Source organism: Catharus ustulatus, chromosome 1 (assembly GCF_009819885.2).
Source record: "Catharus ustulatus isolate bCatUst1 chromosome 1, bCatUst1.pri.v2, whole genome shotgun sequence".
NCBI lineage: Eukaryota > Metazoa > Chordata > Aves > Passeriformes > Turdidae > Catharus > Catharus ustulatus.
In genome coordinates this window covers 112,821,137-113,109,494 of record NC_046221.1, presented here as the reverse complement: position 1 = coordinate 113,109,494, position 288,358 = coordinate 112,821,137, and the positions used below count along the sequence as shown (strand labels likewise).

The 288,358-nt window shown below is 40.8% G+C and overlaps 6 protein-coding genes across 13 annotated transcripts; 1 reads left to right on the top strand and 5 right to left on the bottom strand.

Annotated features, from left to right (window-relative positions):
* Positions 1-26,459: 26,459 nt before the first annotated feature.
* Positions 26,460-29,024, bottom strand: LOC117008997. Its single transcript, XM_033083154.1, has 2 exons — positions 28,843-29,024; positions 26,460-27,306 (listed from the first exon to the last, which is right to left on the bottom strand). Exons 1-2 carry the CDS (start codon positions 29,012-29,014, stop codon positions 26,864-26,866), a joined length of 615 nt encoding a protein of 204 aa, XP_032939045.1. The 5' UTR covers positions 29,015-29,024; the 3' UTR covers positions 26,460-26,863.
* Positions 29,025-37,244: 8,220 nt separating this feature from the next.
* LOC117008991 lies at positions 37,245-55,738 on the bottom strand. The gene is made up of 6 exons (XM_033083141.1): positions 55,620-55,738; positions 50,114-50,386; positions 48,062-48,140; positions 43,556-43,660; positions 39,027-39,154; positions 37,245-37,743 (listed from the first exon to the last, which is right to left on the bottom strand). The coding sequence occupies exons 2-6, from the start codon at positions 50,258-50,260 to the stop codon at positions 37,528-37,530; spliced, it is 675 nt and encodes a 224-aa protein (XP_032939032.1). The 5' UTR covers positions 50,261-50,386; positions 55,620-55,738; the 3' UTR covers positions 37,245-37,527.
* Positions 55,739-112,654: 56,916 nt separating this feature from the next.
* On the bottom strand, positions 112,655-133,016 carry HRH4 (histamine receptor H4). 3 transcript variants are annotated; one of them, XM_033080493.1, is made up of 4 exons: positions 132,641-133,016; positions 129,932-130,098; positions 126,826-127,353; positions 112,655-113,207 (listed from the first exon to the last, which is right to left on the bottom strand). In XM_033080493.1, the coding sequence occupies exons 1-4, from the start codon at positions 132,885-132,887 to the stop codon at positions 112,950-112,952; spliced, it is 1,200 nt and encodes a 399-aa protein (XP_032936384.1). In that variant the 5' UTR covers positions 132,888-133,016; the 3' UTR covers positions 112,655-112,949. The 3 variants fall into 3 exon arrangements, with proteins under 3 accessions (XP_032936384.1, XP_032936395.1, XP_032936372.1); XM_033080504.1 differs by lacking the exons at positions 126,826-127,353; positions 129,932-130,098; positions 132,641-133,016 and adding exons at positions 118,203-118,369; positions 120,965-121,308; positions 123,018-123,542 and having other exon boundaries at positions 112,655-113,726; XM_033080481.2 differs by lacking the exon at positions 112,655-113,207 and having other exon boundaries at positions 123,832-127,353; positions 132,641-133,012.
* A 2,324-nt stretch (positions 133,017-135,340) lies between these two features.
* IMPACT (impact RWD domain protein) lies at positions 135,341-148,695 on the bottom strand. 3 transcript variants are annotated; one of them, XM_033080737.1, is made up of 11 exons: positions 148,331-148,695; positions 147,402-147,530; positions 146,636-146,688; positions 146,290-146,352; positions 144,154-144,239; positions 142,429-142,557; positions 142,044-142,138; positions 141,312-141,385; positions 139,699-139,789; positions 136,544-136,678; positions 135,341-136,302 (listed from the first exon to the last, which is right to left on the bottom strand). In XM_033080737.1, the coding sequence occupies exons 1-11, from the start codon at positions 148,364-148,366 to the stop codon at positions 136,231-136,233; spliced, it is 963 nt and encodes a 320-aa protein (XP_032936628.1). In that variant the 5' UTR covers positions 148,367-148,695; the 3' UTR covers positions 135,341-136,230. The 3 variants fall into 3 exon arrangements, with proteins under 3 accessions (XP_032936628.1, XP_032936639.1, XP_032936648.1); XM_033080748.1 differs by lacking the exon at positions 146,636-146,688; XM_033080757.2 differs by lacking the exon at positions 148,331-148,695 and having other exon boundaries at positions 147,391-147,515.
* A 6,889-nt stretch (positions 148,696-155,584) lies between these two features.
* On the top strand, positions 155,585-231,480 carry OSBPL1A (oxysterol binding protein like 1A). Of its 3 annotated transcripts, none has more exons than XM_033082827.2 (29): positions 155,585-155,832; positions 155,935-156,094; positions 161,345-161,467; positions 166,169-166,254; positions 167,982-168,056; positions 168,825-168,936; positions 170,023-170,108; positions 173,283-173,427; positions 174,180-174,247; positions 174,328-174,372; positions 175,699-175,772; positions 175,849-175,912; positions 176,827-176,928; positions 178,368-178,490; positions 180,255-180,336; positions 182,925-183,031; positions 202,693-202,855; positions 209,584-209,740; positions 214,698-214,773; positions 216,340-216,474; positions 218,605-218,702; positions 219,380-219,562; positions 220,036-220,143; positions 220,235-220,324; positions 220,477-220,603; positions 223,888-224,004; positions 224,775-224,898; positions 226,601-226,691; positions 230,314-231,480. In XM_033082827.2, exons 3-29 carry the CDS (start codon positions 161,347-161,349, stop codon positions 230,414-230,416), a joined length of 2,862 nt encoding a protein of 953 aa, XP_032938718.1. In that variant the 5' UTR covers positions 155,585-155,832; positions 155,935-156,094; positions 161,345-161,346; the 3' UTR covers positions 230,417-231,480. The 3 variants fall into 3 exon arrangements, with proteins under 3 accessions (XP_032938718.1, XP_032938547.1, XP_032938870.1); XM_033082656.2 differs by having other exon boundaries at positions 155,935-156,117; XM_033082979.1 differs by lacking the exons at positions 155,585-155,832; positions 155,935-156,094; positions 161,345-161,467; ... (11 more) ...; positions 180,255-180,336; positions 182,925-183,031 and adding an exon at positions 185,365-185,480.
* A 6,212-nt stretch (positions 231,481-237,692) lies between these two features.
* TTC39C (tetratricopeptide repeat domain 39C) lies at positions 237,693-274,864 on the bottom strand. 2 transcript variants are annotated; one of them, XM_033083092.1, is made up of 14 exons: positions 274,520-274,864; positions 263,807-263,855; positions 262,155-262,283; positions 261,105-261,219; positions 257,268-257,622; positions 255,725-255,893; positions 248,654-248,747; positions 247,738-247,845; positions 247,146-247,255; positions 246,362-246,485; positions 243,667-243,764; positions 242,661-242,765; positions 240,903-240,941; positions 237,693-240,302 (listed from the first exon to the last, which is right to left on the bottom strand). In XM_033083092.1, the coding sequence occupies exons 1-14, from the start codon at positions 274,651-274,653 to the stop codon at positions 240,213-240,215; spliced, it is 1,719 nt and encodes a 572-aa protein (XP_032938983.1). In that variant the 5' UTR covers positions 274,654-274,864; the 3' UTR covers positions 237,693-240,212. The 2 variants fall into 2 exon arrangements, with proteins under 2 accessions (XP_032938983.1, XP_032939061.1); XM_033083170.1 differs by lacking the exons at positions 261,105-261,219; positions 262,155-262,283; positions 263,807-263,855; positions 274,520-274,864 and adding an exon at positions 261,078-261,095.
* Between the last annotated feature and the right edge of the window lie 13,494 nt (positions 274,865-288,358).

The window sequence follows — 288,358 nt, the reverse complement described above, 5'->3', positions numbered from 1 at the left end:
ACATTTTACATGCCACAGCTGTCTTACTCTGGGTACAGGAAGGTCTGCACAAGAACTTACACTGTGCACGCATGGCTAGGTAGGAATTTCAAATAGCAAAAGTAATAATAATAAGGAAAAAATACCATTCCTAAAGTATTAATTTATTTCTGAAGAAAACCACATTGAAGTTTGGAGATGAAAATGAAATGCATTCAAATTTCATAAGAAGTGTATGGTTAATTCCTTTTTTATGAAAATCATATGACACAGATTTGCAGATTATTTCCCTGACACCAGTTGGAATTATTAGGTCAGTGTCTTTGGAAATCTTAAATCTGTAAAGAATGTTTAAATTCCAATTAAAGGAAATGCTGGCTACAGTTAATTAAATGAACAGTCTAGTAAAAAATTGTACTTAAAATATTTTTCATTCATCATTATATATTTTTGAATCTCATAAAACAGAATTACAGTCAATTTGAAAACAGCCCAGTCACAAAATTGTCAGTTACCTTGAAATGATTTATTAGTTTTCTGAAATTTGCTCCTCTATGTATCTTTTTTCTTTTCAGAAATAAGAAAATTAATATCTAACAGTCTTTTACAGTTTTTGTTTGGTTTGGTCTGTTTTCTCTTTCCTTTTGTGCTCCATAGCAAGACAGGAAACAAAGGGAAAAAAGTGGACAAATGGAAATAATAGGAAACTGAAAATAATTTAAAAAAAAATACTGACACTCTCCCAAGTCAAATAGAAAAATGTTTTAATTTTGAGAACAAACTCATAAGAAAATTCATCTAAGCAGTTCTCTGAACCTTCTCAAAAGATGTCAATAATTTTATTATTTGACATTTTCATGGAAAATATCATTAGTATTAACAGTATTTTAGAAATATCATCAATCTTTTCAATCAGCTTTCTGATCTTTTATGTGGATGTTATTAGAGAGACAGTATTTCAATTGCATGTGAAAACTAGTGGGAAATTTATGAAATAATTATCATGCTTTTTGCCTTTTTCTATTTTTTAATATATAAATACCAATAAATTATTTCCTGCATTTTAAAAAATATTTTAAAACATGATCAACATTCAGTGTTAATCAAACATTATTTGATGATGAAAAACCAATAGAAACAATGAATTCATCGCAAGAATTCTTGCACAGTGTTGAATGCCCACAACACATTAATATTGCAGATTATATCTGAAAAACAAGCTAAAGTCTGGGTGCCTCTTCGAACCTGTCAGAAATGAGCCTTCATTCATTGTTAAAGGTTAATTAAAATAAAACAGCCAGTGTAGTCCTGAGCTAAGCATATCAGAGAAAGAAGCAGAAGATCTGGATTTCAGACCCTTCCTCTCCCAGAGTAGCATAATATATTGTTTTTCCATGATTTATTTGTGTTGTGAGAGCTCCTAATGACCCCCTGGTGACAGAGAAAGAGAGAAGGATTTGTCTAAGACAGTGATGGCTCTGAAATCCCAGATCTTCTGAGTTCTTGTCCAGCATTTAGAGACCTCACGGTCTGTTTTAATTATTTGTGAAATGTTGATTTCCTGCTTCCACATACAGGATAATATTAAAACTGCAATTAAAGGCATTTAAAGAAGAAGATTAGAGAGGTGTATGTCCCAGGAATTGCCACTCTGGGTGGCAATTCTATATTCTCAGAGCAATCAGATCATTACAGTGTTACAGATCTGCATGTCCACGGTGAAATTGGCTTTCCAAATAGCCTTCCTTCCTTCCTTCCTTCCTTCCTTCCTTCCTTCCTTCCTTCCTTCCTTCCTTCCTTCCTTCTTTCCTTCCTTCCTTCCTTCCTTCCTTCCTTCCTTCCTTCCTTCCTTCCTTCCTTCCTTCCTTCCTTCCTTCCTTCCTTCCTTCCTTCCTTCCTTCCTTCTTTCCTTCCTTCCTTCCTTCCTTCCTTCCTTCCTTCCTTCCTTCCTTCCTCCCTCCCTCCCTCCCTCCCTCCCTCCCTTCCTTCTCTTTTTAATTTCTTTTCTTTTGTTCAAATATCAGCAGTGCATTCTCCCTTGTCACCCATCATTTGTCCTTAATTTCCACAATCACAGTCCATCAGCAATAAACAATTTCTGGAGTTTAGATTCAGGGTTTACCTTTAGCTTTCAACACACTCTGTGACTTCCATTCTGCATACAGATGCTCCAAGGGATGTTCTTGGAGAGAAAAGTCAGAGCAGCAAAAGGCTGCACAACACATTTCTGTGCACAGGTTCACTGCCCAAAGAAATAGAGATGCAGCAATGAGATGGGGATGCCATAGTGCACTCCTTCAGAGGACAGTCCCACTCCCTCCCTGTGGATTTGGCTTTACTTCAGGAGAGGAGTAACCTCATGTAGTTTCCTCATCCTGGCCTGGCTTCCCGGTACAGAGAAGCTCATAACTAATTACTGGGACTTCAATTCTTACCTTGACCAGCTGTGTCAAAGCAAGGATGCCATGGGCTCCCCAGTGCTCTAAGATCTATAATTCAACTTCCATATAAAACAAGTCAATATTGGACAAAAGAATGACATTTTAAAATCATAAAATAAGTAGCTTGGTATTTACCTAAGATGCTCTTTTCTTCCCATAGTTTTATGTAACATGTAGTGGTCTGTTTATACTTCTCCTTTTTACATGAGTGGAATAATTCCCCCTCAGTTTCAGAAGATGCCTGTGCAAGTGAAGAAGCACAGTCATCAAGAAGAGACAGAAGAGGATGGGCAGCCTGTGGATACACTGAATTTGTTATGCTCTGAAGGAAGTTAGGACCCATGTAACTCTGGTTAAAATAGTGTTTAGAAGAAAAATTTCCTTTTTCAGGCAGTGTAAAAAAACACCCAGAAATTAACACTCCTTGCTTCACTGCACCAACTCACACTGGCCCTGCGCAGGTCAGCACAGTGGGAATCATTTCAAATCTTGCAGCAAAAACTAAATTCAAACGCAGCTGGGGGCTGCAGAGGCTGTGTGCTGCTCCTCAGAGGCTCAGGCACCCACGCTGTGTGTAGCTCCTGCTCGTGGGAGTAGATAGGTCTGTGGGATCAGTCTTTATGACTGCTTGCCAGAAAGTTCTGAAGATGTTGTTCCCTTTAGTGAGCCTGGTGAGACAAGAAAAAGCAGGACGAGTTTGCATATGTTATGAGCTGGCCTTACCGCTGGGTGAGTGCCAGGTTTGTCCACCTCTAAATAATGAAGGGTTAAGGACAAACAAATGGTGTGAGAAGACATCTCCTCACCAAAAATTGAATTAAAAAATGAGGTATCCATTAGTAAACAGAGTAATGACATCGACCCAAATTTACTTAAAATTCATGTGAGTGGGGAAGGAATTACCAGGTGATGCAGTGCACCAGGCAGGATACTGGAGCAAAGGAAAACACACAGGTGTCTATCTGAAGTTAGTGAAGGTTAGGGTTGGGTCTTTTTGCTTCTCCTCCTGTCTTTTGCTGCTGATCTTTTTGTTTTGTTTTGTTTTGTTTTGTTTTGTTTTGTTTTGTTTTGTTTTGTTTATTTGTTGGCTAAGTTCTGCTGGTTTTCCTTTCTTTTATTTTCACTATTTTATCTTGAACTTCAAATAGTTTGTTCTGGCCAACTAATTCTGAAAAGCTGCTACATGTTCGCTTTGATCATTATCTGACTCTCTCTTTTTCCTTCCAATTTTTTCTTTTAGCTGTTGAAATGCCACAACAGAGGATATTGTTTTGGAGCATAAAGGCATTGTTTTCTACAACTACCGTTTCAAAGACCACTTGCTAAACGACACTGAGAACTCAAGCAGAGAGGAAAGAGAGATGGTATTTAGATGATTATTTTAAAGATTTGATCTTTCACAGTTACTCAAAACACAAGGCCAGACTATTCAATTAGGCACTAAGCCATTTTTCATGGCTTGCAAATTAATTATTGAAACTGGAACCTGTCACCAACTCCTCATCTCCACGGACTTTTGTTCAGGATCCAGAACAAAACTGAATGATAGGGCCAGGGTCACCAGATAGCTCCTGATGAGCCAAAAAATGGAAAAAAGGAGCAGAAACTTTCCATGTTTCTGAACCCACCCAAGCACTGGGGAAAGCATTTGCAGAGAGTAATCCTACACTGGTCACAGGCAAGACAAAACGGGTTTAAACTGAAAGAGGGCAGGTTTAGACTAGATATTAGGAATAAATTCTTTCCTGTGAGGGTGGTGAACTGGAATTCACCAGTTCTGGAACAGACTGTCCAGGAAAACTGTGGATGCCCCACCCCTGGGAGTGTTCAAGAGCAGATTGGATGGGGCTTTAGCAGCGTGTTTTCATGGAAGGTTCTTTGTCCATGCCAGGGTGATGGAACTAGATGATCTTTAAGGTCCCTTCCAACCCAATCCACTCCATGATCAGTTACTGCAAAACTAGGCTCCTGACTTCTCCAGCTCCAGGGCTACTTTAAACAGCAGCCATTTCTGCTGTGAATTAGGTATCCTGAGAGATAAGAAGGATTTTTCTAGGATATAGGAGGCAAAGTTGCTTTATTTTTTGGTTTGGTTTGGTTTGGTATGGGTTGGTTTGTGGGGTTATCGGAGGTTTGTTTGGTTGGATTTTTTAGGGCTTTTTTTATTGTTGCTCTTGTTTGGGTGCTTTGCTTGCTTGTTTTTCAAATAGCTATCCTCCTCCTCCTCTGAAAGATGTGAGGAGTTTTCTGCTATACTGGCAAGTTTCCCACTGGCTGATTGGAACCTTTTAAATGGGCTAGCACCCCATTGCCCAGCCCAACACACTCCTTGAAATATTCCAATGGTCAGCATTTGCATTTGTACTGCCAGCATATCTCTGATCTGCATTACCATTCTGACCCCTCTTTCCTGTTCCTATGCACTGTGACTGACCTTCACAAAGATACAAATTCCAGTTTACTTCACTTCAAATGCAAGAGTGTGAGTCAGCCCCCTGAGGGAATAGCAAGGAATTCATTATAGCAACACAAGAGAAAGATGTGGAGGAAGTAATGTGCTTTCTTTACACAAAGGGGAAAAGGAATAGATGTGAGAGCATCAAGCAAAGCCCAAGAAATCTTGAGATGTAATCTGACATAGTGGCACCGAACTCAATTCTTATTGTCTGTAGGTGTATGGCCTTATTAAGACTTAAAAAGTAAGCCAAGTCTTGTCTGATCCCTGCTGCAGTCTGCCAAGCAAAGCAACTGCTTCCAGAAGTGGAAATCTTCATGATCAATATAAAACCACAAGAGGTACCACACTATTGTGGGTGAGATCTTTCAGAAAAATAAAAAGCCAAGATTCCTGAGTCACAGAATATAGAAGAGGGCAAGACCTGCTCTGTTTTCTTGCCTGCCCCACTCTCAGTGTTGTCTTAGACATATCTGTCATGTGCTACATCAGCATGATTGCTTTTCAAAAGGTCCTAAGGAAAGAGGCTTCCACTGGAGTACAAGACCCTCCTGAAACCAAGTTATCTGTTAAGGATCCCATTATCATTTCCCCAAGGACAAGCTCTTGCCTTGCTTCTCTGTCCAACCGAGTAAATAGAATTCTGATTATTCTAATTCTTTCCAAAGCTATTTTTCCACTTTCCTATCCTGCTCTTCACTTTCAGTGGTATCATGCCAGACAGTGCAATGCTGAGCTAAAAATCTGTCCTGTTCCACCAAAGGTATAGCTACGTTTAGAAAGGTGTCCCACATTTGAGTTCCTGACCAATAAAAAATACTATACAAGGGACATATTTTACTGCCAGCCACTCAAAATACAGTTGAAAAAAGGCAAAGGAACTATAGAAGCTGACAAGTAACACAAACATACTGGATACGGTAAAGATGGATCCAAATTAATTTCAGCAGGAATCCAGAGGGCTGTATTAATGCACAGAGAAACATATCCTCTGATGCTTTTATTGGTAGACACGTAGAAATCATGTGGATTTCTAAAAAGATTTTATTCTCTCATGACTGGAAAGAAAGACCTAATTATTGGTAATTACTGCCCAGCTAATTTTATTTACAATTTAAATGAAAATTTAATTTAAAATATATTCTGTTCTTAACATACTTGCATTAAAAAAACCATTTTTTTTTCTGTATAATTTTTAACATAGTGTTTTTGTGATCCAGAATGTTTTGAGAAGTAATTGGAAATAGTTGCAGTCTTGCCCATTTTTACTATTTCCTGTATTTTTTTTTCCTCTAACCTTCCACTCATTTTTATTTTCTTCTCTAAGAATGCTTGCATCCAACTTGGAAATGCCTTTAAAAAGAATAACCCACCAGCACAAAAAGTGCTAAACTACAGCTAAAATTCTTGCACAGGAAGATATGGTGCATATTTTGGTTTCAGAAACATTCAGCAAGATTCACAAAAGCTGAATTCTCAGTACAGTGCACAGATGGAATTAATGGCAGTTACAAACTCCACTAAAATCTGGAAAAGACCAATATCCATTACCGAACTGGCCCAGAGTTCCTATTTCTCAGAAATTAGGTCGTTTCTTCCAAGCATGGGACTTGGATTAAACTTTCTGCTGAAATTGATTTAAGTACTTTTCACTGTTTGTTTTTAAAACAGATGTTCTTTGATATGGTGGCTTCAGGAGGGTGCGGATTTTCACGTGTTCTGCAGATTGCAGTTCTGTTTTCCTGCAAAGTTCCTACATTCAGCCACACAGTACCTCAACTTATTTACAAGCATTCACAATGGAAGAAAATATTGAGTTATTTGGCAGCCACCAGAACTTCACTCCTCAACAAAACAGAAACAGGTACCACAGAGTATAATTCATAAAATGAAATAAGGTAGAAATGGAAAAGACCTTCTTTACCTCGTAATGACAGTGCCAGCCACTTTCCCAAGCATTCACTTTCCTGTGTTCTGCCCTAGTATTACCTGTTCCTGAGGATGGTTGTCCCACCTGTAACGCTACAGATACCCAGCTTTTCAGATTTTGAACTGCTCAGAGTTGAGCAAACCTGCAAATGTTCAGATCTGGGCAAATCTGTCTCATCAGTCTTGACCAATGTTTGATAAGGCTTTAATGCATAAAGATGTGATTCCACCGAAGTCTACAAACCTGAACTGCCACCTCTCTTCAGCTTTTCTAAGAGACATGTTTGTTCTTTCCCTGTTTAGCTTGCTGCGTTGAGATAAACCCAGGAGTACCAGCTCCAGAGATTGAGGTCCTTTCCCACCTGAGGCATGTGGGTGGGAAGAAAAGCTGCCCCTTGCAGCTGGGGAGCACCCAGAACAGAAAGGGCTCATGTAGCCAGAAAGAGCCGTGGCAAAGATTTCCTTGTTTTATTATCTCCATGGTGTATGTGAGTAATGCTTCCAACAGTGACTTCCCCCCGTAGCAATATTTTCTGGAAGCCACTCCTGAGGCCAAACTGTGGCATTACTGTTACCTGCAGAGCCCCTGACCTCCCAGCTAAAGCCATCAAATGGAATGTTGTTTGTACTCCGGCACCACTGGTATGGACACAAGAATGCTAGGAAGCAGCCTAGATAATTTCATTTTATATACACTACAGAACAAACAGCACATGCTTGCAGCTTTCAGAAGTCACTAGAGATCTGGGTCAGATTCAAATCAGCAACCTAGAGGTGAAAGTCTCTGTATCCCATTACCAAATCCTGAGACATCCAGTCCCCCATGCACATATTAATAGTTGATCATTATGAATTCCATGTTGGGATAATTAATTACCGCATCTGAACTCTGCCTTAGGAATTATTAGATCATTTGGGGCCTGTAATTTATTTTATTTAGCACTGTATGAAAACTGTTGCTTTTTTTTTTTTAAAAAAAAAAAAACCTCCTATACTTTAGGCTTTGAGAAGTACATAGTGTTTTCTGCAAAACGCAAACCACAAAACAAATATATCTCTTATTGGGCCTGGAGTAGTCCTACAGGATTTGTTAGCAGGCTCTGATGATAGACGTGAGCAGCCATGCATCCAGCTAATGAGCTGGCCCAAGGGATAAAGAACACACCAAGCCACTAGCAATGGATGTGGAAAAAGAGCCAGGGGAATGATAGAGCATGCTGCCAAATGATGAGTCTTAAAGGTGGCTTCCCATATGAAATTAAAGGTTTTTGCAAAAGCAAAATCTGTTTTTCTCACTCAAAAATAAATCAGACAGTCAGACACATTCACTTCTGAAATGAATGTTCTCTCTGACTCCATTATGTTCTTAACAAGACGAGCTCGCTTGTAGAGAACCAAATCCTTCAGACATGATTTAACCTGCACTTTTGGGAGGCTTTGGTAGGTGTTGTGTAATGAGTCCTGAATAAAGACACAGTTGAGGACTGCAGAAATTTTGGTCCTTTGTGGATAGGAGTTATAATTCCAAAGAAGTTGTAAGAAGCCTATTCTACACATAGAAAGGTAAGGAAAAGTATCTCCATTTTTTTTTTGTGCAGACCCTGCTTGCTATTCTGTTCTTTACTGCAGGGATTTGTCTTAGTTAGGTCAGAAATTCTCTTCAATCTGAGGGCCAGATTCTGCCTTTCAGTACATGTGTGGAATTTATTCCTTGAAATATATATTTTATTTTCAGTACTGTAGACTAAAATACTGTCTATTGATTTTTTTTTTTTTTTTTTGCACACAGAATACTTTGTGCTGTTTCACTTGTCAACAATTGGTAGGTATCTAACTATAGAATAGAAAGTGTCTCAGGAGATGTAAAAATACAATCCAGGTTTGTTAACATTTGTAAGCCTCTATAAGGCTTCAACCTGGGCAAGATCTGTCTGCTTCACCCTAAATAATGCTAACTGCAACTAATTTTGTTTCCCAAAAAAGCCTCAGGAAAACTAACTGCATGAAACACAAAACAAGTACACTGACAGTTTTGTTTTCTAATGATTTCTTTCTTCCAATCTTCATTCAATCACCTGCTGGTAATTGACCCTATAGTCCTAGAAAATTCCCATGAATCCTAAAAGTAATGCACTGGCTTCTCTGAGCTTCATTTCAGACAATACTTAGAAAACCTCTGTTTTGTGTCCTGCAAAAGACACTGGAAGAGTATCTTAATTTTATCATAATTTGCTGCTTTCAGTATTCTTAGTACTCACCTCTACCTCAGCTTGCATTAGGTGTCAGCTGTGTGTGTGACATACTATTTATGTTTGGTCTGTCAGGAAGGTTTGCAACTGTGAAAGAGCCCCAAAATGATGAACTCTTCAAGTGAGTTTCTGTGAGGAAGTGGCTGTGAGATTTACACATGTGTATCCACATGTGTGGGCGTTTGTGCTGGAGCGGGGATGTCATTTCTTGTAGGGAGCAGTTTGTGCTTTCTGGGCAGACACATGGGATTCTGGGTTTATTTTTTCCTGAAAGACACTGCTGAAGATTTTCTTCTCTGTTGTTATTTTTCCAGAGGGGAGTTTAGATTTCAGGGAACCTCTGTTTATTAGATTGAGTTCATGGAAAGAAGGATTTGGCAAGCATAGTCATGGTAATAAATGGAAGGACCATCAAAGTGACCTTGGTAAATTAGGGCACCAAGACACTAGCAAGAAAAATGCCTGGCAAAATATAGCAGGCACACTTCAGTAGGACAATTGCAGTTCAATATATCTGAAACATCGTGGGATCTCTTCTGCAAACTGTGAATCTGTAGTTACCCAAAGCTGCTCAGCAACTCTGTCTCACATATACCACTGATGACAGCTGAGGAAAGGTGACGTTTCTGTTGCATAGGACACACAGGTTACTCAGCTGTTGATTGGTGAGGCTTCCTCTAATGTGAAGGAGCTGCCTGATATGTGATGGGATTTATACAGCCTGGGTATCAGAGTTATTTATGTGACCATGTTATGAACACCTCTGAGACATTCCAACCAGAGAGGAGTTATCCTCAGTGCTGCTGCTGAAAGCATATTTCATGATCCATTCATCCCAGTCACATCCTCCTCAGTACTGATCCCATTTCTGTCACATTTGTGATGTGTCTACGCTTCCACTTTTCTCCGTTTATGGTGTTCTCGACTTTTTTACAGCATTAAGAGCTCTTAAGAACCTCTGGGATTACTTCAGGCTCCCTTTTGCAAAACCTCTCACAGATTAAGATGACCTAGCCTCAGGTGTGTCAGAAGTTTGGAGTACTTGTAGCCAAACCTCCTCTATATTCTTTCAACCTGAAAAAGGCCTGAAATCCAAGGAGAACAAATCTTAGTGCAGTTGTGTTGCTTTCTTTAAGCAAGCCTCATAGAAAAATTAGCTAACAAGGCCTTTTTGAGTTTTGTAACTGTCATGGCTATTTGTTACAGAGCTACAAAGCTCACAAGAGTTTTAGAAACACTAGGAAAATTAACATTATATTCTCCGATCTAATTAAAGGAATGTGTGACTGATATTTCTAAGAAAGTTTCAGATTCATTCTTACTGTATCTCTGAAACATGGTCTCACCCAGTAACCAATATTCTCCATATCCAGCCATCTTTCCCTCCATTTTACTACCAAGGAGAATAATGTGGCTGCTCATCACCGTTGATCCAGCTCAGGTGTATCAGCTGTGCAGCACAGAAGCCCTGGATGCTAACATAACCTCCTTGGGAAAAGCAGAAACTTTATGAGCCTGTGGGGTTGGGGTAGGGGAGAGGATGCCATGTTTTCTGAGATGGATATCCACTCTGAATCCCATCTCCCATTACTGCCGAGTTACATACTTTGATTTTTCAGATAAGGTGACACTCCAGAGCAGGGTGACAGGCCAGAACAGTGGCTGGACAATAAGATACTTAGGGAAGCTAGCAAGGGCTTTATAGAGCTCCAGGGGAGAGCGCTGAATAATACTCTTCAAGCCAAAATCATCTGTAGGACATAAGCGCTAAATTATGTTTCCACTTCCCATACTGACAGGTCTCTGGAATCTGCAGGAATTCCCTGCTCCTCAAAGGATATCAGAGTGCACAGTATGCAGCTTTCAGGGATTGGCAACCTCGCATTTGTGATCTCCTGTAATGAAATTTTACCCATAATGCCATCAGCATAAGGAAATAGAGCACTCAGAGACACTAAACTATCAGCAGTTCCCTGCTCGGTGCCTGCACTGCTCTTTTGCCTTTAACTTTGTTAAACTGAAACAGTTTGCTGATTTATACATCAACTTGTGAGGAGGTATTTCCAATTATTTTGGCATTCGTATCTTGGACAAGCTGTTCTCTCAAATCACCCTGGCACTTAATAGCCTGCACCGACTGGTATTTCGTATGACCCTGGCACTATTAGTCCAGCCTGGCTAGGGTTTCAATTCACCATGGCACTAATGATCTGGAAGTTGTTCTTGTTTTCCAGATTAATGAGTACCCTAAAAACCACTCAAAATTGGAAAAGAAAGAATGTTTTCAAAGGGGAAAAACAAGGCAAATTGGAGCTGCTTACTACCTCTTCATTGTGTTCTTTCTTCATCTCCCTCTTCTGTAGCTGCTTATAGGAACTAATAACAGCAGTGCTTCCATGGTGGAGTGGCACATGTCCACCTGGACAGTAGCTCAAGGTGCCCACCATAGACACCTGACCCCAAAAAAGCCCTGTGGTGACCCACAGGAGGGAAGCAGCCAGCTTCTCTCTGCTAGCAGATTGCTATGAGCAAGGAGAAATGACTGAAAGGGGAAGGGTCCCATTCTCACTCTCACTGTGTGACATAGTTGAAGCTTTCAGGTCAAAATCCAGCTCAAGATGGGAGTTGCTTAACCAACATTGCCTTCACCAGAAGATGAGAGCTGCATCCTCAAGGGCCACCTCAGCTCAACCTGCCTCTCCCCTGATGGAACATGGAGTGGAGCACAAGCCAGAGCAGAGCCAAGGCTCAGCCCACTCTCCCAGTGCCAGTAGCTGCTCCCAGAGGCCATGGGTTGGGCAAAGAGGCAGGCTCAGGCCAGCGTCTCTCAACCTGTAGCTCACACAGCCAAGTCCTCTGAGCACCATCTCCCTTAGGAAGAGGTGGGTGATCTGTCTTGACTCTGATCTTCACCACCCCAGGGTGTCCCCACAGGCAGGGGTGGGGGACTGCAGCAGACAGGAGAGGGTACAATGCTGTGGGACCTTGCTGTTTTACTGGACATTTTTCCTCTGTGAGAGGGGCTGGCTTTTAACTTTATTTCCAAAGGTCCTTAGCAGGTCAAAGTTTTCACCTGACGTACATGCAAACGCTGCCCAGATGTATTAGACATTCCTGAATTTACTGCAAATTCCACCTTCTTTTTTCTTCATTGTGATTTGAACTGGCCTTTCTTACTTATCTTTATAGAAATAAGCCCTATCCCACCCTTGCTTTTAAAGAGAGAAGAGGGGGGAAGGGAGAGTGAGAGAGAAAGAATATCACATGGCCCCTGCAGAAAGGTTTTAGAAGATTTTACATCTCAGCATTTTTTAGCTTCACTATGCATTTTCCATTGTACCCTATTATTGGTTCAATATGTATACTATGTTATTTAAATGTAAGGGGGAAAATTGACTAGCAGTTATGGGAGAAGGCAGAGCTGTCACAACATATTCCTGCTAAGCCATGATTTGTTTTGTGTTCAGTCACACATTGTTTGGATTTCAGCTCTTATTTCAGTCCTGGCCTTAGGGTTTTCTGAGCAGCGTTGAAAGTCAGATACACAGAATGCTGCACTGAATTTAGTATTCTGTATTTCTAACACAGAAGATGGAAGAAGAAAGCTTTATAGATGGAGGGAGGGACACAGGACAACTTCATGCTTCGTTATTTACAGATAGGTAACCAAAAATACACGTGTGTGTGTGCATGTATGTGTGTGTAAAAATATGTCTGGTATCCAGACAGCAGGCTGACTCCCCTTCTCAGTTATCTTGGCTCCAGCCCCACAGCCAGAGCTGCTCAGGGAAGCCCCTGTGCCCATAGATTGGGCATGTAAGAGTGGGAAGACAGGAAGGACCCAGGAAACCTGTCTGAGTCTCAGTCTTCCCACCACACAGCAGCTTCATCTGTCCTGGAAATCCCTGGTCCTCATATGCTCCAGCAGGTATTAAACACACAACTCACATGCCAGAATCAGAATCTGTTTTACATAGATATATGTATGTATATAGACATTTTCACTATAAAGGCACTCAGCTGGAGTGAATGAACCATCCTAATGCCCAGATTTTTCTGGAGATTTTTATCCTTCCATACAGAAGAGAATCTATCATTAAGTCTACACAAACATGGACAGGCAGAGGAACATGAGCCAACCATGCAGTTACTGCTATCCTATGATGTTTATGAAATGCATTTCTATTTGGTCATTATGTGAGTCATTCTCTGAATTCACAAACAAAACCACTCTTCAGAGCAGTGATGAGACAAAAATGTCAACCCAGCTGCAGCTTTCCTAAGGGATCTGTCACAATGTGTAGTCTTAACAGATAGACTATTTACTGTTGTATGTTACTGTTCATAAAGAAAAGTGCTTGGAAACATGAAGGAAAAGAAAATATGAAACCAATTCTTGGACAGAGGGGAGAAAATGTGGTGGTACCCTTTAGTACTCCTCTTCAGCTTTCATGATGAGGAATAGAGCATTAACTTTGGGAAGGGCACAGCAAGGTCTTCACCAAAAATGCCGTGGTTGTGCCAAAATAAAGCTTTGTCTGATTTTAGAGCTTTCTTTTGTTCTAAGCACAAATTCAGTGTCTGCCACCTTCTTATATAGTCATCACCCCATCTAACACCTAGTAATAATAGCAGAAAGAATATCCTAATATCTTCTGCCTCCTCCCATCCCACCAAGCATACACAAATGCTGAGCAAAAGAGACTTTATTTCTGACATTTTTTGAAAAGCCAAAGCAATAATAGATGTAACTTAAATGTTCTTCTCTGGGTCTTTTTAGCTGTTGCCATTTAGACTTACTGCCAGCCTGCAAGGACATTGTCTCCAAGTGATTATTTTTTATTGCCAATGCCAATGAAACAGAATAGAGGAAAGAAGATGCTGTAGCAGTTACTAAATCTGCAGAGAATAATTTTTGTTGCTGGTGGCTTTACTTGTCTTTTAATATGACTTTTTTCACGTGGCACCTTCCAGGGAACAAGTGTCTTTTGGAAAGGGAATGATCTGGAAATGAATCATAATATAGTAGCAAGGTGACCTCCAAAGGTCCATGCCAGGGCATTAGTGTGAGGAAACTTCCAGGGAGCCTCTGGAATAGCAGCAAAGAGCTTCCCAGCACTGTAGAGCACCGTTCATAACCTCACCTTGTGATTCTGGTACTGGTGAAGTCAATTAAGACATGGGATACTTCCTGGAGGACTCAGAAGTTGGCACAGGTGGTCTTATCCTTGACCTTAGTAGCCCTTGAATCAAATTTACAGGACTTTATTAATGTTGCAAAATTATTATTTCAGTCATAGATATGTAAACTGATGTAAGGCTGGGAGAGCTTATCCAAATTCATCCCAATCTAGCCTAAAGGATACTCCTATTAATAACAACTGCATTTTCATACCATAAAATCACCTCACAGGAAAATTTCAGTCATGGAGAACTGAGAGGCTTCCATAAACATAAGAATGATTTTGAGATAGTAACTGATACCCAGTTTAGGGTTATTTATCAATTAGTTTGAAGAGCCTACTGGCAAAAAAACCCCGCATATCTTCCTAACTTGCAAGTGGATTTGGCATAGAAATTTTCCAAACCTCAAAATATTTGTTTGCCTTAGTTACGTGAAGGAAAAATCCTGATCTGTAGAGGACAAGATTAACCTTATCTATCTTATTATTTAGAAATTTGGCAGAAATCCTTATAGACAAAGACTGACCTTTGAGAATCTGTATCTGCTTGCACCTGGTAAGTAGAATCAAAAGTTACCAGCTTTGGTAGCTTTTTAGTCCAAACAAAGTGGGGAAATACACTGACACATCGCCACCACAACCCCGTACAAACAATGGTGCCTGCTGCTACCTCAAAATGCAATGTAAAAACACCAAACTGGGAAGCTTGTCCCACTGGAAAGCTGACACTGGGGGCAGGATGAGCAGAGCACTTTTCCTCCTGATGGATGTTCAACAAAACCTTGATAGTGAAAAGATCCCATATGACATCTTGGTCCTAAGGTGAAGGTTTAATTTCTCAATTGCTGTTCCTTTTATCATTTGTAATGCTACACAACACACTAATGAAGAGGATCCCATTGCATTTCTTCACATGAGAAGGATGCTAAGGCAGGGATCCAAAGGCAAGTTAAACTGCAGAGTTGATTTTATGATTATAAATCTTATCTCATTTTTCTTTAATGCAATTCATCCCACAATACAATACAAAATTTGCTAAAGCAGCCTACAAAGCCAAAATCCCTCATCTGAAATAGTTAGATTAGAGATCTGTTTTGGCCAATAATTTAGCTTTCATTGTAGGTCTCTTCAGCTTTTAAAAATGTTTTGTGGACTCTTTTAGGCCATCAAAAAGACACTTACAACAGGCTTCACAGTGAACTGATAGGAGTCCACTGCAATGCAGTCATCTCTGCAGAGCAGTGAAGAGAAGCAACACATGGCATTTTGCACAGCTGAGTAGCAAAAAGTACTCCTCAAGGGCATCAGGGCAACCTCAGCTTTCAAACTACTGTAGGACCTCAGTGTGCACAGAGGGTGAAAAAAATGATAGCAGAGCTGCTGCTGGTTTAAGACAAAGAAAAAAATAATCCAACAACAGATCCATGCCATCTAAAAATATTGCAGCACAAATAAAATATGTTATCTGTATAACAGGAATGAAGACCTAGTCTGATTTTGCTACAAACTGAGCCTATGTTTCCAGCTCATCAAAATATTTCTAAGCTGGTCCTTAGATGTTAATATAATTCCTGCTGAAAACCACAGTGATTGCTCTGTTTTTGTAATACATTCATCCCAAGGTTCATTTGTCCATCTGTTAAGTACTTGCATATGTTTGTTTTAGGGGATCATGTGTGTGTGTGTAGGTGATGGGAGAATTTTACTGGTAGTTTTATTGCTGTTGAAACAGATAAACATATTTTCCTTAAAACCCCAGGCATGATTTATCAAAAAGATTGTTTTGTTTACTAATGAGACCTCATAATAGCAGGGCTTGATGCTCATATTTTCCTTTTTTCAGTCATAGCAAGGTCTAATTTAATTGCTGCAACCATCTAAGATGAAGTTTGTAGTAATGGATAAAAATCATAAGGTGATGAGTTACTACATATTCATGAACTCTCTGTCCTGTGAACCAGTTAATAATATCTTACCAACTTTGATTAAATTGGTTATAAGAAAAAAAAAATAAACACAGAAGTTACTCTGGTTTGTGAATATTCTTACAAATAAATCCAGTTCACAGGACAGCAGCTGCATACTAAAACACAACAGTGATTCCAGGCTGACCTTAGTTTTCCCCACCTAAGTCCCGTGAAGGCCTTGGGGACACGTGCACGAATAGCTGAGCACAGTACTGAGGAGAGGAAGGGAAGGAGATCTGCCTGTTCAAGCATAAGGAAAGGTCCTTGCTGCCCAGGAGGCAGCAGGAAAGCTCTTCTCAGTCTTGAAGCAAATAGGATAGTTGCCACTAGAGAGATTGAAACAACTGTGGGAAGACAGTGGAAGGATGTGTCTGGCACAGATGACCACATTCTGGTTTTGAAGTTATTCTTCTTGCATGGGAAACTTTGTGCAATTTCAAGGGAAAACTCAGACCCTATAATATTGAGAACCACTTAGTAGCTACACATTTGTGCCAGCAGATGAGAAACTCATTCCTCCCTGTGCCTTGGGAAGAACTGCCTGAGCAAGTTCTCCAACTGTGCAGTCTGGCTTGCCACAGGCACAGCTCTACCACTGCAGAGAGAGGATTTGATAAACTTTCCCTTGGAAAAAAATAGGGAGCTTCACAGGAAACCAAGAAAATGATCGGGAGCTTGGGAGTTGAATGGATGCAGCAGGAGTGGTCCTCTCCCCCTGGCAAGCAGAGGAAAGGAAGGGAAGCTCTGTGATCCTCTCAGCAGAGCAGTGAATCTAAACTAACAAGCAAAGGGAAAATTCAATCAAAACACGTGCTAGTGCCGGCATCATTATTGTCCTAAGCTACCTCATGCTTTGCCAAAAACCCTTTGCCCTCATCTCCAGGAGCTTTGTTCACACAGATAGAGTATAAATAAAATTCCTGGATAGACAAATATCCACATTGTCCTCGGGTGACTTTTAAAATACGCCTTTTGTACAAAGAAACTAACACTTTTTAAAGCTTTTTGGACCCATTCCTTCTGCAAATATAGAATACCTACGTTGCTTTGTAGTACAGTTAGCTTGGTTAATGTTTTTTCATAAGGAATTCTAGCAGGAACCACCATTACAGAAGGAACTTAGTTCTTTGAACTGCTCTAAATAATATAAGTTTCACTTTCATCCCAAGAAGTGTTAAGGATGCACAAAAACACACAGGGAATTTTGTGCTAGCACCACTGATTATATTACTTTCAAAAGAGAAATAAAATCTTACCCTGAAGCTCAGAATTATTAGAGTGAACAGCCAGAATCTATTATACTATAGAAATATCACACAGAGAGCATTCATGAAAGAATTCGCCACTCAACTGGCTATGGTACGAAGCTGTTCATTTTGTACACATTGTCTCGTTACTTACTTTCCTCCTTATTAATGAAGAAGTCATAATATGTGGGTAAATTAAAAGTCTTTCTGCTGTAACAGAGAAATATAATCCAAAATTCATCTGCTGGGTCGCAGCTACACTGCAGTTCTGCAACAGATTTAAGCAGGTGGAGGTTCCTGGTGTAAAGGTTGGCTCCTTCCTGCATGCCAGCATCAGCCCCACACAGCCATGACATGAGCCAGATTGGGAAACTGTTCTAGATAAAAATCAGTTTTCACCCCCTTGCTGGATTAACTTGGAGTCAGTCAGGTCCATCACCCATCTCCTGTCAGCACAAAGGAAGCCATGGGAGCACACAGCCAGGAAGGAGGGTTCCACTGAAAGCCTACAGATTGACAATACCTTGACATCAAGGGATCATGAAATTCAACACAAGCTTCCCAAGCTTCGGAAAATTAACAAGAGGGGTTCCTCATGCCAGGGCAGCCTGGAGAGCATCCAGTGGGTGTCAGCACAGGCACCCACCGCTCTTGTTACAATGCATCAGTGCTCTGGAGAGGTTGGACCAGACCTTTCAAAGGGACCAAAGTGCACTCCAGCATTTCTGAGGTCTCACCACTCCAAGCACTATGTGCACTCTTTTGCACCATTAAAACCTCTTCATCCAGCCAGGTCTATCACCTCTTTGCACAATGCTGTTAATGTTATTTTTTAATAAGTTGAATTAAAAATGTCACAGCTAAGATGAAAGGCGCTTTACCATCACTCCCTCTGGGCAGTCGTGCTCCAAGGACTGTGTGTCACTCTTGCTCTGTCTGAGCTCCCTGTCACATTTCAAAGGAACATTTTCATTAGTTCCTGGGTGACTCAGGAGCCTAGCTCATGTTTTAGAAGCAACTTGGGAACTAAAATTTCAGCTAAAATCCCAGGAAATTGACTCTCAGTCACTGACACTTTTGCGTGCATTCCCATATGGTTTTGTTCTTAATTTGTCTAGAATATAATAGAAGCAAATTAGGCACTAAGGAATTGTGTCTTATAGAGATGCCTGTATTCTTATGCAGACTATGTAAAAACAAAACAGGCTTCAAGTTTTATATTCCTCAAGGAAAAATAAATCTGTGAGACCTCTAAGAAATCCATTGTCTTTTCCCAAGCTCTAGGACCCAAGAGCACTTGCTAGGCAGTAGTTCATGCCTTGGCTTCACATCTGGACAAGATGTACACAGGCAGTTTCCAACTCTTCCTTTAAACAGTAAAGAAAGCCTGGCACTCCAGCTGAAAGGCAGCCCTGAAACACTCTGGTCTTCCCTTCAGGCAAGGCACATTACAGCTAACATCCCCTCAGAAACACAGATAAAGCTTTGGCAAAAGCAGGACAGAATTTGTTTTACAATTATTAGGCCAATTGCCTCCTTCCCTTCTTTACAACTTGCCTTAGTTGAACATAAATCTTTCCATTGTCAGCTGTTTTAAAAATACCTTTCTATGTTTTTCAGCCTTCAAATTTTTTGTTAATTCTACCATCTTTGTATTTCGTTGTTCAAAAATTTAGTATCTAAAGAGAAACACACAAAACTCCCCATCTGAACCTGAAGTGTTCCTTCTTGCATGGTGGCTAAAAAAAAATTAATTTTCCCTTTTTTCTTCCTCTTCTTCTTTCTTTTTATTTTTGGTAATGAGCATCAAGTATTCCAAAGGTTACTGAAGCCAGTTGAATTTTTTGCACCAGCTTTGATGGGTTCAGATCAGCCTCAGAGCACTTAAATTCATGTCATATTTTCAATTCTCTCCTGTTCAGGCTGCTTCTCATGTGGAGATGAGCTGAAATAGAAGTAAGCCCATTAACCATTCTTCTTCCAGACCTCCTCAATTCTGTCAGAACTTTGTCATGATTTTAAATACCACATTTATGGCCCTGATCTACTTTTTTTTATTATTACTTAACCTTTTGGATGTGCCTGAGTTCACACAGTCAGGGACCTGCTCTTCAAAGATAAACAAATTGTTGGAGAACTAAGCAATACAGGAAATTCACGTGCTTCACTACTGAATTAAAGGGTGGTAGGCCGAAAAAGTCATTAGTTTTAGTGACCACAGTGGGTTTTATATAGAAGAAAGGTTTCATTCCCTAAATTGGCTCACATGTTATTGCTAATGAATGTCTAACAAAGATTCTTCTCTACAAAATGTGATCGTTTTACACAGGAGATTTATCAGTCGAATTCTTGGAGAGATTGAGGCATTGGAGTCTTTTAAAAGTCCATTTTTTAAGTCTCTACTCCACATACTGCTTTTATGACCTAAAAAGCAAAGGGACTCCACATGCTGTAGGGTTCAATTGAAATTATTGTTGGAAGGTAGGAATACAACAGTAGGACTGTATTCATCACAAGAGTTACACTTTTTGTTGCTAGAGCTCAAGAAAAGTCCATAAGGATCAGAGTTGCAAGCCAGCTCTTTCATTTGCTTGTTCTTTGTGCCACACTTTGTCTCTCCCTCTCTGGCATTAAGAGGGTCACTTGGTGCAGGCAGCACTCACGCACGCTCGCCCTGCTGAAAGTTTTCTGGCAATTTGTTCAAAGGTTTCCATGTCTTGTTAAAATGCTAAGGCACATACAGCCAGCCTGTTTTTCAGAGGGCCATGAGGTGCACACTGGGGCACCTGTGGGAAGGGGGAATTTAGTATCACCCGCTTTTGGAATTTAGGGTGGGTGCAGTTCCTGTGGTCAAGGCAGTCATCTCCCCCTGTGTTCAGCAGAGAGAGCAGGGCACCTCTGAAGGGCAAGTCTCAGCACCTACATCAAACACTATTCCTGTAGCACAAAGTATAGGAAATCTTTTCCTTGACTGAAGACCAAATAAGCCTTTCAAAATCCCCTTGGCAGGCCGCATGACTGCAAGCCTTAGCATTATCCAACAATAATAAACACACACACAGAGAAGAGGAACCATGTGGCCACAAGCCATACGGAATGCAGCAGCAGGTCATATCGGACCTCCTGCCGTATGCTCTGTGCTGAGGCAGGAGAGGTATAAATACCTTGCTCTTCATGCAGTGTATTACAGCACTCTGGCAAAGGAGTCTTGGGTATTAACAAAGGAGCTGTGCTACCATCGATAATAGCAGCAGAGTGAGAAAAGAGGAAAAGGAGTAGACAAAAGAAATTGTGCTTCCATGCCAAATATTTGTTGCTATGCTCACTCAGGACCAGCAGCTCTGTACCTTCAAAGCTACCCTGGGGAAGGCAGCAGTTTGCAACTGCGTTAGGCAAAAGGCATTGAGCATTGGGCTTCTCTTCTATGGCACACTGAGATTTAAGGCTCGTGCATGTGCAGTTTTTAGCAGCAATCCCATCAGCCACCCAGTATCCCAACACACGAGTCTTAACAAATATTGTCATCATGTAGTTGTGTGGAAGTGAAGGGGGCACTGTCTAAGCCCTGCCAGGAATTGTCAGGCAACCTGTATACAGATCAAATTAAAATGGGACCAGTACAGCCCTGGCTGGGTGAGAGCACAAGATGATACCCCTGTAGGTCTCTTCCAGTGCTGCTCTGGTGTATATGAGCTGCTGCTGAGGGACAGCAGCTCCCACCTTACACCACTACATCCAGGTGAGCTCCTCTGTTCCTCACTTGCTCTACAGCCTAGGTAAGGTTCTGATCATGTGCAGGATGCTCAGCTGCACTCAAGGAGATTGGGAGGGGACATAGCCCTATCTACAACCATGAAGCCCTAGGAGCTTCAGCTGTGCCACCACTAGCAACTGAGAGGTGTTTAGGATTACTGCATGGCATGGAGGCACACCAGCATGGGCCAACCTGAATCCATTCCCACCCTCTGGAGCAACACAGCCTTCTCCAGACTGACTCTATGTTTTGTAAACTCTCAAACTGTGCCCAGCTCCTGTCTGGGCAACCGACACAGACCAAAACTGTGCCACAACTTCTTGACTCTGCAGGATGGACAGCAAGAGACCGGGGAAGAAAGACACTGCAGCATACAGACATCACCTCCATACCTGCATTTCCTGAATTTTTTCCCCTTTCAATAATAGTACCTTTAACACTTTTGTTTTGACAGAAAAAACAAACCAAGTGCGTTAAACCAAAACATTTGCTTAAAAATAAGACAAAATCATTATCAAAGGAGTCTTCACCAAATTGACAGTTCTTTTTGCCTCTGAACCTGCTGTTGTTTGCCCTGTAAGTGTTGTTGGATACCATTAACGAGTCTTTGGATTCCAGGAAGAGAGGTTATGAGCAGGAGGCAGTTTAGTTTCAGAGACCTATTCCAGCTTATATTCATTAAGGACATAAGACAGGAGAGAAAAGGGGCTGTTGCTCATGGGCACATTCTACACACTTTTCTTTTTGAAACTTACTTTGTAATCATTATCTTGGCTCTCTCCCTCTCATTTAACCTCATCTGCCTGCCTTTAAATTCATGGAACAGATTTGTACCGACTTGGACTCCATGCAATTGGCCGTTGCAATATTCTTGGACTTTTACAATTTTTTTTTTTTATAAAAACACTTGATACCATTAATCATATTGCCATATGTAATAAATTGGCTGCCTCTGGTACATTGCCTCAAACTGTCACATGGTTCCAATCACGGCTCTGCCAACTGAAAGTGGTTGTTGGAAAGTCTGAGTCTTCCTCTCCGGCGTGCTGACCGCGGGGCTCGGTCCTGCGCGCACCGAACATTAACGACCTGCCGGCACCGGGGCCAGGAGTTACAACCAACAGCACACATGCTCACAAGTGCTGCTGTACACAAGCAATAACCTGCTTGATATCAAAGCCACATCATCACAGAGTCAGCCTTCTGACAGCATTTGCGAGGTTTGAAGGCTAATTCGGTACGTCTCTAATTTGCAGCTTAAGTATCTGCCAGAGTGAAAGGTGGAGGAGTGGGGGGGAAGTATTAAATTTAGCTGTGTAAAATAACAAGAACGCTGCTCCTGTGATTTGGCTTTTGCGACTGTCAGGGCTCTTGTCAAGTCACAGCTGGAATGCTGTGGATTTATAAGAACAATAGAGTTATTGGGGGGAGGAGGTGGGGAGAAAGGAATAAAATGCTATTTGTAGTTCTTCAGCTAACACTTTGACACAGGTTCTTTGGATCTTTCTAAGTAGGCATGGAAAGACTGGTTTAAATAGACAAAAACCTTGAAACACCACAACTCCTGATGATCCTTTACTGAAGATTGTCTTGATTTTTTGCTCAGAGCAGTGAAAAAAGTCTACCAACTACAGAGAAAGACACAGAAAAACATTAGTAGTTTTGAATATTGCAAATTGTCTTTCTAGGTGTCGGATGAACATGGGGAAGGGAAAGGACAGTACTGTAACTAAATAATTTTTTAAAAAATTGTTTGGGTTGGAAACAACCTTAGAAATCATTCAGTTTCAGCTGAATGGCAGTGGGCAGGAACATTTCCTACTAGACCAAGTTGCTCAAAAACCCGTCCAACGTGACCTTGAATACTTCAGTTGTGGGGCACCCACTACTTCTCTGGACAACATATTCCAGTGTCTCTGCACCCTCACAGCTAAGAATTTGTTTCCAATATCTAATCTAAATCTGCCTTCTTTCAGTTTAAAACCATTCCCCACGTCCTACAACTTCATCTTGTAAAAAGTGCCTCTCCAGCTCTCTTGCAGGCCTGCTTTAAAAACCTTCTCTTTTGCAGGCTGAACAGCTCCAACTCTCAGCTTGTCTTCATAGGAGAGGTGCTTCAGCCCTCCGATCATCTTCATGGTCTCCTCTGAACTCACTCCAACAGGTCACAATAATTTATATTATTTTAGAGCCCCAGTCATGGATCAGGGCCCCATTGAATTAATTATGAGGGAAAGGCAAAAAAAAAGAAAGCCTCTGTGCTCAAGAGATTTTAGTCTGATCTCCAGGTTCACTGGATTGTTCCCCTCTCTCAAACCTTCCAATTCTTGCCAGCTCTTAGTTGAAGAAAATACAGATACCTCTATAGATGTAGGCAAGACATAAAAGAGCACCATGGGGACACCTGTTCTCACAGATCCTTGATCAGACCAAGAAAAGGAAGCCAAAGAGAGAAAAGAAAATATTTGGAGAGAGCAAGCAGTCCTCTGGCATCCAGATACTCAAATTCTCTTGGCTGGATCAAGGAAGGGTGCCAGCTGTAATGACCTTGCAGTGATGTAAAAGTTATAATGCAGCTCTAAATAGAGCATATACATAGAACCCTGATGCATTCATATTCTAAGGTACACCTTCGTGCTACTTTGTTTTGTCTATGAATCTATCTAGGATGAATAATTAGAAAAGTAAATCTTGCAATTTTATTACTGTGCTCATGTAATGCGCTGATGAGACATTATGACCACCATGCTGGAAGGAAATGATGATTTAAAGCTCAGCAACATGAGAAACTCTGGACTCACAGCAGCTACTATTCAGCACTGGACTTTAGTCCTGAAGTCCTTGACTTCACCCTTATATACAAACAGGCACATAAGTGTGAGACAAATGCAAAATGAGCACAGAAATTCAAATTCTCAAAGAAAAGACATATTATCCCCCGATCCATTTTTTTCAAGAGATAGCTAATTTTTTTCCCCAAGCTGTTCCTCAGCTTTGCTTGATCTATTTTTCTTAAAAGATATCTCAAATTATTGCCTCATAGGTCTTTTTTTTCCCCTCAGAAGTTACTCTGAGAGGATTTTTTCCTCAGAGGTCTTGATCTTTCAGACCTTTCTACCTATGTTTAACTCGACATGTGATAAAAATCCCAGTTGCAGAATCATTTGTGGAAAATAGACAAGTATGCACAAAAATGCTTACAGGAGCTCAGATTCACACAGAAAAACTAAATAGTTGTCAAGTTGAAAACGCACAATACTGAATCATGCTGTCAAAAAGCTGACACCTCTACAATGCTTGGTATCTTACTACCTACTGGTGACATTTATGAGGGGTTTTGTTTTGTTAAAAAAAAAAATAAAATGTTTCACAAGCCTGAAAACTAAAGCTCTTGAAAGACTATATGAAACATTGCCAGGTTGATTTTCATGAATATATCACTTTCTGAAATTTATATAATCAAGGGCATCATTTTAGATGTGTCTGTAGATGCCTTACAGTATTTCAGCTGTAACAAGATAATAGTTTTAATTCGGGATCATGCCCTGCAGTACCCCTTCACAGAGAAGGCCTGTCATGTGAATCAAGCTATGCACACTTCCAATACTGTTTTGATTTAATATAGACCAAATAAAGGACACTGCTAGCTTAGCTGGGGGGAAATTTCCATGTTTTGGTCAAGAGCTCTTAAGGGACCTAACTGCAAAAGCGCCAAGTATTTCTGAAAACACTCAAGGAGCAAATAACACACATATCAAGAAGGAATAAGCAACTACTGCTAGGTTGCATAGTCCCAATGTTTTTTTACTAAATGCTTGACTTCTGCTGCATCAGGTGGTCCCAAAGATTTGCCAAATGCCTTACTAACAGGTACAGAAAAAAAAAAAATCTCACTGTAGTTCAGTAAAGTCTTAAAAGCAAACAAAACCCCAAACCAACAAACCATACATGCAGGGGAAAAAAACCAAAAAAACAAAAAAAACCAAAAAAAACCACAAAACTTAAAATTTTATGTGATTTGCTCTAGAAAGCTGCTCAGTTGTAACTTGGAGGAATGAGACTTCATTTGTGGCTCAGATGAAGAGGGAAGAAAAAGCAAGTCACATTCACTTTTCCCAGAAACAAATGGAATTACCATTCATCTCTCAGTATTTTAACAGATGCCTAGAGAAGGGAAAAAACCCACCCCTCTAATTTGCAGACTCTGCAAATTGCTCTGACTAAAGCAGCAGCCCTGTTTCAGTTTGAACAATTGCATAAAGCAGAAGTTGCCCAATTCTCTTCAGTGTAACTTCACACATGTGACATTTACCTCATACAGCTTTCAGTGTGAAAAGAGGAGATGGACTCAGGAGTAGACATATGTCTAATTTTAAGCTTGCAGTCATATTAAGTAAAGTCAAGACAGCTTTGGAGGTTAGTTGATTCATTTTTCAGTACATTGCATAAGAACACAAATATCTGCAGAATCTCCATAACATGAACTGTCTTTTCTCCTTTGACCGAGGGCAAACCTCAAAGCAGCCCCTTCTCCCTGGTCACCAGGGGCAGGAGCTGAGGGAACAGCATGAAACTGTGCAAGGGGCAGTTTAGGTTAGCTGTAGGAAGAGGTTTTTCACCTAGAAGGTGCTTGAGCACTGGAACAGGCTCCTAAGGAAAGTGGTCACAGCACCAGCCTGGCAGAGCTCAAGAAGCATTTGGACAATATTCTCAGGCACCTACTATGATCTGTGGGGCCTGCCCCTGCCAGGAGTTAGACTTCAATGATCCTCATGGATCAGGTTCCTGAAGTAGAGCCATTTTCCAGTAACCATGCACCAGCATTTTACTGTTAGGCTAAGGTATATACTCCTAAAATCTAACTCTTAACTAAATAAAGGAAAAATGTCTAAGCCAAAATTTCTCAGCTGAGAAATCCAGGTCATTATTTTCAGCTACACACCATCTCAAAAAAACCCAAAAAAACCTGAAAAACTTGATAAGGTCTTCAGAACAAGTTTTGTTTTTTTTTTTTAATTTTTAATTCATGTGATAAGTTAACAGCTAAAGGGTGTGAGACTTTTTAAGTAGACTGTGCTCTAGCTATCTCACATTATCATACATAACTGCTAATATATGAATAATCAAATATATGCAGTAGAATACAATTTTTAGATTTAGATCCAGTTAAAGAAAAAAAACATACACAAAAAATACCAAACCCTCTAGGCCTCTATAGGGTAAATTAAAGCATTTAGTGAAAGGAAATACTGGCATAAACAAAGGCTTTGAATTTCAAATATCATTCAAGAAGTTATTAAATAGAGACTCTACTGCTGAGAAATAAAGGCTGCATTTCGCCTCTATCAAAATTGCAGAAGAAAGTCATTACATTAGCTTAGACTCAAAGTAATTTTTCCATTTTTAATGCCTTATGATTACTAAAGGTTTTTAAGCTCCTGAAGAAGGCAGCAACACATATCAAGGAGACAAAACTGGAATGCAAATCACTTCCTAGTTGTCTGTCAATCTAAGAGCAGTATACTGAGCTTTACTCTATTTGAACCTCCATGGCTTTCCTGCAGGCTTCAGCCCGTATTATAATAAACCGTGCACATGATGACAGGCATTTGCATCTCCTCAGAGTTGGCTCCCAAATTCAAAACAGATGTGCCAAAGCTCAGAACCCTCTTAAAAATCTTTCTACTGCCTCATGAAAAGTCTGGGCAGAATATTGTTTTCGTCTGTTTAAGGGAACCAGTGAATACTCCTCTGCAAACCTCCTGCGTTCATCATCACTTGAATCACCAGTGCTGCCATCATTGTCTTCATCCAAAACTAAATCCCGCCTCACAGAGATGGAGCTGCCTTCATCACCTGGACCACGTGCCAGCACACGGCTCCTAGCAGGGTGGGCTTCTCGTTCAGCTCTTCTGGTAGCTCGTGAGCAAGCGCAAGTGCAGCCTTTGACCCAGCATCGAGGAGCTTCTCGCCTCACCCAGTACCTGGCAGACCTAGCCATCATTCCCATAACGCTTCCATCATCAGGCAGTGCAGCAGTCTGAGAGCTTCCACCATCGCAGTCCACACTCACAGGTGGGGCATGGCTGCTGAATTTGTAGACTGCAGAAGAAAGTAACAATATTAGAAAGATCATGCAGAACAAAGAGGTCCAAAGCCAAGAAAAAGCTTGTGTCTGATTGTACATACATCACCTAATCACTAAATATTTTAAAGGTGCCTCATACCATTTCCTCCCAGCCTCACCATATCACAAGACTTAGCATCATTTTGCCAAGGTTAGAGTTCAAAATCAACTGCACTCCATTTTGCTGGCCTCTCCTGTTATGAAAACAGCCTTTCCTATCTTTCAAGTAAGGGCAGAGAAACCTCATGCTTTGGTTAACTAAGGCTGGAACTAAAGCCAGGGACAATGACCACAAAATGCTCTTGGATTTCAGTGGTCTCTCAGCTCCATACAAACCATTATAACAGTCCTGTAATCCATCTATCATGCTAACTTTAACAGAAGACTAGAGAGAAGAAAAAAAAAATAAATTGAAGAAAAGTAAAAACCCAACTACAGACTTTTCTTGAGCTTCAATATTTTATTTTCATTCAAGAGTTTAACTCATTTAATTTACTCCCAACTCTTAGTGTCACCTCTGCCTCTCCCACAACCTCCATTCCTCCAACACAGCTCTTGGTTTCTATTTCTTTGTGGTCTTTCTATCATCTCAAAAGTACTAAGGAAAGGGAGTTTTGACCTTGAAATATTGCTAGATAATCTTCCCAGACAATATTTATCAAGACCCAGTTGTAGCCTTTGAAAAGGTTTTGTGTTACACAATCAAACCTGCTTCCAGGAACTCCCACCACTCTGAACAGCAAGCACAGAAGGGTGCTTGGAGTTCTCCATGAGCTGACCAGGGATTCTAGTGTACAAAAAACCTCCGCAATTTAGAGGAAGGCTTCCTGCATGTATAAGCTGGCTGTAAGGTCTAGAAATTAGCTGCCTACTTATTCTAACAAAGGCACCTAGCAGCATCCTTGCCTTGCAATTCTGCTGCAAAGCCTTTGGCTTCCTCAAGATAAGAGCCAGTAGGAAATTACTGTGCTGCTCCTTCTCCAATTCCAAGTCTCACTGAGTAGGCACAAACTCAGTAGATCCTACATGACATTTGGTCCAGGTGAGCTGCAGAGCTGATCTGCACAGTGGGAGGGCAACATTGCTGAAGCTGGCAAATAGCACCACTCAAACCATAGGGAGCCAGCCTGAACTCCAAGCACTGTGTAGAGATGCCTCGAGTTAGGTTTCAAAGCCAGACATACTGCATTTTAAAGAAGGAATTCTGGAGCAAGTACTCTAAGATGATATTTCTCTGTTGTCTTCTTAAGTAAACAGGAGGTTTTAGGTCTTGGAGAAGAGAGCCAGAGCAAGGACACAAGACAACATTTAGAGCAGGTCAGAAACAGCAACTCTGAAAATGCTAACAGGACAACCATAGGGGTGCCACCTACAGCTCTTTTACTTTTGAGCCCTTATTTCAAGGGAGTTTCCTGTGCACACAAACAAGAAAAATGTGAAATAGCAGCTGAAATGAAGCAGCACTCATCCCCCTCCTCACCCAATACAACTACTCTTCTCTCACAGATCACCTTGAAAGGTCCTAGGTTCATCCTCTCCTCGGGATGCAGGAGCTGTCTGTCTACGCCTTCTTCTCCGGGATCTAACTTGCCGAGGTCTGGCAAGCTGTTGGCTTTGGCTGTCTGCTGCAACATCCTCTTCCCCAGGGGAACCCAGGGCTCTTAGGCTGGTCTGCTGAGCCATTTGAACAGGGTCCACCTAAAGCTAAGGGTAAAGGTCAACAAACAGGGGACCCATCACGAAGTTACCGGCTTCACAAGAAAATGGGAAACAGAGACCAAGAGCTATAAAAGCTCATGTTTACCTCATACATTACAAAGAAAAATGAAAGTCTCGGGGTTAAACCAACACCAAAAAAAAAACCTTTTCTGGTGTGACCAGACCTTACCTTGAAATCTAACCCTACTTTGTGAAAGTACCTCCTTTCCTTATTCCTAGGTAGGAACACAGTGGTAACTCCACTGATAGGGGAAGTAGAGAGGACTGGGGCTATAAGAAGCAAACAAACCACTAGAGGTGGAGCTAACACAGCATCTTCTCATTTGTAATCAGCATTTACTTTCCAGGTCTAAGGAAATGAGAGACCAATAAACCTGTATGTGGTATTTGGGTTTTAAAAGATCACACCATCACAAATTTCTATGGTCCTTAAAGAGGCAAAAAGGAAGGGTGAACCTCTCCTTTGGCTGAGATATGCTTAGCACAGGGACAAGGGTAGAATAAATAGTTTTTACTTCTTTGTAACATATAAGTATATTTTATCATACTTTTTTTCATTATTTTCTTTCAGTTTTATTTTGTGTAAGTGTCTGCCACAGTAACTAGAGTAGAACTTCTTCCTCTCTTTCAGGTGGCACCATCTCCAAGATCTTGTGAAAATACAGCCTTCCTTCTGGACTACCTGACCCTTGTACAGCAGCCCCTTAGGTTCAACTAGCTCATAGATTTTCACTACCTTAAGTGTTACTTGGGCTTCTTCTAGCACTTTTTGAATTCTTCTGAGACTTTTTCACAACCCTTTGAGGACCATAACACTTTACCAAAAAAACCCTCAGGGCTGTAGTGAAGAAGAAGTGAATTACTCTTTGCCCTGCTTTCCATATCTCTGGTAATGTACACAGAGAAGAGACAGATGTAAAATAAAGGACTAAACTAAAGAAAGTCATCTCCAAGTCACTTGTCACTCAGTGTTTGAAAGGGCAGAGTTGCTAATGTCTGTGCATGGCAGTCTGTCCATCCCCACACCCCCAGGCTAGGAAATAGTCCACAATGGATGAGGGTGGATATGCTTTTCAAAAGTACTGAAAGGTTGATGAGCTTCCTGTGGACAAGGGCTGTTTTGATATTTATGATTATAATCATCACTTCAAAACAAAACAATTCTGAGCCCTGGGTTAGAAATGCAACCAGACTGGTAAATCTTGTGTTTTCTCCTTGTCATATTTCAGAAGTAGCTAATTAAATGCAGCCTTACTAAGTGGCTAGCACCAGACCACAGAAAGTTCACTTCATTTCTGGGCTCTGCTGTGTACGTGTTCAGCAATAAAATGCTGTTCCCCCTCCCGACCTGTCAAAGGCAAGGGCATCGTATCATGAGTTAGTGCTGGGGGATGTGGGGGTGGGTAAGGAGTGGTGGCCCAGAAGTTGAGGTGGACAAAGGCTTGATGATCCAGCTCATATGACCTAATAGGCTGTGTCACTGCCTTTGGGAAATACAGGCCTCCTGACACATGCCCTTGGCTGGAAGGTCAGAATAGAAAAGGCCAAGCTCAGAAAATGAAGCCCTCCAGCTGAGAAAAATAATCCAACCATAGATTGCAGAAAGCTTTATTATTTCGTCCAACTTTTTTTTTTCCCCAAATTTTCAGACTTGATGTGTTGCTGTAGTGCACTTCACATCTGATTAAATTAGTCACATTGCATTATGCCATATCAAATGTGACATGTTGCAATGGAATGTGAACAGCATATAAAGATGTACTAGCATCACAGAGCTGCTACCTGCTTCTGACATACCACTCTGTTAGCAGCAGGTAAGGGAGGCATGCAAGGTCCAAATCCTTCCTTGTTATTTAGTCATGCTTTTGCAGCTAAACAGTAGTTTCTTGTATGGTTACTTAATTTTGCATCAAATTAGCAATCAGTTACTCCAAGAAACTCTTAACTACCCCACACCTACCTGCGATAATACACAGGGAAGTATCTAATCAGGATTCAGCCCATTCCTTAAAAGCATACAGAGTATGCTGACTAAAAGAAGGCTAGCAAAGTGTAGAGCATACAGACAATTGCACCCTACAGAGAGCAGGGTAGCAGCATCACATTATTGCTTGTGTGCATACAGTTAATACTATTTTGGGGGCTGCAGGAGTCCCACCACAGGGAAACTCTAAAATGTAGCTCACTGACTAAGCACTTCCTGCTAGGCTGATATCAGTGCTGCTCTTGTGGGGTTCTGCGATGAATTGAAACTACTACACCAATGAACAAGAAAGGAAAACTTGAATATGATAGTCCACCTTTTTATGATAAATGCCTGCCCCCCTGCATGGCAACAATAGATCAAAGGATTAAGAAATTCCATACTAATTTGATCTCCACCAGACTACTACAAATACACAGCCCAATTTGTATTTGCTCTGGCCTTGATGTTCTATCTGGGACTCTTGCAGGATAGTTAGAAAGAGACAAGAACAGTTTCAGGATGTAGGTCTGTTGAACTACTTGCCAAAGAGATTTTCTAGCTGGTTTCCACTTTTTTTCATGTTCGTACAAGTCAATACCAGTATCCAGTATATACCAAAAGACCAAGCCTTCCTATGAAATGACTACCTAAGCAGTCAGCAAAGCCATTTCGTTGGGTAATCCTGAAAGATCAGAAAGGAGAAGTCCTTTTGGTATGGGGCTGGCTATACAGCTTATTCTATGTAACTGTATTTTATAAACCATGGGAGTTCACTTTGCATTCATCATCTGAGGATGTAAGTTTTTAAGTTGCAATTAGTAACTTTTTTTCTCTTTTACAGTACTGTGATTTTTGGGACAATCTTGGAGGCCCCTGGGCTTTTAGAGGGTTTTAGGGAGCCATAGCACAGCAGAAAGCTCTCCTCAGTCAAACAAAGCTCCTGTGACTAAAAGGGTTTGTCTAGGTGGATGCAATGAGGCCTCCCACAACTCACCACCAGGAGACACTGGGTGAAGCTGAAGAAGGAGGTTGGCCTAGCTGGGAGGCTTTGGTAACTCGGCGAGTCTAATTGCAGTCTCACGCCCATTACCGTGTGTTCCCTGGGGAAGTTGTGTCCTATTCTGTGATTCTTTCACAGTGTTCATCTTGTTCAGGGAAGAGAATTCGTAGTGGAAATCCTTTTGCCTAAGGTATCTGGGCAATGCATTGCCAGGTAAATAAAGTTGCAATAGATCTGTGAGAGGAATAGAGTGCAGGCTAAAATCATGAAAGTTGTACTCAGTCTCTTAACCACATTTGACATTATGCTGTCTGTTTTTCAGACACTATCATAACCAAAAGTGTTTAATCCACACATGAATGCAAATTGATATTCTGAATTTTCTGATGATATTGTTCAGTATTCTTTCTCACAGTTTCCAGTGTTGCCTGAGGGCAGGTATCCCCAAAACTTGCATATGTGTCATGGTGTTCAATGAACAATTTTTTTGACTAATTAAAATCAGGACCATGGCTGTATACTTAAGGAGAAGCTAATGTACCAGAGTGCCTGAACACACAGACCTTGCTTGGGAAAATTCCCGTGGAAGGGATGCACCAAGAAGCCAAGCCCACTGGACTTCTGAAAGCCTTGTAGAAAAAGCTGAAGCTGACATGGGATATATTTCTCTTTGCTTTTCTCATTCCCTGCAATTGGCTAGTTTTGAATCTTTGCCAGTGTGTGATCCAGAAAGGGAGGACCAGTCCCATTCATAGATTGTCCTGGCTTCCCTTTTCTGTCTTTCTATGGTTCCTCTTTCTTCTCATTCAATTTGATATATATTGAGCGGATGAAATGAATAACAAAAGGTAACTGTGTTGTAATTAATGCACATATGTAAAACCGGTGCCTGCATAGCTGACCTTTCCATTTCTGTATATTTGGCTGGGTATAAAAGAAACTGCCAGCAGAATTTTCCATTGGCAATGATGTGTTTATGACTGTACCCAACTGTAACACTTTCTATTTTCTGGTGGATGAATATAGTAAGAAGGTTGGTGATTGTGAAACCAGGTCTGGATCTGAGGTAACCCAGTGTAGTGCTTCTTCAGAAGTTTGAATCAGTTCCAAGGTAACTAAAATGTGCTCTCGGTATTGCCTAGATTCATCTGCGCAAGTAGTCCTTGTTCCAAATTTGGGAAATTTGGAAGAAACACATCAAGTACACAGTCATATACTCATCCCTGCAGCAGGTCTGATGGAGAGCAAAGGGCTGATGTTTGAAGGAGGCGTATGGGTACAGACTCCCAAAAGAGAATCCTTGGAGGAGGAAGCTGTGCACAACAAAATAGGTAACTCAAGTTCAAGAATACATCTCAGCTTAGTTCTGAATTAGAAACACTGTGGCTTTCCTCTTGGGCTATGGAAGATCTTACTTGCCACACATTATCATCTGAAAGGAGTACCTTCCACCCCTTCCTGTCTATGTCCTGGATATATGGTGGAATGAGTCCTATACAACAATCTAGGCAGACCTTTTCTGAGGCTTTGGGGTTAAGATCACACACGGGTGTACAACCTGGTCTTTGGCTGGTTGTGACTTCACATGAATATGGCATTTGAGCAGCTGCAGTCTGGTTTGGGATTGCTATAATTTACAGCACAGATGATGCTGGCTCCTATCCAGGCCAGAATCTGGGAGGGCCACAGCCTTTGTGCTCACTGGTTGGCCCAGTAAAGATGGGGAAATTTGATGCTGCCCCAGCAGTAAAGCCAGGATTTTAACTGCCTGTTCAGCCATCTGATTTGTCTGGAGACCTGGTATGCATATCTCAGTGCTGGGGAAAGTAGAGGAAACAGAGTCTAACACTGAAGTCACTGGAGTGGAAAAGCTGTGATGCTGCCCTCCCTCTTCACCCACTTGGTTTAGTCTGATAAGCAAGGAGCATCCAAAGTGCTTCCAGGAGCACATGTGCACACACAGATGTAATGATCACAGTATGGCCATTGGTGCAGCCAGAGCCATGTGTTTCCAGCCACTAAAAAACCCTGTGCTGCAGAGGCACATTCTGGTGGGCACAAAGGGAGCAGAAGCTTCCCCCTTTGCAGGAAGAGTGGGAGGTTTAAAAAAGCCCTATGAATTAGGACTGCTATTGCTCCTATAAAAAGATTGGGAAATTACTGTTTGGTCACTCCTGAGCTCCGTGGTTGCCACTGGAGGGCTCAGCTGAATGGGGAGAAGGAGGAATTGTTATTAAGCCTAGTTAACATGAGACCACAAATTTAGGAGTTCAGGTACCTTGGGCTCTGTACAGGCAAGAAATAAGAGTCAGAGAGTGACTTCTGAGGTCCACTGAGATCTGAATGGCTGCCTAAGGCTCTTCTCCCTGCCCTGGCTTCATGGAGACTTCACAGGCACTACTCTGGCAACTTGATCATTGCAGTTTGGGCGATTCCAGCCCTTCAAGCTCAGACACTCTCACAAGCAGGGCTACAAGGGACTGTTGGGAAATAAACTCCATGAATTTTGCTGCAGAAAGGCATCCAGACATCTCCCTGTGTACTGCTAGGGCTCATCTCTCGTAGAGCTGTCTGCTGTCTGCCAGCCCCTGGGAGTCCCTTGAAAGACAGCAAAAGCTAGCACCTGCTGTTCAGGGGCAAGGAAGCAGAGGCAATGGGAGATAAGGGGGGCACAGGCCACAGGGTGGGCCAGGGGAAGGATTAGAATTAATGATTGTGATTGACTATTTGTTTATTCCTCACCCTTAACTGGCAAAGTCTGTTCTGACTGTCATTCAGAACAGAAGCAGGGCTTTGTGCGTGGGGAAGAGAAGATGCCTGGGGGACACCTTCAGCTCCCTGAGATGCCATTGGTGAAACAAGCATGGTTAAGAGGCTGCTTTGCTTGGTAGATACCAAAGTCTGATCTGATGAACAGCCAGGAGGGCTTGTGAGCTCCCATGGCCAGTTGCTTGTCCTGCATGATCTCACAAGGTCCCTCATGCTCCAGCTCCTGCAGGAAAGAAACCTGTGTGTGTGTGAACCGGACTCTGGAAAGGAGCCAAACTCTGGCACGAGACCCCAGCATCTTGACACAGCCTCTTTCCTGAGAAAGACAGAGGGGAGGAAATCTGTCTCAGAAGACTTTCCCATAGTGTTTTGTGGAGCCTCTCTATGCTGCTGCTGAAGCCCAGCAGCCCCTCACCTGTTATTTTGCGCTTCAAACCCAGGCAGCAGGTAACAGCTTTGCTGTGGCTATGCAGCCAGCTTGGGAGGATGTTTTCCAGTTATCTACAGCCAGGCACCATAGCTAATCTGCTAGCTACTGAATTTGCATATACACAGGCTTTAATAGCAAATGAAAGGGACTTTCTCTGAACTCTGTAGCTCTTATACAATGTTTTCAATTAATATGTGCTCACTTGTGTTAATAGCTTTTTCCCATAATATTTACAAGACTGTATGGACTCTCTCTTTTGACTAATTAACACATCTTTAAATTCCTTTGACTAAAGCTTTTCTGGTTGTCTGGTGAGTAATATTTAATTTATCAGGCTTTAGAGACAACTATTTGAGGGGAGGAGTCATAGGCTTATTTTAAAAAAGTCTTTAATATTCTGTCTTCTCATAGTAAGACAATGTAGCAAATCTTCCACAACATCATTTGGTATTGTAAAAGCTTCCATTTTCTGTGTGCTTTCATTTTAATTGAGCCATTTCATTTTTTGTGGGGAAACCAGGGTAACTGTTTTTTTCAAGTTGATGGTTCAGAGGACTACACCTTCACTCCAAGCCTGATTCAGCTTACAAGAAATACACAGCACCATGAAAACTGGCATTGCCTTTGTCTCGCGAGACTGAGCACTGCTTTGTGATGAAAATCTTTGCCTGAAGCCAACAGGAAAAAAAAAGAAACAGGATCAAATCCTCTACCATCTACCACATCTTGTGTCACCAGAATTGCTGAAGAACTGGAGATACAGTCTTCTGTACTGGAAAAGTTTCTCATAGTCTTTACAAAAAGAATAGATTAGAAGCTAATGCCTTCAAAACAGAGCTCCACACCTCTATAGCTAGAGGAAAATTAAGTCTGGTTTTCCTCACAATGACATCTCAGTATCAACCACACATGTGATTTTCTCCAAGTGCACTTGTGTGCTCTTCTTGGAGTGCCTGCTTCTGGACTCTTGTCATCAGGCATGGACATCTGACTCTTTTTAATTCCTCACTTCAGCACCTCTGTGCTACAATTAAAGTTTATCCACTATTGAGAATAGTCAATCATAGTAGATAGCACAGACCTTTGTAAGAGGAGACCTTTGCTTTAAGGAGCAATAAAAACTTCATTTAAAAAACCCACACAAGTGGCATCTGATGTAGCAGCCTTTGAACTCAGCAGCCTGAGTGTGGAAGTTCAGGGTGTGTGGCTATTTGTTCAGGTGGATACCACTGACACTTGGGGGTCATATTTTTCAGATTTTCTTTCCTATCATAACACTAAGAGATTTCTTTTTAAAACAAGAAAAAATAAAGCTGACACCAAGAGAGAGCAAAGAGGACAATCTGTCTTTTCTAATCCTTGCAGGAGCTTTTGTGTTTAAATCATGCAACATGGTTGTCTCAGAATCTTCAAGAAGAGGTTTGAGTATCAATAGTCACTAGTAAGTGTACCCCTACTAGGTAAATTGAAGCAGATTTCTGCTTTTCCTTTCTGAAAAAAAATATGTTTCATAAGGCTCCAAATATTACTTGAAGTGCATTAAGTACTAGCATGCTTACACATAAAGGTAAAAAAGCAACAACAACAACACAGACTAGCTTACACTTTTTCATAATTTTATTTCTATAGTGAAATTTACCTTCCCACATGGAAAAATAAAGCAAATACTAATATAGCTCCCTAAATATACTTTTCATAATGACCTTATAATAAGCAAAGCTGGTGGCCTCACATGTTATATAGTTCTATTAAAACATAAGTGCCTGCTTATTAACTTCCCCTACCCAGACATTTTTGCTGAAGTTCTCGATACCAGGTGTCTACCCAAGCTGACTGGTTTTAAAAATCTCTTTTGTCAATTTTTTTCAGCTATTTCCCAACCTAGTTTAGACAACCAGCAAGGGTATTGTTCTTCCCAAATTTAAAATTCTGGTAGTCTTAAGCTCTTTCATGATCATAGTGCTGTCCCAGCAAGGCACCAGCAGCCTGGCTCAGTGATAGTGGTTCTCATGAGTCCTTTGTTTTGCTGTCTCATTGAAAATATCAGAACACTGAGAGCTGTTGAGGACCCTAATAATGGCAGTCCTTTAAATAAATCCTGTGCTTTGTATGGTACATGCATAATACTTACTCTCCTACTCACACACCTTATATAAAAGAGTTATATGTATTCAGATGCACAGATGCACATGAGTTGTTCTGAAAGTTCAGGTTCTTCGTGCCTCAAATTCAGGACTTGAAATTCTTGAATACTTTGGATCTTTATTTCTGTGGGCCTTAGTTCACTATTCATAGAGATGACAGTCTTTATTTTATATCAGTGTTGTGAAATTATTCTTCCTTACTCTTTGAGGAAGTTCTACATCCAGTTCTACAGTGAGGTGTACCATAAACATGTCCACAAAGAGATGAGGAATTCTGTCTTCTGAGCAAGATTTGAATGTTGTGAAATACATAAAACACATGACCACATACCAAACAGCTGAAAGACAACATTGGATAGTTGTTCTCTCTTTCAGATATTGAGTCTGCAAAGATCCAATGAAAGAAATGGAATTTGATCAGGTAACAAAGAATCTTATTTAAACATGGCATTCATTCAAGGACAGTCTGACTTCTGGGTTTGAGATCTTAATACATGCTTGCTTATGCATCTTCTTTTTTTTATCTTGCATTCTATAACATTCTTTTAATTTTGCTTGCATGATACAACCTGAAGGGTGAAAGGATCGCTTTGGCAAGCAAACACTGCCATTCGTCTGTACAGTAGAATTAATTTCATTTGTGTCTGCTGAAAACAAAGCATGGTGAATATACTTCTTTTAAAGTGTGTCAGTGAAAAATGACATTTAACGTAGAAAATATCTTCAATTTAAAAGAAAAAAAGTAGTGAATAAGGGAAGAAATGAACAAAAGAAACAGTATGCCCAAGAAAGTACTAATTTAGACTAGCAGAGAGCTGAGAAGAGCTATTGAACAATTTCATTATCACATCCTTTTCAAAGAAGGAAGGCTCCTGCTTTCCTATTTCACGATAATTGGATGAAGAAATGTGGGTGGGAGCACAATTCATTGCAGAATTTGATGAATTATTTACTAATTAAGGAGAGAAACAGGATAGTATAAGCTATATTACTTTGATATGAATGTTCCTTTTATTATATTATTTATACACATGCAGTTGTTGCTTTTATTAACTAAGAGGTTAATCACTTGAATGGGATGCTTTGCATTCTTTACAATTACATACACCAGCAAATTGGCTAATTTTATGTGAAAAAAATAACCTAGCAATTTTTCTAGTACTTATCTGTATGGTGCAGTTTAATAACATTTTTGCACTGTGTAAAATGAATAAACCAGCTGGTCCTGTGTTTTGGCAGCAGCACTGCACATTGCACCATGGCACTGACGGGCTCAGGAGCCCTGGTCGGGCTCAGGCGCACTGCAGAGGTGATGACACACAACTCCCCCAGGCTGCAAGATGAACCTGATGACGTCCTGTGCATCCAGACATCCTGTTGATGGGGCAGGCTTGAGAATGACTTCAAAGGTGACTGCCTCATTTTTTTCTGCAGCTGGGAGAGCCATTTTCTTCTAGGGATGTTGTTTCTGTAGCAAACCAATCTCTGTCTAGACTGGCGAAATTAAAACTGCCCCGGTCTATGTGCTACACCCTGATAGTGCAGAGGATGCAGAGAACCCCTCCTGAACTGAGCCCTTCAGCTTCTGGGGCTGAAGGACTCATGCCTGGTGCTGCATGCAAAGCCCTGGTGCCACTGAATTGCCCATGAGCCTTTCCCCACTGTACCTTCAGCCAGACTGACACTGACGAGCCCCTTGATGGTAATTCCTCTCTGCTGCTGCTCCACAGAAAGCACATCCAGGGCTTTGTGAACTGGTGCTGTTCAGATACGACCCAAATAATGGAAAATGTGCCTGAAGGAAAAGGATTTTTCATCTGGACATCTTTTCATATCTAGATCACCTCACCAGAACACCAGAGCCCACACTGTAGCTGTCCATACCACTTAATTTTTATTTTTTTTTACACTCATATAGATTGTTTTAAAAAAACCCCAAACATATGGTCTCCAGACAGAAACACCTACCCCTATTTAAAATACATAAAAATATGAAAGAATCTCTGTTCAGATTCCACATTTACATGCCGCACCCTTTCTTCCCGATGCATATAAAGACATTGATATGTTAACATCATTTGTTAGTCATTAGAAAAGTAAGTAAAAGTACATGGTTTGGGTTGATGATGTAATAAATTATTTAATGATTTTCACTGATTCAATGAAAAAGTATATCTTATTGTTCACTAGAGATGGGGGATGGGAAGTTAATATACATTTTGCTTTAGATATGAAGCATTTTGGGAGCATTAATGGATTTTTTTTTCCAATTGTAACCACATGGGGTTTTATTAAATTTTAAAATGAAAAAAAATGCAGATGGGGCAGCTCAGCCATCCAGCTCACTTTTCACATCTTCATAACACACCACAGTGCAGCCAAACCAAGCACTCATGACTGCAGCCCTGGGAAGGTCTGGGAAAGCCTGAGCCCTACAGTGAAGGAGTCTATTCTCCACTGCCAGGAATAGACATTTTTTTTCCATTTATCAAACTCTTCTCTCTGCAAAGAGCACAGGAACACTCTGACTCTTGTGGTTGTTCTGTTGCAAGCATCCTTCTTTTACCATGCATTACTGGGACACAGCTGAACATGACCCAGGTGTCCTCAACTGCTGAATCCAGGAGAAAAAAATATTCTTAACTTGTCCAAGATGACTGAACTTCCCCACCAATTGGCAGCTGTATTCCAAAGAAGACATGAGTCAAGCATAAGTATCCAACATACCCAGAAGGAAATTAAAGGGTGAGGAAATAATAATGATAGTAGGAGAGAAGCACAGTCTGTGCTCTCCAGTTGTCCATGGAAGAAAGCATCCTTATAGCAGAAGAGTATGACTGAACTTCAAATCATTATCAGGTTTGGCAGATAAAATTCACTTTCAGAATCAAATTTGGAATAATATTTTCATTTGAAAATAGTTATTCCAAATAGGCAAACAAAACACACACATAAATATAAAAAATAAAAAAATTCTTATGGAACAATAGTGGAAAACCTTCAATTTAATAATGTCAAAATATGCTAAGGAAAAGCCTAAGCATAATGACTATACCAGCCACCTATTTCATGGAGCTGCGGATGTGTAATTAAAAGAAGTTTTCCAAGTGAATTTTCTTTTACCTTATTGAAGTGCTTCATTTCAGGAAGATTAAATGAAAAACTCCATCAACACTGACATCTTTCTCTTAAACATTTATTAATCAACAAATCTGTCTCATTTTTTTAATGGAAAATCCATCAATCAAATCTTTTCTACTTGCCCCTACCTTTCTATTGTTGTAAAAATCAATCTCCCATTCTGGGCTGGGAAGCAGCCTTTAGGTGTGGAGGTGCACAAAGGGCTGTGGGGGGCACAGGGACCCTCAGGAATGGGCACCATCGAGCCTGAGAATCAGGGAGGTCTCATCCCCTCAGGCACCACTGCTGATGTTGAGCACAAAGCTGGGCTGGGGGCAGCAGCAGGCTGACCTTTCCTTCCTGGAGCCTCAGCATGTGGTATCACAGCACAGAGGCTGGAACTGGGGAGAAGGAATATGCTCATTCCAGGACTGCCCCCTCCAGATAGGCACAGATTCTCCGAACACACCAGTCCAACCACATAACTGTGGATTTGAGGGCTTGTTGGATTCAAGGCATCCAGTCACATCCTGAACCTGTGAAGAAGCTCAGTAGGGCTGAGCAGGGCTGCTGACTTGTAGCAAAGGCAGACAAAAAGAACCCAGTAGTAGTGATATCTCAGCTTGAAGGAATATGCTGAACCAGCTTTGCACTTAAATTTTGCCTCATCTTGAACAGAGGAGAGGAAAATAACTCGATGGTATGTGGGGCTCAAATATCAGGAAAACCAAGAAATCACAGTTTTCCACACACACTTTGATGTAATCTCATGTTTTTCCTTGTCTTTCCCAGCTTTAAGAGTCTTGCTTTTGCTTGGGTACTGTGTGAAAGCTGCACTGGTCAAGTGAAGCCATTGTGACACTTCAATACGGCTGGGCTAACTGGATCTGCACTTTTAAAATGAAAATTTAATAACAGTCCAGATGGTTATAATTAAAGAAAAATCCATTTACATCTTAAAATGCACACGTTTTATTGAAACCAGGCTACATAAACACATCTGGAACACAGCTTTAGATGAAAAGCATATGCAGGGTCTGATTCTGTCATTGTTTATGCTGGAGTAAGTAAAAATTTACACCATCAAATTCAGTTGACAGGTGTAAGGCCAATGAGAGATCAGAATCTGATCTTGGGCCTTTCATTTCAGCAAACAGAACACTGCCAAGTTTCACTTCAATCTTGCAGCTTGGAAGAGAGGGGAACCAAAAGTTTATAGCCCACATGAAGGATTATTGTATTATGAATAACTGAAGTTTATAGAAAAATCATTTCCAATGGTTAGACCTATGGTTCCATTCTCCCCAAAAGCAGACAGAAGAGCAAGCAGTAACTTCTCAGTTTTAGTAGGTTGTTTTCAATTGAGAGGACTGTACTCTAAGCAATTTCCAGCATGCACTGCTACAATTAGTCCATCTTCCATTCTACCTTGCTGAATTTAAAATAAATACAACTGCAAATAATTGTGTCATATTTAATAAGTGGACTCTCCATTTTTTCATGGGCTTACCTTCTGTTTCAGGAGTGCTCCACCCACAGATAAAGGATATGTAGAGCTAAAATTCCTGAAGTCCTGAGTACAGTAATTTAACGACCATAAGGCGCACCGGACTATAAGGCGCACATTTTTTTTGCCGTGAAGATCCATGCCACGCGCAACAAAGTAACAAATTAGTAACAGAAACCCGTGATCGTGGAGTTTACTGGCAGGGGCTCAATTTGGAAACATTTTTCACAGATCGGCGTAGGCTTTCAAAGGCAGCCCCAGGTGCCCTCCCCGTGCAGTGGGCCCTGGCACTCCCACCCGCCCCTGGTGCCGGCTGACGCAGCTCGGTGCAGCCGCGGGGCTGCCTCCCCCTTGTGGCTCCGTTCTGCCATGGTGCTGTTCCCCCTCGGGGCTCCGCGGAGCTGCTGTGCCATTCCCTCGCTCGGCTCAGCGCTCCTGCCGGGCCACCTGTCCCTCACTGGGCTTGGCGCCGCTGCCATGCCGCCCGTCCCTCGCTCGGCTTGGTGCTCCTGCCACGCCGTTCCCACTCGCGGCTCCATTGTGCCGCCATGCTGTTCCCCTTCGCAGCTCCGCGGAGCAGCCCTGCCGCTCGCCCCTCGCTCAGCTCGCAGTGCGGCCGCCCTGCCGCCCATCCCTCGCTCGGCTCGGCAGCCCAGCCGTCCTGCCGCCCGTCCCTTGCTTGGCTCAGCGCATTGCGGTCCCACCTGCCCCTATCGGCTGTGGCCCCGCTGGCCCCAGCACCGTGGCCCCACTGTCCCCTATTGGCTGCAGCCCCAGTGGCCCCTATTGGCTGTGGCCCCGCTGGCCGCGGCACCGTGGCCCCACTGGCCCCTATTGGCTGTGGCCCCTCGGCTCAGGCCGCCGCGTACAACAAAGTAACGAAGTAGCAACGCTTCCCTGCCTGCGCTGCTCCCGGTGCCTGGGGCCACCCAGGGCTGCCCCTCACCTCCCTACCCGTGCTGCTCCCTGTGCCTGGGGCCGCCCCCTGCCTTCCTGCCCGCGCTGCTCCCGGTGCCTGGGGCTGCTCCCTGCTGCCCCCCCATCGCGACTCGGTGCTCCCGCGGTGCCGCCCCACCTTGTGGCTCTCACTTCCGGGGTGGCAAATGTCGCAACTTTGTACATCATATAAGGCGCACCTGACTATAAGGCACACTTCTGGGTTCAGGGAAAAATTTTAGTCAAAAGGGTGTGCCTTATAGTCGTGAAATTACTGTACTTGCAACATGTTCTGAAATAAACAGGTAATACAATCTTTCGCCTCTGCTCAGAACAGGACCTCAGCAGTAGCACCCAAACCACACAGGTGGGTTCACTCACTTGGAATTGCACGTATCTTGGGATTAAATGTATTCCCTTCCTAGCAAAATTTCTAAAAAAGTCAACCAACACATTATGGCAGGATGTTAAACGTGCAATGTATTGCATTATGGGACACAAAGCACATTCAAGATAAATACAGTCCTTCATATTTTTATCATATATATGTTCCACCACATGCATCCAGCAGGGCAGTAAATTAAAAACACTTCACTGAGATAATGGTAGATAATTTATTCTGGTTTCACATACTGCTTTTAGCTTCCAGACATGAGAGGAATGACTCTCCCTTTGCAGCCAACCTTATCTCTTTTCCAGTGGGATTTGCTTCTTTATTGATCAGCAAAGGCTCAGGATCTATAAGATACCAGATTTTTAATTTCATAAGTAAGTAAAAATTAAAACCTTGTAATTCTGGGCTATGTGCTTTCATGTGCATGTGTATGTTATGGTTCTGAGACAGGCTTACTCTGCATCATGTTGCGACCAAGAGGATGAACTTGTGTACCTGCACATTTCCTTTAATCCACCATTATATATACTACATATGTATAACAGTAATATATATATATATATAAATAATACTGTAATTTCTGGGGTAGAATGTGGCCATCAGCTAAGAAAATACAGTACGTTATATTAAAAGCCAGAGGTGAATTTTAGGCTTGAAGGAATTTAGTTACTCAGAATAGAATTTGGTCCTGAGATGAAAGCTACCATCTTCACCTTTTGAAGCATGCCATGGGATCCTTAATGACCACAGATGGTCAAGGCCTCAGTTTTATGTCTCATCATAGAGAGACAGAGCAGCCTTTTATAGATCTAGATGCAACTAACTGCTGGCAAAAGCTGAAACTTTTACATTTAATGAAGCTGAGGATCTAAGTGCAAATAGCAACTATTGAACTTGTTATGGACAAACCCAGAGTCTGATTAAGTCCATGGAGCATTCACTCAAAAACAAGCAGCCCATTGTGGTTTACATGTCAACTCTCCTTCACTGTTAAAGAAATCACTGAGTTCTCTGTGGTCTGTGGACACAAAAAAGGTATCTACTCTGTGTACCAGGACCAAAGACTGTGCTTCCAGTGAAGCCTCAGAGCTGTGCTGGGAAGGAACTCTCATGGGACTGAGTATCTCATCTGGATACTCACCTGAGAGAAAACATTGCTCAAAACAAGACATTTGGCTTTTGCAATGCAATTACCTTGATATTCTCATTAACACAGCAGAGGCTGCTCTAGGGGCCTTGTGGGATGAGAGGCATAGCCTGGAAGCTCCAAGTGACAGACGATTTTTGAGAGCCCCTGTGCCAAAGGAGGAGTGTTTCCCCAAGGATTTGTGAATTACCTTTCAAGTTACCACGATAAGGTGTGTTATTTTAAAGAGCTTTAGAGGGCAAGACTGTATGGCAAGTCTGACAAAGCATACAAATAATCCAGGGGAATAAATAAGGTTGTATTCTCCAGGCTTATTTGTCCTAAAAAAGCCCAAACATTGGCATCCAACTTTGGGATTTTTTGGGGCTATAATTCAGGGCATTAGTTTGGTTTAATTAACATGGCTTCTTCTGAATTGGGCCTGGCTGTGTTGAATTCAGACCCCCTAAACTTGTTCAGCTTGCAGGCCACTCTACAGCTTTCTGATGTTTTTGTGCTTTGCAGTCATTTTCTGCTGCTCCGCTGCCAAGCCTCACAATTAACTGGAATGTACAAACATTTCTCCTGGGTTTGACGGGAGCAGAGACCTGTCTGTGTGCTGAAGGTCATGTGAGAAGTTTCGGCAGGGTGCACTGTCTGAAGCGACAGCCTCTTGACATCCCCCTTGCAACCCAGTGTGCTCATTCTAGATGTTTTTTGACCATAGTTTGGCTGCTCTCAGTGTTTATTTTGGAGCTGGAAACTATACCCAAAAGGAGAGCGGTGTTTTTACTGCCCAGTGGGAGGCTGAGCCTGCGAATCGGATCTGATCTGACTCACCACTGTAGGAGAGAAAACAAGCACATCCTGAGCCTCGATCCAAGTGTGGAGTCCTTACCTAAACCCCCAGCCCCAGGGAACTCCAAGAGCTGGAGTTTGGCAATCCTTGAGTCTCTGAAGCATTATCCAGAGACTTCTTCTCATGCAGTCACATTTTCAGCGAGGAAGCTTCCTATAGCAATAGGGGATGATAAGGATTACTGTGATTTTGCATAATTCTATGTAGTTTGAAGTAAGTTGGTTTGTTTTTTCTTTTCTGAACCCACCATGTTCCCTTTCTTGTTTATTGAGTTTATAATCTTTTTAAATTTTCCTAACACATGAAAGCATCTATTGAAAGATGTAAGGTGTATGATGACTGATCTTGCTAGGAATCATTCACATCTAAGTCAGACCTGCAACAGAGCAGAATAGCTCCAGTGGAAGACATTGCTGCTGACTCACAGCAAAAGAGCCACTCAGGGCTGTGCATCTTGGCTGTCAGACCCTGAGGGGCTGGGGGTGTGGTTAGATTAGAAAATCTCAGTCTTAACTTCTGTCTATGGCTATTCTTTGTGCCAAAGCAGTTTCAAACCTACATAGGAAAATCACTATAAAATCTATGGTGTATTGTTACTGTTGAGCACAGATAATGTTGACTTTGAAAGCAAAGCCTATTCACTTTTCACCGTTGAGAAAAATGATATTCAGAGACAACTGAAACAGAGCTTAAGTGAAGGTTACATGAAAGCTATGAAGTGGGCTCCAAGGAAAAGTGCTATGTTTTCCCCTCTGTTATGGACAAAGGTGAATGAAAGGAGCAACAAGATTAGCAGGAAGTCATATTTTAAAGCTGTAGACATAAGATAATAACTGGTCTAAAAACAGTCTCAAGTCAGCAGTATTAATAATACGCCAGGTTCCTTAAAAAAATAAGAAAGAGTTGCTAATAATAAAATAAAGGATAATAATTCTCTGTTTTTATTGCAACATTTTGCTCTTCTAAGTATGGAAGCTCAAAAGTTGCATGTCAGCAGACAAGCTCTCCACCTGTAGTTAAAAGGGTAGGCTGGTTCCAAGGTGTGATATGATAGACATGTGTAATAATGTATAATATTGCACAGGGGCTATTTTATCTTTCTAAGAGCCATACTGTACAATACTGAACTAGTTTTGCTAGTCCCTCTGATGGATACAAAGTGCAAAGTTGTATCCATATGGCCCTATGGAAGTATAACATCACATTCTTCTAGCTTATACAAGTTTAATGGCACTGAATTAGCATGGGCTGCCCTTTGGTGCTAATTCTTTTTGCACTCAGGGGGTTAAAGGAGCTTCATACTATCCAGATGTTCAGTGGCTCCTGCAAATGAAAGATTAGCAATTTTTGCAACTGCTGCTCTTTCTTCTGCTCCCTTTTTAAAGCTGGTATTTTCCTTAAGAACTTGCTTAGTATCTGATTCAGAGGAATCTCTTCCCTCAGGTAAATCAATCAATAGGCTGCACAAGAAAAGGAACAAAACGTAGAGGAGGTAGGCCTGAGTTGTATTAATTTGTTTACAGGAATTGCCTTCCAGGGACCAATATATTCATCCCAGAGTTTCATTTTCCTCTGTGAAATAGGAATCAAACACAGCATTATTTCAGGGTATAAAAATAAAATAATAAAAAGCAGCTCAAAGTTCTTCAAAACCCTCTGAATTTTTAGTGCTAGTCAATAAGTGTCCCTATTAATTTTTCAGATGAGACTATAGATAAATGACACCAGTATCAGAAATACAGCTCTTAATTCCCACCTGCCACCAACAAGGCATCCTGGAGAGAAATAGGAAAAGTAGCCAAAATTAATTTCAATAAACAAATACTAGCTTCATATCTTCTAAGCCTGTCTTTTGTATACAGAGGTTTACTGAGGTTCCTGTTGCTGCAAGAGCTGTTCAAGCATGGAATAAGTAGAGCTCCAATGAGACAAAACCTTCTGCCTCAGCTGGCATTTTAAAACTTGTTTTCTTGCTGCAGCTCAGTGAGATTTTTTTCTAACCTTAACAGAATTCCTAGATTTCACATCTTGCTCTAATATGTTCTTTTCCAGTGCTCCAGTTATGGTACAGGAAGCAATGAATTGTCTGAGGCAGAAAGCGATGTCGGATGTGTGTTACTAGCGCTGTGACTGTGCTCTGTGAAACTTCCCTAATGAAGACATGCACCAGGCTGCTCTTGGTGCTCTTCCTCTGCCAGACATGCACTGGGAACAAGCTCTTTCTCATGTAGCTCCACCAGCTTCCATTCAAAGAAAACTAGGTGGAGATGGTAGCATCTTGTATCAGTTAAGCCGACTTGGGGATAGGCTGCTAAGTAGTTATTTGCAGAAAGTATTGGCATAAACTTATGACTACTTGAATTAATTTCTTTAATTTAATTTACTAGGCACTGGTGTGTTTGTTTGGTGTTGATTCTCAGCACCCTGAGTGCACTTCCAGCCCTTCCATACTCAGCCACCCCCAGGGCCACCCCTGGGCATGATCCATGAGGATCCTAGATATCATAATCCCCCAGTCTACAAGGGGCAGAGAACAGTTTGGGAGCACTGAGTAGGATAAAAGGAAAGAGGCATTTTGAGGGAAAGGGTTCTTCCACAGCAGAGAACTCAGTTATGGACTTGCAATGATTCCAGCGTGGCCCATCAGAGACGCACCGCTGCAGCCTGAGACACAGACAGGTTGTAAATGGATCAGCACTAGCATGGACCTTAAGCAGGCTGGGGCATGGTGCTCATGAACCAGGTCACACACACACTTACCCAGCATTGCTCCACGAGCAGAGGTTATTGGCAGGGAGACAGCTGTGCTGTGAGGACTCAGAGCTACAGAGAAGAGTAGCTGCAGAACAAGGGAAAGAGCGGGGAGAAAGAAAAGCAGGGGGAAAATAAATACAAAAAAACAAGGATCTTCAATCAATTTCACCAGTGTGAGGATCTCAAGGGATGGAAGAGCTGACTCTCTAGGACTTCTCCTGAACTCTTGTTCCCTCCAAAACATCTTTTCTATGTTAGTGGCTAGCTATGCTCATATATTTTTAAGAGATCCACAGAATTTTATTGTGATGTGCTCTGTTTAGCAGCAATATTTATCACATGTCAGATTGAGGATCAGCCATGGTCCAGCAGCAGACACTTGACCCTTGTAAGCAAAGGTTTGATTTTAAGTCTATATTCCCATTCAACAAAAGTAACTTCTCGGCAAGAGGAGGGCTAACCCTTAGTATATTACCTTCTTCTAACATGACAGATCCTGAAAGCTGCTTTTGTAAACCTCCGGCTTTGGGAAGGTGTAGGGAGCTCTGATGACTGGTTAAGAGTCTTTTACCATTCCAGCACAAGCAGCACTTTATAGATGCAGCAGGAAAGAGTTACAGCAAAGGGGCAGGGAGCAATGGAGAAAGTTAATGATCAGATCGAAGAATCCCACTCTTGAAAACTAATAGCATTACCTCCGTGTTTGTAAGACCTACAAACTCAATCAGAGCATAGCAAGTGGGAGAGTTCACTACCTGGCACCACAGCCTAATTTGGGAATTGTGCAGAACAGTGATGAGAGGCAGGTATTTGGAGGGCACTGAATCAGCAGCGATGACAAACTCACCACAGAGACTTTGTTAATCTATCAGACCAGAGCTGCTGTTGGCCAAGTAGCTAGATCAAATCCAAAGCCCTGTGGGTTGTCCCCAGTAGAGTGAGAAAATCATGATGATCTACTATTTTGGATATAGTTTTTTTTATTTTACAGAAATACATGAAGCCTTGCTTCCCAGAGCATGGGCAGAGAACCAGACAACAGGAGCCTGTTTCAGTTTTTATGGCTCCTGGCTTCTTCCAGTCAGCATTCAGTCCCCAAACTCCCTCTCCAGGTAGCTGTTTCGTTTCAGGGCCACATTAGTAGTACTCTTGCATCTGTCTTGTTTTACCTCACTGACTCTACCCTCAGTTGCTCTGGTCTTTCTTGCTGTTTCTGGAAGACACTGAATTACAGACCAGTGCATCCACCCATGGTTTGCTCTGCCAGCCTCCAGGGACATAGATTGGTTTATAGCTAATGCAGGGTTTGTGCAAATCCTGCTTACTTTTTGGGTTGGGAAATGATTCCTTTTTACCAGATTCCTGATATGACAAAAGTATGTTTGTGTTTTTCTACAGCCACCTGAGAAGAAGGTGAAAGACTTGTCTCATCACCTGAAATTCAGTCCATCTTGTGAGAATAGTCTAAAAGTCTGCACGTTCACTAGATCATTTGCTTTTGCCAGCTGTCTAACGAAATAAGTCCCTTACCCCATAGGAAAAAGTACTTGAACTTCAAGCCAGTGTCAAGGGATGGCATTATATCCATCCCTACCTTGCAGGCTCCAAACACAAATCAAATATTTGCAAGAGTGAATGTTGTCTCTGAAACACCAGGTACAACATGAGCTCTGTCCCATATAACAAGCCTGTGCAATTCAGGAAATATCTTGGGACAATCAAATTCTACAGGGAACTTGTGGTCGCTGGAAAACATCACAACTTCACCTCTTCCCCACTGCTTCTTTCCTCCTCACAACGGGGAAGCCGTTTTCTCTCTCTGACACTCTCTGCCTTTTTATACCTCCCTTCTGTCACTCAGCTCAGCCATAATCCCACAGCACACTGTGTTCCTCGTGTCTAGTTGGCTTCCTTGAGTCTGGCTGGCCTTGGATCACACTGTCCAAGGCATAAAACAACATTGGTGGACACCTCAGGGCAGGAACAGCATCTCTGTCACATCACAGGAATTACTATAATTTAGGCAATAAAAATGAGAATACCCGTAAGGAAAGTCACCTTGGCTGTCCAGCTCCTTCTCTCCTTGAACTCCAGTGGCTTCTTGGCTGTTGAAATAATGTAGCACAGAAAGCTGGTCTCCCAGGCACTGAGTTTCTTCTGCTGGGCTCTAGCCAGCTGCTCTCTTTGCCTGCTTTCTCTCTTCATTGACAATTTATTGGCTGCCCTACACCTGGTTCTTTTTTCCTCTTAAATGTTCTCTTTCCTGGGCAATCCTTGTACTTGACTCAGCTGGCAGTATATTTCCTCGGTGCTTGAGCAAGAGCGTGTCGGCTGCAAGGGGAGAAAAGAGACGTCCCTCGCTGAACCTGCCACGGCGCCACGGCCGCGCCTGTTAACATCAAAATACGGCGTGCTTGGGAAATGAAACTGCTCTTCCATTCCACTGCTACCTCCTGCTTGTACCTTTATACTTGGTTTATTTGGATCATCTCAGAAGGCTCTGGAGGATGGTCTCAAACATCCCTGACTCCCACCTCACCAATGGCCTCTCCTCGCTCTAGGCTCAGAGCTTAGTTTCCCTATTCCCCCTTCCAGTTGATATGCCCGGTGCCTCCCATGGGTATTCATTTCTATGCTCAGCTTCTGAAAGCATGTTTAAAATCACTTTACATTTAAATTAGCTAAGGGCCTTAATGTTTAGATTATGACTAAAGAGCAAGTGGGTTGTAACTCTTTCCTCTCCTTTGAAATTTAACATCTAGATTAAGGAAGGTTGAAATTTTTCCGTCTCCAGCTCTGCCTTCATCCTTTCTCCCGGCAGGTCCTCATGTCTAGCACCGGTAGGAATAAACAGCCTGTCCGTGCTTGGGACTAATCGGGACTGGCCACAGGATGTCAGTATTACTCCACAAACATACGGAGAGTGAGGTGTTTGTTTACAGAAGGCCAGAGTCTGAGCTTTAGCCGTCTGCCACTCAGATTTCTCCAGCCTGCTCAGCTCTGGATTGGAGCTTGAGGAGCCACATCCCGATGCTCCTCAACAGAGCCACAATCCCATGCAGAATTTGACGAGGTGCATTAAGGCACAACTTGCTTGTGCGTGAGTGTGTGCACACATGAGCTTCAGTTTGTCCTAACTTGGATTTCACCTTGGATATGGGAATCAAATGCCTGAAGTGAGCCAAGAACTGCTTGTTTCGAGCCAAAATCACATTAAGCCTCTGAGTATCAAATGGTTCCCTGTAAAACCTTAAATCAGCCCAGGTCCCCTCCAACTCAGACAAGGCTCATAAAACTTAGAGTAAAATTCAGTTTCAAGTTCATAACAAAACCCAAAGGCAGGTTTCAGGTTTGCATTTGGATTTTGTTCTGAATGTTTGTGTAGCTCTGCTCAATGCAAGGTCACAGGCACTGGGTGAGGGAAGGGCTTTTTAAAGGTTTCCATTCTCCAAAACAGAGATAAACATGTGTCTGTGAGCTGGTGCAACCATGGGGTGAAAACTTAAATGCAGCAGTAGATAGAAATGTCTATTCAGGAGAAGTAAATCTTCATCAGTGGAGACAGAAACCAGGCTAAGTAAAATGGTCAAAAGCAAACCTCCCTATCCTGGGAAGCTATCAATGTGTCAGCATAAAGACTCTTAGTCTTCTCTCCCTCTTACCTCTCCAACACCTTCTCCTTTCTTTCTTATTCCTTGAGATGTATGAGCTGCTGTACCTCAGATCTCATGTCTTGGGGAACTCCCTTCCAGGCCAGTAAATTTTATATTCACGTCTTGCTCACAAAACACCGTAGTTCACAAAAGTGTGTCTTCTGATTACAAAATTACTTTGAGTGGTTGAGTTCTGAGAACTTATTCCATGCTTACACCTCACTACATTGAATGCAATTGGTTTGTGGCTAGTGGTTTTTTTCCCTGGGGAAGCGTTTTATTATTTGCAGAAAAAAACCAAACATATGTATGTACAAATACTACTATCTTCTTAATTTGTGCCTTTTTATTTGCTCCCTTTTTGGTAGCACTGGGCTTAATTTTTACCCTTTGGATAATGAAGTAGCTAAAACACCAGGGGTAGTGATATCCTATTCCTCTATAAAACAGGATTGTTTTTCTCAGTATTGATTCAGGAATGCCTGTTTTGCAGGACTGGTGCCATGAGGCAGCAGGTGACTCATGTGGAAGAGAGACATGTACAGAAGATCATTTTAGATAAACCTGTCTTAAAATATCCTACCAGGGCAGACTGCATGAAGGTTAGGTACATTATTTTGAGAACCAAACTTCACTGGTTTGGCTGTGGTGGTCTAAGATCAATTGGACAAAGACTATTAGAAAAATCTAGAAGAGGATTTCTTTGGTTTCTGTGGAGTAGAAATATAAAAATTTATAAAAGTGGAGAATTTCTACCATGTCAAAGGTGAAGAGTTTCCACCTCTTATTTTGTGTTTGTCTTTTTCTGTAGTCTTAATGCCCTCTTACCAAGTCCCATGGGCTTTAACAATAAACCTAAGGCCTTGTCATTTGCTGTTTAACTTGAAAGACTCTTGATTGGGACTTTGCCTATTTATCTGCTGCTTTTTGCACTGCCTCCTGCCACCAAAAGATAGAAGGAAACATTGTTCAACTAAGACTTCTTTTCCAATTCCAGCTTCCAGCAAAAAAACAATGGGCCAGAAAGGTGACTGCTGCCTCTAGGGAAGAACTGCTACTCCAGTCTGGCAGAATTACAACTGTCCACCTGAATCTGAGTGTAAGCAAGCTTCTGTGTTAATCTCCCTGCTCTCTGTTGCTTTGTGTGTCTGCTTAGGCACAGAAGTTGAGCTATCGAAACAGCTACAGCAGGTGAGAAACCTGGAGCTAGGCTGCTCCAAAGGTACATAGGTAATGACCAAAGGAAGCAGCTGTTGATGCATTTAACAAGGTAGATAAGAGCTTTGTATTTTTCATGTTATTAAGTCTAGGAAAGAATTTGTAACATAGAACTGGCTGCCGTCTGGTTCCATTTGCACTGAAACAGCAGAAGTGGCATTACCTTGCCCTTAGAGCTGGGTAAAAAACTAGCTGGCAAATACCTGTACTGAACTATGTGCTGCCATGGCTGTATTACTAACACCACTGGAGACAGACAGCTTAAAGCCAGCTAGAATATGTCTCACGATCTCTCTTTTCATGTCCTCAGCCTACCTTGCCTTTGCTCCACAGATGATGCAGTGCTACAGGTCCATACAAATGGCTTTGTTTCAGTTCCCCCCACTCCAGTACCAGTTTAGTGCTGACAGCAGGAGGGCTCCACAGCACTCTTTCCAACACTCTCTTCAAGTGATGGCACATCCCTACAGGGAGGCACACAACACGTGCTCATCCCACAGCACACACCCATTATTCTCTGTGCAGATATGGAAGGCTGTGGTGGGCAGCACAAAGACATTTGGCACACAGCCAGCTAACGTTTCCATTGTTTAAGAAAATTAGTTGTAGACATACCTGTGGCTCAGGTAATAGGCAGATCTATGTCTCATTGTTATCAGACAGTAACAAATTATTCTGCAGGCACCATCATGGTGAGTTACATCACCTGGTCAGATCAGAGCACCATCAGTGTAATCCACAAGCCCAGTAGAGCAGGCTGCTCTATTTTTGTGTTTATCTCTCATTCTCTGATGCAAGCACTTCCTGTAACAAGAATGTTCATCTAAGGCACGCGGTCCCCAGGTCTTTATCCATGTCTTGCATTTAATCCCATGTCCCTCGTTACTGAGCTGCAGCTCTCAGAGCAACAAAGACGTGGATGCATCCAACAACATCCAACCCTTTCTGTCCAGCCCCATGGATGATACCACCAACCTAGATCAGACTCAGAAGCCATAATTTTAATGACTTGCTTTTGTTATTCCTATCCACATGACACAAAAAGCTCAGTGTACACCACCATATCAAGATGCTTCTGAGACCTTATTCCTCCAGAGACAAGCATGGCAGTTCAGGTTAGAAATCACTGTGCTAAAACCAGTTGAGTAGAGCAGAGACATAAAGAAAATTAGACTTGCACTCCTGCAGTAGTTGCTGAGCTACACTGGGTACTTTCTGTTGTGCCTTTAGACATGTGCCATGATATTTGAGTTAAACATCTTCTTTCTTCTGTCTATTTTAGACCCCTGTCTGTGTTTTACACCTTCAAACTGCTACTAATCTTCACACAGATACTAATGTACATTTGAATGTTTGTGTCCTAGAGGTCAATAAGGAATAAGGACACCTGCCAAATATGGTACTCTCTGTCCTGTCTCTTTTGGCTTTGGGACAAGCAGAGCTGCTCTGAGGTACCAGAAGAAAGCACAGCAAGGTTTTTTTAAAATCAGGCTGAAAGCACACATGGTTAGAGTGCCTTCAGGTGGCACTTCAGGATGTAAGAGTTGAATTGATTTTCTTTAGTTTAACCATTCAAGTCACAAAATGGTTTAAGTACAATTGTAATAATTTTATTATGTATCCACTAGATGGTAGCCTATCCTTATCCTTGCCATTTATCAATTCCATAAAGACATTCTATACAATGACCAGTGATCCATTCCATCTCAAGAAATCTCATTGTGTATATTCCTACTGTCAAGGAGATACTTGCCCAGTGGAACCCAGCACATGAGCAGGGAAATGCACCTTGTAAGAATTCCTCCTTGTCAGAAATGCATTTGCCCACAGTCCCAGTTCATATCCGGTGCAGGTTTTAGTGACTATTTGGAAGTATCCAAGCAGTTTAAAACTATATGATCCTGGCATCTGCACTTATATTTTTGTTATTATTTCAAATTCAGAGCAGTCATTCACATTGGTCAACAATAGTTTTCCTGCTTACACTGGCATCTAAAATTATGATATTTTCTAATCTTAAGAAAGCTTATCTAGGGCATGATTAGTCTTTTACTAAAGGTCAGACTCTGTACAGAAAACCTAAGAGGTTTTTCTGCATAACATTTTGAAAAGAGGTAATCAATAGTGGGTCAATGTATAAGTCTTCCTCTCAGCCTTCCTGAAAAAAATCAGGATAATAATGAATTTTTGTGCCTCCTAAGCAAAATTAATTTCTTTGATCTATTTTTTCCTAATACATATAAGAAAGGAGAGGGAGAAAGGGAGAAACATACATTATTAAGAAGTACCATCCCTCTTCACAATGGTATCTATGTACCAACAAAGATAAATACAATCACTGAGGACCTTAAAGGAGAATTGAAAACAAAAATTACAGTGTTTTGTGCTGTGTGTGGCACAAACTGGCTGAAATAAAAGCATGCCACGCAGCAGCTTTCTGCCTCTAATCTCTGTCCTCGCAGTGCTGCCAGGTAGGAGGTCGCAGAGAGCAGCAGGTGTTTGACAGACATTTCACTTTAATGACATTATATCAACATGCCACAAAATGTCACAGTTGCCTTTAATTAGCTGCATAAGCATTTTATGCTCATATATATATACATATATACTATATGTATGTATATAAATATATTTGCAGCAATTCCAGCGGCCCCTGTAAGGGACTCCAGATGTGTCTGAAGATCAGTACTCACCAAGGCAGTTGACAGATTCAGACACTGAGGTTGAAGGCATTCAGGTGAAAACCCAGGACAGAAGACATCTCTGAGAGCCAGCATGAGCCCTGACTTCTGTCCAGCATAGAGAGGTGACCATCAACCATTACAGTGTGGCACAGATTGCAGGCTATTCTTAGCCTCAAAAACACACTGACTCAACACAAGGATATTTCCAGTGCTTTTGTGTCATGAACTTCTCAACTAAAACTTCTTAAAAAAATTAAAATTAACACAAGCCTAGTTGGCAGGATTCCTGTGTGCGGATCTGGAAGTACATTTACACCCTAAATTGTTTTTACTCAGCAACTGAAAATGCTTCCCTAGTTTCTGCATCTCATTTGTATGATACGCGGCAGTTAATAGAACACTTAGGAGAGTTATTAAAAATGCTCATTCCATACCATCTTTGCCATTTTTATATTATACAAAGGGGAGTGAAGTGCAGTAATGCAATACTAAAGCCCTTCAGAGTTCTTACTACTGTACTTTTCCTGCTTGGTTCATGTACCAGGAGTTCATATAATGTGGTCTGAAGGAAAAGGAAGGAAATCTCATAAGGAAAGTCTCTTCTGACTTAAATTTGTGCTTGGTCATTCTCTCAAGACCAGGTAGAAAGGAAGCTAACCAGAAGCACAGGTATTTTTCAGCCTATCTTCAATCCATTATCACAGGGGAGCCACCAGCATCACTGAGAAGCTCAGCCTTGGGCAGCCCTGGGTCTGCATTGGAGGTGGCTGGAACTGGCTCTGCCCCACAAGGCAGCAGCTTCTGGTCTCATCTCACAGACACCAATCCTGAAGCTGCCCTGCCACAATAACCTTGCCACACAAATCAAATATATTTACATCTTCAGCACATCAAAGAAACCTCCACATATTTCTACATTTATGGTGGCTCACCCTACCAGACTAAAAAGATGCCTAGTTGCTCTCCTCTGATGTAGGCCTTATAGTTCTTCCTGGGTAATTCACAGTCTGGAGGACTGTGTCCTCCACATCTTACATCCCCGGCAAGCCATATCAAAATCCCAGAAGAAAATAAAATGGAAAAATGCAGCCAATTGCAAAATGTTCTCATCAGTTGTTAAATTTTAAGTGCTAATATCTGACACTAGAAAATGGAAGACTGTGTAGTGTGATCTCAGACATTTTGTACTGGCACAGGAAGAATGCAAACACGCTGATGTTTAAGGAAAAATCCCCAAGCAGCACTGTTGATCATTTAATGCAAAGATCTGCTCAGAATTTAATTGCCATTAAACGAAAAATAGGTGAGCGCTATCCTGATTTTTAAAGAGAGAAAAAGAAAGTAGGGATTACACAGTCCCACAATAAGCATCAATAACGCTCTTGCTGCAGCTACAGCATTTTGTACACCCAGTTTTGGAAAGGATACAGCAGAGGCAGGAAACAAGATGAATAGGAGCCTGATATGGTTTTGATATGAAAGGAACCAAAGAGAATGGGACAGTTTAGTACAGGGAGATGAATAGGAACAGGCAAACTGCTGTACTTAGTGTGTTATAAAGCAGGAAAATGAGATGCTCATAGTTATCACAGACTACATTGAACTATGCTGAAAGGTTGGTAAAAGAAAATACCTTCTGCATACCCTGCAAATAGTCCTGTTGTATCAGATAATATCAATCTTAAGCCCTAGTATGATCCAAAAGAAGATGCTTTGGAAAGTCCAGCTCCTGATCTGAATCTGAATTTTATAGCTAGAATGAACTTGAATGTATCTGTTAAGAAGTATTGGCTTGTCAAAAAGAGAATATATGTGGCAGAAATAAGCATTCACAAATGACATCTGTATTTCATGCTTATCTGCTTCTCTGCACTATACATGAAGGTCATAGTTCCCACTTAACGTGACAACACTTACTGAAGAAGTCTGGAAAGAGAATGCCATTTCAAAGGAAACATTTTCTCTCGACAGTTACAGTAGCTATAGAGCAAAGCATAGTTAAAGACTTACAGTAATTTCATGATTATAAGCCGCACTTCTGGACATCTTGGGTTACAATACAGAGTGTGATAAAAGGTATCTATTCTATCACCATCTGTTGAGGGTGGGGGCAGTGATCCTTATCTCAACGGCAGATATTCTGCTAATGGGTCATCAATTGAAACCAGGCGGGGCATTGTTCTTTATCTTTTCACAACCCTTCCTTCCTCCAGCAAGTCATTTTCTGTTCATGGCCATTGAGTCCCACTGTGTGACTGATAAAATTACTGCATCCCATTGGAAGTTGCTCCAGCCAGGGGGAAGAGCCCAACATTTCTTACCAAGATAAAAACAGAGGTTTTGGGACACTAAGGGAGCCCCTTTCTCCACTGGACTCCAGAGGAAAACCGGATTTCTCCACATCATCACTGGACCTTTAGAGGGAAACTGCACCTTCTGCAGGAGCACTGCTCCAACTGAATCACATCTGTCACTGCAGGAGGACTGCAACCACCATTTAATGGGACTGCTACCAACACCCTGCCTGACAGGGTGTCAGGTTGTACTCTGACTTTGTCAGGGTTTGGAGTTTGTTTCTTTGTAGTACTGTGTTTCTATTTTAATTTCCCTAGTAAAGAACTGTTATTCCTAATTCCCATATCTTTGCCTGAGAGCCCCTTGATTTCAAAATTATAATAATTTGGATGGAGAGGGTTTACATCATTTCAAAGAGAGGCTCCTGCCTTTCTTAGCAGACACTTGTCCTCCAAACTAAAACAGCAACTTTCCATTCTTTGACATATATAAGCTGCACCTGATTATAAGTCTCACTCCAGGTTCAGACCAAAATTTTAGTCAAAGTGGTGCAGCTTATAATCGTGAAATTACTGCCTAAGAAGGGGTCCTTAGGAGTAGAACCTGTTCTTTAAATTTATGTCTTATTGTAGGAAGCTGCAGAAGCGATGGTGGGCACGACGATTGGGACAGACAGAGAGATCTCTAAAGCCAGGTCTTGGAACTTGTGGCTTATTGCAAAGGGCGTGGGTGAAAGGGCCCTGCCTGGAGCTGCCAGCTGCAGCTCGGAGCAGAGCAGTAAGAGAGTGTGGGGTAACAGAAAGATGTAAGAAGGTGGTAAGAGAGAGAGCTCAGAGAGAGAGTTCAGAGGGCTAAGAGTTCTAAGAGAGCAAGGTTCCCATTACAATACAATAAATCTTCTTCTGTGTTGAATATTCTAATTTCCACTAACCAATCTAAACATATACAAATCCTATAGCATTTACATACAGCCTATAAGAATCATTACATTACCATACTGTGTTACACTATAAACCCTAAAAACTACTCTTTGGACCCCTTCTGCCAAGCTAGCAGGGTCTTATCTGACCTTTGGAACTGATTGCAAGCAGAGGGAATTGTTGAGTCAAGAGGGAATTACTTTCAGTTACTTTCAGTTAACTTTTCTAGTCATTTAGTAACTAAAGTTTGGTATCTCAAAGATGGCTTTCATTTCAATCTCGCTTATAGTTTCCATATTCTCAAAATCTTTTGCCAGGCAATCATATTTGTAAGGTTTTCCTGTTTCATCTTTCCCAACATCTTATTTAATCCAAAATACTGTAGAAGGGTCAGCAAGGCCTAAATCCCAGTGCTCATGCCAACCCTGACAAGTAGAAACAGCAGTAGCAGTGCAGCAGCAGCAATGCAGGGTGGACAGCTGCATCCCTGTACTCAGTGGATGCCCATTGATCACACCCAGAAGAACCCACATCAACAAGAATGTTCACCTTTTTAAAACAGAAGCCCAGTCCCCCTTCCTTGTGTGACCTCTCACCCAAATGTTGGTGTGTTAGCAGGACTGCACAGGAGCATCCTCCTAGCAGTGAATCAGCAAAGATGGAATGCAACCAGTGGCTTGGATTAATGATCACCACAGTGGGGCAAAAGCAAATCCCCAGCGCAGACAAGCCCCAGCTGAGATCTACGGGGCATTCAAACTGGGCCAGGATGATTTATTGGTAAGGCAGGTCAGTCAGCTTGAAATTGATTTTGTTTTCTAGTCTCTTAAACACTTCACATTCAGACAGGTGTTAGCTCCATAACCAGAAGGTGAGTTTCATTTAATAAAAATAATTCATTTAATAAAAATAATTTGCAAAATATTTTCCTGCAACACGAAAGCTTGGAAGAAACTAATTTCTATGCTTATCCTTAGATATAGAAACTTTCACCAGTTGTTCATATAATATGAAGGGCAAAAATTCCAGCATCACTGGCAGGAGGATTTTTTAAGGTTGCTTTTGATCCTTGGGGGGGCTAATGATCATTAAATAATGACATATAAACCCAAACCACATTGTGCAGGATAATCTTTCTGCAACCAGGCAGTTACATCCACATAACATAGTGATGTGACTATTGATTACATTATAGGCTAAGCCACAGCTATTTAATTAATTTCTGTTGGGGTCTACTGGGTAATTTGCTGAGGAGTGCTCTGCAGGAAGCACTCTAGCAGCTTCTATGTGTTGGCTTCAGGGCTGATAACTCTGATAGTGACCAGCAGCTGTTCCTCAGGAGACTGGGATGATGTGAGAAAACACAAGACCTCTTCAGGACATCTCATGTCTTGGTGCAATCTGGGTAAGATTTATTCATGGGCCAAATCAAATTGACGGGGTATCTCTGGTTTCAGCACTCACATCTTCTGCCTCCAGTGGTTCCCCACATTCCCTGCTTGTCTGTTACTCCTCACATGGTTATCTCACTTTCTATTCCCACCAAAGTGTGGAAGTGCTACTCCATACAGCACCTTATTATATACATTCCCATGTTACAGGTCAGGAGGTGCTGCCCCGTAGTGAAGGTGCCTAAGCCTGTGCAAGTGCCTTGACCCTATTGATTTCAGCAAGATTTATTAACTGAAGCCATGCAAAAATCCATGCAGGGTTTTTGAGCTGCAGGTATTTGTGCTAAAATCTCACATTTCGATCATCCAGTCACAACCTCTCAGCTCCTGTCTTAAATCCTTCAGGGGTTTCCATTAGAATCATCTACATCTTTGGTTTTAATTTCATTAAGAGCCTTGAAGGGCTGCCCTCGAGCACTGTACTCTTGACAGATCTGAGCAGGTTGGTACCAATTTCATGTGTCCACCTGGCTGTTTCTCATGGTGCAGACATTCATCCCCACCTCACCTTTTTATGTGACTCAAAAAGCGGTCTGAGTGCCCGTCAGCAAGGTGAACACTACATAAAGGCCACTCAAAGAGCAGTTAGTAAGGGTACCTGTGCTACCCAGTGCTGCTTTTCCAAGATGTTATCACATCTAGAGATGTTATCTCTAGAAACCTAGAGACAACTGTGTGATGGCACAGGGATGGAGGACAGGAGCACTCTTTTCCTCCTGGAAAGTTGTCCCAGTGTGGAGAAACTATGTATGAAGGAGGTCTTAGAGAGAGAGAAAATCGTAATTTTAGGTATTTGGTGAGGGTTTGCTTCAAATTCAGGATATTTTTCCAGCAAAAGCCTCAGTAGTTGAATGGTTTGATAAGATGCATCCCATGCAAAAGGCAACATTCACTGCAGTATGGAGAGGGAACAGATATGCACACCACCCTGCACAGGGTACTGGACCAGGTGGTAAAAATCACCATTCAAATCATCTTAGGCAGCCAAGGAAATGGCAGACAGATTGTCCCCAGGATCTGAGCAGGACAGTGTCTGTGCTGCACAAGAGGGAGGAGGCTCTCACTGGTATTTAGAGAGGTGCCAGTGCTCTATTGCAGGGGATAGTTGAAGGTTTGGACCGGTTACCACGTGAATTTTCCTTTTTTTGTGGTACAAAGCAGTGTTCCTACATCCTGGAGGGGGTTGGACACCCGTTGGCACCCTGTGAACAGTCAACAGCTCTGCTGGGCCATTGCCAACCCCATTCTGCCCCGGGTGCTGCAGGGGAAGCGTGGGACACCAAACCCAGGGCTGCACACATAACCCAGACTAAGGACTGGGGATGCTGAGGAAAAACATGTTACTAGAGTGAGAGCCTTCTGTGCTGCCCCAGCAGGAGCTCAGCTGCTCTGGACCCTCCCTGGGAGATATTTGGATACTAAAACGACCTACCATCAGAGGTTCTAAAAATTAATGCTTGGGCTGTGTACCTGAATCCAGAGGAGCTTCCCGTGTCCTGGGCATGCAGAAAGTCTGTGGTGGAGCTGGGGATTGATCCTGAATCTCAAACTGGAATGACTGAAACAGTTTTCTTCCTTCTCAACTCACTGGAGACAAGATAAAAATGAGTTTCAGACTTGTCATTTAGTGCTCAGGCAGCCCCTGAGTTGTCGTAGATTTAATTCAGGTACACCGATAGTCCAGAGAATAAATTGCATCAAATATCTAGGGCTACTGAGGGAAGGTAGCTGCCATTTTTGCATGTTTATATGGATTAAAAAAATACAAAATTTCACAGGAGAAATTTGGTAAAGCTTTTCTCCTTTCTTCTTTAGGGGAAAAAAAAAAAAAAAAGGTCAATTTTTATCTGTCAAATTTTCCTTCTTGATTTTTAATGTGATTTTAAATGGATTATGCAGACTTCATCCCAGGCATGCAATAATTATTCTGTCAATGAACAACTTACAGCCAGGGCATTTAATCAGGAACTTTTCACATACACTCATTTTCAAATACATAAATAAATAATCTCAGAAGCAGCAGAACTCAGTATTAGTAGCTGAAATACACTTGCATATTTCTGAAGTTCACAGTCCCGTTGCCTGAGGAAAGAGCAAGAGAGTGAGAAACTCTCAGTGAGAGCTGAGAAATACTGAATTGGTTGGAAAAGCAGCTTCTCCCCCCTTGGTATTAGTGCTTGCAGTGACAGCACCCAGCAGAGCTTGGCTTTGGTACCAAAAATGGCATTAAAATGTGATTGCAAATGTGACCAGCTTGACACATGGACTTATACTTTGGGGTTGTTTTTTTTCAGGACACAAAAGAAGAACCCTTTACTGAACCAAGCTGAAATGAAGAGCCCATGGTCCATGGTCTAGGCCAGCTTGGAAGAAAGAACATGCCTAAAAGCCATGTGGTATGAGAGGCCCCCTTTTATATTCACTTATCACCAGCTACATAATGACTAGTTAAATCCTCATGGAGGAAACAAACACATAGATTTTTTTTTTTTCTGGCAGCTGAAGTGAAATTTTATTGATTTGACAGCTTTTCAGATAAATCACATACAGATCTAGAATGCAAGATTTCCGTGACAAAAACTACAGTTTGAAAGAAACTCAGACAACTCCATCAATAGCAATTGATAGAGCTGAATATCCAGAGGGAATGTATAAAGTGATAAAAAGCTTTTGGCAGGAGCAGGTGGAGGCTGGGTCAGATGATTGCAAGTTCCCTGCAAGGAATATGTGATAAATGTAGATTTCAAAATGCCTCTGAATGTGATTGTGCACAGAAGTATGCTGAAACAAAGAACTGGAGCTTTTCTAAAATTTAAAAATTTTATTTCATCAACAAGTATTTGCTTGTTTGTTCAAAAGGGAGAAGTGGAGTGGCCCAATATTGCCCATAAATACTTAGAAAAGAGTCTGAAAATAAGTCCTGGGGGTGTCAATATGGACATTTGTAAGTTTTGTATAATACTGTGCAAGAAGCACAGTGGAATGGAGAAGATAGGTCCTACATGGAAGAGCTTATACTGACCAACTGGGTTTGGGACTCCTTTTTCTTTGCTATTTGACCTCATAACATCTATAAATGCAAAATCCAGCTCCATTGTTACTATTATCACAACAGTACCATAATTTACTCTTTGATCTAAAATTCTTGCTTCGTGGCTGCTCCAAGGAACGATGCTGAGGTGGAGCAAGCAGGCAGAGTCTCTCACAGGACATGTGTGACTGGAAGCCAGAGCCAGCTCCTCAGTCTGCTCCCCAGGGCAGACAGTTTAAACAGACCTTGTGTATGAAAACAAATAACAGTTTCAGGAAGCTGAAAGTAGATGGTGTCTCTTGGTTCATTAGCTCTAGCCCACAGCTCTCTCAGATACTGCTGCCTTCCAGAAGCTCATCAAGTGCCATCTTCCAGTCTGCTAGGATTTTTTACTTCATTGTTAAAGAGCTGGTCCAGGACCTATTTTTGCTAAACCCCTTTCAGTGTGTGTGTGTGTGCGTGTGTGTGTGTGTGTGCGTGCGTGTGCGTGTGTGTGTGTGTGTGTGCGTGCTTAACTCCCTCCCAGCTTTCATTTTCTGTGCACAAGAAAGTCAAAATCTTCCAGTCTTTTTCATAGCAAAGAGCTCCCACACTCTTCATGTCATCATAGCACCCATTCACAACATGTTTTTAGGCTAAGTTCTTCCTTCTTGAGCTGGGATGACCCAAAATGTGTGCAACATTCCGGTTTAAACCCCTTTCACTATTTATAAGAACTTGTTAATAAACAGCAGTTTATCCAACTGATGATTTGATGGGGAAGACAAGATATTCTCTCAGTTCCCAAAGGCTCTTGGGTCATTTCTTGCTCTAAAAAACACAACCAAGAATATATGGCAAGACCATTGGTGTGTAAATAATTACAACACCCTCACTGCTGGGCCTTTGAGTTTGCATTTTTGGTTAGGCTGATTGCTCATTGAAAATACATGGACTTATTTCGGGAGAGGTAATGTATTCAATGACAGTTCTGAACTCATGGATATATTCCCTTGATCTCTTTTTAGTTTAACCTGTGAGAAAATGAGTTTTCTATAATGATCATGTTTGATTATCTGTCAATATTTGTATAAGTTTGTACAACAGTATGCTGACCATGGAAAACTATTTATTATGCCCATAATTATTAGGTTAATATTAATTAGCCTTCATGGTAAATTAAGATCTTCCCCCCAGTTAGTGCCACACTGACACCATCTCAAACATAGCAATAACTTACAATTAATAACAAAGAAACATTGTCCATCTAATGTGGGGTCTCCAAGCAGGGAACCAGACAACAAACTGTTCCAAGCTTGCTTGCTTATGATATAAATAATGATGCTTTTACCCCTCAATTTCTTTTCCTTGTGTATTCACTTCTTGCTTTCTGTCCTTGCATTTTAAGATGATTGGGGCATCACAAATTACATCAACAAGTAATTTGGCCCAACAGATGTGTAACTGCAGACCAAAACTGTCAGTACAAGAGCCACACTATTCATCTCTTATTTTATGCAGCACATTTTTTTCTATCTGCATTTTGGTTTAGTCTGATTCAAAGCACCAAAAATGCTAAGATCTGGCATAAGCCACAGTTTTCCCATCTCAATCAGCAACAAGTTCCTCTTTCTCTAAAAAATGCAGTTGGACATTTTTAGAATTTTCTGCCAAACATTTTGTTATTTTGTATTGTGGTTTTTCATGAGTAAATAATTTGGGGAACATTGGGCATCTCTTTCTTCCTTCTTGAAATACTGTGGAAGCTTGCTGACATTTTGAAGCAAAGCAGCAAGAAGTGTTGCTCAACAGTAGCTTATTCCACAGAATTCACTTAATTTACTTGAAATCTTCTCAAGGATTTGTTCACCTAATTGGTAACATGTGAATATATCTTATTAGACATTTGCTTTTTGCCATTAGATGTCGAACACTTTTTGATAGCCACTGTCGCACAGGGTAATGTTTGTGTGCAGTAAATGGAGGCCTAGCAATTGCATATCATCCTCTACCCCAGAGAAACAAAAAATGATGATTCCTGATGCACACAGATGCTTTTTATCTTCAGGGAAATACCAAGCAACTCTCTTTGCACCAGCCTCTGATGCTGTTAATGTTCATAATTACTATATGTTTTCATAATAGCATATTAAGTTTTTTTCTTCTCTATTAGCATTTTCATTAGCCTTTGTTTACTTCCTAAAATGAACCTGAGTTCATTTTAGTTTGCTTCCTTGTTTTCTTAACTTTTTCTCATACTAGTAATTACAAACAGGTTGTTTTATTTTAGTCTGGAATGTTAGCAGACTTAAGCTAAGTTCTCTTTAAGGCTAGGAGCTGTTTAAGCAAGTCCTGCACTTGTCTCTCAACAGCCCCATGACACATTGCTACAGGCTGGGGGAAAAGTGGCTGGAAAGTTCTCAGTTAAAAAAAAAAAACTGGGGGTGCTGGTCAACAGCTGGCTGAAAATGAGCCAGCATGTGCTCAGGTGGCCAAGAAGGCCAAAGGCATCCTGGCCTGTATCAGGAATAGTGCTCCCAGCAGGAGCAGGGCAGTGATTGTCCCCTTGTACTCAGCATTGGTGAGGACACCTTGAATATGCTGTGTCCAGTTTTGGACCCCTAACTACAAGAAAAATACTGAGATGCTGGAGTGTGTCCAGAGAAGGCAGTGGAGCTGATGGAGGATTTGCAGTACAAGTCAGATGAAGACAGGTTGAAGGGGCTGGGGTTGTTTGGTCTGGAGAAAAGGAGGCTCAGTGGGGATCTTACCACTCTCTACAACCACCTGGAAGGAGGGTGTAGCAACGTGGGGGGCAGTCTCTTCTCCCATGTAGCCACAAGGGAAGAAGAAATGGTCTCAGGTTGTGCCAAGTGAGGTTTGGATTGGATAGTAGAAAAAATTCCTTCCCAGCAGGGTTTGTTGAGCTTTGGAACAGATTGTGCAGGGAAGTGGTTGAGTCATCACCCCTGGAGGTACTTAAAAGATATTTAGATGTAGCATTGGGAACATGATTCAGAGGTGGACTTGGCAGTGCTTGGTTAACAATTGGACTTGATGATCTCAGAGGTCTTTTCCCAACCTAAATTATTCTGTGATCCAAAGTGTTGGCTGAGTGGTGCCACCTCTCTGTGAATCTAGAGGGGCCAGAGGTTCAGAGGTTGTAAAGTATGTGTGTCACTTGCCAGGGTCAGGCATCCAGCAACAGGTAAAAGTCCTGTACAATCAAGGCAGGGTGATGCATGTCCAAAGATTACATCTGCACAAAAGGCTGATCTCAGGAAGATGTTCCCGTTCATATCTAGACTTCATTGTTTATAAAAAGAAGACCAAAGAGTGAAAACAACCCCTTCCTTCTAAGGCATCTAAATGTAGGATGAATTTAGGTCATTTTCTTTGCATCGTCAAGACATATCCAGTGGTATATCAGATGCACCACGCAAGCACCTTGTGGAAGCCTCAAGAGTTAATGCAAACCCAGGAGCTTACATATGAAAGCAGTGGGAACATTCAGAAAGACAATGTTTCAGCCTATCAGTCTTGATAAAGGCCACGATGGGCAAAAATGTCAGCTTTATGTGTGTTCCAGCCACTCTCAATCAATCTACTTTTGTAAGTAGGTTACAGAGTGTGTCTTCCCCAAAGCCTTGAAGGCTTTAAATCTTGTGCCCAGAGTGATGCCATTATTTTCATGATAAAATTGATCCAGGCAGACATCAACTTTCATTTTCATGGTACCAGACTGGTGGGATTGTACTTTTCAGCTCAATGATTCTAGAAATTCACATTGCAGTGGTGATGTATTAAATTGATTCTCCTTTGCTTTATATATCACTAACACTGCACAGGGGAAGTGATTTTTTTTCCCTTTCTGCCCACATTTGGCATGATGTAACTGAATTGCTCAAAACCAGGGGAATTTGATAATCTTTCCTCAAGGTCTTACAGTGAATGCAATTAGGGTTTTCTAATTCAACCATTGTATTATTAAATGTGCTGAAAAGGATTCAGTGACGAAATGAGAAAAATTGCATTTTAAGGCCTGATGTGTAGTATTCCTTCCCTGTTTCCTTTTTTATTCTCACATTTGGTTCTGTCCCTTTTTTACTCTTGAAAATTCCACCACCTCTTCTGTAGTCTCTACTGCTATCATATGCTGTATTTATATCTCGACTCATGAATGCTTTTTTGTCTCCTCATCTTTTCCTACTTCTCTCTCAACACTCATACCACTTGTTCATCTCAAGCAGACTTTATCTGCAAGTTGTCCTATCCTTGGCCTCTTCACCACCTATAACTTGCTAAATCCTCAAACAGGAACACAGTCGTGGGCATCACAAAAGTGAACTGCAGGACAAAATCAGTGCACAAGAGAAAATGGAAGGAAACCTGCAGCAGTTAAGAACATCTGCTCAAGGGAGCAGACACAAGGTTCAAGGACAGTGTTGTCCAGTTTGGTGGTTACTTTTCATGCCAAGCAGCATGCTGGAGTGGACAAGGCAGAAAGCAGCTCTCAACACTACCAAAGGTCTCAAAGCCCCTGGGCATCTTCAGGCCATCAAACATTTCTGATTTATATCCATCTGCTTGTTAGACATTGAAATAACCTCTTCTGTGACATACTCTGACCTTGAAGAATTTACCCACAGATTTAAACCTTCACAGATCCACAGGGAGTCGATCAATGAGTGCTGTCACCCGCAATTCCATTCTATGTAACAGATTCCTTCTCAAAAAAAGATATTTCATTTTAAATCAATTTTGTAATTTAGCAATTAATTTTGTTTTAAAAGTTTATTTTTTCAACTTTCCTGGAGTATTTTGTAGACATAAATACCCACTGCTATATTTATATGCTAGTGTCATAGCATCTTCATGCATCCGTGATACCTAAAATTATTGTCTTTGTTGCAAGGAGAATAGCATTCACTTTAAATCCTTGAGGCATTGAGAGCATTTCCAGGGAATGCCTTTTGGTTTCTGCAGAACCCTGCTGCTTCCATCTCTATCAAAGTCTGTGACAGTTCTCCTGAGGATTTGCTTCTGCAGAAACACAGGTGTTAATTCTCAGCAACTCTGCATGTCCAACCTGCTGTGAAAATTACAGAAACTCAGAGCTGTTCTAATTTCTTCTGTGCTTCCCACTGCCTCTGAGGGAGAAGCTCTCCAGCATTGTCCCATTTCTTCTCCCTGTTCCCTTCCCTGATGACTCTTGGACTTTACAAGGGAAATAGAAGTCATAAGGATGCGTACCTACCAAAAACACTCTCTGAGTGCAACAGCTACATCCTACTGTGAAGATCCACTGCCAATAAAGCCCCTCAACATAAGCAAGTTAATACAAAGATTCCCTAGAGTAGCAGAGTCTCAAGTCCATTTTCTTCATAGAAATAATTGTTTAATTGGCTTGGGAAAGTGTGAGTAGATGCTGATGTTCAGTTCTGAAAGGGTAAGATGGAAAATTCCTTTCCTTATTGAACAAAGTTTCAGTTATTAGTGCAGATCTCTTATGCTTGTCTGAAACACAGAGGAAGATTAGAGTGTTATAAGCATTTCCCATTTCACTAGCTGTGTACTGGAGTTTCATAGCTAAACTTCTCCAGCATAATTTAAATAACACTGGAATATCAAAACAAAATAAGCTTTCCTTCCCAGGGCCTCAGAATGCCTGAAAGTCTAGATCCAAACTCATAATATCAAGAAGCTTAAATGTGGCCACGTTATCGATTAAAAGTGGAATTTTTCTCGTGTCACTCCCTAAGTCTGGTGGCTGCTTAGGTGCTATCTAATATACAGAAGTATTTGAGTGGGAAACCTTTGCATCAGGATTGCAGTGAGCATTATCTATCATGCTTGAAGCAAGTCCATTGGCACTTGAGTCTTTTCAGGCCATTCCAAATTAATATTGTTCAAATTAAGGACTCCTGCTGATTTATTGGTAGGACTATTCTTATCAGTCATATACCAGACTCCATGCTGATGCTTTCAACACCCAAAGCCTTCCCATTCTCTGGAATCTCTGCCTTTATCTCACTTCTAAACTAACAGTCTTCCTTCTGCTAGCCCTTTCTTTCATCCTGTTTTCCTTCAAATTTCTTTTTCCTTCCCTTTCTGTTTTCTTTCTTAACCTATTAAAATAGAAATTGGACTAACATGACATTTACCTCTGCTGTTACATGTATCTTCGTTGTGGTCCACATCCCTTCCCAATACTGTACCTAGATTGTTTTTTTACAGATTTTTGGCATAGATTCTGTTCCACTGTCTGGGCAATGTAGCACAATAAGGCCTGATTTTTAAGTTGCCCTTTATGATTATAGATAATTATTACTCATGATTAAGAATATTGAAATTTCCAGAACATTCTTTCTTACTTAGATCTTGATCCAAAGATCCCTGAAGCTAGAGGAAGGATTTGTGCTGATTTTAATGGTCCTTACTTTAGACCTGGGCACTCTGGTTGGTATAGGCCAAAATGAGAATTCAACACTTGGGAAGTTAATGTGTACTAAATCAAATCCTTTGAGGATGAGTCATCACTCTACTCAGCTCTGCTCAGTGACATTTAATAATAGTGTTACAGATTTCCCAAAGTAGCCTTTTATATCTGCATAAAATGTAAAGAAGCAAATACTGAACCAGCTTGTTGTATAATGAAGAGGGTAGAAATTGTACAGCTTTTACCACTGTGATTCTTTTATCTCCCTTCAATTTAACATTCAGAGTTGGTGCTTTTGAAATATAAAGAAGTTTTCTTAAGGGATAACAACACTGCAGGGCTTGGAATTACACAACTGAATAAGAATATTGAGAAGGCTGCATCCATCTCCCAGACAAACACTTCCAAGTAACCACCACTGGTAACCAAACATAGTCCCCCAGCCCATCTGGATGTGAACGTGGTTTCCAGAAAGTACTGGCTCATGCAGCACTGTTGCAATAAAAATATTTATTTATAGACTTCTAATAGTTTCTCTGCCACAGTTGCAAATTCTGACTTCATTCTTGCTCCTCACTAGGGTATTATTTGCTTATGGTGGAAGTACAGAAATACAAGGCAAAACAACCCATTAAATAAATAAAAAAAAAAAAGTCTATTGGATTTCATCATTTGGGGTGCACTACTTTCCAAAGGATGATGTAAAACATCAAACCACAGTTGTCTTATATATTGTGCAAGTTCTGGGATTTCAGATGGTCTGGTAGGTGCTAACTTCTCCCAAAACCATGACCTGCTGTTGGAAGATAAGTTTTGCCGAGTTCCATGAAGTCAGCTCCACTGGGAGATGGAGCTCATTTGGCATTTTGTGGGTTTCATGTTGGCTGCTGTGTACAGAAGTCTCTCTGCCGGATCAAGCTCTGAGAAAAAAAAGACTTGGGAAAGGCTCCCAGATCTTTTCTATATGAAAGAGCTCAAAAATGAGAATTTTTTTTAAATGCCAGCACAGGAAAAAAAATATGAGGTTGATGGGCACAGTGTGGGGAGAGATGTTTTATAATGCTGGAGTCAGAGCAACTCCACACTTCAGGATAGTAGTAAGACAAAAATCCACAATGAAGCACAGTCTAACAAGTTCATGTGAGACTGACTAGATCACTACAGACACAGTGATCACCAGACTACTGTAAATGTATTGGTGACTGTAAACAAACATTAGGAGTCTTATGCCAGGTTTAAAATTGAAGTATCCCTATGGTCATACCTATTATTTAGGAGAACAAAGATGATCAGTGACTCATTGTAATGATATGATACAAAGGAGATTCAGTCAAAAAATTCATTCAGTTTTTTGAGTACTAGGGAATATAAGATTAAATAATCACCTTGTTAGTAATTTGTGATGTGGCTTGGAATTCCACACATTAAGCAGTGCAGCTTCCACATCCCACCGAGGAAGGGAGATAAACAAATCTGGGAAAGCACTAAATGATCAGATGTTCCCACATGCTGCATCTCTGTGCCAGCTGTAACACAAGGGCTGTTTTTCAGACACAGGAAACAACTCCTCAGATTAGCTAGTCTGACCATTTGCAAGAAGAGGTGTAAATTGTAGTTTTAGTTGGTTTTAAGTAGGATTTTAAAATAAGGTTCAAGATGCAGCTGTGGCCCTTTAGTAGTGACTATAATGCATTCAAATTCAGTGTCTTTTCCTTTCAGACAGAAAAATGTATAAAGATCACACTAAGTAACACTTGATTTTTAAAAATAGAGCTTCAGAAACATCAGCAAATAATTTAAAGCAAAATAAAGAGGGTTTCTATAATATAAAATGCACTTTTGGTGTTGTGAAAGATGTCTAAGGGCTACACATCAGAGGCTCAGGTGAAACCTATGTTACTCCAAAAGATTCAAACATATATGGATAAATGCTAGAATAAAGGAGGCTATTATAAGTAAAAAAGCATTTTTCAAAAAAAGGGGGAATTCATGCATAGGTGAAGAAACAGGTGAGAATGTGAATGTTTAAATTTATATATTCATCTAAATTTTATATGTATGCATGCTAAGATATACTAATGAAAGCAAGAAAGAGTGAGAAGCATCTGCCTCCAGAAAGAAGCAAAAAGAAAGAAAGGGGGGAAAAAGCAAAAAAAACCTATAAGAAAGTTTGTGGGATCAAAACTCATCAAAGAGAAACACATAGCGAAATCTACCCAACTTATTTGTATTAGCATGCACATCAGAAGCTAGAAAGTTTTCACACCTCACCTGGGAAATGAGCTTCAAAAATGTATTACAAAAAAAGGATCAGTGAAGATGTTTCAGGGAAAATTAGTAATTCAAATCATAACAAATCAGGAGATAGGATTTTTTTTTAACCCGAAAGCTCTGAAAGAACTCAAATATGAAGTTGAACACCACCAAATTTAGCTTGCATCTTAGTTTATCTGACAGTCCTGCTTCATAACACTGGACTGAGAAATAGCAGCCATGACACAGTCCTTAGGAAAGCCTTGCAAGGGTGATTTTTAAAAACTACAGACCAGTAAGCCTTACTCTTTCACCAGGAAAATGCCTAAAGCCATAGCAGAGTGTGGGGCTAAGCCAGTTTTGGAAAAAGTCAGCACCTGTTAGTATTCCTGAATCTATTTTGAAGAAGTCAGTAAGCACACCAGTAAGTGGTGTTCAATTCACTTATTCATGGCTACAAAGAGTGCTCAGACTTGCAGCTCACAAACCCACTAGGCTTTGATGGAAGATGGATGTATTTTCTGCTTTTGTAAGGCATCATATGAAGATTTCCCAAGGCTGTCAATGACATCCCTGTCTCCACCAAAGCAAATGGGAGTCTTGTTAGAAGCAGGATGAGGCTGGGAGCTTTTAAGCATTTTCAGTTATGTTTAAGCATTTGCAGTGGCACATCTTTCCTCCTTCATTTATTATCTTTCTTGACTTTCTTTTAATGAGTTATTTTTATTTGAATTCTATTTTTCTGTTGCTTATCACCCCAAGTGTCTCTGCAGGAGAGTGGGGCATACTGTGCCCTTTGTAAATTAAGTATTAATTACATGATTAATTATTATTATGTGCAGTTCCCTGGAAGGTTTTGTACAAAGACAGCTAAAATGCATATATTCTCCAAGGTATGTCTGCAGAGTGATTATGGACTTCACGCTTATACAAAGCTATTGATTTTTCTCATGTACTCTAGTCTATAATACCATATTCTGTTTCAAATAGACACTATTTTACTATGTCCTTCCTCTTTATGATCAAGTTTTGTATAAAATGTCATGGAAAGGTAAAAAAGGAAGCTGCACAATTTCTCACACGTTTGTTCCCTGAAAAAAAACCTGTTCCCTTGGGAAGCAGAGAAATTGCGCTTAATCTTTGTTTTCATTAGTTGCCCTATATTGCCATTTTGCTTTCACACACTACACTGCAATGACATTAGTGAACCTTACAGGCAGTGACAGGATTTGGACTCGTTGCTGAACTCATAAGAAACATTGCAGGTATTTTTAAGCAAGGTCTGCTTTGACACTGGTTACCCCACAACAGCAGCTTGGCTCCATGGGGAACATGCATTCTCATTTATTTCACAGGCACTTGTGAACCTTTTGGATGTTTGTGCCTTCCAGTTTTCCTTCAGAAGCTGAAGAGCAGTGACTGCATGTTGGAGGGTCAGTACAGCCCTCCCTGGGCTCAGGGACACCCTGCACTTCTGGGGGTTCACAGCACTCAGAGGAATATCCCTCAGAACATTTTCTTCCATTCAGTAAAGCTATGAAGGCAGATTCTTTTGAAAACCCCAGAAGACAGATGAAGTGATTGCCATGGAAATTCAGAGTGAAAGAGGGGTACAGTCAACACGGGCTGGAATCCCTTCTCCATGGGGCTTCTCCAGTATGGCAGGTCACAGTCCAGGAGACCACAGACACAGAAAATGGGGCTTCCTGCACTAGGAAGGGCTTGCCTGCAACTTCCTTACTTCTGACTCAAGCACAGTTCTGTTCCTCCTCCTCCTGATCATCACATGATGGTGGTGAGGGGGGGAAGATCTTTGTTAAAAGGTTCAGTTTGAGAGAGAAATTCACATTTTTAGCAGCACTGGAAGTTTATCTACTCCTATTAAACCTTGCTGCTACTGCTGCTACATAACAGATGTTCACCAGCAATAATCAAAACAATACAAAAACACACAACAGCCCCTATCTAGGGAGAAGGATGTTCTGATCTGTAGATTAGGGGTTTTTTTAAGACAAATTGTCATTAATTTCTCTAAAAATGATCTTGTGTGACAATATGCAAATAGAGAGCAGTCTCCTCCTCATGCCAGAATAAGGATTCCATTTGCCCCACTGACAATTAAGCCCCCATCCTATAAGGAGAAATCCATCTGCTTCTATGTCTGTCCCTTAAACCATCTGACACTGTACATTTTGCTAAACGACCTCAGTCCCATTTGTCAATTGGATTCTTTGTATGATTCTTACAGGTATATCAGAAGTGATATTAAAACCTTCTTCTCCCCCTTCTGTAGTCCAGGTTATGGACAAGTGACAACAAGGGGATGAACAAGCACATGCTTTCAGATGTTGGTACTGTTATTTTATTTTGTGTGCAGCTTCTTTTTAAAAACTTTTGTACAACCCTTGGTTGTGTAGTAACAACCTTTGATTAAGTAGATAATTTTATTGCAAATCACGTAACTAATTTTCTCCAGTTATTTATGTATGGTTACATGCAAAAAAAATTACCATGTTAATAATTAATAACTCTAGTGTGGTGACAGCAGGACTATCTGAGTTGCCCTAGTGGCCCAGGGATCAGTATCCACCTCTGATGAAGTTCAGATGTAGATTTGGTACAGGCATTAATACCTGAGCCATATAAGACTCATATTTCTGTCTTGAATATGGGGCTGGAGAAAGTGGATGTCTATGCCTACACCTGCACACCCACTGAGACAAGGTAGAAGGAGAGAGCCAAGGCAGAAGGAGAGAGCCAGCCTTTCCTCCTGACAGAGAGCTTAACCACTGCCAGGCATCAGCCTGCGCTGAAATGTGGTACAGCAGGCAACCAAGAGCAACCCTCTCTAAAATTATGAAATAGCATGATACAGCTGCCACCACAGAGTTTGCAAGTCCCATTAGGGAGATGGGAAAACACTGGTAGAGAGGAACCAAGTAAGCCATACTTCAGGTGCTTGGCACACCAAGTAACCATCTTGCTTGGAGGAATCGTCCCCAGTATACATACTTGTGCAATGGGAGCTTGAGTTCTGAACAGGAAATCACGCAGGGAGCCAGAGTAAAAGCAAAATTTCTTCCTTCCAAGTGGCTTTGGCATGTGAATGTGAGGGCTGCTGGAGTGGGACAACTTCAACCCACAGCTCACTCTGTCCACCAGAGCCAGTGCAGTAAAGGAGTGTGGCAAGAGAGGTGAGCACCAGGGCTCAAGTGTCAAGCCAACTGCCCTCACTTGCCTTCATCCCTAGATTTGAGATAGTCTCCCATTACACATCCTTCAGTAGCACATGAAGCCAAAACACCATCCCAAAACATGCAGGTGTGCTGAACACAGTTGGCAGAGGCAGAAAGTGGCAGAAGGGGTAAGGTATTGCAGGCATTGCAACGAGGTACTGGGATGTGCACCAAGTGAGAGCAGCAATGCCTCCACTGCCCTTCCATGGGGCTGGAGAGATCATCCTCAGCTCCTAAAGCTGGCACTGAGACAGCCCAGACCCTGCCCCACCTCTGCCCCTCCTGTCAGATGACCCCACCACACTGCAACGCCACCCAGCAGCTTGGCCATGCCTGGCTCCTGCCACCGCCTCAGCAGCACATCCAGGAACAGCCAATGGTAAATAGCAGTTGTAAAGTGGGGATGTTCACGGGCTCAAACTTTAAGTTCTGTCCCTAAAATGAATTGGAAGCATCTGGCTGTTTTGCTGTTGGTGGGTAATGATGCAGCCCCGTCGCAAGCCCAGATGTGATTCTACATTCCTGCAGCTGTTCTGGTGGGAGTTTCAACACCCGAAACATCTGCTGTTGGGAATCAGAGGCACGATACTTACATGATCTTTTAGGGCTGTTATTTTTGTATGTTTGCAATTTTGGTTTTGCCTTTCCTTTGGAAAATGCATTCTGTTTATGTAACATCATTTTCTGTTCGTCCAGTAGTGACCACTCCCCCCGTGAGGGTATCCCCACGTAAGGTTGTTCTGCACGTCTGCAGCATTGTGCATGAAACGCAGCAGATTCACATGTCACAAATGAGGTTTATGGGGGCTGAAGCTGCAGAACAGTATGGTCTGTCATGTAAATATGTATGTAGGGAGCTGCTAAAAGGAAATCATTACTGTCTGTTGCATAAATATGTATCTAGAGCATCTTAATAATACAGAAATGTCCATCTATCAGGTAATTACATACTTAGCCTGTGGGAGAAAATGCTGTTTTGACATCTAGTAGTTACTTAAATCCATTAAAAAAAAAAAAAAATCATCAAGGCAAAAGAGATGAGAAGCCCGTACAAGGACAATAAAGGAAAGATGGAACCTTTCAGGAGAAACTGAATTCTGAGCTGTGGGGAGGTGGTGAAGCCTTATAATGCCCAGACTTATCTACTAAATTTTGTAGGGAAAAAAAATGCAGTCAGACTGGGACCTCTAAATACCAGGATTAATCCTGAAGTGAAAGTTCATTATTATATTACTCAAACCCATTAGAAACAGATTTTCTAATGGAAATGCTGACTTTGCACTGTAACACAAGCAGTCGATATTATAATTTCTTATTTCCTGTTACCATGGACAGTTAATACACTGGAAAGAAACAGAGGACCTGGAAAATTTATACAAGAAATCATGTCATGCTATTTCTTGCTATGCTGTTAATTACAGTTCTGTTCCCACTGCGCGACTTGGCACAGGTTTGCCAGCTCCTGCATCTGGAAGTCATCCCTTGCCCTCCCGCTTCAGGAAGTTATTCCTACACCTTTTAGGTGCTGCAGAGGATGTGCTACCCCACCAAGTCTTCTGTGTGCTCATCAACACCCACGAAAGCAGTAATTGTGCCTGTGGTCCTCATGTTGTTGTGGAGAAGTGAGGGGCAGGAAGCTCACGGTGAGGGTCGCAGGGCTGGTGGGAGGGCCCATCTCATGGAACTGGCAGGCAGCACAAAAGCCAGGGTAGAGAGAAAAAATACAAAATAGGTGCTAAGAGAAGTTGGGGACACCAAGGACAAGGAGGCAGGGCTAGCAAAATCATGGGGGCAAGTGTCAAGGAATGAGAAAATGGAAAGGTTGCTCAGAAAGGAAAGGAAGGGAGGCAGTCTGGAAAACTGCTGCCCTCTGAAACGTTGCCTTCTTCATGCACTGCACGGTGGGGCTGTCTGGAGAAAAGCCACTTCTGGACAGGGTAAGGGCTTCTGGGACAAACTGGGAATTATCCACCCCAGAGTAGGGAAGCAATGAGGTAATGGAGCTGAAGAGGGAGAGAGGGAGTGGAGGGAAAGGCACATCAAAGACATCACGCAGAAATATTATCTTCTTTTGCAGTATGGGACGAAGCCCCCATTTCACTTTTCCCTGTTTTCTTTGGATTGTTTTCAAGTAAGACACCCTGGGTTACTTGCTACCTCTCAAGCAAGGAAGCTCCAGCAAAGCAAGCCCGGCTCCTCACTTTGGCATCTCAGTCAGCAGTAATTTATATTGCTGTTCCTCCTTAATAAAATCCATCGTGCACTCCAAAAGAGTAACTAGGACACTTAGTTTTTATTCCACATGCATCTCATTTGTCTTCAGCAGGTTCTTCCATAATCTCATCATTATTGCAATCACCCTCTGAGGACAGCTGACTTGCATTAATCAGCTAGGCCTCTCATCCCTCACTAGATTCTTTACAGTTTTACTGTGCCCTTGGGCATCCTAACTTTACTTGAAAAATTAATAAACCTCCCCTCTCTTATCTTACCTTATTAATGTCTGTCTTTGTAACCCATTATCCCTGCATCTCTTCAGTGACCATTTGAGGATGTGGTTACCACCAAAGGATTGTGCCCTGGTGAGGCAGCACACGAGAGTGCCCTACATAATTGAAAAAAAAAAAAAAAAAGAAAAAGAAAAAAAAAAAGAGGGGTGGAGGTGATGAGAGAAAAAAGAAAAGGACCATGAAAACTTTCAACTAACAGTATTGTTTACAAGGAAGAATAAAAAAAATAGGAGATTCTAAGAACACTGTATAGACTATTCAGATTCTTTGAAGAGTTCCTTTTTGCCTTATTCCCCATGTCATGTAAGCAGCCCCTCGTCCTGCAGTCCCTCCATGCATACCCCAGCTCCCACCCATCCCTTCCTGCTCCCCTTCCCCCTCACGCACCCTATTAAGCCTGACTCACTCATTTTGGATGTTTTGAAATCCTGGTACATTAATCACTTGTGTTTGCACACACTTTATGTGGGTTGTTGGTCATGGTCTGTAGTTATACTGGCTGTCTCCCTTGCTTACTTAAAAGTACAATCCAATTGAAAATAAAGATTTTGCAGGTTTGCTCATTTCACACAGCGATAGCAGCTGGTAAGTGTCTTTTGCAATTCATCAGAGGCCTCCCAGACCACCTGCTCTTGGCATCCTGCAAACAGCTGGCTCTGTGTAAGTACCATAAGCTATTATCTTACTCAATAAATAATGAAATAAAGGAAGAAAGCAGGACAAAACTACGTCTCTGTAAATAACATACATTCATGACTAGCATTTCTCCTGTTTCGGAGATGAAGAAAATCAAGTTAGTCTCCTTTGCTGGCTTTAGCAGTACCTTCACCTAGAAGATGGAGATGAATCAACACCAATACATAGGGCTCTGTGGTTTTTTCCTTTCTTTCTTTCTTTTTGAAACCTGGTCTATTTCTGAAAAGGCCATAGGGAGCTTTTATGAAACTTCGCCTAATGTCACCAGATGTCCCACTATTGAGAGGTGACTCTTGGTCTTTGAAAGACTGCCCCACTTAGATTTTAAAAAAAAATCTGAACTTTTGTCCTCTCTTTCTGGTCCCAAGAGTAGATAGGAGGTCACTTTCTCCTCCCCAATACTCTGCTGCCCATGAGGCTGCTGCCAGGTGTCCTCCAGGCTGGGGGAAGAGCTGCCAGCGTGTCCACCAGGAGACAGGTTGGAGCTAAGATCAGAAAGGCCATGAGCCACTGGAGCTGGAGCATGAAATGCGTCCCTGTGACTGGGAAGCAGCTTCAGAGGTGAGAAGGAGGAAGTAGATGATGGGGGAAACAGTGCCAATGTATTCCCTCTGAAGACAAATAAAGGTTTTAATAGGAAAGTGCTGCATTTTGGGCACAAAGCCTGTATCTCATAAGGATTTTTTATTTTTTAATCTATGAATTCTGCGAGGCGCATCTAACAGATTTCTTGTGCTGCAAACAAAGGCAATAAATAAATGCAATCTGTTGCATGAATGATTTATATCAACACAATTTAAATTTAGGGTCTGCTTTATCTTACTTTTTTTTTTAAATGGCCTCCTGTTTTATGTTTGCCATAAACTGAGCATGCGAGAGGTGGCAGTCAGAGACTTGACTGCCTGAGCAGTGGAGGAAAGTGGGAAGTTCAGAGTCTGCCACGGTTTGCAGACACAGAGCCACTCTTTCTCCCACAGAGGAAAGCCTTGCTCTGCAGGCTGCCTCATTGCCTTTAATGGCAGTCCTTCTGTAGGAAGGTATTAATCACTGCAAGAAAAGATGTCTGACCCCAGCTCCTGCTATTGTGAGTGAAGACTGGGAGAGGAGTATTTAAAAGCCTGTTTTTAACATCCTGTAAAAAAAAAAATACTTGTGATGGTTTTCAGAACAATTATTTCTTCGCTCTTGTCTTGCAACCAGCCTATGATATTTGCTGCCAAAACTGCAAACCAAGGTACAGTTCACTCTCCTGAAATCAGATGGAGTAGCTGGCTCCAAAATCGGGGTGGAAGGGAAGGGTACCTAGTTTGATCCCATCTGTCCCAGGCAGCATGGCTGCCCTGGCACTGGGATATTTGTTTGCTGCCCTCATAGATCAGTAGTGAGTTAATACCATCCTGACATGGCACACAGCCAGCAGGGGGTGAGGCAGGTACTCTGCCTCAGAGAGATCTCTGATGGGCCCCTTAAAATCCTGTGACTGACACAGCCATGCCATACACTTCTAATGAAACATTTAAATATCCTGGGAAGCATGACAAATGTTCATGACACCCGTGCAAGTTTTTCTGTTTCACAGCAACCTTCCTGCCCCTTCTGGTCTCTCCCTCCTCTTGTTTTCAAGAACAGTCTGCTCTTGAGACCAGCTCACAGGTAAACATGAGATACAAAAAAAACAGCCAAGCATGACCTCTCCTTTTGCAAAATGCTAGGGACAAACAGCCACTAAGAGAAGTCTTGAAAAATACTCTGGTGTGGCCAGCACCAGTGGCTGCTTTCTGATGGTGCCTTTCTGGACTGATTTCCAAGCCTGCAACATGGCAGATCATCTCTTTGGACCATTGCTATTCCAGCACCAGGGCAGCACATTCAGGGAGAATGGTTTTATGGGGGGAACAACTGTGTTTTCCTGTTAAAATGGGAGCAAAGGAGCAATGGGCTTTGACAACTGATGAGCAGTTAAGCTGCTTTGATGAATCTGATGAGATCTGAGGAGAAAAATAGCAGGAAGGGTGGCAGCACTTCTCTGGGTGTCAATGGGGTCTGCAGAGGGTAGAGTGGAAGATCTAAGTCAGTCTCAGATACTGAATGTCTTGTGGCTTCTCTCCTGTGGCATTTACATACTTTTAACACTATGGAGATGAATCCTGTCCTACTGAACAGCATGTGGTATCTTGCACTGAGCTGTAGCCTGAAGCAAAAGCCTAGACTTAAATATTCTTCCATTCCGTGTATTCGATTTTCTTTATGCCCTATATCTTCCAGCTTTTTCTCTTTTTGCCACTAAGCATTTTCTGAAACTTGTGGCTAGAAGCTATAGTTTTTATGATATTTTTAGTACACTGCATGGTTGTTTAAAGTGCACCTTATAAAACTGCAGTCCTCAGCCAGCTCCCTATAAACTGGTTCTGTTTTACATCAGCTGGCTTCAAACCTTCGTTGCCATTTTTCACCCTCCCCTTTTAATAACAAGGTAATCTATAGCAACCATTTCTCTTGCATGTGGTGATGCAGCCTACTCAGAATTCAAGACAGGAGGCTTTTACTTTCCTTTATTATTTCACCAAGACTAAAATCCTCCAGATACTATTTTCATTTTTAAGAGCAGCCTGGGTAAACACTGAAGATGGAATTAAGAATTTTTCTCTTGACAGAAAGGAGCTTGAATAAAATGAACATGGGATATAGCATGACCTAGCCAGGAACTGAAAAAAACCTAGTGATTCATTATGAGCAGAGGCTCAGCCTATCATAACTTCATAACTCAGGCTCCAAACATCCTGAAACACATGGGCAGTTCAGATCTCATTTCTGGTCTGGCCAAATCTGCGGTTGAACTGGTCTTTCAACATTAATTTTGAGGAGTTTGGCTTTGCAGCCAGCAGATTTTGTTTTTCTATAGAAAACAATGATGGGCATCGCTCAAATTGTATGAGCTTTGGTTTACATCTGCTCATCAACAGCAACAATATTTCTTTGAGAGTTAAGTGAGCTACCATAAGACCTGCAATACCATACTTTTCCTGATGATGTTGATTACTTCTTTTTCCATCAGGATGGAACTATACCAAGTGTCATCTCCTGTATGATATTGATGTCTCTAATTAAGATGTTGCAATACTTCTATTGGAGACTGCCTAGAATACTCAGCCAAGAGCAGAGCACCACTGCAGCAGGCACAAGGCATCTATATATGTAATAAGAAACTTAATGCTGTAAAAAAGTACCCATCAGTGAATCCCATTCATCATTTGTGCACCAGCCCCAGTGGGACTGGTTTTCTGCTTGGATGGGGAACACATGGTTTCAAAACCTCATTAAGGATGAGACTGGGGATGCCAGAAAGAAAGTGTTTTTGCTCTCTCTCTCATGGTTATTGTTGTTATTTTGTTTCAGTTTTATTTTTGCTGAGGGAATGGAGTATCAAACTCTCACTTGTGGAAGTTCCTGCCAGTCTCTTCTGAATATCATATTCCACTCCAGCCCTTCAGTACTTGCTTGCCTTTCTCCAAGTATCATCATGCACAAGGCAACATGTTTTTCAAGCTGCCTGCATCTGCCATTGAAACTCCCATACTTTAGTTAAAAACTAAAAGTAAATGAAGGATATGGAGTATCAATGGGAGGTAGCACTCAAGCTGATGGTGCAGCAGTGTTAATTACACAATACTTTTATTGAGCAATTCAGTGGTAATTCTTACTGCTATTCCTCCTTAATAAGATCCATTGTGCACCATAAAATAGTAACTAGGACACAGTTTGTATTCCACATGCATCTCATATCTCTTTAGCAGGTTCTTCCATATCCATAATCTCATCATTATTACTATTACCCTCAGAAGACAGTTGACTTGCATTAATCAGACAGGCTGCCATTCCCTTGCCAGATTTTCTGCAGTTTTATTGTGCTTTTGGACATTTTAATTAACTTGAAAAATTAATTAAAAATCTTACCTTATTAATATCTCCTACCTTCCCCCTACTCAGTAATCCATTAGCACTGTTTATCATCACTGACCATTCAATTCCAGAATGGTCTTGTAATGGGAGAGCACACCAGAATGGCCAGATAATGCTGAAATGATGGGGTGACTCTGAGAATCTTAAAGTGCTCAGTTTTGTCTTTTACTTAAAGTACACATGACTGTCTGAGAAGCGAAACCAAATGGCTACAGCTCATTAAAGACAGTTCCAAATCCTTCCCATTTACAATCCATCATAAATGCTCAGATCTTTCTTCCATGCTTGTATAGTTGGTTGGAGGTTGCCAAAGAATGGATTGAAGGAAATGAAATGAAAGCCAAGTCATTGACAGATGCCATGACACATCCCTGAAACGTGGTCACCAACCATACTAGTTACAATTTTACAATGTTCTTTATGAAAAAAAAAGAAAATTAAACAGAGAGCTATAGAAATTAATAAGGACTCCATGGAAATTACTCTTAAAACATAAGCAGTTTAATAGAGAAAAAAACCTTTCTACTGGTATTTTTAAAATAAGCTGCAGAACTCTGTAAAGATCAGTTGCCTCAATGTGAAATTCTTTAGGGTAGTTTAAAATTCACGAGAGATTGCAATTTTTTGTACAGAAAATCAAGCACTAGTCAGAAAGGGTATTTTTCATGCATTTTTGTCTTTTGTGCCACATTTCCATCAATTTCCCAGCACCATTAATATGGTTAAATCATGATTACACTGGTATGGGCAGTTCCACATGGCCAGCTAGCTTAACAGCAAAGAAGAGCACACAAGGGTGCACAGGCTTGTCCTGTCTGGGGTCTCACCTCAGCTCTTCAGCTCATACACAGGGTGATGCCCAGACTGAAAGATTTGGAAATAAACCAGCAGATTTTTGATTCAGTGCACCATTATTTTTAATTGCCTCCTTTTAGTGACCATCCAACCATATGTCAGTGGAGTCAAATTACCTCAGCTTTAAAACTTAGTCAACATTGTATTTTGATCTTCTGTTAAGAAGGGTCAAGACATGCCTGAGCCAGTTCCTCAGGTTTTAGGAACGGGAGTCGTCAAGCTGCTGAAGTGAGAGATGATCACTTACCTTGAAAGAGTTCATCTCCCTTTTCCCTGGGAAGGAGAAAAACAGCACCTGTTACTGTAGTCATCCACATAGGATCATCTGTGGGGAAAATTAAGAAATAAAGCCAGGCTCCTACAAACATCACTTGTGATGCTGAACATCTTTCACAAAGAAACGGGGCTTGCTGGAAACCTGGTGAGATTTGAGCTTTACTTTCCTAACAGTAAGGGAAGCTTGTCCCATGGTAAAAGCATTTGGCCCATGGCTTAGGAGATGTGGGCTAAATTCCACTCATGGGTATCCTGTGCGTGCAAATAATTTAGATATTGCCTGTCATGTTGGTCACCTGTAGTCAGAGCCATGTAAGCAGCTGTAACTAACACTACTGCTCAAGGGAGAGAACTAACAGCAGGGGAAAAGTGAGCTGTTTAATGAAAATTTAAACCAAAATTGTTCCCAACAGATAAAATATAAATATTCTGAGCAAGCACAGCACACCTGCAATTCCTCCCATACAGGACAATTCCAAGAGCTCTCTGTGAATGACAATGATCCAAGAAAGAGATACCCAAAGTGCCCGTGGTCTTACTCATTCCAAGAACAAAGAATTTGGGTTTTAATTGCTGTCACAGTTTCACACACAAAGGCATTCACCCACTTTTCATCCAAGTAAATACTCATTTTACCAGAAGATAGAGGAGTGGCCACTATGGCTCAATTCCTAACAGAAAAGCACTTTGAGGTAGTTTAAAGCCACACATCCTACCACAGCCAGGAGGCAGGCTTCTGAATTATTTAGTAACCTTAGGCCTTCCAAAAGGAGAAGAAACTCACTGCCCGGTTTCATGGGACTTAGATGAAGTTGTGTGGGTAGGAGTATTAGATATTTATTCACCATGGACTTTGATAAATTATTTAAGCTTCAACTGCGACTAATAAGTTGGCTGAATGGTGAAATCTCTGCAGTAAGCAAATACAAATGTTTCCTCTGTCGACTGCCCAGGTGAGGACCCAAACTCATCAAAGGGAAACACAGGCTCAATTTCGTAAAAATCGGAAAACTGAAGCCAGAAAACTTCATGGCAATGGACAAAAGTATTCTGCTTCATAGTTATCATTATGGACCCATCCTGACCTGGTGTATGGTAAAATACAAGAGTTATTGATATAAGCCTGGACCACTGGATCAGACAGGCCGTCTGCTCAGTGCCACAAAGCTCCCCACACAGAGGTGTCAGGGAGACAAAGAAAGTGTCCTGTTCTTACACTGAGTAAGTGAAAAACAAGTGAATCCTGCTCCAAACCCAGTCAGAGCACTTTCAGCCATGAGTGCAGGAGGAAAGGGAGTTCTCCACTAATGCTGCTAAATATACAGAGGCAAAATTTATGCGCAATCCTAAATAACATGTCTTTCTCATTCTTTTTAAACAGATGGCCCAGAGGCCTTCCTTAAACCCCCTGTCCTGCTGTCCTTTTGAACTAACCCCATTTATACTCTCAGTTGCCCGTGCACATTGTCAAGCAATAGTGACATCAAGTGGCCTGATCACCAGAATTTTTGTTTCCCTGCTCATCCCAAGGGCAGATATTGATCGTCATCAATCCTTTGTGTAAACAGATCTGAAATAAATCCAGTATCAGACATTTATCCTGTGGAGGGTATTGCTCATCAACTTGATTTAAGTTATGTTTATATGTGAGTAAAGTGTGATTTACAAGAGACCTTCCAACTTTTCACTGTATGGTAGTTTAAAAGTTCTCTATCAGAAATATACCTGTATAATCCTGACAGTAAGAAGATTAAGAGCCACCCTCTCTCATCTGATATATGGCACAAGAGCAATGCAGCAGGAATGAGGATTATTTATTGTTTGAATTCCATGAGTGCCTAGTATCCACCAGCAGAGATCAGGGCTATGTTGTGCTAGACACGGCGATCACATGAGGAAAAATGTTCCAGCACCAAGGGACCTTGGAGTCTCCCCAATGAGAAATGAAAAGGGCAAAAGCAGTCAGAAGGTGGGAAAGCACAAATCTATGAAGAGGCAAAAGCCCCATCATAGGGTAGTCCTGCCCCAACAGGTTCTGAGGAACAAGGAGCCATAAAACCCTCTTATATGGTGACACAGCCCCTAGAAATATGAGGGCAGTTGTGATGGCAAAACCATGCCTGTCAGATGGAACATTTTCCTCCACGCTCTTTCATCAGTAACTGTGATGGTGTATGGGCAGTATATTTAACCATACTTTTAGGGGTTTCAGAAACCTTCGGGTTTGGGCAGTAGTGGACAAGGTGAAAAGCAAGTTGGTGAAGGTGATAAATACCACAAGCATACCAGCTTTAACCTAGTAATGGCAAGCATAAGATCATGTAAGACACAAGAGAACCTGAGTAAAAAAAGATGAATAAGGGTGGTAAGAAGGAAAATGGTACATGATCAGGGATGGTTTTGCCTCTCACATTAAAGGTGTTGATCACAGCCATATGACAGCACAGTCTCTCTCGTCTGGCTGCAGCTGTCCAACCTACAAAAGTGGTCACCAGGCACATACCTGGATCCCTGATTGCCAGAGGGGCTTGAGGCCTCTGCAGTGCACTTTCAAAGATACTGATAGGCATGCTGGTTAACTGGCACCTGGCACTGATTCCTCATCTTGTGTTAAAATCACACCTTGCTGTGGAGGTACATCCATGGGACCACTTGGTTCCTTTGCATCAGAAGCGCAATACAAGGGCGATGGATGTCCTGCTAGAGGTAAGTTTAAGGACCCAGGTTGATTATGGGCTTATCTCATGTTTCTTTCTGTTTCCTGACATTTAAACAGTCAGACTCCCATTTTCTTACCCCCATATTGAGAAGTCAGCAGGTTTGCATACCAGTGTCTATAGGTAGAGCCCATTTATGGGTACTCAAGGCCCCAAGTCCAGCTAAGGGTCTCATGGCACATAGCAACGAGCTGCATGCCCAGAGTGACTTGTATGGCACATGCACAGCACACACAGTGCCACAGCTGGAGAAAGGGGCCCTTGGAGCTGGGAGGCCCAGATCACTGGCCCCGCCACCCCAGGTTGTCAGACAGCCCTGGTTATAGCTAAGTGCAGGTGCAAGTGAGAGAGCATGTTCCTCGTTATTAGTTATTCACCATGTGTGCTCCAACATTCATTAGTCTCCTGTTTAACTAGAGTTATTCAAGTAAGGAGCAGTGACAATACCATATGACTTGTGTGAACATACACACGGTGAATAATGAATAGTGGATATCCAAAGTGAACCTCTCACTGGACTGAAAAAGCTTTGTCCAAGCTGTTTAACAAATATTTACAACAAATACTTATTAACAAATACTCCCATTGACAGAAATTGCAAAGGAATACTTGATGCATGCACAGAAGGAAAAAACACACACCACCAGCCCCGCAATTTACTCGATTTATTCACTATGAATAATCTCAGTAGGCTCTACTTTCCTGCAACTATGGGAATCCTCCCTTAGATCCACAAGAGAAGGAAATACAGCTTTATATATCTCCAGACTATTCTTTTTTTGTTGCTGTTATGGCTTTCTGTAGTATTCTAGACAGTGGTAGTACTGAAATAATTTCCTCTGATATCGGACTGTTAAATGGAGGCACTGGAGAAAAGTAGGACAATGATGCAGCCACACAGGGGCTAATCCAACCTTTTGGTTTCAAAGGGAGGGATGTTCCAAGCTGTCCAAATAGGATGCAGGGACTATGCAAAATGAATGGAGATTCCTGGGCACAGACTTGTTCCATCATTCATGTCTATTAAGGGATGACATTTACTCTGGCTTTCTCATGTTAGGTTGTCATATCATGTTGAATTCAGTACTTGACCCAAAATGAGTGGTGGCAGAATCAGAATGGTGAGACAGCTAACAATGAAGGTTATGTGAGCTGGAAATGATGTCTTACAAAGCAAAAAAAAAAAAAAAAAAAAAAACCAAACAAGAAAAAACCAAAAGGTGAATCTCTTGATTTTTATAGCAGGTAGGCTGGGCAGATACTCGCAGGCTATGTGTGAATGCATAGCAGCTTGAAAACTGTCCCAAAAAGCTTAGGGGAGCTGCTTAGGAGAAACTAATGTGTAAGACTTCCAAAGCAATCAAAACCATAACATGGTATGAAATGGTAGCATCTTCTCCATTGTGTTCTGTCACAAAGTGCTACAAGCCTTGAATTAAATCAGAGACACAAGCTGAAAGTGAGGACCTGTAGCCACAGCTTGATCCTGATGTAAAGCTCACCTTGCCTCACCAGAAGGATCCATGATAGTGTTATAAACCAAATCTTCACATCCTTTGCTGCCTGGCATAGCACAGAGCATCATCCTTGGAAAATATATAACCTAGCAGAAATAGAAATATATATACCCAGGATGCCAAAAGAATTGGCTCTTTGCAATCAGGATCAACTTTCGTTCTTAACACACCTCTTTGGTCCATTTAATTTCATATTGCTCTGTTTTGTTTTCTGCACAGGAGCCATGGCTAGTGCTGCAGATAGAGCGGGAAAATCCCAGGGCTGTGTTAAAAAAAAATTCCAGATGTAAAGCAAAATGGATTAATACACTTTTCTACAAAGTGGTAAAATGAAAACACATCTGATGGACTTCCACACAGTTTGCCTCAGGCAAGAGCATTCCATTAAAATAAAAATACATTTGGTTAGAGCAAATTAAATGTTCCCAAGAAGGAATAGTTTGAGGTCAAAGGTGAAGCCACTTTACTTGCACACATGTTTTCAATCTGTTTGACCTCTGTGATCAGCAAAGCTCAGATGTGCAAAGGGGAAGAAGCTTAAAAGAGATTGGGAAGAGTAAAAAAAATAAAATACAAAGAAATGCATAAAAGATCTGCATAATATAGTTGTAAACTCTTTGTACTGAAAGAGGAAAGGTTGTGCAGAGTTTTTCTGTGATCCTGCTCTAGGTGATAAAAGATCTGGAAGATCTTGACCATATTGCATAATGTTTCTTCTCATCAGCTGGGGCAGAAAGAATGACTCTTAAGCTGTTGTGGCAGGGGTTTGTGTGTCTGGTGGTGAACAGTCCTGAAAAGACTCTAAGGAAGTGGATCAAAAAGAAGAAAAAGAGCAAGTGAAAGACTTTTTTTGAACCAGTGCTCCATTTCATGCACTCTTCCCAATGAATGTGTTCTGGCTTCTCTCTTGCATGCAATTTTTTGAGGCAGGTTTTTGGCCAATAAACCAGGAGATTGGGGCAATCAGGCAGAGGGCAGACACTAATGTTTTGCTGGGTGGCAGCTTCCAACACCATTTTTCCTGTGGCTTAAATCCACAAGGGATAAGCAGTACATGCCCTGCCTCTTTTATGAGACTACAGACCCTTTTATTGCCAGCCATAGGTTTACAATGTCTGCTAACACTGCCTGTTCAGTGCCCTGCCAGCCAGCATTTAACTGGCTTTCCCAACTAGCGTTCCCCCGCAGTTGAGGGGAAAGAGGAGCTTGACAGAGGAGCCTCTCAGTGATGGCTGTGCCTTGCACTGAGGCTTAATCAGGTAAACGAGAATGGATCTTGCTCCTCACTCCCAATGGAAGGCTGTCACATGAGCATGGACTAGAAGACCATGGATCTTTTGGACAAACTAGACTTACCCAAAAACCATTGGTTTGTCAGATTGCTGTTTTGAAGCCAGTCAATTCAGCTACTCAATCTTTTAAAACTTATCCCTTTGTTGTGGGTTAGCAAATCCCCTCCCTCTGTGGCAGCTGCCTATATTGCTGCAGGAAAGAAAGGTGCTTCACGTCTTTCCTAGGTTGTTGCTGCAGCTTGGTCCGTGCAGAGTGCTGCAGCTGGAGGCTGCAGCCCTGGTGGCTCACTACCCACCCACCCTCTAGCAGGCACCAGCGTGGCCAGTGCATCTGCTCTGCAGGGGCCCAGGCTCGCCTGGGGGGCTTGGGGCTCATCTGGGCTTGGAAGGCCTGAGTCGCATTTCCATGGGGACTTTCAGCATTCTTTCTTCTCCTCAGCTGCTGCAAAGCTGCAGATAACCACAAATGAATTTTGCAAAAGGGGAGTGTGTCTGCATCTCCACTCACTCCTGATCAAGAGCAGCAGCTCTGTGTTAGCCACAAATTCATGTTCTCACTGCTCCCGAAATCCCAAAGCCAGTGTGAGTGATAGGACCTGAATAAAAGTCAACTATGCAATATGGGTTAAAATCATATGAAAATCTGGAAGGCAGTTCTCAGAGTGTGCACAAGGTTCTAACGCCTGCTTCAGCTGCAAATCAATCCCAAATTTCTCGCCAAAATTAACCCTGCTTTGAGTCAGTCCCAAAGCTCACACCCCAGAGCTTTGGGGCAGTGGGGATCTTGAAATCAGGTTTGAATCATCTGCAAGACCAATGCTATTTACACCTTACTCGATGGCAGCAATACATCCAAAAGGGATTTGCTACACCTTTCGGAGTAGCCAGGATCTGGGAGGTCAGCCTTTTTATTAACAGGCAAGTCTGTGCCATGTGAGGAACAGCAGAATTTACACTTGCCATCTGCAAAATGAATTACATGTTCCAGGCATCTGCAGCTTCATAAATTATAACACAGTGTCAACAGTGCACCTGTGAGGAGATTTTAGACAACAGGAGCAAAGGAACTGCCAGTGCACCAAGGGGATGCGCAGGCAGGAACGCTGGGAAGGCATTTGGCTGCTACCTCCTTCAGCTTGCCCGAGCTTTTCCCTGCTGCATGCCCAGCCGCCAGCAGATTTGCACCACCAAGAGTCACAGAGAGGGCACGCTTTTATCAGCCTTTTAAACGGCGGGCTCCTTTCTGTAATTAGGTGTGGGGATGAGGCTGTGCTTGGCCTTCCTCTGTGGTCCCCCTTGAGCAAGGCTGGTGAGGGACCCCTGGGGGAGAGGGGCAGGCAGGGGGGCCGGGGGCTGGGGTTTTGCATATGAGATTAAGGAATGAAGATCCCGTTCATTTCGCTTTTATCTGTCTGTGCTCTCTAGTGCTGAAGTCTCTGCTTTCCCTGTGTTATATTCAGCGTGCGGAGTGACTCATCTGCAAGCGCAAATTACCTTGCTAAAGTATTCTTAGGAGAAATAATTAGCCACAAGCACCTCCTCTCCAGCCTCCTGTATGTGCCTCCGGGGACTGGGGCGCTTGACATAAATCATTTAGTCCCGAGCCCTAGCACACACCTTTCCCAAAGGACTCCATAATTGGCAAAGTAGTTGCCAGCCGGGTTTAAAGTGATTTGAAATTGTTTTCCATACAGCCTTGCTGATAGCAAAAGGTTTCCCCCTTTCCTCAAGCATGAGTTACAGTAACATGATTGGATGTAACCCGTTATTCAGTTCAAGCTGTGATTCTGATACAGTATAGACAATATAAATTCCCCAGAGCTCTGTGAGGCCACCTCAATGGTCCATTTAAGTCCAATTCAATTAGGCTCACTATAGTTCTTAGGATTTCTTAGGTATGTTTGCAGCAGCCTTGGGGTTTGAATGTGAGAACAGTATTCATCTAGGAGTTTTAAATTAGGTCTCAGGTGTCATCATTCTAAATGAATTATTACAGTGGTGTGTTCATGCCATTACAGGTAAGGTTATGTTAGTATCTCCACTCAGCCATATTAATGCACCAAGGGCTGGAGCTTGGTATGTAAGGTCCTTGCCTTACAGTGTCTGCTTTAACCTCTTCCTCAAAATAATCGGGCTGCCGGGCACCGAGCAGTGTTTAAAATACATGTAAATAGGTTGTTTACTTTCAGTTCCTACGGATGGTCAGCAATGTGAATTAGGAGGTGCTGCTACACATGCAGCACTGCCAGTGCCCTTCCCTACACTGAGCTGGGGGAAAGGGACCCTGCCCAGCCTAATTCACCTTCACTGCCTATGGCAAATAGGTATGGGAGAGGAATGGAGTGCCAGGATGGGCAAAGGAACAGGGGAAAGACTGCAAATGTTGCTCTTGCCTTTCTTTCAGCTGTTGGTTTGGAGTCCTGGTTTTGCTTTATTTCCCTAGCCACAGCTCATGGGAAGGGAAACATGAAGATGTGCTACATTTTGCTTTCCCCAGCTTTTCTACATTTGTGTCTACATCTGATCTCCCTCTAGTATTTAATGCTCCTATCACTGCTCTCAGGAATGAGTGTGGTGAGGGAAGGAAGGCACTTCAGCAGCCAATGGCCCCTCCACGTTTCATGTCTACAGATGGGCACCATTTGCTTCCTACAACAAGGTAATGCAAATACCAGCTATGTAGATGAAGCTAACTTCAAGGAAGGAAAAAAGAAGAAGCAGAGAAGGTAATTAATTTTTAGCAGGGAACTCTGAAAGCCTAAACTGGCATTTGGATTGAATCCTGATACTAGATTTAAAGGTCAAAGATAACATGTCTTGATTGGCCAGTATGTCAAAATTATTTTCATTGTTTTACTCTGGTCCCATCTAGTGGCTCCAACAGAAAGTGAGAGAACTTCACTGTTGCTGTATTAACTAGAAAAGCAACAGTCCCACTAAGGCAAAACAGAGAAGGGGCAGGGGATATTTCACAGGTGGAGACCTGAGAAACAAAGCAATCAGTTGGCCTTTACATAGTTTCACACCAGCTGTCAGGTCTCCTGGATCCAAACCTCCTGAGACCCATAGAGTACTCTCCAGAAGGGTATCCTACTTCTCAGAGCCATAACCTTCTCCGATTGCTTTTATCCTGGAAATTTCACTTAGTTTATCTCCACTCTGATTTGCTACATCTTGCCCCTATGCTCCTGGGAGAAACATGTCAATATTTTGCCTGTGCTATGTAGAGGAGGAATAGTCAGAAGAAAAGACTCAAAATCTTTCCTCTGCTCTCTGTCATATCTTTGCTAGGGCAGACTGTAGCCCTAAGGTCCTTCCAAGATCAAATAAATGCCTCCAGGAAGAAAAGATCAAAGGAGAAAAAAGCTTAAGAAGTCACGAGTCTGGGTATTTCCTTCTATCAGAGTGGCCCATCATGTTTCGAGCAGTCTCCTGGGTTACAAAAATTATGGGGCACAGCACATTTCCCTGGGGACAGAGGCCCCCAGGTGAGAGAGAGCATCTGTATGGCAAATCCACACAGGCAGGACTCACTCTTCTCACACCCATCTAGAAGAGAGCCAGACCTCTCCCACAAGCCAAGGATCAAAACTAGTACCAATGATTTCCCAGATTCTCAGCAGGGCCCATGGGCAGTGCAGCACTAGCACAAACTTCTGGGCATCTCACAGCTGGGGTTTTGGCTGAACACAGAGATATGGGATCCATGAAGGTCACTGTTCCTCCAGAGGCCTTTGGGGCACACACTGAGGAATGGCTCTGCTCTCAGCTGGGATATCCTGACTGCCTCATTATGCCATAGGAGCTTCTCTAGGGGATTAACACTGACTGGGAGATGCCTCCACTGTGCATAGATGACCACTTAACCAAATATATTAGGTCACCTGCTAGGTGCTGGATACTTTCATGCATTTTCTTGTAGCCAGATTCAATTTTTAATAGTAAGTTTTGTCTCCTCATTTTTCCTTGGCATCACCCTCACATCTTTTAATACTGTTACTATTAAAGTACAGTCAAGGTCACTTCAGAGTGTCACTCCTGGGACTGTCCTTGTTTGCAGATACCCAAGGGAATTAGATCCAAATGACTTAGTCACAAATGCAAATATCTTATTGACTCAAGGCTTCAGTGAGAGGGAATGTGATAAAAATAAATATCTCCTAAGGAACAAGATTGATTTGCAACTTTTTACCTTTTTACAGAACATTTTATCTGGGAAAGCCTACGACTACCTGAAGTTTTATTTAAGTAATTAATCATGCAGATGTATTTTCTTTCCATTTAACTGCATTCTTTTGCTAGAAACTCTTTCAGAAGTTTAATCAAAGAAGACTTAGTAAGAAAACAGCAGGTACCCACTTGATATCTTAAGAAAGGTAGGAAACTTCACAGAAGACAAATCTTGACATCCCTACAGAGCCAATCTAAAGCCAGACTGGCAACTGGGAGAAAAAAACTTCCCTAAAATACAAATGCTCCACAGCTCTGTCTTGGACTCTCATTTCTAGGAACCAGTCTTCATTCATGAGGAGCTTCTGTTCAACACAAGTATTGGAGAGGAGGAAAGGAGAAGAAAACATACTTTGCTTTTGTCTCTCTGCTGCCTAAATGCCAAAAAAAAAAAAAGTATTCACAGGTTTGCCTAACATTGTAGCTCACTGATGTTTGTCAAATGTTGTCTGCACTGGGAGCACCTGAGGACACTTCCCAGCTCCCTAACTGGGCAGCCCAGTTACACACCAGCTGCTCATCTGGACAAGACCCGTCACATGCTGCTTTCCACATGCCCGGCTTGGCCCAGGCATTGAGTGCAGGCTGGGGACGATGTGCTTTTCCTGGATCCCTTCCTGGCATCCTGCAGCTCAGCCCTGATGCATCCATGGGATGCAGTCTTCTCCTGGCTGGACTCCCACTGCCCTCAGACCTCTGCATGCAGAGAAGAGGTTAACTCTTCTCTGTGAGGAGGGTGAGGCACTGGAATAGGTTGCCCAGAGAAGTTGTGGATGCTCCATCCCTGGAAGTGTTCAAGGCCAGGTTGGATGGGGCTCTGAGCAACCTGGGCTAGGGGAAGTTGTCCCTGCCTATGGCAGGGGGTTGGAACTAGATGACCTTAAAGATCCTTCCTACCACCATTCCATGACTCTGTGAGTGTATGAGTCCATGAAGTGACCAGCCACAGGAAAAGTCAAATACCCTCTAAAGCTACCGCTGGGGGATCCTGCTAATATAATCACTGTTTCCTTCCATCATCAATAAGTAGCTATCACAAACAATGCACAGCACCGACACCCATAGCGTCCATACCTCACCCTCCCAGAATCCATACGGACCTTTTGCATGAGACGGGGAAGCTCGCAGCCACTCCAAGCAGCAGATCCCGCAGTGGGTTTGAAAATCCGTGTTCTGCCACCCCACAGCGACCATCGCTCCTCCGCCCGTGGCTTTCGGAGAGGATCCACGGAACAACACTGACATCCAGTGGCCGCAAGCACCGGCCGAAAGTGGGATTCCTGCTGCAGGAACGCCTCGGGAGCGCTACAGATGCTCTGCCTTCATTACGGCAAGAAAACCTGGCGTGCAGAGAGAGCAGCCCTAAGGGACACACGGGGCTCGCTTTCCAGCAGCAAACCTGTGCGCTCCTGAAGGCAGCCGGAGAGTCGCAGGTCTGTCAGGGGAAATCAGAAACTGCCCGAAGAATGAGGGCAGGAACAATTTTGTGAGGGGGAGACCGTATTTCCGAAGGGAAAGGTCATCTCTATGCCATTGGCCACTACTCCCCAAAACCGCAGAAGAGATGGGGAGTAGCATGACATGAGTGAAATTGTCAGTGAAATTGTCCTGGTGGTGTTTTTCCATCTCTTTGTTTCAAACCTCACAATTGTACCTGTAAATTGTCCAGCTACAGTCTAGGAACTTAAAATAAATAATAATAAAAAAAAGGCAAATGCTGTGATTCTCCTGATATCTGTCCATCACTGGAAGCTTGGCTCCAAAATAGTGAGTACAGGGAAACAAGCAAAATCAAAGGGTCAGTGATGCTGCAACCTCTCTGACTTTTTTCCCCCAACAGTCCAGCTTTAGTGTAAATGATGACAAGAGCTACCCTTAAAAAGCTGACCCGAGGCTAAGTCTGCACTGGAAACCTCTATCTGTGGAACCACATTGGTTTAAGCAGTGACATTTTTATTCCTGTTTTTTATTCCTGGTAAATCCCCAGAGCAGGATTAGCTGTACTAGCAAAAGTTCCTGTGAAGGAGTGATGGCAGGCGAGTTAACAGGCAGTAGTTTCAGCTCACTAGCAGTGCCTGGGGCAGCATTAGCTCAGCCTCAGTGGCCTTTCCTCCTGACCCTCCACCCTCTGAAGCTCAGCCCGTGAGCTGTGGGCTCTGTGGCTGCGCCAGCACAGCTCTCATGCTAAAAGAGACCCTTAATCATCATCCCTGCCTGTAAGATCCCTTTTACAGCAGCAGCCCAGTATTTCCAAGAATATGCATTTGCTGGCAATAGAACTGATTACAAGTGCTGCAAAGTAATTTGCCATGACTCCTACACCAATCTTTCCTCTCATATGATCTACAATAGTAAAAAATACTCAGTAGGTGGAACAATGCCATCCTAAAGGAGGGAGAAGGGCTCTGTGCACCTGAGTCATTCCTTGTGCATTAAAGATGAAGGACTGGAGTAATTACATGAGAAGCCACTTCCCAATTTCATTATACCTGGCTGCACTGTAGATATCATAGCTCTAACATTTAAATAAGTTACATGGATGCTGAGGGAGGAATCCATGACCCATGAATGTTGAGAAGTGGTTTCTTGGTCCCTGAGAGGAAAGAAAAACAGACTAATTAAGGTAAATAGTAGCTTTATTTATAGCATTCCTAGTTGCTCCAGGGACATTCAGGATTGTCAGTGAGTTGGAAAAAAAATCAATAACTAATTGAGAAGTAAACATTTGCTGCTACAGGTCATCCCCTGCAACCTCAAGCCACAAAAGGGGAACCCTCTTCTTTTAAAATTTCAGTGCTTCAGACTGGTTTAAGACATTGGCAGGACTTTAGTAGACCACTGCAACCTTCCATACCGTAGATTTGAGGGAGGATAGAAACTCTGCGGATCTCCTGCCCCCCACCAACAGTGCCTGGGACACCCTCCTTGCTCCAGCCCAGCTCTAGCCCTGTTTGTGTCTCCTAAGAATCACTTTCTTTCTAGAAATACTGAAAGAGGTTTTCTCGGTAGCAGTGAACATTTTGGGGATGCCATGGGCACGTGAGCAGAGCTGGACCTATCCTAGATGAGACAGCACCAGGACAGATGCCTCCTCCAGAGGCAACTCTCCTTTCACAGAATACATGCTACTGTTCTCATGATTATAAAATGAGTTTTTATCACTGCCACTGTCCTAATTACCATTGCTGGCTGCCCTGGCAGGCAGAGGGAAGCGCCCCTGACCTCATCATAGAGCTACTCACATTGCAGAGCACCCACAAGTGTTCCGTGTGTGAAGCTGAAGAGAACAGACTCTGCTTTTCCACCCCTCACTTAGCAGCTGCAGTAAAAGGTGAATCGACCCAGTCTGCAAGAAAAAACTTTCTCACACAAGTTGCTCGTATAACAGTGTTGGCTACTGCTGCTGTATTCCATCCCCAAGCCTAGCAGGGAAAAACCCATGGGAAACCAGCTGCTGCTAGATGTGTAGCAGCTCCAGCGAGGGGCCAGGTCAGCGATAGTGGTGGTAACGCGCCAGGACTCCTGGAGTCGGGGTACAGCTGTCAGCACAAGGTCTGGGTGCCAAAATTACACCAGCACCTCATTAACCTGGAGAGGAAGCTCTGTGCAGCAAAGGAGGCAGGGATGGCCGAGGAGGAAGAGGCCAGGCTGCTGCTCGGGTGTCAAAGCACAGGCAATAATTGACAGCTACGTGCTGGCAGGCAGCAGTGAAGGAGAAATCTGTATGCTTGTCCTCCCAACATGAGGAAAGAGCTGCATGGTTCTCTAACAACATCATTTCAGCCTCCTCTTCCTTTTCATGTGTGTAATAGCTACCAGCAGCATCTCCTGTCAATTGCTGACAAAGGATCCCACCTGGCACTGTGCAGATGCTGCCTCATGAACAACAGGCCACCAGGAGAGAGGTGTTGAGCATTGGAAGATTTATAGGAAGCAAATTCTTCTCTGTAAAAGAGAAAAAAATGTGGGTGGCAAGAACAAAAAGGATGAGAATAGCAAAAGAAAAGACAGGGAAGAAAACCTGCTGTGACAAAATACAAGAGGAATAAACTTACAGGAAGGAAGTCATGGCTCAACCAGACTGATGTGAGTTTGGTCCCCTCTTTTGCTTTTAAACTATGTCAGGATTTTCAGGCATGAATACTGCCTTCAGTTTCAGGTCTGAATTTTCACAGATAGTTCCTACAATTCCTTTCAACCCATAAGATTTCCAAGTAGTTGTCATTTCCCTTCCTCCAGAAAAGGCCAGTCAGTATGAGGGAAGACGCATGCAGTGATATTTTACCCAGGTACTTCTCAATCTTTCCTTTCTATTAATGTAAGTTCCAAGTGTGCTTTTCCTCACCTCTAAATATAAGTAAGTGAGGATGTCTGGTAGCACTGCATCTATGACCACAGACACTACTCTACAATTTGTCTTCATTTTTCACCTTTTTGTTTTGCGGAGGCACAGCTTCTCTTGCTCACCTGGCAAACCAAGTCATCTGACATTACATTTGCACTTTCCCAGAGGCCAGCAGGCTTCAGCAACTAAGCCATCATCATCCAGCCTCCCCCTATGGGTATAATATGCTAATTTATACCTACAATCAAGCATCTGTGATACCATTTGTGCTGCAGATACTGTGGAGGGAATTGATGGTTATTCAGATCTTGTGTTAACTGAGGAAAAACTGATTTATTTCCCCACTGAGTGGAGCAGTTACTAAAACCAGTGTGGATGAACTCTGCTTTTTCAATGTGCCTTGGCTGCTTGCTAATAGTTTGGAGTCTAGGTGACTCATTCGTTGGAGAAACTTTGCTCTCTGAATTATTCACTTATTCAGCCTACTAAGCCAGATAATAGGAGACGGCAGAACCTTTCCTCATCTCGCAGAGGGTATATTAATATCCTTTAAACATTCATACTCTGCCCAAATATATACATTTCAAGACTTATTTTTGCCTGCGTTCTTGATATTCTTTTATTCTAGCTTCATTTGTACCATGCATGTTTAGCTGGGAATAGAGCCCTACTTCCACATAAAGAAAGGAGTTCCCTTTTTTACACAGGCATCTTACGTGTGAAGATGTTCAGCGTTTATCACCTGTGAGGGGAAACACCACTGCCCTCTTTCCTATCCTATAGTCATTGTCTGCATCTAAAGTCAGTTCTTTATTTTAAAACTCTATTTTAAAACACAAACAACTCTGTATGAGTAAATTCATCATCATTTACATAGGAACAGTAGTTTTTCTCTGCGATAAAATCCAAGATACACATTACTTCCTGTGTGTATTCAAAAGAGATTTCATTACACCTTTCTAGCTGTCTACCTTTTCAGTTACACTGATCCCCATTTCAAATCCACCTTCTGTCTTGAAGTCCTTTGCTGTACCAGGGCCAGGCTCCCCAAACTGCAGACCCCTTCTGCCTGCTCTCATTTTCCTAAGGGCCCTGCTTTTCTGTCTGCTTCACTTACCATTCAAGCTACAAGAAGCAGATGAACCTACTACTACCTCCTCTTTCCTTTTCCCAACTTCTTCTGTGCTGATCCCTCCTCCTGGAGCACAATCTCCCCACCACAACACCTGTCACTCACAGTATCCCCGAGCTGTTCCCAGCTCCCCCACCAAAGACGAATCACCAGAATCATGGCATCATGGAGATTCAAGCCCCAAAGGTGAGCAAAGTACAGGAAGGCCCTGCATGCTGGCAGGAATTTTAGCATTGCTATTGCCCTTATCTGTGTGTCACCACATAATTATTTATTACAGTAAATTCTGTTAATGGGGAACAATACTGAGTCCAACAACAGACAGACAAGGTAGGTGTGATCCACCATCCTAGATCCCTCTTCAAGGCTCATTTATTCCAGAATCTCTGAAGGCTAATAAGGAGTCACAGGTGGTTAAAACGCTTTTAATGTTCTAATTTTATTTAATTCTGTTGCGTATCAAGGCTGGTAACTCCTTTTCAGGCAAGGACCAGATCATTCTGTGATTGCAAAGCACCTAGCACAGGTAAATCTCAGTCCAGCTTGTCTGACAGCCTCCAGTTATGCAAATCATAATACCTGATTGCATGCCTCTCCATTTGTCCCTCCCTTGGGGCTTGCAATATGAGAAAGCCAACCAGGCACCAAGTCACCCTGGTCATTGTCTATTGCAACAGACTCCTGTCCCAAGTTCCTCTACAAAATTAATATAACATGCTAATAAGTAGAAAGTCTTCATTCAGACTTCCTTTTTTTCCCATTTATTCTTACAATAGAGACTTAGCAAGGTCACATGTAATGATAATAATAATGGGATTAAGGGTAATTTCAAACATATATAAGGACAGCTTCTGATCACAATAAGTTGAAACACCTCCTTTCTCCTGCTGAGGCCTGTTTGCTCTGAGTCATTATTTATCTCTAGCTCATCACAAACCTGCTGTGCTAATACTGTTTCAACAGAGATTTTTAACATTTAATGATGGCACTATGTTAGATTTTGACCAACTGATTGTTGTATTCTACATATCTGAACCTTATTTTTCCCCTTCACTTTTTTCAGGCAATGGATTACATTTCATTTCAACTAAGTTGGTTTCTGAATAGAACAGATTTAAATATCTGCATGCTTGTATTATCTTCACCTAGGGATAATAAAGCAGCACATGAAAGCCACGTTTCTGAAGTTCAGTGTTAAACAACACATTGGAAAAAAAATGACATGGTCAGTAACAGGTGAAAGAAATGACACGGTGAGTGCTATTTTAAGAAGAATTAACACTTTCAAGGAGAATAAGAAACCCACAGGGGCTGAGTGGGGCCTGTGGATATGAACATGGGAGAGAACCAAAGTAATTCCTTCTTGCACAGCCAATGTAAGCCATAGAAATACTCTTGGTGTGTGGTTGCACCCTGTAGTGTCAAGAAGCAGCAAAAATCCAATGCATACAGACACTGGCAAAATCTAAAAGAAGAAAAAAATTCTTCCTCTGAGATATCCAGAGTCCTGTGGGTCCATTGTACTGCACTACCTATGCCATCCCTTTGCAGCAGATGAATAAAGAAAGGAGAGTGTTAAATTTCCTGGCATCTATTTTAACACGTCCTCCATTCTGGGACCTTAATTATATCCAGGTGGTGTCCAGGTGCAGTTGTCTGGACTATCTCCACTGGGCACATTTGCTTGTAGAATAGTCTGGTTAGAAGCTTTTTTGTTTTAGAAAAATGTGTTCTCCTGGCCATTCATTATGGACTCATACTCTTCCCAAATTTTCCCTATGTCCCCAACCTGAAAAATAGCTAATCAAAGCCATTAATAAAAGAAACCCACTCTGACAACTGTGAACACTTCCAAGTTTATGCAATACATTGGGCATTACTGATTTTTCCAAAATCCACAGCAAGGGAGTATAATATTATTTCTGAGATGAATTCAGCTTGTTTTGTTCTCAAGACCACTGAATTTACCATGAAATCTAAAAAATACCCTGGACTTTATGAAGCAGTAATATCAGAAGAAAGAATGTGATAATAATAAAAAATGACGGCACCAATATTCAAGAAGAGCTTGAGGACAAAAAAAAATCTGTATCAATAGATAGATAGGTAAATAGATAGATAGATAGATAGATAGATAGATAGATAGATAGATAGATAGATAGATAGATAGATAGATAGATAGATTTGGGAGGCAGAGGCATTTTCCGATGATCAAAACACTATATATCTCACCACCAGATTTGGTTATACCCTACAATCTCAGAGCTATGTGCTGTCAGAAATGTCATTATGGCAAACTGTGACAGCTTAGATGTGGATTAGCAAACAAATGCTTTTAATGGTAATATGGTCTGACAATATCATTAACTGAGATAACCAACAAATATCCTCATCCTCAGCAGCCCTCATTCAGAAGATCACAGTCTGGACTTGATTTGGTTCATATCAGAAGCACTATAAAAGACAGATGATCAAAGAAAAATATCTTTTAAGGAGTTATTACAAACTATCTCAACTTAAATTAAATGGAAAACACAGGAAAAGAGTTTTATAAGTAAAGTCATTAATTTGAAAGAACAAAAGTGCATGTAAGTCAGCCAAACTAAATATTAAATATAAAGAAAATGTTCAGCTTCCCTAAGACAAAGGTGACCAGCATGCTAGAATAGGAAGGATGAGATAATATCCTGCCTTAAATTAGAAAAGCTTTGCCACAAGATTTTTCAAGTCAGTTAGCAAGTCTCTTTAGTAATGTAACAAGGTTGTGGACAGTGCCATAGGACTAGGGAACAAGGGTATGACCTCCAATTAAGAAGGTGAAAATATTGACCCATATTTACAGGTCTATTAGAGACACTTGAATAGCTTGCTAGGCTTTAAAATACTGTTCTGTGGGGAGTCTAATTAATGATGCAGAGGTAAAAGCAATATGGGATAAAATGCAACATGGGTTTACTAAAGGTAGACCGTGCCAGACTCACTTAATTTCCTTTTTTGAAAAGGGAACGATGAGGGCAGCAGGGGAGGTATTTCCAGTAAAAATAGGGAAGCATTCATGTCTTTGTATGAGACCCAGGTGATACCATATGGAAAACTGCTACAATCCATGGTCACCCATGTTTCAGGGAGATACCTTCCAGCTGGAAGAGGCACAGAGGGGTCAGTGGGAAGGTTAGGAAAATGGATGTGAGATGTCTGTTCAGCCTAACAAAGGGTGGCTGACTGGGGATGTGTCTGCGAGAAGCAGCCTAGGGAAAAGAGACCTAGCTAAAATAAAAAGCACTGGCATGGAAACTATACATACAAAGTGGTCAGAAGTAAATTCAGGCTGGAAGGAAAACGAGCTGCAAAAGATTTGCAGCTCAAGCAAAGGCTTCCAACAAGAGCTGTGACACAGAAAGCTAACAACAACTCAGGCTGAGCTGCAGCTATGTGAGAAAGTGTGGCTCAACAAAGTGACCAGAGGGTCACTTTGAAGACTCTCAATGAAATTGATTTCCTCAGCTCCCCCCTCAATGATATGGTTTTACATAAAACACATGCTCTGAACTAACTTTCAAATCAAATTATTCAAATTAGTTCATGCTAAGAAACTAGCACAAAGTTAGCATTGCTATTAATTTTGCTAGTGGCAGGAGTTGCTACTGGCTGCTGACAGGATCTCCTTGGCCATTGAAAACACTTGTCTTGTTTTGATGGAGCAGGGTGTGATGAGGGTGTAAGTGCCACACTGTGGTTGATCCCATTTTACTGCCTCAGAAACATTCTCCTCCATTTGAAATCAGTCTTGCTTTAGAAGTCTTTCACACAGGAAAACAATTGTGGATTGTAGCACTCTGCATTCACTTCCTCCAAGAATCAGAACTGACACACAGAAAGAAACTACCAAAAAAAAAAGTAAAACTTGTTAACTTGTTTACACATTTGAAGTGTTCTCTCTCGAATTCAATGACCTTCCCAGGTCACCTCCAAGCAAAATTATTCTGCAGTTATATGAGGTGGTGCTGCAGGCCTTGCCAGCCTCTTCTCCCAGTTTCCTCCTCCCATGGAGGTTGGAAACAGTTTGGAGCTGAAAGGCTCCATTAGATGCCAGATACAGTTTACCTACAAGGATGGCACTGCAAGACCAAGCCATAAGAAAAATGCTCACAGCATCCCCAAACTCATTAATGTTCAAGGGGAAAAAATTTAAACTTTGGGTAACAGTAAGTTCAGTGGTGTTGGACACTTTAAGAGGGACATAATGTGTAATCGAGTCAGCTTTGAAACCTGCTGGATTTGACACAAACTCTGCTGCATGAGGAAGGCTTAATATTTTTTTAAATGTCTGAGGGAAGGCCTGCAAATCTGCAGCTAAGCTGTGCTAAAGGTTCAAAGACCATTTATTATTTTCTACTCGAAAATCCTTAAATCACCTTAAACTCTTAGCTCACCTAAGATCTTAAAATAGAAGAACTTAAGCTCCCTGTGTCACTGTATCAAGCATTAATCTGATCAATATTTACTAAACTTATGCAGATAAAAGTCTAGGCTTTATATTATTAAAAAGTTGTGAGGTTTTAGAACTGTCATGACTAAATGTGGTTCTCAGCCAACTTTGCAAAGGCAGTCTCCATTCATGTGAATGTTCATGCTTCAGAGAGAGTTTATTCTCTGTATTGCAGGCACCCCTTCTGCATTTGGGGACCCCTCTTTATCATTTATGAGGTAGGGGCCGCTATAATAAAGAATAATCAAATTATACCATACCAGTTTTGTCCTTATGACTAAGAAATGCATCCCACAATACTTGAAGTTTTTCTGGATACCTGCACTCCATAATTTTGTTGTCCTTCAGTGGGGTTTTAGTTGCACATTGCACAATAATCACAAATATTGTGAAGCATATCATAAACAGGCTTGCAGATAGTCTTTTGATTTATTTTTCAGATCTTAGAGAATCATTAAGGTTGGAACAGATCTCCAAGATCACGAAATCCAACCCTCGACCAAAAACAATCCTGTCCACTAAAGCATACCACAAAGCGCCACACCTGCCCTTTTTTTTAAATGCTTCTAGAGATGGTAACTCCACCACTTTTCTTCTGAGTCTCTTACCATTCTTAATCACTCTGTCATTGTAGATGTTTTTTTCCTAATATGCAGCCTCAACCTCCCCTGGTGCAAACTGAGGACATTTCCCCTTGTTCTATTCTTTGTTGCCTAGAAAAAGGCCAACACCCACTTTGCCACTGCCTCCTTTCAAGTAGTTGTGAAAGCAATAAGGTCTCACCTCAGCCTCCTTTTCTCTTCCCTCATTTCCAGAGAAACTTAACTTTGCCTACTCAATGTTACTCTTTCACTTCCTTCTGTCACGTTTTTTATAAATAATTTTTTTTTGTAAATAAAGGATAATTTTGCTTTTTCTTTCTGTTCCCTTAATGAAACCACTCAGATGGAAAGAGAACTGTGCATTCCCCAGAACTGAGGACACATCCAGAGCAGGCAAAGATGAGTGCAATAAAGAAAAGGAAGGAAAAGAGGCTTTAAAGGACTAGCAGCTCATGTTACTGGAGTCATGAACATTACAGTGGAGAGGGAATTAATGGCTCAGCAGAGAAAATGGGCTGCAGCACCTTCATATACCCCAAAATTGTAGGGGTGATGGGGCAGCCTAAGGTGCCAGCCAAAGTGTGTGCTCAAAGGTCTTCCATGCTGGCCTCATCTCTGCTTCACCTTTCCAGCAAGCACCTCAACCATGTTCACCCTTGATCAGTAAACAAACTAATTATAGTCTGGAAACCTCCTGTGACAAGATCCATAGCTTAATTTGAGGTACTAAAGAGGATTAAATACCTTTTGGCTATAAATTGGAGCAGGAATTAAGCAAAAGTTTTCAGGTGATTTTTTTTTTTTTTTTAAAGCCTGACATTTAGAGGCAAAAAATAGAATCAGAAGACATTGCCCAGCTTGGAACACACAAGCCTGAGGAAGATCATTAATTAGATAAACCTGCCCTCGATGTTTGTCATTATACGCAAAGATAATTTAGAATTGGAGCTCCTGCAGGCTGGGCCATCCAGGTGCTGTGTTCAGGGTACCCAGCTCTGGAAAGGTGCTTTCTTTGGTTCTCTGCTACCTACCTCACACCTCTGCCCTTCTCTCTCTGGGGCAGGGCACAGCTTTCAAATTCACCTCACTGCTGTGGAGCTGTGGAGCTTTTTGCTTCTTAGAAAAGCTAAATTGGAGGCTAAGTGCCCTGACTGTCAGCAAAGCACAGCTGATAGCAAGAGCCACCAGGCAGCCACTTCTCTTTGCAGGCTGCTGCCCACCTCAGGCTCAGCCAGAAGCCCTTCAGGTGCCACAGAGGCAACTTCCCTTTCAATTAATAAATCTGAACTGGGAAGAGCCATGGAGAGGCAGGAATTATGCAGGGCAGTCAAAGGGGACAAGGCAAAGGCTAATGGCCTGAAGCAAGAAAGAAAGACAATCTGAGATGAAAAGGTCTTAACAGCAAGGTCTGCCAGGAAGCGCCCACAAGAACTCTTAGAATGGTTATTTTTGCTTTGGGAGGATCAGGGGAAGGAAGGAGAGGATGCAAAGGCTCCAAAGCTGAGAAATAAACAAACACACTCTAGGAATACTAATCACTACAGAGAGACTTCAAGTGTGTGAGGTTCTACCCTCTCCATGACCTGGCCAGAAATCTGTAACATTATCAGCAGGGCAAAAGTTCCGTTCAAGTTTTCCCTCTCTGCAAAGCTGACACATCAAAAATGAGGGGAAAAAGAGCCCATTTTTTAATGGGCAATCTAGTAAACTATACCCATGGTAACAGCATCCTTAGCAAATTTGGAGGGGAAAAGAAAAAAAAGAAAGATTCTATTTAAACTCTCAGATAGTTTCCAGCCCAGAACTGGATGTAGCATAGCACTGAATTGCACCTGTCCCTCTACTGATTCCCTTTCTCATGAAAAATACATCCAAAGAAATCTGCTACATCTCTCTATGGTAATTGATTCACTCAGATCCTTTCTAACATCTAAGAAACTATGTGAGATGAGACACTCAAATATGGCTCAAGGTCTTTACCAAAACCAGAGGTGTATTTTGTCTGTTTGCTGTTTTAGCAGGCACTAACTCCTCCTCACATCCCCTATTTGGTTCAAATTTCCTACCTGTGCAAATATGCCATCCCACATTACCAAAGAGCAACAAATCTCTGACTTCACAAGAAAAAACTTGCACAAGGGCCAGGGCCTAAGCTCTGCACACAGGAACAATCTCAGAAAGATATGAAATCACCACTTTGCTTCAATTTTGGCATAAGCTCTTCCTTTTTCAGTCTCTTATATGCCCAGATTCAAGTAGCAAGGAAGACATAAATCAGAATGCAAGATGGGAAAAAATATTAAAAAATATAATACTGCCATTCCTTATCAAGGAAAAAAAAACCCTACAAGCATACAGGTTCTTAAAGGAATCTAATTCCAGTACCTCCAGCATGGTAAAGAGGTGGGATACAACACCAGGTGCAAGGCTGTAAGAGGAGGTGAGTCAGAGACCAGTGCAATTTGCTGTCATTATACATGATGTATAATAATTTAAAAATTATATTGTGACATTAAATAGTGTGAACAACCCAGCAACAAAGAACAGAAGAAAACAGTGCATCAGTATAATACCACAAGGGTCAGGTGGTGAGTTAACCTGAGAAGGCATTAATAGAACAAGCTGAAAACTAATTGATCTACATACACCAGAAATTATTACAGAAATAGAATACAAATAATATAAACCCTTAAACTTCAGAGGCTATACCCATTAACTTCTTTGGCTTTATTCCAGAAACTAATTTGGCTCATGTCCTGTAAAGAAGGCGTTTGCACTGCCATACTGTCTTAGTATATACCTGAGGATTGACTCTACTTGCAGCCATTTGTCAAAAGCAGCAAAACCACCTGAATGTAAATATCCCAGCAGGGAACTCCACAAGTTTTAACAGTTACAACCAGTTTCCCATGTACAAACATTTCAAGACAGAGTTCAAGTTGCTTAGATCTTTAGAATGCCAGGGAATGCATTATAACCAAGATCTGTCTTACTGGAGCAGTTCTCCATCCTCAAAAACCGCTGAGCTGATCCCCTTGAAGTTGTCCACTGCACAATCAGGCAAAGGTCTACTCTGTTCTCGTTTGGCACAGCTTGGCTGTCTTGGTAAATCCCCAATGACTTTAGCAAAGCTAAAGCTCTGATTCATAGGAAATTACTGAGATACATAACCAACTACTCATATCCAAAGCTGCCACTTCACTGGTAGTTGAAGATAACCCAAAAGTAAGCTGATGAAAAAGGGCAGCAAGAAGGGTATGAGAAATGGACTTCTTTAGCAGCACTCCACAAGTAGAATAGCTTCAATAGCTTAATGAGGAAAAAACCTGTGTCAGAAGAGAGGGGACTTTTTTCTGACAAGCCGATGCTGAGGACCAGCTCTCAGCTCACCATGACCCTCTCCTTTTCAGCTTTAAAGTCCTGCTTTAAATTCTGACCCCAGGATGATTTCTATGCAGAGTAACCTAGAAATAATTTCTGTGCTGACTTATGATTATCTGTGTGACTTAAGTCTTCCTTTCTTTGCCAAGGTAATAAGCCATTCTCCTAATCTTTTCTGCAGCAGAGTAAATATTAGATGTAATACAGCAGATCTGGTGGCAGTTTTAGCAGAATGGTGCTGATGTCATATCATGTAGGATTGTATACATAAATGGCAGCTTTTAAAAAAACCTTCAGATTTGCAAGGCTTAAAAATACCATGTAGCACCAGTGACATCTGCAGGAGCATGCTGGTTGGAACAGCGACAGGAAAAAAATGCCAAAATGAGGCTTCTGTGAGAAACGATTGTAAGGAAAGCCAGCAGATGTACCCACAGTGCCTGCCTTCCAGGCATGTGTAAGTCTACCTAGGGATATTTAAGACAAAAATTTTGGGCAGAGCTGTTTAGCAAGGAGAGAAAGTAAATGAACAAGTACACACACAAGTGAAGATCAGAGCACTGTGCCAACATTTAAAGGCAAGAAAGTTTGATCCAGCTTGAAGTATAGTGGCCAGATCCTGAAAAAAAAGGGCAAGAGGGGGAAAGTCTTGAGAGGACAATGCCTAGTGATAACCAGTGATATACAAAATACAGTAATTTCATGACTATAAGGCGCACCCTTTTGACTAAAATTTTCCCCAGAACCCGAAGTGCGCCTTATAGTCCAGTGCGCCTTATCTGATGGACAAAGTTCAAAAAATTTGCCTACCTGGAAGTGAGAGCTGCGAGCCACAAGGGGAGCCGGCAGGGCCATGGCTGCCAGGTGGAGGCGGGGTGGAGCAGCGGCGGGCATGCCCTGGCCCCGTGGAGGCGGAGCCACCCCTCCAGAAGCACACCCTGGCCCTGTGGAGGCGGAGCCGCCCCTACACAGGCACCTCCCGGCCCCGTGCAGGTGGCACGGAGGAGCGGCAGCCATAGCCCAGCCCCAGAGAGGCAGCACGGAGGGGTGGCAGCCATACCCTGGCCCCACCGGGTACAGGCGGGCCTGGGGCCCCGCGGCACCACCCCTGCCGGGTACAGGCGGGCCCGGGGGCCAATGGCTGCCAGGTTGAGGCGAAGCCTCTGCCAGCAATAGTGCGGAGGGAGCTGGGGGCGGAGCCTCGCTGCAAAAAAAAAGTGCGCCCTATAGTCCGGTGCGCCTTATCTGATCTACAAAGTTGCGAATTTTGCCTACTCCCGGGGGGTGCGCCTTATAGTCCGGTGCGCCTTATGGTCATGAAATTACTGTACTCTGCTTTTTCCACTTTCCTGTTTGCACAGTAAAAAATTGAACTTCACCTTCTTCTTCTTCTCTCGTTATATGATGCTGTTCCACTTCCCCCACACAAAAATCCAGCCACTACACTTTATGCCAGTTTACCCTATTTACACTAGGAAAGCTGTTTCTAATGCATTTCATTAATATTTCTCCTAAAACATTGTGTTTAAAATAAATGCATGCAAGTTAAAAACAAGACAAACAAAGAAAAAAATTATTTTTCTGCTCTGGATTAATTTTTCTGTTTCATAAAATGTCTTTTATGTTTTGTGGAAAAGCTGTAGCAATATGACTGGGGAGCTGTTGAGCAAGGCACAGAGAAATACGTGCCACAGCAGATCTACAGACACTAGGAGCGTGGAGGAACATGAACTACCTGTTGCAAAATGGGAAACCTAGTAATACAGGAATACCAAAATGTGGTGAGTCTGGAAGGAAAAAGGATGCAACATTGAAGGATAGAAGTGAAGGCAAGATTGAGATAATGGTAAAGTATAAGGACAGTAGTGGTAAAAAAAAATAGGAAAGAGTGGGATCTGGAATTGTTTGGAGGGAAGAAGGCAAGAGATCCTTTGCAGGCAGAACTGCAGAGCTGAGAACCTGTGGGGGAGTCCTTGATCAGATTGGATTTGACCCACTGGTGTGATTTCTTTCCGAGATGCTGTGGATGACTTTAGTTCCCCAGGCATGGCTGGGGCAGAACAAAACATGACGTGACAAGCTGGGTCCAAGACCAATCCCAGAAGTCCAGTTAAAGCCTCAAAAAATGCAGAAGACAGTGCTCAGAGCACCCTACAAGCACTCATGTATCTCAGGAGATGACCACTCCAATTTAATGATGATGCTCTTAGGCCCAAGGCAGTTGTAAGGAGTGGAGGTCCACGGGAGGTCAATCATCTATCATGGCAATTAAGTCCTCTTGGCTTCCCATAAGGCCCACACACAAAAAGAGTAAGATTTAATTGTTCTTGACTAAGTTTTCTCAGCAACAGGTTCTGCATGAGTTCTTTCTGTTACAGCCCAAAGATTTTTTTTCATGAAGGACTAAGGTATTTTTCACTAATGAAACCAAAAAGCGACCTCTTCAAGGTCCAGACCAATTCCTCCTAAAACGTATGGCACTGTCTTTTATCCAGCTTTAGATTTTGTTCTTAGGTGCACATCTGAATTTTGGTTTGCTTTATGGTTCTATCAGTCCAAGGGAGAAGTGAAAGCTGCATCTGACAGCAGTATCAGATTTTCCCTCAGACCATCAGCCTTACTGATGCCTTTCATCAGCATGGATCCCAAGCCATGGCTTGCAGGACCTGAACTGGCCATGGGTTCAGAGCAGGCATAGGAAGAATTTCATGCCATCAGCATGAAAGCATTACTTAGGTCAGAAATGCAGTTTATCTGTGCAAATTCCACAAGGAGTCACTGTCAACAAGAGTTTTCTTGGTCTAAACCCTTTCCTTGACAATTCCAAGTGTTTCCACATCCTGGATGAAAGGTGGGAGGCACAATGTACAGAGATCCTCTGAGACCCCATCCGGAGTTCAGAATCCAGCTCTGGGCTCCCTAACATAGGAAGGATATTGACCTGTTGAAGCAGGTCCAGAGGAGGAATGCATAGATGATCAGAGAACTGGAACATCTTTCCTGTGAAGACAGGCTGAGTGAGTTGGGGTTGTTCAGCCTGAAGAAGATTGTTCAGCTCCAGAGAGACCTTGAAACAGCGTTCCAGTACCTAAAGGGGGCTACAAGAGAGCTGGAGAGGGACTTTTTTATAAGGGCATGTGGTGATAGGACATGAGGCAATGGCTTTAAACTGAAAGAGGGCAGGATTATACTAGATATTAGGAAGAAATTCAAGGGTGGTAAGGCACTGACAGCGGTTTTCCAGAGAAGTTGTGGATGTCCCATCCCTGGAAGTGTTCAAGGCCAGGTTGGATGGGGCTTTGAGCAACCTGGTCTAGTGGAATGTGTCCCTGCCCAGGTACAGATGATCTTAAAGGTCCCTCCCAATCCAAACCATAGCATCAACGCTAGGATCCTGTGCCTTTCTCTGCTGGAAATAATATCTACATCAGAAGAATAAAGAGACTACAGTAATTTCACGATTATAAGCCACACCTGATTATAAGCTGCATTTTGGGTTTGGACCAAAATTTAAGTCAAAATGGTGTGGCTTATAATCGTGAAATTACTGTTATCCTGCCCCTCACCTAAACAAAGTCCATTTTGCTTTCCCACCAGCTTCTTTCTGACTGCTCTAAGACCAACTAGATTCACAACTTATTCCCCAGCACAACTGCAAAGGCTGACAAAAATGTGCCAAAGGTACTACTGAAATGTCTGTCCATGCCTCTAAAACCAAGTTTGCACCAAGAAGCACAGTCCCATTACAGTGCTTATTCTGACAACTTCTAACATGTCAGGTCAGCCTAAACTGAGGCAGCATCATGTGTTTCACTGCCCCTCAGAGCACCTAAGCCTGTCCTCCACATCTTGTATCAACTAACCTCAACTTGCTTTTCCTTGGCTTTGCTCAGGGCAGTTCTGCAGAATTCATGAGGTCTCAGTCAGCTTATTAATAAATCTCTGTTGATGCCAGAACTCAGCTCTTCTGAGCTGTACCAAAGAGCTGTGGCAGAGACCAGGCTGGTATGAGAAAAAAGCAAAAGATGTGAGCAAGGAAGAGGAAGAACAGAAAAAAACCACAACACATAGATATAAGATTATGTGTCACATGGCAATAGCTAAATTTCAAAAATATCTTTTTGATAAGCTAACCAGAATGAAATATTTATCTCTATATTGCTGACAGTCAAAAAGTCAAAGAGCACATCTTACAAATTTGAAGGAGGATTTGGCCTAAAAGCTGACACAGAAGGATCTGTTTGCATGTGTTCAACACTACAACTTGACCTTATAAGTTGCATTTTAAAAGAATGACAAAAACTTTGCAAGTGAAAGACTGGTACATGCTGTGCTTAAAGAAAACAGGTAGGTGTAGTAGCACTTGTGTTTTGTGTTTTGACATGCTTTGGAGATACACACATGCTAACTTCTAGCAGTAATTACAAGCCTAACTCACTGGCCAAAATCTTACAACACATGCAAAAAACAGGCCTTCAAAGTAGCTTGCATTGAATATTAGAGTTCTCATCTCATACTTGAGAGACAATACTTCTTACATTGCTGAATACATATGTAATTTGTATAAGCAGAAGAGTATAAATTATCATATAGTACAGCAAAACAGATAACTGTGATTAAATGGTACTTCAGCCTAGAACATTCAGAAGACTGCTAAGCAAAATATATTAATATACTATAAGAATATATACCAAATAAAAACAGAAGATAAAACCAAATACCTCTCACATTTCTTTCGTTTTCATTCTTCCATTTACTTCTTAACCTTACACTTACTGACCATGTGATGAAAAGAAATTATTTACATTTTAAAGTCACACCTGTTTATTTAGTAAAGAAGTTAGTACCTGGTAAGTCCAGAGCCATGCAAGTAAATAGTCCTTAACCGTATGGAAAGCATGTATTGAGAGATCACCTCCAAGCTGTCTCAGCTCTCACCACACATACTACAGGCAGCCACCAAGGCCAGTCATTTTCCTGGCTCATGCAGAAAAACAAACACAGCCTTGCAGAGTGTGTAAGAAATACACCCATTTATCACAACCTTCATCTGAGGGCTTGTAACAGAAACAGAACTGGATTTCCACCCCCGCCACCGGGAGTAAGAACAAATCCTCCTTCTCTTTCTATGCTCTCTCAAAACTACATCTGAAGAAGGCTGGTTTCTTGCAGAATAGTTGGACATCCATACAAATCCTTTACACACCTGAATTCTCTATTGCTGCATCTGAGCAAATACAGCAAGCGATGCCCTTCTGCAGAGAATGCATACACTCAAGTTTTTGATAGTTCCTATTTGCTTCTGAAATCCTGCTATGTGCCAGACAACAAAAATAATAACTTCATTGGATGTTTCATATAGGCAAAAATCAGGTTCTGAATGCAAATTGTTCCACAGAAGTAGAACAGAGAGAATAGCAACTTTAGAATACTATTGATCCTATGGGTAACACACAACTTTATTGTATTTTTAAATAATATCACCTGTGAACACAAATATAAGTGGTACTGCAATTGAAGACAATATTTTCAGCAATCGGAATGAAGATAATGCAAATAGACTACTAGGCAGAGTCAGAGGCAATAACCTTCAACTGGGAGGACATTTCACAGAAGGCTTATTTAGATTTTCCTACTAGTTTATTCTCCTGGAAAAGACTAAATCTAATTTCAAACAGTGGTTGCTTACATCCCTCATCCAGCTGCTCTTGGACCTTGTTTTAATTTTTCCTTCTAAAAAGAACCTGATCGCAATGTTGCAAACTTTTTGTGACTTAGTAGTTTCAGAAAAGCCATTCGAAATTTAACATGACACAGGGGGTAAAGAAATGGGTTCAAAGAAGAATTGATCCACAAAAGCCAAAAGGTTGCTTCATACAGGAAGCCATGGACACAGGTTCCCTGGCAGGCCCCACGAATAATCATTAATAAGGAGTATGGGGCCCAGCAAATGGCAAACACACAGACAATTATCGCAAGAGACTTTGCTATTTTCTTGTCCCGCTGCAGTTTTGATGCACAGAAGGAAACAGAAAAGCAATTTTCTGGGGTTACAGAATTGCCTCTGGATGGAGATGAGCAGTCAGTTTCCAAAGACTCTTTCTTTGGTCTCATGGAAGAAGAAACACTGTCCTCTGCTTCTGACGAAGGAGACGATGCCCCTGGCCTTGGCAAGCCACAAAACCTCCAGGACAGGCTGCTGCGCCTTGCAGACTCACAGTCCTGCACGCTGCCACGCCGCTGGCGCCTCTGGATGTCATGGAAGATGTGCATGTTGAAGTAGGTCACCAGGAGCAGGGGCACAAAGAACTCCAGCGTGGATGCACACAGCAGGAAGTACCAGTTGTTGAAGAACTCAGCATGGCACTGATCCACCGCAACCACGCTGTGTCCGGCCACGTGTTCCCAAAACAGGACAGCTGGGCAGTACAGAAGGAAGGCTAAGACCCAGATGGCCACCATCTTGATGGCAGGGCTGGATGTTATTCCCTGCTGGGCTCTGTAAGACACCTGAGGGGGATAAAAATACAGTAAATTCAGGAATACAAGCCGCACTGAGTATAAGCCGCATCGCCGGATGTTGGCAAACATTTTGTTTTTTGTCCATAAATAAGCCGCACCCGAGCATAAGCCGCTCTGTCATTCGCAGCGAGGACCCATGTGCAGCAAAGTTGCCAAATAGTAACAGAACAGTGGCAGGGCGGGGTTTACTGGCTCGGCTCGGGCCATGAGGGCTCGGGGCTGCCGACAGGGCTGGGTGGCCCAGCTCGGCACTGCCACTCGGCGGGGTCGCTCGGGGCCGGCCACCGCCACCGCTGGGCTCGGTCACCCCGGCCCGGTGCTGCCCCGCGGCGGCAGGGGGGGCACAGAGCCTGCCGGCACATGCGGCGGCGATGGGAGGTGGGGATGTAGCCTGCCTGCTCCTGCGGCGGCAGCACGCGGGGACGGGAACCCCCTGAGCCGCGGAGCAAAGCAGGAGAGAGCCCCTGCCTCCTCCGAGCCGCGGACCCAGCAGGAGAGAGCTGCCCCACCTTCCCCACTCCCTGTGCTGCCTGCACAGAGTAGCTCCACCCGCCGCACAACAGAGTAACCAATTTGTAACAACCGTGTAAATGCAGGGTTTTACTGGCAGGAGCTTGACTTTGCAGTTTGCACTGACTTGGTTTGCACTCCCAGGGTTGAAAATGTCAGAAAATTATTCACATATTGGCCGCACCTGAATATTAGCCGCATTTCCGGTATGGAAGCAAAATTTTGGTCAAAACAGTGCAGCTTGTATTCATGAAATTACTGTACATAAAATGTTCAGACTTGTAGAGACCCATTTCAGAAGTAAGAGAAGCAACAGGAGGTGAACTCAAGAGACACTTGGTAATACAGAGCTGTGGCTGTGCTGATCAGCTGGAGCTTACCCAAGTATGTTTCTTCCATTGATGCTGACAGAGCATAGGGTCTCTACAAGTTAATCTCACCATACCAGGGTCCAGGTCCAGGGGATGAAACACAATCATCAATCAAAACCTAGCAATTTGGTATGCCTTGCTTGAGACACCTATGCGTTGGGATTGCTATGGGTTTAGGTCTTCAAAGAGCAGAGCAGCTGTTAGTTGATGTAAAGTTGTTTGTTGTAAAGGCACATCAGTCTCAAAAGGCAAAGAGTCCCAAGTTATTAAAGTCTCTGCTAAAAGCTTTCCAGTATAGAGTCCCAAACAGAAATAAAGTCCCAACTAGAAGTAGAAGCAGCTCCTGGTGCAAGGCCCCAAGGAGCCAAAGTTGCAGCTGCAACTTCGTCTCCTTCTGGGCCATGATGATGGCAGTGAGGAGAGAGAAGAGAGAGAACCTCTCCCCAGTTCACACATACTTATTTACAATTACCCAATAAGCTAAAAACACAAATCTGAAGCATTTTTTCTAAACCTATTAGAATTCTGGTTCTATAATACAAAAGTTCACGTATAATTTGCACATATAGCCTATCTGTTTTATCTGAAGAATGCAAGCAATATTCTTACTATATTTTTATTATGTCTAGAACTATGTTTTTGAGCTCTCGGTACAGCTTGTTTTTGAAACTTGTTTTCTATACTAATGTCCAGAATTGTGTTTTTGAGCTCTCACCGCAGCTTGTTTTTCACACTAAATTCTGAGGCTTTTACTTTTTAAGGCACTTAAAACATATTCTTATTTACTTAAACTTATTTCCTTACTTACAACTTAAACTTACACCTCTATTTCATGTATGAGTGGCTTACTATACTTTAATCCATCCAAAGGTTTCAATTCGATTCCTGCACTCTGATCTCTCTCTGAAGAATTCAGAGGGGCCTCTGTTTCACACACTCCATCACCCGTGATCTGAAGTGCCAGAGGAAGTAGCACTTTATAGCTGTTGGGGACTCCCCCTCACGGGAAACTGCGCTGCTTCTTACAGCATTTTACAAACAAATAATGGTATTCATCATGGTGCTCAACAGAAAAGGTGGCACATAGATTTAACCCATAAGAAAATTACAGTAATTTCACGACTATAAGGCGCACCCTTTTGACGAAAATTATTCCCTGAACCTGGAAGTGCGCCCTATAGTCCAGTGCACCTTATATGATGTACAAAGTTGCAACATTTGCCACCCCAGAAGTGAGAGCCGCGAGGGGGGTGGCGCCGCGCGAGCGCCGAGTAGCGATGGAGGGGCAGCTGCGGGCAGCCCCAGGCACAGGGAGCAACGTGGGCAGGGAGGCGTTACTACTTCATTACTTTATTGTGCGTGGCGGCCTGAGCTGAGGGGCCACAGCCCGATAGGGGCCGGCAGGGTCACGGTGCCGTGGCCAGCGGGGCCACAGCCGATAGGGGCCAGTGGGGCCGCAGTGCTGGGGGCAGCAGGGCCACAGCTGATAGGGGCAGGCGCAGCCCGCGGGGTTGCGGCCAGCACGGGCCAGCGGGGCCACAGCTGATAGGGGCTGGCGGGGCCACGGTACCGTGACCAGTGGGGTCACAGCTGATAGGGGCAGGTGGGGTGGCCAGGCTGCCAAGCCAAGCGAGGGACAGGCGGCAGGGTTGCTCTGCGGAGCCGCAAGGGGGAACAGCATGGCGGCACAATGGAGCTTCAAGGGGGAACAGCACGGCAGGAGCGCCGAGCTGAGCGAGGGACAGGTGGCATGGCGGCAGCACCGAGCCCAGTGAGGGACAGGTGGCACAGCAGGAGCGCCGAGCCGAGCGAGGGAATGGCACGGCAGCTCTGCGGAGCTGCGAGGGGGAACAGCACCGCGGCAGAACGGAGCCGCAAAGGGGAGGCAGCCCCGTGGCTGCGCCGAGCCGCGCCAGCCGGCACCAGGGGCAGGCGGGAGTGCCAGGGCCCACTGCATGGGGAGGGCACCTGGGGCTGCCTTTGAAAGCCTACACCGATCTGTGAAAAATATTTCCAAATTGAGCCCTTGCCAGTAAGCTCCATGATCGTGGGTTTCCGTTACTAATTCATTACTTTGTTGCGTGCAGCATGGATCTTCGTGGCAAAAAAAAGGTGCGCCTTACAATCCGGTGCGCCTTATATGAGCTACAAAGTTGCGAAGTTTGCCGACTCCCGGGGGGTGCACCTTATAGTCCGGTGCGCCTTATGGTCATGAAATTACTGTATTTACTAGACAATTCATGAGGATGAAAGGATACCACACCTGCACCACAGCTCTGAGCTGATGAAACTAAAAAATCATCCATTTTCTTCCTTCTCCATCCACTCCAGGGCCAGTCCATATTTTCTACTATACATGGCAGAACAGATAGATATAATGTAGCTCACATCCTGCTTCATCCCTTTCACAGGAAGAATGAGTAATTCTGCAAGCTTAGGCATCCAACTGATTACAAATTTTGAGTTAATGTCACTAGAACTATCATACAAATGTCCATAGGTCTCAACTGTATTTATGTAGGTGCTCTGAATTTTGTACTTTGTAAATGCTGAGTCTTTGGCTTTCCAGCATAAGGTTTCTTACACACCAAAAATTTTGGTGTTTGGTTTCCAAGTTTTTTTCCTTAAATAAAATAAAATAAAATAAAATAAAATAAAATAAAATAAAATAAAATAAAATAAAATAAAATAAAATAAAATAAAATAAAATAAAATAAAATAAAATAAAATAAAATAAAATAAAATAAAATAATTTAATAAAAAGGCAGTTATAGGAAGTTAATTTAATTACCATAAATAAGACTGAAATTCGATTGCATGAACTTATGTTGACAGTCTCATATGCCCAAAAGCGCTGGAACCTTTAGTTCTCCATGACATTCCCTGCCACTTGAGCTAACAGTGTGGCTGGTGAGAAATGCTGGCCTCCACCTCTAGCATGGTCCAAGACATAAAGCTCACACCAAGCGTGTAGGATTCTCTGCAGAAAGCAGAGACAGAACGCGTCTGAAGTTTGGGGCTCTGCTGCAGATACAGAGAGTTTATTGCTGCATATCTACAATGCAGCAATGATTGCAGTCTGTCCTTTGTCCCACCTTCTTCCTGTTTGCTCTTGCTCCCAGTCTTATCTAGAATCATTTTTGACCACATCTCAGCTTTAGACACCTCCTCAGTGCCCTTTGTTTCACCACTGCAGCTCCACTGTCTTTTCCTTCCATACCTGATTTTAGGTCCAAACCCAAATCCAGTTCACTCTGGATTTCCTTTCTCTGCTCCTTTTTTACCAGTCTGATGCCTTACCCTTTTTACCCCCTAGACTGCTTTTCCTCAGGCAGAAAAACACAACAGCAGCTTGCAGCAGAAATTGTGAGAAAAGTCCTGGTTGACTGGCTCTGCGCTGAAGCATGCTCAATGTAGAATATTCACCCCATCTGGCTGCAAAATATCTAATTATCACCACATGCCAGTATATTTTGAGGGGTATTATCATAAATTTGGTCTTACACTCATCAACATGGCAAAGGTTGGTGAATATAACAATCCAAGGAAAAAAAATCAGAGAGGTTCTATACAGGGTACTTACAGCTTTAGTAACTGAGAGAAAACGGTCATAGCTGATAAGAACAATGTTATATACTGAAGCTGTGCAGAGGAGATAGTCCATGACCAGCCAGAGCTTGCAGATGCCTCTTCCCAAGTGCCATTTTCCTGTCAGGCTGTAAGGGATGTAGAGGGGCATGCAGAACACACCTGAGGAAAGCAACCACAAAGACACCATGCAGTTCTTAGGGATTGCAAACTCCTGGAAGCAAAGTGACAGACTGTTTTGGTATTTCAGTTAAAAAAAAAATCAACAAATCTATTTAGATGGGCATGTAATTTATATACATAAATTCTTAAATTCTCATTAAATCTGATTGTAGCTTCCTATGTCTTAGATCTTAGTGTGATTTATGTATGCTGATGGTTGAGCATAAGCTGAAAGCAATTCAACATAGAAGGATTAACTGAAGAAGAAAATCCAAGTCTAACCAACTTAGACTCTCTAAGGGTATAAAATTAGTGTTGCAGCATATATGCATTGTGGTTGCCTTCTGATAGGTAACCTCATCATTGTATTTTCTCTATTCTTTCATCTGTATTAGAATTTTCCCTCAAATATATCTGAAGATGTTGACAGTGGCAGTTACTTTTGTAAGATTGGTTAGCATTTGTAAGCTGAAGACATTACATTGGGCAGTCTGTGGTGTTCTACCAGAGATAGAGCAGACACAGCAGAAGTATGAAACTCTCATTTTTAAGGAATGTTTTAATCTCATGCTTCTTCTCTACCTGAGAATTACTCCAAAACTATTTTGGTTTGTTAAATTTATGCTTTGTCCAAAAGACCTTCCACTGAAGAACTCCATTAAGAAAATAATTTTATTTTTAAGCCAGCAACTTCTTCATTTTAACACTAACATTCTTTCAAAAGAATGGTGAAATAGCTGGTTCTACATTCCTGAGAATGCTGATCTATCAGAGATAAATAGAAAATTATATTCTGCTTCAAGATCCATTTTAAACTCTCCTGATTATTCCTTTCCTGACATGTCCATCAAGTTCTTAGAAGTTACTAAACATATCCAGGGTGATGTGGTTCACTGACAATAAAACTCTGGGCAGTGAGCTGACAGACTGTTATCAACAGGGAAATGCTCACAGTGCTCTCAATACTGATGGCTTATTTTAACATATAACTCAAATACAAGTAGCATCACTTTGCTACTAAATACTCATTTTCCATGGTTGCTGAAAACAGCTACTGTTCTCATGAACTTCAATGGGATTAATGTTTGGCACCATGTCAAAAAGTAATGACTGCTTTTAGCTATACATACAAACATAGAGGCAAACCCCAGGTTTTAGACATTGATATTTGAAGTTATTCCTAATTTTACTAATCAGTGAATGCAAAAGATGAGTCACATCCCTGGAAAGATTCCAGATTATTAACAAATTTAAAAAAAAACAAACCAAAAACAACCCCACAGAAATTTCAGAAAATAAACTATTTCCTGACCAGTTCCAGAGACAAAATCTTAGATTTACTATAGGTCTATATAGGCGAACGTAATACTGATGGTAATCATTTCTTCTTGGCTGATTTAAGAATGCATAAGGCACCAGCCACAAAGAACAGATGCCAAAGGCAGATATTTGACTAAACTGTGAGATATGAGGTGAAACAGACTTTTGCAGAAGATCTGAGCAATGAAATAGCAGCTCCAGCAAATTTCCTTAGCAGGAAAGCAAAGGTTTCATCATATGCACCGTATGGATTCTGCCCCATGGGGCAAGCCCCAGAATAAGGTAACACATGTTATGAATGGTATAAATGAAGGAAAACCTGAAAGGCTAAACTAATTCTCTTCACTACATAGCACTGACAAAGGAACAGCATTTGGGGAGATGGTACTGTCAGAAGTGCAGGAGGTCTGTGGCCACGATTTCCTTTCTCACAGTTCAATGAATACTGGTCTCTGTGACTATCCTGAAGAGAAAGCTTTTGTGTGCAGAAGTACCTCTTTGCCAGCCTCAAGTCAAGACATTTGCTGGCACATCTGCCACAGGACTATGGTTTGTCAGGTTTTCTCTGCCGCTGGGCTGTTTCCCTGGCTTCAGCCATGGAGTAGTGCTGCAGAAGGCATTCACTCCACCACCACCTCACTTGGCACTACCAGCCAGGACTGGATCCATGGCAGCTCCAGCAACAAGATCTTCTGGAGTTATGCTATGGGAAGAGGGGACCATTAAGGAATATGGATGAGAGATGCCAGCAGGGTGTTATTGGTATCAAACAACCCATCAGATCAATAGCATGTGTTAAGTTGAAACCTGTGAAAAGTCCTGCTGATAAAGTGATAAAGTGTCTTTCTGTAGTGTGATACATTCATAAACCATTAGTACTGTGTAGAGAAGTAATTAATTTACCTGGATGTATCACACATAGCTGTTAAATATAAGGATGTTCTGAAGAGTGAGATGAACACTCTGACAGGAGAGGCAAGGGTAAATCATAAACTGTAGTAAACAATCTCTTCAAAAAGTATTCACATGTAATAGTCACTCCTTTTTCTTGAAGCAACATTAAAAGTATTTATATAAAAACGGATGCCTTTCTCATTATATCATATTTTGAGACATATTGGGCTATTTAAATACTTCATGCAGCTTCCACCATTCCCCATCCTTCCCCCAGACTCAGCTGGGAAATAGCTCTCTCAGAAGAAAACACACATAAAATAAACACCAGTGCTTCTCCTAAGAGTCCTACAACACAATTAGCACATGGCTGTGACTTACCCACTGCAAAGTCTGAAACAGCAAGATTCAGAAAGAAATAGTTACTCCGATGCCTGAGGTTTTTGTCCATAATGAAAGCAAGGATCACCAGGCTGTTTCCAAGGATGGTCACCAGAGACAGCAGCACCATGAGGAGAGCCAGCAGCACCAACACACCCAGTGAGAACTTGGAGCATGGTGACTGGGTGGGCCAAGTCTCGTTACACATCGCAGCTGCGTGCAGAATTTCAGCAGTGTTGTTGTGCATGGTGGGTATCCAGGTCAAGTCAGCCTGGGAAGGAAGTTGTATCTGGTAGAGTTATCCAAAAGGTTGAGACAAGTCTATTAACAGGCTGGGCTGAGTACTGAAACATAAATAGAAAAGATTCACAATATCAAAAAGACAGAACACAAGACCTCAAGACCTGGACTCTCTGACATTCTTCATCTGAATGCACCTATTGGCCTTACAAAAGACACCTCATACGCAGTGTCTTTCCTGACAAAGATCCTTATCTGCTATCCTTCTATGAAGATAACTTTTTCACAGTTAAGCAGTTTGCATTAAGTGGTTTTACATATCAAATTGTACTGAAGCTAAAACCATATCTCATTTTCACTTCCACTGTGGTGAACAGGATGAAAATTATTCCATTTCTATTTCCTTTACCATTAAATGTAGACACTTTTGCACTTGCTCCTATACTGCTTTTTAAATTTTACACTTGATAACAGAGAGATATTTCTTAGTGTTTCTGGTCACAGAGAATTTGTAATAGAGTTACATGCAGCAGAAGCATCACCAATATCTCTTCAGCTCACCCTAACCAGCAGCTCTGGACAAAACAAACCAAATACTTGGACTTTGAAGGTCTTTATAGTGTGTACACCTCCCAAGTAATCCTAGATAAGCTTTTACTCCATGAAATACCAAGCCTTTAGCCCTTTTCAGGTGTGATAAAAGATATCCCTCATCACAACTCCATTTATTTTGGTAGGAGTGCACAGAATGTGGTAGGCTATGGCTGCGGCTGATACTCGCTGACTCTGGAGCAGCATGGCACACCAAGTGACCAGCATTTCAAACTGCAGCCATAACGCCAAGGTGCTTGGAAGGTGTAGGGCAAGAAACAAGGAAAGAGGAGATGGGCAAGATGTGAGGATGAAAGACACTGTGCCCTGCTCCCATATTGAGAACAAAGGGAATTATGTTGTAAAGAGTCATTGAAGCAAAAGGTGAAGGGCAACAGAAACAGAAGAGACCTCAGGAATGGCAAAAGGTGTCAATGAGACACAGTTACCTTAGGTGTGTGTGTGTGCACAGTTGCAGCCTGCAGGGAAGCATAGAGGAGGTACTAAAGCTTCCTGTGCACTCACCAAGCCACACTTGACTTGGGTGACATGGTGGTGAGAGCACATTGCAGAGCTCAGGGTGAGAGATCTGATGAAGTCTTCTTTAAGCAATTCAAGGAAGCTTCTGGACCACAGGACCTGCTTCTTATGTAGGACCTCAGCATTCATGGCATCTGCTGGAAGTGCAATCAGGCCCTAGCACTGAACAAGGTTACTGGAAGGAGTCAGGGGGAACTTCCAGATGTAATTCCTGTGTGGGCTAATGGAGGTGGTGCACAGCTGAATCACCTGCTCAGTGGCAAAGAGGGGCTGTGTAGAGATGTGTTATCAGTGCCAGACTCAGATGCAGTGATGATGAGGTAGTGGAACTCAAGATCCTAAAGGGGATGAGGAAGGAAAGTAGCTGTGCAGACCATGGCCTTCATGTGAGCAGATTTCCATTTAGGAAAGTGGTAGCGGGAATCCCATTGGAGGCAGATCCAAAAGACAAGGAGCTCAAGGAAGCTGCAGGCCTCTAAGGACAGCAACCTCCATGCACAATAATAGTCCATCCCAGCTCTCAAGAAAACAAGCAGATGTATCATGATAGTGACTAACCCTGGAGACTACAATGCAAAAAGGTAGCATATGAAGAAGTTTGAAGGAGGGACAGAATACAAACAAGGTATTTAGAAACATTGCCCGGCCATATAAGAATTATGTTAGGAAAACAAAAGATCACCGAGAGTTGATATTTGTGAAGGACATCAAGGACAACATGAAGAATTTCAGCCACCCCATTAACAGCAAAATGGCGAATAGTGAAGATACAGGTACTTTGCTGGATGAGACCAGTGATCCAGTGACAGCAGGTGCACACAGGGCTGAGGTACCCAGTGCTTCCTTAGCTTCATTCCTCATTAAATAGGTCTCCCTTTCCTCCAGGCTCAGTGAATGAGCTCAAGGATGAGAACTGTCACATGCAGGTGAGAATAAAGAAGGAGTGCTTGAGGGGACTTGACCCATGGAACCCATTGGAGTCTCAAGAGAACCAGCTACCACCTTTGCAAGGCCACTTTCTATCCTCTTAGAATGATCATGGAGATGAAGGCAGATTCCCAACAACTGAAGAAATGCAAATGTTGAAACAATCTTCAAATGCTGCCCCACAGACAAAAGGTCAGATTGTCTTTAATCCTAGGGAAAATAATGGACTGAGTCCTCTTGGAAGGTATTTCTGAGACCTAGGGGAGGAGAAGGTGGCTGGGAACAGTCAGCATGGACTTACCAAGGGTAAATCATACCTGAGCAACTTGGTTGTCTTCTTTGATAAAATTACTGGATTAGTGGACAAGGGGAATGTAGTAATTTGCTTTTAAAATTAGGAAATAAATCAAATGTTGAAGTTTTAATCATATTCCTGTGTGGCACTCAGAGGGAAATCTATGTGGTTTTTCCTTTGGAAGATAAAGGATATGGACATTAGGAGAACCATTAGGGCTCAATAGTTGCTCCAGAAATAAACAAAAAAAAAGATAACACAATTTCTTCCAACATGTATTTTTTATTTGTTGAGGGTTTTGATCTTTTTAAATCTGAGAGGGTCAGATTAGAAAAAAAATAGGGTGGTTTGAGTTGAAGCCCACAAAGCCCATATAGCCACTGTCACCATGTATTTAGGGATACTGAACATCTGCAAAGACAGAAGAAAATTCAAAGACATGAAATAGTGAATTGAATGAGTGACTTGCTAGAGACACCTGGGTTAGAAAACCCTTTGGCAAGAAACATCCATTTGAGTCGGGGCATAAGAACAAATGCTGAAAAATAATCTAACCACAACCCTGAAAAATGTCTGATTTATGATTTACAAGGGAGAATATTTTTGATGCCACCCTGACCAAGACAGCTTTAAACCTGTGGGCACAGCAACCAGTGCTTGACTTGCCCTGGGAGCATTAAGCAAAATTTTCAACAATTAGAAAAATACAACAAATTCATCTAATACACGGGAGAAGTGTGAGAAAACAGTTTGAACATTGTGTGTGTAAAAGACTCTAAAAACCACTGATCTCTAGTAGCTTCACCATGCTATGTTGTTTCAAGTTTGCTGCAGATTATTCTGCCTGGCAAATTCACTAACTAGTTTTCCAGCAATGCAAAATGTGGACTCAGTTTATCTCATCAATAATTTTGTAGGGTCATTTTCCAAAATGAGCAACGCATTCTTTAAACACAAAATGCAAACTGAATTTTTATATTAAAAACATAGAGATGCAAAAGCAAACTACTCAAATACATTTCCATCTTGGGCCTATCTTCAGTTTCTCTATTTAACAGATGTTTAGTACACCAGCTATTCTGTAAATGTTTTAACTCTGTGTGTGTGTTTAGGTTTTTTAAGCATCACAGAAAAACAAACCCTACAGAATCTATGCCAGCACCACAGCTCATGACAGTAAAAACAGCTGTGCTGAATCAATGACCTCCTCCTGAAGCTGCATCTCTCTTAGCAATTAGGCTCACAATCCATAACACTATCCAGGCAAGGAAGCATAGCAAGAATGAAGGGTGAAAGATAATCTTACAGCAGTGCAAAAACTGGCAAGAGAAGTCTTCAGTTCCAGACCTCTGAACAGAAAGACATTCTAGCTCTTCAAAGCCATCAACTTTTGTGCTATAATTAGGCTGCTTCCATGCATTTGAATTGTGCTTGCATAGGAGTACTCTGTTATAGCAACACTTCAACAGCCAATTTCAAATTAGATTAAAAACTATTTAAGTTGACTACTGCTCTTCATTGTTCTGTGCATCAGATTTCGCTTTCCATATTTCATACATTTTTATATTTATAAACAAAGAGGAATAACATCACATAAAAGGAGAGAAAAAGATGTAGCCAGTGACTCTCACTTACCCATCCATGAAAGCTTTCTGGGTGGGTTGCAACACTCAACACATGGTAAGAAAGTTTGGCACATGGAATAGGGTATAATCAAGCTCCATTGCTTTCGCCAACACATCTGTTCACTCCTATCAGCACTGGACATTCAACAGCTTTGTTTGTTAAGAGCTGCTTAAGATATCTCTGTATCAGCTTCCAGACCTCTCTAAACCTCATTCTCAAGCAGGCCCTTGCTCCCTAATTGAAAAAATCCAGTTTGATATTTGTTCTGTGGCAGAAAAAAATCCACATAATGTCTCAGTAACAGGACACAAAGAACTTAGCTAGTATAAAAATCACTCTGTCAGATAAAATTTGTTCTAGGCATTTTGATGGAATATCTTTGCACTTGCAAAGCTTTACACTCGAAAGGCTATTGTCTATTCTCGCACAGCCAGCCAAAATCATAAATCCAGTATGAATTTAGCATTGCTTGCTTTGCTAATTCAACAGGAATGTGATCATGTGCCCAACACTGGCCTATCTTTTAGGCAATCACATAGTGCACAGATCTGGCACTAAATGTCATTTAAGCACAACTGAGGAGGCAGCCACTGTCAGGTGAAAAAACAGTATAGGTGAAAAGACTAACTACCATTTATGTCTGACCATTTTGATAACCAATCTCAAAATCCTCTTAAGCATGGAAAAATTCATTCTCTGAAAATCATTCAGAATTACTAACTTACATGTACTTTGTCCTGAAATACCAGATTAAAATTTGAAAAGGACAGATATGGTAGGTTAGGCAGCCCATTCACTTGAATATTGCTCACTGTGGGTATTATAACAAGGAGAGGGCACCCTCTTGTCTTCATAATAGTTTATAAAATCAAAATATACTGCTTCTGTGAGTATTTTTACAATCTTTAGAAAATGTAGCAGAATTGCTTCTTCACTGATAGCTTTAGGTTCATAAACAGGACATAAATTTTACTTCAACACATACATGAACAGGTATCTCCCCCAATTACTCTCTATGGAGACAGCGATAGCAGAGTTTTTCACAGTGCCAGCTCTATGCATTAAACAAAGAAAAGAAAAAAAAGAGAAGGAAAAAAATATATCTCACACTCACAAACCAAAAGGTCACCCAGCAAAGCTTGTTATTCTTTTCAATGCGCTAGACAGTAATTAATCTGGCCTCATACCAGCAAAACCAAAAATGAGATCCTGAAAATTAGCAATATCAGGGCAACTACATAACTCTGCTGCACTCTTAAACAATTAGTCATTAGTAAACAAATTGCTTTTTCCTCTATTTTTGCCGACAATACATATGAAAATGAATCACTAAATAACAGAGGAACCTTATCTGTAAGACATTTCTTTCACCTCTCTATAAAGAAGGTGTGTTACCAGATTTCGGTGTTGCTAACTTTTGGGGACACAATATCTTCAGAAAAGCCATTCGGAACCTCATATGACAGAGAGGATAAAGAAATGGGTTCAAAGAGGAATTGATCCACAAAAGCCAAAAGGTTGCTTCATACAGAGACTTATGGATGCACTTCCCGTGGCAGGCTCCACGAATAATCATTAATAAGGAGTATGGGGCCCAGCAAATGGCAAACACACAGACAATTATCGCAAGAGACTTTGCTATTTTCTTGTCCCGCTGCAGTTTTGATCCAGTCTTTGAAGAGAAGGAAGCAGAAAAGTTCCTTTTGAGAGCTGTAGAACTGCTCTCTTTTCGAGATGGACCATTAGCCACTGCTGCTGGTCTCCATGACCTCGTTAGTGAAGAAACACTGTCCTCTGCTTCTGATGAAGGAGACGATGCCCCTGGCCTCGGCAAGCCACAAAACCTCCAGGACAGGCTGCTGCTCCCTGCAGACTCACAGTCCTGCACGCTGCCACGCCGCTGGCGCCTCTGGATGTTGTGGAAGATGTGCATGTTGAAGTAGGTCACCAGGAGCAGGGGCACAAAGAACTCCAGCGTGGATGCACACAGCAGGAAGTACCAGTTGTTGTAGAACTCAGCATGGCACTGATCCACCGCAACCACGCTGTGTCCGGCCACGTGCTCCCAAAACAGGACGGCTGGGCAGTACAGAAGGAAGGCTAAGACCCAGATGGCCACCATCTTGATGGCAGGGCTGGACATTATTCCTTGCCGGGCTCTGTAAGACACCTGCAAGGCAAAAAGAACATGTCACATATTCAGGCAACATTTTGGGAAAATTATGTCAAAAAATCATATGTAATCAAGCCAAATATAGTAATTTTTTTTCTGTATTTCCCCAGACACCTAGAACATCTTCAGTATGTGAGGTTCTGAAAAACTGCTAGTCTTGTTCTCCTTACTCTGCAGGTCTGTGATTTGTTTTAATACTAGGCATAGGAGAGGAGCAGAAATTATGATGGCTAAAACATCATTTAGCTTCCAGGTATGAAAGGCCATAGCTTGTTTCCACCACACAATAAAGTAGCAATAAGGAATTGGTAAGGCGTAGGTTTATGATTCATCAGCCCAGGCTCAGCAGAGAGTGAAAGCAGCTGTGGGAGTTCCTACATACCCAGTAAAAGTAGAATCCTTCTATATTAGACAGGTTGCCATGTGAGACTGCAAACACCAGACAATATAATTTTTCAAGCTGTTTCCTCTTGCCATAGCAGAAAAATCTATCCCAGACATATACTATAACATCCCCTGCCTTATTGAATCACTCTATTTTAATATTAGCCTTACCTTGTAAACAGTTCATTCCACTACTGAAAATCTTGGTGCTTTCATGTCTGCCCAGACACCGTATTAAGAATTAAAATAAAAGCATCCAAAGTTAGGAAATGCAAGAACTAAGCCCGCCCTGTAATAGCTCAGCCATACTCTTGATTCCCTCTTTCATAGTACAAAAAGTTAATGGAAAGCTGGACAGTTTTATTTCCTCTATACTGTTCAACTTTTGGCATCTCAGGCTTTCCTCAGAACCGCTGCCTTCCTCATCAGCTCCCCATACTGTTCATTAGCAGAGCACCTACACGATACACAAATAATAATGAATGGCACCTTCACAGCCACACAGCACGCAAAAGGCATGGTCCCTATTTCACCAGCAGGTATCAGAGCTGTAGTGCAGAGTTATGCACATTGGTTTGGATTCTCTGTTTTAAATACCCGTAGCCTGAATATTCAGACTCCTCTACATCTTAAAGCATCATATTAGCTCCATGCAGAGCTCCAGGTCTGAGCAGCTCAATTTAGAGGCAGAAAACAGGAAGCTGGGCACAGCTTCACACATTGTTAAGTCTGGAGTGACTGGAACCCGGCCACAGCCTAGCTTTGCAGCAGAGGCAGAGGTGGATCCCAAGTCTGTGAGAAAGCATGGTGTCTCTTCTTTGGGTAACAGCCCTGTTATACATTCCTAGACTCACTCCATCCTAATACCCTAAAGAAGAAAACCAGAATGTGATCATGTAAATGAAGACCATCAGCAATGGCTCAAGGACATGGATCTCAGGTTACAGAGGTTGTTTTAATTTACATCATTCTTATTCTGAGCTCTGCAGCCTTGTTAACGTCTTAAATACAGGGATTTTTACTCTTCAGTTTAAAAAAAAAAAAAAAGGAAGAAAGAAAAAACAAAAAAAGCCGACAAACCAGCAAAAACCAATTGTAAAAACCACATCGCTAGGGAAGAAGAGAAAGTGATTAGACATTGTATCAGCACTTCCCAAAAGAGAACCTCCCAATCTAATATGAAACACGTCATTGAAGCAAGCAGACTCATCAGCCTGGAGAAGAAAAGGCTTTGGGGTGACCTGACTGCAGCCTTCCAGAAGGCTGAGTAGAAGCCCTTCCTGAAGGGCAAGTAGAGATAGGACAAGGGGCAATGGCTTTAAACCAAAAGAAAATAGGTTCAGAACAGGTATTAGAAAGAAATTCTTTGTAGTGAGTGTGGTGAAGCACTGGAACACAACAGAGACACTGTGGATGCCCCATCCCTGGAAGTGTTCAAGGTCAGGCTGGATGGGGTGTCTGAGAAACCTGGGCTAGTGGAAGGTGTCCTTGCCCATGGCAGGGGGTTGGAACCAGATAATCTTGAAGGTCTCTTCCAATCCAAACCATTCTCGGATTCTACAACCAAACACCAAGTAGAGTTTAGAAATGGTGAATGACAATATTTCTTACTTGATTCCTTGGATATCTTCTGAAACAGAAGAATGACAACACTCAAGAAAAATCTGTTATCTCTTCACAAATTTTGCTTCAGTCTTCTTTTTGCTTCAAGCGATCAGTTTCCACTCAACTGCTCATTGTCAGCACATATCAATCACTCCCTGCAGTAATTCAGATCCTCATCTGATCTTCACTCAGTCCATCTCACTGTTTCTCCAAACACTTTTCTTACAAAATTTATCCAAGCCTAAGCACATCCTTGACTCAACCTAGTTTTCATTACCACCAGCTCTTCTAATGGCCAAAGTCCAAGTTCTCCCCACACCTGCTGCCTTTTTCCCACCTGGACCTTCCCATCTCCCATGTAGTGTAATCAAATAATTTCTAGTGCAGGTGGCACGAGAGCAACATTGAAATCATAGGCAAGGCAATGTCCTAAGTCCCAAAGCAACATTGAAGCATCATCATTTCTCTATTAAAAATGGTACCAACAACAAAGCGCCATTCAGCTTGAAGTGTTAATGGTGAAACACACTGAGTTTTATAGAAATCCCAAGATATAGAAAGCAATAAATAGAAATGTTATTCTTACAGCTTTTGTAACTGACAGGAAACGGTCGTAGCTGATAAGGACGATGTTAAACACTGAAGCTGTGCACACAAGATAGTCCATGACCAGCCAGAGCTTGCACAGGCTTCTTCCCAAGTGCCATGTCCCTGTCAGGGCATAAGGGATGTACAATGGCATACAGAACACACCTGTGAAAAGAAACCAAATGCACACATCAGTCAGCACGGCACTGCATGACAGCAGAGAGATATTTCTTCAGTATCTGATAAAAGATTGAGCAATACTGGCTGGAATTGCCACATGGAAGGCTTTGTATTATCCTGCAACCAAAGAACCATTACTACAAACTAGGTGCTAGTAACATTCTTATAATTAATACCTCTCTAAAAGGTGTATCATGTTTATTGTGTATCATTGTTACCTCTCCAATTAACACCACCTGCTAAAGGAAGGAGCAGTTGACTGCCTTACCTGCTGAAGTAAACACTGTGTTATCTACTGAAATTGAAACAAACAAAAATATCTTTCACCCAATGTAATTCACTGTTTTCTATAACAAATTATCCAGTTGCCATTCTTCTATCCTCTTAGAAGCATATTTGTTGGAAAGGGTTCCAGAAGTCAGTTTCTTACAGAAATACGAGTTTTGGACTATATGATCAAAAGGCTAACAAGAACAGCACAGTTAATTATATACACCCAGCCTAACCTTTCCCCTCATCATAAATCTTGATAAAAACCAACTTAGCTAATAGGATATTATCTATGGAAACTCATCAGACTGTGGGAACAAAGAAGTGACACACCCGCACCATTGCTACCTAAATCCAAATGTTGTAAAAATGCCAATATGATCCCATTTTAATGGATTTTGAGGTGATCACTCTACACAGAATCACAACACAGCCTTGGGAGGCTAAAGAACTAATGGTGCAGTCAAATGGGATGCAGAAATGAAGTGCAGCATCAATGCTGCAACAAAATAGAATCAACTGCACTTACAGAGCAATTGGCACTTGGTCTATTTAGCAAAACATTATAGATTTTAACATTCACATCAGGAAAAAAACTGGCTGCAACTTTAGATTTACTAACTAATAGTGTGTACTCCTGTAACAGAGTATCTTGAGAGTTTTCATTTCCATAAAGTTTCATAAAGTCCCTGTTGTTCTCCCTCAACTAAGAATCAAGAGATCTCTATTCATACCCAGCTATAGGTCAGAAGCACGGAGACAAAGCAAAAGCTGCTGAATGTCAAAAGCAGCTAGATTAGATATGTTAAAAGAATAAGCAAATGATTCTGCAAGCTTTTAGCAATTTAGATCAAGAAGAACGTAAGGATAACTTAGACATACCCCAAATCTAAATTGTGTACATACAAAAATACAAATTTGTTTGACTCTGAAGTCAAACTAAGGCAAAGGCAAAGCTTTTAACAAAATTTATAATTAAAAACTAGACATTCAGGTAAACATAATATCACAAAACAAAAAAATTACAGAAAATAGGTAATGCTAAGTAAGCTTTACTTCCTTCTTTGGCAGAGAATGTTATTTACTTTGTACTTCTCAGCAAGATGCTGGTATTTGTTCAGTATAATGCTAGATGGTGAGTCAGAAAAGAGAACACCAGTTTGTCCACTTGTTTTCTGCTCACTCCTGTTTTTTTTCCAGTGCACTGTAACTGGAGAGCAGGCAGCAACAGCTCTGCAGCACAACAAGGCAGAAATATGTTGGAAGAAGACATCATGCACATACAGGGAGGTATATATATATATATATATATATATATATATATATATATATATATATATATATATATATATGTTATACAAGGAGATCCGGACATTACAAGGAGAGGACTATTAGAAGCTGTGCCCCTGACAGAACTCCTGGCACTGGAAAAAAATTTAAGAAAAGTTTCTTCTGTTCTTTCAGTGTACTTCTTAAATGTGTATGTAAAAATAAAAAAATTGAAAATGGTTATGATATGACAAGTCAGAACACAGATTTCATTAAATAGCCACAACTATTTGAAACCATCCTTCTACACACTCAGTAATTTAACCAAGGCTTTTAGGAAAGACACCAAACACTTCATAGAATATTGCAATACTTCCATCTCCAACTGAGCATCACAATCATGTTTTAATTGTACTTTTTTCAGTACAAGTTTCAAAACTGTTTCCCTATGTGTAAATATACACACAGCATCAAAATTCTTAGAAATTGCTTTAATTTTTATTTGCCTATACGCACGTTTTCCTGATGTATTACTCTAGATAGAGCACATTTTTAAGCAAAATGCTTAAAAATAGCATTCATTACTAATCAGTCACAAATATTAGGTGATAATCTGTATTGTGTGATAACAGAATGAAACAGAAGATATTGACCATGTATGCAATATCTGTCAGACAATGTAGGCTGTATTTGATTAGATATCTAAATTTCAGCCAAAACTCTTCACAAACAACTCCCATTCTTTGTTAGTCCATAAAATTTCCACAGTAGCATTTTATCCTGCAGCACTAAACATTACCTGCTTATCTAACAAAGCATCCTTTATTTTCTGAAAAATAATGGGCACTTCATGCAACTTTCACCATTCCCCATCCCTCCCCTGGACACAGCTGGGGAATAGCTCTCTCAGAAGAAAACACACATAAAATAAACACCAGTGCTTCTCCTAAGAGTCCTACAACACAATTAGCACATGGCTGTGACTTACCCACTGCAAAGTCTGAAACAGCAAGATTCAGAAAGAAATAGTTACTCCGATGCCTGAGGTTTTTGTCCATAATGAAAGCAAGGATCACCAGGCTGTTTCCAAGGATGGTCACCAGAGACAGCAGCACCATGAGGAGAGCCAGCAGCACCAACACACCCAGTGAAAACTCGGAGCTCGGTGACTGGGTAGGACAAGTCTCATTATATGTTGCAGCTGTGTGCGGAATTTCAGCAGTGCTGTTGTGCATGGTGGGTATCCAGGTCAAGTCAGCCTGGCAAGGAAGTTGTATCTGGTAGAGTTATCCAAAAGGTTGAGATTCATAAGGAGTTAAAATAGAATGGGTCAAAAATCCAGTAAGTATCCAAAAAGAAACAAAACAAAAAAATTGTCTCAGGAGGGAAAAATAGCTTTTGATGCTAGATAAATCTAGTTTTCCTAAGAGTCTTTTAAAGCAGAACTCCAGCAGACTTCTGCTTAAGAAATATATAGCTTTTTCAAGCTCATATTTTAAAATGCAAGCTCTTCTTTAAGCAACATGATTGTTATCTGTGGAGGTCAGGAGGTTGACTTGAGGTTCTTTCTTGCTTTCCTCCCTCCCTTCCTGATGTCTTTTGCTTGCTAACATTATACACAACAACTTTTTTCTAATTTCTTTTTCTTCAACTTGTGCATATCTTAATGACATTTAAACTACTTTTTTATTTCATTCTTGTTTATCTGACATGGTTGCAATTCAGCAAGCCTTCAGTCCCTCTCTATTTATATATTTATACTTTTTGCTGACTAAAGCCATGGTCAACTTTGTTGTTACTGTTGTACTCCTTTTTGTGGATTCTGAGGCTGAAAACTGGCATGATGCAAACAAGCAGACATACAGTTGCTTACCAGAGCAGGTAACCTGAAATGGTCCAACCTTCAGAGATCAGGTCAAAACTCTCACTAAAATCAGTTTGAAAAATCTTAGCAGCAGCTTCAGCAACTCACCATCAGCTGCTGCTGCCCCAGAACCAAGGAACTAAATAGACTGCTTGAATGAGAATGAAAGCTTGGCAATTAACTTTTAACAGGATGAGGCTTTTCTTTCTACACTGGTGGGAAAAAATCATGTGTCTTCCAAAACTGCTTATATTTTGTATGAGTAATGAAGCCACTTGCAGAGAGCTGTGAGTATTCTACAGTTGTAAAAATTCAATCATTTTTATCATGGGTTCTAAAAACACTTTGGTGTCTAATTCTAAATACTTAAATTTGAAAAGCGTTGGCTGTCATGTCTTTGCCTCTGTGGGAACAAATTCATTAGTGTTTGCCAAGTGCTTTTACTGAATGTCTGAATGGCAGTAGTAAAAAATGCAAAACTTTATTATCCGTGCAAATATCTTCACAGTGTGTATGGCAACCACTGGTTTGGCTTTGTGTCCAGGTACTGCAGAAAACGTTCTGTGGCACAGCTGCTAAGTAATACAAGTAGCCTTTCTTCTGCTAGCCACACTGAAGCCTCAAAATGAAATTCAGCAGTTTCACTGTTTTTCTCATGAGAGCCCGCTGACCTTGCCACATGGCTTAAATCTCCTGGTACTTTCCAGGAGTATAGAGCTGCCTAATAGTATTCCCTCTCCCTCCCTCAAAATTTCTTATTGGATCTTAGATCTATATTGAAATCTTGAATACCCAACTCTTCCATACCATGCTTGGAAAACCTGTGTGTTCCAAGGCATCTATACATCGAAAGGAGATCCACTTCACGAGCTTTTAGCAGAATTTTTCTGCATGTGTGGCTATGACAACAATTAAGTAAGTCTAGAACACATCTAGAAAAATATTGAAGCAGTTACTAAACCTCTTCTATTTTTTACTGAAATAGACATGGTAAGCAATAAATGGATAGCAAAAATGAACACACCAAAAGGATCCACAAGTAAATGTCACACCTTTATCTTCCTTCTTTGCCTCACATTTAATATATACTAAACAGTAGAATCACCACCCTGAATTACCTGTAATATGAAGAAACAGTCCAGAATTGGTATGCTGCTGTAAGAAAGACTTTTCACTTTTAAAAGTTAAGATTTTAAGAACGTGACTTTTCATATTTAAGCATGGAAGATTTCCAGATGCATGCAGAACATGTAGCGTAAATTCTGACAGAGAAACCACCGAGCCATTCTTGAGAAGATATTCAGTTAATGAAGTATCCCAATCAGAGAGCAGATATAAACTCTTGGTCTCTTCATTTAAGTTTAAGACACAAAGAAAAAATACTCATTCTGATACTACCTTATAGGAAAATCTAATGCCATAATGGCTAATCTGTGCTCAGCTGTACTCCTGATTCATTTTCAGAATAACAAAACAAAACCAGGAAAATAAAAAGATAGGACAACAGAGTGGTCAAAAAGAGAAAACCCCCTATTTAAACTTTCCTGGTAATGTTTCATCCTTTGTTGACATATTTTTATGACAGGCGATTATACTTTGGGTATAAATTCAACTATCCTTCTTTCCTTTTTCTCTTTTGCCAGGTAAGGAAATTTGTAACTCTTCCACAAGCAGGCAATGTGTCTCAAAAACCTTACAGTATTTGACAACAAAAATAGTTAAAACTGCTGCTTTCAGTTTAGCATTAAAAATAATGTCCCTGCAGAATTTTAAAAGTGAAGAGTTGTTGTCAGACATTTTTCATAATCTCCTTCCCTTGTTCTATCTACTTCTTAGAATAAAGGAAGTTTAAACTTAGGAAATGCTTGCAAACAAAAACAGGAAGGGACTGTAACTTCTCCAACCAAAAGTGTCCATAAGACAGTTAGCACTTCATGCTCTCTCTGAAAGAAATTGTGTGAAAATAAAAATGCATCTCCCCTCTGATGGTCCATTTTCAGACATTTAATAGAACAGGGGATTCATTTTGCTCACTGACTGTACGGTCTATTTCACCAATTCCTATAATTATGTACCATGAAATTCTCGTATTTTCAATGAGCTCCTGCTGTGCCAACCATCACAGAACAATCCTCGAAGTTCTGTAGTAGTTTCATCACATTTCTTAGCTCACTGCCCATGTTCAGTCTTCCAGACATCACCAAGCAGGCCCTACCTAGAATCTGATCAGGAACTGCACAGGTAGGACCAGGTATTCCAAACACCACACTCGACCCCATCCTTTTCTTTCACAAAAGAGTATCTTAAACCTTGGTGCATGAATGTCTCTAGTTCCACTCTCAGTACAACAAACTACAGAATTCAAGTACTAATACAAGACACATATTTGAATCCAAGAATGGAGAAGATGAGAAATCCATGTTTCCAATTAGTCAATGGTTATTTGGTGGGAAGGGGTGGAATGGAGCAATGGTTCTAGATACTGCACTGTCCTCATAACAAGGAGTTCACATGTGTAAGAAACAGAAAATTTGTGCTTAAGCTCTACTTCAGAACAGCAGAACAAATCACAAAACAAGATGAAAATATATCTATGGCTTTACTGAATTCTCTTCTGAATACAACAGGTCCATCCTATCAGATAAGGCAATAAGGTCCAGAGATTTTTGTATAAATATGTGCAAAATAATCTTTTAAAGTTTTTTAAAAATAAATTAGTGTTCTGTTCTCTTCTTGCTGTCCTTCCTTATCTTTTTGCTCTTTCCAGCTTGTCTAGATGATTCTTCCTGAAATGAAAAACAAGCATTTCAGAATTTAAAAACTATTCTTGTAAACCACAAGTATTAAGTATTAATTAAGAATTATTTTTAATATGAACAGCATTCATAGTTCACAAAGATTTATGAAAATTTGGACTTGTTTATCCATTCACACAGGTTGTATTACTTTTCTTCTGGCTTCATCTAACAGTGGAAAGTCACACAAGGTCACATGCAAATGCCTTCATTCTGGAGGGCAGAAACATACCGTTGATGGCACATAGTCGTACTCCACAAGTACATTTCTTGCACAATTGTTTATATGTTTGAAACGATCTGGCCCCAAGAGAATACCTCCATACCAGCGGGACACCACAACTAACACATTGTGGACGTTCAAAATCTGTGAATAAAAGAAAACAATAAAAGTTGTTATCTTTTCACTCAATCTGGTTTACTGCTGACACCAACTCAAAACATAAAAAAGATCTACTATCTTGTATTTAAAAAATTTACTGAGTTACATGACTTATTCTTTGGCATGCTCAATTATTGCTCTGTCACTAAGCCGATTGTCTATTCACATTTTTGGAAGGGTTGGTGGATGAGGCTCATAAAGCCAGGCCACAGGCATTATACATATGGATACATAAAATGCCATAAGCTAGTACTGTTAACATGTGCATGTCAATAACCATGACAGTAATTTCACGACCATAAGGCGCACCGGACTATAAGGCACACCCCCCGGGAGTTGGCAAATTTCGCAACTTTGTAGATCATATAAGGTGCACCGGATTATAAGGCGCACTATTTTTTTGCAGTGAGGAGCCGTGTGGTGCGCAACAAAGTAACAAATTACTGGCAGGTGCTCAATTTACAAACATTTTTCAAAGATTGGTGTAGCCTTTAAACGCAGCCCCAGGCACCCTCCCTGTGCGGTAGGCCCCGGCACTCCTGCCCGCCCCTGGTGCCGGCTGGCACAGCTCCCAGCTCCCACCGCATGGTCGCGCTGCGTCCCAGCTTCCCCCCGGCCCGCGGCAGCACCATTTTCCCACGGAGGTGGTGGTGGCTGCGCCGCTTCTCCCCGCTTTCCCACGGCTGCGCCACTTGTCGCCGCTTTGCCGCAGCCACAGGGGCTGCACCGCTGCCGCTTTTCGGCGGCCGCAGGGGTTTGGCCGCTGCCGCTTTCCCGCAGCTGCCTGGGCCACGCAGCTGCCTGGGCCGCGCCGCTGCTGCTCCAATGCTGCCGCTGGGTGGGCTCTGCTCGGGGCTGTTGCGGGCTTGCACTTCTCATTCCCCGCAAGCCCGGGCCAGGGCCACCTGGGTTCTCGTTTCCCCTGTGCCCGGGCTGGGGCCGACACCGCCCGGCTTCTCGTCACCCCCGCCCAGGGGGGCGCCGCCCAGCTTCTTGTTCCGCCCGCGCCTGGGTCGGGGCCGGCGGCAGCTCCCTCCCTCCCCTCGCGGCTCCTGCTGGCCGTGGTCGCCCGCTCCCACCCCCCGCTCACGACTTGGCACTCCCACGGCACCGCCCCCCATTGCGGCTCACACTTCCGGTTTGGCAAATTTCGCAACTTTGTCCATTATATAAGGCGCACCGGACTATAAGGCGCACTTCCGGGTTCAGGGGAAAAATTTAGTCAAAAGGGTGCACCTTATAGTCGTGAAATTACTGTAATCATTTCTGTTAAGGAGAAAAAACAGATATCTGACTCATTTAAGCAATACTGTTAGAAGAGTAAATTATTTTTTGTGTAAAACAGAAATATTCTTAGGATTTTAAAATGAAAAGGATTTGGGGCATGTTTTGTGACAGGCATTTTCTAGTCTATATTAATGTATTGGCCATAAAATCTATGTATAACAACTGCTGACAGTAAACAGGATGGTACTAATCCAAAATACAGTTTCTTGCAACCAGAAAGTGCTATTTTGAAATGCTGGTCTAATCTAAAACAAGATCAGTTTCTATTAAAAAAAAAAACAAAAACAACAAAACCACAGAACTGTAAGTTCAGCAACAATAAATGTTTTAAATCACCTAATTTGCATACCCACATGTCATAAGAGCTCAAAACAGCAGAAACCTACAAGATCTATGAACATCCAGAGATCAGCCCATAAATTACTTTTATCCTTTCCTATGGCTGAAAATTGAACTTTTCTGATCCTTATCTTACTATTCTTCCAGAACAGAAATATTCCCAGTAATTAGGATTACAGATAGAGAATGCTGATCCATATAATCTACACACATTCATATTTGGAAGTGACATTCATGTCATTTTCTAAACTGGATTTTTATGGAATATTAAGTGCCTAGAAAACTTTCAAAAGTATATACTAACACACTGAGAAAAAAACGATAATCTCAGAACAAACTGAGGTACAGGAACTGCCAAATTGTATCCTTACATTATTTTCATAACAATAATGTCTTAGCACATATACTTGCATATATTACATAACCTAAGTTTATTTATTTAACCTTTCCAAGTCTGTTTTGAGTTATTTAGGAAGTCTGGGAAAACTTCAAAATTAAAAATGTCAAAATGTTTCCATCAACTATATTTATTTTTTTTCAGAAAAAAAAAAGGAAATTTGGTAGGGGAGATGGAAAGTTTCCTGGAAGAAGAATGCAACATATTGAGCAAAAGAAGATTCAAGCAAGAAAAGGACAGGAAAATAAAACTGTCATGAAGGGAACATCAATCTAAAATAAAAACAAATATTTTGTCTGCTCATATAGCTAAGTGACTTGAGGCACAGCATTAAGATGTACCCAGTTTTCTCCTGTAGTTGTGCTATTTTAATTATGATTTTACTATGGGTTGCATCATGAACCAAAATTTATCAATCTCAACTCACTCACATTAGTAGCACCTTTTCCAAATATTATTTCAACACTTTAAGACTAAAATATATGTAGGTATGAGGGCGAAAGACCCAGAACAGGAAACAGCACAACAAAACAGACTAAATGATCAAAAGAACTTCACTCCTTTTGTATTTGAAGTTCTACTCTGCAAGTTCATAGATCAGTGTCTTTTTATTATGCCTACTCAAGGTAACCACATGAAAGATTGTACAAAGGTCAGCAGTTATATTCTCAGTCAGCTTCTCCCAGACTTCATTTTCTGTGTACCTTACATCACACAGGAAGCATAGGATTTAAAACTTAGTTATCTTTCAACCCATTCAAACTATTTCTGCCACCTATGAAACATCACTTGTTTCTATGATCCAAGACTTGAAAGTGCTACAGTCTGTGTTTTTTCTTTCTCCTTGAGAAAGCAATCATCTGGCTGGCTACTAGCAGAGCAACAATTAAAATAATCTTCTACAAGCTTATTTACATTGTAGTGATTTTTAAAATCAATATAAATCCAAGATTTCCAAAAGCCAAAGATTAATTTCTACAACCTGCATAAGATGGAGAAGACGTCCACCTGCTGCAGTCTCTCCATCATCTTCACAATCCTGTAGGAAGGTCTGCTTATCTTCACAGTATATTCTATAAAGGGGAAAAAAAAATAAAATAGATTTTCAAATGTCAATCAACAAATATTTCTACATGATTAATAAAGTCTCATCTTTCATACGTGTATGTATCAATTCTAATTGTCTACTGAACATATTTACACGAAAAAAGATGAGGCATGGAGTAAACCACAAGTGTTTATCTGAAGAGTAGAACAAAGAAGCTTTTACACAGGCTTTAGCTACTCCAGGTAAGGTCCAGTCATTATCAGTTTAAAGTCCCTAAATAGAAAAATACCCAGGTTTTTAGTCTGATCATTCCATCTAGTTGAAACCAACTCCATCAGATACAGATTCAAATAACAGTATAAACCTAGAATAACTTAGACAAAAACATACGAATAATTAATTATGTCAGTATTTGAAGCAGCAATATGAAACTATTACTGAAATTTGTCTTTGGATTCTCCATGTCATCTCCTTCCTTCCACTGCAATAAACTTTTGGGTGTACTGTTTCATAAAAAAGACAGTTGCCCAGGTCTAATTGTTCAGAAGTAATGCTCAGAGGCCTACTGACCAGTAAGTTGGTTTGTCACCAACTTATTTCCTAACTTTTGAACTTAGTTACAGGTGACACATTGAGAAAGAGGCTTCTAGCACTCGATGACAAAGAGGAAGCAGTAAGTATGGTATGTGCCTGTTCCTTTTTCTCTTTTTTTTTTTTATTAAGTGAATTTGGATAATATGAGTGAAGGAAGCCAGATCATCATCTGTGAGAACAGAAATGCCCTCTTCACAGAACTTTTCACTTAGGTAGAAGCTTTTACTTTTGGCAAAATAAGCTTTCATTTGCTCTCATTTCATGTTCCATTAGGATCACACCAGGATGGGCATGAATGGATAAGCATCTGTACATGCTTTTTTAGATGACTGGTTCCTGCAGTTCCTCCCTTTTACTGTCACTTACATTCCTCAGAAAACCTACACTGCTATCTGGACTGAGACAATTCATTTCACATAAGATATGTTCACTAAAGTTGCCAGAGGCAGATGACTGCCAAATTCATTTTTACCTTTTTCTCATAATCCCTGAAGTTTCTCGTATTTCAGCTGAAACTTCATATGCCAGATGTCTGCATCAGGCTTTCTGATTCGACTCTTATTTCAACTGAACATTTTCAGCTATTTCTAAATATAAGGTTGGGGGAAAAAGAAGTTACTTCACCCAAATAAAACCACATTTCGTTCAGGATGATGTAGCACTTCCATGCTCAGACATACTACAAAAGAATACCAACACATGCTCAAATCCACTTTTTTTTCTATTCCTAATGCTGCTTCACTATCTTATTTCCTACTGTATGCTCTACTTTCTTGACCCCAAATTCAAAATAACACCTGCAACACCAACCATACAAATAAGAAACTTACTCCCTAAAGCAAGGAATTTCTTTTAATAGCAAGGAATTTAATAGGAAGGAATTTCTTTCTCATGTCTTGCACTCATTTGTCAAAGAACACCCAAAAAAATTTAAATCACTATCTGTGTCTCACCTGTATGCATATATGTTGTGGGTAGCACTTGCAATTTTCTTGTTTTCATATAATTTTTCAAGAACTCTTTTAACCTATAAAAACAACAGAAAAAATCTTCCTTTTATAACAGGGGTTTCATACTTCTCTCTCATTATCACTGCTAAACAAAAATCTCCTGAGTAATACAACGAAACAACTTTATGCTTTGACATAAAATGCTTGGTGCAATAACTCAAGAAGCAGCTTGTCAGTATTCTCATACTTGTTTTAAATAATTTTCCTGAGATACTGAAAAGAGCTTGTCTCTTGAATTTCTACACTGTGTATATTCATATTATTGCTCAAGATGTAGAAGCTTCAAATTGCTTTATTAAACAAGAGACAGTAAGACCCAGAAAATACTTTTAGTCAGTATTAAGTATCAACTGCACCTGACTCACTTTTTTAACAATGAAGTTAAGCTGGAATAGAGCACAACATACATATTCCCACTACACACTGCTTTTTTTTTATTTCACAAAAATATGATGTTTAGAAAGCCCTACTACATTTCAAGTTTTGCGTTTTCCCTCAAACACTCTTTTTTCACAGTTTCCACTTCACAGAAAGAACAGTAAAAACCAAAAAAATCCTATTGGGGTCTTTACCAGTATCAGTTCATCACAGGTTTCTAAGTAAACAAGCTAGCAATTGTTGAACCCTTTCCAATGGTCTGGCAAAAAGAAGAGCAATCAACTGGTCTCTACTAACTTGTCTGGTTGTCACCACTGGAGCCAAATGTGCCTGGAAAGTGCTCCTTCGATCTGTGATTGGGTTTCCATGATGTATGGGGGGCAGTTCTTCATCTATGGGTCACAAACAAGGGAGTGTTTCTTTTCTTTTAAGAGCATAGAAACAATGCATGTGGCTACAAAAGTAAAGAATGCCTCGACTTCAACAAAAGGGATTTGTTAAAGTGAAGTACAGAAAATAACACACAAACCCACCAAAAATATATTGCATTTTTAAATGACTGTTATTAAATTTTATTATAGTTCTATTGTCACTTCTTGTATTCTAAAGCTGAGTAGAAAAGCATAACCTTCAGGCCTCTTTTAAATTATTTCAACAGAATTAAAAAGAGCATATTTTTTACCTTCCTGACTCTCAGATGTCATGTAGTTTAACATTTTAATTTGATTTTCCTGAATGGGCTGATAGTCTAGGAGAAAATCATCTTCATCACCTTCATCAACTTCTTCAGTTGTTTTCTTAATATCTGGTTCTATTAACATACAAGTAGTAGAATTTATTACACATTTTTTGCAAGACAAGTAAAACAAAATTTCAAACTCTTTTTCTCTTTTGCTGTAAACATTGATACTAAAAACTTCTAAATGCAGAATAGAAACATTAATTACAACAAAACCCAAAAGTACTCAGCCCAGTATTAACTTAAAACTTCCTGAGGATTAAAAATAAAATACTCATACTATTGGATCTTTCCATAAGATCTTCTGTTTCAATATTAAGTAACAGTATTTCTAAGAAAAAAAGAACAATGTTTACTATTTCCATTAAACATTCAAAATGCTACCTCTAATCTGAATTTAGAGACCAAATTAAGCTGATGTTTCAAAAAAACTCCAGTCATTTACTGGTCATTTGGGGGAAAATGTAGAGCTGTTGCTCAGTGCTATTTCATGAGGGTATAAAATTATCAGATTTGAAACATCTCTCTCAACATGCTTCAGATATTCTGGGATTCCAAAAATCCTGTTTTCCCTTATGCATAGAATGTCCAAAAACTAGTAGTCAATAACAAAGGAGGAAATATACAGGGTTCTGATATCTGGATTTGGAGACAAATTAATATATCACAGTTTCATTCCTATTTAGAGGGTCTGTGATGTGCTTATGATGCAGGTTTTATAACATATGTATTTTCCATAAAAAATCAGAGGGGTGATAAAGCATGTTCAAAAATGGAAGCCATAAGATTGTGGTCAAAATACCCAAACTTCCAATATTAACAGTAAAATTTTTGCTTCTCAGTGTCCACTCTTTTAGTCACATCAGTGAAAAATTACTTCTCCAATGTCTGTGATGTAGCAACAAAATGAACAGTTTATTTAAAGACTAACACTAGACCTTACCATGAAGAACACTGAAAATGAAATTTTTTTTCATTCAGACTTCTATTTCTCACAGGACAAAGATAACACCCCTGACAGAGAAAAGTAGTTCTGTTTCCTTTTGCTATGCTGTACGCACACATCACTCATACATTTCATAGTGGCTTAGAATTTTAATGCGCAAACCCCCCTCACCATTTTTTGAAAGAACAACTGTGAATTTACACAAATTCTTTAAGAATAACAGCAGAGGAATCACTGCACCTCTACTGATGATGTACTTCTCATCCCAATACAGTAAAATGAATGGAAGGACAGAAAAGTAAAATGATGGAATACTTGGTCATTTTTCTGCATAGTCCACTGAAGCTTATTTTCTCTTGAATCGCAGACCTCCAACAGTGCACTCAACACCAGAAATTAATTACTGGTATGAATAATTCCTTTGCAGAACAGAGGACAATGCATAATGCACCTGCAGGTAGCACTGTCCCTTGCATACAAGTATTTTCATTCCTAAGAGAACTGTGGATCTTGTTCCAGTTCAGAGACCACCCCCACCTTCTTTTCCCTACTGCCTTCTAAAAAGGGACGCTGCCACTGTTAAACATTAAGCCCTCACTCAGGAGACTGTTCTCTGATATTTAGATCCCATTAAAAAGAGGGCATAAACTAATTTGTACTGAACTCTTGCTTTGCAGTGGAAGAAGAAGGAAAACAAAAACCCCACATATCTTCTGAAGTACCTGGATCTGAAGACTGTGCCTTTTCTACCAGAACTTCTCGTATCTTCTCCACCCATAAATACAGTATACTTTCACCAAGGTTCTGTCTGGAAGTAAAAGGTCATGGTAAATGAGAATCACTTTTGCAAATTTCACTTGGAAAGTACACAAAATAACATACAGATTTCAGACACACAGAAATCAAACATAAGTTAGTGAGATAAAGAGCTTAGGTAGACATAAAGGTCTGTCCCAGTAGCTCACTGGGTGAAAAACTTATCGGTGGACTGTGATAGTAGATCAGTGGAGCATTAGAATGCAACACTACAGTTTGGGTAACAGGCAGGACAGGGAGATAAAGATTTAGGCCTAGGAGGTTTCATTCAGAGGGCACAGGTGTGTATTATGGTACTGAGGGAGGACAGGATGAACATGTTTTATATACACATGTTAGGAGTAAAGAAATGGTTCCTTTATGTGCAGCGGGACCCAAACAACTCAAAACACATTTCAAATGGCTAAAATGGTTACGAACTGAGCATGTTTGTCTAAGAAATAAAACCAAAGATTCAGGGCTGTAGATACCTCATGGTTTCTCATTAGTTTTGTTCTTACTGCCACCATCTGGGTACCAGGTAAGTAACAAAACTACATACTTAAACTTTGTTTAATGTATACAGCATTACTTCTGGAAACAATCAAATTCAAATAAACATATATATTTTATGGAAAATATTCAAGTAAAAATAAGGATTTTATGAACTTGTAGCTCGGACTTCAAAATCCAGACAGACTCCAGAATAATCCATCACCCGGATTTCACACTGTTTATTGTACAGAAGCACAGCTTTAAAACCTGAAGACAGTATTTTTCGTGATGGAATGAGAGAGATTAGAAAAGGAATAATAATTCCCCATTTTACAAAAGTAAACAGCAATTTGTCCAACTATCACCCAATTACAGTTTCTGAATAGTTGTAAATTACTTTGTGTCTCATGAAGATCCACAGACTTGTGATCTATAATTATCCATTTTTTCCATAGAGATTGACAGAGTATAGTTCACGTTGGTTTAGACTGCAGAACTACACAACTTAGATCCCTAGGGACTAGAAACCTGCTCAAACACAATGTAAATGTTGCAAAGTATCTCTGTTCATCTGACAATCCTTTAGATATTGAACAGATAAAAAGATTTCACCAACATTGTGCACAGCAGTGGTTACTCCAGGTTTTTTAACTGCTTAAAATTACCTAAAGTACATCTATGGCCTAAAGTACAAACACTTTCACCTCCTGTTGAACAAACGGAAGTGAGAGAAGACCAGCAAGGGCTCTGACCAGCAGCCAATATAGACAGAAGGGAGCTGAGCCAGCACAATTTGACAGCCTACAGGACTGCACAGCGGGAAGCAAAAAAAGAACCAGTAGCTCTACCTGTGGTAGAGACTCCATTAAATCCTTTGAATCTGGACAGCACTAAAGAGAACCTCTGTTCTTTTTGCTCCACTGAACAATTGTGGTGAATATGATCACACAGAACTTTTCAGTTAAAATCCTTGTGCATTTTTAACACTTCAAATTAAATTTTACTTGCTTAAATGAGCTGTTGCTTAATTAGCTAAGAAACCCAGTTAATCAAAGTAAAAGACCTTTATGCAAGCTAAGTGCTCTCTTCCTTATGGCATTAAAAAAAACATTTCTTATGCAAGATGCTCAGATTTCACTGTCTGGGGCATGATTGTGCTTCCTTATGTTTTTATTTCATTCATTTTATATAATCTTTGGGACCTAAAAGAAATAAATAAACCATATAAAATTACTACATTTTCTACCCCACTTTCACAGCAATCCAAAATCATATAATTTGAGCATTTCTAAATGCTGTTTATTCTCATGCATCCATTATGCCTTGTAGTTAGCTGCCCACTGTGATAATAAACAGTCCGCAATGACCCAGATTCCAGTTAAGAGATTCTGCATGTGTTTATTTTAAAACCAACCTATCCCTTAGCTTTTAAGAAAAACTGGTATGCCACTTATGTTCTAAGACAACCAGATGTTTTCCCATCCTGTGTTTTAACATTCAAGTGCAGAACAGATAGAAACTGAAAATACATTGCCTCCTTTTACTACATTCCACAGTCCCAAACTTACAGATATATTTCTTCCAAGCTATTTGCTAGTTCTGTATAATCTTGTCCTCGAAGCCAAGGGGCACTAGAGAGAAAAGAAATGCAATGAAAATTGTGCTATATGCTGCTTCCAACATTCCCAAATAAATGTGATGAACACCTCGAAAATATAGCTTTGCAGCCATCAAGATTCCAACTACAAGTATCTTGGAAAAAGCACCATAAAGAATAGAATATTCTTGCTGGAAACATCCCCCACCACTGGTGTACTTTAATTCAAGGAGTATTTTAACTAAACTTCCACTTACAGGTAAACAAATAACAGTGGCAATTCATAAAACAAATGTTTGCAAGAAAACTTCACTTACTTTAGTTGATAAATAGGTGGCTCTGCAGTTGGATATCCTGGTGGCAAAATCACCTGAAAGAAATTCAGAATACGTATTCATTGGACTGACTACCCTCAGATGGATAAGCTTTTCTTGAAAGACTTTTATGTCAAGCACCAGGACTACAATTAGTGTTACAAATTAAGAAAAGAGTTGGATATGTTGTTACAGAATTACAAGAACAACTGAAGATCTGCATTTAAAATTCCAATAATGGCAATGCATATAATTATGTTTTATGGGGCAATTTATAAGGATGCAAAATAAAGTACAGAAAAAAAATGAAAGAAGTTGCACACATGGTAACTACACTTCCATAAGTGGACACTTCTAAGTTTCTTACACTAAGTAAACTTACTGCTTTCACTTCTGAAAACATAAAGGAGTGGGATCAATTTAGTTAATCCTAATTTCATTTTGTCCCAACATTTTCCAGAAAGCCAATCAAGATGCAACTGCAGTAGATTCATTGAGGCACAAAGTCAATGTAAAAGTATTTTAGAAATCAGTCTTTAGTGAAATACACTGAAATGCATTGGTCAGGTGTGTAATTAGGATATGCAAGTACTGAATATATCACAAGCACACCAAAGTGTTACAGAAACCATCACTGAAAAGTCTTATTACAGACCCCAATCCAAAAGCTTCTTAATCATCTAAGGAGAAAATAAACCATTTTTAAAGGGTTTTCATCTGCATCAGTCCACCTGCAAAATTGGTGCTAAACTTCTTACCACCACAATACCTGCAAACAGAGGGTCCATTTTGGTTGATCCAGAGAGTCACTAATCTTAATGCAATAGATTTTTTCATCTTCATCAACAACACACCAATCATCACCATAGATCGATGAAAGAGCTTCAATTTCATCAATCTAAAAAAAAAGGAAAAAAAAGAAACCAAAAGTAAATACCCCACGCCATAAAACCCACACAAATTTGTATGCCAATCATCTTTTCATCTTTTTTAAGTCTTGTTCTACTACAACTCATTGACAGATATGACAAGATTCACTGCAGTGGCAAGCCCTAAGTATTGGGGATCCAGGCTTGATTCACAGGACTTCAGGTGTGCCAGGGGAGGTTTAAGTTGGACACTGGGAAGAATTTCTTCACAAAAGAGGTGATTTGACTTTGGAAGGGCTGCCCAGGGAGGTGGCGGAGTCACTGTGCCCGGAGGTGCTTAAGGAAAGACTGGATGTGGCACTCGGTGCCCTGGTCCAGCTGACACGGTGGTGTTCGGCCACAGGTTAGACTCGATGATCTCACAGGTCTCTTCTAACCTAACTGTAATTTTGTATGTGACCCTTGCTCACTTCTCACACTCACTCAACAGCTTTTGAATTTCTGAGGACAATCCTGTCATCTCAGCAGCGACAAGGCGAGCAAAGTGACAAGGAGCAGACACCAATAGTTTCCCTGCAACTCCCAGTCTGGGGCTGCTCCTGGCCAGGTGGGACCCTGCAGGGGAAAGACCCGGAGGGCTCGACACTAAGCTCTTCCTGAGCAAGTGCGGACACTCGGCAAATTCCCATAAAGAAAAACCGGGGAAGTGCCTTCCAGCTGGAAATGAAACACCTGAAGAGGGCCGGTGGTGCAGCCGCGCCACAGCGGGCACGGAGCCGCTCAGGGCGCCGGGAGCCCCCTGAAGTCACCGCTCTCCTCCGCCGCTCACCTGCTGCTGGGCCCTGTCCGTGTCACTGGCCGCCATCGGACCCGAGGGGAGGAGGAGGAGGAAGGGAAGGGAAGGGAAGGAGCAGGAGGGAGAAGCCCAGGAGCAGCGCGGCGCCGGGCCCAGTGCGCAGCCGTGGCGGTGACGCTGCGGGCCCTTCCTTCCGCCGGAGGGGCTGAGGGGGCGGGCGGAGTGCGTGTATTCTCCTCTCTCGAATTACCACACTGCCCACATTATATTCTGCTTTTCTTGTCTAGGTCTCCCGTGTGCTTCTCCCTTATTCCTGTTCTTAAACTGAAGCAGTTCTGGTTTGCTGGGGATTTTATCGATGCAGCCGTTTTCACCTTGCGCTCATGGCTCGGAATGAACGCTTCGCTTAACTACAAAATTTCCTTTAAAATTATTTAAAAGATTAAACGGTGTTTCAAGCAGCTTTCTAGAAATCCATGTTTTCTGTTTAACCTCGGGAAGTTTAAGGCATCTCTTTGAGAAGCAGCACTGATCAGTAAAGATCTCCTTGCGTGCCAAGCATGGGTTTCACAGTTCTTGCAGGTTTTGTAGTTTATGTTTTCTTCCAGTGTGATTTTATATTGAAACATTTGCGAAGAATTCAAGGCAAACTTCGCTTTGCCTTGCTCGAAAGCTTAAAGAATTTACACGCGTTCTGGAGAACAGGATTAGAGTTCAGAATGGTTTTGACAATCAGGACAGGCAAAACAGACAAAAAAAATAAACAAACTAACAACCCACAGCAAAAAACAAGCAAGTGAAAAACCCAGGATGGAACTGAGTAGGGACAAAACTAGCACTGTATTATCAGCTACGTATATTCTGGATGGAGAACTACTGGTTGCACAGCAGTTCTGCAGAACTTATTTTAAGTGAATCCAAGACCATCTTTGTCTTCAATATCGCTATTAGAGTTGGTTTAATTATTTTTGAAAAGATAATAAAAAGGATATGCCCAGTGTCAAAACATGACAAAAATGCATATTTTATTGGACAAAGTCACATATTCCAGTTAATTTTAAAAGAGAGACAGAAAGAAACATGGACAGACAGTGAACTTACTGTTTAAACAATTGCCTTCTGACCAAAACGTAACTGAGAGCTTTAATCCATGAACACCTAGAAAAGATGGTGCTCCATCTGTTCATCAAAATACTAAATTGCCTTATAAATCTAAGGAGATAACTATGACAAGACTTAAACTTTCTGACAACAATTTCTGTATGATGCTTGTGCTTTATAAGTTGCTAGTTTTAACTTAGCTGAACAAGTGACTTTACATTACTGTACACATTTTTTGTTATTAAATAACTCAAAAATGTTATTGCCACTTTTAATGACTGTTGTCTCTAAGTCATATAAAAGCATTGATATGAAGGACTTCAGCTGTCTGCTATCATAAGAAACTGTACCAGATAAGGAGGCACAGAGAATAAATCACAAAAACTGTATGGACTGCAGACATCTCTGACAGATTTCAGAGGACTCGCTAATTTCCTTTCATTGTCATTGACATTTGTGACAACTCTTAGTAAACAGAAATGGAGATAAATGTGGCTAGTGAATCTCCAGCATGTTAATTGATACTAAATTAGTAACAGACTAGCTGAACTGATATGGTGTACAGGAGCATTTACCAGATAATTAATGTCTGTCTGAAACATTCTACTAAAGCAGATATGAAATACATATCCACAGTTTTCAAACAAAGGATAACAGCACAGTGGAGTTTGCTAAACTATTTGGGTATTCTTTTGGTATATAACTGAACCTCAATGTTCTTTATGGTGAGGCATCTCCCAAAATTATACTCTTCACAGCAATGCATTAACTTTGATATTTAAAATGATTACAAAGTCTAGCCTTGGTCCATCAGTTCAGTCTTTGTGAACCACAGATAGCAAAGAAAAACAAAAAAAAAGCTCAAATCAAATCAATTAAGCCAAATAAAACCCTGAGGTTAGGGAGCAGCCCAAATTGCTACCTTGAATTCAGATTCTTTGTTCTATCTTGCCAGGGCAAGATAATACATTGTGCAATTACTCTTTCCATTCTGCAACTGGAATCTAATACTAGAGCATGAAAAGCTTAAATCAGATACAAATAATATTCATTCAATCAGGACTGAATTACAAATAGGTGAAACACACAGAACTAAGAAATACTGAAGAATTAAAGTTTGAGTAAAATATCCATAACCCTGCTTTATTTTGCATACAACAGTTCAAACAACATGATGCATTTTTAACTCCTATGTTACAATAAAAAAGGAAGATTGAGAAAAAATAAGGGCAATGCCATGTTATGTCATGTCATGTACTAATGATTAACCCCTCAGTTCTGGACTCTGGTTTTGGCCAGAATTTTCTTCTAATGAGACTCTTCCAGTAGTGCCTTAAGAATAGCTCAAGGAGAGCATTTTGCTATAGTTGCTTATCAAAAAACATGAAATTTTTTCTTATGCTCCAATTCTGCTCTACATTCAATAGAAATCTCATTCTGTAATAGAGATCTTAATTGGGCCATGCAATAATGAGCATTTATCCATTTGAGGACAAAGTAGTTCAGCTGATTTCAGTTCCACAGTAATGCATTTTGCTAGATTGTGGTCTAAACTGACATAAATTAGCTATAAGGTTCATAGCTATAAACCCTCCACATGCAACTGATTTATGATTTTGGAACTAAAACTGAACCAAACTGGTTCAGTTACAACAAGAAGAAAGTGCATTAAACAAGCCTAGTTCTTGGTCTAAAACTACGTATCTGGTAAGACTAAGGAGAAGCATATATACAGGTGACTTAACACCTTTGTTAGCAATATTTCTTCTCATTTAGCCACAACCCAGTTTTTGTGCTGGCTATAGCAGGGTACAGTTGCCTTCTGTAAAGCTACAGAAATCCAAAAGCTTTTCTATGAAGTAACTTCTAGCAGGTTTTAGGAGCCTCTTGAAAGAAGAGGACTAGCAGTATAGAAGAGGACCAGTTCTCACATTTTCTGCTGCCATACCTGCGTTCAGATAAAAACAGGCCTTTTAAAAGGAACTTTTCTCTATTATAGGATATTTTTCCCCTGCTACAGGATACTTCAAGAAACCACCTGAGCTTGCTTCAGTGCTGCTTTGAGGAGCAAAAAGCATTTCTCAGCTGAGGAGGCAATCCAACTCACAACCATCCACAAATTCATGACATTATATGGTTATTGCCTGCAAAGTATGAAAGAAACTTCAGCAACAGACTAGCATTTGCAATAATTCCTATTGCAGGCAGTTCAGAACAACATGAACATTTGCTCTGATCACTAACTGGCAGTTGCTCATGGTAATCCAGAGAGATCCACGAGAATCACATCTGAGAGTGTCAGCACTTTAATTAATTCTCCTATGTCTGTGTTTTGCCAGCCTAGTAAATAAAATCTGTATGGAAATAGGGCAAGGACCTGTGCTTGCTGCACTGCTTTTCAGAGTTGAGGAGCAGTTTCCTCAAGAAGTGCACCAGGGCTTCAAGAAAGCTGCTAAGGAACAAATTTTTAGGACTGCTGGTGAGCTAACAAACATAGTAATTTAAGATGCTACTGTGTGAAAACAAACATACTACCAATCATGTATCATTTATTATTTCTACTTCTCATTTCTCTGTATGCACTCTGTATTGCCCAGTCATATATCTCAAATTTGACCAGTATGCTCTAATCTGAAGAGGAAGAACACAAAGTGTCAGTGTAATAAAGGTTGTCCCATCACGGAGAGGATATCAAAAATACTATACTGTGAAAATCGCAGATAAAACAGTTAAATGAGTTCTGTGCAGGGCTGTTTATCAGTGTGTTCAGCCCTAAGACGGGACATGTTTCACGCTTTCTGAATGACTAATTTCACCAGGTTATCTGAAAAAGGAATAACATGAAAAAAACAACAACAAACCAACAAAACAAAGCAGATAAAAGAGAACAAAACCTCCATATCAGCAGCATTCTCTTTTTTTTCCCCACACTTTGGAGTCCAAAATGGTCATTACTCTGGGATGTGCAAGGAGGTAAAACACGGGTGAAAAACAGACACTCTTTGAAGACAATGGAAGCAAGGGAAGTGTAGTGATCCTGGCCCTGAGAGCCCTGTACATCCAGGAGCTGGTGATTCACAGCACAGTTAAGTGGACCAGGCCCAGGACTATGCTGTGCTGCCTCCAGGCCTGGGTTGTGTTGCACAAAACCCTTTGTTTTTCGGAAGTAGGATTAACTTCACTAGGTCCTTGCCACAGAGTGCAGGCAACTATAGCATCTGCATGGCCTTGCCCTTATCTAGATGCATACAAGGAACTAACCTCCCTTGTGAACATCCTTTACAAATAACTGTTTTCTTGTAAGAAAACTAAATACTGCAGCCAAAGATGAGCCTTTCTTCAGAGATGGGATCTGTGCAGCTTGCCAAGGGAGAAGTCCATTCAGGGTCAATCCAGTCCTGCAGGAATGTGGACATCATGGCTTCTGATTTACTTGCTATCTCTGTTGGCTTTAGTTTGTCTTTTTAAAACATTAAATTTATTAAGTTATATGTTTTCAGGCCTTTGTTACTCAGATTCAGAGAAAAACCCTGCACTGACTGGCTGAAGGGTAAAACTGAACTGTAAACTCTGTTGTATTGCAATGGGTTATAGAGTAGGTGAGTGACAGACAATACCTCTATTTCGTTATTAAACTTGTAAGAAATATGAGGTGATGATATACATATTTTAAGTTTGTATTAATCTATGCAAAATAAATGCAAAATGGGAAAAGGTTTTATTGTGAGGTTGCTTAAAGCATTTATGGCATTGTGAAAGATGGCTCAAAGTCAAAAGCAAGAGGAAGAAATAAAGGGAAAGGTACATGAGGATGACACAGTTACTGCTTTGAAAGTAAGGGCAGCAACTTGAAGCCTTGCTCCTAAGAAAAGAAAGCCAATGTGATCCTTCCCTGAAGCTTCACAGATGTTATATAATTATTACTAAAGCATCCCTGGAAGCAGATCTCTTAAGTAAGATGAACTAGTTTAAAGTAACAAAAGGCAACAGAAGTTCAAATATGATACATTTGTGTTATCTGAAGGTGTGGAGCTGTTACTTTTCTGCTTTTTGCTATGTCATTCTTCAAAGATAGAAAACACACATAGCTACTGACAATATAGAAAAACTAAGCTTGCCTCGTTATTTATGCCTGAAGAATTTCACAAGAATTGCTCGGGTTTAAACTTGCCCACTTTTGGAAGAGAAGTTTCCTCATCTTTTGTGATAGTTTGTCATGGCACATGTGGCTCCTGCCCTGCCTTTTCAGTGCTTCTTCTGCATATGACACAGACTTGGTCATCCCACAACACTGCAAAGCTTCTTTGCTCCCTGAATAAATTCTAGTAGGATTTCAGAAGCACTGTGGGAGTTTTCAAAATGCAAAACCTCTCTCATGTGCTAAAGGCAGAGAACCAAGGTGCCAGTTCTTCAGGTGAAAGGCGTAGTGGAGAATAAACAAGGGTAAGGCAAACAGAGGGGAAGGAGCGGTGGACCAAAGAGTCTTGAAAAAAGCAAATACTTCAGTTTTTGTCCTGTGCTGTTCTTAGAAACAGTGTGTGTACTGACAATTTTCTTTCACCTGCACCACAGTTGTACAGGCTACCAAAGTGATTTCCAAAAAGACCCTGTTAGCCTGTGAAAAATGAGAGTTGCAATTGGGGATTTTTTTTTTTTAAGTTTAATAAGGGATAAAAAAAAATTAACCAGTGCTGGGGTGCCCTTGGCATTTGGCCAAAAAGCACTAAAGTCAGAGAGTGTGATCTTTATACTGTTACATTACTGAGGTACATACATATTCATGTGCTTCATACATTATTCAGACATTCTTGTGAGTTTTTGATGTTTCAGGAACTCTGGTTTGTTTTCTTTACACTCTAACTTTTCTGCATGACATCCTGTGAAATATGTTTTATTTCTTCTTGTATCTCCATCCTGTTGTTCCACATCCTCTGATAAGGGATTAACAAATTCTTCTGCGGTTCTTGTCCGGTGTTCTGCTTTTGTCACTTATCTCTTAGAGAGGTCAGTCAGCAGACGTGGGAATCAACATAATTGTTTCCCACCATTCTTTCAGTCACATGGAAGCATTTTAAACATTTAGTGTTTTTGCTGAGGCCGACGATATAATACATTCATCACACCACTATGTCTATAAATTATATGGTACGTGCTTAAACTAATAAATTATGTTATTCTAACGAACATCTAAATAGAATTATACATTGTACTATATCCGAATATTTATGGTCAATACCAGCATGCAAAAGCTAATGCATAAATGCGAAAGCCAATGTTACATTGTAGTTTTTAACATTCCCCTCTGTCGAGGCACCACTCTCGCAATGTTGAGTGCTCTTTGAGGCCGGTTTGCCGCCCCATCTCTCGGAACTCCTGTCGGTGTCTGCGTCCCGCCCCGCCGGGGGCGCTCCCCGGGCAAGCGGAGCCGAGGCCGCGCACCCGCGGCGGCGACAGGCACTCCAGGAAAGCGGCACTCACAGGATAGTTAGGGTTGGAAAGGGCCTCTGGAGATCACCTGGCCCAACCCCCTGCCAAGTCTGGGTCACCCAGCGCAGGTGACTCAGGAACGCGTCCCGGTGAGTTTGGAATGTCTCCAGAGAGGGAGACTCCGTGGACTTTCCCTGGGCACCTGTTCCAGTGCTCTGATGCCCTCAACATAAAGTTCTTCCTTATGCTGAGGTGGAACTTCGTGTGTTACAGTTTATGGCCATTGTTCCTCGTCCTGTCGCTGGGCACTACCGAAGCGAGTGTGACACCAAACCGCAGCGGGCAGCCCCGGGGTCGCAGGAGGGTCACTGTCCCTCCCTGGGCAGAGCAGCTGCGCCGGCTGCGGGCCCGTTTCTCCAAAAGCGTGGGCGCAGCGCCCTCGGCAGGACCTTGCCTCACCCCTCCCGGCTTTCCCACCGGGCTGCGGCCAGATCCGGACCCCCGTGGCCGGCCCCCGCGCTGGTGCCGGTGCCGGTCTCGGTCACGGGGCGGCGCGGCGGGCGGACGGGCGGAGCCTGTCCCGTCCCGCCCCGCCGGGAGCCCTCGCCGCCCGCCCTGCGCGGCGGGGGGAGCTGCCGGGGCGCCGCTGCCGGTCACATGTGACCGCGCCCGGTGCGCGCAGCGCGGCGCGGGGCGGCGGCGGCGGCTCCGGAGCGAGGCCGGGCCGGCAGTGGGCCAGCCCGCCCGGGGCGGGTTTCCTTCCGCGGCGGGGGATGCGCCGCCCTCCCGCGTTGGCTTTGTTGCTGCCGTGGGCGCCTCTGCCCCGCCGCCGCCGGGAGCGTGTTCGGGGTGGGGGTGTCGCTGGTTCCCCCCTCCGCAGTCCGTTGTGCGGGCTGAGGGGACGGCCCCAAGCCAGGCTCGGCTCGAGGCACGGAGCAGAGGCGGCCTTGCAGGCGGGGGCCCGGGTGGTCTCTGGCCCTTGGGAAGCGGTGTCCTCGCCTGCTGCTGTGCGTGGGTGTCCCTGCCTCCTCCTCTTCCCGCTGTTCCGTCCCTGGAACAGGCGCGGCGCTGGCCGGTGCCCGCAGGTCTGAGCGCACCTTTTCCCGCAGGCAAGGAGCGCAGCTGCTGCGACGCGAGAGCCTGACTCGCCTTAAAAGTGTTTAATTACCTGGGCCGGGACCAGCCGCTCGGTTCCAGGCGGGCGTAGGGAGCTCCGGCGGTTCTGCTGAAGTTCTGACTGCTCGGGACCGAGCCTGCCTGCTGATCCGGGTGAGATCTCGCACGAGCTGTGGGTAAGCTTATTCGGAGCGCCTGGGCTGACAGAAAGTCTTTGATGTAACAGAAGTAAAATATGTGCGGAAATCAGCCAGGAGATGCCCAAGAACGAGGATAAGTTTGAATACTGTTGCCCTGGGAGTGGTGCTGAATAGACGTGTTATTGCAGGTGTGTTAATTGCTGTTAAACAAACAGTATCTGGATTTTAGAGAGGTGCTGCTTTCACAGGAAGACTGTGTCATAGAAGCGTGATCAGCTTCTTACTTCTACAACCCTTTACCCGAAGACTGAAACAACTACTTTTCGATAACATCACTCATGCTTCTAGTACAGGCACTCTTTCTTCTTGGCGCAGCTCCTGTCGGTACAGTGTGTTGTGTGGGTTTGTGGACAGGTTCTGTCTGTTTGTGCGGTCTGGTGCATTTTGTCCTGCTTCTTTGCAAGCATCACGTCGTAATGTGTGCGTGCTAGGACATGTAAGAAATCTTCCTGAGCAAGTATCAGCCCTTCCTACAGGAATCTCATTTTCATTGCTAGAGGAAGATCTATTGGAATACTAGACAACGTTGTGCTTTTTGCCAGCCTTACTGTTTATCATGAGAAGACTTCCCGTGCAACCCGTGGCCACTGCCTCTGAGACTTAATGTTGAGTTGGCCAGTGCTAGTACTGCTTCTCCTGTTTTCTAGTTGTGTATGAGTGAAACCTACTCATGTTCTGCTTAGTGTGTATTGTCATTGTTCTAGGCTGTGTTCATAGCTAGAGGATTCAGCAGGAGAAGAAATCAAAGCAAAAGCAAGTGGGTCTTACAAATAGTACTGCCTCATAGTCAAAAGTGTCACTTTGGGTCTTTGTGGATCACTCTGAGAAAAGCAGATGTTTTTCTTTTTGCTTCAACTTTATCCCAGAAGTTAGGTAGTAGGTAGCTTGTATGTAGGTAGTTAGGTGGCCTTTTGTGTTGTATTCTGCAAAACTCTCTTAAGCAGGCATGTAGACAGAATAGTAACCTGTGTTCTCTGTGTTGGAAACAACCCCTGTGTGAAGACAGACCTTGTAGTAGCGTGACAGGATCACTCTGGCATAGGTCTCATAGGAGAAGATAAAAGCAGAGCATCTCAGTGCTATTTTTTATACCTTCTTAAAGGATAAGATTCAATTAGCAGTGAAGTACTGGTGTGGTAGTCCTAATGAGTTCAACAGAAGTGCCTTACAGTCACATCTCAGCTGCAGAGGAGATGCTAAATAATGTTCTGTGGTGTTGTGTCACGATGTGGCTATGGAGACGACCATGCAAGCCTTTGAAGGCCACAAGGCATAAATAGAGCCAGGAAAGGCAATTTACCTGTACCAGCTGATTAATGGAATAAGGTAATGATGGCAGCATGGCTGACTGAAAGATGTGTTTGTTCTCTTTCAAATGACCAGTCGATTTGCATAGAGGCAGCACACTCCGTATAGATGAATCTGCTGGTAGTATCTTCAGCTAATAACTCCAAACTGAACTATTAAGTTTCTTCCTTAGTGCTGATGGCCTGGCTTGGTGCCTCAAAACTGGTGAGTGGGGATTTTGGAGCTCTTCATGATGGGTCATGGGACCAAATAAACACCTCTCTGCACAGGCATATGGGTGTACAAGGTACAGCTGCAAATGCACACCACTGGAATGCCTGTGCATTGATATGTTTCCATTTGTCACTCAAACTTCTGTTGGTTGTTTCTCATCTCTGTTATAGAGAAAATCTTATTGCTTAAGACAGTATTTGCAAGGGTATAAAAGGTTCTGTTAGGAGTCTGTTTGCTGCCAGCTTTGTTAAGGCATGTCATTTAGCTCATTAGCTGAAATTATATGTTCTTCAAGATTTGTCTGATGGGTAACTGCATGCATTCACTTTCCAGCCCCAATTGTAGAAACACTTTCACGTGAGTGATCCTTGTATGATTAGTAGCCAGACAGTAATTCTTCTGCATCATTGCATGCTTCAGGCTTACATAGTGTATTTGAAATTGGAGGCCGGGCCTGAGCAGCAAGGTCTTTGGGGACATGTTACTATGCATGTTACTCTATTGCTAATGTATTCTGTAAGAGTACAAACAAATCACTGATTTTAACCTTACAACTATTCGGTGGTAGAGAAACTATGCAAGTAATTTTATATAGTGGTTGAACCTTGTGTAGCTCAAGCTGTTTAAGATTCTGCTCATGTACATAACAGGCCTTGCTGCATGCAAGAGTTGTTTATTTGAATCAGCGTCTTGGTTTCTTTCCCAAAGTCTTTTCTTCCTTCTTGTCAATATCGAATGGAAACAGCCTGTTCTTAATGCGTTGAAAGTCCATTGCTATTCGTACCTGCTAAGTATGTGGGATGTTGACAAATGATACAGGGTAATGATAGGAGTGTGTTTCTCATCTGAGACATGGCTAAAGCAATGTTGTGTGGGAGGGGGTGAAAATGAACTATGAGCTTTGCTTTTTTTCTTCCCCCAAATCATGGCTAAGCCAGAAAAATGAGTCTGTCCTGTTATCTTTGGTCTGTGTGATTCTCAGTGCTGCATTCTGTGTCCTACTGAAACTGTATCGCTCAGCTTCAGAGATAGTATTACAGGCTGATAATACATTAACATGCATGGGTTTGGTCATTCTCTAGACATTGCTAGAACTGATTCACTAAGGAAAATTATACCTGCCTCAGTAACAATAAACTGTGCTGTGTTGCCTCCACAAGTGCATAGACCCCTATTTAAAGGAGAAAGTAGCTTCAGGGCTCAAAGGACTGCTAGAAGAACTAGTACTGTTGTGTTTTGTTTTGTTTTCTGGTAGAACTGAAAAGCATGCATGAGCAAGAGTGCTGACTAACGACTTCTGGAGAAGGCATTTGTATCCTGTGTCTGTGGTAGGTTGCAGGTGACTGATCCAGTCTGTTCTTCTGAAATATGCTAGAAAGGACTTGCTTAGTCTTTGTCTAATTCTTTGAAAACAGATTCTCTCTCTGCCTTTGCTGATTGAGGAAAGGGTAGGGAAACTTCTCTCTGCTGTATTGTTAGCTCTTTGGCAGTCTGTCTTGTTCTAATTTCTGCCTCAGTCTTGAATATTGCAGGATCGGCCACTGTTACAGGCTTTTTGTTCCTTACCCAGTGTTCTCATTGTCTCTTTTCTTGATGAGTGGCTTCTTATCTTACCGTAGTGGAAGAACTCCCTGCATCTATTTAAGCTGTGAGTCTGTGTGGTGCAATCAAACTGCCTGTCCAGAACAGCAGAGTGTAGACAGTTTGTGGGACCAATCAAAACCTCTGCTAGTATAGGAAAGCTAACTGTGTGAGGCCAGTAATCATAAACTGACTGCAGGACTTGTTAAACCTAGTGTGTCAGGTGAACATACTGAACTGAAGGTGCTGAATTTGGACAGAGTCGCTTGTTTGCCTATTGTCTCAACAGCAATAAACTGTCTCTAGCAGCACAGTCTTTTGAAGCTTTTTTAAACAGAGTTTCTTGACACCCCTTAAAAGCAGTGTATTTAAATAGGGCAATGCTGTATCTAGATCTAGTTGAATTACAGAATAAGCTGAGTTGGAAGAGACCCTTCAGAATCAAGTCCAGGTCCTGGTGCTATGCAGTATGCCCCATGAGTTCACACCATGTGCCTGAGAGCATTGTCCAAACACCTCTTGAACTGTCAGGTTTGGTGCTGTGTATACTTTTCTGGGGAGCCTGTTCCAGTGCTCAGTCACCCTGTGGGTGAAAAAACTTTTCTTGATACTTAAGCTAAATCTCCCCTGACTCAGCTTCATGCTTTTTCCTTAAGTCCTGTCACTAGTCACAAGAGTAAAGAGATTGGTACTTGCCCCTCTGCTTTCCCCCTTAAGAGTGTGGAAGACTGAAATGAGGTCTCCCTTCAGTCTCCTTCAGGCTGAACAGACTAAATTACCTCAGCCTCCCTTCATAAAGCTTCCCTTACAGATATTTCAGCATCTTCATTGCTTTTCGTTGGGCACTGTAACAGCCTAATGCCTTTTTTGTGTTGTGGTGCCCAAAGCTATACCCAGGACTCAAGGTGGGGCCCCTCCAGTGCAGAGCAGAGCAGGACAATCCCCTCCCTTGCCTGGCTGGCTATGCCCCCAGGACACTGGTGGCCCTCCTGGCTGCCAGGGTGCTTCTGACTCGTGTTCAGCTGCCATCAACCAGGACCTACCCCCAGGTGCCTTTCTGCCCTGCTGCTCTCCAGCATCTCACTCCTTAGTCTATATGCACATCCAGGGTTGCCCTGCCCCAGATGCAGAGTCCAGCACTTGAGCTTGTTAAACTTCATGCAGTTGGAAGTTGTTATAATGGCATTAAAAAAAAAAAAAAAAGGGCAAACCAGATTGCAATTTCAGTGTGGAAAAAGATTGGTTAAGACATGACTTAGTAACTGTATTCTTCAACAGACCTGGTAAGTAGCGATATTGCTTGCCCAAAGGGCAAAGACTCCCAATCTAGTAGAGAGATGTGAAATAGTTACGTTAAAAGGTTTTGCTTTCTCCCTTCTTTGAAAGACATAAATACCATTTTTTTCCTTTGCAGTTCAAGAATAATGGTAGGATTAGAATTAATTAGTGATCTTTTACAGTTGTGTGTTAACTTCCTTATATTGTACTATTGTATTTCTTAAAGATAAGCTCAAATCTACAAAGTGTCTGAGTCCCCAGTTTCCCTTCAAGCTGAGGTTGCAGGGCCTCAGATACTCAGGCTCAAGAGATGATAATACTAATCACTGATGGGTATCTGAGATCTCCATGCAAAGACATTCTGTTCCCTAGGGTTGGCAGCCAAAACCACTGTTGGTTAATTCTCAGGTAATACTTGGGTTAATGGATGTATATAGCTACTTTCTTTTTTTCATTCCTGTTGCTTCTGGAAACCTTGAGGGATAAGGGTGAAAGCCTTGTAAGGACCTTACTGGTTATGCTTGTAGCAAAGCAAGCCTTGTTTGTGGCATAGAGTTTCAACTTCCAAGCCACCTGTAGAACCTAGAAAACAGAGAAGCAAGAAAACATGGGTATTTGGTTATTTAACTGCTTTGTATGAGGAATTTTAATGCTTCTTAGTAGCCTGAGTGCTGGACTGTTGCAACAGCTTGCGCATTAAGTGTGTTCCACAGAGAGAATTGTTATCTTTCTCATACCAGGGTTAGTATTACATAACAGTGAAAAGTGATGTAATTTTAAGCCATAACATACAGCAGTTTAACTGATTTGTATCTTTTGTTAGAGATGACTACGGAAGCAGAACAGCAGCTTCTCCATGATGCTAGAAATGGAAATGCTGAAGAAGTTAAACAGCTGTTGGATACCTTGGACAAAGGAGAAATAAACTTTGATATCAACTGTAAAGGTTAGTAGTCTTCTTCAAATGCTTATAATCTTGCTATTGAAGTCATGTGTAGTGAAACTGATAGTGATAGTATAATCTTGCTTTCTTTGGAGTGCTCGGCAAAGTAATAAAAAACCCACTTAAACAGCTTTTGCACTGTGACTTAAGGGCATATTTGCATAGGGGAGAGATAATAAAAGAGTATTGATACTTGCAATGTACAGAAAAACAGTGTAATTTACAGACACTACAAGTGTCAACAAGACAAAGAATCAGCACCTCTTTTTGCCTGTGTTCATGATTATGCCAGCTTTGAAGCTTTAGAATACCAAACAAAACAGATTGTGGTGCCCAGGGATTATTCAGGGGGGTAAATAGCTTTCATCAGAGCTGCAGAGAAGATTGGATCAGATCAGTCATTTGTGCTCTGCTCAGCATAAGGGTTTTTTATTTTTGGGGTATTTTTAGGCTCATATTTTGTTATCACTCAGTAGAGGCATTATATTTCTTGCCACTTGCAAAAAGGTTTGGGACAAATACATACTTCTTACTTGTAGCAGAATACTGTGTTACTTGAGAAAAGAAAGTAAGACTGCTCTTCGTCTGTCTCTGGGTCCTTGGCCATCACTGAAGTTTTTCCTGTATGCAACTAACACAGGTGTGGCTCAGCAATTTGCTGTGCATAAAACTTCAAACTGGGACTAGATTTGCAAGCTTACTAGCAATTGCAGGCTAGCTTACTTCTTTGTTATTTTAGTATCTTTGTATTTCTTTTTATTTTCATGAGTGCATTTCTGGTTGCTTCCAGGATGTGGATGTGAATCCCACTCTTTCTATCCAGGCTGGTATTCCATTGTTCAGCATTTAACTGTTTAGCAGCACTGAGAAGAAAGTGTTACACAGGAGGAGGAGAGAGATCAACTGTGCTTCTCTCAACCATAGCAGAAGGGAGCACCTTGCCCTAGAGGGCAGGGATTCCTGTTACCTGAACAAACTCTATCCCTTTCCCAAGTCCCATTCTTAATCATCAGCTTACTTATTGTTTTGTTTGGCTACTCAGCCATGTTTGTGTTTTTTTAATGGTTAATGTACTCAGCTCAGAAAAAGAAGTTGTGAAACTCAAGGCCTTGCTACTTCATCTTTGGAGAGGGCTAGTCCATAATTTAAAGGGGAACCAAATACACCTTGATGAAACTGAAGCCCTCCACCCTCAAAAGTATATCTTTGGTGAATATTCAAGATATGTAGTGCCTAAACAATTGGAATAAAAGTACCTTAAGATTCATGCAACAGTACCCATAAATAAGTTTGTGAATTGTCCTGTGCTTAGAAGAGGTTTCAGAGTGCCTCTGATGTGTTCTTACTCATAATCTGAAAGTGTAATGAAATGGCATAATCTGCCATCTATTATATCATCTATATATATGGGTCTCTGGTCAGAAAATCTGCAACATAGAGTCTTGGGTAATGAAATGAAAGATGTTGCTTAGCTGTTTTTCAAGTTTAGCAGTACATGCCAGCTAGTTAATGCTTGCTAATGGGAGATTTAGGAAGCTAGAGGGAATGTGCTTGTGATATTATTTTTAACCTAAACTAGTTCCAAATATGGATTTTGTTCACTGTGAAATCTCTGCTTTTGAAGTTTCAATTCTTCTAAATGTCAGAGGACACAGGAGTGTAATTAGTGTATCTGGGGGAACTGCTCTAGTCATGTGAAACTTCAGAGTTAAATCTGCTGTTCTTCTGCTGTCACTTTTCAGGGACTGACAGGTTTCACTTTGCTCCCATAGAGTATTCCATTGGAAACAGTTTAAGACAAATTCAGGCCAAACAGCCTCTGCTGTATAACTGGCCCTGCCATTCTGCCTCCTCACTAGCCAAACCACTATGTCTTGCTACAAGTTCTGATCTGTTGGGTACCACCAGATAGTAATTGCATAACAACCTGATGATTAACTAAAGTACACACTGTAGACTGTCTTTTTGCAACCCTTAATCTTCCTTCTCTTCCTGACAGCCTCTTGTGCTTCTGTCATTACCTTGGGTAATAGATGTCCCTAGAAAGTCAGGGTATGGGGAATGGCTTCAGTGCCGTAGCAGTTCCTTCAGGAATTTTTTGCATCTGATACAGCAGTGCCTCTTGGCTTGCAATTAAGTGCTTCTGGAGCAGGTGGGAGGCTGTACTGGAGGTGGTGTAAATTTCCTGCAGGGTGTGCCTTGGTAGCCATAAGTCTGGCAAGTTGAAGTGCCTGGGTGTCAAAGCCTATCTTTCACATCTTCTCCTTGTCTTTTCAGATGGGAGATATATCTGAGGCTGTGTGCTGTATATTCCTAAGTGTCAAGTCTGACAACAGTGATCCTAAACATCACAATTTCAACCAAAGTGAAGGAAGAGAAAATAAATTCAGACTTCCTGTACTTGCTGTATTGTGACTGTATTCTACCCAGTCAGTGCTCACAGATAAGCAGGATTTGCTTGAGGGAAATCCAGCCAAATGATCTGAACTTCTCTTTTTGGGTTCCTCAGTTCACTGATTTGGAAAGAAGGAATCTGCATTAAAACAGTACCAAAGCCAGGTTTTATACAAAATAAAGTTTTCTAAGGCCATCTCTTGTTGGCTCATTCTTCTTAAATACAAGAAAATAGCATATCTAGGAATTTGCAAAGTGAAAACTCTGTAAGGTAAGGTTAATGGTCAGTAGTGTGTTATGGCAAAATACACATTTGAATGACTGCACAGTGGCCTAGCAGCCCACAGCTGGAAAATGATTGCCTACCTTGTCTCCATTCTCTAAGCAAATGGTAGCACTTGAGACTTGGAGTTAACTGGCATTAAAGCAAAGAACTGTGTGTAAGAGGGAGAGGAGTTATGTTTTTTGCTGCAATTACATTATTTCTCCTTTCCTATCCTTGCATTTGCCCTAGTGTAATGGTGTCATGGTTTAAAATAATAATAAAGTACAAACACTTGTGGTTACTTTGAAGAGAAGTAACACCTCAAAAGCTTGACAAAAAAATGGTCAGCTAACATCAGAAATGCAAACATTCAGAGTGGATCAGGACAAGGGCCTCTTCTTACTTTATGCAGTAAGGACTACAAATCTGGACAGGTTCCTGGTTATTTTTTTTCATGACTGAATTCCTTGGCAGCAACCCCGTCTTGTCAGTGCTGTTAACTAATGACTGTTCTGGGCTAATTGTATGAATTCAGTGCAGCTCAGATCTCTTTTGTATTCTTTGAATGAACCTTATTCCCTACTGGACTGAGGGATGAGTGTAGTCCCTTTAGTATGTTGTCCAGCATAAATAGCCCCAGAGGTAGTTATCCACACAGTGTTTATCTTTGGTGATACTTTGGCCCATCGATGACATAGGTGGGAGCTCTGTTGTAGGCCAGACTGTAATGAGGGAAAGATCTAAATCTGGTTTTGGGAACAACAGGAATTAAGAAGAAAGAGAATCAAATTACAGAAGAAATTGTCAAAAAGGACAGGAATGTTAGCTGGAAACAGTTATAAGAAATGGGAAAATATTTCAGCTCTGAGCCACATTCTAATGTTAATTTTTAATATGAGAACAGAAAAGATGATGAACTTTCAAGATGAACAGTTTATTTTCCTTGTGCTTGTGGCTTGTTTCCTCAAGGCAAACTTATATGTTCCATGCCTCAGTACTTGAGCTTATATGACAGGAGAAAACTTAATGATGGCAGTGATTTCAAAACAATTTCTGCTACCTTATTTTTGTTTTTCTTCCAAATAAAAAATGGTAGGTTTTAGGTGACACTCTAATGCTGTGGGTGTGTTGCTTAGTAAAAACAAAGCACAGGTTGCCTTTGCTTTATACAGTTGAGTATTCCAGTTGGAAAGTAAAGTGAGTTATTAACTTCAGTAATCTTTAATGCTTTAATATCTTGCTTTTAAATAAATGTTTGTAGGAGAGTTGTTGAATTTCATACAGCCAGTCCTCTAGGTCATGTTTTAAATACTCTTTAAAGCATAAATCAGATTTTCCTTTGCATGGTCATTTCTGTGCTTGCTTCCTGTCTGTGCTTTATCATTCTGCAACTTAGAGCTGTAGATGATTGCATAAGTTTTGCTGTGCTTAAAGATTTCAAAGCACATTACTCAGGCTGTCTTTGTTAAAACTCAGTAAAGCGCAAGGCAACAAAAAAACCTCAACCTTAGGTCATTCCACCTATTTTATTTTGAAGCCTTTGTTTCAAAGATGGATTGTCTTACCTCTCATTTGTGTGAAGAAAATGAAATTGTGCAAACCAAAGAGTTTTTTGATAAACAAGAGAAAAATGTGCTTGCGTGTGCCATTTTTGTAGTGAATGAAGAATGAAACTAACTGAAGTTTCTTGCTAGTGTTGAAAGCTGTTACATGCAAAGAAAAGTTTTGTTCTCAGCCAGGTGACATGACTTTTCCCTTCTTAGAAGGTTGTGGGGGTTTTTTGTTTGGGTTTCTTGTGGTTGATTTTGTTGGGTTTGTTAGTTTGTCTTGGTGTTTTGCTTTGTTTTGTTTTTTTAGATTTGAATCCACCTTTCTCAAACTGCCTCCCAATTTAGTAATTTAAATAATATGAGTAGTATTGATGCTTCCAGCCTCTTTGTTCCTCTGCTACTGTGAAGAATGGTCATCCATGGCAACCTCTAAGCACACAACAATATCTCTTTTGTACTGTGATCAGAACTTAATTTACCTGTTTTGTCTTTTAGGCAGAAGTAAGTCTAATATGGGTTGGACACCTCTTCACCTTGCTTGCTACTTTGGACATGCTGTTGTGGTAGAGGATTTGCTGAAGGTATATATCTATTTTCCTCTCTGTGTAAGGCTAGAAGCAGCTAGTGTTTCTTCAGGTTTTTGTCACAGAAGAAAGGAGGCTTCGCAGAGAGGCAGAGGCGCTCCTACAGTAACATAGACATAACTGTTGTGACATACAGTTGCATATAGCCCTTACTCTGAGCAGTTTTTACAATTATTGGTATTTAGCTGGTTTTCTCTTGGAATGTAGCTATCTGCATGTAGGAACTAATGACCTGCAGTATACAGGTATGCACTCATGAAAGCTCAGTTTTTCTGAAGCTTAGTGGGTATCTGTGTATAATAAACCAGCATGTGATACTAGTAATGCAATGACTTCAGCAGTTTGATTAGTTTACTGTAGTACATAAAGTACTTAAGCTTGGGCAACTTCAGTTACTGAGCTGTAGAAAAGGCTAAGGTGTCTCAAGTCCAAAAAAAGCTGCATTATCTAATTCTATATTGTGCATAGAAGTATGCACAGAATTTTGTGCGAAGCAGCTTGTATGTATTTCTTTCAGGCACAGGCTAATGTAGTTTGACTCATTATTACATCAAAACTGATGTGTTTGTATTTGCATAACAACTGCAAATGCAGTGACTATGTAGTTTCTGACTGAATTTTTTTTTTTTTTTTGCTCTCATGGTAGCGTCAACCTTAATTATATAAGACCCTATTTCATATTTGAAAGATTTTGCTGGATGGCAGGAGTGTGATAAACAGGCTCAAGTGCCAAGCTAGCCTAAACTTGAATTTCATTAGGAATAAAAGCTGCCAGCATAATCCAGACTTTAAAAGAGGAAGGAAATTTGAGATTTGAGAAATTACTCTCTAGCCTACACACTTGCTCAGTAAATAATGCCATTTTCAACTCAAGTGGGCTACTTAAAGAAAAAGGTAAAGTTTTATCACTTAATGCATGTTTCAAGTCTCCAACTTCAAGAGTTGGAAGAGTATATGCGACTTTGTACATTTAATTCCTTTGATAGGCCTCTTGAAAAGGTATTATTTAAAGAACAAGGTGAGAAATAAGTGAGGCTGTGCACTTCTGAAAGCTAGGCATGTATAAGTGTGTCTGTGTACTTGTGCAGAGAAGGAGGCGTTATCAGAAGCAGAGCTCTGGAACCAGTCAGGTTCATCAGTTAACTTTAGGCAGGCAGCAGTGACCTGGCTAAATCATGGGATATAAACATATGTGATGAAGTTAAGTATACCCTGCCCTCTCTTTGACCCTTGGAGAGGTTAGGTAGAGAGTATAGGAGAAATACTTAATGAAAGAAGTATAGGATTTCTTGGGTCCTTGGCAGAGTGCCTGGGCAGTGTGGCAAACACTCCTCCTTTCAGAGAAAAGGTATGGGATGGAGAAAGTGTGTGACAAAAGGAAGAGTGATTCGATGGGAAGATCTACAAAATCCCAAACAACCCAAGCCAAACAAAAGCCAAGACAACAACAGCCCACACCCCTTGTATTAAACTTACTTTTCATGTACCCTCTTCTTTTAAAGTGTGCCTGGAAGAATGCAGGGGGCTTTTCTTTATTGAAACAATTGAGAGAATGTTGGCTACATACTTTATCTTTGTTTCCAGGATAACCGTGTTACAGTTCTGATCTGATTTGTCACAAGGTCTGCCTAAGTATCCTGTCTCCCCTTCCCCCCAGTCAGAGGGAATAGCTGTGTAGTTCCTGTTGGAAGGACATTCAGATATCTTTTGGTCTTGCTGTTTAGGCTGGTGCAGATGTGAATGTGCTGAATGACATGGGGGACACTCCACTCCATCGTGCTGCTTTCACAGGACGTAAGGTAAAGTATGGTGGCTTTTTTTAAGTCTCACTTATAGAATTATTAAGAAAGTGCTAGCAATAAGATCACTTCAAAAAGATGTTTTTACAGTGTCTAAAAATGACTTATTGTCTGTTTTGGTACAGTGTGTTCAGAAGGATTAGGCACATTGCCTAGCTTGTATAACTCTGTCCAAAAAAAAAACCGCAGAGAGAAACCACATTGTTTTAATCTTAGTAGCTTCTGGAGGGAAAGAAATCTCTTAAATTAGGACACACAGTCCCATTTGGTATCTGGAAATGCTGTTTCTTCATAGTCAATTTGAGCTAAAGAGCTTTTTATAGGCCTGTGTAATGCAACACTAGTGTGATTTTTCTTTTTCTCCTTCCCCCCCATGCCACCATTCCAAAACTAGTACTGCTTCTGTGGGTAACATCTTGGCCCTTCAGAAGGAGTGACTACTTACTGTATTGTCAAAAGAGCCAGTTGTACAATTTTCATCTGACAAATTCAGCATTCACACCAGGTACACCAGCTTTTCAGGGTCAGTCTGTTCAGCTGTACCTCCTGTTGGTTCCTCCAGCCTGACTGATGGGAGAGAAAAGGTTGCTGTCAGTCTCACTCCTCAATCTCTCTAAAACATCCCTTCCTGTTTTCGTAAGAAACCAGCGGTGGTGAGAAGCCGTTGGTTACAAAGCTCATCTTACAGGATGTCAATGGCTGGAAAACTTGATTGTGGCCTTGCAGTTACACAGACAGATAAGCAGTGTTTTTCAAATTGTTTTTCAGGAGGTGGTGATGTTACTCTTGCAACACAATGCTGATCCTTCTATTGTTAATGGCAGTGGAGAGACTGCAAAAGAAGTTACTCATGACAAAGACATAAGGAATATGTTGGAAGGTAACTTTAATAGGTCAAAGTTTGTTTTGGGGTTTTTAACATGTGTACATTCTAAAAGCTGGTTTATTTCCCTGCAAGTTACAGAAGCTCAGTTGAATTTTCTTTTTAGATTTGATTATTAGAGAGAAAATAGTAATAGTTTTTGGTTCTTGTCAGCAGTACTGATAAGTGGGGTTTTTGTGACTCAAGTATTATGAATACAAATAGCATTACTCAGGTAGCTATTTCAGTCCTACTTCAAGCCTTGCTACAGCTTTGAGTGGTACATGGGCAGTGAAAGCCTTGGCTTGCTGGAAGAGGCAGAACTCAAGAACAGTAAATGGCTTTGTGTCAACCAAATCATTAGAGAGCAAAACTCTGAAGAGTTTGCAAAGGTGACCCAGTTACAGATCAGATTTAGGACTGCTATTGCCATCTTAGACATTGTGTCAAAAGGCATAAAAAATAAAAACCCTTCCTCTTGTTTCCTCCATGGCCTCACAGGTGTCAGAGATGAGGCAGATGGTGTCCAAATACTAATCTAGTTCACTGATTATAGTTTTGGAGAGTTGAAAAACTGTTGCTTCCTGGTATTACTATGTAATACTCTTAAATACTGGTGGACTCTGTGATCACTACCACAGATTGCATGTAAGAAGTGATCTCTCTTTTGATTCTACATGCAAATCCGCAAATAACTCATTTCCACTGTTCATCTGCTGAATCATTAGACAAGAATAAAATTTTGGTAGGATGATAAGAAGAGAAGCTGAAAAGACCATAGAGAAGATCTGAGATGAGGGTGTTGCACAGTTCCCATTTTCCTTTCTACAGGGAGCGAGCTTGGTTTTAAGAGTTGAAAAAATAATAATGTATGTGTGTATATGTATACAAACTTGTACATCTTGTCAAATTCTATGTGCTTTGAACTTATTTTTGCACTGACACAGACTTTTCTGAGTAAATATTCTATTTATACCTGTCCCAAATAAATAATAATGCAAACTCTGGCTTCTCTAGGCTTGCTTTGCTATAGTTTTTTGATTACTGTACTTCATATGTACTTTACTGAGACTGACCTTACTTTTATTAATTTGTTTTTGATAGCAGTGGAAAGGACACAAGAAAGGAAGCTGGAAGAGCTCCTCTTAGGAGCAGCAAGAGAGGGGGAAACAGGGAAACTGACTGCCTTGGTAAGAATTCAAGTCAAGTGATTCAGTCCATAATCCTAATGTAACAAAATATGACTGTGTTTGCATTTCAAAGGCTGTAACTTTGGAATATTAGTGCTGTGCCCCATGTTATATCGGTAAGGTGCTGAACCCTCAAGGATTTTCCTCTTTGTTGGAGGTAACAAAACCAATGGTTTTCAACTTCTTTCGTGTTTTTGAATACTTTTGAAAAAATTACCTAGTTAATTGTAAATAGCAGTGTAATGGTTTGTGGTCTGCTGAGATAAGCTTATTATGTTATTGTGGATACGTTAGTGTCATGGATGCCTAGATTTTCACCACAGTGGGGTCTGTCTAGTCTTGAAAGCAAGCTCTTTGTCATTAGCATCCATTGTAGTTTTTAATGGGCAGTCATCTGCACAGCCGTTTCATGCTGAGCAGAAATTGAAAACTGTATGTGTGTGTGTGCACACTCACAGTAATCCCAGATGAACAGTGTGGTGGCATAGTAAGGCTGTGGCAGAAGCAGATCACAGAAACACTGGAGGGTGCCTCTGGACCTCTGGTGATCTAGTCCAGCTCCTGCTGGAGGAGCAGAATGAACTAGAACAGGTTGCTCAGGACCAGATCCAGCTGGGTTTTGAAGCATAGTCCCAGTGCTTAAACTCAAGCTTTAGAGACTCCTGAAGGGTGTCCTTGGAACTAAGACATGCAATATGGAACGGTTTCTACCTACTTAGCACCTTTTAATAATGCCTTTTCAGGCATCAAAATTCACAAATGAGAGATTTGTATATTGGGATATTTGACTTTCTTTTTTTTTTTTTTTTTTGCCTACAAGCCTGAAGTGAACACCTGTTCACAATTTACTTCCCCCTTCTAAATTTTTTTTATTCTAGCCTGAAGAGCACTTGTCTTTCTAACTCCTTGCCTGGAAATTCTTGTTAAATCTTTGGTCATCCTTGTAACTTTATTATTGGGCATTTTTGTACTGTGCTCTTTGAAAGGGACAGAGAACCAGAGCTGCACACAGCATCTAAAGTGTGGAAAAATAGTGCATTTATACACTGCACAATTGTACTAATTGCAATTAATACACTGACATAAGTGATCTGTTCTTGATTCAGATAATTTCAATACTTTTTAAATGTCTGCTGACTAATTTTTAAGCTGATGTGAAAAAAGAATCAGAAAAAAGTGACTCCTTATAAAAATCTGTCATTAAAGAACTCTGCTTTCTCTCATGTGGCATTTAACTATCCATGAGCATGTAATTCTCTCTGTGAATGTTTTTATTCCTAAGTGATTTTTTTTTTCATATTTACTGTCTTTGAGCTCTGTATATGTAAAGACAGCTATATATTGACTTCTAAAACTTTTCGAAGTATTGTCACATTTTTGACCTGGAGTCAGTTTTAAGTCAATTATTAATAGTTGTTCCTTGGAATACACTTACAACTCTATGGTGTAAACCCCTTTGACTTTCCTACCCGTAGGTTCATACCTCTGTGCGGATTTGTGTAGCTCTTCAGAACTGCCCTTTAGCTCCACAATTCCCTGTAATTTGTCTGCTGATTGTTCAGGCCTTTCTGCTCCTACTTAAATTTTTTTATTAACAAATTATTATGCTCATGAAACTTCAGCTGCTTACACGTACTTTTACTGTGACACCTAACATCAGAACATGTTATTTACTAGAAGTTAGATCTTCAGCTGCTGAATCTTAACTCGGGCTTTTTAGTCTACTTGAGGCAAAGCCAGTGTATTCTTCCTGTGAGTGCTCAAAAATTTACTGTACATCTCCTGATGTGACTGGAGAGATTTTTATCCCAGTGAGTTGATGTATGATGTATGATCTTCCAAAGACTCCCTTGTAACATGACATAAGGTGCTGAAAGCATAGGCTTAAAAGGTGTGGAGGCAAGAAGTTGGAAGAGAAAGTAAATGTGAAACAGCTGGTTGGAAAGAGCTGAAGCTTAGGAGTCCTCGGGAATGCAAGTATTTGACTACAGTGTTAATGAGGGTTTACTTCCACAAACTCCCTATTTTTGACTTTTGTTCTCTTACCAGTTGATCTGTAAACAATAGCTATAGTAGTTTATCCTTTATAGGATTATTTCTGAAGTACATACAAGTGATGTTAAATTGTGGCCATGGGAATTCTGTTACTATGGAGTACTTTTTCTAAGATAGCATATGCCTATTGTGAGTACTTAAACCGAGTTTCTCAAAAGTTGTTGTCATGCCCTTGTGACTCTGGTTTCCTAAGGCTGCTTATCAGTACCTTAGCCTTTCTATTAGGGCACTCCCATCTTGTTGCTTGTGAGCTTTAGTGGCTGATAGTGCATGAAACAGTTTGAGTTGGAAGGGACCAGTGCATGAAATGGTTTGGGCTGGAAGGGACTCTACAGACCATTCAGTCCAACCCCCATGTACACATCCAGTAGCCACATATTTAAGTAGAAGTGTCGTGGTGTTTTAGGGTAGTTAGCAGTGTCATGCTTAATGACCCTTCTCTTTGAAGGGGTCAGTTTCTCAAAACATTTATATTGTGTACAAGTAACAGTTTGTGTTGTTTTTCTGTTAGTTTGTTTTTTCCTGGTTACATAGCTATTTTTATCTTAATAGACTACAGAATGCAGCAAAACTGTTTGTGCAGCAGATTACCTGTACTAGGAGCTCTAAATGGCCTAGGATATCTGGCATTGAAACTGGCAGGTCTGCCACCCTTCAGTACAGAATTCTTACTCTCTGAAACAGGGTGGCTGCGCATTTTTTTCTGGATTTGGCACTGGCCTGTGCTAACTTCTGTGCTGTGCCTGGGAGTCTTCTATGAAGAACAGCAGATTTTTGACATTAGAATTGGGCAGGGCCATTCTAGCACATAAATGACTGAACTGCAGTACTGGGCAACTTCCCCTGGCAGTGTGCAGTTGAACAGAAAAATGTGTTCATATTGTGCAGCAGAGGTGGAAGGGGTATAACAAGCAAAATACTGAAGCTCCTTACTCCAGCTGAATGTCTTGTTTGATTGTTGCAGTCCTTGCCCTTGTCATAACACTTGCTCAATGCCCTCTTTGTTGCCAGAGCTACACTAAGGATCCTAGTTAAGAACGACTAATTTTCAAAAGAGAGAATATGGCATCTGGAGAGGGGGAAAAACTGATAAATAAGCAGAACTTTTTTTTTTTCCAGTTAAACAAGCGCAAGCCACCTGATATCAACTGTACAGATCAGATGGGGAACACACCCTTGCACTGTGCAGCATACCGTGCTCATAAGCACTGTGCATTGAAGCTTCTAAAAAATGGAGCAGATCCTAAAATAAAAAACAAAAATGGTGAGTACAAGATGAAAAATGTGTTAGTTAAATGTTAAGTGGTGACACAAATTCAACGTTTTCTGTAAACTGTGTTGCTTTATTACACAGTGTTCAGGGAAAATCCTACAGTGCTTTACAAGGTTTGTGTCACTAATAAAGAAAGATAATCGGTGACTAGATTGCAAGAGGCTGAGGAACTGTAGCAAAATACTTAATGTATGTCCTTTTTTTTTTTCCCAAACTTATCCATTTCTGGAAAATTTACTGACTATGTTAACAGTGAAGTGTGCCTGGCTTTTGTTTTCTTGATGCTAAACGTTGAACACAGGTAACAAAAAAAAGGCAAGATTGAAACTGTGGCAACACAAAGTGACTCCTCAGAAGAAAGCTTCTAATGAAACCAAAAAGCAGAAAACTTGATACAGATGTTATTTATGCAAACTGTGTTCTTGCCCTCTGTTTAAAGATGCCTCTGTCTTGGTATTTATGAGTGTCCTAAACTGGTTATTATATATGGAAGCTAAAAACAAATTTACATCATTAAGGACAAAGGGCTTGGGCTCTCTGCAGTTAGTAGAACTCTGATGAGCAATGCAGTGCTTAAAGTTCAATACCTTTTTTTAGTCTTCTGCCCCTGAGGAGGTGATGTTCCCCAATTCCAAGTAAGTGTAGATGCTTGGAGACCAAACTGATGTGTAAAGAGTGTTAATTATTTTAAAGTACATCATTATTTGCATCAAATTCTTCTGCTTTGTCTTGTGACTAAACAGATCAGACACCCCTTGATCTAGCCCAAGGTGCAGAAATGAAACTGATACTGGCAGGTAAAACTGGAAAGGTAAGAACTTTTGTATCAATTTAAAATGCCAAGGCTGTCTAGTTGAAGCTATTCCTATATGAGCTTTAATTTCTGTGCAGGTTGTCAACAAACCCCTGAGACGATATGAAGGTCTCCTATGGAAGGTATGGCTTATTTCCTTTTCCAAAATAGTTTGTAAGATTTCAAAGTATGTCAGTATGTCCTTTCTCTGTATTTCAGTGATAACTGATGAATGAAGGAATTTTTAAGTAGTACTTAATAGTAATTTAGTCTAATATGGATAGATGGGCTGGCTGAGTGCAGCAGCTACTAGATTCATGGTACCCTGATCTTAATCACAGTCACTAAAATCTCTATTTCTTGGTAATTTTTGTGGCAAAGCTTCACTGTGATAAGGCTTTTTTCTTTGTCTGTGTGGTGGACAAAATGCTTTTTGTTTTTTCTTTCCTTAATAGATTACTTTGATAATCTGTGACTGATACATTGTCTTTAAGGAACTGTGACTGATATTTTGCCATCATCTTCTGAAAATTTTAAAACTTAGTGGGAAGGTGGCATTCCAAAAGTTTAAAAAGGTCTACATAAATGCTTAATTATGTTGATTAATGATTTCTTTAAAGTTTTCTTCAGTGTGAATATTCCTATGTCACAATTGTAATATAAGGAACTGTTCTTAAATGAGAACTGTGTACTAAAGCTTGAGAAGGATAAAATGTTGTAGTTGGATATCTCAATGTGTTTTGTTTCTCATAGAATTGTGTGGTTACCAACAATTCCTGTAATATTAAAAAGTGCAACATTTTAGTATTTCAATTCTTACTGAATAGCAGGCTCAACTTTTATCTTTAGGTAATTCCAAAAACAAGAGTAGTGCTGCAATTGTAAAATTGCTATTGTTGCTATGGTCATCAGGATATTCAGAACCGGATAGGTTTTTATAATGTTCACTAGTTTTAAGTGTTAAGGAAGCTTCTTTGCCTGACTATGCAGGAGTCACTGTCCATTACACTTCTTCCACCAGAGACTTTTAACTGTTGGGACCAAAGCCCCTTTGCAGCTTGGCTCCCTAAACTCACCACACTCAGACAAGGTTTCCTTACCAGCTTGACTCTTGGTTTCCCACAGCTGAGTCTCAGATGTCTGGATCCTTACTTTAATCATTGTGCAATAACAAAATAGCAGCTTGAGCTGGTGCTTCTGAGGAGGTACCTGAACCAAGGAACCCCTGGGATTTTCTGCCCTTACAGTCTAAGTGTGTAAAAGTCTGGGGTCTTCCTGCTGAGTCCTCAGCTTCTGATGCCACAAGTCCCAGTGCCCTTGGCTAAACAAGGGGTCATTGTCACTTCATGGTCTCTTGCCTCAGGCTCCTACCACCCAGAGCTCAGTTCTGCAGCCTGCAGCTCACGCTGAGTTATCTGTACTAAAAGTATTATGTTAAGGTAACCTGGTCATTTTTTTTCCCCTTTTAGAACTCACGATTTTTTGGTTGGAGACTCTACTGGGTAGTTCTAGAACATGGAGTGCTTTCCTGGTATCGGAGACAGTAAGTTCTGTGTTTAAATTTCTGAAAAGCTATTTAAATAATTCCTGTCTTCACTAAATCTCTTCTTCTTTCAAAGAGCTGATGCAGTGAATAATGATCATCGTCAGGGATGCAAGCATCTAACACAAGCTGTCTGCACGGTAGGAATGTGTTGTAACTACTGAGTTGGTTTTTTTATGTTCCATTGTATTCCATTCCTGGTTAATGAGAACTTCTGCTGGGTTGGTTACCCAATCTTTGTTATAAAATAGGGAGAAAGCTTGTGCTGTTGAAAGAAATGCTTGTTCCTGTGCAGCAAAGTATTCTTTTATGTAAAGTGGCCATAAAGCTCCCTCACTTGCTTCTAAAGTCTTGAAGATTTAGACACACAAGGCATCCTGAAAGCAGACTGGGTTGATTTGAAGCATGTGATCTGGAACAGCCAGAGCTCCAGTTCCTCCTTAGCTGTCCCTGGCTGCTTGTGACCAATTGCATAACTTAAGCTGATCTCAGTTGAAAGGCTGACATCAATTTTGAAGTTGACGTTTGGAAAACTTCCCTGATTTCCATTGTGCTTGTGGGAATCCATTTTAGAAGGGGTGAACAGAGAAAACAAAGGCCAGGTGTCATTTAAAATGCCCAGGAAGATGAAGCATTTAAGAAAAATGCATATAAGATAATTTCCGTATTTCTATAACTGCCCTGTTCTAGTTTGGCACTGCAAATTCTGTTAAACTGCACTTATATATGCACTCATTGTGTGGAAAAGTGACTTGCTTTTCAGTATTGAAAAATTCCTTAATATTGGTGATCTTGAGCTGTTGTGGAGGTTTTGTCTGAATCAAGCAGTACAAATAAATACAAGTACAATATTTAGACATAAGAACCTCTGTATTACTATTCATAACATAATGGCACACTTTGGAAAACTGTTCTGGCCAAGGTTTTTGTAAATTACAATTACTTGGATCAAAACTGAGGCAAAAACTTCTGAGTTAATCATAATTTTTTACTTCGTTTGCACTTAATTTTGTTTTCTGAATGAAAATTTTGTGTTTTCTCCATCTTGCTCTAGGTAAAATCTACAGACAGTTGCTTCTTTTCTGTCAGATGTTTTGATGACACTGTTCATCGTTTCAAGATTCCTAAAAATAGCCTTCCTTCTCAAACTAGAGAGGTAATAATGACTCTTTATCAAATGCATTAAAATACCACAACTACTGTAATGAATTATTGCCCACTACTTGCTATGGATGCATTAGTAGCAGCATGTTTCATATTTTGATCATCAGGACTTGGAAGCTTAAGTGCAGATATTAAGTCTTTTAGCATGGTTATAGATTAAACAATAAAAAATGGACCCATTGTAATTATCTCTTCTTTAAAATAAGTTCTACTTTGTTTTCCAGTTCTGTGCCTGTATTATGCCCTGTTACCTACCTTTCTGTTTTTCATTCACTTTTCCATGTGGTGAATTTCTATTGCAACCTCCTGTTGCACTTTTATAGTTCACTATCCCAAACAAAAGAATGCTTAATGGCACATTCTACTCTTAACCATACTCCCAGATGACCTAATAAATTATATTTTCTGAAAAGGTGTATCTGAAACAAGAGAAAAATTTTTTAGGGCTGTTTGTAGTATATTCACTGTTGTACTTCTACAGGTGTACTAACTAGAGATGGAGTTGGGGTGGAGCAACTGGAGTGCTGGAGTGCGGTGTCCAGTTTTGGGCTTCTCACAACAAGAGAGATACAAATATACTAAAGAGAACCTAACAAAGGGTCATTAAGGTGATTGAAGGGATCAGAGCATCACTTTTACTAGGAAAAGCTGAGAGAGCTGGGACTACTCAGTTTGGAGAAGGAGAGGCTCAGGGAAGCTTGTCTAAGTATGTGAATGCCTGAGGAGAGATACAAAGAGGGACAGAGCTAGATTCTTTTCAGCAGTGCCTGGTAACAGGACCAGAGGCAATGGGCACAAACTGAAGCACAGGGATTTCTCTCTGGACATGCGAAAAAAGTGTGAGGATGACCATGCACTGGCACAGGGGGCCCAGAGCAGTTGTAGAATCTCAATCCTTGAAGATTTTCAAAAGCCATCTAGACGTCCTGGCCAACCAGCTCTAGGTGGACCTTCTTGAGCAGAAGGGTTGGACTAGATGACCTTCAGAGGTCTCTGCCAGCCTCCGTGATCCAATGAAGAGGAAAAAAATCTACTTCTTAATTATGATAGTACTTGAGGTTTTCTGCACAGAGTTTGTCATGTATGAGAAGGCAGACTTTGTCACGAGGACCGAACAGAAACCCAAAGATGGAAAATATATTCCCTACAGTCTTTTAATTAATAATATTTTTTTAATGTGACCTTGGGTAGACTAAGGAGTGGGTTACATTTGTTCTTAAGGGTTAATAAGTTAAGTCTATGGTACTCTGCCCACAGAGTATTCCATCTGCATTACATATTACATTTTCTAACAATCTATTTCTTGCCTATTGAGATTTCCCATTTTACTAATGACCGTTTATATAAAGAGAAAATTTTGTTGTTCTGCTTACATGATACTTTGTTTTGGGGATGACCTCTGAAATGTTTAAATTTTTTTCTCCTTTCCAGAGTTGGCTGGAAGCGATAGAAGACCACTCTGCATATAGCACTCACTACTGCACACAGGAACAGCTGAGTAGTGATGATGAAGATGATGCAGTATCTGTTACAGACCTACAAGACACTCTGAAAGTATGTGCTGAATACTTAATTGGCTCATGCATCTGGGCAGTTGCAGATTAGTATTGTTTTGTGTTGACATACTTCAATATACCTTTGACTAAAAGGGATAATTCCTCCCATGGATGTATAAATGCTGCTTGTGTTTGCATTGCTTCCTGTCATGTATTCCTGCTCAGACTGTGTGGCTAAAATTACATTTATCATATCTACAGGGCTGTGATTTCACTTTTGCCAGCACTTACTTCTGTAAGATAGAAAGCTGTTTGAGAGTTTCAGCCAGGAGAGGGAGCCTTGTGTACTGTACTTGTTATCTTCCAGTCTGGTGTCACCAAAGCTAACCCACATCGGGCTCTGCCTCTACAGAACAGGCAATGAAGTGTTGTAGAAACAATCTTTTATCACCTCAGATCACATCAAATGCACTGTACAATGATTGATCATACCCACAGTGGAAATGAGTAGTCTTCGGTAATTCTAGCATTCAGCTCGTGATTCTTGCTAAAACCTGCTATTTTAAGGGAAAGTTGATGCTGCAGTGCAAAAATCTTCATGTGGCTAAACTCAAAGCGGCTTGTACCATTCCTTTTAATACAAGAATTTAAAGTAGCTCATGGCATAGCAGAGGTGGGAAGATTACTGGCCGTGGCAGTCCCCAGCAACCTAGAGAAAATGGTATTATTTAGTAGGTAGCAGTGCACTTGAAGCCCAGAAGACCAACTGCATCCTGGGGCACATTAAAAGCAGAGTGGCCAGCAGGGCAAGGGAGATGGTTCTGTCCTTCTCTTCTGCTTTCATGAGACCCCACCTGGAGTGCTACATCCAGCTCTGAGTCCTCAGCACAAGAAAGATGTGAACATGTTGGCCCAGAGGAGGGCCACAAAGGTGGTCACCAGGAATGAATGAACATCTCTCCTTTGAAGACAGGCTGAGAGAGCTGGAGAAGCAAAGGCTTCAGGGAGACCTCACTGTGGCCTTCCAGTTCTTAAAGGTGGCTTGCAAGAAAGAGGGGGAGTGACTTTTTACACAGGCCAGCTGTGTAATAGTGATTACACACTAGATGTAGTTGTGATAGTGGGAAGAGGAGAGATTTTATGTAGATATTGGGAAAAAATTCTTTACCCAGAGGGTGGTGAGGCACTGGAACAGCTTGCCCAGAGACACTGTGGATACCTTGTCCCTGGAGGTATTCCAGGCCAAGTTGGATGGGGCTCTGAGCAACCTGGGCCAGTGCAAGGTGTGGTTGGCCAGGGACTCCAACTAGATGGTCTTTAACGTCCCTTCCAACCCAAGCCATTCTATGGTTTTATGATAACTCCATGTTTGAATGTGGGCTTGAAATATGATCTTGGGGTTGGTTTCTGTATGTCACTATACTTGCCAGTTATCAGTTAACCTATGAATGTTCTTATTTTGTCCTTAAGTTTCTCAAAGAACAAGCACTTGTACTTCCCAGATTTTTAACCTGCACGATAAAGAACGAGGGAAAGAGCAAAAGCGGCATGTACAACAAAGCTTTGGGGGTTACTTTGCTACATTAAATTAAACAAAATCTGGTCAGTGATAAAATATTCATAAATATTCTGTTTGCTTGTGTGTCTTTAAAGGTAGTTTAAGTAATTTGTTTCAGTTTTAATGTATCAGTCTCTGGGCTGGGAATCTTTGCTAAGATTTAATGCTGTCTAAATTTTAAAATTTCAGTATGGTAAAAAAAGTAAACATACACTTTCCTTAGAACAAGGCCCTTCTGAACTAGCTATTATTGTTGTCTTTCAGAAAGCACAAACATGCCAACAAAGACTCAGTAAAGAGGTGTCAGACTTCCTTGCAATGGTTAAATCTTTGGATGCTACAAAAGGTAAAGCTTATTCATTTGAAATGTAGTTTTCTACCCAGCAACTAATTTTTTTCTTTTTAACAGGATGCTTTTATTTCCCTGAAATCAAATTTTCACGAGCTTGAAAATAGAGGACAATTTTCCCCATGGAAAAAGATTGAAATAAAGTAGCAGTATAGTAATTGCTAGCAATTAAGATTTTAGATTTGGAGAAACAACTAAGAAGTATGCTGATTGAAAGAAATTTTATTAGCAGCTGTAAATGCAGTGAAACTGCCTCTAGCTATAGTCCTTATTGAGTAATATCATAAAAATATAACACAGGAGTCCACTTGTAAGATTTTTTTTAAGAAGTCTGCAGTTGATGGCTTATTGTAGTGCGTAAGTGTCTCTTTGCAGGTACAAAGAGCTGTGAAATCACAAAACTATACAGGCAACTGGAGGCATGGTACAATGGGACATATTCCACAGATGTTGCCAGGACTTTTATGGCAGATTTGAACTTCTCAGGTTTCATTTCAAGTTATAATTATTAACATGTACCTGGATTTTTGTAGCATAACTGCTAAAATATATCACAGGCATTAAGATGCTAGAGGTTTGTACTTTTTAAAATTAAATGCCTTAAACACATACAGAAGTTGTTTGTGTATTAAACTCACAAGGAGTTCTGTAGGAACATCTAACTGTTGGTCCTTTGGGCCTGAGTCCTAGTTACATATTGTGGTTAAAATTATGAAGCTCAGATTAGAGAACAAGTTGTTTATCTACACAGATCTCTAGTTTGTAGTAGAATACCAGTTTTGAAAAGAAAAAAGTTCTTTCATCCCTGTGCCTTTGCAAAAGCAGGCTAAAATACAGCTTTTTCTCCACATGCTACTGAGATGCTACTGAGATGTCTGTGATGTTACCCTGTCTTTTTTCATAAGCTGAATTTTTACCAAATTTTTATTTCACAAGGCAGAGGGACATATCATAATGTATATGAGTGTCTTATTGTGAAGCTTTTGTAATTACTATTACAGTAAAACTGATTTTTTCACAAAAAACTCAGTTTGAAAATTAATATAAGGTGGATAAATTCCCTTTGGTAGCTATAGAGGCAGTTTCCCTGACTCCAATGTGCTAACCTGAAGGACCAGTGAGGTTCTTTTTTAAACAAGAAAAACATTTTTAAAAACGAGATGCATACCTTAAACAACCAATGGCCATAGTAAAGCAAAAGCAAAATCATATGTCATTCCTAGAAACTGCTAGTCTTGGCCAATAGCAGTAAAAGTTCCTGTTTTCCTTCCGATGAATGTTTGCAACTTGCAAGGTCAATGAACTCTTTCTGTAACTTCTATAGGTTGTAACAGACAACTGCTCTAGTTCTCCCATTGTTGTGATATTTTTAAAGCATTTGAATCCTCTGGCTCTAGAAGAGTGTAGATTTCAGAGTTAAAGCCCTTCTGTGTGGAGATGTCCCTAAAAACGTTTGAGTAATATAAAAGTGGCTATGTTGGCACCTGATACTTAAAATTCTTTCCCTGTTTCAACATGCTGTTCAGAGTCCAGTTGTCTTTGAGACTTATGCATCTTTTATATTACAAAAAAAGATGTCTCCTGCACTCAGTGTACTGCCCCTCCTTCTAGAGGCTGTTCTTAGTAGCTGCTCTAAGAGTCAATTGTGAGCTCTGGTATCAGAGACCACAATTACTGTGTGGATATGTAATGTATCTTGAACTGCATATGCAGTACAAGCTAAAAAATAAATTCAGGTACAGGCACTGATGGATCTCTTAATCTTCAGTGGTGTGACATAAGCTTGAAGCACCTGTGTTACTGTTAATGGTGTCAACTGATACTGGAGTCTGCAGGCACTAAATGTTGCAATTATTTTAATTGCAACAACTTCCTGAGAAAATGGTTTACTTGATTTCCGAGGAATTGCTGCACATCCCAAAACTTCACGGACTGACTCAAATAATTTCTACCAGCTGATTGAGTTATCATCATTTCCTGCTGGCTCTAGACATGCAGTCCCTTCTGTAAATGGTAATAGAAGTCAGGATATGACATGACAAGCTCTACTTACACATGAGTCCATGAAAATAAGACCTTCCCCTTTAATTGTTCAGTGTGTTTGTAGTTACAACTCCATCTATTTTTTTCAAACCTAAATTTACAGCTGCACTGAGCACTGTGGTAAGCTCTTTCTCTTCTGTATAATACATGCCAGAAGGCAAAAAAAATCTACATTTTACACTTTTGTTTATCTTAAACCACTGCAGAGTCCTTTTTATTTAAGTTCTGTCATCTGAAGTTTTAAAATCTAGAAAGTGGTTAAAAGAAGATTGTTGCTAGTCCCTTTTCCAGTGTTCTGCTGCCATGGCTTACTGCCTCTGCTTTCTAAACCATGCTGAAAGAGAAACTCTATCTATTCATGCGCCTCTTATACCAGAACTAGGGAAAGGAGGCAAAAATAACCCTCCCACAGATCTTGCAGTGCACCAGCCTTCCTGCAGCATGTGAATGTTATGCCTGCATTACTTAGAGGAAAAAATAATTAAAAGAATCCCATAGCTGACAATGTCCTTCTGACATTACTAATATTTTTGTGCTTTCAGGAATATCTTCTCCCCTCCTGCAGAAAGTTGATGTGGTCTCTGAAGTATCCCAAGAAACATGTGAGGCTCTGGCTGAGTGCCTCAACCTATTCACAAAGCAAGAAGGGGTATGTACGCTGCGTAGGTCTATAAAGGGTTGAACAACTTAGCATATCTGGCTAGTCTGCTTAACCTGTTACAAAAATAAATACACAAACCCATACAACCTCGTTGCTGGTAAGCTGTCCTTTTGCATACTGAATGGTGTGAAAATTCATTCTCTAGAGAGGGTAGGTATATGCCTTGGCAAAAGGATGTTTTAGTATTTGGGTATTCCAAAAAGAGATATTTTGGTAACAAGCTATTGCTTGCAATGTTCAAACTGAATGCTTGAATTCAATAAAGCTGTTGCTTTGCTGATTTGAAGGTCAAAATATTGAGAAAATTAGTCTTCAGATTTTTTTTTTTTACTAACTAACTGAAATGTTGAATAATATTGCTTCGGAGTGTATTTTTCAGACCATGTGCTTAGTGGGTGTGCAAATGCTATTTGTTGAACTTCTGGCTTTCCCAGTAACAAATACCTTGTATAGTGTTAAACATAATGCAAACACTTCAATTTGGGAATATATGTCAAATTCACTAGCTCCTAGAGTAGGAGTACTGGTCTTTTTCTTCCTTCTTGAAGATGCCCTGGTACCATGGAATAAACTTGTCTTCCAAAACTGTGGTAACTATAATCTCTGGGTTAGGCTCTTGCTCTACTGTCATCAGTAAGCCATGTTTCAAAATGAGGTTTGTGTTGGTGCTGTTAGTCTTCTAGTTATTTAACAGTGAGCCACAAACACTGGCTCCATTGTCTAGGTTTGGGTTTTTTTTCATTCCTTTCCAAGTCCTTTGTCTCCAGTCACGAGTCTTTTAGACTTACTTAAGTTCTAGCAGAGTGAAGCAAGCATTGCGTTTTTTTTTTTACATTGAGTTTTTTCCTTAAGAAAGTCTGATATTAAAGTTGCCAGCTTCATTTGGAGATGAGGGGGAAATGGTTACAACAGTGGGTGTATAGTGTTAGTTAGTATTCCTTAATTGTGTTGGCATCTTGCTTCAAGCCGGACTAAAATAGCTTTCCAGAGTGGAGTATGGCAGAACATATGGTGAATTTGTAATTTCACCTTACTTGAACTTGAATAGTCTCAGTAGGTGTAATAGAGGCTTTATTTTAATCTGGAAGCACATAGATTTGGGCACAGAGGGATAGGCTGAGATGTGAACTTGATTTTCCACCATAGCTAGTGAAGTCAGTCAGTCATGACAGGGAGAAGGTGTGATCCTGGAGAGTTTTTTGTCTTGGTATTTTTAAACTTCAAACTATTGAGCTCAGGAATATAGTGCAGGCTTTTAAAGATGCAATGATCTCTTTGTAAGACTTGCAGCTTTCCAAGAAGCTACATTCATTGATCATTACTGTTCTTAAACCCACAGCATTTGTTGTCCTTTATAAGTCAGGGCCCTGTTATTTCCTGTTCAGTGTTGATTTCTAGACTGTTGTTTTGTTAGCATTTGAAAAGCAATATATATAACCTTGTACATATCCCATGAAATCTGGTTATCTCTAGAATTAATTTTCTCAAGCCTGGTGCTTTTTTATCCTGCCTCTTTAACGAGTGTTCTTTTTCCCTCTAATTTAAATTGTCAGCATACCAGAAGCTATTGCTTGACTAATGAGGAGAGGCTCCTCACTTCAGTAAGGATAGCTGCAGTGAGCGCACTTTTGGCTCTCTAGAGAAAACTTTATTTAGTGTTACAATTGCCAAAGCACGGTGATAAGTAGCATAATCGCGCAGTCCGCAGATGAAACTGCTAGCGCAGCGCTAAAACAGACAGCTTCAGCCGTCTTCCACTTGCGCTAGAAATGGTGCAGGAGCGCGATCTCCGGTGGCTCCGTGTGCCCGCCGCTTCTCCTGGCCGCCGGTGCGGCCGTGCGGGGCTCGCTGTGCGCGGTGGGGCGGGGCCGCGGGGGCTCCGCGCTGGCCGCTCCGCGCCGGGAAAGGCGTGACCTCCCCGCTCCAAGCCGCGGGAGCGGCCGTGACGCCGCAGAGCCGGGAGCGGGGGGCGGGGGGAGCTTCCAAAAATAACCCACTGCGGCGGGGCTCCGTGCGGGGCGGCCCCGGAGCGCTCGGGAACCCGCACCCCCGCGGGGCAGCCCCGGGAGCCGCGGCCGTGAGCGCCGGGCAGCGCCCCTGCCTTGGCGGCGGGGCGGGGGCGCGGCAGGGGCGGGCGCGCTCGGTCTGTCAGGCCATTTTTAGCCGGGCTGGGAGCCGGCGTGGCCGCCCCGCCGTTTCGGGCTGGTTTCCTCCTCCTGCGCGCCCGGCGGGAGCGGCGTTGAGCGGAGCCGCGCCCCGGCTGCGCGGGGCGGCCGCGACTCCCGCGCCCCGCCCTGCGCCGGGGCGGCCGCGGAGCCCGCGGCGTGTGGTGCAAGGTGAAGGGGCCGCCCGCGGCGTGTGCCCGCCCGGCAGGTGCTGCTGCTGCTGCAGCCGGGGCGGCTGCCCTCGGAACGGTGCTGCCCGGAATCGTCCCGCGGTATGTCGCGTTCGCGATGGGCTGGGGGCTGCTGTTCGTGCCTCTGCTCCCTTCTTGACATTGGGATGAACCCTTCAGTGTCAAGCAGATGCGAGCACAGATACTTTTTGCCAAATAGTTAAAACCTGCGAGGGCGGAAGGGAATGTAACTTGGTTGCTTTAATCCGAGTATTTACTCGGGCACTAGTGTCGGAGCCAGCCAGCACAACTTGAAACGTTTTCTGCAGTGACTTTGGCACAAGGTTAGTAAGTAGTGTTTCAAAGCAGGATTTGCCTTGGACTATTCCTAGCAAATATCAGAACCTAGATTCCTAAAGCACTTTGATTCTAGTCGTTTTTGTATCCTGGGTTGTTTTATGTAGTTGTAGGAGGAGTTGAACTTAAGGTTCTTTTCATGCTATTGTCTCCTGTACTAGGTTTTCTGAATGAGTTTAAAATTCATCTGTAGTGCTCGAACTGCCTGTACTGAAGCTGTGTGAAATTGATAGGAAAAAATTTATTTATTTAAAGAAATTATTTTTTTCCCTTTTTTACCTTGCTTTTTCATTAACCAGTGCTTAGGTTAAGTGTCTGGATGAGTATCTGACTCTGAAGTTTCACTTTTACCATCAAGGATTATATGTAACAGTAAATTAAGAGCTCATATCACCATGAGTGTAAAACGGATGGCAGTTGTAAGCTGGTTTCATTTGTAGTCTGTTTGTGGCTTTGATCTTCAGCCTTTGCAGATGTTGTCATTCTTTCTAGTTTGTTTTTGTCTTAAAAAGGGGACTTGTTTACAAGCTGGTGAAAAGCCTTTGCTGATGAGATAAGGAATTCAGGAAAGGTTTCTTTGCTTCTTGCATTAAATGAGTTGTATATTTCAGCTATGAAGAATTTGTCATAATAAATTAAGCTTGTCATTTCTACAGAAACTTTTTAATACTAAAATACTTTGGGTCGTAGTCCTTGAACTTAGTTATCTTTACGATGGCGTAATGTGCTATCTCTTGCATGCCCATCCTGTAAATAAAAATGTGCACATGGTTCAACTGGTAAACACCAATCTCTGGAAGTTCAGTGCACTGCCTTAGTTTATTTCAGATTTCTTGGAAACGTAATTGAATGTCTGAAGGTTGGATGTGTCTGTGTGTGTTCTTGAGTGAATGCTTGCATGCTCTCTGGCATGCAAATAGTTGTCTTTGATATATTTCTGATTTGTCCTCAGGTATGAGCACAGCTGTTATCACTTAACCCTGCTTCTTACCTTACTATATTGTGAATGAAGAAGGTGCCTGTAGGCTATGTCCAGATGACTCCTTAGTGAGAAATTTTATTATCTGTTTCTTTGTGGGGGTGCAGGTGGGGACAGCAGTGATGAGAATCTGCAGTCAAGTGAGAAATGCTGATAATGGCACCCTGTGCAAATGTGCTAGAGAAGTCCTGGCATCCATCAGCAGTCCTTTTCTTCCACCTGGCAATATCAGCAGCTACATTAACCTCTCTCTATAAGGTCTTGGGAGCCTCTGGTGTGTGGGAGAGATGAAGAGGGATGACAGACTCAAAACCAGAGAAGCTAAGAAAGAGGTTAATGATAACATTTCTGAGTTAGATCTAGTAAGTGGATCATGTATTGGCTGGCTACTGAACTAGACCTAGAACAACAGAGTCTGTAGTCACTCAGGTGATAAAACCAGTGCCTTTGTTTTTCTGGTCTTTTCTTTTTGTGCTTAGAAACAAGTGACAGCCCAATTTTTTTTTAATTTTTATTTTTATTCCTTTCAGTCACTGGAGCACAGTGGAATTAATGTTGCCCATTCTGTTCAACTCTTGCTAAAGGTAGTGGCGATGGAGGGAAAACCTCAGTGTGTCAAGGCCTATAGGCAGTGCCCTGAACAACTGGAATGCTGTTCAGGTTGTATGCTTGTGGAAAGGAGAACAGTTTTCAGACAATTGATGGCTGGCCTGAACACAGCAAGAGCTGTTGATGTTGAGATAATTGAGGTGTACCTACATCAACAAATCCTTTATTGGCTCTTGATCAGTAACTCACTTGATCCTGTTTCTTCCCTTCTCCTCTAAATGAGAGGGAATGTACTAGAAATACCTAGTGCAGCTTGAATCTTGTTTAAAAGTTACAAGTTCATCAGAAGGTTCTTTATGCTCATATGGGTTCCCTAGTAAAGACTGGTATTTTTCTCTTATGCAGAGGAGCATAGGATAAAAGTGTTGTGGTATGTTGTATAGGCAGGGTGTATAAGAGAACAAAACTACCAACCGGAAAGTTATTTGGTTTTTTCTCCTGCTAGAATGTTGACAGTTCTATTTGTGCCTTGATGATTTTTGCTGAACTAATTTTTAGGCTCTCTCTATGCACATGTCTTTCATCTGGGCTAAAGCTCTAAGTTGGAGTAACTTAATAGTGAGATGTTTGTGGAGGACATAGTGTTCTTCCTCCAAAAGGATTTTTTTTTCTACAGTGTACTGCAGCCTTGCAGGTATAAAGCTAACTACAGATCTGTTAAGACAATGTCCTTACCAGTAGAGGCAGGAGTTTAGCAAGTCCAAACTGTCTGAGGTAGAGGAGTTAAAGAGCATAACTTTTTTTTTCTGAGATTTCCCTAGAGCAGCCAAGATTCAATAGGTCACCAGAGTGGGAAGTGAGGCTAAGCAGCAGCTCAGACAGAAGCTTTTTAAAAGAAGAAATACTGAGTCTCCATTCAGGGGAAAGATAAGTAAATATTACTGCTGTTCTTTTATGAAAGGGTATTATGTGTGTTGACAGAGTGCTTTTTTTGAAGCATGTGATAGGTTTTGAAGCAGTTGATAAGATCCTTGGTCAAGTGCTGCATTGGAAAGACTTCTGGGTGAAAGATGGTCCTGGCTCACAGAAGGATGCTCAGATATTACTATGGGATGGATAAAAGGCAAGTGCTTCTGGTCTTTCTAGCTGGGTCCCAGTTCTGGAGATTTTATATTTTTTTTGGTGGTTTTGGGAGGCTTTTCCTTTTCTTACTTGTTTGTTTTCTTCAAGATTGCTGATACAGTATATCACCAGCTGTGAGGACAGAGGTTAACTTTGAAGTGTATGAAGTGACATACTGACTTCTGGTGGTGGGGAAGCTGTTCCTGGCCTGTAGCTCAAAGAGCCTGTGTGGAAGCTGGTCAGACAGCTTGTCTGAAGGCATTTCCTACTCCTCACTGTGTAGCCCACCTGGAAGCCCACTGCTAACCTGTTGTACTTTCCACAGTGGGTTAATGCTTATTCAAAGCTTGGCCTGTAGATGTGTTTTTTGTTGGCAGTTGTTGTTAAGCAGCCTCGTGTACACTAACTTGGAATGCGTTCATGGGCCTCTGGGGAAACACAGTGTAAAAACATACTGGTTTGAAATGAGACTCCTCCTTAATGTTCTTCTGCAGCTCCTGCTCTGAAGTTTACTTCTAAGGTCTTGTCTACCGCTTGTTTAAATACTTAATTTTTAATGTTGAGAAAACAGTCTTAGCTGAGGCTGCAGGGGAAAAAACCAAGCAGCAATCAAGTTTAATGGAATAGTTCTTGATAGAGTAAGCTTCTCAAATATCAATTAGGAATTCTGTTTTCTATGAACGTATTTTCAAAATTATGCTCTTGTCTCCAAGCTGATGGAGACAAGCAGAAAAAAATGTTTAAGATGGATATTTTCTCTAAGTGTTTTCACTACTTAGTGCTATGAGAATATTGTTTGTTTTCCTCTCACACTTGGAAAAAAAACTGGTGTGAGAAGGGTGCACACTTTTATTCCTCTGATGTCATAATGTCATCATGGCATGTAAAACTGATCAACTTGTTTTCCATGTTCTGGCTTAATTTGCACCTGAACAGTTGAATGGTTGAGCACTAGAGTTCTAAAACTTGTTTGCTCCCAGCCAGCTAGTGTATTGTCAGCTAAGGACTGGTAAAGTTTCAGGAAAAAAAATGAAGCAGCAAAAAACCACGATATAAAGTTGAACTTTTATGCATAGCACTTTACCTATTAACTTTGCTGGGATTTTGCATGCAAATGCGTGAAATAATTGACTGCAATCTCAGTCTAGCTGAGCGGTCTGGTTTTGTGTCTCAACTGCATAAAACATCAGAACAGCAAACTGGATAACTGTGGTCACACACCTTTACTAATTCTCTGGAGATGTATTGTTCTTCTTGACCTCTCTTGAAACTTAATTTATGAAAAATTAATATATAAGAAAATAAGGCTTCTTGTTCTATGTAAGTCTGATAAAAGCTATTTTATGAGAGTGATATTTTAAAAAAATAATTTCTATGCACATGAATAATAAATTTAATGTGACTATCTAGTACTGGATATTAACAAATGCTTTTGGGGAAGACCCAATATTTAATTCTTTATTATGCATGTGTTTTGTGTGAAGCTGTTTTAAAGGCAGTGTTTCTGGGCAGTGTAAGTAACTTAAGGCTTTGTGTCACTTAACAGTTGTTCAATCATCTTAAGTTTGTCATGTAGTTCATTTCAGTATATTTTCGTTTTACTGGCTTCCTTAAACTTCAGTGATACCAGATCTCTTGCCTTATGGGCTAGTAGGCTGTCCATGTGCAGCCTTTCCTTGAATAAAGGAGCTTGACTGAGTCTAAAATTACTTTTCTGCTGTTCTTTCTGGGTTTTTCTGGTTGGCTTATTTTAGTCACTTCTGACTCCATGAAATACCAGGGGTCTTCTTGCTATGAAGAAAAAAATGGATTATTTCTATTTAGACAACATTAGCACTTATGGGAGGGTATGTTGTCCATTGTGTTTTTTGTTTTTAACCTAAACATCACCAGGCCACAGTCATGGTATTTCAACCTGAACTGCTTTTTGCACTTTTTAAAAAAATTCTGACTTATTAGAGCTGATACCATTTTTATAAAGGTAAGCAATTGTGGAATTTGACCTCTTGTCTGTTTCTTTTTAATCTTACGACCGAATGTATACTTGTTGGCCTCCCTCTCCTCACCCCCCTAGAAAGCCAGTGACTTTAAAAGCTTTATTTGTTTTAATATTAGTATACAGAAGTGTATTTGTTTTAATATTATACAGAACTGCTTGCTCTGCTGTCCAGTGATGAAATGCCTTAGTATAATGCTAGCTGCTGAGTCACTGACGATATCACTGGAATTGGTAAATGGACTGTGTTCAGAAAATATTTACACCCTGAGAGACAATCACTGGTGTTGAAGTTTTCCTTGAAGGCACATGCCATGCCTGTTCATAAAGGAATGTTAGTAAACTTTTCCGCTATATTGTTTGTATTGTTCTTAACATCACTCTCCTTGAAATGCAGCAGTGATGCACTTTAATAATAAATGCTTTCGGTATTATGTACAAATGGGAAATACAGGCCTATGCTATCCAGGTTGGTTGATTAGCACACACAAAACAAATTAGGTTACATTTATAGTGACCTGAATGTTGCTGCAAATGAATGGTAAGGTAGAGTGTATCTGTTTCTTGTGAACATCATGATGAGTCCAGTATAAAGAGGATGTCTGGCTTTCTAAGCACAGCCCTCATCTGAACATCCTGACTTTGGGAGTGACACCTGTGATGTGCTTACTTTGCTTGCATAGCTTCATGCTAAGCCATTTGTAAGCTAAATGTGGACTCAGTCTCCTCTCATGCTTGTCAGGTCTACATTATTAATGTTAAAATGGGGACATCAGTGCAATAACTCTTGGATCCATAGGTTTGCTAGGAGTCTTTGAGAATGGCTTTAGAACATGCCTGTTTGAAGGGGGTCTGCAGGGTACCTACATGATGTAGGGTTGCTTTTTAACATAGAAGTAGATTGCAAACATTTTCATCTGCTTCAGGGAGTTTTGTGTTGCCAGAGCTGCTCTGCTTCCACAACAAAATCTTGTTCAAATACGTATGACCTTTAAATAGGAATACAGCTTCTTGTTAATCTTGAAATGTAATAGTGTCGCTATTGCACATCCCTTTTTTTGGAGTCAAGAACTGTGGTGGGAGAAAGGATGGAGAGACCAAAACTACTCTCATTTTGCCTGGAAATATTCAGTGTAATAGGTCAGATTATCAGCCTCCAGGCCTTGTGCAGGGCTACAGAGCATCTGCAGGAACTTGGTGGGTTTGACCTGATAGACATGTACTAATGGGATACCCATAAACAAGGCTTTTATCATTGTGGTGAGGAAAAATCTTGAGTTGTCAAGATAATAGTATATGTCCTCTAGGTAATATGGTAATCCATGTATGTCAGTAGTTTATACCTTTCTGGAAATGCCAAGATTATTAATTGAGGATATATCCTGTGCTATGCATCCAAATTGGATTGTATGTTTTTCCAGTGAAACACTTTGCTGCAAGGTCAGACAAATCAAACTGAGGTTAAAGTGAGCTGGCTGAGCCTTTCAAACTAAGAAGGAAACCTTAGACAGCAGGCATCTGTGCCGATGGATAGCACAAATCTAGTTGTGTTTGACCTGTATCTCCTCCACCTCTCAAGTGATTTTTTGGGCTAAGGCCTAAACCATAGTTTCACAGAAGAACAAAATGGAAATGGCTGAAGTTGGAAGGGACTGCTGAAGGTGCTCTGGTCCAACTCTTCCTTCTTAGTCAAGGCCACCTGGAGCTGGTTGCTCAGCACCATGTCCAGATGGCTTTTGATTATCTCCAAGGATAAAGGCTCCATAACCCCACTGGGCAGCCTGTGTCAGTGCTCTGTCAGCACCACAGTGAAAAAATGTTTCTTGACAATCAGAGGGGGTTTCCTGCCTTTCAGCTTGTGCCCACTCCTTCCTGTTCTGCCGCTGGGCACTACTGAGAGGAGCCAGGCTCCAGTTATCTTTGCCTCCTCCCTTCAGGTATTTATATAGATTTGCCCTGAACCCTCTCTTCTCTCGTTTGAACAATCCTTAGACATACAGATACTTAAGGGCCAGTCCAGTACAGTAGTGTTAGAGAATTTTGAGGAACATGTGTCAAAGATCAGCTGGTAATATATGATCTGTGCTTTTCTACTATTGTCTTTGTTCACATTCAATTTATTGAATCTAAAAATTATGTGTCATTCTAGACAGATTCTGTTGCAACCTAGAGTGGGGAGAACTTAGAACTTTGATCAAATCAAGTTCTCTTCTAGCAGCCAGTGAGTTTTATTGGAGAAGTTTGTAAAAGAGCATCTTAGAAGTTTAATCTGGGATCTCTTCTTCCTCTGAACTGTAGTTGCTACTGGATTGCTTATAGGGCAGTAGTAAATACATGACTTACTAGTAAATAACTTTGATGCAATGTTTTTGAAAAAGAATTTTAAAAACCCAAACACAACAGCAATAGAAAGTTCCTATCACATAAGGGCAAAAGTATTTGAGATCATTCATAAGGAGAAAAGACCTGTTCCACTAAATGAGAACGTTGGGATTATCTAGTTCTGCACTGAATTTCCGTACTCTAGAGCATATTTATCTGTGATCTCTAACTGCTGGACAAATGTCTGTGTGGCATATTCTAATTTCAGGAAATGTCTTACCCAGGGCCTGGCTCAAGTCTGATGGCTGTTGCCTACTTTGGAGTAAGGACAAAACCTGTCTCAGAGGAAAATCATCCCTAAGAAGGGGCAATCTTCTTAATGCTCCAAGTCCTTCTAAAATCTGAAGTAGAAGTGGGATTTTTGCATCTGTATCAATCTTTGAATTCTGATTCTTTAATATTGGAAATGTGGGAAGAATGTGTTCTGGGCTATAGCAGAAACAGCAAAGAATGCTTTCCAAGGTGGATTTTATTTGGAGATAAGAACTCCAGCATTGCATTATAAAACTCACTGTTGATTTCTGGGCTATGTAACATTTTTTACTTCTATTTGGTTGGTGTACAAAATGAAATAAAACTAGCAAGGGAGACATAGTTTTTCAGAAATGTGGAACAACTGTACAAGCATGCATGTTTGTTTTGAAATTTCTTTTTAAAATAACCTGTTAGTTAGACTTCATGAAAAACGAATAATTAACAAGATTCTCAATGCAGACTCGTAGAGCAGATAGCCAGCTTCAAAAGTGTTAATTTTTTTTAATAGGAAGCTGTTTTCAGTCTGAGTCAACAACTGAGTCCAGCAGCACTAGTAAGTCAGTAAGAGCCAACAAAAACATGGCAAAAACATTACATTTGCTTCAGAAGAGAAAACATTACATGCATTTGCCATAACCCAGTTGGGAAGAAGTGTGGGGGAGAGATTACAAAGGGGTTGATCAAAGTAACCAGTGGTGTATACAGAAGAATACTTAAGGGAAGTAGTTAGATCAAAACTGCCTTAAGATCTATTTTCAAAACAGTCCTTAAAAAGAAAATGTTTCCTGTATACATTCTTAAGAGCCCTTACATCTTAAAATCTGGTCTCTCTGTGAGACTAGCAAACTTCAAAGATGTCCAGTCCCTCAAAAGGAGAAGACAAAAGATTGTCCCTACTGGATCTGGAAGCATGCAGCAGTGTGCTGTTCTGGTTCTGCTGGCATCAGTATAATAGATCAACTTCAACTGAAACCTTTAGCTTGAGAAAAGTTACTTGTGGCATATGCCTCTGAGAACATAAATGCTTAATCTCACTGGGGCAGTGAAATATCCTTGGGGTGTAGTTTTTCTCTGGTAATTTTGTAGCTCTGCAACTCAAAATGTGCTTCCCAAATGCGTGCATCACTGCAGATGTCATTGAGTCCAGCTTGTTTTGGCATTAGTATTGGCAAGAGTGAATAGCAGCCATATTTAATTTCAGCATTACTCAGAATAGAAACAATACTTCAGAGAAAATTACAAAATCAGAAGGCTTTTTCTTTGAAGTCCTGATATTTGACTAATCGACATTATAGTACTGGAACACAAGTAGGGACAGAATGGGCTCTGGAGATTGGCAACTTCTGCAGTTCTCAAACCTAAGCAGACCTCATGACATTTCTCAGATTAGTTTAATTGTTTAAGTAAAATGTGAAAAACAAATACATTTGAGAGGAAAACTGGGAATTGCCATTGAGTCTCACTTTAGAACCAAACCAGTAAGAGTTTTTTTAAGTCTTGGCTGTGCACTTTTCTATCAGAGAAACTGTTCTCTTCAAAGCTTAAATCCAAGATTTTAAACCAAAACCAGCCTTCTAATCTGCAATCAGCAATTAGTCTTTGCAGTTTGCTCATGTGCTCTTAGACAGGTTCCTGGCTGGGAACTGCAACATTCTCCACTGGTTAAAATTGCAGTGCTTCAGCAGCCTCTGAATAAACAGACTTTGACATAGCCAAATGTGGAAACAGGAGAGGGGAAGGAAGGCAGCAAGGTCCGTGTTGAGGAGGAAGTGTTAGTATCTTAGGAGGGAAAGGTGGGAGGCAAATAGTCCTTGTCCCTAGCATGTGGCTAGTTCAGAAACTGTTATTCCCAGCAGTCTTGAATGATGAATTTTTGTATTAGACATGTACATTGGGAGAAGGGTGCTGCATGCTCTCAGCATCTCCAGCTTTTCCCTTGAATAGCAGTTCTCTTACAGCCTAAATGTCTGCCTGAGTTGACATGATCCTGCCAAAGTAAGAGTTCCTTCTGTGTGGATGATAGCTTGGCTCTTGCTTCTGCTAGTGCTTCTGCTGTATTTTTCTAAGTTTTATGATCATACCTCATTCTTTCCTTCATTAGCAGAATTTAATTCTATTAATAAATCAAATATAGAGAAATACTACAACTTTGTGCTCAGAAGAATGAAATGTAACCGTTCCAAATCAGCCCTGCTAAACTCGTCCTCTTGAACTTTGATGTGAATATTCGTAGTTGACTAACAATGAGCTCTTGTGTTCATCTGGGGAATGACTGAGGCAGTCATATGACTTGTTCTACAAAGTCTTTGCTTTCTTCTGTAGACTTTGGGTTGGGGTGTAAGAGAACAGATTACCAGGACCTTAAGTTGGTATGTATGGAGTTTGGTTGTGTGTATTTGGGTCTTTCAGCCTTTGTACTAAAAGAAACTCTATTGGTGTTGTTTTCTGTATATGGGTCTGAAACCAAGCCAGCTGTTGTGTTTGCCTTCCAAGTGTGTTTTCTTTTTTGAATATAACGATCTCAGTAAGATGTGGTACTCTGATGCTGTAGAGTCAACTGGCTGGACTGTGGAGATGGAGACTGGTGCTGTCTTGTGATACAGTAAATAACCCTTTGCCTATCATCAGTGAGCTCAGCTTACCTCCTTGATTAAGTGATCACATCTTGTTTTGCTTTTCGGTAGTTGCAGTAGCAGTACTGTCAGCAGTTCAAGTCACTTTTGCTTTCTTGCTATGCTGAGTTTCGGTCTGATAGATCTCTGAAGCCTGGTAACTGACAGGTTTATGGCACAGAGAGAGGGAAAACCTGAGCAAGAAGCAATGGCTGAAGTAAAGCATGACCTATTTTGGATCAGTCCTCTGTTTCCTGGGATGAGCCAAGGCTGTGATGATGTTTACAGGACCTAGTTCACTCGAGTAAATGAAGAGTTAGGATGCAAGACGTTAACATATGTTTACATAGCAGACATTTGTCACAATTCCCTTGTGCTTGATGGTGCTGGGGAGTAGTGAGTCAGCAGGAGGTTCTTTGTAGAAGGGCCTGTGTGTAAACAGATCAGAACTCCAAAAGTTTTGTGTAAAATATTTGCATGCTTTAGGAATCTGGGGATATGTTCATGAAATTGATTGCATTTGTTTGGGAACAAATTGTTGTCACTTTAATGTGAGTGGTCACACCTGCAGTTTTTTATGTGCCATAGGAGTATTCAAAAATCACTCATTCCTTTATCTAGTGCTTCATATACCTGAGGCATACTTACGAAGATACATTCTGAAACTAGAACTGTTCCTGCTTTTTGAGGGTGGAAGGTTAAGAGAAAAGCAGGATTATACATATTCATATCATATATTAATGTATGCTTAGTGGGAGTTAAGTCCCATGAGTAGAGGTAAAAATTAATCCTTTTCTAAAATTTGTTTTCTTTCTGGGAAGCATCCTGTATTGAAGTTCAAGTATGATTAAAACTATGAGAACTTTGGAAGCGAGTTCTCTTTGAGAGCATCTGGTTTCAGTTTCCACTTTAGTAGCAGCTTAAGCTGCAATTTGGTACTATTCCAGGTAGCAGAAAGTCTTAACAGTACTTTTCATAGAAGTTTATCCTGTAGAACTAGTGCTGCAGTAGCATGCTTTGAAGTTGGATATTATTAGCAAAATATAGAGAAGTGTTCTGCTTCTAAACAGATACACCTCGAGGAAAATACTCAGTCTTTACATTTCTTCCTTTGTTCAAGACACAGAAGCAGGCCTGGTCTGTATAAAACTTTTTAGTTCTCATTCTACATTAACAGATTTACTCAGCACTAGTTCAAACTGGACATCACAAAGGACTGGCTTATGCAAGAAGGCACTAGCAATAGGGACTGTATTGTACTAACAGCAAAATTGCAACTGTATGAGCTTGTTAGAACAGACAAACTGCATGCATATCAAACTCTGCATTGAGGTTGTGGTTTCCACTCTTTGCATCAGACGTTTTGATAGGGGTTTTCGTTTGGTATGAAAATCACAGAAGGGACAGAGATCTCACTTTGGATTCCCAGTGCTTTCTGTGACGGGTTTTCTGTAGTGCAATGTATTACAATGCAGGGCTTTGTAAGTTCTGTCTTTCAGGATGGTATGTCCTATTGGAGTAGCTGACCCTGGAAACTATCAGCTTCATAGGAATAGATGTAGTGTGAAATAAATGGCAGGTTTGATTTGCTTTATTACAGAAAGCATCGGGAGATGTTCACATAAAAGGCTAGTTCTACTATAGCAGTGTTTTCCTAATTCTTTGGTTATGTGTTGATTTCCATCCAGGTGTTAGACTAGCCCCTACCTTCCCGCTGAAAACTTGCACCTCATTTCTGTGCTTTGTGGCAAATGTCCCATAAGAAATTACATTTTTGGGAGGATGGAATTTCTGTGACAGTTGGACAAAGCCATTCATTTTGAAAACCAAGCCCTCCTTTCTAAGTTGTCAGAGACGTTGGTGAGGCAGTGTCACAGGCAGCTCTCTCGTGCTCAGCTTACTGCAGAGCAGGCTTGGTACGCAGTGTTCTGACATTCCAGTAGAGTCTGCCTTCAGATCCCCTCGTGCTTTCTCTGTGAAAGAGAAGATGCTGCCTTTCAGCACAACTCTGAAGTTTCTGTTTTGGGAAGTCGTTCCTTACACTGAAGTTGAGTGCTTGAAAATAAAATCCAACTAAATCACACTATGGTGTTGTGAAGTCTGTCCTTTCTCAGTCCAGGAGAAGTAGAATCTAAGGTATGCTGTCTTTTAATTTACTGTTCTAACATTGAAATCATGTAGCACTGCATATTATTGAGGTCTCTGTATTTCTTCTATGCCTTCCTCACTATATGTTTGACTTGGTGTTTATTTGCAGCTGCAATAGCATGTTGCTGAGATGATCGTTTAGAAGCTGGGCATAGAGTGGTGTGATTTCCTGCCCCACAGAAGTGCCACTGTTGTTGTGTGTTAATTTAAATTAAAGGCATCCAGCACCAAACAAAGCAAGTATTTTGTGTATTGTACTAAGATGTCTTCAGGATGGACAGAAGGGCCTTGGTTACAGGCTGTGCTGATACAGTTCAAGACTTCAGCCTTTAAAAAAAATTTTAAAAAGGGGAGAAAAAAGAAAAAGAGGGGAGAAAAAAGAGCGATTTGGTGCTTGTTACTGGTTTCCCACCTACTTAAGGAAGACTGAGGGTACAGAGTGGAGTGGGACTGATGTTTGTTACACACAGATAAGCTTTTTGATATTTTGGATAGACATGTAAAGTTTCTGCCAGTAGTACACAATGAAGAAGTTAACTTTTAAACCATCCTCTTGTGCTTAGCAGGATTTCAGGTAACTTGGAAAGGCAATAGGAATATCTGCAAATAGTTTGTTACTTTCCTTTAACAAAAGAAAGAGAAGTCTGATTGCTAAAATAACTCACTTCTACCATTTAAATTCACAGTATGGTGTTCACAGCACCTAATGTTACAGTAGCATTTGCAGGAATGTTATAGGAAGCTGTTGGAAGCAGATTTCCATTCAGTCAAACCAAAAGTGAAACTAGTTACTAGACTGTGCATATTAAACATCTTCAGCTGGAGAAGTAGGTTTTTAAAAGTGAATTGTTGCACTGACCTAGATAACTGACAGAGAACCACCAAGAATTCAGTCTGAGGTTATAGCTGTGTCTTTAGCTGTGGGGATAATGATGGAATGATTGTTTACTTCTGTGAGACAAGGGTAGATAGTTTCCATCAGAAATAGTAAATCTGAAGTTTGATGGTAATACCATTCTCTTTAGAGATGGAAGCAAGACCGATCTAAAGTGTCATTGTCTAATGGTGTGAGCACAAGCCCAGCTTTATTGATAACTATTTGCTACTTGTGCAGAGCAGCTCCTGACAAGGATAAGGTAGGAGGCCTGGCCCGCTGGGCATTGGGAACTCAGCTAGCCTTGTGCAGGGTTCACCTGAGCACTCAGTGCCACTTTCTGTGTAAAGCTCAGAGGAAAACTCATAATGCTGCTGGTGGCACTGGCATTGAGGGCATCGCTGACAGGGATCAAATAGGTGCCAGCTATTCCATAGCTGGAAGATGAGGACCTGAACCCAGTACAATTTGCCATCTGTCTCTTTCTCAGCTCAGACACCACCATGAGAGGTACAGAAACCCAGGCTGTATTACAAGCTGTGCCTTGCTCATGCTGTCAGTGAAATGGTTATTTAAATAATTCCTCATGCTCAGACTGGATTTCCAGAACTGTGTGTACACAAGTATCTGCATCATTTTGGTATGATATTTGCTACATTACATAAATATTCGTGTCAATTCATAAAATGATTTTGTATTCAGCTGATGCAACTTCACAAAATCAGGTGATACTTCCCTGAAAAATACTGGTCTCTCTGCATCCAGTTTAATAGATTGAAATGCTTCTCAACTTTGTTGTTTCATGCTCTTCTTCCTGCTTATTACATGAATCCTACACTTCTTGTGTTAATGACAAATTTTAAAACTAGTCTGAAAGTTCTTTCTGTAATCTTGCAGATGTTTTTGTGTTGGGGTACTGAAGAAAGGCACAATGGGAAAGAAACTTTTGTAAAAGGGATAAAGCTGAAATGCCATCTCAAAAAATGGTGGTGAAGTAGCAAGGTAGATGGACTAATTCGCCTCAGAATCCTGTTCATTGACATGAATGAACATGACCATGTCTTGTGAATGAGAAATACAGCATGGCAAAATTATGCATAAAGGCAATCTGCTGCTTACATTTGGGGAAAATCTATCACTCAGTTGGTCAATTACATTGTTCAATAAACTTCCAATCTGTCTGCAGTGTTTCATGTTAAACTGGAAGGAAGTGTGTGATTCTGAGAAAACAAAAGAACAACATCCTCCCTTTATATTCAGTTTACTGCAAGTAGGTTTTAGGAGGTCTACCTCATCACCTTGAGTTTTATGATTGACATAATGGAGGTATCTCTTAAAGCTGCTTTGTGTTAAAAAAAAAAAACGCTGCTTATTTCAAGCAAAGTTCTTCCTACTGTATTCATGGTATGTCACAGTTATTCTAGCTTTATCTCTCCCAGCATTGCTTCTCTACGGGCAAAATCAAATAAAGGTAGTAGAACAATTTTAAAAATCCTTTTTCGTTCTCATGTTGACATGGTGAAACTGTTTTGGTGCTTAAGGATGTGGTGTTGTTGCAGTGTTTCCTGACAACAGCCCTCAAGGAATGACTAGTGTAGAGGTGCCAGACTGTAGAGTTTGGTAGAGCAATCTCTGGACTCTGAATATGTGTCCATCCCATAAGCTCCATACTGTTGACAAAAATGTTCAATTATAATTTTTCATCTCAAGTCCCCAAATATTGATTAAGGTTGCTTTAAAACCACTTCATCCAGTTATGAATGAACATCCCAACAATTTCAAGCTACAAACTTAAAGGAGTTTTCTTCATTCCTTAGCTTCTGGCTAGCATTGTGTTGCTTATGGAGCAGATGAAAAGCTTTGGGTTTTTGTTACCTACTGGTTTATAATTGCTGTATTAGTATGTGTCTGGCAATCAGGAGACTGGGACTTCACAGAAAAGTGAACCTTACTGTAAAAATTGATTTTACAAAAAGGGAATTTGTTTGCAGTATACCTTCTGCAGTTCTGAATAGCTCTACATTATGATAGGACAGAAGAACCTTAAAGTCAGGAAAACAGTTTTTTGGAGCAGGCATGGTTATAGGCCTGTATGTGTTGTGCTTCTTTAGTCACACAACTGTGACTAAAGGATGCTGAAAAGATCCATGGGGTTTTTAGATTGTTTTGATTTTCTTTTCATTTGCTGTAAGTTTTAGATAAAGATTTAAATTGCTCAAATCACTTTCCAAACCAAAGCATTAGAGCATTATGGCATCTAATTCAATCCTGCAAAAACAATGTTTTTGCAAATGGCATTTTCATAACTGGTTTTACTTTGCTGTTTAATAAGAATGAGAAGTACCATTTTATTTTCTATCTCTATCCTTCCTGTGTCAGGAGAGTAAAACACGGATGCTGTTTCTCTAAGTGGGTGGTTCCATAACTATTTGACAGCATACCAAATGTATTTAGCAGAAACTGCCTAATAACAGATCTTTTGCAGTGGCATGTCTGATTTGTACGAAACATTGCAGTAATTGGCTTCATTGGTAATGTCAGAATGAGCTCTAAATGAAAGCGACAGTAACTACTCCAGACTTTTTTCATTTTGTTCAGAGTAAAACTATTAGACAGTAAGTGACTTAGTGGTTTTTCTGCTTTCAATTACTAACCCAGTTTTATACTCTTTAATTATCATTTAATTGGATTCCCCCCTTACACTCAGAGCCTGGCAGCCAAAACAGCTGATTTAGTATTTGGCACAATTGAAAGGGCGAAAATTTCTTCTATAAATCTTTCTCTAGAGGATATGTTTCCACCAGCATAGAAACTCTTCTCTGGAAGTGGCAAATCTCTTTTAATGTCTTCTTATTAGCCTCTTTTGTGCCCAGTTCTGAATCCGCTATTTGAGAAGTGGTTATAACTGAGGGGGCTGAAGCCTCCAAAGCAAAGCTTTAATGTAAACTGTAACCAGAGAGGACATACGAACAGTTCTTAAATTAGATTCAAAAAGGTAATGTTGGTATATGTGTAAGTTGTCCCTGTAACTGTTCCAAGAGATTAATTGTCATGTCCTTGCATGTTCTTAGAGGGGGAATTAGTGTTGTAAACTGACCTTTGAGAGTAAACTGGAGGACAAGGCAGGGGTTGGGGATGCTTTTAAAAAGGGACTGGAAGGGAGAAATGGAAAGATTCCATGGTTTAGGGACTGAAGGAGAAGTAGGTAGCACACTGAAGCCTTGCTGGGGTAGGAGGTGGCCATTTCTGAGCCCTCAGTGACACCCCTCTCCTCTCTGCTGGCAGACAGAGGAGGCAGGGAAGCACTAGCAAAAAAAAAAAAATAGGGGAAATAGGAAGGACATGCTGCTTTTCCCATTACTAGTACTGAATCTAAACATGGATAACCTCATCTGCTCAGGAGCCCATTGCATTTGTGGGTTTTAAAAAAAGTCCACCATCTGGTGGCTGGGCTTCTCTTTTTGTTAACTTCTGGCTCCTTGGTAAACTGCTCAGGGAGTTTAAAGGGAGGGTTGTTTATATCAACGTTTAAGTCAGTTATCAGAGGAATCTCTTTTTTAACCTCCTGTAATCTTCAGGGTTAAATGTTTTCAACTCATAGTTCAGTTGCAGTTATTTGTAACTGGCATTCACATTTGTTCTGTAATTCCATTTAGATGCTCTTGCTTGGACTAAATTGGAGCAGACTAGAAAGAGCTTGGTGCTTGTAGAAACTGATCACTGACTCTAGTTAGGGTCATCCAAGTAGAGCAGTAAATGTTTCCCCTCAGGTTTAAGGTATAGTTATCTGGCTTGAATTCACTTATGGAATTGTGATTGATGCTGTCAGATCTTACGTGTCAGATTTTTCAGCTACTAAAAATGCTGACTAACAACCTTATTATCATCACACAAGTACTGTAATATTCTCATTAATCCACGTGGTTTCAGCTCCAGCTGTTTGATAGTTATTTATTCATTAGAATCTATTTTCTGAACAGCTTCCAGCTACACATTCTTTGGAGAGATGAGATTTTATTCATGCGTGTATCTACTTATAGGTGAGGAATTTGAAACTGGAGCATGAGCAGGAGAAAAACAAGATCTTGTCAGAAGCATTAGAGACACTCGCTACTGAGCACCATGAACTAGAGCAGTCTCTGGTTAATGGATCTCCGCCTCTCAGCATCCTCAGTGAAGAGCAGTTCTATGATGCTGTTTCAGGTAAGTGGTGATGTCCAGAATGTGAGTGTGTAGTGAGTGTCTCGGGGATGGGTGGTGGGGGGAGAAGGTGGGAGCAGTCTCACTTCAAGTGAAATCTCTGCCTTTCTAATGTGGACCTAATTTTAGGAGTATGTTTGATGTATTTTGTGAGCAGGGCTCTAAAAATTTGCCAGAGTTGACCTGTAGAATTGTATTGCTTCACCTTAGCATGACCAAAGATTAGAAAACCGCAGGACAGAAATGGATGGTCTCATTGCTTGGGAGTCTACACCCTTTTTTAAAATAGCAAAACATAAGGCTCCTATTTTGGGAGAGGTAACTGTATCTTGTAGCCTTCTGACTTGCTTTGTCTATGGTGGTGTGTGCTTTTCGCTTTGTTCTGTTGTTGAAATCAGACTATAAAAATCCCTGGTTTTGAGGGATAATGATGTTAGGAAAGGCTTGTTCTATTTCAATTTTGTATACCTGAAGTGTTAAACATGAAAGAAAAGGATGAATCAAAATCCTGCATGCATTTCTTAAATGTCTTTTCTTTTCCTATCTGTTCTTTAGCTTGGTATCTTTCATAATTTTATATGCAGAACATGCCTGTGGTGATTTTGGAAGATTCTGAACTGCCTGAGATGATTACAGCATGCATTTGTATAGAGTCTGTACATAGTGCATCTCAATAGTAGCTCTAACTGGGTGATCTGGCAGCAGACACCTGCCTACAACTATAAAGGATCTGGAAAAGCTTGAGGGTGAGCATAATCTAACTGCAGCAGACAACTGGGCTGTGATGGCAAACTTCACTAGCAAGTATGGGGTTATTTTTTCTGTGAACTGAACTGTCTGATGCTTCTGACAGATGAGAAAAGTAGTGTTCCCAGACTCCTTGATAGGTGTTCTGCAGTCAGAAACTTAAGCTGTGAAATAGCAGGCAAAGGGAAGTCTATGCACAGGAACACAGTGAATCAACTTTGTGAAGGAGACTTTGCTGTTTGGCACAGCAGCAAATTTATCAAGTCTTCAAGTAGGAGAAGAGACTGAGGAACACTAAAACAGGTTCTTCCTCTGGAACCAAAGGAACAATTCTGCTGAAAGGCCTCAGGCTCTTTTGATTGTCAGCAAAGCAGAGAATAGTTCTTTATCTGATGCTGTTGGAATGTAGACTCTCCAGCTGGGCTTGCTTTGTGCATATGAGAGAATATTAAGCTCTAAAGAGCTGCTAGTTGCTAGATACATCTCATAACTGACGTGATCTCTAAATGCTGTTCAATTAAAGTGTCCAAAGCCACCTCTCCTGTTGTCAGAGGTGGTAGTTTTGTCCTTGCAAGCTACAAGCAAATCATATCAAGTGGATTTGTAAAATTGTGAAACTTGCTGAGTGCATATGTACAGAAACATACTTAAAAAAACTCAAATGTGATTTCTTTCTCTTTTGGGAGAAGTTACTTGACATAGTTCATCTTAATTGCATTTTAAATAATTTTCTGGGACAGACTTACTTTCTTGGCTGTCCATCATTTTAATCAGACTGGTGTTAGATTCTCTTCTCTGAGTTGTTCACATTTAGTGCTTTGCAGAGATTAAGGTCCTTTCTGTCTCTGAAGGGGGTGGGGATGGGGAGGTGGCTAGAAAGAGGGAAATGTGATGTATTTTCCTGACTGCTGAATACGTGTTACCACGTCCACTTCAAGCATAAAAGAAATTAGTTTTTTGTTGATATGGCTCGAGGAGAGGTTTTCTTGTTTCTGGAAATATAAATTGCTACAACTGTCTGCAAAGCTTTTACTTAACCTGATTTGCAAACTGATAGTGTTAAATTATATCTGTTTTGGACAAATAGCCATATTCATGAATTACCTTTCTAGGTTGTATAGGAGATTGAGCAAACACCAGTGTATTTTAACAGGGTGATATAACAAGTTATAATGTCTGTCAGTGGGAAAATGCCACTACTTAGAGTATTTTTTTCTATCAGGATGCCATCTTTCTGCTTGCAGTTCTATGAATTTTTAAATCCCTGCTGTAGGAGTGCGTTTAGAAGTGAGAGTGTTGCATAAGTAGGCTTGCTTTTTGAGCTGAAGAATTGTTAGTTTTGACTTGACAGGTTGAAAGAAGATGCCGCTGCTGCTTTTTGTTTTGGGTTTTTTTCAAAGAATTTTGTCTATAAAAGACATTTTTTATTTACTCTCAACAGAAGTATCACTAATGAGACAATTCAGAGCAGTTTTCAAGCAGGTTTTTGAGGAAGAGGTGTATCAAAAAGGATGTATTCACGCTGCAGCAGCTACTTGTCCCCATATGCCATGCTCTGGTTCAAATTGCAGAACAATCCAATCGCTCCTGAATGAAGCTGAATCAGAAGATACAGTCCAGATCCTATTGGGCACTCAGACCATGGCAGCAGAGTAAGAGCAGATCTGAACAGAGCAGCACTAGAAACGTATCTGGTTCAATTGTCAAGTCTTCAGCACCATCTGTTCCTCTTGCAAATCTGCTCCAGCCTGAGCCATGCTACCTGCTGGTGTTGGCATAGACTGAATTGTTCACTGTTAGTCTGTGATGTGTGGTTCTGTTTGTAGAAATTGTGACCACAGTTACAGAAATACGCTCTTCCTTTTCCAAAACTGGAGTGAGGAAAATGTTTGCAATGTGGTAAGATTACTTACTGGAGTTGGAGTTTACTTTCGGAAGTCTTTCTTTTTATCTTTCAGTGATATGCTGTTGGCAGTTCTTTTTGACTGTTGCAGTAATTCCTAAATCCCTGCAATGAGAGAGAAATTAAAGGAAGAACCTACAGAAAACACAAGTTATTTGTCTTACCAAAGCATGTTATCCAGTGTTAAGAAGAGCAAAGTTAAGGGTGTTATTAATCTGAGCCCTGATAGCCGTAGGTCACTTAACAGCGCTTCCCAGTGTGCTGACCCGCTCATCATGGGAGTGGTGGAGATGTGTAATTAAACTCGATACCACACAGAGTGCTGCAGCTCTCACTTTCAGAATTGGATGCTTAACATGTGTCAAAGTCTTCTATGTTTAAAGCAGGGTGGGGCAGAAGGGAAGAAGCACTGAACAAGTAGCAAAATTCTAAAAGACCAGTGCCATCTCCTAGAGAGCTGGAGAATTTATTAGTTTTGATTAATACAGACCTGAGGAACATATGAAAATGGAATAGGAATGCAGAGAACATCAACATTGCTCTAAAAAAACGGCTGAGCAGGTCAAGAATTAAAGGGTAAAGGTACTTGATTTTTCCCTTTTTATTATGCAAACTGTGCACCCATTTTGGGGAGAGTTTAGATCTGCCTTTGTTTTTGTCTTTTAAACAGGTTTTATCTGAGAGGAGGGGGTTTTTCTGCAAACAGGATTTTTGTATGTGTTGAGAGGGTTATTGATGGCTTTGAGTAGATGCAATCTTGCAATAAAAGAGTTATTTAGCTGCAGGAATATTTAAGTACACTGAAGCTAAACTGTCGTAGTACAGCTTCTGCTGGTATCTGCAAGTACTCAGTGCTGTGTTTATAAATAACTCTCCTAAATGGTACAAGAAGTAGCAACTACATCCCTTGCTTTTGCTTGTTCCTTAGTTTGTCTCCAGTAATCAGATCACTTTAAAGTAAAAATGGTACAAAAAGCATAGAAACCTCTTGCCCTTCCTTCCATGTTTAGAGTAGTTTGTCAAGTGGCTTTTTTTGAATGTGTACCAAAAATACTTCACAACCTCTGTGAGAACACTGCTGCCTGTCATTTCTTGCCTTAAACAGAGTTAAAAGAATGAATTCAAGCATCTCAGAGGGCTGGGGAAGCACCTGGTCAGAGTTGAAACCCAACAGTGCCAATGGCTAAACACTATATTTCTCAGGTTTATTTATTAATAAAAGACATTGGCCAAACTTTTCTATCTGCATCTGAAGACTTACCAGTTGTAGCAATAGGAAATGAGGTCTCTTGAGTTAAGTTTCTGTCATTGCTTCTGCTGTTTCCCAGTGCTCTCCCACTCTTGCAAAATGTAGCTGGTGTTTGTACTGTTATTCTTTCAGGTTTCCTGAGCTGGAGAGCTTCCTAGTCAGTCTGGTCTTGTCTCAGAGATCACTTTAAAATTTTGGCTTCTGAACAGGCACTCTTATTCCTTCTCCACCCTCCTCAGCCCACAATCCCTTAAGTTCAATTAAAAAAAAATCCCTCATTTTCTCCTAGTCATCTGTTTGACAGCTGCTCTGTAGAAACTTGTGAATATAAATCTTTTTTTTGCAGTGACGGGGGAGTATGCAAATCTTAATTCAGAAAAGAGTTCGCTGCAAGTGCATAGGGAAAAGCTCAGTTTGAGTTGCCTGTTGATCTGTGCTCACAATACAGTACTAGACTTGTTCACTCTCACACCCTAACAAATTCTCAAGGATTGCAAAGTTCATTAGGTTAAAGGAGGTAGCTGAGGTTAAGGGTTCAGAGATTGAGATCCTTGATGGCAGGAGCTGTTGTAAATGTACTTTCTGTTTCTTAGGAAAATGTGTGAAGCTTCTCTAGGGAGCAATTTCTTACAACAGTTTTGTTTCATTCTTCTACTGTTTCTTTTTGTATAGCACGGTATTGTTGCATTAGGTAAGGCACATTCCCTGGGGAAGGCTGTGTGGTCAGTGTCTACAGCTCTGGAAAGGTTTGCAGGTGTGGAGCTCAGTCCAGCAGAATGGTCTCTTGGCACTGTAAGGCCAGCATGAGGAGAACTGAATGTGTGTGGTGTTTAAAAATCTTGGTTATGCTGAGAAGCACATCCAAGAGTGGCAGGCAGTTCTAGTGAAGCTTATCTGCTCTTGCCTTTCTGCTGTGGAGTCCTAGGTCTGCTGCAGAAACTCAGACTGAAGGAATTTGCACTCTGACTGTTGTCTGAAAGCAAGACAGTCCTGGATGGTACAAGAGAAGAAAGGACCTTACAGGAGCCAGAGTTTCCTTTATGTTACTGGGTTGGCTTCATGCTTTTCCTGTCATGGTAACTGTTGGCACTGTTGAGGGGCTTCTTCCAAAAGAGAGGTGGAATACATACCTCGAAGGGCTTTATAGCTTGTTGTGTGGTCAAGAAGCTGAGGCCCAAGTTGTGTTGCACTCCTAGAGTGTCTCTTTCACTGCAGTATTTGGATGTGCAAGAAAACGGTGTTTTCCTGGCTACCTGGGTTTAGGAACTCTAGACAAATCTGTGTTTTATGTAACAAACTTCTCCCAAGTAAAAACGCTTTTCCTTACCCTACTTGTTATATATAGTACCCACCAAACTAATGCTTTGATACGTTATATCATAACTTGGCACAGAACTAGACTGACAAATTTGGGGAAAATTGTGAGAAGATTCTCTGGAGTGCCAGTCCACTTCTTTAACATATCCTCAGCACCAGCTGGCAGTTCTTTTCATTCCCTAGCAACTGGCTTAATTTCAGTACTGTCTTGATGAGGATAGACATGGATGTTTTAAATGAAAGATCTCCTTTATGCTTCTAGATCTCTCTCTAGGAAGTATGGAGTCATTGTGACACAGCCCATCCATTTATCAGGATTCTGTCCTGTTTCTGACCCTTATGTAATCTGGATAGGAAGTCTTCCTATCACTATATATATACAAAGCAATATACAATTTACATGTTCTGGAGAAGCTACTGGCGTAGCTTTTTAAAGACAAAACAAGAAAGCACCTGGCAGTAGACAGCTGTGAGTGAGATATTCTTTTGGACTGGCTGCTACTTCAGCAGATTTTGATTACTGGTTTTGAATTAGAATGAGTATGTGAGAGAATGGCTAATTTTGCAATTATTTCTTTGGGATTTTGCAGCCAAGAGCAACAGCATATGCTGGAAGCAGTATATGGCAGGAATAGTGTCTGCTGTAGATTGGGTCTGTTATTCAGAAGCAGTGAGGCTTGCATTAACTGTTTGCCATTCAGTGTGGTACCTGGTTTCTGCTAAAGAATTTTTCAAATGAGATAGAAGTTGTCTTCAGTTGCTCCCTCACTTCCTGGAACTTGCAATTGGATTATCCTTTGTCAGGTTTGAAAGAAAACCTAACACAGAAATACAGCCTTTGCTTGGCTGATTTGGGGTAGCACTGTCTCTTCTCCAGAGCTGAACAAGTAATACCTGACCAAAACACTGGTTGGAAAGGTGTTGTTGTTGATGTTTGGTTTAGTTTGAGATGTGATGTGGTTTGTACTATTAACCTGCCTTCCACAGTACAAAGTTTATCTTATTGATTGGTGAGCTTATCACTTAGACGTTGCTGGGACCTACGTAGTTTGTGTTATCTATATGATACATCCTCCTGTTCTTTGATACTTGTTCAGTGAGTTGGGAAGTGAAGGTTGGTGAACAGCACTGAGAGTCTTAAGAACTTAGACCTAACTGAAGAAGGAATCATTACTCAAGGTACTGTTTGTTCAGTAGGGTACTGGCATCTGTATGGCACTGGCACTTGTCCTAAGCAAGCTCTAGTAGCTTCAATTTAAGAAATATGCCAGATTTTGGCTCAGTTGGATAGAGGATTTTTAATGTATTGTAGTCTTGCTTATGATGCAATTTCTTTATATGTAGATGCTGGGCTGCAGCGGTCTCTGGCAGTACTAGTTACTTACCAAATGGATGCTGTCATCAGGACACAGTAGGCTACTTAGGTTTCAGTTTTGTACAAGGCAAGGAGACCTGTTAGTGACTGAAGTCTAGCACAGGCGGTAGATTCATTAACATGCACCTGCTCTTTTGCAGATTCGGAATCTGAAAAATCATTAAGTGGGTTTGAAACAACAGCAGCCTACTCGTTAGAGGACAGCATGGATTCCAAAGATACGATAACTTCAGGCATGTCCGAAGAAAAGGTGTGTGGCAGTGGGGAGTCGCTGTCAAACGGAATCAAAAAACACAGGTAGGATGTTGTCCATTCTTGAAGTTCTATAATATGTGTTAATGGTAAGAGAGCACAGGAATCTCTGAAAAGCTAACAGAAAACTTTTAAAACTTTGCTAGGGATGATTGACAAGTAATTGGTTGTGCTATGATTTTATAAAGACTGTTTTTCCAAGGTTGGTGTGCTCCTTTGCATCTTGATGATCCAATCTAAATAAGTAAAAAACAAAATATAATGTGCTGTTTAAAAATGGACACACTTGGTTTTTATTAGATCTTGTTGAAATCTATGTGGATTTTAATTCCTTCATTTATCTTTAATGACCTATACCTCCTATTGCCTCTTTAATTCCGAGTTATTTGATCCTTCTATTGGTATCAGGAATGAATGAAAAATATTGCTAGCCTGGCATCAGAAACTCAAATGTGAACAAAGGGAGTCTTATTCTAAAAGTCTCATCCATGTTTTATGTGCTTATTTTGTGTTGTCAAATGATCCATTTTTGTTTGTTTCCTTGCTGATAAAGGAGGACAATAGGTCTGGAGTTAATGAGATGTAACAGACACCACTATTCTCCAGTTTCAGTGAAAGGGCAATATAACATTTGTGCTACAGATAAAGCCAGACTTCAGCATGTTTCAAAGAGACTATTCTGGAAGTGTTTTGGACATACAGGATGATGATGGGGACACCACGTTTCTGTAAAAACAGGAAAATAGTATTTAATTTTACAGAAGGAAGCTAGATGGGCTTTAATTACTTGGTATCTTAAATAGTTAAATTGCAGTAACTGCTGAAGTGTGCTGGTATTAGACCTGATGTTTCAAGGGTCAACCTGTGCATGTCTCATACTAGACAAAGACTGAATCAAATGAGGGCTTGGGTGGAGTAATGGGTGTTTTGGGGAGATAACATAAAGCAGCTGACTAAGAGTGTTGCTTTGCTCTAGTGCTATTAGCAAGATGGTATTTATGGCCTTGGCTAAGTGCCTTCCCTAATTAGAGCAGGAAGTTCAGTAGTGGGGGAGGAAGCAGTAGGTGGAGGTGGACATCTGAATTGCCTTCACTGCCTTGGAAACAGTGAGGAGAGAGGATGCAGTACATAATCAGCATGAGAATGATGGTGCATGTTGACTTGCATTGTATTGAGGGGTTTTAACAGAAGTTACCCTTCCATTTACTATAAAAAAGAAGTTACTTGGCAACTTCTTGTAATGCTGCACAGTGCTATCAAAACTGCAGAGAGCAGGTGACTGGAGCATTTTAAAGCCCCTGATTTTATAAAGAGTAGTGGAAAGTAGTAAACATGTAGATCTGTCTCAGTTGTTTCCCTGAGCTGCCTGTCTTCTAGTAGTTAAGAAAGCATAGGATGTTGAAGTAAAATGCATAAATCAGCTAATAATTTACTGCTAAAGGAAAGTGAAACCTTTTATGAATCTGCTTTGCATTTAGATAAGAATGTATGGCCATATTTTATGTGACTAAATGACAATAGAATATATGGCTGTATTTATGGGATTAAATTACTATAACAATATTATAGGTTAGACTTTTTTACCTGGCACTTTGGGGACAACTCCCAGTGTGACACCAAATACATTGATGCAAACTGTTTCTCCCAGAAGCTCAGACAATTTAAACTTGACCTCCAAGAGAACTTTCTCAGGGGATGGGACATGTGTCTTTTCTGAGGCTGTTGGTAATAGCCACGTTTGGCTGGTACAGCATCAGTTTCATGTGACTTCAGAACTGTGTTACCTGCCTGGAGCTGCTGGCTCCAGTTTGTGCCTGTTTTGTCTGGGGGCTGGTTCTAATTACGTGCACGTGGTCAAATAGCACTGTCTGTGATGCCACCCGTGTCCTTTCCAGTGCAAAGACTACAACCTCTTGGTGCTATGCAAAGTGAGGGGTTCTGAATGTTTTCACATCACTTAATTCCATCCTTACAACCTTGAGTTTGCTTATAGCTTTTTCCTTTTTTTAACTTCCATTTGTGTTAACCACAATGTGGAAACAAGTCACTTAGAAAATAGACCAGATTAATTTATTTTGCTTAAAACCTTCAGATGAGTAGAGGATCTTTGCCTTTGGGTTGCACGTGAGATTACCTAACACTGTTCAGCAGACAGTTTAAGTAAGATGATTTCCTGTCTTCATCTAGGCAACCTGAGCTCTGCTCTGCACCTCAGATATTATTTGAGTGGTTGAGAGTTTTCCACACAGAATTGGAGGTTGGTTTTTGCTTGGCAGGGGGAGCATACATGACTTGGGTTTGGAAATGTAGAAATAAAAGGATTGAGGAATAAAGAACTGTTGGTTCAAAGGAATTAAAAGTGCTGGGAAGTACATATACAAATAGATTAAGCCAGTACCACATATAATCTGCAGGTTTATTCTGGGGATTTTTTCTGGTTGTGTTTGTTTGTTTCCTTTTTAAATGTAGTTTGCATCCTGCTGATGGTTCACAGAGTGTTTTGAGAGTAGACTTAATTTTTGTTACACTTCTTGGGAGAGGATTTGAGAGATAGAATAGTACAGTAAATAATCAGGAAGCATTGACATTACTTATTTTTAAGAGGGAATTTTTTCACCTGAGCCAAACTTAAAAAAATAAAAAGACAAGAAAACCCCTATCCCTCAAAAAAGTCCAGGCAAATCCCCAAAAACTCCAGTACATAAAAATGTTCTGTGTCAAGTGCCAACATTTTACAACCACTTGTCAATGCTCTTTTCCTGTTATTGTCGAATTTTGTTGTCAGCTTTCCCTTTGGTCCCTGCATTGGGGGCCTTTCAGAATGCAAACATGTTGGTTCATAGCATACAGGAGATTGTTCATGTTGGCATGAAAAGCAAGCTAAACATGACTTTTTTACTCCATATGTTTCCTTCTCCCACAAGATTCCTGTAGCAGTTGATGTGTAATAGTTAATGCTTTGGACAAGTGTTTTTGTTTAAGTGAAGGATCCTAAATACTTCTCATCTGTTCTAGTGCACAGAAATTCCAGCAGATGTTTTTGTCACTTAAAGCTAAAATTAACTTCTGAGTTGTTTTTGGAATTGACATCTGGAGGGAAATTTTTGTATTCAAAAACCATTTGTTTAATCACAGGGAGTATGTCAAAGTTTAGTAGACCTCAAGTCTTGGCTGCCTGTCATTTGTCCACATGTCCTTACTTGTCCCTGGGATCTTCCTTCGTGGCTTAAAACTGCTTTGTTTGTTTTTCCTCTGTGTGTGTGTGTGTTTTAGAGGGAGGAGAGAGCTGACTCCCTTAGCAGTTTGACTGATATAAGCAGCAAATATAGATGAGTGGCCGAAACGGAATGCCAACATTCAAGTGATTAAACAAATTGAACAGAAAGGCAGGTTAACTTTAATAATAATATAAGTTTTAGTATGTAGGGAAAGCAATTCCTTTGTATACTTCAGCAAAGTAAGGATTAATGTGTTTAACATGCAGAAGGGCTTACTTAAACACAAATACCCACTCTGCTGACTGCCTGCATTAAAGGACACACAGGAAAAACAAGTTAACATTACAAATGAAGATAAAACTGAATAGTTGGTGGACACTGTCCTCTCCTGGACATTTGTATCAAAACACCCACAGAAGTATTTTATACCTAATATTATTCAAGATGATCTGTTTCACAAAACATTTTTGTCTCAGTGAAAAGTCAGAATAGGGAGTGAGTGGTGGTATGTTGGTCAATTGAAATAAATCCTCTTACCTACACATCCTCCACAGGGGAGCTGAGTATAACATGTTGGTGTTGGGCTTGTAGCTACTTGCTAACACAGTAGTTTGCTACTATGAGGAGATCAGACATATGAGGGTTTTTGATGGGATTGGACTTTTTTGATTTTTAAGGAACATTTTTTTCTTCTTTCTGAAAACTGAAGCATCAGCCCTGGTAAAGGTGTTCCAGTGGCAGATTAATAGCACAGGAGGTTGGGCTACTGAAACAAACAGTTTAGCCTGAATATTTTTTTTCTCTAGGCTGTGTTTCTGTTTATCAGAGAGGTGGAGTAGAGAAGGAAGGTACAGCCTGTTCACACTCTCTGGAAAAGATTGCTTTAGCTACCTTGAGCAGAGACAAGACAACTTTGTTTAGGAGTGCAACACAATAATTTAGAGTTAACTGAACTTCGAAGCTTTAATAATTCATGCAGTTTGAGTGAGCTCTAGGTAATTTTTATCTATTGATAAGAACAGAAAAATTGTTACTTTTGCTCATTGGCAATAGCTTCATGATCCAAAAATGGGTTGTGGACAAAGGACTCTGACCAATATTTGTGCCTTTCTAGAAGTAAATCGGACTAACAGTTGAGCTGTTGAGTAGCAGTAAGAAAACTGAACAAACTGTGCTTGATTTCCTGTAATGCTGAGAAATGTGTTCTTAGCCTAAATGCGGGTCCTTCAAAGTATGCTTATGGCTTGTTTCAGGATATGTCAGCCCCCTGTAGAACTGGCTGCTCTGCTTGCTCTTCTTTAATGATGCTGCTCTTTTCTATTGTTCCTGAGGGCTGGTTTTAATGTACGCCATAAATGTTGTGGCCCTTCATTGTCAGTGTAAAGGGGACTGGCCGAAAAACCCCAAAACAACTGCACTGTTTAACCCTCAGATCTGTTCAGACATAGTGAACGTACTTACTTAGCTATTCAGTGAACTTCCTTTTCTCACAAAGACACAACTAAATATCTTATTGGTGCCACTGTGAAAACTGTTCTGGTGACTGCTGTAGACATTCTCTTCCTCTGCTGTTATGCAAAGTTAATGGTTCTGGTTTTGGAGTAATTCATGTTCGTATGCAGGTAAAACAGTTTAAGTGCTTCAAAGCTGTCATCTCCCCTGGATTTGTAATTTTAAAATTGGGAAACTGTTACTTTCATAAATGAGCGTTTGCATTTCTTAGTCATGGTTAGTATTGGAAAAATTTTCTAACTTCTGCTTTTTCTCCCTCTTCCTTTCCACAGAACAAGCTTACCATCTCCCATGTTTTCCAGAAATGACTTCAGTATCTGGAGTATCTTAAGAAAATGCATTGGCATGGTAGGTAATTGGAAAGCTATGATAAAAAATGGGTAGTGATTGTTTTATTTGAGGCCCAAAGGAAAACTTGTTTGGGAGAATAAGTCTTTTGTATGTGTTTTTCTGTTTGTTAATGGGGATGATTTGGTTATTTTAGCTTGTTTATTTTTAATTTTCTGCTTATGCTTTATTTGCCTTCACAACTTAAGAAGGTAAGACTTAGTCAGAGCAATATTCTTTCAGTAAAAGCATATTCTCCTGACTTGAAACCTTTAAATACTTTGTGGGGGATTTTTTTTTGTTTATTTTGACTGTAGAAAAAACAAAACAACCCCAGAAAACAACCACTTTCATTTTGCTTTTGTCCATTCCCCTTAGTATCTGCATCTTCCCCCTTCCATGGTGTTACTGACCAGACGGTGGCCAGATCAGAGTTAGCTGGTTGGCACCTAATCTGCTTCCAGCTAGGTGTGAATTGAGAAGAGCTCTTCCCTCCATTAGATCCTACAATAGGCTGAAAATACTTGCTGCTGATAAACCTCTGTCAGTCTCTAACAGCAGTCTACAGAAGGGAAGGTTTGTGGGTTTAGTTGCTGTTGTTTTCTTCTTTTCCTTTTTGTGTAGTTAGGAGCAGCACCAAGCAATGAGGTGTGGAAATGCTGGGGAATCCCTGCATCAGCAATTCCAAGTTTCTGGAGCTGATACGAATTGTCTGAGGCTTCTCGCAGTGTGGAGAAGCCCTTTGTATTTTGTAACACTTTAGTGGAAAAGTGTTACAAAATAAAAAGAACAGATGGAAGCCTGTCTTGCATAAGGTGTGTGCAGGAAAAAAGGGTCTTAATCCTGCTTTGCAGCAATATCTGCAGAGAAGTTGTAGTTGTGGAGGGCAGCAGAACTTGTAGTGGCTTGTACCAAAGCATCTGCCAAGGCTCCTGGTGCCAGGTGCTGCTGTTAAGGCTCAGGACAGTGCTGTTTGCCACATCCTTGGCCAGCAGTCATACTTGCACTCTTTTAATTTGCTGCTGCAGGCAGTTTGAACTGTTGCTGTATTATGCATTCAGAGGGCATGCTTTTTAAAAATGGATCCAAACTGTAGGGCTTCCTTTAAATTCTTATTCCTGTTACAAACCCCCTTTTTTCTTCAGATTACAGAATCCCTCTTTTTTCTCTTGTACACCATGTTTCCCTGCCCTTTCTCATTCTCTTCCCCCAGTTTGCCTACCTGCCTCAAAAAAAAGAGAATATATTTACGTAATTAGATGGTCTGTATCTATTTATGGAATAATGGATAACTTGGTCTTTAATGCTTCTTTCTATTGTTTCATCTCACCTTCTTAATGCATTAATTGATAGGAAGTTTGATGTTTGGTTTCTTTTTGTTTTAAAAGGAGCCTTAACGCCAGCACAGCTCTGCTTATTGAGCTCATAAGAGTTTTGTCCTTTCAGTATTAGCAGAGGCAGGTCAAGCACATTGCATTAGCACTAAGAGCATCATTTATTTTTGTAACAAGCCAATTACACTTGGGTTACTGCGGGTCAGTGTATCTAATCATCCAGCTTCTAACACGAATTTCATTTGTGTATCAGGAGTTGTCAAAGATCACAATGCCGGTTATATTCAACGAGCCACTGAGCTTCCTCCAGCGACTCACGGAGTACATGGAGCACACATACCTCATCCACAAAGCCAGCTCACTTTCCAGCACAACTGAGAGAATGCAGGTACATCGGCTCTGCTAGTTCTTGGGGAGTGTTGGGGGATCTCTCTTCCTTATAGATGGCCTCTTTGTAGGAGCAACTCCTGTAACTTGCTGCATGTTAGGTGCTCTTATTCATTAACTAGTTTTGTTTGTTGTCCTGGTTTTCACAGGGATAGAGTTCAGTTTCTTCCTAGAAGCTGGTATGGTGCTGTATGTTGCATTTAGAATGAGAATAATGTTGGTAACACACTGTTTTAGTTGTGCCTAAGCTGTGCTTACAGTAAGTTAAAGAATTTCTGCTCCTTTTGTGCCACTCCACCAGCAAGGAGACTGGGAGACACAAGAAGCTGGGATGGGGGTAGAGCTGGGACAGCTGGCCCCACTGTACAGAGGGATATTCCATACCATATGGTGTCAACCTCAATATATAAACTAAGAGAAAGCTGTCTGGGGGCTCCTGCTCAGGATCTGATGGGGCAGTAGTCAGTGGTGGTGAGCCATTGTGCTGTGCATTACTTGTTTTGATCATTTTTTTCCTTTGCTTTTCTGCCCTATTAAGCTGCCTTTATCTCAACCCACTGATTTCGCCTTTTTTATCCCCCCAGTCTCTCTCGTCCCATTTGGGTTGGGGAGGAGGGGGGTGAGTGAACAAATGTGTGGTGTTTATCCTGCTGGGTTAAACCACAATAGTCCTTTATGGCATTCCATCAGAAGCAGAGCTTGAAGGGTTGAGATAACAGTGAATCTGACCAGAGCATAATAAAACAAATTCATTATAAGCATTTATGATATTTGTTTGATAATCTCTGGTTGCAGTTTTGATTTATTTGCTTAGAGCTGCTGTGAATGTTCTTGGAGTTATGTTATGCAACATCTAACTTGCTGTATATGTTCCCTGCTGTGCTGTTTATCACCTCTGGGGGCTGGGTTAAGGTTAGCGTTTTGTTGTACTTTGTAACAGTGTCTTATGATAGAATTCCTGGTGCTGCATCTGAGCTGGTATTTGTACTCAGCATGGCCAGCATTTCCCCACTTTGGGAGCCATCTATAGGAAACCATTCATAGTTACACCTTTTGCCTTTTCTCATCAGAGAGCCAATCCACAAGGGAGATCCCTTCTTCCATCATCCCCTTCTCCTCCAGGCTAATGAGCTCTTGAGAATTTCAAATATCATCAGGATATCAAATCCACTTGTTCCTTTGCTGCATCTCCTGAATGTGTTTCAGGTCCTGTTTATGGTAAAGCAACTCTTTGTGGATACCACACAGGGATCTGCCCCCAAGGCTGGAAAGCTATGAGTGGCAGGGTGTGTGGGATAGTATGGGTAAGCACTAGGACAGTGGGCATTTCCAACGTTTTGAAATTGCATTCCTAAGCAAGTGCAGAATCCTGAAAAATAAATAAAATGTTTGAAAAAAGTATGCTGGGGCCTGGCCCAGGCTTAATGAGCCCTGTTCAATACTATTCAGTATCCTCAAGGGGAAGAGAGGGCCCCTGGATCTGACAATAAAACAAGAGGCACTGGAGCTACTCCAACTCCTGTGTCTGGTGCTGCTGCTGAACCGAAGAACCAACCTGTGCTGGTGTCAGTCACCTCTATACACAAGAGGAGGTACTGGAAGCAAAAGTCAGCTCATTTAGTAAGGGATGAAGGAGTTTCTTCCAAGAGGGAGCAGGAGAAAGATGCAGACAAGATAGACTACTCTTAAGCAGGACTGTCATGAGAGAACAGGAGGAAGAGGAGAGGTAGCAGCTGACTGGGGAGGAGGAAGGAAGAATTCATAAATGAGGTAGTATCCACCCAATCCCTGTCCCTGAGTGAGCTGAGATGCACAAAAATACTTCGGCTGTTGTCCAGGTGAACATGTTGTCACCAGCCTGCTCCAATGTTGGGGTAATAACAGAGCCTGGTAGGGTGGTATAAAAAGTTGAAAAATCCGTGACTTGTTGCTAGACGTCACTTAGCAACAACTAAAACATCAGTGAGTTATCAGCATTATTCTCAGTCTAAATCCAAAACAGCACTGTACCAGCTACTAGGGAGAAAATTAGCTCTATCCCAGCAGAAACCAGGACACCTGTCTAGGAAAATATTTTGATATTCTGTAACACCATGGCTACTGTTGATTAACTGTGTGATCTTCTGAGCAGTGTGTTGCTGCATTTGCTGTGTCTGCTGTAGCCTCGCAGTGGGAACGTACTGGGAAGCCATTCAACCCATTGCTTGGAGAGACCTATGAACTGATCAGGTAATGAACAGAGCTGCACTGCGAGGTGGTATTCCATGGAAGAGATGTTGCATTAGATTTGTTAGCTGGCTTGCAGACTGCACTTCAGCTGATAAGCTTCCAGCCATTCTCCCAGCAGCTACTGCAGGTGCATGGGTGTTGATGTTTACCAGATCACCTGTCAGTGAAGAGAAACTACTTAACTTTTCAATTCAGAGCAACCAAATGAAATTTGCCAGGTTTAAAAGCAAGTTCATCTACAAAAATTCTTTTTTTCACTGAAACCTTATGAATGAAAAATGTGCATGGAGAGTGTACAGGAGTGCTCAGAGTGCCCAATAAGCAACATGGATCTATTAATGTGTATCTGTACCTAAGGCAGATTTTTCTTTCAGTTAATATTTTGGCCTGTGCTTAAGTGAAGAACTAAGAAATAGATCAGTATCAAAAGTAACTATATTGACTCCTCAGATCTGGTGTTCTTAATTCCTTTTTCTATTAAGTCCTTAGTTATTTAAAATGAGGATATTCTATGTTTAAGTTGATCTTTTCAGTTTAGCCTAGGCTTTTGACTAACTCTTGCACTGAGTATAGCAACTATGCATGGATCCAACTATCCTTTTCATGACAGGGAAAACAAGTGCAACTTCACGACACTCAATACATAGGTACATGGCTTGGTTATCTTTATTTTGCAGAGATGATCTTGGATTTAGACTTCTCTCAGAACAAGTCAGCCATCATCCACCAATCAGTGCTTTCTATGCTGAAGGCTTAAATAATGATTTTGTGTTTCATGGATCAATTTATCCTAAACTCAAATTCTGGGGCAAGAGTGTGGAAGCAGAACCAAAAGGCACGATGACTTTGGAGCTTCTTGAGTAAGTGGATCAGTAATAATTGAAGAGGTACAGTGCCTCATCCTTGATGATTAGAGTGCCTTAGAATCTCATGTCTTAGGAACAGAAGTGTCCAACACCCACATCCTAAAGTTTGAGGGCAGATCACTTTGTGGGGAGGAGGGGATGGGAAGATAGAAGGAACTACCATCCATGCATGCTGCTAATAGCAGCAGTGAGGACCTGGGCCTGGATGTTCTCTAAGTGCCTGGACATCAGTTCTGCTAAAACCAGCATGCCTGAGTGTGTTGGCTTTCCTCATGCCTTTCCAGTGACTAACAGTGACTCCACCAAAGTCACTGTTTTAAGGAACTGGTAAAATCAGTAGCAATAGGTTAATAAATTTCTTGGGTTTACTGACTTATTGCCATGCCCGTTTCAAGACTTGGCATGATGGCTTATTGAAAGCCTGACACCCTGTACAAATACACAGTATTTTTATTCCTTTCCCTTAGGCACAACGAAGCCTACACATGGACAAATCCTACGTGCTGTGTGCATAACATTATTGTAGGCAAACTTTGGATCGAGCAGTATGGAAATGTGGAAATAACTAACCATAAGTAAGTTAAGAGTCTGAATGTTTGCACTTCCTGCAGATTTGAAAAGGAAAAGCATTCAGAAGTAATTAGTGCTCTCTTGTTCTGCCTTTAGAACGGGTGAGAAATGTATACTAAACTTCAAGCCCTGTGGCCTCTTTGGGAAGGAGCTGCACAAAGTTGAAGGCTACATTCAGGACAAAAGGTAACAGCTTAATTCTAAATGGGAAACAAATTACTGTCCTTGGTTCTGAGGAGGGCTGTAGAGCTGAATGCCTTCAATAGAGGCTGTCACTGGCAGAAACCTGCAATAGAGAGGTTACGAATTCTACTATAAAGCCTGCTTTTTTTTGACAGCAAAAAGAAACTCTGTGCATTGTATGGAAAGTGGACCGAGTGTTTGTACAGTGTTGACCCAGCTACATTCGAAGCTTACAAGAAAAATGACAAGAAAAATACAGAAGAGAAGAAAAGCAGTAAGCAGGTATTAATCATGTAAAGAGATGGGATCTCAAAAGCATGATAAGACAGCTAAATATTTTAGTAGCATTTAAGAGCATTATGATTTCCTTCACTTACATTCTCTTTCCTAGTAGAATACAAAACAGATTGGATGAGTACCAGTAATAAGGGATAAAATGCTTTTTTCTTGGATTTGTATTCAAACTTCCGAAAACCTGGTGTGATCTAAATACTGTCTAGTTCATTACCTGCCTCTTCTTTCCAAGTGATATGGAGGAAATAACATATGCATTAGTTGGACCATTTCTTACCATGGTCCAACTCTATACAGACACATATATATATATATATATATATATATAATCTCAAGTCTATATATATCTCTCAACATATTATAGTGAGAGGATTTGGATTCTTAGAAGCAGGACAGATTATTTCTTAACTTGATAGCAGAACATATTTTCCAGCATTTACAAGGAGTTTTTTATCACTTTCTATTAAATTTTCACAAGTGTAGAAGTGCTGGCAATTTTTTATTTTTCTTCACAATTGATTTTATTTTCTCTTGTGAAAAAACCTCACCCATAATTCTTCCAAACTTCTGGTCAGCAGTAACCTTTTTGTTTAGGATGAATGGTGATGGTGACAACAAACAGCTTGGTGAAGAACAGTCCCTTGGATAGTAGTTTAAACCAGGGATTGTTCCACTTTGGAGACTGCAGCTAGGTTTGTTTTTTTTTTATTTTTAATTGGGTGTTGATAGTTTTTGAAGAAACTTTTGAGAAACTTGGAGAACTCTGAAAGCATTGTGCCTGTGGAGGTTCAGATTGTTGCTGTATCTGAGCTTGCTGCAGTGCTTGTCATCAGGAGAGTGGTAAAGCACTGGGGATTGCTGCTTCTCTGGGAGTCTGACCTGCAGAACTCTAGGGAGAAGGAACAAAGAAAAACACACCCTGTGTCTTTGTTCAGCTGCCTGTTTGCATTTTCCAACAATGCTCAACATGATCATTGCCTTTCACTTCGAAATGAAGCATTCTGTTGCATAAAGCTCAAGCTGCAGTGTTGCTCTGACTCTAGGAAAATGCTTTTCCTACTTAATTAACAGAACTCTTTTCATGTAGAAAACTGAAGGCTTTGTAATGCTAGGTATGAACCAGGTAGTCTGTGCTGAATATGTACTCTCACTGCCCTTTGTGTCTGAGGAACTGGTATTTTCCATGTGTTTGGAGCATTTAGGTGAGCCAAGTCTCATGTATAATGTCTGCATGTGGTTTGTCCCTTCATGGTAGTGAAGGATTCATTCAGGCACAAAAATACACAGCTTTTTAAACTTCTCATTAGAATTTTCAGATTTATGTAGTTGTTTTCCAGATATTACTTCGTGCTATGTTGCTACTAATCAAGAAATGCTTCTGCCTTCCTTGAGGGAACCTACTTGGATGACAGTTCTTTTGCAACTTACCCTAGATTTTCCCCTGAATCCCTTTCATTTTTATAGGAATAAAACTTAGGGGAAAATAGTTTTTCAGGGAACTAGAGAAGCCTTCATGTATGCAAAGGTGATATTTTGCTAACATCAGAAGAGTTATAGTAGACCCACAGTTAGACCAGGATAGTTGTGCTCTGAATGAACTGGAGTATTTTTTAATGAAGATCAAGCATTTTGTGCAGAATTTTCAGTGCAAATACATGGAAGAGAATAATGTAGGCAACAGCAACTGCCCTCATATATGCCTCATTTACAGACACCTCATTTACAGAGGTCTTGCTTTGGCAGGTGTATTAACTATCCTCACAGCAATATACTGAGTACTTGAGTAGCACTGAGCATAAATCATTGTGACAAGAGCATAAGGAAATCCACATTTTACCTATTTTTCCAGAATTCTTCTGCTATTTTAATGTCTTGTATTCAGCAAGGCAGAAATTGCATTGTGTACTGTAACCTTTCTATAAAAGGCTTGGAGTTTGGTAGTCTGATATTGAATTGTCTTTGTTTTGATAAAAGGATAATTTTCTGATGTGTTCTGCTTCAAATTCTCAATTTCTGAAGGATTGATCAGGAACTTAAAGAACAGAATGACAGGTTGCCAGCACAGTTCAGATATAGTCAACTAAAAGCCCTGTTTGTCTTCCTAAGTGCTGAGGGGCTAAACCTGGTCTGCACATTATTCTGCTGACTGTTCATTATTAAAAGCATGGTGGAGGGCTCCTCAGTGAAGCAGAATGCTTACCTACTACTTCTGATTTTCTTGGAAGCATAACACATGAATCATCTCAGAGGACAACTGAGTGCACATTGGATACTGGATGTGTTCAGTATTATCTGATGCAACCATGGCAGAGCAAAGCTTATTAGCAGCAGGATTAAAGCTGCTGGCCTGTAGCCAAAGTATTTAAAGCATTAGTGCCTTTAAGTTTGGCTTTAATCTCCCGTGATCTCTGAAACGTGCTGCTGTTTTTAGCTGTGATTGTGCCACGGTTTTCTTGGGAGAGCCTTATTCATTGTCCAGCATGGCTTTAGTTCTATCTTCCAACATCCGCTTCTGTGCTAGAATTAATGTCAGCAGCATCAGAGCCCATCTGCTTTAATGCTATGTGTAAAACGGGAAACAATTTAGAACTGGTTCAGGTCACACCTACACTGTGATCAGCAGTTACTCTCCTGCCCCAGTAACCCTCTGTGAAGTTTTTTACTTTCTGGAAAAGAATTTCACAGTTCTGTGGCTACAGCTGCCTCAGGTCGCATGTGTGGTCCTTCATACCCTTTCTAGAAGATGTAGCTAATTTAGGGTATTCATTTCACATTTGCAGTTTGCCATTTCAGTAGTGCAGTAGTTAATGCAAAGGAACGTTCCTCTGGGCACAGAGCAGTAGGAAGGGCTTTTTGTTGTGCACAAACTGGGCAGCATTATGTGCTGGCTTTTCTTTGCTGTGGAAGGATGAGGAATGTGGCTTCTATTCTTCACCTTTAATGAAGCAGTAGTGAAGTTTAGTATCAGGCCTGAAAATTCTTGTGCTTGAGGAAACAGGACATCTCTGAGGTGGAAAAATTGACATTTCTTAGCGCTTGAACACCCAGCTTAAACCTACAAAGCTGTTGATGCAAGAAACTCTTGGTAGTGTTCCACTGGGAGGGAATTGTGAATATGTGTGCTATGTTAATGCCTCAATCCTCGACAAGAAAAGCTTTTTTGCTGAAATTACCTTTAGTCAAGGAAATAATTTTTTGTAAGTTCTGTAAGATTGAATGTAAATGGTTCATGACTTCAAAGAACTGCTCTTTTCTTTGTGTGCTGCCTTTAGGTGAGCAATACTGAGGAATCAGATGAGATGCCATTGCCAGACTCTGAGAGTGTGTATGTTATTCCTGGAAGTGTTTTGCTATGGAAGATAACTCCAAGACCACCAAATTCAGCACAGGTCAGCTATGCTTCTCCTTATTGAAAGTGTGTGCTATCCTGTTTATCTGTATGGTTTACACAAAGTACAAAGTTTGTCATTAGCAAGTCTGGATTTGCCTGTTTATTGCAACAAGCCTCCCCACAACTGTACCACAACTGTAACTTTCTAATGTGGGTTTGGAAGGATAACTGCCGCAGAGCTCAATCTAGGATTAGTGGAGTTTCTCTGGAAAATGGTATGCTTCATGTAGACAGTGGCATGGAGTCTTTCCCCACCTCTCCCCTCCACCCTGCTTCCCCACTGAGGCACCAACCTTGTAAGAAATCACACTGAAGGGCTTTATGAGAGGCCAGACATTTCCAAGGACAGAGCTGCATGGCACAAGTTGGTGCGTGAAGGGCTGTGAAGCTGGAGAACCACTAGGCAAAGTACAAGGGTATTATGTGCAACTGAGAAGACAAATTGGTGCAGAAAAGATGCCCCCACTGCATTAATCAAGGAGGAAATCTCTCTACAGAGAGAGAGAGAAAATACCAGTAGGACTGGAAAAAGAAGATAAGAGGGAAATAGTGCACTGAGTAATTGGATGCTGGCCTCCTTAAACAGAAACACCAAGGATCATGTACACAGCCTGACAGTGCAGTTTTGCTGGTGTCTTGAGCAATCCTATATTGAGTGATTAAGCAATACAAAAGCATTTGGATGTTTGTTTTTAGACAGCAGTTTTCATCTGTATGAAATCAGTAGCTAGAGGTGTCGTAAAGTCACCTTTCATCTTTGAATTTCAGATGTATAATTTTACAAGCTTTGCTATGGCTTTGAATGAGCTGGACAAAGAAATGGAGAGTGTCATTCCCAAAACCGACTGCCGGCTACGACCAGATATCAGAGCTATGGAAAATGGAGAAATAGGTAAATTCAGTTATGGGCAGTTATTTTTTCTTAAAACTGAGGGACTGGGAAAAGTTGTAAAATGAACAGCTGGAGGAAGTAGCTCCCCATGCATTCCTCCATGATGCCAGGCAGTAACTCTTTAACACAACATTCTGCAGGCAGTGTTGAGCTTCTGTGTCACCCCTCTGTACAGAGGGACAGTTGGGATGATGCTAATCTTCATAGTTTCCCATATCTGCTGCTATGGTTTAGACTGGTGACCAAAGCAGTGTTGATAAACAATATCTGCACAGTCTTAAGGAAATACTCATGAACTTCTTAGTGTGTTTCCATCAGCCTGATGCAGAAGGCAGTGTTTTGTTGTGCCAGTTCTGAGAAATGCAGTCAAAACTATTTAAGTGAAACTGCAATGCTATAAATTATACTTCATGCAAAATTATACTTCACTAGGAGTTGAACACTTCTGCTGACCTAGAACAGTGAATTACAAATATATAATGAGACTTCTAGGGAGTAGAAGCAGTATGCTTTTAGAGTATTAAAGCAGGGTGGCCAGCTTTGTAGACAGCATGGAGGTTCTTGCTTTCTCTGGCTTGCTAATTGATTGGGGTAAGTCATGAAACCCTGGTACAGTTTCAGCTGAATAATAGGGCAACAACTGTGAGACTTCTTGATAAGTAGTCTGAGATCTTGCAATGAAAAACAGTGTCATGATGTAATACTGTGCAGCTGTGCAGTTTTTTCTTTTTCCTCAGAAGCTGAAAAACCATTTCTTTGAGGCTTTTAAAACAGATCAGTGAATTCCCACAACCACTCTCCCCTACCTGTACAACTGTTTTGTGGCCATGATGATGAATATATTTGGTTCAGATCATCCCAGTAATTTGTCTGTTTAAATTTGAAGAGCAAATAACTGTGTTGTTAGCAACAGACCATAGTCCTTCACGACACACTAGTGGTGTGAAGTTTGTATAGCAGCTAGTAATACACAGTGGGTTAGAAGCTAACAAGGAATGGCTGATAAGAAATAGTTATGAGAATCATTCTTGGATGACTTAAGATGTGTATGAAATGCTTTCTGAGGATTCAGGAAAGTGAGATTGACTTTCATCTAATCTGCTTCTGAGTCTGACTATGTGTGTAAGTATGACTTACTCCTCAGACCTTCTGATCATCCTTCCTGCCAAAGAGAAGCAACTGTTCTGCTTGTTTGGGATGCTACATTAGTGCATTACCAAAAAAATGAAGGGATGCTGCAGAGAGACAATTCTTTGTGATTTGGAAATAAACATTCCAAACCTCTGGTGATGAGGAACTAGACACTAGTAGCAACTTAACTCAAAACTCAACAAGAAGCAGGTGGCTTTCAGACTTCTGAAATAAATTGATCATATCTTCAGTTTCCCTACTGAAATAAATTCTACATATGCCACTTCCCTTAGCTCTCATTTGCTGTCATGTAGGCACATTTCCAGGGTCCTCAGGCCATGGAAATATATATTTAACTGTCTTGAAGACTAGGATGCCACTGGCTGATCCTGTGCCACAGCTTTGCTTTTAGACTAAACCAGTAACCTTTGCTGTTCTGTAGAAAGCTCTTTACATGGACATTTTCTATTACTGCCCGTATTTATTTTCTGAGTCAGATGAAATAATGTCCTTGCCTTATATATTATGCTTTAACATCTTCTGTATTTTTGTGTATTTTTATTCCTTCAAGATCTGGCTAGTGAAGAAAAGAAGAGGCTAGAAGAAAAACAGAGGACCGCCCGCAAAAACCGTTCAAAGTCAGAGGAAGACTGGAAGACGAGGTTGGTGCCCTTGCCTCTGTGTGTGTGTGTGCAGTAATATAAAAGCTTGGAACATTCAGGTTAAGTGACAGTCTCTGCTGGTGACGTGCAGTGAGCATGAAGAGCAGACAGACAGCATCAGGTCTGGCAGTGCTGCTGTTGTGTTTGCAGACTCAGTCAAAGCGGGATGTAGCACTTCCAGGGGGAAGTGCCAGGCTTGCTCTTGGTTCCTTTCCTCACTGCTTGCACACCCATGTGCAAATACAAACTGTTGTCTCCTCTGAGCACTTCTTGGTTCTGACATGGCAAAGATGTTACCTCTGATGGCTGCTTGTAAGGAGTGTTGTTGCTGGTTAATTTAGAATTGCCTCAAATGTGCATCCCTGGCCAAAGAGAGGCGGAAACACTCTCCCCTTGTGAGCTTGCCCATGACTTCTTAGCCCAGTGGCTCTGTACTGACAGTGTCCTGTTCTCAAAGTTTATCACCCAGTTATCCAAGACCCTTGCCTTCTTTTGGAGGGGGCCCCTAACTACAAAAGAGGAACTCAGGGAAAAGTTAGCATACAAAGGACCTGCCAGGATGTTTTGGGGAATTTTTTTTGGTGGTTTTCTTTAAACTATGAGGAGTCAACTGGGAGCTGTTAACACAAGCTAAGAAGAAACTATGAAAACCTGACCAGATGAATCTAGTTTGACCAAAGTCTATTTAAAAGCAAAGTAGTAAGTTGGCATTATCTTCTCAGGAAAAACAACAATAGGGCTAAACTTCAAGTAAGCAATTAATACAGTAAGATAGTCTGGATTTAAATATCTTTAAAATGTTTGTAAAAATAAAATACATTTTCCTTTTTTTTTTTTTTTTTTAATGAAGTCACCCATCATCCCAAAATCCCAGGTTTGGACATGTCTGCCTTTGTCTTTTTCTTATGCCTGCTCTCCTGAAGTGTTTGGGTTTGTTTGCATACAGACTGATGGAGAATAGTATCTAAGTGCTGGACAGCCTTGCACCTCTAGCTTCCTTTCCTGAATTCAGAGTGATTCTAGCTCTCACCAGGTGTTTTCAAACCTGGTATAGTTACATAGTATTCTTTCAGGTTCCTGAAGTAGCTTAAATATAGCTCAAAGCACCTGAAGCTGGAAATTGGGGAATTCCCATGGAGCTGTGGTTTTTGGGTTATATAATTAGCACATATGCCATTTACAAGGTTCTGCAACTGCTTTTGTGCAGATTGTGTAGACCTGGGTCTTCAGCACAAGTCTGGGATATCCTGTAAGACCTCTGCTTTCCTGGATGTTTCTAAGGCTTTAGCAGAAAATTCTTGATGTCTGATCTCTTAGTAGGAATGCCAGGTGTATCTGCCTAGTAAGGATGGTTGTTAAGATTAGGGAGACTTGTGCTATATGGAGGGTTGAAAGTACATGCTGTGAAGAACTCTCCTACCTGTTCCCAGGTTATCCATAGGTCTTACTGTGCAGTGCATTATGAAATTGTATCTAAACTACTGCCACTTCCTTGCCACAGAAAATCAGGTTTCTTGCTTTGTCTAGTAGAATTCCTCCTTCCTAAGACAATTCTCCAAAGTGCCCAGTGATATATATGTATATATATGTTTATTATTCTGAATCCACTTTAGAAGTGGGGTCTGGGTGTTTCTAAGGAGGTGATTAATGTTGAATACTTAATATTTTCAATGCTGGCCAGTAATCTTGAGTAAAAATATTTAATTCAGTTCTGAAATACAGCAGTGGTCTGTTGATTTTGATGAAGTCTATCCTGTCTTTCCCACATCACTGACTGGTTTAGGTCTTATATGTCTCTCAGACTTAGTTCTTCCCATTGCCTTTCTTCTTCCTATTCAAGTAGGCGGATACTGGAGGAGGGGCACTCTGTCCTGACCTGTACAAGTGTTGAGGACATACTAATGAGCTCTGGGGTGATAGAATTTCTTAATCTGAGAGGTGAGGTCACTGTGCTTATAGCCTTGTTTCATGACAAATGTTTGGCGTTAGCTCTGGAATGAGCTGCTGTCCTTAGTGAACTGGACACCCAAGCTGATCCATACACCTCTTACTTGGGAGTGGCTGACTCCTATGGGAGGAGAAGCAGGAGTGAGCTGTGTACAATACTGGGGTGAATGACTTCTGTTGACTTCCGTTAATTTAACCAGGCAGCAGGAGAGCCACTGGAGTGTTCACCTGTTCAGTTACTCCTGGGAAGGCAGCACAAGGCATTTCTTCCAGCACAGCTCAAGTGCTTTGAGCCAAGCAAGACTTGCCTGTTAGCTGCCCTGCTTTGTAACATAACCCTGCAGTACTGGTGGCCTTTAAGCTTTTGCCTTTTAAAGAGATCAAGTCATATTTGGTTGAAATGTACTTTTTCTATTCTGAAACATTATGGTGCTGGAGAATGGAAGAGCAGAGTTAAACAGGCTGTCTTGCACACAGATGATTTACTTGAGTGTGGTCACTACAGTGAGTCACAGAAACAACTGGCTTCTGTGGTCAGTGAGGAGGTGAAAGGAAGCTGTGGAGCACATTAACCACAGAAACAGCTTCTACCAAGCTGTCTCCTGCCATAAATATGGCTTGGCAAAATACAGAAGGAAGTTAAAATGCTTGAAGTCTGGTACTGTGGGCTGTTGAGGCATAAGATTGAGTAACTGGGCCAAACAGAAAGTGGCATTCACTGTGTGTGCTGTATGGTGCCTCCAGACTAAGCAGGGGGAGAGAAGACAGGAGAGACAGCAGGTGCTCAACTTCAGTGTTTCTATTAATAACCAGCTTAGTAAAAGCTTGCAAGTAGCTCCATGCAGATGGAATCAGCTTTCTGGGCATTCAGATTGAGTCTCCTGCTGCCAACAGGGTAACACAACACAGTTAATTTGTAATAATCCAGAACTCTTCCTGCAGCCTGTGGGTGATGTTTCATCTACACTGAGGGTAGCTGGCACACTTGTTCTGAGTTCCTTGCTGGTCAAACCACAAAGGGCATGAAGCAAATGCATACAGTGGAAACAAGGACAAGCCACCTGTGAAGAGTAGAGAGATGAGTTTTGGTAAGGAAGGCCAAGGTGAAGCTGGAACTTGGCAAAGCATGCAAAAAATAACACAAAGGGGTTCTATGCAAGTTAACCAGAAAAGAAAGGTCAAAGAAGGCGATGGTTTTTAAGGTGCTTTCCAACCCAGGTCACTCTACAATTCTATGATGAAGTGCATTGCAAAACAAGGCTTTGAAAAAACAAGTAGTAATCTAAATCCAGGGTAATATTTGTTTTCAAGACTGCAGTGCTTTGTGGTGTTTACATGTCTTGCAAAAACTATTACTGCTTGTGCATGCCAGAATGGTTGTTCACAACTGCTTTGAAATAAAACTGTATCTGTCCTTTTTTATGAAGTAATCTTGGCAGCTTCAAATGGCAAAACACTGGTGTCAGTAATTCCATCTCAGATGTTTAAGCAGTGCAGCAAATGGGGAAATGTAGTCACTGAAGATAACGATAAACTCACTTATAAATTTAAAACCAAGAGGATTCCTGCAATAATTATTTTGTGCAGTAAATTGCTGAAGATGTAGCAAAGCAGTTCTGAACTTCTACAAGCAAGTCTTAATAGCTTCACTAACATGCTGTGTGTTTCCTTGCAGATGGTTCCACCAAGGCCCCAATCCCCACACTGGTACACAGGACTGGCTTTACTCTGGCAACTACTGGGACAGAAACTACTTTAACTTGCCTGATATTTATTAAAATGCAGTAAGGAGCCTCTGACTGATACAAATAAGTCTTAATCCATTTTAATGTTTTCCCTTGTTCTACTTATCTCCTGAAAATACTGACATGTTATCAAACAGAATATTAAGCATCTCTGCAATAAATCTGGTGGTACATGATCTGCAGTCCTAAAGGTAGGGGAATAGCTTTTCTGGCTGATGGTGGGTCCCGCATGGACAAAGTCGCTGTGGTTTCAAGCTGCCCTGAGTACACCTATATTAGGTTGTGGTGTATGAGGAATAGAACACCTTCAGCTGTTCTGTGAATACTTTATTTTGTAGATAACATTGCCACAAGTAAAACTGGTTTTATTTATTGTGACATGAGAATGTTTAAAAAGCACACGAAGTAATTGCAATATTCTATTCTTAAATGAAGAAAAGAGTGTCACTTCTGTAAAGATGTAATTTTTCATAAAGTGACTTTTCTTTTACTAAAGTAATTCCCTTGAAACCTGAGCTCTGCTCAGGAAATTCCAGAAGTGTTCCCATCTCTGGAGCAGTAATGCAGTTGTTTAAGGTGGTAACATTACTCAGAGGTTATTTATTCAATGTTTTGTGCAGTGTGTTTTGAATTTTGCTCTCCTGTTTTGCTACCAACCTTATGGTTTAAGGAATTAAGAGCCATTTAAATATCTACAGATTTGATTTGAACTGCACACTAGTAACAGGTTTTAAAAGAATCTGTTTCATGCACTAGAAGTTCCGGTGCCCAGCACCACTGCAAGAACCTAATCAGTCCAGGAATGACCTGGTGGAACATGGCAGGGGGACAGGACTGTGTCTGTACTGTGCAAACTCCCTGGGAGGAAGTCTTGTGCATTTCAGAGGTAGTACAGCACCTCAGTGAGGCCTCCTGTGCACAGCTGCTTTACCCCTTTTCAGTGGGGTGCATTCAAACTTAGTCTGTTTATATTGAACTGTGTACAGAGCTTCTAGAGGGCAAGCTGCTCTTTGTACAATATTTTAACTGCTGTCTGGAGATTAGTGTTAATTGAATAATTTAATTGCTACTAAATAAAGGCTTCAAAACTTCTTGCATCTAGACTAAAGTGAGTGGTGTTCAACAGTGCTGAGTCCTTCTGAGCAAGCTCATCCAAAACCTGCAGCAGTGAGGACAGGTACTATGTTTCTCTGTGCTCAAGGACCTTTCTCCTCCCTCAGCAAGTCTCCTTCTAGGGGGTGGGGGTGCTGGGGAACTGAGAGCTTCCTGCAGCTTGAGCTTTGAGTGGACTACTGAAACTGTTAATAAGGCAATGAGATGCTTTCTATTTTTATTCTAGGCACTACTTGAATTACCCAGGTCTTGATGCTGAGACATATTTGCATAGATAAGGGGAAGCTTTTTCCTTGGCAGCCTTTCCTGTGAGGGGACAGCACACAGTGACCTGTAAATGCAGGAGTTCAATACCTGTTCTATCTGTAGGAAGCCTCTACTCTGGCCAGAGCTTCTTAAAATCTGTCTTGACTGCTGTGCAGGTTCCACAGAAGTGAGTCTGAGATCCACAGAAGCAGCCTGGCTGTTGGGTCGGGGCAGGTCACACAGCACTCAGTGCTAAGGAAAGCAAAGCATTTAGTTCCTGCCTGCCCCCATGACTACACCATGTCAGCACAGTGAGAGGCTGGGTGGCTCCTCACTGGAACAGCTCCAGCAGATGTGGCAGGGGCCACAGTTCACACAAAGCTAACACTGGGGATGTTCAACATGGGAATGCAGTTCTAATTGCTGGTGCCTTTTTTGAACATTTGCTTAACATTATTTGATTTATTGCAATGTAAACTCCATCCCTCCTGACCTCTTTCTGAAACAGCAAACAGCCTCTCATCTCTGCTGGTTTAAAAATTAACATGAAATCAGTAGAATTACTTCAGCTGCTACCTAAATGCACTCCAAGGAGAGGGTATTTGCCCCACTCTGAATATTACACAAATGCTAAAAGTTCAGCTACAGAGAAAAAGACGTGTATGAATGTGAGATTAAAAATGTGATTCTTTCAGACTAAAATCAGAGCAGGACTTGCAAACAGTAACAAGCAGAGGAAGGCAGTGTGGGTGTGTTATATAAGACAACTAATTTAACCAATCATCTCAAACATAAATTAATCCTTTCCAAAATAAAATTAAGTTTCTAGTAGTGAAACTCAAACAGTAGCATGTTCCTATGTGGGAAGCAAGCTTATTTCTTCAGTACCTTGCTAAAATTTGACAAAGCTGCCTAAAAGTTGGGGTTTTTCAACAAAAACAACACTGTTAATCTATAAATCTACCTAAGCTCAACTCTCTTTTACAAAAGGCTCTGCTGTTCCAGGAGAGGTGGGGCAGGACAGCTCCATGCTAGAGGATTTCTCCAGCTGAGCTGGGTACATGCCACCACAGGGAAGAGATGCTGGTGGAGGCCTTACCTAGAAAGATGGGCACCAGCGCTCTTGCTCTTCGTGGAAGGATGACCAATTCTTGGCCCACTTAGCCCAGCTGCAGAAACTCACCACATCCAGCACCACAGGTACCCACCACCACTTTTTTTTCTAAGTGGAAAAACTTAGGTCACTGCTTGAATAAATCATCTTTCAGGCAAGGAGAATCAAAACTTGGGCTCCAACTAGTCACCTCTCCTTAACCACAGGGCTAAGATTACAAAGTAGATTACATTTTAGGTCCCTAACACCTGCTTCAGAAAATACAGGTTTTCAGCAAGATCATCTGGCACCAATGGGCATGTTGCCATCACTTTAACCTGCCTCTTTGCCCTCAGGAGTACAGAGTCCTAGCCAGGGCCACATTTCTTGGAACAAACAGCAGTGAAACCTAAGACATGCATTGGGGTCAGGCAGACAGTGTTGGTTCAGCAGTTTCTTAGAAGTCACCTCTAACCCTGCATTGCACTGACAAAAGGTGATCTTCCATTTATTTACCACTAAACTGTAGAGCTGGAAGAGGGAAGATGACATGAATGCCCAGACTTGCTCAGTTTGATTCCACTTGTGCTGTAAATTCTGTTCTCTCAGAATGGCAAATCATCATCAGATGGACCTCAGGCTGTAGTACTTGAGGCCTGGCCTGCATTTAATGGCTGCTTCATCTTTAACGGATACTTTGTTCAGTCTACTTTGGAAACTGCTCTATAAAAGATGGAACCTCTGCATTCATAATCAGCTCATCATCCCAATACAATGACATAACCTCACTGGTTGAGGTAACCTTGGTTTCACAGCAGAAAGGTACAATCTGTAATGGATCGTTAGGAGCAGGTGATGGTTGGAGGTGAAAGGTGGCAATTCTCTGCACAGCTGCAGAAAAGAAGGCAAGTCTTTCAAGGCATCATCATAGCTCAGCACTGACCTGATTTCTGAATGGCATCAGAAATTATGAGAGACATTATTCAAAGCATTGCAGAGCTAAATCCTCTCTGAAAAAACATTATTCTGCCTGCCAGCCCAAGCTAAGTCAGACCCATTTATAACCTGTCAGTATTGGGCAATGCCACAGAAAGGAACGACTGCCTTGCAGCTGTGCAATCCAGTTAGCTCTCTACTGGTGCACAAGTCCCAAATCCTATACTGCACTGTGGGTGGGAGACTCCACAGGCAACCTTGCTCCTAGCCCAGGTGCTGTGAGCTACCACCCAGTCAGCCTTACCTCTGTGTCTGGTAAGATCATGGTACAGATCATCCTGGAAGATACATCAAAACATACGGAAGAGCAGAGGTGTTAAAGACAGCCCAACATGAGCTGCAGCTTCTCCAGGGCAAATAGTACCAGACTCATCTAGTGGCCTTGGATGATGGAGTGACTGCATTAGTGGACAAGGGATGAGCTATGGATATAATCTACCTGGACTTCTGGAAGGTCTTTAACATTCCCTCCCAACATTCTGGCTAAATTGGAGATACATGGGTTTGAGCGATAAGGAAGTGGCTAGATGAGTGAAAATAAATCAGCAGTAAGTGGACCCTCAAGAGTCTGTGCTGGGACCAAAACTATTGGTAACAAGTCTGTAGCAGACTTGTTACTGTCTCTTCAATGACAGCAGGATCTAGTGCCCCCTCAGCAAGTTTGCATATGACACCAAGCTGAGTGTGGTGCACTAACTTTAGAGGGAAGAGATGCCATCCAAAGGGATGAGGACAGAGTTGAGGACTGGGCCCACACAACCATCATGAAGTTCAGCCAAGGCCAAGTGCAAGATCTTGCATCTGCCCACAGCATTCATACAATCCAATGCTGCAACTTGCTGAAAGCAGAAAGGCTGTGGCCACATCCCACCCCTCTGCCAGCTGTGGTGAAGGGGTGGGTGCACAGACCATCTCCTGCTTACAGCATGGCCTTTTAAGACAGACAGCATATAAAACCCAAGGGATTTAACCAACAAACTGCAAAATAGAGTTCCTTAGTGGCCTCTGGCAGGGGCTCAGAAGGCACAGCTGGAGACTGTAACCTCTTCAGCCACACCCCAAGAGGAATGAGGTTATTCCTTCTTAATGGCTTTGTTTGTACTCTGGAATCTTATGATTGCAGGGCAAACCCTGAAACAAACATCACCTGCCTAGGTGAGGTGATCATGGCAGGTGACATTTGCTGCCCAGCACAAAACACAGTATCATTTTCTGTTCCAATAGAACAGGCACAAAAAAAGGTCACTATATAGTGCTGTATTTTCAAGGTTACCACTGTCTTTTGGAGGATCATGAAGACAGAAAGATCACAGAGACAAGGCATGATCAGGAGTCTGCTGAGGGATAAAATCTTTAACTGCCAACATTGCTGCAGGTCGACCTTCGTTTTAGTTGGAAAACCATCATCTGCCTACCTGCTCTTGCATTCTTGGATGTCTGCATCTCTACACAATCCTGAGGAGAAATCCAGCAATACTGAAGATTTAAAACCGTTGGTGAAAAGCATTTAGAAAATCTAGAATAGCTTCTTTTTAAAGGTAACATACTTGCAGCAGAACTCTGCTAATTTTTAATGACTTTCAAGTTCATTCACACTCACCACAAAATACTTCTTGAATCCTTAGTAATTTCTCAAGAAAACTTCTCACATTATCTCTTCAGTCCTAGAGAGTGACAACACAGATGATAATATTTAAAACATTAAATATTCATATGTTATGACTTGTGAAACTAGGAAGAAGAGCTTCCTATAGAAAGAATATTTAAAGACTATATATATGAGAAGTAGAAAATGCATCATTTTTGGAGGAGGGAGAGCAATCCAAAGCCTAGATTTTCTGTACTGAGAGCATAAGAAAGCAACATGCCTTGATAAAGGCACTACACATACCTGAGTGCAAAAGTAGCCATGATTTCTTTGAAACCATCCTCAACGAATACAGAGCAGAGGAGAACTTGGCACATTTGTTCCACTGGAAAACTTTCAGAACTCCAGGCTGCAAAGCTCTGCACAGCAAAAGCTTCAAAGATGCTTAAGTACAGATGTCATAAACAACAGAGAAATGTACTACCAGAGGTGACAGAACTGAAGCGTGAATCTCCATAAACATTTGAAAAGGCTGCATAAAATTGTGTTGTCTGAAATTAAAGAGCAGCTATAGGAAAAAATATGCCTGGAAACTAATTCACTATGTTGGGATTTAAATCCTGGTTTTGGATGCCTTTAAGAGCAATGTATCAGGTACTTAACTAACACACATCACCCCTTTGGACCTGTCAGCCCATAAGCAGCCTGCCCAGATGAGGTCATTGCCTTGTCCTACCACCTTTTGCCCCTTTCCACAAGTAACAGCTTCCAGACAATGTTGAAATCTAAGAACCTGGGCAGAAATTCAGCAAATCAAGGTCCCAGATAAGCCTCAGAAAAGGGATGAGGTCATTCATTAACTGGAAAGAAGTCTATGTCCCACCAATACAACTATCTTTTTTCAATACAGTAAACATACTGCTTTTAGTGAAAGACTGGGAGGTCCTTATTACAAAAATTATTTTGCTTAGCAAATTCTGACAATCTCTCTCCCTTCTCAAATCCTCAACTCAAACAAGTAATTTTTTTTCCTTTTAATCTCCTTCCCTCTGCCCACCTGGGCATCTCCTCTAAGTAAACACAGCTTGCCAGAAATGCCTGAAGAGCACTGACCAACAGCCAGTCCTGCTGAGCTTAACAGATTACTTGACTGGAACACCATCATGGAATAGGTCACATCAAAAGATAAGAAGCACTTTGGAAAAACCAGCAATGGAAAAATTAGGGCTAACAGTAAGACAACTGCATATGAACTCCCCATGGCTGACTCTCACTGGTGGTTAAAACACAGGGGTTCAGTAGATTGCGAAGATCTTGGACAATTGTGCAAAGGGGGTCTGAGCAGAAGCAGGAAGAAATATGTAACTAATATGCACCTACCCTGGTAACCTGTGGTGGGTCCAGCTGTGGGGTCCAAACACACATCAAAAAAGTGATCAGAAATAGAAATAATTTAGCATTTAATTCTGGAAAGGCTGCCTCAAGTTTAATTTCTGTGTGGTAGGAAATGGGTGGAGAAGAGGCCAGGTGAGCAGGAACACTTTTCACCATCTCCTAACAATGGCACACTTTTGTGACTTGAACAAGTCTATTACTCCTACATTTCACTTGTTTGGGATTGCATAACTTCTAATGGAAGTGCTTCCTACTACTGCTGGTGTTTCACAATGACTGCTGGAAAGGGAAGCTGAGTGCTGAACAGGCTACTCTGCTTTCACCCCAGTGCAAGGTTTGATCAGCCCTACACCAACCTAACACCTGCTCCTGTTCAGACTTCAGCAGGCACAGAGCAGTTCTTAAACACAAGTACAATCAATGGCTGTTGCAAGCTGAAAAGCAATTCAGTACAGTATTTGGGGAATTTTATTTAGGAATAAAGCATAACTAGAAGATGAAACAAGCATTCAAAGTCAGAGAAGAAATTAATGTGCTTGCTTTAGAGTAAATTAGAAACTATTTTCAAAGGTGTAGGAATGCAATAAATACAATTGTATGTGGTTCTTTTTCTTCAATGAAGAACAAGTGAATTTGATGTCTTAAAAATGTGTCTTAAAGCTCCTTCACTCTATGGCTGAACTCAACATGACATGTAACTCACTTGCTAATCCAGGAGACTGTAATTATACTGAAAGAACAAAGACGGGGGTAGCAATTGCTGAGGAGAAAACTTTGTTACAGAGTCACTTAACATCCCAGATGTTTTCCCAGTACTTGGAATCATCTTGTTCAAGAGGCCACCAATTACAAGTCAAACTCAAGAAGCAAAGGAAAAATTCATGTCCACATTTCTTTTAATTTTACTCAGAAATATAAAAGTGCAAGTTCTGTAAATTAACAACATTTACAGTACATCACAATAAATATGCCACCTTGTGACATCTAAAAATTCTAGTTATTTATTTGAAATGACTTGTACTGAGATAAAAATTGCATCAACATCAACAAAAAATACCTGTCCCAGTAAAGATGGCCTTAATATATTAATTAGCAAGATGCATATTCCATTATTGCTATTAGACCATGCCTCCGAGTTCCACGGTATAAAAACTTACTAGTTTACACAAAAGACCATTGATTTTTTTCTCATCACAGGCACAATCTAACATGAAAATAATTCTGCCATATACAGTGTAGGAGGGTCTCCTACGAGGACGGGGGGAAAATAATTAATACAGAAACATACAGTTGTGATGATTTGCTAAGCCCACAGGAAAGCTGCACTTTGCACAGAGTTATTGAACTGTTACATGAACATATAGTGTCTTTCTATACCCACTCCTAGCCTGGTGAGAACAGGCCTTTTAATAAATTTACTACAATTTTCTAGCTACCTCCAAGTATGCAGACTCTAAATATCCCAACACAAATCGCATGCAGGTGCTTTGTGTCCTGAACAGCCAAGTCTCACATCATATTTAAGGAGTGTATTTAAAAAGAATTCTGCCAGTAGCTGCACCATTCCCAGCTATTTACCCAGAACAGACTGTCTGATTGAAAAATATTAGAAGTCAGATGGGACAAAATAAGATTTCAAGTACATTATAACCCATTTTTAAAATAATTATTTGAACTCTAAGCAGTCACTATATACATATACAATATAACATTTTATAGTCAATACTTATTTGGATTGACCAAATAAAGTTGAACACTCATTTATGACTCTATTACTGTCAAAATGGAATAAAAAAACCCCAGTCTACTACCTGTAACACACCTAGATTATAGAAAAATAAAACTGCTTTTTTAAAGAGTTCCTCCTCTCCTTCAGAAACTGCAACAGAAGAGTTAAACTGCTCTAGGAATGCCTTTCATAGCAGAACTGTGTCTTTCTAGAGAGAAATAAAAGTGTCTCAACCATTTCATTTGGCCTACCAAACAGGACATTGTTTCTCCCCTCCATATCAGTCTTGCCTTAGATGTAACCTCAAAAGCAAATCAATGAAGGTTGGGTATGGGCAAATTCTAGAACTTTGGCAACATAGTCTACAAAAAGGTAAGAAGAAACAAAAAAAAGAACCAACCAAAAAAAAAAAAAAAAGAAAGGCTTAAGCTAAGGAACTGTTTAAGGCAACCTGACCAAAGTAAAGATAAGGCTTTTGGATAACTATTTCCAAGGATATCCAGTTTTCTTAGCTTTGCAAAGCAACATAATTCAACGAACTTTATGGTCAGATTTCCATTCATAAGCTTCTTTAAAAAAATATTTTCCTTCCTAGATAACATTAGCTGAATATAAAACATAAGGAAATACTACACATTACAGACAAAAATTTTAAAAAAGCTACTGATAGCACACTGATGGCCAAGTATTAAAAATGATACGGTCATGACAAAAGTTTAGGCTCTCTGAGGTATTTCAATAACTTAACATCACCGGCTTGAAATACTATACAGAGACCAAAGATATTGTAATGTTGGTGTAACCAATTTGGTATAAGCAAAGCAGATTTGTGGGTTGGCATTTTGTTTGGTTGCAGGTTTTTTAAATACCTTTTAAAGTTCACTGCTATAAGGATCCAGTAGTTTGAATAAAAAACATGGAAAATCTTAAAACGATATCCAGAATATAAGAGCCAAAATAAGAACTGCCCAAGCAGTAGCTGCATGTCAAAGTATTTGTCTGGAATGTACCAGAAGCAAAGAACTTAAATACTGACATCATTTATATCACAAAAATGAGCTGGGTTGGGAGGGAAGGGATAAAGAATAAAAAGGGGTGAGAGGTTTAAAATTCACCATCATGAGGTAACTGGCGTAAGCCACTAAAATTTAGTAAGATCTGCTTTTTGTGGCTGAAGTTTTCCTCCTCCTCCTGTGTACTGGCCAATATTTGGAGAAAAAGGAGTATTCTGACCATTTCCAATTTCGACACTTAAATCAATTACTTTTATTGCATTATTCTAATCAAACCAAAAGTGCTCCGCCTGGCAAATTTTAATGTAGATCTGTTTTAAAAGGTAAAAATCAACCTTGCTAATGTTGTTCAAGTACATCATGTGCTTATTTAGGCTCACCCACAGAGTTGCAAGTAATTGTGTTCAGCTTGGTTTGAAGAAAATAAAAAATCAAGAGTTAAAAACACAAGGTCACTTAACCTTCTTCCGGGTTGATTTACCTTTAGTTAAAATTGTAATGTTTTTACTCAGCCATACCAACTCTGACCATAGTAGGAAAGTGTCTCTGGCACAAGTGGTTTTTCAGAAGAAAAGCTGGACTTCCCAACAGCTCTTTCTTCTGCTTCATCCTAAAGTGCAGGAACTGTGGGAAAGGATAGCAAGCCTTCCTGTCGGTCACTGGGGAACCACTTCCCTTAGAGAGGCTAAGGCTGCGTGTATGCGGACGTGCAATCTGTTCTCAAAGTCATAGCCAGAAAATTCCTCCTGCGGGAAAAAAGAAAACAAGGAAAAAAACCCACAAATATACCTACTAGCCTCCTTCACTTCAGGATATGAAGATAATTTTGCCATTAATGCTTAAAAAAATCATGTTACAAGAGAGTCCAAAGAAGTGAACTGGTGATTGCACGTTGCAATAGCCCTACATTACCCATAGCAAAGGAATTACTACAGAAATTCCAGGTTGGTAAAGAGAGCAGATTGGAGCCCACATAGTTGAAGAGAACCTGAAAGGTTCTACTAATCCAAAAGCTCCAGAAAATCCCAAAAGGACCAAGGCAGGAACAGACAAGGAATGGAGAATTGTAATTTTCAAAGTTTTTGTAGCCAAATCTTAGTTGGAAAACTTATCAAGGTTCTAACACTGCAGGAGTGATGTAGGCTCTATGTGATGGCTGACCTAGCAGCACACATGAATGTGTGCCATGCACATTGATGCACATCTATGTGACAGGAGTTGTAGAATACAGTTGAGGGACACCACCACCTAACATGCACTCTCCCTATGCCAAACCCCCAAAAACACAACCTCCCAAATGCCCTTTCATCTCAGATAGTTAAATTAGAAAATGCCTTAGTTTTTACCTTGGCTTGGAGCAGTAAGGTTTTGCCTCTTGGCACAGTCTACAAAAAGACAAACATTGCATTGGAAACACATCTCAAATGTTACAGAAAATACTTTAAATAAATGAGCTGGTGAGACTGGAGTAGCATCTCTACCTTTGAAAAACATGCTGAGCAGACAAAAATCTCTCAAATTAGGAAACTGAAAATACTAATGAGGCACCCAGGAGAAGCACTATTATGTATTTCCAGTCTTCTACAGAAAATGAGAAATAATAGAAATCATAAAATCCTATTCCCTTCTCTTTCTTAACCATTATGGAGCTCTAGCACGACACCCCAGCTACTAAATTAAATTTTGTATAAACAAGATCCACTCACCTCTAGTTCTAGCTCTTGCTTTCCCCTACTCCATCCCACTTTATTGAAGTCAAGCATCATGTACCACCTCATTTTCTGAGTGCCACGAGAGGGAGTTACCTCCACATCCTTCATACGCTAAATGCTACCACAGCTCCTCCAGCCGAGGTTTGTTCAGCCCTCAAACACCCTACGTGAGGCATATTCAGTTACTGTGTGCTCATGCTGCATGTAAAGCAGGAAGAAGGAAGGACTGCTCTCACATTCTTCAAATCTTAACATACCTTCACTACCCACCACATTTTTTGGGTTTTTTTTAGAAACACTTGACATGATCAAATTTAAACATGAATGTGGAAAGAAAGGCAGCAGGAATATTATGGGACTCAGATTTTCCTTCCAGACTTAAAGGCCCAGTTCTAAGTCTTAGGGCAGCAGGATTTTCAAAAAGAAAATTTGTTTTAAAAGCATTTTCTAGTTCTGTCCTTTGTCATAATTGTTTTTATTGAAAGATCTTCCTCTCCTTCCCCCTTTTAAGGGGAAGGTTCAACACAGCTATATAAACCTGACAACACCAAAACCAACTGAAGCAGAATCTTAAGAATATGAGACACTATCAGCCCAACTATTTCTTACACTACATACAGTGAAGGGGGGTTCAGGTGACTCCCCCATAACCACTTCTCCCCCGTATCTGCCATATCAACACAAGGTAGCATGAACTCCAAGGACTGGGGTTACACATCTGAGGAGGGGAACGGCACCAAGAGCGCTGCACAAGTTGCTCTGGTTTAAGATTCTCTGAGGTAGGGTATGTGCAAAGACCTGAACAATTAAATGTACTGTCAGCCAAGCTATTTGGATAATCTGAAAGCCAAGTGGATTATTTTCTTCCTCATCCTGAACACAAAACCCTCACACTACTCAGGGTGGAAGTCAAAATGCCCACACAAACAGCTTTAATGGAATTTAAATGACTAAAAAAAAAACCACTTGCTATTTTAGGAAGGCATCAAATTCTATTTGGAGAGGATAAGTACAGGTGAACTTTGAATGGCATCCAACAGGATATTAAATAGGTAAGAAAAGGACCCTAGGCATCTACCACACTAAATACCACCTACAGACAAGAAATCCCTGTCTATCCAGGGCATTCTGGCCAGGCCTTTGTTGCTACCAGCAGCAGGAACACTCTCAATATTGAAAAACTAAAACATTGTGACCTAAAACACATTCCATTTCTTGGATTGAACCCAGTTCCTCCACAAAGTTGTAAATTTTTTTTAGGGTAGGTATAAAGCAAATTTTTAAAATTTAATATGCATAGCCACCCACAAACTTTGTTTCATTCTTTGTGCATAGTGGTATGTTGACTCCTTCCACTACTTTTGTAAGTTTAAAAATAGGTCATGCTATTACCTCTGGATTGTCTAACAAGATACAGCCAAGTTCATAGCAAGCATATGGCTGGACGTACAAGTTGCTTTGACGGCAGAGTTCATCTTTAGCAGCTCGCTGAAAGTACTGTAAAAAATGAAAGGAAAAAAATAAACCAAAGACTGCAGAAGTACATTAAAATTGACTGCTTGTTACTTCCAAACAATGCAGAAACATCATTCAAGTTTCAGCTGCAGAAATCAGCCAAAGCTAAAATGAGAATACATTAAAAATTTACAATGGTATAGATTCCTAGATGTTTTTACCAACACTACTGTATCAAGACAAAATGATTAGTCTGGAGTTTACTAAGTATTATTGTGACTGATTCAGGAGTTTTCCGACTTCATATTGAAAAAAATATTAGCTCTAAGAAGAAACTGTGACATCAAAGATGAAGCACTCAGATCATTTAATGTATGTTTGAGAGAAATGGGGCAGGGGGAAGGAGGGTTTAAAGCCAGCATCTTCTGCTCATATGAACAGCATTCTATTTTGGGGAAGAAAAAGGAGAGTTGCACCTACAGATCAAAATCTGGAGTGGTGGCAAAATTATTCTTTGGTATGTCCTAATAATCAAACCCTTCTCTCTAACATGTCCAGAGAAGCAGCAGCAAACCTCTGCTTTTAAAAGATCAATCTTCAAGATACTTTAAAAAAAAATTTAATTTTCGTTGGTGGACAAAGTACATCTAGCAGAGCAAGAACTTTTCTCTTATTCTTCCCAGCTTCCCCTTAACTCTTGTACTACAAACCACTTTAACTGCCATGTTCATTCAACAAAGCCAATTACTTTAACAGCACAGAATATAATGAAGATATGTTAAATCAGAAGATTTTAAAAGAAACTCTGTTAGAATTCACAAACCAGAATGATCAATGAAAAATGAATTACTTGCTTAACACTCTTACTCAAAACTATTCACTGTTTTTAAAAAGTAGTTTATAAAATAGGAAAAATGGTAGAAATTACCATTTAACTACTTACCTGAATAGCATCTTCAGAATTTCCTAAACATTTATGTATGGCACCAAGAAGCAAATTCCTCAAACCAGCAGCTGATGAATCATCCACATCATGACAAGCTTAATGAAAAGATTCCAGTAAACAAGGCGGACTGAAATACTTTCTTAGACAAGAACTGTGATTTACATTGTCTTTTAGTCTGATATTTAAATTTTACCAGAAAAAGGAGATGCTAGTAACATTAATAGAAAGCCAAGTAAGTTGTTTTCTTTTAAATAAAACCCATTCTGTACGAACGTCATCAAGAAATCTGTCACTCATGAGAGCAATTCCTAACAGGAATGAATGTACTGCAGTCAAAGGCAGTTGGTGTGCTCCTCTCACAAGAGGAGGACTGATCTGTACTGATCTTTGAAATATCCACTAAAAAGGTAAAGTTAAGAAACAATCATCTCCTTCTAAAGTTACAGGACATGTTTGTCCCACATCTTTAAAGAAAAACACATAGTCCAAGTTAGAAGGAGCACTGGGCAAGCAATTCAGACAAACCTGACTTTTCTGAACTGAAGTCAAGTGACAGACACACAAAAATTTGTACTGGATTTAAGAACCCAGACTCGGGGTGTTTTGGCATCACAATTCTCAGTGATGATGGGAGGATGAGGTTAATTTGCCAGACCTTTGCCAGATCTAGGGACAGACTGTGCCTCAGTTGAGTAGTGCTCTGTTTCCAGGAAAAACTGAATCACAATGCATGGAACCCTTTCTAAACAAATCAGACTCCATTTTGATCAAGTTGTTAATGCCAGCCAGTTCTGCTAAATCAAGGCAAGTTCCATGAGGAGCCATTGCTCAAACTAGCAAACCAGCCCCTCCAGGAAGGGGAGAATACAGAGCTTTTCATCCCATAACTGCTGTGTCTGGAGCAGTGCAGCTCCCTAAACATTCTGCCTCATACCATAAACCCTGCCAGATCTTAACCAGCTCTGCATTCACAGCACAGATAATCCACAACCCAAAGAAGCCACCTATGGATAACTACAAGGTGGCATCATGAAGTATTTGCATTGTCATCTCTCATGTGGATTACAAGTCTCGAATTACTTGGCATTTTACTTACAGAGATGCAAGTGGATACAAATTAATTCCTTTAAGTCAAGTTCTAGCCTTGAGGAAAGCCTGGAAATCCACCCCAATAAATTACAATCCAATCGTTCATGACAAGAGGAAACAAATGTGGGAAAAAAGACCCCTATTATTCTTGTTTTTGAAATACACATAAGATGCATAAATAACACTCCCTGCAGAGAAAACCTTCAACCAGGGATGGCTGATGCAGACATATTTGTCAGTGTCAAACTTAAAGCAGTGTATCTGTGAATTTGAACCTATACTGCTATTTCACCTCAAAATGTGAACCACTGACTGGAAGCTTACACGAGGGAGACCTACACTGCCTCTGAGTGTGCAGGAGAGAATACAAACTCCTTGCACCCTCTAAAACTGACTGCTCTGAAGGCAAATGACAGCAAAAAAAAAAAATCTAGTTTATCTTGATGTAAGTAAATCTGATTTTGAAGGCTACCATTACCTTTGTGGCTAGAAAACTAGGGATCTGAATATGACCTATTGCCATCATGCAATTTAAATGGGTACGTTATCTCAAAACTGGAGCAAACACACTACTAGTCCTCACTCTTGATTTCAAGACTGGAGTTTTCTAAAATTTCACAATTAAAAAAAAAAAAGCACCTCATGACAAACAATTTTTGTTTTATTTTCTAAATGAGTAAGTAATAATTAGAGGATTTTAGAATGGTTTGGGATCTTAAAGACCATCTAGCTTCCAGCCCCCTGCCATATGCAGGGACACCTTTCAGTAGATCAGGTTGCTCAGAGCCTCCTCCAGCCTGTCCTGGAACACTCACAGGGATGGGACATGCACCGATTCCCTGGGCAACCAGCTCCAGTGCTTCACCACCACACAGCACTCCAGGTGGGATCTCACCAGAGCAGAGGGGCAGAATCACCTTCCTGCACCTGCTGGCCACACTCCTTTCCATGCAGCCCAGGATGCAATGGGCTGCCAATGCCCATTGCCAGGTCATGCTGAGCTTCTCTTCAATCACCTTCAAACTGTTTGCAGAATGCAAACAAGAGTGACTGCTGGATGGAGTGAGAAGCACTGAACACTTCATGGTACACACTGTGACTAAAAGCTTCACAGACACCCTAAGTCAGTAGGAGACTAAGGAAGAGGCAACCATTCACCACCAAGGTCCCAGGAGAAACAGAACACCTATCATGTCATAGAATCTCACAAGCAACCTATTTCCTCTTAAAAGAAAACTGACATGCAGGAATGAATAGGTAGTTTTTGGGTTTTTAAAATTTTGTTTCTGGGTTTAAATGAGTTACACTTTGCTTAGTGACTTGGAACAGTAACTATCATGCATTTGTTTCATTTTAAACAATGATTAACAAACAGCTATATGCATCACGCAGTTACAACTTCTCCCAAAAACTTGTAAAAACAAAGCATTTAGGCTGAATTGTAATGGATCATTATTCTTTCGTCACTCACCTGTATTTTGCTATGACACATGCAAACAAGTTAAAATTTTCATGCTATGGCAATTAGCTACTCCACACAACAGCACAAACTCATACATCTCATTTTAAAATGTAAAGAAATAAATCAAAGAGCCATATATACCTTGACTCATATGCTGTAAGTTCGAGAGGGAACAGTTTGGAAGGGCTTTCCATAAGTATAACACTTCAATGGATGCCAGGACACAGAGCTCTTTGGTTGGCATTTGTTTCCTAAATCTATCTGCCTGCAAAGTGGGAGAAAGTAGGAAGGGAGATCCATTATTTGTTCTTTTAGAGGGAATGTGATATTCAGAAACAATGTATCACAAACACTAATTTTAACTTTTATAAAGTCACCCAACAATTTTATCAAAATAAAGTCAGTGGTACCTTAATCTAAAAAATTAAAATTAAAATCTTTAAAGTAATTTAAGGGTCTGCATACTGATCAAAATTAAAACCTCCTTGTATGCAGCCTGACTGGGTTTGACTGTATTTCACAGTCCCATACACACTGACTGGATGCTGAGACAGTACCATCTGCAAGATCATCAGCTCAGAGCTATTTCCTAAACAACTCCTAGCTCTCAAAAACAACTCAGGCTTTCACAAACAAGACAAGATAGAAAGGAATAAGAAAGGCAAAGCTAGAAGGAAAATTACTAAAGCAACTACAGTATCATGTATTTTTATCTTTAATAATTACTTTAATTGTAGAGTGAATAGCTAATTCACACTTCCTTTGTTAGGTCCTTCAAATGACACTTTTCCCACCCTATTCCTTCCCACAAATTCTACAGAAGCAGCACAGCAGAAAAGAGATACATCCTGCTAAAGAAAATACTGAACTAAGAACTGAACTGTCATCACTGTACCAAAACAAGTCAGCCTATGCAAAAACTAACCTTTTTCACTGAGAATTGTTCAATCTGATTGTTTTTTCTTTTGAAAAGCTTCTGAACTTCCTTGAACACATTCTGAGCACCACTGATATCACCAGTGGCTCCTTGACACACTGCAAAAATACATAACAAAAATACATTAACAGTACTGGCATATGAAACTGGAAAAATTAAGATTAGATATCATAGAGTCACAGAGAAAAACCTCCACACACTTACCTTCAGAAAGTTATCTAGATCGAGGATTTGATCAACATGGTAATCTCAACTCCTCCAGGTACCCTCTGCATTCATTAAAAAGTCAGTACTACTTTTTATATCCATTAGAAGAAGTAATACCACCAAGCTTGTAAAGGGGTAATAATTCTATCTCTATGGAGAGGGACGTACAGACAGGCAGGTACACGTATGAGCATGCAAGTGTTCATTATGGAAACAAACACAATTGTCCAAATCAAGCCTGGCACAAAGTTGCAGGTGCAGCAGGCAGTGTGGAAGGCACTACATGCACCAGCAAGTTTCCCAAAAGAAAACAGTGCCAAAACCTTACCACATCACTGACTTACCATTTACCCAACACCCTGGATATACTCACCTGCTGTTAAATAAGCATAGTAGCACTGGGACCACCTGGACTCATTTTTAAGCCTTTCAAAGGATTCAAACGCGTCTTTGAAGTTCATCTCTATCATGCTGCACCAACCTAAAAGCAACACTAATTTAAGTTCAGGGAAAGTACAGTAATTCAAACTCAGTGTCAACATTATTGAAACACACAGTTCTGTTGTGTTTGTTTTGTTATGAGAGCTGGAGCATGTTTAACAACTATAAAAGTAACTGGAAAATAAAAAAAAAAAACAAATGACATGCATTTAAATTCTGGATTAAATTTTCTGGGGCACTTTGAATTAGTAGATTCCATAGGAAATAATAAATCCACATTTCAGAGTAGGAACAAAATTATATGCCAAAAGCTCTCATTTTTAAATTTAGACACTACATTTTGTAGAATGCTGAAACTTACAAATTTACTACTTTTCCCCTTATTATTTTCTACTCTGACAAGATCCCATTTAAAGCTTGAAACAACCTATCTTTTTGACTATAAAGATGCAAATTAAGACCATACATCATATCCTTGTTATTGATAGAAGGAAATGAACACAAAATACAGACCCTGCTAACTGTGAAGCTTCACTAAACCGATTAGTTTTTGACACAGAGATGGGGAATCCTTAGACAAGTCAGATGAATTAATTTCTAATTTTATATAATAGTCAGTAGGCTAACAGTTTGCCATTGATTCCACGGTCTACTCTCTGATTTTGCATCACCTTGCAGATAATTTTATTATGAAAAAGTGTTGAAGTCTACTTGTCTAAACAAGAATATTATTACCATAATGTAAAACCTTTCTAAAAATCCTAGTAAGAAGTCTCCAATTTGTTTACTGAAGCTGCCAGCCAAAACTTGAACGTGAGCTATTTATGGTGTAAACACATCCAACGTACCTATTTCATACAAGCAGACATGCTGAATCTCCCTTTGGTCTGTTGCAAGTTCCAAAGCAGTATGAAACGAGGCCAAGGCACTATTAATTTGGCACTAACAAAAGTGAAAGAAAAAGAAAAAAAATTCAGACACCTAAGATTTAAAATTTGTTGGATAATTAAATTTTGATATAGAAAAAAAATCATATTTTTTTTAATAGGTAGTTAATAAAAATTAGAGTAGAGGAATGTAATACTGTAATAGCAGGCAGGTCAGATGATGTCTCAACCTTCTGCCCTAAAAACCAGTGACTGTATTTCCCCTATGTGCTATTAAGTCCAAAATTCATTGGGTTTGTGCAGTAAGCTTTAAGTAACCTCACTTTTACTAGTCATTCCACCTTTAAAAGTCATATTTGTAGCATCTGCCGATGAAGTTCAGCTTTCTGCACAAGAGGATACCTTTAGTGTTTGATTTCATTTATTTTGAACTTTTCACCTCTTCCCATACCCCTCAGAAACCCCTTTAAGCAACAGTTACTAGAGAATTCATAAATGCTGCATGGCAGGTAAGAAGATAAAAAAGCATACGAGAGAAAAAGCATTTTGATAAAATCATTTGCTAGCAACAGTTTAGCAAAAACAGCTGTAATTCTTTTTCTAAGAATTACAGTTCTTCTGACTACCTGGTTTTCCCAGTCTAGGATGGGACCTCTCCCTATTAATCATCATAGGGGGGGAGATGAAAAATCAATATTTAATTAGCTTTAAACATACTATATATTCCAATACAGCCTATACCAGCTTTAATATTGGTTCAGTATTTATTTTCACATACATTTGCTATAATTTATACAACAAGAATTTTTAAGCCCCTCTCTGCTCACTAAGCATGTGAGCAAAAGAAACCTTTGAAAATGCAAATGCACCATCTATGCCAGCATAACTGAATTTAAAAATTCCTACAAAAATCTGCAGTATTGTAGTTAAGTCCAGGAACACAGAGAGCTCTGAAATTATTGTATTAGGTTTTTTCCTTTGTCTCATCAGGGAAAACTGATTTAGTTGCTAAGGAATTATTTAACTGTAAATAATACACATGGCATCAAGACAGTACAACTGACTGCACAGGGAGCTACAGGTGTATCAGTATAAACACTGTACACTCAGAAAGTACAACAGTGATTGAAATAAAATGTTTGCTGGCAAGGCAGAAGAATATGCAACACAGAAAGACAGGTGAGTTATATTTGCCCTCAAAACTATCAGGGAGCCTGAGCCAGGTACACCTTGTTCACTTCTGTAACACCACATTAACTTCACTGATGCTGTATCACCCCAACACAACTTCCCAAAAAGTAACTGCTATGGGCCCAGTCTTACAGGAAAAAAGAAATAAAATAACATCACTTTAGAACTTTATTTCTGTGCTGGGAATTCAAAAGCACTGTAAAATCTATCTTTTCATAGACTTCAACAATTCTGAGGAAAATGACCAAAAAAACCAAAAAGAAAATCTAAATATTTAGTCCTCTTCAAAGGTACACTGCCTTCTAAACCCCTAACCATTCTGAAATAGAAATCACTTATTCCATACAATGACTATTGGCAATCAACTCATTGTACACCTGCTGGGGCAGCACAAGAAAGACTGACCACCTGGCAATATACAAGTCCAGTTTGTTGAATATTCAAATCTTCTATAACCCAACTCTAATTCTCTAGATCTATTAAGTGTTTTGACATCTGTGTAAGTTTTCCTTCGGCATCAAGCTAATTTAAGTATGTTTCAGAGACATTAATTAATAATTAAAGTTTCAATCATCTCCAGGGATTGCAGCACCATCCTGGAATATGAATTACTACTCTTGGTGTTAATTCTTAAATCAATTACTATCTGTTTACTGTTTAAAAGAACAAAGAGAATTATTAAGAGTCCTAAGTGTAACATCCTGGCTGCACCTGAAATTGATGCTCTTGAGATTTATAAATACATATACACACAGGTAATTCCTTCCATAGGCATCACTCACACCTCTCTTGCACATAATATAAAGACAAAAAACCACTAACCATAAAACATGTAAAATACAGAACCACACAACCATAAAGAGGATTAATAAACCTAATGTGAGTAGTCTTACATTTCTGGACTTCAGATTAAAATTAAAAGCAGCCCAACCCAACAACTAAGCATTTACAGAGCTTACCAAGACAAGGAGGCTTCCAATGACAGCACACACTTCCCCAGAGTTGTTCTGAAATGTCAGGACAACTTCCCTCCCCCAGAACACCTCTATTCTCAACTACCACTCTGAATTCATAAAGCTTTTAAGAAATCATGCTCAGAAATAAGGGGAAACTAAAAATCAACATCTAAAAGTTAACAATTTACACCAGAGGAGGGACATTATACAGATATTTCAAAGCCTATACTTTCCATTCCTTAACACACTAAAACCCATTTTTCCTTAGATAAATCACAAAATCAAACTAGAATAAAACTAGGATTCTGTATTTTATAGCAACAAGTAACTAGAAAAGCCAGTACAATTCCTGAAAATAAACCTTGACATTACATGTCTTCAAATTTTACTTTAGACATCACAGTGATTTCCTTCCAGAAATCTAAGACTTCTCAATGCTTGTTATTACTTGTCTTCAGTCTACTTTTCTGTACCACACCTTCTCACCCCTAAATAAGAATGATGGTGCAGATACCATAACATCTACAAAAGGTAGCTAAAAACCAAGAGTGCTTGTCAGAATTACATTTACATGTTACCACTGCACATTTTCTGCAGCCTGCTCATCTAGCACACCTGAAAAGTACCCCAGTGCTCTGCCTGTCAGCTGGAGTCTTTGGTACTTTTTCCTTCAGACTATTTACACACACCTATACCAATGGAAAACATGGGTCAAGCCTCAGAACCCGAGGGATTTTTGCAGTCAGACATTTCTTGTTGTTTATGTTTACATAGTGTATATATATATTTTTATATATATTTATATACATATATATATACACACTCACACACACAACACACATAACACACAGGGAGTCTGCTATTTAAAGCAAAGCAAACCTTGTCCAGTTCATAACTTTGCCATTTTTGCTTTATGCCCTTACTGCTCTCCACATGAAGCTATCTGTGGAGAAACTGGAGGCTGAAAAGCAGAAATGGGTAAGATCCAGAATACCACCTCTCACTCTGCCTTCTCCCATGCTACCACCATGCCCATCTTCCACTACTGGCTACAAAACCACACCTGAATAGTGAAAAGTCCTGGTTTCAAAATTAAACTGGTATTTATTAACACCATTCTAGTATCAGACAATACACATTTAAAATGCGGGTGGCAATATTTTTACTTTCACAGTAATAAGAAACATCCACAGACAAAAACACCGTATTTCAGACCAGCGGGTTTCAGCCATTATACCAACTATATTTTTATATACCTTTTAGGCCTAAGTGTAAAACATAATTCTTGTCTGCAGTAGTTTAGCTTACATGAAATATCACTGCCAGCTTTAAAGGAAAGTTATTTCAAAGACTGAGATTGTCAGACCTTCACAAAGAAATACTTTGAGACTGGAATACATACCATATAATCACAAATCAAGCACAGAAATGTCCATAAAAGCAGTCTTAGTGAATTACGCAAAAGTCAGTAAAAATGCTACTTCTAATACATAGTCTCTTAACCTTCTCTTTGGAAAGAAAACAGCCCAGCAGTGCAACCTTTAACTTTCTGGTACACTTTCATTCCCATCTTCCCAGATTATCCTCCTTTTCTTTCCCTTAACTCGCTCAATTCAATAGCCTCTAAAAACTTTTTTTTTTGAAAATGTGGATCTGGGGAAAAAAAGCTGACAGAATCTGCCCCACATTTATTGCACCTGTAAGGCTACTTCTTTGAAAACTGAAGCCTGCTAAGGGTTTTACTGACTAATATCCATTTATGCTTTTTGAGGCACAAAGCATTATGCCAGTCCCATGGTGAATAATGTTCAGTTCATTTGTTTTTTTATAGACAGGAAGGTTTCACAGAGACTGTGCTTTCTCTCGGACTGCCTTCCTTGGTAATTTCCTCCTTTGTCAGATTTGTGTCTCACTGTCCAGTCCTGAATTACTGCTCCTGCCTTTTGAACAGTTTCCCTGTCTCCGAGTGTCCACGGGTTGAACTATTCTCCTTACTGTTTTCTTCTCCACAGAAAAGACACATACATACAGTATGAAGACTTCCTGATGGAAGCTGAATATACCATCAGCTGAAGGCCACAATAAAATGTATGCAGGATCAAAGGAAAAAAAATTTGGTGGACTGAGTGCTAGCAGGCTCTAACACAAACCCTACAACCATAAATGGAGCACACAAGGTCTTCTGAGTAACATCTATGGGGCCTTTTATCTATCTGTACTATTATACTCTGTCACAGAACTGTTACAAGATGATAGGTGTAAAAGAAAGACTCTAAAGTATATAATCTTCAGCTCAAGGTATGCTTTTAAGGGAATATAGGTTAAAACACAATTCTGGTAAGCCACCTGGAATAATATCCCATATCCACTGGAAAGAATTTGAATCTACCTGTGCAATAGCAGTTTCAAGGAAGGTCAAATAAGCACTTCCTAAGCTGTGCAGGAGCTCTCCTCACCCACATTGGATATGAGGAGGAAATTACAACTCAGCATATTAATCTGTAATGTGAGAATGTCTGTGCACTTCTGGTGCAGAATCACAGGATTGTTTAGGTTGAAAGAGATCTCCAAGATCAGTTCAACCTTTAACCAGTCACCACCCTGTCAACTAAACCACAGCCCTAAGAACCACATCCAGTCATTTCTGGAATACCTCAGGGAACACGATCCCACCACCTCCCTGTACAGTCTGTTACAATGCTCAACAACACTTTCTGTGAATAAATTACTCCTGATGTCCAAACTGAGCCTCCTCTAGCTCAGCTTCAGGCTATGTCCCTCATCCATGGCTCACTGCCAGGGAGAAGAGGCCAATCCCCAGCTGGCTACACCCTCCTTTCAGGCAATTGTAGAGAGTGGTAAGTAGCATCCTCTTCTTCAGACTAAACAACCCCAGCTCCCTCAGCTGCTCCTCAGAGGACTCGTGCTCCAGACCCTTCACCAGTTGTGCTGCCCAGCTCTGGACACGCCAACAGCCTCAATGTCTGTCTTGAATTGAGTGGTCCAGGACTGGACACTACTCAGAGGTGCAGCCTGACCAGTGTCCCCTCACAGGGGGACAATCGCTGCCCTGGCCTGGCTGGACACACTAATAGGTAATGGATGCTGTAAGACCAGTGCCCAGATTCAGGACACATGTAACCACACTGTGTTGGGCAGAAATCCAGTGCGGTTCCCCATGCCATTGCCACCAGTCACATTCCTTCCTTCGCTATTATGCCAACAGTATTTAAGCAAGTTAAGCTGGAAAAGCCCTACCAAAATCCAGAAGAGCCCAAGACACTTCAACCAGAACATTTGGATACAGCAAAACCTCTGTGAGAGCATCACTTGGAACAAAGAAATGATGGGGGGAGGGGGAAGAGGTTGTTGAATGGAAAAGCTCTCACGAAAACACACACACGAACAGCACAGGGACATTTTAATTCCTGGCAGCAACCAAAAAGCTTTCTGCTGACTAAGGGCATGGCTACACAGCATAATGCACAGCATTCTGCCTGCCTGAGCTAACTAACTTAGTTAAAATGGCCACACTGTCTCCATTGACTTGGATCTAAACTTCACTATCTCCATACAGTATTTGTGCATTGAATAATGCAGCAAGATTACATTTAAACAACTCTCCTTTGAAATATTGCAGTTCTCCAGAAAGGGACTGACTACACAAAATTGACACTTATCCCAAATATATCCTCTTTCTTTACACACATACTCAATTTACTAACAACTTCTATTTAGACTTTTACCATAACTTGTCCCGAAAGTCAGAAGAATCATTTGAATTTTATTCCTTGTTACATTAAAATAACAAGTATGTATTAATTGTGTAGTTATTCCCAACAAATTTGATTTTTACCATAAGAATGGAACAGGCACATAAATGAATAAAACCCACTAAGGTCTTTCCTACTCAGGCAACAGCAACTTGCCTGTGACAATGTAATTCCCAAAATACATCACTGCTTTCAAAAAGACAGCAAAAAAAAGAAAAACAACATTCAAATCCCATCAAGGAGTACGTCTGCAAACCTGAAAGGGCACTGGAGCCCGTTCCTCTGTTCTGTTACTACCTCTCTGAAAATACTGAGCTATATCTGAAAGCCTTAACAGCAAATCTAGCAAAGAATGACCACCAATATCAACATATTAATTAGCTCTTGTAATTATAATGTTGACATGAAGGGTTTGAACATTCTGGGCTTCTGCTTTTGTGTTAGGTTTTCTGGTTCATGTAATTGCTCAGAAAATATTCTGGTCTGATAAAAGTAGCAGCTAGGAGTTGAGCAGTACTTCAAACAGATTTTTAAGGAATAATTCGGCAAAAATCCACAAGTCTGCTGCAGTGCTTGGATAAGGCTTTGCAATAGCATTCACAAATACATTTTCGGTGAATACATTTCTGCTCAGGTCAGAGCTCATCCTTAGTAACACAAAACATCCTGGTGTGACCTCTGAAAAGCAAAGTAGCTATTTAAGGGACACTACTGCAGAGAATTAGCCGTATATGAACAATGCATAAAACAAAGAGGAAGCTAAATACTAAGTACTCAGCAGATAATACTCAATTTTAGCTTGACAAGCAAAACTGAAATAGCTCAAGAAATTCGAGTGGCCAAATGCACTTCCTTTTAGCACAGAGTTGCAGAAGTATCAAGTAGCTGAAAAAGAATTTCAAAATGTCATTAATTCAGATAGATCTAGTGGAAGAGTAAGTTTTGCATGTGAACTTGAAACTAGGAAGGACTTAATCCGATCTTTCTTATCTTTCCATGTACATGTATCTTTAGTCACAATCTGCTGAAGCTTGCACAGTTCATTCACATCAGAAAAACGTAAGAAATGATCAGGAGGAAAAATCAGTCTAAAGGATGAAATTGTGCAATACCTCTAATCGTTGTATCCTTCCCTTGAAGAACATGAACAGAGAAGAATTTGGATAAGCAGATTCTTTTTTGGCAAGAATTTCTTTTGCCTCCTTCAATCCCGCCTTGTTATCGCTGCCATCAAGGGCAAAAAAGGGACGAACAACTGTGTGGTACCACAACAGAGCTAGTCTAAAATAAATGTAAGAGTAAAAAGGATTACAGCTTGTAAACAGAAATTTAAGGAAAACATTCTACACAGACAAATTTTTAAATTCATCTGGAACACCAAGATTGGTATGAATCTTGTATTATACAAACTGGCTTTATATTTTAAATCCAGTACTAATGCCATACATCAAAGTACTCCTAAATTGCACCTGAACATACAATTCAGTGCACGTTACCCAAAGACAAAGTAACAATTGAGCTCATAGCGTCAAAGCAGTTGAGCCTTTAGAACTCAGTAGATTTTAGAAAAGAAAAACCCACAATAGAACTTTGAAAACTAACTCTTCACTGGAGAGAGAAACAAAAAATAAGCCAAACAAACAAAAAAACCCAAACCAAACAAAAAAACCCCAAAATCAAACAACAAAAAAAGCCCTGACAAAAATCAACAGAAAACCCTGAACACACACCAGCAGACACTCTTGAAATCAATGTGAAAAAGAAATACATCCTGTGTTCAGAAGGGTAGATATTTACATGATCTACATCTTCCTGGAAACAAAGGCAGAGCACAAAAATTTCAAAGACTATGTGAAAGAGGAAACATTCCCCAAATATATAATTTTCTCCCCCAGAAAGGAGAAAGATGAACAGGAATATTTAATCCTAAAACTTCTGAAACAAACAGAATCCCACTTCTTCATCTGAAGCAGAAGAGACTTTAGCTCCACTGTCAGTGCTTCAAAATTGACACCTGATGGTACCTGCAGTAGGTCCAGTAATAAAAGTATTAATTTGAAGATATTTGCAGATAATGGAATAATAAAGTGACTTATGAGGGCAGTTTAAATCGGGTCTGGCCAATCCTTCAGCTCTTGAAAAGATCTGAGCATAGATGAAGTCTTGGGAAAAAAGAGTAAACAAAAAATATTCCCCTAAAATACTATAAGGAACATCTCATTCTAATGAGATGTTAAAACCAAAACCAAAAACTTAAAACAATTAAAAATGTTTTGTGTTATAGTAAGAAAAAATGGCTAAATGAGACCAGCGACTCATACTAAGTAGTATGCTCTTCCCAGCAGAGAATGCAACTTCAGGGGGAGCTTTTATTTACTGTGCATGCATTTAAATTACAGGACATTAGAACTGCAGGTACTGAAGAACACAGCAAAATACTGACCCAAACCCCAAATCGACATAAATAATTAACAGCAGAGATCAGTAAGTTATGAATTTACTATAAACCATGGTATGCTTAACAACAAACCACCACTTTATTTTACCTGCTGTTGTTTCCTTTAAAGCAACATGACGTTTTGGTTCTGACTTTTTCCCGGTTACTTACTTTTAGTACTAAGTTATCTACCAAAGCATTTCAATATAGCTACTCACGTAGCTAAAGGGGCCTTCATGTCCTTACTTTCACTTGCATACATCAGTGAGGAAAGCCCCTGTAGCCGGTCTCCAGGAAAACCCAGCAGGTTGATGATTTTGAGCAGGTTTGGGGGCACCATGGATATGCAAAGATGAAAAAGTCCATATCCAAAGCTAACAGCACCTTTCAGTCTGTTTAGCGAATCCTCCGTTACACCTTCTGCAGCAATATGATTATCATTTGCAGCATCAGAAGTCAAGGATTCCTGAGTTGTTTTCTTCTGATATATTTCCTGAAGTGTATTAATGTCCGTATAGCACTTATTGTAAATTTTCCAGGCTTTTCGGAGTATCCACCCACCTTTTATGTAAGCTAAAAAAAAAAAATCAAGGAAGAAAATAAATACTTCAAGGACGTATTTCGGAAGCAGAACATCCTAAGTAGTAAATGCTATTTTCCAAGCCCAAGATGTTCTCTCTATTTGCAACAATTTAGTGTATAGATGATTTTGTAGTAACTGCTGTTCCCTCAGAGAGGTCTGGCATAGTGGGGACTATGAACTGTACAACCACAGACTTTACAGCAGCACACAACACAAGACACCTCTGGTCAGCGATGTGGCAGCACAGCCATCAGACAGAAAGGGAGAAATCAAAGAACTTAGTGCTGGATTTTGCTCCACTACAGGCTGCAGGTGGAACAGCTGCCTAGCAAACAGAGGGAAGCAAAACTCAGAAGAGATTACACCTCCTCTCTTAAGCCCAAATTGTGTTAAAACACAGTTGATGGGAAAATACCAAGAAAAGCATTTCCTTTGGATTAGACAGTAAGGTTTTCAGCATTATCACTTCCCTGCCCTTTGCATGAACTCAGTGCCCTACAATTTAGGGGGGATAAAAAAGAAAACACACAAAAAAACCCACACATGATTTTAAAGTATTTTTCAGTTGCCTAACTTCCTCAATTTCCTCAAAGCCATGTAGGTACCTGAATTTCCTTAGAAATTTGGTCTTGAGCATTCTTGTTTGAGAATGACAGCATTCTCAGTCTGTGATCTTTATAACAGGGTACAGAAAGGCCTGACATCAAAAGATGAAAACGTTTAATTTGTCTGTTCACAAAGCAATCATAAGCATGTCCTTTCATAATAATAAGTGTTGAACATAAAATAAATTGAGAACATCCTTGCACACATTAGCTGTAAAAACAGACACCAGTATTTTGGCTGTGACAGAGCCCTGAAAGTTAGGAACTGCAGTGACAAAGACTAACTAAAAATAAAATAAAAACATGATTATAGCAGCAGTGTTCTAAACAAATACAGACAGATTTGTGAAGAACAGTGTTATAACTAATGCCAGAATTAGACCATAACAGGTGGGGTGTGTCAAAGAAAAGCAAGATGCTATTAATACCAAGCAACTCTATAAAAGCTTTTGATGCCTTGGACAAAAACCCACCCAAAAAAAGCCCAACATTTCTAGAGAAAGTAACATTACTGACTATAATGTCTCTTTTTGGATTCTTTTTATATGAAGAGGGCAAGAAGCTAGTTTGATAGTCTTAAAAAACTGTACTGAGAAAAACTGTAAAATTTGTATTCTCAGTTATGACAGAAGTGTTCTGTCAACGTGAACTTGGAAGTATTAAAAAAAAAATTAATCCTCTCTCTTGAGATGAGTATTAAAGCATTAGAATAAAAATTAACCTCCCTCCTTGATTCAGTTCCATTACAAAACTAACATCACTCCAATTTTAAGCAATTAGGTCACTTTTTGGCTGCACAGAGTACTTTAAAATTTATGTGGTTCACCACAAGATGAATGCTCACACAACTATGCACAGCAATGCGGCACACAGGTAGCAAAAAAACCCCACATTATACTTGTCCTACAGATAGTGATTCTGTCCATAGCTAACCACTGGGTTCCAATGTAAACAAGAAATGGAAAAGATGTGGTATGGTGAAAAAAAAAGCACAGTTTTACACTTTACTTCCATTGGTGTGCTGTCATTAAACTGTTGACTAACATAACACAGCATAACCATAATTGATATGATATTAGTATAGCAATATAAAACATTCTAGCAAGGAATTTCGGACTTTTTAGACATAAAAATTAAATCAAGTCCAATCACCGAGTTGATTTCCCAACATGGAAGTAGTCAGACCCATGACAGCAGTGGTAAATACCAAGAAAAGGTAGTTCAGTATTGCCAGAGGAAGTTAATGTCATTTGGTCTGCCAACAACTTTGTGATGGAAGTATTTCTAATACATCTCTGAGGGTGGAAAAGAAAATATAAAATGTGTTAAGCATATGAGAAACCAACTTGCGTGGCATCATATGCTTCTTGTCAAACTGTTCCAGAAAGAAAAACACAAGGAATTTTTCACCCATCCACTGATCAGAAATATTTGTCTCCTGGGGTTTTTTGGTGAAATTACACTAATTTCAATAATCTGCTTGCTGTTTCTGTGCAGAAATACAATAAAAGCAAAGAATCTAGGTACATAAATATACAAGAAAGATAATATACTTTAAAACACAAAATAATGGATCCAACAGCTCAGCAATGTTAGTAACTAGCAGTCACTGAGGTAGCACTTAGCTTCTCAGAACTTTAAAGATTTCAGGTATATTTTTTGCTCAGTAGAATAATGCAAATGTACTATATGCTCTGTAATTCTCTGCTACCCACTTCAGTTCTCTGAGCTGTAGACAAGAGAAAGGGAACAGACACCACCTTCAGTTACAGCATCCAACCCAGTTATGCAGCTGCAGAATACATACTGAACAAGGTTAAAAAGCTTCAAGAGGGAGGGAAAAAATAATCACCACAAACAAAAACCCAGAACTGCATCAAAAATAGCAACAAAATCCTTCTGCAGTACAACATACAAAGTAGACAGAAATACCCCCTGGATTTCTGCTAACAAGAATCATACATATTATTAATGTCTTGGAATAAAACTTATCTTGATAGCTTGGAATAAAACAAGTTTGCACATCACAGAAAGTATTACATCCTTGACTGAAAATCTGAAGTGTTATTTTAAATAATCTGGATGTTGTTTCCCCATTTCCTTTCAGCTCATCAGCAGAGTTTGCTCTGTCTGCCATCTCTTGGTCTTCATCGATTTGGTAGGAACCTGAGACAGGTTCACACTTTCTGTATGACCTTGACCACAGTTTCTATAAAGTTACAGATAACAGCATGCTTTAAGATTGTGCAAGAGATGCAGAAATACAAGAAAACATCAGAAATAGCTCTATAGTTGAAAGGAAGGGTTTGTATTCAACACGACAGGATTACCCTCTTTGGCATGCAAGGACACACTCCAGTGACCAGGGAGTAAGAACTGATTCAGCAGTTCCATGTTCAGCACACTCATTTAAAATTGCTTTCATTGGCACTTTGTCACCTCCCAGAATTGTCATGAACAGAATACATATGGAACATCAGGATTTTCCCAGTGTCCCAGATTTAACAGCCCCTTTTATCTTGCAGGCCACAAAGCACACCCCATCTCCATCCCAGCTCCTCCAACACCTCTACAGTAACACGCAAACTTGTCTATGGAGAACGAACTGAATATGATTATTAGGACAGAAAAAGAGAAAAAGTCCTAATTTGTAGCAATCCATCTAATTTTTCACCACTACCTACATAAAGGTGGAATACCTCTGTAAGTGTACCAATCTTGGAATGGTTCAAATGGAAATTCTTACAAAACATTTTTTACTGAAAGTCATATGATTTTATGAACAAATTTTAGAAAAAAGACATGCTAAAATATATCTAAACATGAAAGTCACAGCATACCTGATAACTCTTGTTTTACAAACATACCTGATAACTCTTGTTTTACAAATGAGAGCACAGCCAAGTAGACTTGACAGTCTGCTACTATTATTTGTCTCTGTAGACGATCTATCATGGACAGTGTAGATTTTCGTCCATCAACCTGTTTGGGATATACAAACACAGAGCACAGAAAAATATTAACGACTATAATACACAATATATTTGTCTAAATCTGAGAAATTAGAAAATCCAAAATTAACTGCAAGCAGTAGTATTAGTACTAAAATAACTCAGCATTTTGAAGTTCAAAACTATGCTAAAATTTCTTAGATTATCAAGCAAAATCCTACACATATACTGCTAGTTATTTTTCCCAAGTTCTACAAATTGTCAGAACAGATTTAAATCTCATTTAATCGTACTAAATGCCTAAGAAATGCAATTAACAGATATTAGACAGGAAGAGCACAGAAAAGGGTGTTTGACAAGGGGCAGGGTAAATACAGTGCCTCGTAAGAGCAGAGCGTTAACTGCGACAGGTCCAACACTTTTTACCAAGCAAACTAAACACTGAAGAGAAATGGCTTCCTTTTCTGCTGTGTCGCACTGGGCAGGTTGCTTACTGAATGCTTCTACACAACTACTTTAACTTGTTCTGAATCTCCATGCTTTATTCTTCTTTTATTATTTAGAATGAAAAATCTAAAAAAGGAAGGAAAATTCCCTAGGAATATGCCTGGCTCACTGCAATCTGTAGCCCCTACGTCACAACTTTTGAACATTACTAGAGCATGGATGAATTAAAGTTAGCCTGAATTAGACAGGCTATAAGCTTCCTAAAATAATTTTAGTAGGTCACAAATATTGTGTGTTCAGAAAACAACTACTAACATCAACACAACCTGACACTTTACTCACCTGAGACGAAGTATTTTAGAACAATTAAGAAATTCAAGTAAAACATTTGACTGAATTTCCAAATTTATTATTATTCTCTACTGCTCTTCACATACCAAAAATCATCTTTTCAAGATATAAAGAGGACAGAAATTAATTTTCCAGAAAAATTTATTCAATACACAAATTTGCTCTTACGTTCTTTTTAATTTTATTCTTGATTGTTTCTATAACTCCAGCTTCTTCACTTTCACAAAGTTTCTCTGTAGCCTTTAAGTCATCACATGCCAGTTGCATTTTCTCCTCTTCAAATGTCATCATGGCATTCTATCAAAAACCAAGTACATTTCAATGATAAAAACTACAAATACTTTAATTTCTACACAAGCTGTGGGACAATTCAAATTTTCATAAAAACTGGACAATAAAAGAAGTATATCATATATCAGTATAACACATATCAGTGCAAATACTTCTAACACAGAAACACCAAACTAGAAAATTGAGATCTTTACCAAAATTTCAAGACAACTCAGAACACACTAAATACTAAGCTCCATCTTAGACCTTCATATACACTCAAACTGAATGCACTGTCAGATTACTTTAAGCAGAAGAAAAATTCCTATACATTAATTTTCAATTTTTGTTATGTAAGGCATGATTTGCATCTGTGCAGGTATCTGTTTTTATTAATTCATATAAATAACAGGCATTCAAACCCAGTAACAACAAGCAGCTATTAAATTCTTCAAAATAATAGCCACAGTCCCTCCATAAGCGAAAGAAAAAGAAACCACATCTGATTCCAACTACTGCTGAATCAACTGAAAAAAAATTTCAGGACAAGTAACTTCTTTTCTTGGATCTTATTAAACAAAAGCTCTGAATGACACAGGCACACCAAGTGCTGCTGCTATATTTAGAACAGCAGCTAAGCAAGATACTTTCAAGATCCTCTGATGCTGCACTGTGAAGTTGCACTGGTTCAGCACATCAATTCAGATAAGCAAGTCTGAGAGATTCTCTCTTTCCTTTATCTCCTCCACCAACTTAAAAGGAAGCATACGCCCCAGGAGGTTTCCTAACCAGTTTATTTTTCCATATTGCATACTAGAGAGAATTCATACTTATTTCATTCACAAATCATGTATTTCTGGCATATTATAATAAATTCTGTCTTTCAAAAGAGTATTACCATAGATAATTTCTGGTGAGATCTAAGATGAAACAAAGTCAGAATAAGGATAGCCTAAAAAACATGACCCAAACACTTCCTAATACATCTGCTCAGTTTTTATACATGGCATTATAATTTCTAGTATGTTATATTAAAAAAAAGCATTTAACAAACCTAACTCACTCATTATAACTTTTTAGTCAATCAGTATTCTCAGGTCTCATCCATCCAAAATGGAAGCAATGTGAATGGTTTGAATTAACAACTTCCACCCAGAAGTATGGATGGAGAAATCTTCAACAGCAAAAGTTACCAGAAAAACAGGCATTCACAAGTTTTATTTTAATCAAATAAATAAATAAATAAATAAATAAATAAATAAATAACTCTACTGCTCACTTAAGAGACCTTTTTATTATGGCTCTGTTAATGGAACACATAAATATTTAATACATTTAAGAAGCTGAATCGCATAACCTTTATATTTAAACCACATGAGTAAACAAGCTTTACACAGCATAATGCCTTGTTCTCTAGCTATGTTTAATCTAAAAACTTGGAAAAAATTAGTCTCAAAAAAGGAAAAAAAAAATAGAGTATTATGAACACAAGCATGCACATGCAGCCATGAACCCCAAGAGATGTATACTCTGTGGTCTCATCTACTCACCAAAAAACTGACAAAACTGGCTCCAAAACTCATTAATGGGCTATGGTTCCTGTAAAGGAAACAAAAAATAGTTACTATATTTGTACATATTTCCTGTAATAAAGATCCATATTGAATTCCTTGGGTTTAGCCTGTATGTTTGTAAATAAATCTTGGTGAGTGTTTTGTATCAAGTTACAAAGATATCTGCAAAACATAATGGAAACAGAAAACCAAAAACTTTTACTACATTGAATTTATCTTTAAAAATAATTTTTTGGGTATTAGGATACAGATATTTTAAGAGAAACCACTGCCATCAAAATACATTCAGTTCAGGTCAAAAGAATAAGCTACAAAAAATTGAAAATTTGCCAGTTCTACTCTCCTCTTGTGATCCATCACTACAATTTTGTCCTAGAAGACAAATGTTAACTGGTTCTATAAAGAGAGACCCATTTCCATCAGTTGCTATGAATTCAAGTTAACCTACCCACCAAAAAAATGTAACTACTACATAATGAAGTTGTGGCAATACAAGGTTCTTAAAAGTCTATGGTTTTGTAGCTGTTTTGTTTCAAGCTCAGAATTTGTATCTTTAGGGGTTTCAACCTATTGTGTTCGCAGGGCTATTCCCAAAGGGTGAAATCACAGTTAGATGAAAAAATTCAGGCAATCAAAACCATGGTAATACATCAGAGAGGTTTCATGATGCTACAGTAATGCCACATAGAAGGCACTTTGAAAAAAAAAAAAAAGTGAGGAATGGTACCACTGATTCACATTGTTCAGTGATGGACTGCCAGATCATATAAAAGCATAGACTTAGAGGATTTAAGTATAATTTAGGCTACAGAAACATATATTGCTATAGTAAAGCATCTAATTTGTTTTTAACTTTATTCTACAACCATTATATTAAAGTAGAGTTTTAAAATAGCAGAGGTACTTGAAAAACAGGGAGAAAGAAGTATATTGCTAAACACAAATTTCCACTAGTGAACCCTATCATACAAGAGTAGAGTTTGGTGTTTGTTTTTTTTTTTTTAAAAAAGCAGCAGTCCACAATGTTTCCCCCCCACACATCTTTTCTCACTTTTGATTTAGCATAAATATCTAAAAGCAAGAACATGAACAAGAATAATGAGAAAGAAAAACAGGGAAGATAAACAAAGCATGTTCTAACAGGAAAAATGTTCCCTTTTTATATACACTGCTCAATTCTGTATATACACCTAAATGTAAGAGCAATGCAACTTGTCACATTTTTTCCATTATTTTTTGCAAAGGAAAAATAGGTTGGGTACTTCCTCCTTTGTCAGCAGGCAACAAAGAATAGCTGCCAGCAAATGTCTCTGCTTCTCAGTACCTGGACTGTGCTCTCCCAGCAGCTGTGTTACACAGGGCAGCAGCAATCAGCCACACAAACTGCACTTGCTGCAGCTGGCACTTCCAGCATCAACTCTTGCTGCAGAGGGCACAGGGCTCCCCCATAATCCCTTTTTCAACTCATGAGGAGCATGGGACCATTCAGCAGCCAGTCCTAACACCATACTCCCAGCACAACCTTCATTACACATTTCAAGGTCACACCTGCATTATCAACACACAAATGATCTAAAACTGCAGAACAGATCAGCACAAAGATAATTTTTATGTCTATAAGTATGAAGCTGCATTTACATCACATTTCAAAGAAACTCAGAAATAAAGCAAATGTTTCATTTCCATGCTTCCTCCGACCTACATACACAGAACACAAGCAGCTATGGGGAGTTAAAAATGTTAAAATGTTAAAAATTGAGACAGCTAACTACAGTTGAGCGCCAACTGGTCTTTAAAGAATACAAAATAAACTGAAGCAATGAAAATTTGCCCAAGTCTGAGTACTGCTGAGTTTCTTTCCCCAAGTACATACTTAACTTTTTCAAATGACCTTTCAAAACTGCTTCCACACTTGCACTCTTGACACTCACTGCTGCTTCTGTTCCAAATTCATCCCCATGATCAAAGATGAAACAACAAAAAATTCAAGAGCCACATCATTATTCCATTCTGAAATTATCAGTAGCTATAATACATGAGGTAAATGTCACAGATCAGTTCTTTTTAACTTTCAGTCACTCAATCTATAAAAAGCATTGCCATTACAGCACATATGGGCTGCAGCACAAAAGGACCCTGAAGCAAGGAAACACGATGCATAATATTATCCTGTGTCTGGGAGATGCTTCTGTTGAGACCACGGAGTTTGGCAATCAAAACATCAAAACTTTACTGTAGGAGTCCCCCACACAGAATTTGTGTCATCACTAAAGAAAATAAGGAACACTTCTAGCACATTCCTACATAGTCACTGGGTAGAGACTATAATTGCAGCTTTATGGAAGATCATTTAGTAAGGTAATTTCAGCGTTTCAAATACAATTTTAAAACAACAACCATGTTATGTGCTCAGTCTCTGTGAATATTATGTTGACTGATAAATTCTTCAACAGTTTAAGGTTATATTTCCCTTGAGAGCTAGGAAAAGTTTGAAATGGCACAGTACTGTCCCAGTAAAAACTGAGGTGTGACTAATGATGACAGTAGGTTTTGGAGAAAAACACAATCCCACAAAAAGCCCAAGCTCCTTGTAAGTGACCTTCAGCCTCAGACATGAAGCTTCATCCTTTTTGACAGACAACGCTAAAGCTGTTAAGAAATAAAAAAAACCCCTAAAGTTGTTAAGAAAGAAAAAAAACCCTAAAGTTGTTAAGAAAGAAAAAATTGAGGCAGCACTTGGAGAAGATAATAACAGCAAACCGAGGGCCACACCAACGCTGACAGGAGCCATGGAACCAAATACAAATTAACACCAGGACACTGCACTACCCAAGTTGTCCTCATGACTTTGAAAGCAATAACCTCCATTAAGTAAAGAAAAATCTCAAAACTTTTAATTATCTTCAAAGATAAAAGGAAAAACAAAAATCAGTCTCCAGACATATTTGGTAAAACATAGTTTTCACTTCACCTAGGAAACCAGGACTCAGAACGTATCTTTTTTTATAAATGTTATTAACACCATTACTGCAAGATACCACAGTAAAAGTTCCTACATATCAATAAAGTTGGCATGTGTAACTAAACTTAAGTAAAAAACTTAAGAGCACTGAAGTAGAACTTTCTTCCAGACATATAAACTAACATTACACAAGACATTGCTTCTCCTTAAAAATCCTGAGATTTATCTCATTTCATAGCACTTATTTAAGGTATTAACTCACTTTCAGAAAAAAGGCATTTGCTATGCCCCATTTTCACACAATGATGACAACATTCAGGGGTTTTAAGCCTTGGTTTAATAATGCTGAGATAATACAGCCCAGTTTCACAACAAAAAATACATCAGAACTGAAGCACATTAGAAGAAACAAACAAACAAAAAAAATGTCTTTTTTTTTCCTACAGCTATTTCCAAGACAGTATTTCATTTCTTCACATCAGCTTCTAAAGCTACTACAGTCTAGTTCAGGTTTAAATTTAGAGTAATGTAATTAACTTGCCAACACTTCTAGTCATTGCTAGGACCACAGTCCATCAAGAATTCCAGTCATCACGCTGAGAGTGATGCTCAGGTTGAAACAACACAAATTAATTTTGTCCACAAAGTGGGAGAATAAAGTAAAATGGCATAATTCATCTAAGTTCAAAGATAAATATAGAAACAGGAAGTGAATATTTTAAAACAAGGCAGAAGAATATGTAAATAGGAAGGTAAGGAATTTACTGCAACAACATACAAATCCTTTGGCCATTATTCCATCACAGATTATTCTAAAATGTCTTCTAGAAGTGTTTGTGAGACTACAAACATGACAAACCCACATATGTACACCTTTCATCCAATACTGGAATATGAAATACCCATGGCAATAAAAGTGTGATGGAAGCATTACAGTATTAAATCACATTGAGAACTGCAAATATCAGGTCTAGGTTTAGTTTACATTTCATAATCAGCCCAACTTTGTTTTGTTAAATGAACCCTTAGCATACATTTCTATTTTTACTAGAAATACTCAATCAAAAGAGAAATTCAGGAATATAAAAATAATTCTGTGGCCCTGCTCTATCCAGTTTTTATCTGATTTGTTTTGTCCTGTAAATTAACAGGAGATGTTTTGCTTTAACTTCAGGCTGTGAACTTTAGACACACAACATCAAAACACTAGAGATTAGAAGAAGAATTTTCAATTGCATCTTTAATTTGAAAACTAGTTACAAAGGTGAGAGACGAGCTAGTTGTAACATGTCAGCAGATTTGTACTAACTCCAATTGCACTCTCTAAATCTGTAATAATAGGGGACTTAAGCAAAACCTTTTTTTCCAATCTGACCAAAATCACTTTCCACAACCAACAACAGCAGCTTAACTGACATCATGCAACTTCTGTAACATCTTGGAAATCCTGAAGTAGATTAAAACAAAAACCTATCTATCCTATCACAACAGCCTGAAATATTTTACCAGAAACAGTAGATCAGAGTGGGTGCACTAACATGAGTAAAAAGTCTTTAAAGCATTTGCATCTTTCACAGAATTAATTCAATAAGATCTGCTTACTATCACACCTCTTCTGCCATCTCCAATCTGACTTCTAACCTCTGAGTTATAAACCCAGATTTTAGTTTAGCTTTCATTCATCTTCCCTTCCCTTGACTTCTAGCCACCAGTAACTGCTCCATATGACAAACAGATCTCTCAACCTCCCTCTACACTTTCTACTACCTCCTCTGGCAATATCACCTGTCTCTGCCATGAAGGCTACAAAACTAAGTGTCACACTCAAGGTGAACACCTCTGCATACCCAGCTCTTGGAAGATTTAAACTGCAGAATGCTTAAAATATTTCTAATCTGTTCAAATAGCCTGAAAACTGACGCTGGTTTTATGTGCATCTTTATTACTATTACTCTGCCTAGCACTGAGCAATAAAATCTCACCTCGCTGGGGTACACATTTAGAATACTGCTACTAAAAATCACTTCCCCTACAAATAACTCCTCTTTTTATACATCCATCTAGCAGCTGCTCCTCTGCCTATGGCTGTAACAAACAAAAGCACACAGGGTTGCTAGCAGGGCACTCACGATTTATTCTCACGCTGCCAATCCAGATGCTATCACCCTTCGCCCAATTGACTGACGTCAGCTCCCACTCTGCTGGCCTTATCTTTAGAGAAGCTACTGCAGCATCTACTAAACCACTTCAGTTTTGCTCTTAAGGTTCCTTTGCTGAGGTATATAAGCAAAAATTTCAGCAGTGGTTAGACAGCCCATACATGGGTCATAATCTACCTAACAATCAATGCTGGCTTAATGTCACCTTGCCTCAACTTGCATTTGAGTCAAAAGTATTTTGAGCCACAGACAGCATTTTAAGTTGGTAATATGAGGTTCAAATTCCTATTCAGATTGGACTTCTGGTCCATTACTAAGCTTGTGTGTCTGTTAATACACATAATGTCATACATCAACTTTTAAATAATTTCAGGTTTTTTAAACAAGCATAGTAAGCTTTTTTCCCATTTGCACCAGCTTCCAGTCCTCCATGTTTTCTGCTTTACCCTAGCAGGCTGAACATCATGTTTTTCTACACTGGATTCTTTAAATCTTTACACATTTTGTCTTCTAGTCACATTTTTCTATATAATCTTTGGTTTCTGCTGTGGCTATGACCTTACTATATAGGTTTTACTTGTCATCTTGTACCATTTCTCTTTCCATTAAGATGGAAGTTGGAAACTTTACCAAGCCTTCTCAGATGTTAGAGTTGTTCATACAGAGTCAAATGTTTATTTTGTAGGAAACAGAAGACTGTTGGATTTCTTGTGAGATAATAGCTCTGATCTCATGATTTATGCCCTGGCAGCCAGGAGGGTCAACCATGTGTCCTGGGGTACATCAGGCACACAGCTGTCATCCAGTCAAAGGATCCAATTGTCTGCTCTGCACTGAGACAGCCTTAGCTCATGTTCTGTGCAGTTTTAGGCACCACAACATAAGCAAGACATAAAGCCATCAGAGAGCATCCAAAGGAGGGCCACAAAGGTGGTGAAGGGCCTTGGGAGGAAGCCATATGAAGAGTGGCTGAGGTCTCTTAGCTTCTCCAGACTGGGGGAGACAGAGACCTCACTACAGCCTACAACTTCCTCTTGAGGGGAAGACGAGGGACAGACACCGATTTCTTCTCGCTCACGACCAGTGACAGGACTCAAGGAAATGACACAAAGCTGTGTCAGGGGTGGTTTAGGTTAGATATAGGAAAAGGTTTTTCACCCAGAGGGTGCTTGAGCACTGGAACAGGCTCCTCAGGGAAGTGGTCACAGCACCAAGCCTGACAAGAGTTCAAGAAGCATTTTGGGCAATGATCATAGGCACATGGGATTGCTCTTGGTGTTGTCCTGTGCAGGGTCAGGAGTTGAACCCATTGATCCTGATGCATCTCTTCTGACTCAGGATACTCTATAATTTGACAATTTACATTGTGAGTCAACACTTAGTGAAAACTCCTGGCTTTATTTAATACAGTCTTCTCTTCTCTTAGCCGGAGGAAGTTTTTAAATCACTTTTGAATTGCAAATGCTCTTAAGAAGTGAAGAATCAGCAAAAAAATAAGTTATTTTGACAGTTTCTTTCCTTTTTATATGTCTAGAAATCCACAAAGCTACAAGCGGAAAAAGAATACTCCGGTTGAGCTTTCTTGCTAGTGTCAGGGTGCTTAACCAAAACAGTACCATCCAGCTGCCTGAGGGTCCCATCTTCACTGTCTATGTCCTTGGTTAACCTCCATCCCTGTTGCAGCTTCCACAGATACTCAAAAGTTTAAACTGATGAGAACTAGGACAGAGTCAGCATTGTTCAAGCTACATACAAATATTGATATCTGACAGCTTCAAATACGAGTTAGCACTGAGGGAACCTAATATGGTACAAGCACTAAGGACAGTGGTGCTGTCTAGTAAAGATCTATGAAAATACCACGTCCACATCCACCGTTTGGTTCATGTTCACAATGTTATCACCACTAGCAGGTAGAGCATCTGGACTTCTAAAAAAAATAAACTCATGAAAAAGCATATGCAGACATAGATGCTACATGTAGATGATTTTTCAAACCCTACTATCTTCCCTCAAGTATAATTTATAACACAAATACTCCCAAACAACACCTGACAAATCATTAAGTGCTTTAGTGTGATAGTGTAGCAGTTCAAACTACATGTTGTATCTGGCACACAACTGAATATTCATCTTCTTCAAATCTCTGTAGATATATATATGAGTTGTAACCACCAAAGACAAAATACCACTCTCCCATGTCCAATACAGAAATAAAGGCTCTGTGGCACATAATTTCAAAGTACCACCACTCTTCATAGGCAAGACTTTACTGGTGTGGACATGCCCATCAAACACAGCTGCAATTCGAACTGTGGTTTCCTCAAGGACTGCATTATGACCAGCTTTCAAACATAACTGATTTTAGGCTCGGCAGTCAGCTTTCTTTTGACAGCTTCTTTCTTATATGCTTAGAAATCTACAAAGCTACAAGAGGAAACAGAATACTCCAGTTCAATACTCAATACTTTCTGGAAGATGCAAAAAGGCAGAAGTGCAAAGAAAAATACATACTGCCTGTTTTAGAGACAAGGTTGTCTACTGTCCCATAGAGACAGAAGCATTCATTTGAATTCTTCACAAGATCTTTTAGGTGGAAAATTAATTAAAAATTGAAGTAACAAAAAGCAGAATCAAAACCAGCAGTTTCTAATAAATGACTTTAAGTAGTTTAAGTGATGTGGCTACTTAAACAGAAGTTTTGCTGAGTATCTCCATTCTTCACTTCTGCAATTCATTAATAACTGTTAAGCTTCTCAAACAGAGCTAAACTACCTGCATAGGCAGTAGTTTAGAATTAATACTTTCTACAAGAAAGGTCACTAAAAATACAAAAAACACACACTCATATCAAGTTTAAAAAGTTGCATGCTACCAGACATCTCTGACCTCTAATACCACAAACATAGATATTAAAATATGGAGAGCTTCTAAATCCTCCTCATTTGGCTTACCAGGCCCATTTAGGATGGGTTCTATTTCATAATTCCAAGCACACACCTACAAAACCACATTCATTAAGACTGCATGCAAACAGACTTACAATAGCACTGCTTAAGTCCTTGCAAAAAGAGCACATTCAAGACAAGTACAGAACCAAAAACTGTTGGGAAAAACAACTGGCCCTCACTGCACATATCTCCACAATTCAGAAGCTGAAGCATCTTTGCTGCATCTTCTCTCCTATGGGAAATCCAAATTTTCAACATAGAATTAATTTGCAATGCAGTAAGGGCATATTAGTTCACAGCAAGAAGAAACCTGCTACAAATTTTGGGATGAAGGAAAAAGTTTTTAAATTACTCTGAAAATCTCCAGCCCAAGACAGTAATCAGGAATTTATGAGCCATAAACTATTAATCTTATGAAGGAATTCCTATTTACTCCTTGCAGGGGACATTTAAAAGCCTTGATCAAAAAGTACACTAAACTCAGAGGCACTTCTTGATAAAATCAAACACTGAAAATCCTGCACCTGGAAAAAAGATTGGCAAGTTTCTGCATTTAAGATCTCTTTAGTAATAAAACCTTCTAGATAACCAAGAGAAGAGTTTGCAGCAGAAATCTTTATGCACCCTTTCAAGGGAGGATTAAACTGCATTTTGAGAACAGGAATCTTAACAATTCTACTCCCTAGTAATACTTTAAAATGTAAGGAGCATCACATATTTAGAATTCCCAGACTACTTCCAGATTCACACTATTGAGAGAAAGTAATGGCACAGCAAAAGTGAAAGTAGAGGTGAGGAAACCACACTGAGTGTTCCTTAACTGGAACCTTAAAAAAATTACACAACACAAAAGAATGTAACCAAAACCAACAGGTTCCTTAGATACACAGAACTGAGGACTTCAAAAGAAAGAAATACTTAAGAAGTAACTCATAGGGTACAACTTCACATGACATAAAAAATTACAGACAAGGTTTAGTGGTGGTCTTGGCAGTGCTGGGTTACGGCTTGGACTTCATGCTTATGCATGTGAGGAATGCAGAATTGGACCTTGCTTGCCACCTGCAATATTCCAGTTAGTTCTACACAATAGTACTTTGTGTTACATAGCAGTACATACTAGGGACAAAATGACACATTTACTAGTAACCTGTTGCAGGTATGCAATAAAGTGTTATTCTGTTGTTGTTATCAAGGGGAATGTTCTTAATGTTCTTACTCCCTGCACTCCTCTTCCAGCCATCCTTTCTGTAAACAAGATTTAAATATGTAAGTACACCATCACTATGAAGTTCTATTTTAAGTCAACCAAAGTCTTTTTAAATCATACAGACAACAGCATTACAGTGCATATTAATTATTTAGAATGTATGCACAATTACAGCAGCTCAAGCTTGAGTGGAAGACATTAGTCCTAAGAAAAGAAGCAAGGACAGATAGAGGCAACCTTTTCTTTAAGCTTGACTTACACAGTTGCAATAATGCCATTCCTAGCAGACGCCTACTTAACAGAGAAACCTAGATATGATGTATGTGGGGATTATGAACATAATCTTACAGCTCAAAGATAATCACAGCAGCACTCACAGACCTTTCGTTGCTATCCATTTTGAATGCTGAAGACCACATCAGACCACATCCGAGCACCAGAGCGAAAACCCCCCAGGACACATCTCCAGCCACACGTGTGTATTTACACATACACAACAGCCAAATGCAGACAGTGCTACCGAGGGACCTTTGCTCAGCCTTTCTCCACCCCTTCACAGGACGCCAGACACCCCCACCACAGCACACCATACACCAACCTTGTGGCCAAGAAGGCCAACAGAATCCTGGCATGCATTAGGGAGAGCAGTGCAGAGGTTGAAGGATGTGATCCTGCCCCTCAGCCCCGGTGAAGTCACATCTGAAGTGCCAGCTCTAGCTTCCTGACTACAAAAAAACAATGGAGCTCCTGAAGCTGGTCCAGCACAGGGCAATGAGGATGACTGGGGGACTGGAACATCTCTCTTACGAGGAAAGCCTGAGGGAGTTGGGCCTTTTCAGCCCCGGAAGGGATGACTGAGAGGAGACCTCATCAATGTGTATAAACATCCAAAAGGAGGGTGTCAAGAGGATGGAGCCAGGCTCTCCTCGGTAGTTCCCAGCAGTAGGACAAGGGGCAAAGACAGAAACTGATGCACAGGAAGTTCCACCTGAACATGAGGAGGAGTTTCTTCACTGTGTGGGTGACCCTGCATGGGAACAGATTGCTCAGAGAGCTTGTGGAGTCTCCCTCACTGGAGATACTCAAGAACGGTCCGAGAGACAATCTTATGCCATGTGCTCTAGGATGACCCTACTTGAGCTGGGTGCTTGGACCAGATGACCCACTGCGGCCACTTCCAACCTGACCTATTCTGTGATTCTGTGAAACACGCGTGTTGCTCCCCCATGAGAGCGCTAACTGAGGCAGTGACCGGCAGCACGGACCCCTCCCGTTCCGTGAGCCGGGCAGGGCGAGGCTGCCCGCGCCAGGGCCCCCTGCGGCCCCACGGCCCCGCCGCCCGCTGCCCTCCGCCCGCGGGGCCGAGGGAGCCGCGCCGCGGGAAGGGGCCTGGGCAGCGGCACTGACCTGTATTTCTTAAAGAGCTGGTCGGACTCGCGGAAGCCGTTGTTCAGCAGCATGTTGATGCCGGCCAGCGCCAGCTCCGAATCCTCGATGGGCAGCGGCGTCTCCCCGTCCTCCCGGTGCTCCGAGCCGGCCATGACGATGAGGAGGCAGTGGGACCCAGCCGACTACTCGCCTGCCTGTCTGCCTGCCTGCCTGCCTACCTTCCTTCTTACCTACGTACGTACCTACCTACCCAACTGCCTACCCGCCCACCCTTTCCGGGCAGCCTGGTGCTGCCTCGGCGTGCCGGCGGGAGGAGCCGGGAGCGCCCGGTGCCCGCAGAGGCGCGAACTCGGCGGTGCCGCAGCCGCTCCGCGCCCGCACACGCTCCGAAAGCGGCGGCGCCTGCCCCGCGCCCCAGCGCGCAGGCGCCGCCACGAGGCCGCGCAGGCGCGGGGCCGGCGCCGGGTGAGGGGCAGGGGGCGCGGCGGCTGCGGGCGGCTCCTGCCTGGCGGGGCTGCGCTGGCGGCCCTGACCGCGGAGCAGTCAGCCGCCCTTCGCGGAATCGCAGAATGTCTTCGTTTGGAAGGGATGCACGAGTGTCTTCGAGTTCAACTCCTGTCCCTGCACAGACACCCCAGAAATCTCACTATGCACCTGAAAGCACTGTCCAAAGACTTCTTGGGCGCTGTCAGGCTTGGTGCTGTGACCACATCCCCGGAGAGCCTGGTGCAGTACTCAAACACCCTCTAGGTGAAGAACCTTTTCATAAAATTACAGAATGAACTAGGTTGGAAAAGACCTTTGAGATCATCGACTCCAACCTATGACCGAACACCTCCTCATCCGACTAAACCATGGCTCTGAGTGCCACGTCCAGTTTTTTTTTTAAACACATCCAGGGACGGTGACTCCACCATCTCCCTGGACAGAGGATTCCACTGCCCAATCACTCTTTCAGTGAAGAATTTTTTATTATAGTATCCAACCTCAACCCCTCCTGACGCAGCTTCATTCCCTCGAGTCCCGTCACCGCTCAGCACAGAGAAGAGATCCCTATCTGCCCCTCACGTCGCCATCTGCTTCCCTTCACGGGGATGATGAGGCCCCCCTGAGTCTCCTCCAGGCTGAAACAGCGGAATGAGGCAGCTTCTCGTATGGCTCCTCCTTCAGACCCTTCACCATCTTTGTGCCCTCCTTTGGACACTCTAATAGCTTAATGTCTTTCTTATATTGTGGTGACCAAAACTACGTGCAGGGCTCGAGGTGCGGTGGCTCCAGAGCAGAGTGGGACAATCCCCTCCCTTGCCCGGCTGGCGATGCTGTTCTGATGCCCCCAGGACACGCTTGGCTCTCCTGGCTGCCGGCTCTGCTGGCTCTGCCTGTGGCTGCCGTACCCCCAGCTCTGGGGACAGCACAGCGAGCACCAGCGGGAGAGGCGGGCACTGATGTGGGTGTCCATGTGGGAGCTGCTCCTGCCTCCATGTGCTGCCCTTGCCTCCCCATCCTCGCACCTCATCCTGCAGTGCTGGCAGGCACCGCAGAGGCACAGGTGGCTGCCACCCACCCTCCTGCCCTCAGGTGGGCTCTCCACTATCCTGTGGCTTCTTGCAAAATCCTCTGCGGTTTTTAATGGGTGGGTTGTAGCAGCTGGGGCTGCAGCCAGCCCTGGAGTGTGAAGAACAGCAGTCCGAAGTCCTCCTCTGATAATGCAGATTTCCATCTCCAGAGAATTGATTTTTCTTTTTTTTTTCTCTCTCACATCCCCAAAACAGCATGATCTACATAGCTTAAATCCTCCAGAAATCCTAAAGGGCTTCTAGAAAGTCAGCACAGCGTGACTAGGTAACAGCATGTTCTCCAGTGTGTTTACAGGTTATTTGTGAAATTTGGACTCCAGAAATTCAAGTAGCCTCACTAAAAGGAAATTGCAGTTTGCAGTTACACCACCCTTATTCTCCGTTTCAGGCTCTCTGTTTCAAGACACTGCATTCCCAATGAAAACAATTACTCCTGTAATATTATCTGCCAGGCAGGATTCTGTGGACAGGGATTCATGGTGAAGCAGTTTATTATATCCTTTCCCTTTATCAGATGTAATCAATCAAGAGGCAATGCATCTTCTTGTGGATTCCCTGAAAACTTGTCATAGGCTAACTCCTACCTCCAAGTACTCTTTCTGAGGAGCAGCAAAGGGCCAAGTCCTTTGTGCAACACCTACTCCATTTCTGCAATGCTACACTCTTATTTCCTTGCCCCTGTGTTTGAGTAATAGCGTAGCAGGGTTGTGTGCTTCCTGCAGGTTTGGGTCCCATGCAGAAGAAGACAAAATTCTTCTGAGATCTTCTTCCTAGTACCCAGTTACTCCAGACCTTGCTGAGGGCTGGCACTGATAACTTGTCTTCTGTAACAAATGCTTTTATAAGTACCTGGGAGCTAGCTATTAATTTTCAAATTCAAGATGTGAATAGCTGAATCAACTCTACAGAAACACAGTTATAAATGTACAGGAAAAAAAATGGCAGAATGAAACTGCACTTCAGCTGTTCAAGTAGGCAAGTAACATGTTGAACACACCTTTCTTAATGAAGTTGACATGTGCAGTTTGACTTAATCAGCTGAGCAGCAGCAGTTTTATAGTGCACATGTTGTTGTGATCTGCACTGCAACCTCGTTTTCCTGCAGAATTGGATTGGAAGTCAGCAGAGCTGCAGGTCTCCTGCCCTGTAACAGCAGATGAGATCTTGTGATGGGCTACAGTTAGTTTGATTCACATGGAGGATGTGGTACCGCTGATTCATCCTGCTAAAAACGGCCAAGGGAGCGAGGAAACCACAGTGAACAGGACTGCATGGATGACTTGTACATGCCAATCAAAGCTTACATTGACTCTTCAGTCTAGCAACACTCTAAGCATTTTTCTTGAGGTTTTTTGTGTTTGTTTGTTTTTTTAAAATTTCTGGTAGCATGCTATCATCAGCAAAATAGGCAGTCAGCAGCCAACAATTTCAGCAGAGGGGTCAGTCGGCGGCTAGCTTTCCCCTCACCTCACAGTTCCCTGCAGGGCAGTATTGAATAACCTGTGCTGCTCTGACCTGTTACCTCTCATGAAAAAAGGTTGAGGCAACTGATTTGTAATTCAGTAACTTCATTGTCCTTGAGTACAGTAATTTCACAACTGTAAGGCACACCAGATTATAAGGCGCACTTTCGGGTTTCGATCAAAATTTTAGTCAAAAGGGTGCGCCTTATCATCGTGAAATTACTGTACTCAAGGACAATGAATTACTGGTGAGTAAGAATTGTACTTTTAATAAATTAACTGGCCTGAAATTTCCAAGACCTTTACTCTAGCTTCCCAGAAGCTGTTAGATAAATGAAAGGTAACGCGGCTCCAATATTGATATCCCGTATGGGATGCAGAATTGTGGTGGTGTTACAGCTCCTTTACACACCACTGCTGTTGTAGTTCAAGATAGCCTGTACCTTTGAATACTTAATTGCTCTTCCCTTTGACAAACTTTCCAAGTTTCTGCCCTGTCTTTGTGCTTCTGGCAGGGAGAGGTCCTGCTAGTCATCACACAATGGTCCCCGAGTAAAAAATATTGATGTTTTTCCTTCACAGTCTAACTGGAATTTAGCCCTACTCATAAACAACAGAGAATAGCAGAAGTTGAAATAGCAGGAAATAAATCATTACAGAAAAGCATATTGATTTATCCAAAGCATCAGAGAGAAGAGAGTTAAAACCAAGGGCAGGCCTATATTTGTATTGTCTTTAATATCTTTTTCATAGTCTATAAATTAGGTCCCACTTGTCTCAGGGCTCTTCTCCGCTGTGTCTGGATGCAGCAACCTAACCCCTTGTTTCTGTCTCAGAGTGCCCTAAATCTGATTTTGCTAGGTTTCTCTTTACCTATATTGTTCCAAAACTACCTCTGTCCTGAAATACCTCAATAAGTCTGGTACAATTTACAGTTTTTAAGATGGCAATGAAATTTCAGCAGTTGATTTAGAATACTTGATAATCAGCATTTAAGTTAGAATCACTGCTCATTTCAGTAGAGAGAAGAAAAATCCTTCAGGATGGAATTAACTTTTTTCCTCTGTGTTACAGAAAATGTGACTGTATGAATGTAGCATGTTGGAAGTAATTATTAAAATCATAAAGATTTTGAATCTCAGACAAAACCTGCAGAATCTGCTTCTGTAATTTTGAACTCCGTTTTGAGGATTTGCTATTCTAGTTCAATATCAGATGCAGTCCCATTGTTCACTATGAAAGGATGTTGCAATCCAAAGTAAAGCCACCTTTTCCAAACCATCAGAGGGGGCTTATCAGTGACTGCCAGTAATGGCTAGTGAATGTATAAACGGGGGGATCTTCCCTATTTGAATATGGGAAGAAAAAAAATAAGTTCACAAGTACATTTCGAAGTAAATGTACTTTTAAAGTAGCTAAAGTCACTTATTCCTGTGCTTTGTGCCTCACACTGTACCTCTGATCTTGAACAATAAAGATGCCTGTCTATTGTGTCTTGTCACTTAAATATTTATGAGTGGTGAGCTCTAGTCGGTTATCGTCATGCATTTTCCATACAGCACAGCAACTAAGCAATACTACAAAGCCAAGCTAATCTTCAGAGCTGGCTCTTGACATTTCCCGATTAATATGCATTGTCCTTTTGAGGGCTAAACCCTGCCTGAGGACACACACATGAAACGATTTGTCTGTTCTGCCAATAGACAAGGAATATGCATACATGCCCTGGCAAAACACAACAGGCTCAATGAGTCCCTTCATCCAAAGTATTCCAAGGGCACTGAAAATTAGTCCTTTGACCCTTTCTTTTAATTAAAGAGAGTTACAGTAATAACAAGAATAGCCACTATTTCTTTGCAGTGGACCTTACTTCAGAATCAACTACTCCTTCCTCTTGCAAGTTTTCTGTTTTCTCTGCCTTTATTTTTAATGCCTTTTGTGTATGGTGAGCTATCAGATAGGAGATGACTGATCTTTTAGTCCTGGTCTCTTGAGCACGGATTTGTGGCTGCTCTCATTTAGTCTGTAACACAGACCATGCTGTATCACTTCTGCACAGAGAAAGGACAGAGATGGCTTGTCAGAACAGGTAAAGTTCTTGGAAATTCAAAAAAGAGAGTGAAACATAAGACAGAGCAAGTAAGGGCTTTTTTTTTGCATATTTGGTTGTATTGGATATTGTTTATTTTTATCCACACATTGTTGCTCTGGACTCAATGTATAATCAGTCATATAATGGGACAAATTGATGTGCAGTTACACAGAGTTATTTTTACTGAAGCATATAAAGGTGTATAATTTTTGCTATTTAAAGAATGCTAAATAACAGAGCTTTTTAGCGTTGGAATTTTTTCCCAGAATGTGCTAATGGCCAAACATATGCACACAGTTCCAGAGAAAACAAAGGAGCACACAAGTATTTAATACTAACAGCTGCTCAGTTCAGGCAGCAGCCACATGCTGTCCTGTTTTATAAAAATTAATTGGAAATACTTCCACTCAAAATAATCATGCCACTTGAATTTTTAAGAGCTGATTCAAAATGTTACTTTCAGAGGAATGACTTCCTACAGAGTTCAGATCTGCATTTAGTTATAAAAATACCTGTTCTGTATTGCCACACAGCAGGAAATTTAAAGGCCAAAGGAATCACCAGAAATTCACCAGTTCTAGCCTAGTCCTTTATGGAGACTCAGAACAAATTCATCTAAATGGTAAAATAAAAATCTTTTTCTGAAAGTCCTTTAAATACTTTGAGTATGGAGAGCCTGTAGATTAATTTCCCTCATGTTTTTGCTCCAGTGAACAAGGAAAACAATTATTTGCATCTTATAGATGCAGGGGGTTAGTGGCATATTAAAGCAGTTGAGCTTAATGGTTTTGTGTATGGAAGGTGAGGTAGGATATCTTGCCCAAACTGGAGCATATTAACATTATTTGTCCCACTCAAATACCCTTGTTTCTACATTGTGGGCTCTTGATTGAGGCCCTGTTGGTCTTTCAGTTTTTACAACAAATAGCAACTTTGACCTTTCACAAATAGGTCATAAATTTTAAACCTTTAATAATTTCTGCTGATCTACTTTGGAGGGGCCCTCCAGTTTTCCTGCATTATTCATTTGGGCATGAAGCCACTTCACAGACCAGTTGCGTTCGTGAAAGACTTTTTCTATATGTTCCTCTATATCCATGCACAAGTATCTAATATATGCATAGCATTTGTCAACAAATCATTTACCCAGATAATGAGAATTTTCAAGCTTGTGATGAGAAGCAAGTAATCAGCAAGGCCGCAGATAACCTGTGGCAAACATATCAGCCTCAATAAACACCCTTTGTGTTAGTGCTGTCCCCAATCCTTGTCACTTACAGTAATCAAAACCCCTTGTAAAACATTTTTTTAATTGTTTGGAACATACTAAAGATGATATGTTTCTAAGGCCTATTTTTCTTTCACTATTTTCACAGTAAATATTTTCTCTCCGGTGTCAAGCAGCTTCGTGCATAATGTGATTTGAAGTGAGACTATTTAAAGAACACTTGTCAGCAACATTTGTACATTTCTACTTCCATTTGGGACTTTTGGCATTATATGTGTTCTATAAGTAGCATTTCAACAGTTTTAATTTTATTCTTTCTGTAGTCCTTCGCTACAGAAATGGAAAGGCCATTCAATAGAATTGAGCTACAGAGGCTTTATTTTGGCCATTAGGCATCACACTTGTTTTTCAGTTTTGAAATCTACATTTCTCGCCCTTGTTTTTGTTCCCAGACTAAAAGTGGGAAATCTTTTGTTTAAAATTCTAAAAAATGCCAGCAGAGCCCCAGTGGTGACCCGAAACACAAGTTTATGTTGCCAGATTGTCCAGATAGGAGACTAAGACTTAGCTTTACACTCCTTGCTTTGAAAGATTGTCCTGACAGTAATGCCCAATAATTGAGGTAAACAGAAAGGAAGGCTTTAAAACAAAAAAAAGGCCTGGTGGGATGGTTGAGTGCAACCCATGAAGGCAGATGAAAACTCAGTGGGAGGTTATGAAGCAGCCACGGTAGAGTTGTGAATATCCTACTCCTGGCATTAGTGCAACTGGTAAACAATGAGTTGTGCAGATGTTTGTCCTCTTTTCACATTTTCTGTACACTTTCAGATGGGAGTACTACTTCATGGTCTAAGAAACCACTGCCCCTGACAATCATACGTCAGTCACATATGAAGGAAATTGCTTCCCTACTGCCTTTCATCACTTAAATTGTCCATGCTTTGGTTCTCATATCTCTTGATGGGATCGTAATACCCAATAATTTTGTGCATCAACATTGGTGGCTATGCTACATCAAGATATTTGGTCATCTACAACTGCCTTGCACTAAAGCATTTTGACTTTCTGTCACTGGAATAGACCACACAGAACATGTTCATCTGAGCAGCTCTGTCAGCGGTGTACATACAAACCATATCTACCAAGATGGTGAGCTCCTTCCTTTGCTTTTACACCTACTTAGCTACTGATGCCTTTGTCCCCAATTATTTCACTTCCTTATGTTTTGGGAGTTTAATCATGCCTTCTGGAGCACAGTGTTCTTTACAAAACTCTTCACTGAGGCTTGCACACACAGAGATGGCAACTGGGTTTTAAAAGAAGCAGTATGATCTGCAGCATATATCACAAGTCAGAAAAAACCTAGAAACCATATTGAGAGACAGATGCTACCTCAGATATCAAAGTTTTTATTTCTGGATACTAGCTTTTCATCTGTGAAACGTGTTTTGGTCTGACAACTTTTGCTGCTCACTCAAGAAAATAACTAGTTGTACCATTTAATTTAGAGAACCATTTAATTTGTAAGTAAAGTCACTGTGGCTATTTGTATAAAGCTGAAGTGAAGGGTTCATCTTTTAAGGGTGTACTCAGGAAGTGTGTATATTTAGATACACCCAGGTTACAGCATTATCTGGAGACAACAGCTAAATAAAGACCCATGCTTAAACAATCTTCATTCTAGTCTTTGCTTTAATTTGTTGTTCTATACTCATGAACATTAATTTAAGTGAATGAGATGCAAGTTGATATGAATGGAAGATTCTTCACATTTTGATGTGTAAGACTGTAAAGCAGACATAAAAAGTATACTCTTGTCATTTGGTGAGATTATTTTCTGTAGCAAACTTTTAAACAGAATTTAAGAGACTGGGAGCTGTTGCTTGACCAACTAGACTTTGAGCTGACAGTTCTGTAAGGAAATTAGGAAACCCAGGAATGTATGTGTTACCTCCTGGTACTTAATGAAATAAGCAGCATGCAGCTGAAATCCTATTCGCTACAATAAGAAGCGATTTCTCTTTTTGCTTACCACTGGGTTTTCCATTCTTCCACTTACTTCTGGAAACTCAGGCCATTTATTTGGCATACATACTCTCTACAAATTCTAATATGTTCCTATTTGGGCACTTGTTGATCAAGGTATGTGAATTGGGAAACATTCTTCTTGACAATTATAGATTCCTCGAAGCAGTGACTACCAGAATCAGTTCCCACTACAGGAAGTGGCAACTCTGCAAGCAAAACACTGCATTGCAGATAAAGGGAGACATCAAAGCCAAGATTGAGTGTGTGTAACAGTAACCACAGGAGTAACTTAAAAATCTTAACATGGAAGAAGATTTATTCAAATAACAGCTTAATATCAAATTTAATAACTCTTTTTAAAGTGTATTTGGATTCTGAAAGCACTCATGCCTTTCTGAAAGCACAATGCCTTTTAAAACCATACATTGGGTGACTTATCCTGTACTGACTCACTATTAATTATTCTACAAACACGTTTTGTGAGGCTGAGAGCTATGTACAAGGCAAGTACCTTAAACTGAGTTGCATAATTTTAGCCATTATGAGTTATGCATGGCAATAACCAGGATAATACAGCACCAAAAGCTGTGCTTTTACTGCAGGCCGTTTCTTCAGAGCTCATCTACCAGGCATAGCGCAAGGAGAAACAATCTTCTATTTTTTCCATGCACTTCCCCATTTTTCAGTTCATTAGCATTTCTTCTCAAATGCTATTTTCTACTGCAATTCATGCAGCAACCATTCCTTTGTTTTCCTTTCCATTCCTTTCATTTTGGTAGTTCTTGCATTCACCTATTTTTGGAGGGGTTGTACATATACAAGCACACCTAAATACACCTTCTATCTCACATCTCTTTATGTGCCTTTCATTTGGGTTCAACATATGTTTTCTTCTTAGATTCTCAAGCTTCAAATCATACAAAGCACAGAAAAAAGTAGTTCATCATATGGAGATGCCAGAAGCTAACCATGCCTTGTCTGGATGACTCAGTATTGAAAAGGATGAGTGACAAAAGCATTTATAATGTCAAACTTTCCCTGTAATTGGAAGCAGGTGATAATTTCCTGTGGCTTGTTCTTTTCTTCTCTCCGTGGCCTGCACAACACTGCACAATTATATTTTTATAGTTGGGTTGAAAGGTGGGCTGAGTATTCCTGAGGACTAAAGTATAATGAAGTGCTGCATCCATCTTCAGAGAATAAGTCCAGTGGTTTCTTGCTTAGAACCCAGAGCTAGGCTGGCTGCTGCCATGTGCTCTTACAGCATATATTTGAGATGGTGTCTGGGTGTGGTTTTGTTTGAGGATAGCTAACCCTCGTCCACTGATTATAGAAAGATAGCCTAGAGTAGACAACCTATTTTTGTCCACCTGAAGTTGTGAGATGAGTAACCACAGTGCTCCACCAATGCTATGGGTCTTACTCAAATCAAGTGTGTGTTACCACTGCTACTGGCTGACTTCATATGCACCCCAGTTTGTCTAGCCATTCCATTTGCTTAAAATCAAATAGGTCCATGTATTTTGTAACTTTCTGTGGGTTCCCAAATAAAAAATAATGAGTTCACCTATCCTAATAGTAAAAGCCGTAACATTTTTGTCTGGATTTGGTGGTGGAACATGCTCCTGTAAGCACAACTATGCATGAAATGATGAGTGTTACAGTGCTTGTTGGTGCCAACCAGGGTTGTTTTGTTCATTGCTTTTACAGAGCATTCACAAAAACTTCATTGGTGTAGCCCACTGAAACACAGGAGATTCATGTTATCTATACAGAAGCAAACTTTTTGTGTTACAACAGATCTCAAGGCCTTAATAAGTTTCTAAAAATGCAGTTTTGTTTTCAAATTACTACTTGATGCAAACACTTTCTGCAATTTGTATGAATTTGTTATAGCTGGGAATGACTACATTTTATTAACACACAGAAGTAAATCCAATGGAAACATCACAAATTACACCCAAGAATGTTATTTCAAGCATGCACAGGAATTCCCCAGCAGAGAGCGTTTTGTAGACTCTTACCTCAGAAAAAGCCTTGATCAGGCAGCTGGGTCATACAATGAGCAAATGCAAAGAACCACATGGAATAATCACTGTTGTCCAGATTGTGAAGCCATTCCATTGAATCTAATGCCTGCTTGAGGCACAAGGCGTCTTTGATCACACTCCAGCCCTTTTTTCTCCAACTTGAGCCTGCCCCATCTGAAGCCTGCCCTATTACTACACTCCACTTTAGCATACAGATAAATTAAAAGATATGATGTCAGAGCCTGAAATTTAGGAATTTGCAATGCAGTCTTTGGTTTTCAATAAGCTAGAAATTTGTTCTGCTTTGTAAATTACGCTAAACTGTGTCTCTTAGTTTCAGCGCCAAGCAGCTTCTATTTTACCTGTCAAGAAAATTTGAGTCTATCAGAGGAGAAATGAGGACACCTGTTCTAGGCAACAAAATGCTATCTATGGTTTCATTGCGAGGGGACTCTTTGAAAAGACAGGTATAGGAAAATTGTATTTACCTGGTACAATGAGATGCTATAAAATGCCCTTCATGGCCCTGGGGTGGAGGCTGTAGGGCAAATGTAAACTTTGTAAATGTCTTCCTAGCTGCAGGAAGCAGGGAAGGCACTATTTGCCATGGATAACTGCAGAGAGGCAAAAGTCTGCCACACACAGAACATCAGCAGCCAGAAATGACTCTCTAGAGCTCAGTTTCCTCAGATCTAAGAGGAGGAACTAGGAGTGAAATCTGCTTATAGTCTCAGCTACGCTGGGATGTAAGCACGGATGTTTTGATTTGGGTCACCACATCATGTCTTATGCAGAAAGCAGTTTCTACTGGAAATTGATAGATCAGAGGAAGTTCATCCTATTCAAAGTTATATGAAGGGTTTAAGCTCAGCTGCACAACAGTCTTCAAAAATAAAAAGGAGGCCAGCACTCAGTGCCTCTCAGAGATGTGCACGTGAGAGGGCCCTCTGAGGGGAACAGAAGAATAGGCAGGAAGGGGTGTGCAAAGCTATCTTATGACTAATTGCTGTTTGCAGCTGCAGATAGACACGTGCTTAATTATCTGCTATATGCATGCAAATTTGGTTGCTGTCACTGGAGTCCAGATGTTCCCTTCCATTATACCGAGTACAACAAACAAAAGAAAAAGGGTCAGAGAGCAAAATAAAAAGGGCCAGGAGTGGCAGCTTCGTGATGTTTTCCTTCCTGTCATATACCAGGCCTGGCTGACCATTTTTCTGAACTCCCCATCACAGGCAGAGATTTGTAAGCTCACAGACTGAGGATCTGGTCAGGAAAGAGGGGAAACCTGAGAAAAGCCTTTGCCCTCAGCTCCGGGGAAGGTGTGCAGGCAGGCACTCAGCCCCACAGCCCACCCCAGGCTGAGAAGAGGTGCCGTACAGGAGCAGCCCAGGAGGGTGGTACTGAATCTGGGGTTCAGGGGCTCAGGGGCTGCACTCCTTGTTGTAACCACATAACCTAAAATTATCCAGTCAAATTAACAGCAGTTTCTAACAACTTCTCTGCTATAGACACTTCCCTTGGCAGGGGTAAGTACTCTCTGAGCAGTACCAAGGCTTACTTTTTCCTGCAAAGCTTTTCCTCTTCAACTAGATCTCTTTCTATCTGTCCTCTAGGCTTATATCTCGTTTTTAACCATTTTTTTACGCTGATAAAAAACCCTTACATTTTTTCACAGAAAGTGACCTGTAACATTTTAACTCTTTGCAGCAAAGTCCCTTTCATAAGGTCTATGTATTGTGTCCCCAACACTTAAAACATGTAAAGCTACACAAACACAACTAGATCCTCTTCTCCTATCTGCTCAAATCCAGGAACAACAGAGTAATGTTGATTTATTCCAATCAGGAACTTGGCCTTTATTCTGTTTGATGGCATTCAGTGTCTCTTTGAAAGATTTAACCTATTCATTCCATTTTAATTAAATAACAGTAATGACCAGTAGTGGTTTTGTGGTGTCTGTTTTGAATTAAATTTGTGCTGAGCATATATGTCATGTTGATTCTTTTTATCTTTTGTGATAAATGCAATATACATAGATTCAGGGATAACATGTCCTCTTAAATGGCTCTGCTTTGGGAACATTACCTTCCTTTCACATGCCAATATCAAGTTACAAGAATCTGACTAAATACAATGTTCAGTCTGAAATTTGGTACTACTCTTCTGTATGCAGGAATAATGAAATTGCCAGAAGACTTTTCTTTCCTTTTGGCCTGGTAAAGGCATAGTGGGATGACTGCAGTTACTTCTGATTCTGAGCTGCATAGGAAACAGCTGAGCCTCAGTGGAGTCTTTGGCATCCAGGGTGAATGGATCACAGGAGGCATTCTGTGACCTCCCAGCACTGCCTTCATCACTGACACTCCTCAGGGAGCATGGTTTATCTGCCTGGTGTCCTTGCACCCTCTCTTCTTGCTGATGCAAATACTCTTTGTGTTTGTGTAAAGTTTCCATTTATGTATATTTGCATTAGATGGATTATCTTAGGATTTATGGAGACTGTGTCCTGCCCTTTATTACATAACAAACAGATTTAATCTGCAGTAACAATTCTCATAAACCTTGGCAATATCTTGGAACACATTTTTTATAAACAGTAGGGAAGATTTACTGCATGTTTTAATAAGGTGTATGAACCAAAGTCCTGTGAACTGGCTCAGTCTTTCCACTAAGCCACTGAACTTTGGATTATGCCTATGTGTTTCCCTGGAGAATTGCTCAGAGTGTTTTTTGCTTCTTTACTGCTTTGGTTAATGGCCCTGGGGATATGTCATTACCTTTGATTTAAATGAACACAGAAAAGGGAAAGTTAGAACTTTATTACTGATCTCACACCTCATTCTCAGGTAAATTTTATTAGCTGAAGCCCTTGACCTCACTAGAGGAGTCAGTACCTGGGCACATTACTGGTTCTCCAGGTTTGTAGTATCAGGACAGTAATTCTGATCAGGAAGTAATCAGGATCTAAAATTATGGTAGGTGCTGTTATCCACCTATACAATTCCTCTATTAAGTAATATCTCATGCTGATAGACTTTGGCTTATTATGCTAATAATTAACCTTGTTAATTAAAACTGTGTCAGAAAGAGTGGGCTGGACAAAAGATAATTTATTTCGCTATCCTTTAAAAAGTTTTTCTTTGTTATGTGTTCAGGCATCAAAAAATGATCTGAACAATTCTTTCTGGATGGAAATTTTAACAGTTCATTTCCTTATTGCCTTAGTTTTGGCCAGGACAGAGTTAATATTTTGCAGTAGCTGAGGGAGCATGGCTGAAGGGGCATGGCAGGAGGTTATTCCATCCCACCTCATGTCATTGCCAGGAGCAGCAGTAAGGGACTGGCTTCTGTGGGGGAGGACAGGGCTTCTAGTTGAAAAAAACATGGCAGCATTGTCTGCCATGGTTCATTGTCCTGGGGGTCCCTGGTGAACATC

What these genes read in the sequence shown, in the direction of transcription:
- LOC117008997 (XM_033083154.1), bottom strand. Translation starts at nt 29,014, where the DNA reads ATGGCTCAGCAGACCAGCCTAAGAGCCCTGGGTTCCCCTGGGGAAGAG. An exon ending in TGAACCTAGGACCTTTCAAG is followed by an intron (nt 27,307 to 28,842) that starts GTGATCTGTGAG and finishes TTTCTTCTGCAG; the next exon opens with TCTACAAATTCAGCAGCCAT.
- LOC117008991 (XM_033083141.1), bottom strand. Translation starts at nt 50,260, where the DNA reads ATGAAGAGAGAAAGCAGGCAAAGAGAGCAGCTGGCTAGAGCCCAGCAG. An exon ending in GAAGGAGCTGGACAGCCAAG is followed by an intron (nt 48,141 to 50,113) that starts GTGACTTTCCTT and finishes CTTGTTCTGCAG; the next exon opens with CTACTCTTCTCTGTAGCTCT. An exon ending in TGCTCGTGGAGCAATGCTGG is followed by an intron (nt 43,661 to 48,061) that starts GTAAGTGTGTGT and finishes GGTATCTTATAG; the next exon opens with ATCCTGAGCCTTTGCTGATC.
- HRH4 (XM_033080481.2), bottom strand. Translation starts at nt 132,887, where the DNA reads ATGCACAACAGCACTGCTGAAATTCCGCACACAGCTGCAACATATAAT. An exon ending in TGTTTCAGACTTTGCAGTGG is followed by an intron (nt 130,099 to 132,640) that starts GTAAGTCACAGC and finishes TTCTTTTCACAG; the next exon opens with GTGTGTTCTGTATGCCATTG. An exon ending in TCCTGTCAGTTACAAAAGCT is followed by an intron (nt 127,354 to 129,931) that starts GTAAGAATAACA and finishes TTTGCCTTGCAG; the next exon opens with GTGTCTTACAGAGCCCGGCA.
- IMPACT (XM_033080737.1), bottom strand. Translation starts at nt 148,366, where the DNA reads ATGGCGGCCAGTGACACGGACAGGGCCCAGCAGCAG. An exon ending in CGGACAGGGCCCAGCAGCAG is followed by an intron (nt 147,531 to 148,330) that starts GTGAGCGGCGGA and finishes CTTTTTTTTTAG; the next exon opens with ATTGATGAAATTGAAGCTCT. An exon ending in ACGACTATGTGCCATCAACG is followed by an intron (nt 136,303 to 136,543) that starts GTATGTTTCTGC and finishes TTTTCATTTCAG; the next exon opens with GAAGAATCATCTAGACAAGC.
- OSBPL1A (XM_033082827.2), top strand. Translation starts at nt 161,347, where the DNA reads ATGACTACGGAAGCAGAACAGCAGCTTCTCCATGATGCTAGAAATGGA. An exon ending in TTCCTTCTCAAACTAGAGAG is followed by an intron (nt 176,929 to 178,367) that starts GTAATAATGACT and finishes TCTCCTTTCCAG; the next exon opens with AGTTGGCTGGAAGCGATAGA. An exon ending in AACGGAATCAAAAAACACAG is followed by an intron (nt 209,741 to 214,697) that starts GTAGGATGTTGT and finishes TCCTTTCCACAG; the next exon opens with AACAAGCTTACCATCTCCCA.
- TTC39C (XM_033083092.1), bottom strand. Translation starts at nt 274,653, where the DNA reads ATGGCCGGCTCGGAGCACCGGGAGGACGGGGAGACGCCGCTGCCCATC. An exon ending in TGTAAAACAAGAGTTATCAG is followed by an intron (nt 257,623 to 261,104) that starts GTATGTTTGTAA and finishes TTTTTTTTTTAG; the next exon opens with CTTACATAAAAGGTGGGTGG. An exon ending in AACAATTCTCAGTGAAAAAG is followed by an intron (nt 246,486 to 247,145) that starts GTTAGTTTTTGC and finishes CCCACTTTGCAG; the next exon opens with GCAGATAGATTTAGGAAACA.